Source organism: Girardinichthys multiradiatus, chromosome 19 (assembly GCF_021462225.1).
Source record: "Girardinichthys multiradiatus isolate DD_20200921_A chromosome 19, DD_fGirMul_XY1, whole genome shotgun sequence".
NCBI lineage: Eukaryota > Metazoa > Chordata > Actinopteri > Cyprinodontiformes > Goodeidae > Girardinichthys > Girardinichthys multiradiatus.
The window spans coordinates 35,079,662-35,354,739 of record NC_061811.1 but is presented as its reverse complement, the minus strand read 5'-3'; the positions used below and the strand labels follow the sequence as shown (position 1 = coordinate 35,354,739).

Here is a 275,078-nt window from a genome sequence, read left to right as displayed (position 1 = left end):
CAGACGTACCAACGCCACTCTAGATTCATCCATTGTTTTGAACACAATGGCATGGGGAGAGTTCCGACAGATTTTGTAAGTAGTGCTGAAAATTGAATTTGGGCTCTTCTAAATTTTTAAGAGCTTCTGTCACTGTTTTCCATGATGGGACAGCTAATAAATGTGGAAAAGTGAAACATTAGGTAAATCACATTTAAATAAGGATCACAGTTGTTGGTTTTGATGGGCTGACAGTTCAGTGGGTTCATTATTTTTTTAAATGTGCATCTTGTTTTATATATTATATTACTTATATATTTATTATATTATATTTCACATAATATAATAAGAATTATTATATGTTATTATATATTACCATATTATATTAATTATTTGTTCTTTACCAGTCTCACAAATCAAGTATTTCAAATCCCTGAAGAAAAAGAGACAACATTTTACCTGATGTCAATATTTATTTATCAGAAATAAAGCTAAAACCTAGATGCAGTGTATGAAAAACCTTGTAGTTCAGTAGCTTGTGGACCCACCTTTATCAGCACAAACCTGAAGCTATCATCTATGACCTCATCAGTTTCTCACATTTGTTTGCTCCACATTTCTCTTAAAGTCATACTAACATTTTATACCGGTTTAGGTGTAGAAATTGCAGTGCTGTGCAAAAGTATTCACTCCTCTTGAACACATCCACATTTTGTTACATCATAACCACAAACTTTGGGATTCTATGTGACAGACCTACACATAACATAAATTCAATTCAATTCAGTTTTATTTATATAGCGCCAATTCACAACACATGTCGTCTCAAGGCACTTCACAACAGTCAGGTACATACCTTCCAATTAATCCTTACCATTGAACAGTGCAGTCAGATTCAGTTATTTATTCAAATTGGATAAAAAGTTTTTCTATCTAAGGAAACCCAGCAGATTGCATTGAGTCAGAGATTTGTAGCGTTCCCTCCTCCTCTATGAGCATGTAGAGACAGTGGACAGTCACTGGCATTGACTTTGCAGCAATCCCTCATACTGAGCATGCATGTAGCGACAGCAAAGAGGAAAAACTCCCTTTTAGCAGGAAGAAACCTCCAGCAGAACCAGGCTCAGTGTGAGCGGCCATCTGCCACGACCGACTGGGGGTTAGAGAGAACAGAGCAGAGACACAAAGAGAACAAAGAAGCACTGATCCAGGAGTACTTTCTATGGGAAGGAAAAGTAAATGTTAATGGATGTAGCTCCTTTAGTAATTTCATCTAGGAAGAAAGAACAGATAAACTTTGAGCCAGTTTTCAAGGTTAGAGTCTGAAAGAGAGCACATATAATTAGTTACAGTAAAAGCTCAGTCAATTGCTATATCTAGGAGAGAGAAAGGGTTTAACACTGAAAGACAGGGCCATGTGGATCATCGGTAGAAGGTGAGCATTAAGTTGTGCCAGCAGAAGCTTGGATGATGCCCCTCTCCAGAAAGGTGCCACTGGTAGATACAGAGTAAGCCCAGGTGTACCTTCTAGGAAGAGGAAAGAGAAAGAACATAAAGGTAAAAACTGAAATAACAGCAAATAATGCAAAATTGGAGAGTAGTATGAGAATGTAGCGAAGAGGGTGAAAGTGGTCATTATGTCCTCCAGCAGCCTAAGCCTATAGCAGCATAACTACAGAGATAGTTTCAGTTTATGTCTTTATATAGCGCTTATTTACAACAATGTCGTCTCAAGGCACCCACAAAGGGTCCGGAACGGCGCAGGGCCGCCGGGGAGGCCAGACCAAACCACCGAGTGCCAAAGCCCGGCCACCCCAGAACGGGCCATGTGTAGGGGCACTAAGTAAAATAATAAACTGATAAAGTTTGTCCATCTAGAGCCCACTGATGGCCATTGTTATACTAAAAACCACAAGGATCGGGATGCCTCTCTCTGTCAGACTGATTATAACCATTGGAAAAGAGAAGGGGGTCATACAGGTAGCAGAAATGGAGGGTGTGTTTGCACCTCAACCATAACTGAGCCGGTTTAGGCTAAACCTGACTCCCCCTTACTCCATCCAACAGGGAGGGAGGAAGGCGGAGGTAAAAAATAAGGAAGATAGCCTAAGCCACTCTAACTATAAACTTTATCAAAAAGGAAAGTTATATGCCTAGCCTTAAAAGTAGACAGGGTCTCTGCCTCACGGACTAAAACTGGGAGCTGATTCCACATCAATGTTTCACAATAGGGATGCAGTGTTCGGGATAGTATGCAGTGTTACTTTTAGTGCACACATAGTGTTTGTAGGCTAGGACGTTTAATTGTGGTCTCATCTGAGCAGAACTCCTTCTTCTACATACATTATATTACTAAAGATATTTGCTATCCCATCCAAATCATTGAATTGAGGTTTCAGTCACTTTCATGGCCTCATGTGTTGAAATTCAAGCACCTAGTCAAGCAGACGGTTCCTACAGACATTTGTGGAAGAACGTCTCAATCTCAGTAACTCCATGAATTCAAGTATGATATCATAGTAGGATGTCCCCATGCAATAAGTGTTGTCATTACATTTTCTGGTTACTAAACATTGTACAACCAACTGTTAGTGGTATTTTGACAAAATGGAAGTGAATTAGAATGACTGGTAACTCAATCATAAAGAGGTAGGCCATGTAAACTTACAGTGGAGGGTCAGAGGACGCTGAGCCCCACAGTGCACAAAGGTCACACCCTTCTAGCAGAGCTGATTGTAACAGACCACCAATTTTCATGGGACCATTACATTAGTATAACAACAGTGCACAGACACCTTTATTGAATGGGTTTCTATGGCTGAGCAGGTGCATCCAAGACATAGATCTCCAAGTATTATGCAAAGCATCAGATGCAGTGGTGTAAACCTGACTGCAACCCAACCAAACACCAGAGCAGACACCATGGTTCAGACGTTCTCATCCAACATCAGTCCTTGACCTCAAAAATGGACTTATAGAAGATAAGCTAAAAATGTCCCTAAGCAAGCTTCTAAATCTTCTGAAAATGCTTGTCTGAAGAGTTGAAGCTGTTATAGCGGCAATGCACAGGCCAACATTATATTAAACCCTATGGATTATAAATGGTAGGTCATTCAATTTCATATGTGTGAGAAGACAATTGACCCAATACTTTGTCAATGTGGTGTAATACTGTACCCTCTACCCTCTCTAACCTCATGATGCTGTTTTTCAATAAATTTCTCTAACAAACTTCACAGAACAGCTGGAGTTTTGTTGAGATTACATTACAAACAGGTGGACGGCATCTACTAATTAGGTGTTTTCTGAAGGCAATTTGTGGCAATTTAATTTAGGGGTACCAGAGTACAAGGGGCCTGATACATGCCACAATTTTCAGATTTTTATTTCTAAAAAGTATGGAAACTATTTATCTTTTACCTACTGTATAAATACTTTTGTGGGGAACTATATATAGTTATTTGTTAGCAGCAGCAGCATATATGAGCACTACTGTTTAGTGTTGTTTGAATTTTTGTTTTGTTTAACTGAACATTTGTGTCCACTTGAAAGCAGGGTATCAACTGAAGATAAATAACAAGCACCGGCAGAATCATGAAGCAGGGCTGCGGTCCAAAGGATCTGTTTTTGGTAGAGGTAGAGGTAACTTTCGGTCCAGATTTGGTGTGGTGTGGTGGCTCACAGGCTGACTTCCTCATATTGTTCTAAACACCTTCTATTCAGCAGCAAGTTCTATTGCTAAATCTATTGGGGTAATTTGCCTGCTCCCTAGATATTATCTCAAAAACATGAAATAATAATGGCTGCATTCACTACCAGGTCCTCTTATGCTTGATCATCAGTGTAGCTGAGGCTGCAGCTGGCGGTGTGTCAATAATATAGGAACTGGCAATCAGATCAATATAGGAGAAATGCAAGGCAGCATTATTGTTGGACAAGCAGTTCAAGCTGCTTATGTTGCTTAATTTATACCATCCATTTTTCTGTGCCGTGTTTATAGATCTACTTTTCCAGATGTGTGCAAAATCAAGTGAGAAAAACATGACTGTTTTCACATTTCCAATTCAATCTGGCAGCATTTAGCTCTCAGCAGTAATATAACGATGCAAATCTACTGGTGTCAGGACAGAGGTACTGTATCAAACTATGCCCAGTGGAAATGCAATTATTTTCCAGTTAATCACCATTCAATTTGATTAGAAGAGAAGTATGTTTCCATTATCCTTTTAGCTACTGATAAGTTAAACTAATTTCATCATTTCTGACCCAGCTTCCCTTTTTGCCAATGGCAGTTATTCATGATTCTGCAATCTAGACAGGGCAGGCCAGTGTTCTGTGGACTTTTTCCTGCAGCTGTGTTCAAATAACATGTTTTGGGTAGACATCATATCACCACATGGCAAATTATTTCCTAGTAAATGTAGTAGAGTCATAGAAAACCAGCAGAACCAACGTTCATTATGTGCATGCTCCCCAGTCTGTGTAATTGAATAAATTACTAATTGATAATTAATTAAAAGAGGCTTGTCAATAATAGCTGTGTGGATTTCATTTAATGAGGTCATTCATTCTGTAAAGAATCAGGGCCCATATTCACAAAGAATCCTAAGACTAAAAGTAACTCCTTGTGACATCATTCTAGGAAAAAATCTTAGAATTTCTTGAATTCTAAGATTTTTCTTAGAATTTTCCCTCAGTGAGATAAAAGTTATTCACGAAGCATCTTAGGCCTTAGTTCGCTGTTGTTCATTGTTCAAAGAATATCTCTCCTTTCTCTCAGTCTTTCCGCTATCTTGCCTGATTAAGATACTCTTAGGCTCACTAAAAGTCCTTCTCCCTACTCTTAACATTTCCTCACCTCTAGGTGCACCTCTAGTAAGGTAATATTAGGAAGGATAAACAAATGGAAACAATTATAAATAAACAAACAATAAAGGATTATTTAAATATCTACAGACTGTAAAATGCTAAATTTGGAAAAAATTGGAAACACCCAAACATATACACACACACACACATATATATATATATATATATGTATATATATATATATATATATATATATATGTATATATATATATATATATATATACATAACTACAAACTCTACACAACAGTACAATAGTCTAAACACTATATAAATAGAATGAAGATGTAGATGAGGTGAATACGTATTTGCTGTATTGTACATGATGATGCCAGTGGTTTTTATTAATAATTATAATTACTAAATGGTCATCTACAACGCTCCTCATCTGTGGAGAAGTTCTCTGGTGTGCTGCTATCTCCTCTGTAGCTTCTGAACCCAGCAGGAACCAGAGCTGCTCACATTCCAGGCTGGTGCTGAAAGCACAGAGAAATAAGCGTTGATCTGCTCAGGAATGCCTGTTTATTTGCTCCATGATCCCAGGACCAAATCTACCTTTCAACACTCCTCTCTTCTCCTCCACCAGCAGGCTCTGCTCCTCTGTTCAGTTCGGTTTTCTCCACCTTTTTTTCTCTGTTTTGTTTTGATCATTTTACCAAACTAAACCTCATTAGAAAGAAGGGGACCACAGTAAAATGCTGAATTTTAATATGCATATAAAAGTAATTATTATGAAATAGATGCAGTATGAAAATGACCAGCATGGCGAGGAAACATAATATAAGCTACATTTGAATATTTTGATGCTGTGTGACAATTAATAAAATTTTTAATTCAGTTATCATAATTTACACATTTCTATCATCGGTTAATTTCTTTCCATTGATTACTTGGAGGGTATTTGTTTTTTGGGTTTTTTTTGTTTTGTTTTTTGTAACAATCAATCACAGCTCTTAGAAGACAACATGACACATAGTAACGGGGTCAACCCCACCTCCTCACTAAGATACGAATGTCTGTCATGTCCTCGCTCAGAGTTGCTCTTGGCACAGAACTGAATCACTCTTAAGCTAGGAGTCCTTGGCAGGACTTTTTAGGATAAGTTAGGAGCTCTCTAAAAATATTTGTGAATACAGGCCCTGGTTCTCAATCAGGTGGCCCTTATTTAAGGATGACGCTGACACATCTACATGTATTCTCTCTGACAACCTGACAAAAGAAGAAGAGCCTACTTTGATTATGTTGTTGATTGGAGAGGGTAAAATGTATGAAGAAGTGCAGAAAATGATCAGCTGCTTTGCTAAAATGATCTCCAGTGCTTTAAAAAGGAAACCAAAACCAGAGAGACCAGGAAACAAAAGACTTCCATTCGAATGTATAAAAAAGTAGCTAGAATACCAAAGACCCAGCCAATGATCAGCTCTAGGGTGATCAGAGAAGGTCTGTACTCAGTTAACACTGAGTACTGTGAAGCTAATCTATTGGCAAAAAGCCCCTGCTAAGTCATACTTTAAAAGAAAGACATGCTGAAGACAAAACAGTTTGCCAAGAACACATCAACTGGCCTGAAGAGAAATGGAGAAACATTTATGGACTGATGAAAGTAAGATTGTTCTTTTTGGGTCCAAGTTCCACAGGCAGTTTGTCAGATGATCCCCAAACACTGAATTGAAGCCACAGTACTCTCTGAAGACAGTGAAGCATGGTGGTTCAGGCATCATGAAAAGGAAATGTTTCTCTTACTGTAGTGTCAGGTCTACTTAGCGCATACAAGGGATCATGGATCAGTTTGCATATATCATAATACTGGAAGAGGTCATGTTGCCTTATGCCAAACAGGAAATGGGTGTTTTAACAAGACGACCCCAAACACACCAGTAAGTGAGCAGCATCTTGGTTCCAAACCAACAAAATCAAAGATCTAGAGTGGCCAGCCCAATCCCTGGACATTAATTTGACTGAAACCCCATAGAGTGACGTCAAAAATGCTGTTTCTGAGGCAAAAGCAAGAAATGTAGAGGATTTGTGGAATGTTGTCAAATCTTCCTGGGCTGGAATATACCTGTTCACAGGTGCCAAACGTTGGTTGACTCAATGTAACACAGATGTGAAGCAGTTCTCAGAAACAGTGGTTGGATAACTACAAATTAATTAATGATTCACAGGGATGATGAATTCCAAAATGTTTTACTTTATACATTAAATATTTGATTTTGTAAAGAAAGGTGCACAAATGAACACTGGGCTGTGTTCATTTTTCTTCATTTTCTGTAATGTGATTAAAATATTGATACAATTTTTCTTCATGGTTTGATTTAGAATATAATTCTCAGCATTCCCAGTGCATGGAAATGAAAACTATTCTAAGGATCTTGAGCTTTACCTGCGTTTTTGACCATTGCTGCTGCATTTAGCCTTGGCTCAGGTTAAACACACAATTACCAAAATGATATACTGTACAGGTCCTTCTCAAAATATTAGCATATTGTGATAAAGTTCATTATTTTGCATAATGTCATGATGAAAATTTAACATTCATATATTTTAGATTCATTGCACACTAACTGAAATATTTCAGGTCTTTCATTGTCTTAATACGGATGATTTTGGCATACAGCTCATGAAAACCCAAAATTCCTATCTCACAAAATTAGCATATCATTAAAAGGGTCTCTAAACGAGCTATGAACCTAATCATCTGAATCAACAAGTTAACTCTAAACACCTGCAAAAGATTCCTGAGACCTTTAAAACTCCCAGCCTGGTTCATCACTCAAAACCCCAATCATGGGTAAGACTGCCGACCTGACTGCTGTCCAGAAGGCCACTATTGACACCCTCAAGCAAGAGGGTAAGACACAGAAAGACATTTCTGAACGAATAGGCTGTTCCCAGAGTGCTGTATCAAGGCACCTCAGTGGGAAGTCTGTGGGAAGGAAAAAGTGTGGCAGAAAACGCTGCACAACGAGAAGAGGTGACCGGACCCTGAGGAAGATTGTGGAGAAGGGCCCGATTCCAGACCTTGGGGGACCTGCGGAAGCAGTGGACTGAGTCTGGAGTAGAAACATCCAGAGCCACCGTGCACAGGCGTGTGCAGGAAATGGGCTACAGGTGCCGCATTCCCCAGGTCAAGCCACTTTTGAACCAGAAACAGCGGCAGAATCGCCTGACCTGGGCTACAGAGAAGCAGCACTGGACTGTTGCTCAGTGGTCCAAAGTACTTTTTTTGGATGAAAGCTAATTCTGCATGTCATTCGGAAATCAAGGTGCCAGAGTCTGGAGGAAGACTGGGGAGAAGGAAATGCCAAAATGCCAGAAGTCCAGTGTCAAGTACCCACAGTCAGTGATGGTCTGGGGTGCCGTGTCAGCTGCTGGTGTTGGTCCACTGTGTTTTATCAAGGGCAGGGTCAATGCAGCTAGCTATCAGGAGATTTTGGAGCACTTCATGCTTCCATCTGCTGAAAAGCTTTATGGAGATGAAGATTTCATTTTTCAGCACGACCTGGCACCTGCTCACAGTGCCAAAACCACTGGTAAATGGTTTACTGACCATGGTATCACTGTGCTCAATAGGCCTGCCAACTCTCCTGACCTGAACCCCATAGAGAATCTGTGGGATATTGTGAAGAGAACGTTGAGAGACTCAAGACCCAACACTCTGGATGAGCTAAAGGCCGCTATCGAAGCATCCTGGGCCTCCATAAGACCTCAGCAGTGCCACAGGCTGATTGCCTCCATGCCACTTATCCAGCAAGAGAACACAAAGGGATGATGTGTCACCACATTTTATTGATGCCAATAAACTGTAACGAAGCACAATGTTTAAATTGGTTCAGCTTTCATTCCGTTTACAGGTGGTTAAAAAATATTGGTCTAGTGATGGTAATATGTTTGTAAATAAGGTCACATATTTTACTTTGAGCACACTGCTTGACTAATACTAATACTGATTACAGTCACACTGTCTATTTCTACATTTTCCACCACTTCTCTATCAATTGTATCTGTCTTGCTAATGTTGTTTCCATATATACTAAGTTATTGTGTTGCATTTTAGTGACTGAAATGATTTTATATGGTGCCTTTCGAAGACCACCTCAGATTAGTGAAAACCTGTCACTTTAAAGGAAAAAAAATTTTTTTTTATATTTTAACAAATAAAAGTCAGAAATTTGTAGTGTGCATTTGTACACCACCTCCCAGATTCAGTATTTTGTAGACCTACCTTTTGCTACATCTGTTACACCAGTTACACCTGAAAGTCTTCCACCTTTCATATTTAGAGGCTGAACATTTTACAAATTATGTGTCTTTAAACATCCATGCCACAAACTCTCAGTAGTTTTGAACATTTCATTGTAGCTCTGCCTGTATGTTTAGAGTTGTGCTGCTGGAGGGTGAACCTCTGCCCCAGTCTCAAGTCTTTTCCTTCCTCCACACAGGTTTTTATCCATGCCCTGTAGCCAAGATTCATCTATCTTACCCACAGCATGATGCTGCCACCACCATGTTGGTGGTCTTCATGATGCTGTTAGTTCACATATGTTCTCCAACAAACTAAGGCCTTTACAAAACATTTGCATTCACAGAGATTATAATGCAAACAGGTAGGTTCTGCTTAGTTCTGTGACGTCTGAAGGGAACTGGTTCCACAGGGTTTTATTTAGGGGCATCGGACTAAAGGGGCTGAATATAAATGTGTGTAATCTTTTGAGAGTTTTATTTGTAAAAAGTGATGATCATCATGTGTCATTTTCCTTTCACTCCCAATGAAAACTGATGATATATCAGCTTTTTAAATGAATGTTCTATTACATTGTGGAATATTTGATCTGTGAAATGAACTTGTATAGAGCTTTAAATCATACTGACTAGGCACTTTTATGTTGGAGCCACCAATTCGCAGATATGTATGTAACAAGGGGCAAATCATTATTGGGAGATTATTACTCTTCCCATTGAGACACAGTCACCCATGAACCACTACCAGAATGAAGTAGGCATGGGAGATTTGGCGTTGATGAAAGGGTTGCAATTTAAGCTGAAACTCTGTAACTCATAACCTGCTTGGGATCTCCAAAAGGTCTTCACTTTCAGTTCAACATAGTCAGCTAAGTAATCCTGTTCCAAAAGACAGCCCTTGGAAGCTGGTCAAAAATGAAACATGGAATTAATCAGAAATTGCTGCTTTTGTTCAGTTGTAGTACTTTAGACCTCCTGTTTTTCTTCAGAAGTGTTGAAAAAGTTGTTAAAGTTGTATAAAGATGTCAGTGAGGTAAATGTGTAAAAATAAAACAGAATGTGAGTTCAGTAATGCAACCTGATGAGTGTTCAGTTCAAGATGATCCAGTGTGAAACACAAATCCAATGACTCCACAGATAGCATCACATGGGATTGTGGCTGTTTCCATCCACACAGCAAGCATCCTGACACGGTTCATAGATTTTATACAGCAGATTCTAGTCCACAGCTTTATTCTTATACCTGCTATGTTGTGTAGGACTAAAACTGTAAATGATTCATTTGTTGGCATCACATTGATTGTGAACCTGATTAGAGCTATGCCATGTCTAATGTTCTGCAGATCGGTCACATACAAGTTCACTTCAGGATGGAAGCAAGACAGCCTCCAGATTTCGGTTCCACACTGCATCAGCCTCTGCTCTCCTTTGACTTTTGTGATGATTATATAAAACTAATGCAACTGAACAGCTGAAGCTCACCATTTGATTTAGAAGTCTCCAAATTTTACAACTAAGTACATAAAACATTTCTGTGCACTTTCTAAAGATCTTTAAAAAACAAATGTTTGCCTCTTTTTTTTCATTGTATCTCAAATTTCTCCAAAGTCATTTAAAAAAATCAAAAAGGTGTTTCTCATGTAGCTATTTGCCAAAAACAACTTAAAGGGATCCTTTTGAATCTTTGAAGTATGGTTCAATAAAAGGTTATTACCACTTAATATGCTCCCTGTGTTTTCCATCAATTCTGTTCTTTACATTACTGCATCTGACCTTTTGCAATGTACTTCTTGATGTAAGGCTAGGATGCAGATGCTCGGGAATGGAAACCCTTACCTTGAACCTCTCTACGCACTGAGGAAGGTTGGAGGTGTGCTGCTACTGACTCGGCAGAAAATTTGAATTTTGGAAGAAAATTTGTTACAATATCACTAAAACTGGCTGTGGAATATTTAATACCAAGGAACTTTCACAGTACCGTGCTGGTGAAACAACAGAGATGGAGGACTATGTCCAAACTACAACCAGATTCAATTTCTTCTCAAAGCAACAGCTAGCTAGTTTAAAGTTGAACACAGTTATCTGTTCTAAAATAACAATCATCCCAAAATGGAGTTTTGACAAAAATTCAAACTGAAAGACTCACCTCCACCCCCCGACTGTCCTATGACTCCACCGTGCGTCTCTCCTCCATCCAATCAGCGTCAGATCCGCATGTGTCTTCAATCAATCATCCTCTGAGGCTTCGCTTTTAAGGACTTCCAGTCATGGATTCCCCACTCTTCACCTGAGCTTCGACCCTCCTTCGCCCCACCTCCACCATCTCCCTTCCATACTCCTCCCGGCTCCCTCATCTTCTTAGGCCTTCACTCCACCACCAGTATTGGATCCCAAGGGGGGAAGACTCATATAATTCTAAGCCTAAGACAGTCATTCAAGTTCATGTCATTCTCAGCCAAAGATATAAACTTTTATCAATAAACTTCTCTAATCACCATCTTTGTGTTTTTATTGTGAGTCTTTTCAGGTTGAAATCACATTAAAACTGGAATAAAAAAGGCTATGAATTAACTTCTGGAATGGCCCTGCTGTCAACCTTTGTGAAACTTGTGGACTAAATTAAAAAGCAAAATCAACCAAACTAAACTGAATATGAGATCTTTTTTGTAAGATGGGTTGATTGTCCAGGCAGACTTATACCAGAAAGTTGATGACTGATATCAGTGGAGTTTGTAGGAATAATTATTAGATAATAGGCACAATAAATTTAAACGTGAATCTAATTATTGTTTTTAAAAAATATTGTCAACTGTGAATGTAAGTTAACATCTGACCAGTACTGTCTACCCATAAACTTTCTGAAAACCTGGAGAAATATTGCTCAAGATGACTGGGAAATATTACAGTTTTGATATTTTGCTTCCCAGACAGTAAAAGAGACTCAGCAGAAGAGTGGCCTAATGTTTTTGCACACTACTGTACATGCTTTTCCAATGGTTGCCTGAAGATGACCTGATTGGTGACTTCCCCTTATTTCCCGTTTCAATTAGATATACATCCCAGCTGACTGTGTTCTGTCTCGGACTAACAGGCAGTCATTGGAAGTTGTCAAGAAAAACAAAATACCAGCAGCTAATTTGTTTCCCCATGGAAAATGAATGGGACCCTCTTTGATTGGAAGATTCTGGTTTAAATCCATTTCCCTGCGAACTCAAGAGTTCAGGTCAGGATTCACAAAATGTCCTTAAACCATCACGTTTTGCAGTAGACCTTGTAAATGCCTTACAGACAGGAATTTGTTCCTGGGGGTCATGTAACTTTCAGAAACACTGCCACATCTTTTTGCATTTGGAAAGAAGTCAAAGCACTATTATTCGCAGGATTCCTTTCATTTCTATGTTTTATACAAATAAACCTATTTAATTAGTATTAGTAGTAGCATACTACTACTTGTTTTTTTTTTCCAACAAATCTCTGAGGCTGTGACAGAACAGATGAGGTTATACTAAGATTATATTATGCACAGGTGGACTATTTGGGTGGCTTCTGAAGCTAACTGGTTGCACTGGATTCTATTTAAGGGGTATCCAGTTAAAGTAAACAGAAATACAGTGGTTGGAAAATGAAACTGAAACACCTGTCATTTTAGTGTGGGAGGTTTCATGGCTAAATTGGACCAGCCTGGTAGCCAGTCTTCATTGATTGCACATTGCACCAGTAAGAGCAGAGTGTGAAGGTTCAATTAGCAGGGTAAGAGCACAGTTTTGCTCAAAATATTGAAATGCACACAACATTATGGGTGACATACCAGAGTTCAAAAGAGGACAAATTGTTGGTGCACATCTTGCTGGCGCATCTGTGACCAAGACAGCAAGTCTTTGTGATGTATCAAGAGCCACGGTATCCAGGGTAATGTCAGCATACCACCAAGAAGGACGAACCACATCCAACAGGATTAACTGTGGACGCAAGAGGAAGCTGTCTGAAAGGGATGTTCGGGTGCTAACCCGGATTGTATCCAAAAAACATAAAACCACGGCTGCCCAAATCACGGCAGAATTAAATGTGCACCTCAACTCTCCTGTTTCCACCAGAACCGTCCGTCGGGAGCTCCACAGGGTCAATATACACGGCCGGGCTGCTATAGCCAAACCTTTGGTCACTCATGCCAATGCCAAATATCGGTTTCAACGGTGCAAGGAGCGCAAATCTTGGGCTGTGGACAATGTGAAACATGTATTGTTCTCTGATGAGTCCACCTTTACTGTTTTCCCCACATCCGGGAGAGTTACGGTGTGGAGAAGCCCCAAAGAAGCGTACCACCCAGACTGTTGCATGCCCAGAGTGAAGCATGGGGGTGGATCAGTGATGGTTTGGGCTGCCATATCATGGCATTCCCTTGGTCCAATACTTGTGGTAGATGGGCGCGTCACTGCCAAGGACTACCGAACCATTCTTGAGGACCATGTGCATCCAATGGTTCAAACATTGTATCCTGAAGGCGGTGCCGTGTATCAGGATGACAATGCACCAATACACACAGCAAGACTGGTGAAAGATTGGTTTGATGAACATGAAAGTGAAGTTGAACATCTCCCATGGCCTGCACAGTCACCAGATCTAAATATTATTGAGCCACTTTGGGGTGTTTTGGAGGAGCGAGTCAGGAAATGTTTTCCTCCACCAGTATCTACTGCATCTATTTCATAATAATTAATTTCATATTAATATTAAAATTCAGCATTTTACTGTGGTCCCCTTCTTTATAATGAGGTGTAGTTTGGTAAAATGATCAAAACAAAACAGAAAAAAAAAAGGTGGAGAAAACCGAACTGAACAGAGGAGCAGAGCCTGCTGCTGGAGGAGAAGAGAGGAGTGTTGAAAGGTAGATTTGGTCCCGGGATCACGGCGCAAATATATCCAGAGCAGATCAATGCGTTTATTTCCTCTACTTTGAGCACCAGCCTCAGATTAGTGGTTTGGTCTGTAACCTAACACTAATCACATAAACCTCAGCTAAGGCCTTGTCTAGAGTTTGTATTTATGTATATTTATTTTCCTAGTTTTTCCTTTTTTTTTCAAATGTATTTTTGAAAGCATTTTACAGTCTGTAAATATTTAAATAGTTTGTACTTTATTGTATTTTGTTCAATTATTATTCATGGTCATTATTATTGTTTCTGTTTATTTATTTATCCTTTCTAATGTTACCTTACTAGAGGTGCACCTTTAATCTGTCCTGCTACTGGAACTATTTAATCTTCCCGTAGGGGGATGATGAAGTTAATCTTATCTCTATATTAATAATTGTATGATTGTTATAGAAGTTTATTTGCTCATTTACTCGACTATTAAGGGGGTGGATCGTGCTCGATTGAGCTGGTAGCGTTTTATTAATTCACTGTTAATCTCTTCTTTCTCTTGGTCTTTCCGCCATCGTCTCTGCTTAAGACACTTTTACGCTCACTAAAAGTCCTCCTTACTACTCTTAACTTTTCTTCACCTCAGTAGCACTCATAAGGCCTAAGTTGCTTCGTGAATAACTTTTATCCTACTGAGGGAAAATTCTAATAAAAATTCTTTGATTTTCTGAGAATGATGTCACTAGGAGCTACTTTTAGGTTTAGGATTATTTGTGAATATGGGGCCTAATCTCTAAGACAAAATTGGGGGCACTTACTGCAGCTGGCTATCAGGGGTTAGAAGGTACTCTGACTGAATGAGGCCTGCTGATGAACTATGACATACTATGATAATTGACACTTCATGTGACCAAGACTGAAAATGTGCAGACATGAATAACACTCTAATTACATTGCTCATCCCCCTTTAATGAGGAACCAGATATGCACTTATGTTTGTGCCTCAAAGTAGATAAGAAATAGTGATTATACACTGAACTGTGTTTGAAGAGTGACATTTGGTTAAGCTTAGGGGTGTGAATACTTGTGTAAGGTAGTCTTCTTTGAAAAAGGCAATTTATTCCATCACTTAATAAAATCACATATGTTGAATGGGCAAAGGCGTGTAATAAGACAGGAATGTATGAAAGCGATATTTTAAATTATGCATATTGCTAGCCTCATATCAAAATTGCCTAAATCATATGACTTAGGCAATTATGCTATGAGACTAGCAATATGTATATTTAAATGTTTAAAAGTTTATTTAGGCAGTCAGCAACTAAATGGCAAATGTTTCTTGAAAGTCTCCCATTTTTGGACCTCTTTACCGCGTGTCCTTTTCTTTACCCTCTCTCTCCCTGTAGCTTCAGAGAAGACAGGAAGTTGGCAGAGGCAGTGAAATACACTGGGTAATGTCTTACTAGGAAGCCTTGAGTCCTGGTAGTCATGGGGATGTTACTTTGAGTTGTTCCAGTACTGTTGATAACAAAGTACAGCCCATTATTCTCTGACAGTGGCCTTCTTCGGCAGGATTATCTGACCCATCATTTGAGGAACACATCTTGAAGGTGTTGTCATGGCTTCCACATTCTTCTGTGGAATGTTCTGAACCAACATTTCCGGTTCACCAAATACTTATAGTGCCTTGCAATAATATAAATTCCACTTTGTTTCCACATTTTGTCACATGGCAACCATTAATTTCATTTAAGTGTATTTAAACGAGGTTTTATTTTCATAGAATTGTGCTGCTCAAGATGGTAGCATGTTGGAGTAGCTCTGTTACTTTGATTCTTAGTGTGATCTCTTCTGCCATCATCTGCTGGGGTAGCAGCTTCAGAACCAGGGACTTAAAAAAGCTCAACAACTAATAAAGAAAGCTGGCTCTGTTCTGGGGACTGCTCATGAACCTCTGGAGATCACTGTACAAAGAAGGATTCTTCATAGAAAGAAGAACACTATGGAGAACCCTGAGCATCTTCTTCATCAGACTGTTGTACAACAACAGAGTGTCTTCAATCAGAGGCTTCTTCAGATGTGCTGTAAGACATACCGCTACAGGAGATCCTTCCTGCCCACAGCCATCACCATCTACAATGGCTCTCTGACGAAACCTGAATAATATGAGCTACAACAACAATTTTTTATTTCCCTTTTTGATTAATAAAATAGTTTTGAATTTAATTGCATTGAACTGAATGTGAAGACCAAGGAACGTTTCAGGCAAGTCAAGAATAAAGTTGTGGGGTTAAGACAATGGAACGGCTCAGTTTAAAGCTTATTCATGTGTTAGAATGATCCAGTCAAAGTCCAGACCTAAATACAATTAAAAATCTGTAATGACTTGAAAATGAATATTCACATATGCTTTCTGTACAAAATAGCAAGGTTTGAGAAGGGGAAAAAATTAATAACGGATTTACAAACTGGTAAAGAAACTGGCAGAGACATACCCCAAAAGATGTGCAGCTGTAATTGAAGTAATAGCTGCGTCAATGCTTAATGTTCTCCTTGGCCGGCCTGTCAGTTTAGGTAAATGGTGATGTTTTGGTAGGTTGGAACTTGTTTGATGCATCAAACATTGCTCTGTGAGATGTTCAAAGCTTAAGGTATTGTTTTATAACCTAACCCTGCTGTAAACTTCCTAACCCTGACCTGTCTGCTGTGGTTTTTGGTCTACGTGATGCTGTTTGTTCACTGATGGTCTCTAACGAACCTCTGAGGCCTTCACAGAACAGTAGTATTTATTCAGAGAATATATTAAACACTGGCGAACTGAGTAGGTGACTTCTGAAGGCGGTCGGTTACACTGGATTTTAGGCTTTTAAAGGTTTTAGAGAAACTTAAGAGGCTCAGTGAAGGGCAGCCCTATGGCTGTTTTGGCCCCAAATCGGAGAACTACAATATCTTTATTTCTACACAACAAATTGCATACTTCACTGAAATGTTTCATCCTATAGACTGCATTAAAACACATCTAAGATTAATATCTGACTAAGTGCTGCTGGGTCTGTCTAAACATCAGTCCATCTGATCCATCCCATTGTTTTGCAGCAGCAGCAGAAGCTCTGCTTGTTTATTTTTCTGAGTGTGCTGAGTCAGCCTGATAGACTGAGACTTCCTGGACCTAAGCCTGACTTCACTGCACCACAGCAGGCTGATGTGTGCTGGTGTAAAAAAAAGAAGATAAACCCAGACTGAGCCAGGGCCACTGGATAGATAGATGGGTGGAAGGATAGGTGTGGGTTAACAAATCATGTGCCACAGCGGCAACGGTAGCAGCGGGTCCGTGCTGTGGTGCACGTGTTACTCCTCCTCGCCTGTGGCCACTCCTTAAATTCCTGCAGTAGAGAGAATTGGCAGCAGAGGCCTTTCACCCACAAAGCCTACTGGCTGTTATTTAGTGCAACCCAAACCATTGTCCTGATACAAAACTATGTAAAAATGCAGCCATGCTTCCATTTTTAAACCTATCTATATTCTGTTAATTATGTATTTGTGGCATTAACTGTGAGGATACCTGTGAGGGCTAGTTATGCTTCATTGGACTATGTTAGTCTATATCCCACACTTTTTTCAGCATGTATAGAAATCTTGAGTTCACCCAGGAAAAAAACAGCTTGTTATTACATCCATAAGTAAAGAGATATGAATAGTTTTATCCATTGGTATTAGTTTATAACGGGAAGCACAGTGACCCAGTGGTTTGGTCTGTAATCACATAAACCTCAGCTAAGGTCTTTCTGTGTGATGATTCTGTGAAGGTGAGGTTTCCTCCACAGAGCCAATGCAGGCTCCCCACATGTCTGTTGCTTATGTTGCTCCTTACTAGAGAAAACACAGACATCCTAAAGTGGATAAAGTAAAATGGACTTGTAGAGAGAATGGACTGTGACGCTGCAGATTTGCACACTCCAACAGTACACATGAAATATGAGCTACTCTGAAAATACTTTGTAACTGAGACTTTTTCCTGTCCATTTCCAGAAACCTTTGTTCCTCACTGTTACACACTCTTTTTACACAAGGATCAGCTTGCCCAAAAATGACAGATACACAAAGACGAAGGACTGCAGCATCCGCAAACACTTCAAAACACAATCTATTTTTTCAATGTGCACCGTCATCCTGACTCCAAATGAAAATCTGTCTCATACTGTCAAATGACCACTAGAGGGCGTACTTGGCTTCCATTTCATATCCAGCCAATCGTTAAAAAAACAAAAACAGAAATATTTGTATCCCCAACCCCCCAACTTTTCAGGCTATAAATGCATTTGCTAAATAGCATTTAACAGTAAATGATTTGCAGGAAATTGCAAAAATCCACACGTGACCTTAACTGACTCCCTAAAGTTCGACAGTGATCTCTGGCTCCAAGATGTCAATTAGATCCAATTAATACTGTTAAGTGAGAGATGCTTTACCTTGCAAAATTATTAATCTTTTTTACAGTTTATCACACTGTAACTACAAAGTTCAATGTATTTTAGTGATATTTTAGGTAACAAATTGTAGTGGAATTTTCTTATCAAAGTGGGGTAGAAATTAACTCACAACAAAAGAAAGTCTGGACTTTGTCTTTATAAGTTTTATTCAAAGACATTCAGCGTTTGAAGACCCTGTCACTGAGGTTAGTCAGTGAAACAGAGCCCCGATCAACATTTACACACAGTATTTAAAGAGTATGTGGGTGTTACCTCATCTTCAAAGAGTTTGTGCTTTATGGCCCTAGACCCTCCTCGGGTCAGAGGCAACAAAGTTATCTACGAGCAGACCCATCTGCTCTTCCTGAGACATCACCTCCAGGAATAAACTTCTGATAATGGCCTGATAATGGTTTTACAGACCAACTCCTCTAGGGTAACAAAACACAGAGGTCAGAGGGGAGAGAGGTAAGGGAAGTTCAGAGCATTGAAAATAATTTTCCACAAGATCAACAAAAACTGCCAAATAAGTATGTCTCAGAAGGAAAGGAATACATGGTTTTCAGACTTTTGTTTTGTAAATAATATTGTAAAAAATGACACACACATTTCTATTTAGCCAATTAATGCTAGACCTCAAATATTTCCTAAAACATTGAATGGACCAGAACATCTCTCAATTTTTTTACCACCTTTACTTTAGCAAGTTATTGTACATTATGTAGGTTATACATGCTTAACATTAACTGGTCTTTGGGGGATAGACAATGATGGGTAACATCTGCTTGTCAGACCAAAAAATAAATAAATCTGTTGCATCTGGGAAAAATATGATTTTAGTACAAACTCCTTGTTAATGGGTGGTTGGTTAAAATTATAAATAAAGTAATTTGTGTGAACAGCCAGCAGAAACGAAGGAAAACAATCATTATTGCATGCCGTAAGGTAAATTTATTTATTTATATAGCATCTTTCAGCAACGAGACACTCAAAGCGCTGTACATACAATTACAATACAATCACAAAGCAAATAAACACAGATACAGACACACAAAAACAAATCAAATGATAAAATCAAACAACAGAAGTAATTTTAAAAAATAACATAAAATAAAGAGAATAGGATGATGGACAAGAAAATGAAAGGAAAGTTAGACTGAAAACACAACTAATCATGCTTAAATGGCACAGTCAAAGGCCACTCTAAACAAATAAGTTTTTAATCTTGATTTAAAGCAACTTTGGGTTTCAGCGCTTTTACAGTTTTCTGGCAGTTTATTCCAGATTAGTGGAGCATAAGAACTAAAAGCTCCTTCTCCATGTTTGGTTCTGGTTCTGGGTATGCAGAGTAGATTTGAGCCAGAAGACCTGAGAGGTCTGGGTGGTTGATACACTGACAACAAGTCTGTAATGTATTTTGGTGCTAAGCCATTCAGTGATTTATAGACTAACAGATGTATTTTAAACTCTATTCTCTGAGCTACAGGGAACCAGTGTAGGGACTTTAGAACCGGGATGATGTGCTCCATTTCTTAGTTCTAGTGAGGACGCGGGCAGCAGCGTTCTGGACCAACTGCAGCTGTCTGATCGACTTTTTAGGCAGGCCTGTGAAGACACCGTTGCAGTTATCAATTCTACTAAAGATGAACGCATGAATTAGTTTTTCAAGGTCCTGCTGAGACATTAGTCCTTTAATCCTGGAGATGTCCTTTAGGTGATAGAAGGCCGACCTTGTTACTACCTTTATGTGCTTCTGAAGGTTCAGGGTTGAGTCCATCACTACACCCAGGTTTCGAGCCTGACTGGTGGTTTCTAGCTGTATTAACTGAAGCTGTGTGCTAACTTTTAAACACTCTTCCTTTGGTCCAAAGATTATTACTTCAGTTTTGTTTTGATTCAGCTGAAGAAAATTTTGGCCCATCCATGCATTGATTTCTTCTAAGCATTTACCCAGCGCTTGAATGGGTTTATAGTCACCTGGTGACATCGTAACGTATAGCTGTGTGTCGTCTGCATAGTTATGATAACTTATGTTATCGTTTATTAAAATCTGAGTTAGGGGGAGCATGTAGATATTGAATAGGAAGGGCCCTAAGATGGACCATTGGGGAACGCCACATGTGATTTTTGTGGTCTCTGATGTAAAGTTACCTACTGACACAAAAAAGTCCCTGTCCTTCAAGTAGGATTTAAACCAGTTGAGTGCTGTACCAGAAAGGCCGACCCAGTTTTCCAGGCGCTCTAATAAAATGGAGTGATCAACAGTGTCGAATGCTGCACTAAGGTCCAATAATACCAGCACTGTGGTTCTTCCACAGTCTGCATTTATACGGATGTCATTGAACACCTTGACAAGAGCAGTCTCTGTACTGTGGTGAGCACGGAAGCCTGACTGGAAGACATCGAAGCGGTTGGTCATTGTTAGAAAGTTGTTTAACTGCTGAAACACAGATTTTTCAATTATCTTACTGATGAAGGGGAGGTTTGATATAGGCCTGTAGTTCTGTAGTAGCAGCTTGTCCAAGTTGCTCTTTTTCAATAGAGGTTTGATAATTGCTGTTTTTAGGGCCTGGGTAAAAACACCTGACAAAAGGGACATGTTTATTATTTGTGTTAAATCAGATGTTATTACAGGCAAAGCTTTCTTAAGGAAAGCTGTGGGTAAAACATCGAGACGGCAGGAAGAAGAGCTTAGTTGCTGTACGATTTCTTCTAAGATTTTGCAGTTTATTTGGTGAAATTGGGAAATTTTGTCAAAATCAGTTCTAGTTGGAGACAACATTGGTACTGGAGTTGATGTGGATGTGCTGACTGTCCTTCTGATCTTTTGGGTTTTTTCAGTGAAGAATTTAGCAAATTCATTGCAGGCCCTGGTAGAGTGGAGTTCAGATGCTACAGTTACAGGAGGGTTTGTTAACCTGTCGACCGTGGCAAATAATGCACGAGCATTGTTAATGTTTTTGCTGATGATCTCAGAAAAGAAAGATTCCCTTGCATTTTTCAGTTGTAGGTTATATCTGTATAGTCTCTCTTTATAGATAATATAATGAACCTGGAGTCCAGTCTTTCTCCACCTGCGTTCAGCTTTTCGACACTCCTTTTTTTCACTTCTGACTGGTGGAGCACTTCTCCACGGAGACATTTTCTTCCCAGAAACGACTTTTACGTTAATTGGAGCAATTGAATCAATGATGTCCGAGATTTTAGAATGAAAGTTATCTACCAGCTCATCTACAGTGTTACAGGGCAAAGTCGAGGTAGAAGAGTAAATCTGGTTAAAGGTTTCAGCAGCACCGTCCTTAAAGATGCATTTTCTTATGTCTCTTTGGTAAACTGAGTCATTGCAGATGATGCTTTCAGAAATAACAGAAAAGTAGTCAGATAGGGCAACATCAGTTACAGACACCTTGGAAATGTTTAGACCCTTAGTGATGATCAAGTCCAAAATATGTCCCTGTTTGTGCGTTGGCTGTTTAACATGTTGAGTCAAACCAACATTTCTAAGAGTCACATAGATCTATTGGACTTCTGTCTTCAGGATTGTCCATGTGAATATTGAAGTCTCCCACAATAATTAAACAGTCATAATCAACACATATCACAGATAAAAGCTCATTAAAATCATTGATAAAGTTTGTTTTGGACTTAGGAGGCCTGTAAATATTCAAGAACATTGTTCGGACCAGGCTCTTTACCTGGAGAGCCAAATATTCAAAAGAGTCAAATTTGCCCAGAAATACTTTTTTACACTCTAATAAATCTTTAAACAAAGTGGCCACCCCTCCACCTTTTCTTTGCTGTCTGCTCTCACAAAGAAAATTGTAGTTCGTAGGCGTCAGCTCTATCAGAATGGGAGCTTCATTAAATTCATGTAAACATGTTTCTGTTAAAAACATAACATCAAGATCGTGGTCAGTAATGAAGTCAATGATTAAAAATAATTTTCCTGACAGAGATCTAATGTTCAATAAAGCCAGTTTATATGACTTAGTTGTTGATATTAACTCTGTGTGTGGTTGTACCTGACAGTTTATGGCTTTTTTTGATTGTTTATTACTGCCTCTTATCCTTTTGGCTTTGTTCTTTCTGTCATGTATAAGCACAGAGATTTTACAACTATCACCTATTAGGGACCCAAGTTTTTCCTGGATGTGCTCATTTCTGATAGAGTTACCACTGGGGCCCAGACTGTATCTCAGAGAAGTAATTTGAAGGTCCTGATCAGGAGGAGACAGAGGGGAGGTTGGGCTCTGCGGCATTTGGAAGATGTTGGTTTAGTAGCTGGGCCTCGGCCACGGGGGGTGTTGAATGGAAAAGATGTCAGAGCCCTTTGGGTCCCGATTTTAAGAGCTCCTTTCATGTTACCAGAATCCAGTAAGGCAAAAAGCGGGCTCAGTGGGGAGATGGGAGAGTTCTGTGCGGTCTGGGTCGGGGTCTGGGGTGAGGGGGGTTTACCGGGGGTGTCGGTCTGGGTCTGGGTTTGGGGGGATGGGGGTATAATGGGGGGGGTCCACTTCTCCTGTGGATTTCGACGGGGAGACTTTTGTGATGACCTCTCATTCTCAGCCAACTGGCTGATTGTTTCTGCTGGAGCTGCTGGAGGCAGCGTTATCATTGTTGTTGATACTCCATGTTCTCCACTGAAGGTCGAAGCTGCTGGTGGATTATTTACTGAATAGAAGAGATTAGATGTGAGACGTCTGGCTCCTGGCTTGTTCAAACAGAAACCATCTTGCTTGAAGAGTTGTCTTTTTTCCCAAAAAATATTAAAGTTGTCGATGAAGTTCACAGGTGTGGTGGCACATGTTTTTTTCAACCACTTATTAATCATCAGAATTCTGGAAAAAATCTAATCTCCACAGCAAATTGGTGCAAAGGGTCCACTGAGAAACACCTTGATATTGAGACCTCTAACAATATTCAGAAGACGAGTGAAATCCTCCTTCAGTCTTTCTGATTTTTTCTTAGCCACGTCATCCATGGCTCCACAGTGTATAATAAGGTTTTCTAGAGACGGGCGCTTTTCTGTGATTGCAAGAATATTCTCTGAGATATCGGAGACCACGTTACTGGTACCAATCATAACTTCTGTGTTTTTCTTGTTGCAGAAGTTTTTAATCCCATCCACAGCTGTGTTGCCCACTATTAGGGTTCTTGGTCTGGTGGGGTACTTTTTCTCTGGCAATTTAGGAGAAGACTGTTTAGAATGAAGGTTGTTCTCAAACCTTTTATTGTTCTCAGAAGATGGATCATTTTCCTGGTTTTCATTCTGTAGAGGAGCAAATCTGTTTTGGAGAGGAATTCCATTATTTACAGCTGTCTCACTCCTATCAGTTGTTGTGACAGCAGCTCGCTGTCGAAGTCTCCTTTTCCCAGGGGAAATGGGGGCATTTCTCTGTAATTCGGGCCATTCTAATTTATTTAATTGCTGAGATCTTCCAGTGAGTCGTTCACCTTGATTTTTTGGGCATGCGCCTAAAATATGCCAGGGGGGTCTGCCGGTAGGTTTATTTTCAGTGTTCTGATTGCCGGCTGAGTTGTTGAGCAGGGTGTCACTGTTTGGGATCACAGGCAGAGTTGAATCATCATTGTACCCCATATTCACCTCCACATTCACTTCTAGTCTATGGATTTTCATCTCCAAAACAGCCAATTTCTGTAAAAGTTTGTCGAAGTCCTCAGTGGTGAAGGGAGGCATTTTGTGCTGATAAGCTGGCATCAACTTGTCCTGCTTTCGAGTTCAATTATAAAAACATCAAAGTCCTTTAAAAAAATTAAAAATAATAATAATAATCCTTGGGAGTCGCTGGTAAGAAGTTGTTTTAATCCAATATTTCCATAATTTTGGCTAAGAGATAAAAAGTTAGGAGTAAAAGAATGCAAGCAAGCAGGGAACTTAGGAGAAATGTGTCTGGGCATGGGCAGAGAGGCAAAAGTAGAAATTAACTGTAGTGACAAACACTTGATTTGCACACCTGCTCTGAGGCTGCTTACAGGTGTTCCACAAGGATATATTTTTGGACCATTGTTGTTTATAATCAATACCACTCATCATATTATCTTTCTTCTGTATGTTGTATCTTCAACTTTTAAACATCTGGATGATACTGTAGTTTCTATACATGGTACCATTATGAAATGACTTATGTCAATAATAACACAGTATGATTAGAGTAGTGATACTTGAAACTTAATGTGACTGAAACAATCTGTATTATGTATTATTAATTACTCTGGATGGCATTAAATTGGTCTCTGGTCATATAAAGAATCTTGGTGTTATCTTTGGATAACACAAATGTCATTTAAATCCTATATTAAGCAGGTTTCTATCTGGTCCCAGAGGGATGCAGAATTAGCTGTTACTTCAAGGCTGGACTATCATAATTTTTTATCATCAGGAAGTACAAGAAAATGCAGTTAAAACCCTTTAGTTTATTCAAAATGCTGCAGTAAACGTTCTGATGAAAATTATAAGGAGGTATCATATTTCTCCTATTTTAACTTCCCTTCATTGGCTCCCTGTTAAATCCATAATAGAATTTAAAATTCTCCTCCTCACATATAAAGCCCTTAATGATTTAGCTCCATCATACATCAGAGATCTGATTGTTCCATATGTTCCTAACAGAGCACTTCGTTCTCAGACTGCAGGTTTACTGGTGGTTCCTAGAGTCTCTAGAAGTAGAATGGGAGGCAGATCTTTTAGTTATCAGGCTCCTCTCCTGTGGAACCAGCTCCCAGTTTCCTACTACACTGCAATTTTGCATTATCTGCTACTATTTTCTCAGGTTTTAACTTCATGTTCTCTCTTTTTTTTCTCTTCATAGAAGCTACACCTGGCCTGGTGTTCTGTTTAGCTGTGACACCTTCCAGAAAGGAGGCATCAACTGAGCTACTGCTGTCAACAACTTAATGTTCTCATTCTACAGATGATACACTTGACACTGACTTTCAGTGTTCAACCCTGTTTCTCAGCTTGACATAGCCATCGGCTGAGCTTTTACCGTGACTAAATGTATGCGTTCTCTTTCACCCTATAGACTTGAAAACTGGCAGAGTTTATCTGTTTAGCTGCATTTTTATCCTAGACGAGCCCACTAAATTAGCTACTACTGTCAATAGTGCTTTACTATTTACTTTATTTTTGTGAATTGGCACTATATAAATAAACTGAACTGAATTGAACTATTCTCAAATTGACAAGTATGTTGTGGAGCCAAGTGTTTTTGTTTCAGGAGAGAAAGTTGTAATTGTAATTGATTAGGACATCTAATTTAAATCTGAAGTGAGAAAAGTTTGCGACAGGGTCTCATTTAATCTCTCCAATTTCAGGTTCATCAAATATTAGATGTGAACAAAGGGAGCAAAGGTACATATGCTCTATATGAATTTCTCACAAACAAAATAATTTATTGTCAGAACACCTGGTCACAAGCCAGTGTTACTATTCTGAAACATTGCAATCTTTAAGTAAGTGAACGGGCAATTATATGAATGAAAGCCATTACATTTTCCTACCATATCTTTTCGAGTTTGTTATGCTTTTACTATTGTTTAATTGTTTTATTGAGATCTTTTACATTTAGATGTATGAACAATTGAAACTAGATATTTATATACACTGTATAAAAAGACAAATAACCAGTCTGACATTAAATCAATTTGGCGGTATCCTTAGGGTCATTGTCTATTTGGAAGACCCATTTGTGCTAAAGCCTTAACTTGATTCAAAGGTTCTATACAATGTTCTTTACACATGTAGCCATCTATGTTTTGCATTGATTAGTCCCTCTTGCACCAAAATATCTACACATGGTGGTGCCACCCCTGAATCTCACAATTGGGATGATGTTCTACGGCATACAAGCGCCTCCTAGTGGACCATGGAGGCATGGGACTCGTTTAGCTGTGGATAATGACACTGACCAGCTTCTGGCAGCATTTTCTTAATGTACTTTGCTTTTGTTGTGGAGTTGATACATTTTGCACCAAAGCACATTTAACTCCAAGGAACAAAACCAGTCTCCTTCCTGATCAGTATGAGGGCTGGACATTGCCATGGTGTTTATACACATCCATACTATATTTGCTTGAACAGACGAACGTGGCACCTTCATGCATGTTGTGCCAAGGATTGGGTGTTGCCTGGAAATGCATCCACCGCTGTGCCTCCACATAACTCAAGTATTGTAAATTAACATATCAAATACTTACAAAGCCATTACGTCATCATCTGGGATTGCCCAAATTGAAGGTATGTAAGCTTTTGAATATGAAGATATTCATTTTTTTAAAAAGCCTCAAAATCAATTATCTCTTTTATTATTTCAGCATTTAGCAAAGAGAAATGTGTTTCGTGTTTTCATTTTAAGCGGATTCTGTACCACCTCTTCAGGAAGAATGAAAGCTGTCAATTAACGAGAAATGCCCCTGTCAAATAAACCAATAAATTACATTCGTTCAAATTTTGTCAAAACACTTAAAACACAAAACAGTTTGGGGATTTGTATTGTATTATTGGAGAAAATCTATAAAACATTCCACAAAAATACATAAAGAATTATAACATTATCGAGCAAAACACTTCCTTCAGTTACATTTACACCATGATCAGCATCAAATACAGCTTGTTCTTTACAGATTATTGTGACATCATGTACTCAGATGCTATTATAAATAACAATGGAACAGGTTGAATTTTTGCATTCCTTCAGATTAGGTAAAAGGAAAGCAGAAAATAGTTTTATTTTTCCAAAGGCTACAATCGAGCTGATTCAAAACGTATGTCTGTCCAGAGCCATCGGGTCAAAAACAAGTTGTTGGACCTCCTCACACATCTCATGTGATTGGTTGTTGGTCTGAGTCTGGGCAAAACAAGCTCCCAAACCCCTCCTTATGAGACAGTGACATAAACCGCTTCCTCCCTCCCTCCCTCCCTCCTCCAACTCTTGTTTTTCTCTCCCAGCCCTCAGTACCACCTCCTCTCTCAGCCCGTCAGGATACATTAGGCTCATATGCCTGTAGTATTCAGCGAGCGCAGAAAATGGCCAAGGAGAGTGAGAAAAAAAAACTGTCCTTGCTGTTGAGTGCTTTACATAACAACTCACTGCACGTCTCAGGTTTCTCTACAGCAAAGCAGAAGCTCAAACAGCAAAAAAAAGCTTTGCACAAACAGCATGTTCAGTACAGTAGTAAGGCACGTTTTCCACACGAGATGGGGGTGGATAACTTTGGTCCGAGAGCAAAGAGCGGAGTCCAAAAGTGTCTGTGCCAGACGGCGTATGGCTCTGGCAGTAAAGCACAAGTAAAGCAGGAGTGCCCAGGTAAACTAGCAACAAACACGAGGTAGAAAAGGAGTAAACCGCAAACAGTGACGGTTAAGATCGAGATTCGCTCCCTGCATCCGCTGGACACAAGATTGCACTTTCAGGTAGAAAACTGTAAAAAAAAAAAAAAAAAAAAAAAAAAAAAACTTCCACCACTGGAATAAAAAAATGCACACCAGCAAGGCCTTAAGAGGACATAGGCTTATGTTGTCATTTACAATTTTAGGACATGGCAAAGTTTCCTATTGTCTGTGACAGCTGGGATTACATTTATTTCTTAAAAAAAAAAATACATGTTTTTTGCTGCTTTCATGTAATGCTGGATTTACCCAAAACACGAGCTGCCATAACAGTAAGCTGCTGATTCTTCAGTGGCTTCAAGAGCAGCCGTTCTATCAAGAGACCCAAACAAAGAAACAAAAAAAAGAATCAAATTCAACTCAGACTCACACAATAAACCCTCACATCTACTGCAGGGGAGACCGGTTTATCAACCATAAATAAAACATTAGATTAAAACATTCCATCAAACCCAACATTTTACCCTTTAAATACAATAGAAGAAAAGTTCTAATTATTTTGCTGCAAAAGGAAATACCTCTAGATCTGAGATCTTTCAACTACATGACAATAATAAAACACCCAACAACACAGCTGCAGCTTTGGGTAGTTGTTTTAAAAAGCACCTGGCTGGTGCTGAATGTGGAAGTCCAAAAGTGCCACGTTTGAATTACATTAATGAAATAAATAAATCACTAAATGTCACTAATTAATTCAAATCAGAAACAATACACAGTTCATTGAATACATAATTAGTTAAATATTATTTAAAAAATACAAAAATGACATAAAATCACTTCTTAGTTTTTGTAGTTATTTAACGCAGCAGCATTTTATGAATTTGTCCACATTAACCTTCATAGGTAGTGGGCAGGATTAAGTTTGCTCTAATTAAATCCTACTTAAAGCAACACGGTTTAAGGATGTTAACACATTTTAATTAATGGATTTTAAGTTATTTAGTTATATATTTACAATATTTTCAAAATATTTTAGATGATTATATATAAATAGATTTATTTCTGAAAGATTTGTATTTCCAATTTGGTCTTAAACATGACATTTATATAAACAATTGTGAAGTATCTATTTTTTGAATATATTGTGGCACTTTTGGCATTCCATAAAAAGAAGGCTTTCAGTCCCATTTCTGAGAGGAAAGTCAGGCATTTGCCCTCCTGGCTGGCTGAAGCATGGCCTCTTGAGTAACTGAAGGAACTTTAATTAATTATCAACCCAGATCTGACCTGACAGATTGAGTGACGCACCCTTCATGGCAGTTCGGGTTCCCTCTTCCATAGCTGCTGTTTGATGCAGAGAGCTTAGAGCTTCACTACAACAGGGACTGGAGAGAAAAGTGGCACAATACCAGATATTTGAAATTGTAGTTGTTTGACTGAATGAAGGAAGACAGACATGGCATGATGTTTGGTGCATCAACTGTCCACCTCACTGCTAAACAATCTGTTGTCAAGGTAAAGGTAAAAGCTCCTAATCCAGTTTAAAATCTATATGTGTAGAAATGGGTCATTCTGGCCTTCTAAAAACATTTTACTGCTTGCTACATAAAGTTACACTTTAAAGATAGTTTCATCTATAAATCTCTTGTGTGAAAAATCAAAAACCTCTCCGTAAACCTTTTGAAAAAGTCTTGTGTTTTGACTCCCTGGTAGGCATGAGCCAGATAACAAATTCGAAATGTAAATATTTTGCAAATCAAAGCCGTTCCAATTTTTCATCATCTCGTTCCTTTGATTTAAAGCCCTTTTAAAGCCAGAGAAGGTGCTGGAATGAGCAGAGTTTTCTCCAGCTGTTCGGGACAAAGCATAACAAAGACCCAACCCCTCTCCCACTTGTTTCTGTACACTACCAGTTTGTTGGCTAAAAGAAGGCTACTGCATCTAAGGAAATCTGGAAATAATTCCAGAACAATCAGTTGCTGGAATCAAAAAGAGGAGTGAGCAATGGAATTAGAGTATTATTCAGCATCATGCCTGCGTATGTTCAGTCATGGTCACATGAAGTGTGAAATATCCAGAAGTACGTCATAAATCACCAGCAGGCCTCCTTCAGTCAGGGTACCTTCTGACGCCCCTACTTTGTCTGAGAGATCAGGACTTTACTAGAATCTCCATGATGTGGTCCAGTTCATTCAGGTCCAGTAGACACGACTGGAGGGTTCCTGCTGAGGAACATGATTTCGCATCTTCATCAGGCCAAAATGACACACTGACCGGCCACAAAGAGCCAGCTCCCCAGGCAGGAGGCAGGTCTGAAGTTTCATACATGGATGTGTCAATGTCTTCAAAGATATCGTCTAGGGCAAGGTCACTTAGGTAGCCCATGGCATTTCCTGCATCACTAAATGTGTTACTGACTGTGTTTGGGAGGGACTTCTGCAGGTCCAGGGAGGTGTTTGCCTCCTGAAAGGGCATTTCTGGGGACAGTGGGGGAGACAGAGATGGACTTTCTCTGTCTCCCTCTGCACACCCTGGGCATGTAACCGACTCATCCTCTCTGAAATCATCCCTGAGAAGACACACATCAGGGTTTACACTGTGGAGCCGTACATCACTTCCATCACACCGCATCTCTTCCTGAATCTGCCTGAGAGTGTTGATGAGCAGCACGGACCGACGCAGGCTGAGCTCCATGCCAGCCTGGTAGTGCTGGAGCTTCTCCAAGCAGAGGCTGAGCACCAGCTGACGTTGCTGCAGGTGGCTCATGTTGGACTCGGACTGCTGTTCTCCTCTGTCCTCCTCCCCGTCCTGCTTTTTCTCCTCTATCACTGGAGCATTAGGGAGCTCCTCTGCCTCCAGCTCCTCCAGGCAGCTCCACTTCCGCTTCACACCTCGACCCAACATTGACCTACAGCAATAAATAGATATATCATCAGTTACAAAGCATTTGAACAATATGCTAACAAATTCTAATATTTGTAGCTATACAGATAATATTAATATCTTAACCTCCTCAAGGCCAAACAGCACTAGTATCGTTTTTCTGCAGACAGGCTGCTGGGGCTTCTGAGGTTTTCCTGTTTCAAACATCCTGTAAAAAATCTTTTTTAAGTAGTTGTTTTTCCAAAAATAAAACATACCTACAATCCAACAGGCTACTTCAGTACAGTAGTTACACTAGTTGTTCCAACAGCGGAAAAGAATTCTAAACAGCAAGAGCTAAAATCGTATCTATTATAGCAGCTTTTGCAGTTTGCAGGACATCATTAGTCATTATCAGGATAAATCACAAATTTTATCACATTTTTTCCCTGACAACAATGAATAACAAAATAATTGCCCATCCCTAGTAGAGATCCTTGATCAGTAAATACTGTTCACCTCTGTGTAGTTTGATCTTAGGGGCGCTAAACTCGCAATGCACATCACCCTGAAAACACCATCCCCATTGTGAAACATGGTGGAGGCAGCATCCTGCTGTGGGATGTTTTTCTTCAGCAGGGACAGGAAAGTTGGTCAGCTTTAATAGGAACATGGATGCAGCTAAACACCGGGCAGTTCTAGAAGAAAACCTGTCAGAAACGGCAAGACACTGACACTGAAGCAGAGCTTAACCTTCCAGCAGGGCAATGATATTAATGACATTAAGCCAAAGTTACAGCGGAATGGTTCAGATCAAAGCATCAGGTGTAAAAATGGCCCAGTCAAAGTCCAGACCTAAACCCAATTGAAAATCTGTGGTAAGATTGGAAAGTTGATGTTTACAGAATTTCTCCATCCAATCTGACTCATCTTCAGCTATTTTGCTAACAGGAAAGTGCTACATTTACTGTCTCTAGATATGCAACTGTAATGGCAGCAGAAGAAGGTTCTACAAAGTATAAATTTATGCAACATTCCAAATTTTTTTTATTTGTGAAAATTGTATCAAATGCATCTTTTTAATTTAATAATTGTGCACTTTGTGTTAGTCTGTCAAATACAATCCCAATAAAACCCATAGAAGATTGCGGTTGTCATGAATCAACGTGTGAAAACGTTTTAATATGAATAAATGGATCTGTAGCCTCCACCGCTGAGATTTCTGCTCTGCCTGAAGTCCAGCGAAGAGGACCCAAACTTTGACAGTTTACAAGACATTGCCGTGGAAAAAGCTCTACATCCAGCTTATAGGAGCACCAACCAAGCACAGTTACACTTATAAAACGGAACCTTCTCTGCAAATGTGCAAACATGCTGCTGCTGCGCATGAATACCAGTGTCCAGCCTGGACGTGTGCGTCTTTTCATGCAAGAGGCGTAACTGAGAACATTTGAAACACGGTGACTCAGTGCCATACACCCCTGCAGGCTGACAGACTTTACTCATCCTACGGTCCTCCACGGTTCCCCCCTCACTCAGTAGTTTTACCATTTAGATATTACCACATGGAGCCCCAGGAAGTTGATTGTTTGACCCCCAAATCCAGAGAATCTGATTGGCGGGACTGATTTAATTAAATGAATAAAAAACAAGGATAGAGACATGACAGGAAACCTGGTGCTTAAAACACTACTTCCACATATCACCTGTAAATAAGTCCATTCTGTTCTCCAGCCTATTTATCTTTGCCAAGAACGCAGTGAGAACACCGCTGACCCCTTCCCCACTTTAGAAAGGAAGCACTAGACCTCCTTTAAATTAAAGTTTTAAAAAAAAACGCTAATGAAAATTTTACATTATCTGAGAAAATGAGGCTTTGAATAGCTACCTTACGTGCCCTTGGAAAGTTTCATGTGCCGTATAAATCCGTCGTGTCCTCGGATCGTTTCGCTTCGCCACGGCGCTTCTGTACTATCGATACCCGGAGTGTGAGGAATGTGCAGTCCATCCCCAGCTGCGGGGGAGGAGGCGGAGCTGCAGGGAGTGGGCTGCGGAACACCGGGACTCACGGGTCTAGGAGATTGACTCGTTCATACGTCAATCAACACCTCCGCCTCCGCTACTCACGGGGCAGCGAATGTGCGACGGGCCTGCTGATGCCTTCAGGAGCAGCTCGGAAACAACAGGATTCACGTCCGACCACACGTGTGCGGTCTCATCAGACGTTGTTTTTGCTATCTTTAACGGCATTGACGTTTTTTAGTTTTATGGTCGATTTATAGAAAACAACTCATGTTTATTATTATTGTCATTATTAGGTTTGAGGACATGGTTCTCAACTGGAAAAAGATGGTCTGTAGGCTACCCTCCATGTTGGGGATCAGTCTTTGCCTTAAGCAGAGGAGATGGACAATGTGGGCGTCTTGTTCCCCATTTATGGTAGGATGGAGCGGAAGATGGAGGGATTGGGGCTTTGTCTGTAAAGCTCCGCTGCTCTGGTCTGTTATGGTGAAGAGTTTAGCCTTAAAGCAAAACTCTCAATTTATGAGCGCAGCCACCCTCCCACCCTCACCTATGGTTATGAAATTTGGATCATAACCCAAAGAATCTGGATGCAAGCGGGTCAAATAAGCTTCCTCTGTAGGGAGGCTGGGCTAACCCCTAGAGATCAACAAGCTCCTCACTGATCTCTAAGGGCGAACCCTTAGAGATCAGTGAGGAACTCATCCAGGGGAACCCCCCAGGTAGAGCTGCTGCTCCTTCGCATCGAAAGGAGCCAGTTGAGGTGGATGAGGGGTCCCACTGGGAGAAGACCCAGAGCAGACCCAGAACTGGCTGGATGGGCTGTATATCCCTTCAGGCCAGGTAGCGTCTTGATCCCCCAATATTATCCAAAAGGACAATAGGGAAAATGTTTATGGTGACATCACTTAAGGTATCAGGGATTTGATCATCTGAGTTATTTTGAGCAAGTCCATTTTTTATTTAAGTAGTTAATTAAATTATTGTGTAACCTACAGAAGAGTTAGTTCAGAATGTATGCGGTATTTCTGTACTTAGCAAATTATGCAACTAATTTATTACAAGCAACTACAGCTTAACTAATTTTATGAATATAAGTATTCTATTCATCATGGCTGGGGAATCATTTAAGCCACACTCTTGCTAAATGTAATTTTGAACTTCTGGCAACTCAAATGCAACTTGAATGCTTTAGAATCTGTGAAAAAATCTGTCAAAAGTCACTTTTTGGGCCACAATGTTAACTAATACCAGGTCATTTAACAAAGAACAAACATGCTGGCAAATGGTCATTACTGTAAGTACTTCAAATCCAGAAGAGTTAAAGTGTACTCGTACTCTTACTCGTCCTACTCGTACTTGTTAAAGTGTAAGAAAGAGTTAAAGTGTACTCGTATTCTTACTCGTCCTACTCGTACTTGTTAAAGTGTAAGAAAGAGTTAAAGTGTACTCGTATTCTTACTCGTCCTACTCGTACTTGTTAAAGTGTAAGAAAGAGTTAAAGTGTACTCGTATTCTTACTCGTCCTACTCGTACTTGTTAAAGTGTAAGAAAGAGTTAAAGTGTACTCGTATTCTTACTCGTCCTACTCGTACTTGTTAAAGTGTAAGAAAGAGTTAAAGTGTAGAAAGACAAAAGATACAGGAACATGACACCAATGTTAGTATTCATCCGTTTAATGCTTACAGGATAAAAAATAATAATAATAATAATAACACTGAAGACTTATTCAGGAACTAAATACTTCTCTTCCAACCAGAAAAGTGTTTGTAACCGTTTTACTTGGTGAACACTTTAATGGTTCATTTTGATTAAAAAACACAAATCAAACGTTTGCACCCAGAAGGCCTACAACGCTGCAGTGAGCACCTGAACGCAGCATATTAAAGGGACAGATGACTAGAAGAGGAAGGACGTGACCGGAATAACAGGAAAGACAATCACCAAATAAGGCAACTCTGGTTCATCACATTTACGTCTACTTTTCCCTCCTCCTTTGGTTCTGATACAACTATAACTGTTGCCTATTATATTTTTGTAATGAAATGCAGAAGATTGAAACCCAGAATTTCACGTCGGTTCCGATCTTTTTATATGTAATTGTATTCATTTAGTAGTTAGCGCAATAGAGGAACAAAGATCTTTGATTTATTTCTGTCAAGGTCATTAAAGATTGGTTGAATTTGTTCCCAAGAAAGTCTTCACTTTGGAATCGTTGCTTATTTAAGTCTTTATATTTTGCCCGAATGTGACTTGAGAGAACTTTAGCTTGTAGTAAAACCAAGAAGGAGGCAAACATTAAGCCTGGTGACAGTTTCACACCTTAAACGTCTTTAAAACAATTTCATTTATATTGTGTTCAACATAACAGCTGTCCAACATCACTGACCAGATCAGTCACTGCTTTTGGTAGAAACTATATTTCCGTATGGAAAATAATTAATCTACTGGTTTATTAGAGTAATAGAAAAACCAACAGATTCAATAGTCATGACATGGATCCTGCAGATTCTGTGTCATTAAATCATTATTTGAAAAAGGGGCATGTTCAGAACAGCAGTGTGAATTCAATCATGCGATGTCATTTTCAGTGAAAAAACTGGCAAAGAGTTGGCCTTTAATTAAAGGATGAAGGCTGCAAATGTAGATGCTGGTTAAAGCCCATTCTTCTGAAAATCTGAGTAAAATGGCTTATTCCAGATACCGTTCAGAAGAACAGCATACCTTTACATAAAAAGCCAATTGGAGCTAGGAAAACAAGTGAACTACAGAAAATGTTTTACTGGTCAGATTAAATTATCTCAGACAATATAAAATGGAAAGAAAAATGTGGGAGACAACTTGAAACACTCGAATGAACCAAAGAACTTCCATAATATCAACGACTCAGCAAGTTATCAGCTGCATGGTGATCAGAGTAAGTCTACAGTGAGTACTGTAACTATGTGAAAACCATGTTGTGAGCCAGATACCCCAACATATCCTATAGTCGAAAAATGTGCTTAAAGGTTATAATTTCTCACAGAGCACACAGACTGGTCCTGTAATGAAGAGATCCTACTTACTGCTAACACCAGAACTACATTCTCACGTTATTAAAAGCACTTTATTTAGCACTGCACTTTAAGAACATCAACAAGAACCATACACACACAAGAAGATTTTATTTAATAGATATTCACTGTATTTTAATAACTAGCTTATGTTCCAGGTGCTGCATTTCTGCTCCTCATTAGGAAGTTTGCAACTTACCTGTGAGGAGAAAATATTTCTTACTTAGTGCAAGATCTGCTGTTGGTAAATCTTGTTTCTGTGTAAAGTCTAAAAGGTATTAAGAAGTTATTTTTAAGATGTGATCACAACTGTCTTTTCTGTGTTTTCTCCTGGGTGTCGGGCAAATGCTTCCCTGGAGACATGGACCCCATTCCAAGGTTCCAGGAGAGGCCATGGATAAGGACTGTGTGGATGATTTTTCCACATGAGGTTTTAGGGGCTTTCATAACAGCATTGTTCATATTAACCAGCTTAATGTATGTTTGTGTTGATTTAAATGTATGCTGTATATAGGTGTTGAAATTATGTGATTTGGTAACCCCCCTATTGAGTGAATAATGGTTTAATACTTTTACAGCAAAAACTATTCAAGGCTGATGTTTGTGACTGCTGCTGCTGGGGGCTTAACATGTCACTGATGGTCCACGGAGTTGGGCTCTAATGTGGGAAAATAAACCACTAGTTGCTTTCACCACACTCCTCCTCTGTCATCATCTGCACTGTAATCTACAGGTCCTTCTCAAAATATTAGCATATTGTGATAAAGTTCATTATTTTCCATAATGTCATGATGAAAATGTAACATTCATATATTTTAGATTCATTGCACACTAACTGAAATATTTCAGGTCTTTTATTGTCTTAATACGGATTATTGTGGCATACAGCTCATGAAAACCCAAAATTCCTATCTCACAAAATTAGCATATCATTAAAAGGGTCTCTAAACGAGCTATGAACCTAATCATCTGAATCAACGAGTTAACTCTAAACACCTGCAAAAGATTCCTGAGGCCTTTAAAACTCCCAGCCTGGTTCATCACTCAAAACCCCAATCATGGGTAAGACTGCCGACCTGACTGCTGTCCAGAAGGCCACTATTGACACCCTCAAGCAAGAGGGTAAGACACAGAAAGACATTTCTGAACGAATAGGCTGTTCCCAGAGGGCTGTATCAAGGCACCTCAGTGGGAAGTCTGTGGGAAGGAAAAAGTGTGGCAGAAAACGCTGCACAACGAGAAGAGGTGACCGGACCCTGAGGAAGATTGTGGAGAAGGGCCGATTCCAGACCTTGGGGGACCTGCGGAAGCAGTGGACTGAGTCTGGAGTAGAAACATCCAGAGCCACCGTGCACAGGCGTGTGCAGGAAATGGGCTACAGGTGCCGCATTCCCCAGGTCAAGCCACTTTTGAACCAGAAACAGCGGCAGAAGCGCCTGACCTGGGCTACAGAGAAGCAGCACTGGACTGTTGCTCAGTGGTCCAAAGTACTTTTTTCGGATGAAAGCAAATTCTGTATGTCATTCGGAAATCAAGGTGCCAGAGTCTGGAGGAAGACTGGGGAGAAGGAAATGCCAAAATGCCAGAAGTCCAGTGTCAAGTACCTACAGTCAGTGATGGTCTGGGGTGCCGTGTCAGCTGCTGGTGTTGGTCCACTGTGTTTTATCAAGGGCAGGGTCAATGCAGCTAGCTATCAGGAGATTTTGGAGCACTTCATGCTTCCATCTACTGAAAAGCTTTATGGAGATGAAGATTTCATTTTTCAGCACGACCTGGCACCTGCTCACAGTGCCAAAACCACTGGTAAATGGTTTACTGACCATGGTATCACTGTGCTCAATTGGCCTGCCAACTCTCCTGACCTGAACCCCATAGAGAATCTGTGGGATATTGTGATTGTTGGGTCTTGAGAGACTCAAGACCCAACAATCTGGATGAGCTAAAGGCTGCTATCGAAGCATCCTGGGCCTCCATAAGACCTCAGCAGTGCCACAGGCTGATTGCCTCCATGCCACGCCGCATTGAAGCAGTCATTTCTCCCAAAGGATTCCCGACCAAGTATTGAGTGCATAACTGTACATGATTATTTGAAGGTTGACGTTTTTTGTATTAAAAACACTTTTCTTTTATTGGTCGGATGAAATATGCTAATTTTGTGAAATAGGAATTTTGGGTTTTCATGAGCTGTATGCCAAAATCATCCGTATTAAGACAATAAAAGACCTGAAATATTTCAGTTAGTGTGCAATGAATCTAAAATATATGAATGTTACATTTTCATCATGACATTATGGAAAATAATGAACTTTATCACAATATGCTAATATTTTGAGAAGGACCTGTAGATGCTAACAGCCACCATGTTATAGGCTAAAGAGAAATGGTGTAACATTTTCTGGACTGATTACGGTATGATTGTTCATTTTGGTTCTAGAGGCTGCGGACAGTTTGTTAGATGACCCCAAAACAAAATTCAAGCCGTAGTGTGCTGTGAACCATGGTGGCTCAGGTATAAACATAAAGTAATATTTCTCCTACTATGGGGTCAGAAATAATTATCACACACCAGAGATGGTTTGAACACAGAAATCAAGGAAAAGCGAAGGAACCATGGAACTGAATATAATGATTCTGTGCTGGACAACCTGTTCACAAGTGCTAGAAGTTGGCAGATTTCAAACAGCATGTGAAGCGGTTCTCTGGAAACGTGGTTGTAGAATTAAATTTTTAGGGGCTCACCATGAAGCTAAATTTTCATTCATTTGTTGTTGATCCAGTAAAGAAAGCAAGATTTTGTAAAGAATATGAGATCAAATTTGTCCTTTTTTTCTTAATGGTTTCATTTGAAATAGAACGTGCAGTGTTCCCAGTGTGTTTGTGAAAAAAAACTGCCAGAAGGATTTTATACTTATTTAAAAACACTGCTGTTATTTTGAACACAACTCTATGTAATTATATATCCTGCACAATATTAAGGACCAGAGAAAATTCTTCCAGATATTCCATCTAAACAGCATATTACAGCACATTCCTCAAACTGTGTGGATAACTTCTGCATGTTTGTCATGTTCTTCTGTTCTGATTTGGTTTTTCCTCAGGCTGCCCATTTTGCTGATTCATCACGAGGCCTTTTATCAGTATCTGCACCCAGGCAGCAAGCCAAGTATACAAAGTAAAATATAACACCGATAAATGGACTTTGTCAATGTCAAGAGATTTTGATAAAACTCTGTTCAACATCTTCAAGTTTAAGAAAGTTGTGGGCTCACGGCAGTGTACTAAAGCCACTAAACCTGGTCTGAGTGAGCAGGTTAGCTGTCTGTTCTGCTGAATGTCTGCATATCTCATGCTGAATCACGTTCTCCAACATCATCATGTGAGAGCACGTGAGGACAAAGGTCTCAATGAAGCCAAACAGGGGCTTTCTGGTCTAATTCAGCTTTCACTATTCTCTTATTTCAGGAGAATGTACCAACCTTGCAACCACTATAACAGTGCTCATTATCAAATCCTTTAAGTTTTGAGAGGTTGTATAATCAAAATAAAAGGTTCTTTGTCAAGAAATTGCGCACAAATTAGCCTTAACCATAATGCAGCACACAGCGCCTTGCAAAAGTATTCATACCCGACCTTCATTTAAGTTTGGAACAAAACCTTAAACTTTAATGTATTTTATTGGAATTTTATGTGGTGGACCAACATTAAGTTGTGCATTATTGTGAAGTGGATTATAAAGGAAAATTGTTCAAGATTTTCTTTCAAAAAAAAAAATTAAAGTATGGCATGCATACATATTCAGCCCTGTTTACTCAGCTGCCTCTAAATAAAATCCAGCAAAATCCATATAGTTGGGATAAAGTTCTGGAGATGTTCCAACACGGTTAGGTTATAAAACAAAACCCAAGCTTTGAATATTTCATAGAGTATTGACCAACACAAATAAAACAATACACAGTAACTGCAAACCTACCTCTTAAACAGCCAAGCCAGGCACAGATTGTATCAGAGAAGCAACCAAGAGGCCCATGGTTACTTTGGAGGAGATGCAGAGATCCACAGCTCAAGTGGGTGAGTCTGCCAACGAGATAGTTGTGAACTCCATAAACAAAGCTTTGCTCTGTTTGCAGTTTTTCAGACGCCATGTGGGGGGAACGGGAAGTTAAATAACCTGCTTATTATTTTTGACTCAAGGCTTTATACAGTTTCCACATCTTTGATGCTTCCTTCCTATAAAAAAGCCAATTTATATTAACATTCAAGGTCAATTACACTCAAATATACTAAGAACTTTCCTAAATACAGCTCCTTAATGAATTTGAACTACATAAGTTGGAGCTTTTGCTCTATGTTCCTGACTGTATTTTTCAATCATTTATAATCATGTCCAACCAATTAAAATGGAGGACAGTTAAATAAACAAGACTCCTCATCCTCCACCACTGTTGAAGCAATTATACCCCGCAAAAAATGTCAATTCAACCAAAGAAATCAAAATGAGCATGGTATATTCTGGAAAGTGTTTTCTAAGTGGTTAGAAGGCAGAATGACATGTTGGGGGATTAGATTCTATACAAGGCAAAAAAAAAAAAAAAACTCAGATCACAGGCTTTTTGCTCTCCATAACTTCCAAAACGATTCTTTAAACATTAAATCAAAACCCTGACTTTGGTATCTAACACACACCAGTGGCTGCTGTAATGCTGTAAGAAGGGACAGTCGGAAAGCAAACACACTCAAATAAGTGAAACCGTTCAATAGTTGCACCTTTTATTATAAAAAATATGTACAAAGATGCTACAATGTTTTTCGATATAAAAATGCATACATTTTACAAAGATAATTAAGTCTTTGAAGTTCTAGCTCCTATTCAGACTAGAGTGACATCCTTCAGGAGTGTTGTGGTAAGGTATTCAGCGTGTTGTAATACTGTATTTTAAGCAATACATTTCATTTGCCTGAGTTCATGTTTTATTCACCATAAGAAGCAATTTAGGAAAAAAAAACGTTTTTCATTTTCTACAGATTTGGAGAAAGACAAGTGTTTGCATAATGGAATTTAAGGACCTTTGGTTAGTATACAGTCCTTATGAAACACATATGACAGAGCTGCATAGTAACTTTATTATTAACCCGGTTATTGTTGTTTTTTTTAATAGTCCTAAAAATGAGGAATAAATAGGTACTGCATTTAAAACCAGGCAAAATTTTGATAAGTATAATTTCACCGGGCCTCATGGTTGAATTGATACGTCAATATGGCATGTCTGTACCTAGATAAAATAAATACAATAAATAAACAATAAATTAGATGGGTTAATACAGAGGATTCTTCATTTGTAGCAACAAACGAGAAAAAGAAATATGGCTTCTTGATGCAGTTTCACCCTGGCGGGGGGTCCCCAGATGCTTTAGGAAAAGAGAAGCTGCTTCTTACCATTATTGGATCTGTCTTGAAAGCAGAGCAGCCAAACTACTTCATTTGTCACTTGGATACTGTAAACTGAAAAATCCTGAACCACATTGGGTTAGTGGCTGGAAGTGAGTTCCTGCTCTGCAGTAAAGCTGCAGCAGAAGAGAAAGAACAGCACCTTGAAGGGTGACAATGCCAGGCCTTCTACCTCTTACAGTCCACTTATTCCACCAAACCATGGGAAGACAATGTCTCGAGTCTGGCTACATTTAAAACCTTAAAAACCGCTTGGGAGACAAAATAATTATATCAAATGATGCTCGCAAAATCCCCAAGCCGCATAATGCAAAAAAATATATTTCTATATACACATACGTACATTTACATATATTCCATTCATAACTGCTCAAATCTCTAGGAAAATATGCATCGATTCATAGATTTGGATTTACAATTTGTTCTGTTTCGGTGCATGTAGTGTGGTGAGCTGTTCCTTGGTCCATGTAACAATTAATAGAACTGGACGTGAAAGGCATAATAGGACCAGAAGGAGCTAGAATGACAGAATGTGTGACAGACAGAAACATGGAAACAACAGAAATTCAGAATGCATTGCGGTATAAGTAATTATCTTTGCCTTTTCACAGATATCAGCAAGTTTTGGACTTTCTCAACAAAGTAGGACACTAACTTTGCTCACTGGTCATATGGGTTAATAAAAGCCCAAAGTCATTCATTTCTTCGTCTGTATTTCTACCAATTACAGTCTAAAAGTCCACCTTCTTTATGATTAGTCTCCCACCTTGATCCCAAAACCTGTATGAATCTGTAACATCACCACAAACATGCACGTGCTCTGTGCATAGTCTGGAATGAGTCTGCGGGATGAGCACCATGTTTGGCATTTCATGATCCCACAATGATCTCCATGATGTGGTCCAGTTCGTTCAGGTCAGACCTGCAGCTGGAGCTGGAGGTCAGGGTTGTTGGCCCGTGAGAGGACAGGCTCTCCAGCAGATCATACGGCCCCATTTTCGGGGTGCTCTGCATGCCCGTCAGCACTGTGTCGAGATCATAGTAGGAGGGGTCTACGTCTGAAAACAGTTCCTCAAGTGCAGGGTCAGGGGGCGGTGCTGGGTGCTTGATCTCAAAAGTCCCAAAAACCTGCTCCCCTGTCCTGGAGTCTGCTCTTAGGTGGTCTTGCTCGCCCTCCTCTCCTTCGGACACACACTCCTCACTGTCCTCCTCTTCATCCTCTTCGCAGTCACCTTCTTCCTCTTCTTCCTCCCAGCAGGGCGCCACCCCAAAAGGGCCTGCCAGGTAAGAGGCCGAAGACAGCTGAGGCGAGACTGGTGACAAAGAAGACATAGTGACCTCTGTCTCCACATCTCCATCCATTACCACCTCCTCCGAGTGATAGCCCTCCTCAAGATCAGACACCGAAAAAGGTTTCGGGCTCTGCCCAGCCTGCGCTGCTGCATCAGTCTGTCTGCACAGCACTTCAGTGGCCACCAGGCGGTCGGCAGGGCACTGGGCGGCTGCCAGTGCCTGGGTCATTATCTGCCAGGTACCGTCCTGGGTCATCTCCTCCTGGATCTGCCGCACCGTGTTGGCTATGAGCACCGAACGGCACAGGTTGGGCTCCACCAGCATGTGGCAAAGCTGCAGCTTGATCAGCGACATGTCAAGCAGCGACTGCCGCTGCAGACTGTAAGACGACGATAGCGTTCGAGCTGCAGCAGATGAAGCCGAGGGGCCCTGAACACCACTGCAGACTGGATCCTCTCCAGAGTCTGAAAACTTGCGCTTGGTGCCCTTCGGGAACATGATGTCGCTCTGCTGTAACAAGTGAGGAAACAGAACGAGACTTAAAAACAGAAACTGAGTGCCAACAAATTCATCAAATTCACAATCACTAAATGTTTTAAGTAGCTAAAATAGTAAGAAGAATACTCTGCCTTGCAAAAATATTTATACCCCTTGAACTTTTTCACATTTTGTCATGTTACTATCACAGACCTCAAAGTATTTCATAGGGATTTATTGGATGAAGTGTCTAATTATCATCAACTACAAAGAAAATTAAGTTGTTTTTTTTTTAAACGTAGAAAAATCTAAATATTGTTGCATGAATTTGTATTTAGGCCACTGCATCAATTCTTCATGGAACATCTTTCCCTGTAATTGCAGCTGCAGGCCTCTTGTAGTGTTTCTCTAACAACTTTGAACATCTACAGACTGAAGTTTTTGTCCATCTTATTAATTGTTCAAGCTCAGTCAGACTGGATTTTGGGCATCGGAACAGAAATGTTCAAATCTGGCTACAGTTTCTTGATTGGATTTTGGCGAGTACTTTAACTGGTCCATTCTAACATTTGAAAATGCTTTGATCTAAGCCATTCTATCGTAGCTCTGGCTGTGAGTTTAGGGTCGTTCTCCTGCTGGTGGGTCAACCTCTGCCCAGTCTTAAGCTTTTCCCAACAGATTTTCTTCTAGGATCACCTTGTATTTAGCTCCACCCATTTTCCCCATCAACTCTGACCAACCTTCCAATCCCTGCTAAACTGCAACAAATAATTAGGTCTTCAGAGAGAGTCATTAGGGCCGACCTTCACTCTATGGAGGACTTGTATAGGTCTAAGGTGAGGAAAATGGCAGCTAACATCTCTGTGGATCCCACACACCCTGGTCACAAACTGTTTAGACTTTTACCTTCAGGTCGGCGCTACACAGCACTATTTGCAAAAACCAGTTCCCACAGAGACAGTTTCTTCCCCCAGGCTGTCTCTCTGACAAACATAATGAACAGATGTAACCAAACTTGATTTGATTACACTGCACCTCACCCTGAACACATCTTCCCTACTGTAAAACACGGTGGTGGGGGCGTCATTCAGTGGGGATGCTTTTCTTTAGCAAGGACAGGGAAACTGGTCGGAGATTATGGAAGATGTGATGGAGCTATATACAGGACAATCCTAGAAGAAAGCCTGTTAAAGACAGCATGAGTCACCTTCCAATGGGGTGAATATTTTTATCCCACTTCACAACTATACACTACTTTGCCCTGGTCTGTCACATTAAATCCCAATAAAATACATTAAAGTGTATGGTTGCAATAAGAAAAACAGGTAAAAAGTTCAAAGGGGTGTGATTACTTTTGTGAGGTATTGTAAGTGTCATGTAATTACTCAAGTCAGTGAGAAATGTAATGAGACTAAATTAGTGTAATATTTGTGTGGACAGGAAGAAATCAGCTTAAAGCAGTTGTGACATTACTAATAATCTGGAAAGTGTTAACACTGAACTACAGTGAACAGTAAATAGTTGTAGTTGTTTTTTTCTTAAAGTTTGCTATACCTTTCCTGTTGAGAGGCACAGGCAATAGTAATGCAGCTTGGTCCCGGCTGCAACGCTTCAAGTACTTTTGTACGAGCGACAAGCAGCTTTTGTTCAGCACCATTTCTGCCCATTTTAGGCCAGTCTGAAGCAAGACTCCTGCTGGGCGGAACAACCACACTTTTAACAGACCACCGAGCCACCGAAAATAGCATGGTTACTGACTAAATGCGGACGCTGCATCAAAATAAGCACAGACTACAGAGAGCTTTGTCAGTAAAACAAAAAACAGCACTCAGGTTACAAGAGCAGTGAAATTATATCAGTTCACATGGCCACCTGTAATCAGGAAAAATCAAAAAAATATATGCTAATCATTAAGGTGCTTTAAATGGGTAAAAGGACATGAAAAATAAGACATTTGTAATTGATTGTACAACACGCCACCATGAGTCACTGATATTTACAAGGGGAATCAGGTTTCCAGGCCTACACACGCAATACTTTCAAAACTAGTAGAACAAGATTTTCACTCTCTCTTCACTGAGGAGGGGGTGGAAAGAAGAAGAAAAAATGTCAACTTCCTTAATGAAAGACTACTTCAACACACATTTCTTTACAGGAATAAAACAGCACTGTCCAATTATGAAAAGCCATCTGAACCCCTAAATAATGATAGAATCAAACAGGAGGCTGAGCTCTGAGCAGCATTTTATTTTTCTAGAAAAAAAAAAAAAAAACACTGTGCAGTGTGTCTTCTCTGTAAAAACCTGTGGGTAGGGCATTCAGGTCAATGAAACCAGTTGTGCTTAAATGCCATTTATGATAATTCTTTAAATAATCATGAAAAAAACAAATTTCTTATGTATTGATATAGGTATGACAGGAAAGCACAGCACTTTCTGTGGAAACCAAGAGGAATCTAAAAGCTCTGCTCTCATCAGAAAGATCACAACTCTAGTCCACATCTAGTAGCATGTTCTTTCTTTTTTACAATTTAATTACTGGATGCTACTGCTCTTAAACAGAAGGCTAAAGGATACCTCTAATTAATTAACAACATACAAATTAAACATGTAAATAAATCCTAATTTGGAATCACAACCGGTAAACTTTCATTATTTCATTTTGGGGATTACAGTCGTTCCCTTTACACATAAAATGTATACACAGAATGAAAAAAACAACATTACTGTCTTACACTGGTCTGAGTGAGCTACATCAGTAACATTTCAAGTTATAATTAAAGATGCACTGAGAAATCAGCTGGTGACTAGAATTGGACATTTTTCAGCTTCTCTGGCCTTGATTGGTTATTTGCCAGTCAGAAACTGAAAAATCCAATCTTTTTTTTCAATCGGTGAACACACCATACCTAAGCACAACCAGTTTGTACTTAGGAAGGTACTTGTACAGATCTCTGACTGGTGCATCTCTAGTTACAATCCATTTACACCAGTGGCTCCAATGTACACAGAAAGACATGTGGCTAGAGGCCTTTTGAGTCCTTGCTTGCCTAAAATAAGATTTCTCGGCAATAGACAGATTAGGAAAAAAAAGTTACTTAAAAAGATTACCAGAGAGCTAAAACACAAATAGTGAGAAAACAATTTTGGATGTGTTGTCTTCTACTATACATGTATGCAGGCTTCTGTTAAATAAGACTATCAATTTAAAAGGAAATACAACAGCAATGTATGAGAAATGAAAACAGAAATCAAAAGACAGGCAGGAAGCCTAACGCCTTCAAAGACCACTGAAAGACCACTCCACAGAAAAAACAAACAGTTTCGCACATGACGCTTTTTGCTTATTTAATATGTACGCTGATTGAGCCGTTTTAACACGTTATAGCTTGACATTGGGGATCCAACATTTTCTAAAAACAGAGATGCAAAGTCTCTGCAAATTTTTACTATTTTCTTTTATTTATATAAATTAAGAATAAGAAGGCCAAAAGTAATCCATAAATGCATCCATAAACTCTGCTTTTACTACAAAAGTAATGCAAGAAAGTATTTCAAGAAAACACCTTGTATAATAAAAATCCAGATGGGCATATTTATTAAATGAATTAACCTACAACACATCCTAGTTTTAAGGCAGATAAAACAACTCCAACAGACACATTTGCATTCAAAGTCAAATTCCCCACCAATCCTGACCTCATATTCAACATGGCTGCTCTTTAAATGTACTTCTAATGGTGTATACTTCATTAAATCAGTCACACATGCAGTACTGGTAAATCTGTCAGTTATCAGTTTGTATTAACATTGTATTAACACCAAATGTTGGCTAGCCTGGTAACTGACAATTAGCAAATCACAATGGTTTTCTGTCCTGCATCTGGAACATGGTTAGGTTGCGGGTGACGTCATTCCCAGATATTAGTCAAATGCAATGCTGCATCAACAATGTATTAAATCAGAGTGAAAAAAATGTTAATGTGTTATTTTTATTTGTTCAAAAAGCTATTTAGTGTTCATATCATGTCAGATGTCACAAAGACCCCTGCCTGAAACAAACTATTGAAGAAGTTAGTTTTTTAGTTTAGTGACAAAAGCAAGCAAACTCTGACACAAATGCTAATTTGGCGTTAGCACAAGCTAACAGTTAGCTAGCCACAGTACCTGCAGAGTGGTTAAGAATAATTTGCATCATGTCTTTTACTGTTTTTTTTCCTACAACATAACCATAATACTGTCTCACAAATCAAGTGGTGGAGGCATCTTTAATGCAAATTTTCAACAAGACTGGTGATGTCTTTATTATTCAAGTTCTCCATACAACTTCTGAACTACTTCCTGACTTACTTCAAAATAAGAGCCTCACATATGGCAGGGGGGGAAGCTTAAAGCACTGTCTTTAAAATGTGAGATTATATTAATAGCTTGGACTAAAACAGCAATTAGATGATGCTTCGTTGCGATTGTCCTTACTTTGACAAGAACTATCGCAACTTTTTATCATCCTAAATGTCACACTACAAGAATAGATTACAGACCTATTCATTTTGTGCTATTTTGATACAAAGCCTTCAGAAAAATATAGTACACCTGCTAAATTTTGTAGTGGTTTAAAGTGCATATTTTGAAGAATATTCTACCTTTTTGAGTGTACCACAAATGACAAACTGATATGAGCTGGGTTATAGGTCAGACTTTATGCTGACAGACATGCCACTTGTCAAGTGTATTTTTAAAAGAGTGTTAACATTAATAAGAGTGATGGATGGCGCAATCTTTTATTTTACGCAACTATCCTAATTTTTTGAGACTGGAAATATGGCCAAAAAGCCAAATTTATGTTTTTTGTGAGGGGAAAGTGTTTCAGGCAGCTGAATGGCAGCGCAGATTAACATGGGGGCAGGGCAGCCTAGCGTTACTCAATAATCCAAATACACAGCGAGAACTGGTCTGGCCAGCCCTTTCTTTGGCATCTTATGTAAAAGACTTCAAACCATAGGAAGGTTACGAAACAACATTTTAGGGTTTTTAAAACTGTAAATTTTAAAAACCTCTGGTTATCCTGATACCGGTAACAAGCTATTCCCTAGAATAGGGGTGTCGAAAGTGCGGCCATGGGACCATTAGCAGCACCTTGACTGATTTTGTGTGCCCCCCCGACTGCAATTCAAGATCCATCAAGAATGATATAAATTTGGCCCATCACTACAGGTGTTGAATGCAGAAGGGGACTTTATTTTCAATTAGGGCAAAATTATCAGTGAAAATGTTAAATCTTTAAATGAAAAATATGAGGTACAACAAAGTAGTAGTTTTTAGTAACGCTTTTTAAATTCTCAATTTCATAGTAAATAGGACATCCATCCATCCAATGACTTTTACTCAAAAGATGACTGGTGCACCCACATCTGCTTTTAATTAATTTATTAAACTCCTTTTTTTTTTTTTTTTACAGGTAAGAATGGATTAATTGTACAGTATTTTTTTCCCAGTCGAACCAAAAAGTATTATGGGGAAAAACCACGAAGCAATTGCAAAAAAATTTATTTATTATGTTTTTATAAGTTTTACCTTTATTAAGCACTGCACTTCGTTTAAAAAAAGAAATTTGAAAACAAAATGTCTGCAACAATTGCCTAATTCTGGTGGCTGAGACCTAGATCATTTACATGTGGACCGTTTCACTTAAACTGATTTTAGTACCACATTCAGTGTTTTATATAGAATTAGGGTCACTTGGCGCAAAGTTTTTTGACTATCCCGAAAAGTGTGAAATGCTTGGCACTCTGGCTGTATCAGGAAGTGCATTTTAAAAGTACTTATATGAACAAGACATATAGCACTTGATCGGATAATAGCAGCTCAGTGATACTTGGATCTGTCAATAACAGCATTACACGGTTTAAAATGTTAACACTAAAGTGTTTGTCGTTTGCCGCTTTGGGGCCAAACAAAATACACCCTCGCTTTACGTCAATGGCTCCTCGCATGGCCCATCCCCCACCTCACTCTGAAAAACCAGCACTTTCATGTACCGCTCTATCGCTTCAATAAACAACCTTTTGAGTACGGTAGCCAAACTGTTTCCAATTTTCTTGCCAACTACACGTTGTTTTCTTTACGTATAGCCGAATAAAAGCAAATGGAGGATATTTTGGCCGTGACTGCCGCATGCTTTGTCTTTCCAGCATCAGAGCTACCGAGCGACAATGAGGCCATTTTGCGCTAGGAGCTAACACCCGGCTAGCTAGGCTACGGTTCTTCAACCGGGCTCACGGAGTGCCTCTATAGCTGTTCGTTGAAATTGTGAACAAGCTATCTACACAAATTTCGAGCTTACGCCTGGTTCCACTAAACAAATATCCCATCGAAAACATAACGCTAGGTAGCGGAAAGCTAATGAGCTAAAAGCGCCCACCCACCCATCCTCCTCGGTCCTTCCTCCTTTCTGGCCGAAAACAAGAGTTTTCGCCGCGACTGGACTGTAAAGTTCCTAAAAAATAACAGCCGTTCACCCCCGTGCCTGCTTAGAAACTCCGCTGCCGGTGGTTGGGTAGCCGTACTCACCTCGTGTTCGTGTTATTTTATTCCCGTCTCGGTCATAGGATCGACGGCAGAGAAAGCGGAGATCAGGTTCAGATGAGATCATTCATGCCACGGCTTCAAAAACTGAAGCACCTCCGTCCTGCTGCTGTTGCTGCTGCTGCGGAGCGGACGGCAGGAGGGAGAGAAAGGAGGGGGAGGGGAGCCGACAAAAGCCAGCCATATGCCTGGGATTCCTCTCTAATGATTTCTCCCTGCTTTTCTCCACGACTAACGCTTTTGGTAAACAGTCATTTAAAACCCTTCTTAGTATTCTTGACTATCTTTGCTCATTTTAATCAGTTTCTATCACGATTAAAACTACCTAACATTTAACAACAAGAACATTAGTGAAGAACCGCGCAGTTTATGAATTGGTGGTGGGAAGTATCAAAATACTGACAAAAATATTCATACCCCTGAGGTTTTCTACATTTTGTCACAACCACAAACTCCATTTTATGATATAAACTGGTCCGTAATTTATTAGTGAAAACCTGAAAAAGTGTAATGTGCCTTTATATTCAGACCCCTTTACTGTGATACCCCTAAATAAATCCAGTTAGTATGTTTTCAGATGTCAGGTTTAGGTTATAAAACAATATCCCAAGCTTTGGTGTCATGGAGCACTGTTCAGACCATCCATAACTGGAAAAAGTACTGCAAACTTAATAAGACTTGAATGCCCAACTAATTTGTTATGCTATGCAAGGAGAACATTTATCAGTTACCTAGGGCATTAAGAGGCTCTGAAAGAGATGCAAAGATCCACAGCTCAGGTGGTAGCATCTGTTAACAGATACAAAAAAAAGTTATGGACTCCACAAATCTGACTTGCGTGGAAGAGTGACAATAAGAGCGCCAAAAGTTAAAAGAAAGCCATTAGAAGTCTGATATAAAGTCTTCCACAAGCCAAGTAGGAGACACACCAAACACATTCAAGAAGATGCTCAGATGAGACTGAAATTGAATTTTTTGACCTGTATATAAAACTGTATGTTTGGCGAAACAATGCACATCGGCCTGAACACACCATTCCTGCAGTGAAACATAGTGGTGGCATTAGCATCATGCTATGGGGATACCTTTCTTCATTAGAGAAAGATAAGATGGTCAGAGCTGATGAGAAACTGGATACAGGGCAATCAAACTGTTCGAGGATGCCAAATACTTCAAACTGGAGTGGAGATTTACCTTTCAGCAGGTAAACCTGGGTTTAGGGTTGTTATTCCCCAGGCTTATGGACTGCTTTAGGTCAAATCATTTTCATGCTTCAATTTGTGTCATTTTAACTCTATGGTCATGGTTGAGGTCATGATCAGCATGCAGATGACGCATGCTGATCATGACCTGTATGTGAGCATTTCCACAGTGATGATCTGTTTAAAGAGTTTCTGTCAGGTTTCAAGGGTCATCATTGCACTGAAACAGCAATGGTGAAAGTCACTAATGATATTCTCATGGCCTACAGACTGTACTTGTTCTGGTAGATCTTAGTGCTGCATTTGATACAGTCGGTCACAATATTCTCTTAGAAAGGCTGTGCTGTAGGGATCAGGGGAACAGCACTAGGCTGGTTTAAATCTTATTTGTCTGACAGATTCCAGTTTGTTAATGTAAATGATGAATTATCTTCAAACTACAGGGTTAATTGTGGAGCACCACAGGGTTCGGTGCTTGGGCCAATTCTCTTTACTATATATATGCTTCCAATTGGTAAAATTATCAGGGAGCATGGGATACATTTTCACTGTTATTCTGATGATACTCACCTTTATTAATCCATAAATCCTGATGAGTCCAACCAGCTGTTCACATGGGGTACATCTAGTGCCACATTGCAGGTGGTGGTTCCGGCTGAACTGCTGCTGGTAACAACTTATTTTTTTCCTTTTACAGATTATACACTTGTCCCTGTCTTTCAGTGTTGAACCCTATCTCTCCTAGACATAGCTACTGGCTGTGCTTCTACTGTGACTAACTGCATGTGCTTTCTTTCATACTCTAGTCTTGAAAACTGGCTCAGAATTCATCTGCTTAACTGTCTTTCTCTCCTAGATGAAGCTTCTAAAGGAGCTACTACGATCAATGTTTTATTTTTATTTTTCTTTCACATATAAAGTTCTCGTAGATCAGTGCTTTTGTGTTCATTTGCGTGTGTGCTCTGTTCTCTCAAACCCCCAGTTGGTTTGAATGGATATCTAATGGCCGCTCACACTGAGCCTGGTTCTGCTGGAGGTTTCTTCGTGTTAAAAGGGAGTTTTCCTCTTCAGTGTCACTACATGCATGCACAGTATGAGGAATTGCTGCAAAGTCAATGCAAGCGACTGTCCACTGTTGCTACATGCTCATCCAGCAGGCGTGAATGCTGTATATCACTGACTTGATGCAATCTGCTGGATTTCCTTAGAAAACTTTTTAACCAATTTGAATAATAAATTTAATTTGAATGCATTGTTTGATAATTAGGATCAATTGGAATATATGAACCTGACTTGAAATCTGTATGATTTGATTGAATTGACTTTGTAAAGTGCCTTGAGATGACTGTGTTGTGAATTGGCACAATATACTGAATTGAAAATTAATTGGGGCTGCACAGTGGTAGCACTGGCGACCTCTCTAAGGTGTACCCTGCCTCTCCAGGGTGTACCCTTCCTCTCGCCCGTATACTGCTGGAGATAGGCACCAGTTCCCCGTGACCCAGTATGGAAGAGGCAGGTATAGAAAATAGATGGATGAAATTGAATTGAAAATACATCTGAACCATCTTAGCTGAAGTTTTGGAGCACATGGGTTTTGCATGGTCCTCTAGACCACAGAGGAAACAAATTATCTTTCTTGATATTTTTAATGATCTGGCAGCTGGATGATTTTATCCACAGGGGCCTTTTCCCCTGATGCTGCTGGCTCTTCTGGGGTAAGTCTGAGCTTACTTGGTTCCTTCCTTTGACATCTTTCATACACTAACCTCCTCTGCCAACTCCTAAACCTAATGTGTGAAATCCATAATATCGTTGCTAGGTTTAAATAATGAAATAAATTAATTAAATTATTAAAGAATGGGTTTAACTGCCAAACAATACAGCTACAAAAATTAAGTCAGTATGTGGACCCATGTGTTCCTGAGGCCACCTTAATGTATTATAAGCGGCCAGTCAAAGTTCATTTTCAAATCCAATTGAGAACATGTGGCAGGACTTTATAATCGCTGTTCAGATACTCTGTAGATCCAATCTGAGCTTGAGCCATTTTTCAAAAAACTTTTGTGTCTCTAAATGTACAAAATCTTTAAGGACATGCGAAGGCACTGTGTGGTCACTTCAGAGGAGTATACCTGTACAGTTTTAAGGTAAAAGTGTTCCAAGCTATACAAGGCTGCTTTCATAAAAATGAAAGTTATACCCTTAAGAGTAAATTGGTGATAACAATTTTGACTGAGGGCTGCAGACATTGTGGTCTCCTTTTTAGACCACTTAGGGTTAGTTGTGCCTCTGCATTACAATCACAGGCCTGATAACATGGATGACAATACCCCAGCTCATTGAGGTCACATCAGAAAAGACATACAGAAACCAAAGTTTAAGATGAAAGGGACACTTAAAATTATTTTTTCGTGAAATAAAAATGAACCAAAAAAGAGCACATTGTAAAAATACTTGAGAGATTTGGTATGTCTTTTTTTTTTCTAAAGAGATTTGGTATGTCTGAATGTGGCACTCCAATGAACTCCCCAAATACAGACAGCATATTAAGTGTCCCACCAGAGACAAAAACACACTGGGCCATTGTTACACAGCTTTAAAGGACTCATATCATGCTGTTACCAGGGCTGCTCTGGGTTTTCCGGATCATTATCTAATCCACCTCATCCCAACCTACAGACAGAAACTAAGCGCTTCCAAACCCAAGGTTCACACTGTTAAGAAGTGGACTGAGGAATCAAAGCAGATGCTACAGGCCTGCTTTGAATGCAGAGACTGGACTGTTTTTGAAACTTCAGCCACTGACCTAAACCAACTAACTGATGTGGTGACATCATACATCAGTTTCTGTGAGGACATGTGTGTGCAGACCAAGACCTTCTGCACCTTTGGGAACAATAAGCCATGGTTTACTCCACACCTCAGGAATCTGCACAAGGACAAGGAAGAAGCTCACAGCAGTGGAGATTGGGCTAACAAAGACTAACAAAGGAGATCAAAGCAGCCAAGAGAAGCTACAGTAAGAAGCTTAAGAACAGCCTTTCTACTGGTAACACTTCAGCTGTATGGACCGGTCTGAGAAACCTGACTGCCTACAGGAGCCACCCCACCCATCCTGAACAGAGTCGTCTCCTGGCCAACCGTCTGAATGGCTTCTACTGCAGACATGACAAGAAGCCATTCACACCTCAAATCATCCCCACCACATCCCATTCAGGAACAAGTTCTTCCCACAAAGCTACCAACCCCCTACCTTCAGATCCTCTGCCTGCACTAAAGATCTCCGAGGAAGATGTAAATAGGCTCTTTCAGCGCATGAAAACAAAGAAAGCTGGAGGACCTGATAACGCCTCCCCATCATGCCTGAAAGCCTGTGCAAATCAACTATCTCCGATCTTCACAAGGATCTTCATCAAGTCACTGGAGAAATGTGAGGTCCCCTCCTGCCTCAAACAATCCACCATCATCCCGGTGCCCAAGAAACCCACCATCCTAGGATTAAATGACTACAGGCCTGTAGCCCTGACGTCTGTGGTCGTGAAATCCTTTGAGCGGCTGGTGTTGAAGCACCTGAAAGATATCACAGGCCCCCTGTTGGACCCCCTGCAGTTTGCTTACCGAGCAAACAGGTCGGCAGATGACGCTGTCAACTTAGGTCTACACTTCATCCTGCAACACCTCGACCACCCAGGGACGTACGCCAAGATCCTGTTTGTAGACTTCAGCTCAGCCTTCAACACCATCATACCAGACATCCTCCACCAGAAGCTCACCCAGCTCAACGTCCCAGCCTCCACCTGTCAGTGGATTAACAGCTTCCTGACGGACCGACGGCAGCAGGTGACACTGGGGAGCATCTTCTCCCGAACCAGATCAATAAGTACTGGTGCCCCCCAGGGGTGTGTTCTATCCCCACTCCTCTTCTCCCTGTACACAAATGACTGCACCTCATCAGACTCGTCCGTGAAACTCCTTAAGTTTGCAGATGACACCACTGTCATCGGACTGATCCAGGACGGTGATGAGTATGCATACAGACAGCAGGTGGATCGGCTGGTACACTGGTGCAGTCAGAACTACCTTGAACTCAACCCACTCAAGACTGTGGAAATGGTGGTGGACTTTCGGAGAACATCACCCCCCTCACCATCCTCAACAACACTGTATCGGCCGTGGACCACTTCAGGTTCTTAGGAACCACCATCTCTGAGGACCTGAGATGGTCTTCACACATAGACACCGTTCGAAAGAAGGCTCAGCAGAGACTGTACTTCCTGAGGCAACTCAAGAAGTTCATCCAGGACTTATACAGGTCTAGGGTCAGGAAAAGAGCTGCTAAAATCTCTGCAGACCCCACACACCCTGCACATAAACTGTTCAGAGCTTTACCTTCAGGCCACCGTTACAGAGCACTGTTCATTAAACCAGCCGCCACAGAGACAGTTTCTTCCCCCAGGCTGTTTCTCTCCTGAACATTCAATAGAGTACAAAACAACAGCATACAGATGTTGCAAATGCACCTTTTTATTATATATGTGTATATTGTACATTGTAAATATGTATATTCTGTAATACAAAAGCAAAACCAAAGAGCAAAGTGTACCGGAGTCAAATTCCTTGTTTGTATGTACGAACTTGGCAATAAAGCTGATTCTGATTCTGATAGATGTGGCAAAGATGCAAACATGTTATTAACTATCACTTCGTTAGATCTGCACTTGATGATGGAAAGATAACCATTGTGTGTTGCTCAATATCAGATATGGTTACAGACATTTTCACCAAATCCGCCACAAAGTTAAAACTTGGAAAATGCATGTGCTACAAGTATAGAATGTTAAAAGAAATAATTTTAAAGTTAAGAGCAAAATGTGTTAAATATGAATTGTACAGTGAGAAAACAAATGGAGGTGTTAACTTATGTATGCAAATATATTTCTCTGTTAATGTGTGCTTTTCGCTGACGTCATTCTGCGATTACCAAATAAAGAGAGAGGTGGTTGTCCCCCGTGGTTCAACTGAATAATGCAGTAGTGTCTAATTTTCTCTGACTTTTCCTTGCCCTTATGATGACAATGACAACATAAGGAGAGGCTGATGGAGGGTACCTCAAAGTGTCTTCCCTGCACTACAATCCTATAGAAACCTTATAGAATCAACCGAGTTAACTCCCACCCCTGGACGTCAATCGCCTGAGTGGAGCTTGTCAAGAAGAGTGGAATAACAGTCCTCCGCAGACTGTAACTTGACTTGCTAACAGCAGGGGGTGTCATTGCTAAACTGTAACTGATGCTCAGGAACACATGACAATTTATTAGGACATTGGCATTTTTGTTGTTGTATATCCACCACTGTTGGTAACTTTTTTAAATAGTTTGAGATGAAGAAATTGCCATTGCATACATCTACTGAAATGTCTGTACCTTAATCACTGTGGCGACAGTGGTAGGGGTCTGTCCTGTAACCGATGGGTTGACAGTTCAAACCCCCGCTCTGCCCATCTCAGTCGTTGTGTCCTTGGGCAGGCAGGACACTTCACCCGCCATCTCTGCTGATGGTGGTCAGAGGGTTTGCACTGATTTATGGCACCCTCATTTCTATCAGTCTGCCCCAGGGCAGCTGTGGCTACATTGTAGTCTACCATTGTTACTGTGTGGTTGGGTGACTGATTGTAGTGTAAAGTGTTTTGGGGTCTTCGGACTAAATAAAGAGCTATTCAAGAGTAGGCCATTTACCATCATAAAATATAGATGTATCATGAATTTTCACATAAATGTCACCAAAAACACAAGTATCTTAAACCTTATGTGAGTATAACAGAAAGCATAATCTTTTTTATTAATTGTGAACACCACTCTGTACACACAAACAAGGGGCATACATTGGTATCGTGTGTTTTGACCTGGTATTGAACCATTGTGCTCAAATACCCCGACCCACGTCTATTGCGTGGATGTGACCCTGAACTTGAGATTGATCTCGGCTGAGTTAAAGTTTGCTATCCAGGAAGGTAGATACTGATATCCTTTGTTGACTTGATTTGGTTAGACCTATCTTCAAGGTTGGATGGGATAGTAACCACAGTTTGACAAGGAGGCCCCTAAACCGAGAAGCCCATTATCCACAAGCCAAAACAACAAAGCTAACATCCCTTTTAAATTGCCTAGGATAGATCATTTGTACATTGCTCATTTCAGACATGTTTTAGAGTTAACTAATGATACATTTATACCATTGGACAGATTGGACAAAAATAACAGATAGGGGGAAAATAATCCAGAATATGACAATTCTCAATAAATTCTAGAAATGTCCCTATTTTTTTGATTTACTCACTTTATCTGGCAGCTTTGTCTGGTATACCGACTTGAAATGGAAGAAAGTCCAAAGTTGTATTTTTTCTGCTTACAACCAGCCATTGAAAATTGATAATAATTTGTTAAGTTTATTTGCAAACAGTTACAACTGTGCATGAAATATGTTCCCAACACAGAAACAAGCAGCAAAAATGATGTAACTGTTAGCAATAAACTATGAACATTACGATCTATGAATCTATGAAGATTATTTTAACAGAAACTACATTGGCAAGTTGGCTTTTTTGTTATAAAAAATTATTTAAATTTTGCTGCCAAGACAAAATATAGAAGGATAACAAATAAGATACCAAAAGCAACCTTTACTTTCCTTGGAAACTTTTTTCTATCACTAGAGGGGATTCTACACTAGACAGTACCTGTGATGTAAATTGGCAAATGCATTATTTTACAGAGCTGCAACATAAAGCAGTTGTTAACACTGTTCCCTTGCAGCAAGAAGGTCCTGAGTTTGGATCGCAGCAAGGCTCTCGTTGTCCTGCTTCCTCCCACAGTCCAAAAATACGAGTGATAAGTTAATTGGTCTTTCTAAGTTGCCCTATTAGGTATAACTGGATGTGTGAGTGGTTGATCCTTCTAAGTGTCTCTGTGTTGCTACATAATAGATTTGTCCAGGATGTACCTACTTCTCGTTAGATGATCCTAACCTGGGGATTAAGTGGGATATTTAGCAGCGAGCAGACAGACATTAAACGTAGCGGTGCTCGTTTTAAATGCTGGCCGTTCATTAAAGCCTTGAGCTCTGAGGGGAGAGAAGCAAAGCAAGAGCATTGAGGCTCCAGCATAGCAGAACAGTTCAGAAACAATTTGGAATGAGGGGAAAATAGCTACATTTATAAACAGATTAAGTCGTGTTTTAGACTGCCTATTGGTAGCGGATCTGGTCTTTGTTTGCTTGGGAATTGTTGCAGCCGTAACTAGTTCTGGATGACGGCTTCATAGCAGACAGCCGTTCTTCCCTCTTCATGGTACTGCGTACCGGCGCAGAATCTTTTAGGGGTACACAGTACCAGACCGTACCGGCTCACTTTCACCCCTGTATATATATATATATACAGGAACCTCTGGAGATCATTGTGCAAAGAAGGATTCTTCATAAAATGAAGAACATTATGGAGAACCCCGAGCATCCTCTTCATGAGACTGTCCTACAACAACAGTGTCTTCAGTCAGAGGCTTCTTCAGATCTGCTATAAGACGGAGCGCTACAGGAGATCCTTCCTGCCCACAGCCATCAGCATCTACAACGACTCTTTGAAGAAACCTTCATAATGAGCTACAACAATATTTAATTTCCCTTTGGGATAAATAAAGTATTTTTGAATTGAATTGAATTGAATTGAATATGTTATACAGCTTAGACCAGACATTTACATAATTTGTATAAAAAGACACAACACCTTTTTGAATCACAATGACCTTGAACTCAACTTGTCTTGTGTTAAGTCAGTAAGGATTCTCAAAATGATTTCTGTTTGCTAGTTGCTACTGCTATATTGTGGGAGAGATTTTTTTTAAACTTTCTTCTAAATCAGCAATTTACTTTCATTTACGTAGCGCTCCTCCTGACAGAACTGGTGTAGCCGAGTGAGGTGTGTGAGCCACCTTACTTGCACACAGCTTTTTTGCACTGCTAACAAATATTTCAGGGGACTGAGATCAGGGCTTTACAGCAGTTACTCTAAAACACTGACTTTGTTATTCTTAAACCACAGTGTAACTTACTTAGCAGTATACGTAGGTGCATTGTTCATTTAGAAGACCCTTTGTGGCCATTGTTTATCTTCCTGAATGATGTCTTGGGATGTTGCTTTAAGAGTTTCCTATAATGTTCTTTCCTCACGAGGCCATTTTTTTTCTCAAGTGCAGAAAAGCAAAAAACACCAACTGAATAAGATGCTGCAGCCCTAGTACCCCATAGTTTAAATGGTGTTCTCAGGCTTGCAAGCTTCACTCTTTTTTCTCCAAATGTAATAAATGTTTCACTGTTTCTACTTGAGCACTTCAATGTTTTCATAAGGTCACAGGAAATATCTTCAAAATTAAGGCATTTGTCCCTTACTGAATTTCTAAACTGTAATATGGTTTTTCATTTTGCTTTTCTACTAATTGGTTCTTCCTCAATTACTAGCCTTTGAGCTCATGTCATTTAGTACTTGTTTCACTTGGGAAAACAACATTCGCTTACCAGCTTCATCCAACATCTTCACAAATTCTTTTGCTTTTGTTCCTGGGTTGTTACACAAATTTCACACAAAAAAACACCTTTATCTCTGGGACATAGAGCCGTCTCTTTCTTAATTGCTATGAGGAGTGGACATTCCGATAGCATCTGGAAATCGTACCTAAGGACAAAGATAACTTGTGGAGTCCTACAATTCTCTTCCTGATATTTTGACTGAATTTTTTTATTTTTTTATGATTGCACACAATGAGTTTGAGGTACAGTCTTAAAATATATTCACATATGTGCCTAATTTCCATCCATCCATACTCCCTTCTCTGTGCAGGGTCACAGTGGAACTTGTGTCATCATTCAGTTTAGGACCGGACATAAATGAAAGGCAGAGACATACACAAGTGAAAATTACTTCTTTAAAAAATAAAAAAACTTGGTGAACAAAATGGTGAACGTGAAGAATGGACATGAAACAGAGAAAATGAAACAAGCATGGAAACAGACATGCAAACAGGAGAATCCAGCAAAGAATAAGGACAACCAATGACTTTATATACAGACGAAGGGTGGAGAAACCAGATGAGCTAATCAGAGGAAATGAGTTGCAGCCGAGGCAGAGAGGAAGTACAGAGCAGCTGAAGGAAGGAGACTAATTGACCAGGAAGAAGCAGAAAAGAGATGCGGGGTACACTCTAAATAGGTTGGCAGTCCATCACAAGACTAATGTCAGACAATGTGAAAAAAGCTATGTGTCTTTTTATACAGAGTATCTGGTATAAGCTGTATATTGATGATTGATTGATTGATTACTTTATTCAACAGACTCATGGTCCACAAGAAAACAACAACAAGACATATAAAAAAGAAAAGAGAGAAAAAAAAATTATAAAAGACTTGCATACCAATGTTTCCACAGAGCTGACTGGTATCTTAGCACACTAAGAGAGATGAGCATTTATGCTCTGCAGTTGTAATTATGTCCTGCTTTCGGATATACAGTTCTGTGAAAAAAATGTCTTGTTTTCTTTTTTTTTTTTTGTCCACCTGGACATCAAACACATTTTAATATCAGAGAATTTAATATCAGACAAAGATAGCCTGAGGAAATAGAAAAAACTGTTTTCAAAATATGATTTCATATATCAGGAAAAAAGCTAACCAAAATAACCTGGCCCGTTGTGGAAAAGTAATTATCCCCTGAACCTTTCAACTGATTCTGCCACCCTTGGCAGCAACAATTGACATTAAAGACTGGCCATACATTCTTTTTTATCATTTATAGTAGAGAGCAGAATTGGAAAGTAGTCCAGCTCATAAAGCAGTAAAACAATTCCAGAGCATTGCACTACCATCATGTTTAACTGTTATGAACCGATATCATGTCTTTTCCTGTAATGCTGTTAGTTTTAAGCCAGAAGGTTGCACTTTTGTCTCATTAGTCCACAGAATATACAGCTACATCTAAACAAATTTGAATATTGTGAAAAAGTTCATTTTTTTTGTCACTCATTTCAGAAAGTGAAACTCATATATTATGTAGATTCCTCACTCAGAGTGAAAATTCAAACCCTTTATTTCTTCAACTTTTCATGAGTATGGCTTACAGATTATGAAAACCCATTCAGTGTCTCATAAAATTAGAAAATTGCACAATATCTTTAAATAAGGATATTTTAAACAGACCACTCAGACTTCTGAAAAGTATGAACATTTCTTTACACTCAATACTTGGGTGTGGCTTCTTTTGCATGAATTACAAAGTGGCATGGCATGGATGCTATCAGCCTGTGGCACTGCTGATGTGTAATGGAAGCCCAGGTTGCTTTGATAGTGGCCTTCAGGTCATCTGCATTGTTGGGTCTGGTGTCTCTTGTATTCCTCTTGACAATACTCCATAGATTCTCTAGGGGACCCAGATCAGACGAGTTTCCTGGCCAATAAAGCACAGTGACACCATGGTCATTGAACCAGCTTTTGGTACTTCTGGTAGTGTGAGCATATGCCAAGACATTAATTTTTACAGAAAGCGCATACTGCAAAAAGCTATGTCTATGGGTCACTGAAAGACAGGCTCAAGTCTATCATCAATAAAAGAAGAACATGAAGTAGTTGGCAGCAATAGGCCCGCCCCCCAGGAAAGTGACACAGTTAAACAAAATACCAGGCCAGATGTTGCTTCTATGAAGAGGAAAAACAGAGAGGGAACATAAAGTTAAAAGTTGAAATAACAGAAAAGGCAAAATTGGAGAGTAGTATGAGAGTGTGTAGAGTGAGGAAAAGTAGTCATGTCCTCCAGCAGCATATAGCCTTCCGCAAAATAACTGCAGAAATAGCTCAGGATAACCTAAGCCACTCTAAATTTAAGCCTTATCTAAAATGATCGTTTTAAGCTTAGTCTTAAAAGTAGACAGGGTCTCTGCCTTATGGACCAAAACTGGGAGGGTTCCATAGGAAAGAATCCTCATAACAGAAAGATCTACCTCATATTCTACTTTTCCCTCCAATGCTTCCTCATTTACTGAGGAGGATGTAATCATGTTTGTGCAATATTGGCTAATAAAGATCTACTATAATGAAATTTTCTTTTAGGGGCAGAGTACTAGGTTAAAATAAATTAAGGTTTTTGAAAATGGTCAGACAGGACAGCGTTATGAGGAAATACTTTTAATTGTCCACTCAGTGCCATATGTCAGCACAAGGTTGAGAGTATGAAGAAAGGAGTGAGTAAGTGTGCGGATGTTTTCATCAAAGCCAATGAAATCTAATGCCCCTTTTCCATGGGCTCAACTTTGGCCAGCTGCACTCCACTGAGCTTGTTTTGCGACCGTTGCCATTACTGTCTTTTCCGGTCTGGTACTAGCCTTCTTGGTCCCTGCTCATCAGCAGGTCAATGCAGGGTCAAAATGTGACATAAACAGGCTGCTGTTCATTGATTGGCTATGAGCATGGTAAGCCATATGTTTGAAGGATGAGAAAGTGTTCGCTGAGGCAGTGGAGAGAGTGACAAGCCACAGATTTAACAGCACACTGCAGTACTGGGAAAAAGCTAAAAAACTCAAGAGCCACTACAAAAATACTAAGGACCACAATGGCAGGAGCAGGTCAAAGCCATGGTGGTGGTTCGAAATCATGTCATGCCATTTATGGCCATCGTCCAACAAGTTGTGGATGGGATGGTCCCTGCAACCCTTTAAAGAGGACGATGTGCGATGGTATTTATTTTACAGTGCACAGCACTTGACTCTGACGGCAGCCGTCAATGGAAACAAAACAGGTTTCATGCCAAGTAGAGCATGGTAGAGTGGAGTGGAGCCATGGGGTGTTGGAATTGTGAATGGAAAAGAGGCATGAGATAGCATTAATGGTTACATTTTGGAAATCAGTTTTAGTGTCAACATGAATGTTAAAATTCCCCCATTTTAATGAACTTATCAATATTAACATTAAATCAGATTAAACATCTGACAACTTATCTAAAAATTGAGAGAAAGGACTTGGTGGACGATAAAAAACAACAAACAAGTGGTTTTAGTGCTTTGCAATTTGGATAAGGAAAACTAAAATTAGATTTTCTCCAAACACATTTAGCTATTAATTGACCTGGAACTAATCAATAAATCTGGCTAAATGTTGGTTGCTACTCCTCCTCCTCGCCCAGTATTTCGAAGAAGGTGGAAATTTGAACAACTGGATTGAGTTGACTCATTTATATCAACATAATCTTCTTACTGAGAACAGGTTTCTGTGAGACAAAATAAATCAATATGATTATTACAAATCACGTTTTTGAAGATAATTCTCTTCCATAAACCAGATTTGTTTTATTTTTCTGTTCGGTCGGAGTCCTATTTATTTTTGATGAAATTTTAATGATTTTCTCCATTTCGATCAGTCTCGCAAAAAATTATGTAAGGCGAAGTACGAGAGATTGTAGTCACTGTCTCTGGAGCAAAAAACACTAAACACAGAATGTTGGTTCATGCTCTCATTCTGGAAGTAAGATATCGAGATAGTAGGCTGACAATTACTTTTAGGTAAAAATACAGCTAAAACACGGACGTCTTAAAGCTCATAAATACGACTTCCGGGGGACGGGGGGAATTTTTACCTCTTTCTACAAAGTTCCGTTTCGAGCATTTTCTATGTTCGGAGAATAAACGCAGGAGCACCGCCAGAGGTTTCTAGAAACTGCAGCGTGCATCCACCGGCAGACTGACAGTGAGACCTCCTGCTCAAGGCTACAATCAACGCTCGAAATTATAACAAAATTATTATTTATTTGCACACATGGCGAAGTGGGGAGAAGGGGACCCTCGTTGGATCGTGGAAGAGAGAGCTGATGCGACAAATGTCAACAATTGGCACTGGTGAGACAACATGAAAAGGGACTAACTGCCAGCTAGCTTGATGCTGTTGCTAACATCACGCTTCGAGGTCGTTTTTCTATTAAATTGTTTTTTTTGTCACGTTGTTGTAAACGGGACCGAATATCAGCCCCGCTACTTAACAAAGGCAAAATGTTTAATTAACCATTAACGCTAATCCCAACGTTGATCAAGTTAGCGTCACATGTAGCTACCGAGGCTTTGCGTTAGCGGTTACCACTCATACTTTTAAGCTACTATATAGCTATACCGCTTCTCATAATAATTTGGGAGATAACTCTAGCTGGCAGCGAGAGCGTATGTTTTATACAGCTTGGGGGCAATATTAGTTTTTCCTCACCCTTTCTGATGCGGATAAAACCCGTTAAGAAACGAGATTAAGCCCACTGCTTACCTACACTAGTTATCTTCAATAGATCAGCTTCCTCAACCTATTAAATAATTAGATTCCCTCTGTTAGCGAAATCCTTTCAAGTTATTCATGTCTATATAGAAGCACATCGTTGTTTTTAAATTAGTTTTTTGCAATTGGAATTAATATATCAATGAGAACTCGGAAAAAAACATTAACATAACCTTTCAATGATGCCAGGGTCAATGTCTGTAGGTCAAAAAAGTGTCAAACTGATGGGTGCTAAAAAGCTCTGCATGCCCGGAGTCTTAAAAGGTGTTGGGCGAAAAAGTGATCAGAAGGTTTTGCTGTGTATCATATGGGGTAAGAACACTGTCAAAAACAACGTGTATGTAAAGACGGAAATGTGTGCATATTAGTCAATAGTTTTGCATAAGTAAAATCCAAAAGAGGTATTGTACATTTTCTCTATAAGAATACAAAATAAAATGTTACAGCTTCAAGAAATTACAAATACAAAGTTCAAGTTTACAGTTGTGGTTTATTCTTTATGAATACAATATGCTATAACAGTTTGTGAATACGATTTATTTTCTATGAGAATACAAATTTACATCAGCGACTTGGCGTCACGTGATCTCAGGCTCAGAATATAGTGGGTGGAGTTATACAATGATGTACAGTAGATGGCAGTATGCACCTCTGAATTTATTGTGAACCGCCAGCAGAAGAAGAAGCAGCAGCAGCACTAGCGCTAAAAGAAGGGACCAAGAGCATATATTAACGACATTAAGACATTTTGTACCGTAGTTTCTTGGTCCGTTCTTTTGGCGTTAGTGCTGCTGCTTCTTCTTCTGCTGGCGGTTCGCAACAAATTCAGAGGTGCATACTGCCATCTACTGTACATCATTGTATAACTCCATCCACTATATTCTGAGCCTGAGATCACGTGACGCCAAGTCGCTGATGTAAATTCGTATTCTCATAGAAAAGAAATCGTATTCACAAACTGTTATAGCATATTGTATTCATAAAGAATAAACCACAACTGTAAACTTGAACTTTGTGTTTGTAATTTCTTGAAGCTGTAACATTTTATTTTGTATTCTTATAGAGAACATATACAATACCTCTTTTGGATTTTACTTATGCACAACTATTGACTAATATGCACACATTTCCATCTTTACATACACGTTGTTTTTGACAGCATTCTTGCCCCATAGTATCAGGTCTACAGTATGTCATTCTGATCACTGTTGTCTCTTCTGCACTTTTCAGGACTGAGAGAGATGCAACAAACTGGTCTTCAGATAAACTGACATCTCTGTTGCTTGGGCTGAGCGTGGAGGATGAAGAGGGAACGTGTGAAGTGACAGAAGTCAGCAAGTTGGACGGAGAGGCCTCGATTAACAACCGCAAGGGAAAACTTATTTTCTTTTACGAATGGAACCTTAAAGCAACCTGGACTGGTGAGTGGAAAGCAAAGTTTGAGCTCATTTGACCTAGCTGCTAGTATGACCAGAATGAAATTTACAGCTGCTCTGTTCATCTATAGAAGGTGAAAAAAATCATCACTTGTCCTTTATTATTCTGTCAAAAATAAGACAAATCCTAATAGATAACCTCAGTTTTTTTCCCCAAAGTATTTTGAATCATCCGTAGGAATAAAAAAAAAAGCAATACTGATGTGGAAAAAGGTTAATTTGATCCTGCCTTCTGAGGTTGCTCTTTCTACACACTCATGTCTCCTCCCTCACATTATCGGCCCTTTTTCTAGACTCTTGAGGACCCCCTGTAAAACTGTATTTTCAAAGTGAATGTCTCTACAAAGTTATCAATGAACTCTGTGACATTCGAAGCAAATTCTGACAGTCTCAGTAAAACGAAGGATCACTAATGCCGGTTCTTAATGAGTATCCTTTTGCTTTCTCCTCCCTCGGAGGTCTGGCAGGTGGCAAATCCTGATTTTCTTCAGTATGTTTTGCTATTTCAGCATCATCTGCCCAAACGGGTTGCCCCCTGAGTACTTTCAATTTGGAAATTTTGGCAGGCATGGCATAACATTTAGGCTCCACTGCTGTAGAGCCCTGTAAAGTAGCCTATACAGGTCCTTCTCAAAATATTAGCATATTGTGATAAAGTTCATTATTTTCCATAATGTCATGATGAAAATGTAACATTCATATATTTTAGATTCATTGCACACTAACTGAAATATTTCAGGTCTTTTATTGTCTTAATACGGATGATTTTGGCATACAGCTCATGAAAACCCAAAATACCTATCTCACAAAATTATCATATCATTAAAAGGGTCTCTAAACGAGCTATGAACCTAATCATCTGAATCAACGAGTTAACTCTAAACACCTGCAAAAGATTCCTGAGGCCTTTAAAACTCCCAGCCTGGTTCATCACTCAAAACCCCAATCATGGGTAAGACTGCCGACCTGACTGCTGTCCAGAAGGCCACTATTGACACCCTCAAGCAAGAGGGTAAGACACAGAAAGACATTTCTGAACGAATAGGCTGTTCCCAGAGTGCTGTATCAAGGCACCTCAGTGGGAAGTCTGTGGGAAGGAAAAAGTGTGGCAGAAAACGCTGCACAACGAGAAGAGGTGACCGGACCCTGAGGAAGATTGTGGAGAAGGGCCGATTCCAGACCTCGGGGGACCTGCGGAAGCAGTGGACTGAGTCTGGAGTAGAAACATCCAGAGCCACCGTGCACAGGCGTGTGCAGGAAATGGGCTACAGGTGCCGCATTCCCCAGGTCAAGCCACTTTTGAACCAGAAACAGCAGCAGAAGCGCCTGACCTGGGCTACAGAGAAGCAGCACTGGACTGTTGCTCAGTGGTCCAAAGTACTTTTTTCGGATGAAAGCAAATTCTTCATGTCATTTGGAAATCAAGGTGCCAGAGTCTAGAGGAAGACTGGGGAGAAGGAAATGCCAAAATGCCAGAAGTCCAGTGTCAAGTACCCACAGTCAGTGATGGTCTGGGGTGCCGTGTCAGCTGCTGGTGTTGGTCCACTGTGTTTTATCAAGGGCAGGGTCAATGCAGCTAGCTATCAGGAGATTTTGGAGCACTTCATGCTTCCATCTGCTGAAAAGCTTTATGGAGATGAAGATTTCATTTTTCAGCACGACCTGGCACCTGCTCACAGTGCCAAAACCACTGGTAAATGGTTTACTGACCATGGTATCACTGTGCTCAATTGGCCTGCCAACTCTCCTGACCTGAACCCCATAGAGAATCTGTGGGATATTGTGAAGAGAACGTTGAGAGACTCAAGACCCAACACTCTGGATGAGCTAAAGGCTGCTATCGAAGCATCCTGGGCCTCCATAAGACCTCAGCAGTGCCACAGGCTGATTGCCTCCATGCCACTTATCCAGCAAGAGAACAAAGGGATGATGTGTCACCACATTTTATTGATGCCAATAAACTGTAACGAAGCACAATGTTTAAATTGGTTCAGCTTTCATTCCGTTTACAGGTGGTTAAAAAATATTGGTCTAGTGATGGTAATATGTTTGTAAATAAGGTCACATATTTTACTTTGAGCACACTGCTTGACTAATACTAATACTGATTACAGTCACACTGTCTATTTCTACATTTTCCACCACTTCTCTATCAATTGTATCTGTCTTGCTAATGTTGTTTCCATAAGACTTGACAATAAAAGACTTGAAATATTTCAGTTAGTGTGCAATGAATCTAAAATATATGAATGTTAAATTTTCATCATGACATTATGGAAAATAATGAACTTTATCACAATATGCAAATATTTTGAGAAGGACCTGTATACAAATCTAGTTATCCACTGTGCTGACCACTGTGGATGAAGGTTTGAGGTCCTGTTTGCTGCTGACTCAGGTCTAAGTACGCTTCTACAACGAAGTGCTCATTTTCTCCCGTTTTATAAGCAGAAACACGCTGTTGAGTTTCAAAGAACATATCGCCAACTAGTGGCGTGTCGGGGGAATTACACCATTTTCACATCACTGCTGTTGCTGTGTGAATTTAGATGTGTTAACAGAAACAGGAATGGATTGATATTGTGTAAACAGAGCCTTAGCTCTGTGTTGACTAACTACAGGAAGATTAGCCTAAATCTTTGTTGAAATGTTTTTTTGTTTTTTTAAACAGGGAAGTCAAAAACCGGAGTAAAATACAAAGGTTCAATCGATGTTCCAAACTTGTCTGATGAGAATGACATGGAGGATCTTGATGTGAGTTACACCTCCACATTTGTGTTCAATGATCCCAACTGTGTGGGTGAGAATTGCTGCACTGACGTATGTCCTGTTATCTGTTTCTTCAGATTTCCGTTGCGTTGAACAAAGATGAATCTGACACACCCCTGGTCAACCTGATGAAGACTAAAGGAGCTGAGAAAATCCGCGAGGCACTAGGGAGTTATGTTGAGTTTTTAAAATCAGGTTCGTAATGATCAGGAAAACCTCTGACACCGTTTGCGATACAAGTAAATTAAAACTATAAATTACTAAGCAGGTAAAAATGTTTGGACACTCCGATTTGTTTAGTAATTGTTAAACAATCTTGTTCTACAGACATGGTTGCATTGTCCTAGAAGTTCTTTGTTGTGAGGAAGATGGGATTCTTATTTATCGATTTGTTTTTAAAATTGCAGAATTCACACAAGGGATGATCCTGCCTACCGCTAATGGTGTAGCCAAGCCTCAGTCAGCTTCTCAGTCCAAAGCCAAGCTGGATAAAACTCAGGTTTGTGGTAAAGATGGATGAACTTTTAGATGAGCCTATTTGGATTGAAAAGTGTTTTTCATTTTGTTTTGGTGGAACAGGTTTCCTCAGGAAGCACCACAGCAGCTCCTGTCAACACGGGTGTAAAAATCCCCACCTGTAAATTCACCATCAAAGATACATTTCTCACCTCACCAACTGAACTCTACAGAGTCTTTCTCAACCAGGAGGTGAGTCTGTCATGCTGCTGTTTTATCCATTTATCAGATTAGCTTCTGCTTACATTTTCCTATCTACAAATGCTCACCTCACTCTCAACAACAAATGTTACTGGACAAGTTGAGAAGCAGTGGTGTAGAATCAGTTAATTCTGCATTATCGGACAGAGTTTTAGTTTCAGGCTGTCATGTCACAGCTTTGGTATCTTTTGGGTATGCAGATGGTTCAGGCGTTCACACGCAGTCCTGCCACAGTGGAGGGAGAGAGGGGTGGAAGGTTTCGCCTGCTAGAAGGAAATGTCTTTGGAGAATTCACAGAGCTGGTGAGGGTGACATTTCTATAAATATTAACCATGTGCTCAAAACATTAATCAGAACTCCGATTTTTATTTTTTCCGTTTGTTGCATAAAATATGTACAAAATGGATGAATGCTAACAATAAATCCTCTTGCCATCAGGTACCAGACGAGAAAATAGTTATGAAGTGGAGGTTTAACAACTGGCCCTGTGGTAAGTATTTGTTCTCAGGTAAAGGAATGCTTTCAGAGCAGAGAACAGTACCTTGGGGAAGTATTTACACCCCTGGAACTGTTCCACATTACAACCAAAACTTCATTGTATTTTATGGGGATTGTATGTAATATACCAACATCAAGCAGAATTTTATTTTTTTCCAAAAAGTCTTTTACAAATAAAAGAAATTCAGATCCCCTGGGTCAATACTATGTAAAACCACCTCTCGGTCCAATTATACACCATACAAGGCATATTTTTCAAAATAGCTCAAGCTCAGTCAGATTTGAAAGAGCGCATCACTAGTCAATTTTCAAGTCTTGAGTCACATTCTCAAATGGATTTAGATCTGAACTTTAACTGGGCCATTCTTGCACCTAAAATACTTTGATCAGAACGATGTCATTGGAGCTTTGACTGTATGTTTAGGATCGTTATCCTGCTGGAAGGTCCACCTCAACTGTCTCTAACAGGTTATATTTCATGGATTTGCCTGCGTTAGGCACCTTACACCTTTCCAATAGCTCCGAACAGCATCCCTACAGCATGATGCTGCCACCACCATGGTGGCTTTCCTGTGTATTTGATGTAAGTGGAGTGGATACACGGAGATATTAAAAGAATTAGGTAACTTGTGAAGACAATGGTGCATGTTCCCGTGGATTGTAGTCGGTGGCATTAGAGTAAAAGGGGCTAACTTTTTTTATGTTTATTTGTAAAACATTTCGAAAACTATGCATCTTTGTCCTTCCACTACTAATTTATGTGCTACTTTGTGTTAGTCTCTCATAAAATCCCAACACAATCCATTAAAGTTTGTGGTTGTAACGTGACATGTGGAAACACTAAAGTAGAATGAATGCTACTGCAGCTAGTTTGCATCTCCAGAAGTTATTGAAAAACTGCAGAACAGTGGCTGTTTATCTAGTTTCATGACACTTTTGTGGAAACATTTAGGAGTAACTGTACATCTCTTCGTACCGAGATTCTTTGGTTGAACGCTTTTGGTCCGGCATGCATATGCGCAGAATACAGTGTTGGGTTGAACACCTGTTGTAAACCTGTAGAACGATATGTGTGGAACTAAAGTGTCATCTTAAACGTTACACCATGTAAATACGATTTTTTTTAAAGGCACTAAAAGAGTATGAGGCCCCTCTGCTATCAGTAAACTCTATTTTGGGAACATTAAATGTTCTCACCCAGCTGAGAGAAAGAGAGCTGGACCAATCCAAAGTTTTATGGCAGCATTTTCTAACAGAAGGAAGCTACGTAGCTCGCTCCACTCAGCTCAATTACTCACCTGTCAGGCCGATTGGAGAAACCTTTATAGCTGCAAGTATGCAACCTTACACTAGTAAGGGAGTGTCCCGCCCTTAAACTGTTGTCTTTATTTCAAAACAACTCCAACCTGATAAAAGAAATTGTACCTATTAAATGTCAAACTGGTCTTTCTTTTCTTTTGGGTTTAAAAATGAAAATTGATTTCCCAGTAGTATGAAAATCATGACATTCTTGTCTTTCTAACAAAAGATAATTTAATTAAATCTTTGGACTTAATTTGAAATTGATAAGTTTTCTGCACCACAGAACATTACGCAACCATCACCCTGATGTTCTTGGACCGGAGCAGTGAGACGGAGCTGAAAGTGGAGTGTAGAGGCGTCCCCAACAGTGAAGAGGAACAGACAAAAGGCGGCTGGAAGAGATACTACTTTGAGGCTATTAAACAGACTTTTGGTTATGGAGCGCGACTTTTCTGAAGATGCTGTACTTTAATAACTTGTTCTCCTTTTTGAAAATCTGTTGGAAGTTTTTTTTTCTCTGGCACAGAACAGTTTTACACTCGTAGGACGAGTTAAACATGACTCTGTCACTGTATGTGTAAATCTCTTAATTCCTGGAAATATTTAATTCTTGAAATTTCTCCGTCAGTGTTTGGCTCGGTTCTTCAAAAGAGCGTAAATGGACTGCCTTTTAGGGCTGGATGAAAATGTACTGGATAAAGCAGAATAGTGAACCACTAAGAATTGGCACCGACTTCAATTACAAAGAAGCCAAAACACTTTAAAACCGAGTGCTTAATTTTGTACTTATTTTATCTATTTTGACTCATTGTAGTAAAGATGATTTCAACTAAGATGCATGTCTCATGTAAAAATGTTAGGGGGGAAGGATTTGGAGCTCAGATGCTCTGTATTATGGCCTCATTTACATTACAGTACCAGCATCAGACAGACTTGAAGCTGGAACATTAAAGCAAATATTTGTCAGTGTCAGTTTTTTTCTATGCTGGTAGGAACTGCAGTTGTTTTGCTATACATGGCAACAAAATGTAAATATGCAGTAAAATACTCTAAGAACAGAATTCCTCTATTTATTCTTCAATTCACCCCATCACCATGTTTAAAGAAATAGTTTCTTGGAATAAACAGGTTGCTGTAAACTTTGGCTTAATTTTATTTACCTTTCCCATTGATTTATTTACACACCATTTCATTTGAAAATATTCATGTGCTTTAAAAATAGAAACCACAAAGGTTGCTGTTAAATATACTAAGCACTCAGCTGGTTTTAAGGCTCGCTGCATGTTGCATAATCAGCCATTATTAACGAAGATGGCGAAACAAAAGGACAAATCTAGCTTTTGGGGCTTTGGATAAGCTACAGGGGTTAACACTAATATCAGATCTGAAGATTATGAACTAAAATTTAAAAAACAACTCAACAGAAACATAATTGTTTACAGTACAAACTTTCATAAAGTATTCAAATCATTTTAAGCCATCTACAAGAAAAATGGTAAAACCCCTGCAGCAAAAGTAAGTCTTCCAGGGACTTTTTTAAACCAAAGCTTCACATTTTAGTACAGATTCAACATGCAATATAAATTTAATTTCTTTTTTTTTTCTCTCCAAAAACAATCAGATTCATACAAGCCATTGTGTCCCAATAATGAACTGTGTTTTCTGCTGATCAGAATTGCAGCAAAGCCTAAAGACATGACAACAGAAATGATATGCTGCAGGAAGTCCTTGTTATAGGCAGATGTAGAGCTCCGACTCCTGGAAAAAAGACAGGAAGATAGTTATTAATCCCCAGGGCCACACAGACTAATCAGGAATCCTCTTCATGTTGTTAACCACCCGTCCACTACTACTACTACTATTACTTTACTTATAACACACTTTAAAACAACCACAGCTGCAACAAAGTGCTCAACAAGTAAAACCAAATTAAATTTAAAACAAGAACAGTAAGATCCATAAAACAATAAATATAAGTCCCAGGCTCTGCCAAAAGCCAAGGAATAAAGTGTGTTTTTAGATGAGTTTTAAGAAACTCACAAAGCCCCCACCTACCAATACCCTAGTATACCTACAGCAACTGCATCTACCCTCTGATTGTATAAACCTAGATTGCCAGTAAGAATTCAAATTCAAAAATACTTTCATTCCAAAGGGAAATTAAATGTTATGCTGATGGCTGTAGGCAGGAAGGATGTCCTGTAGCGGTCTGTCTTACAGCAGATCTGAAGTAGCCTCTTACTAATAGATTACATATAGTTATCATTCACTTGAATATCATAATGATCTTGGCCTTTTATTGGTGCATTTGAGTCGTTCCTTTTTTCGGGCTGGAGTTTTTATTGGACCCCTCCTTGAACCGCCACTTTAACGTGGTGGAGGGGTTTGAGTGCTCAAATGATCCTAGAGGCTATGTTGTCTGGGGCCTAAATGCCCCTGGTAGGGTCTCCCATGGCAAACAGGCTCTAGGTGATGGGTCAGACAAAGAGTGGTTCAAGAATCCCTCATGAGGACCAACATATCGAGGGACGTGACGTCGCCAGGTACGGCGGAGCCGGGGTCCCACCCTGGAGCCAGGCCTGGGGTCGGGACCCGTCGGAGAGCGCCTGGTGGCCGGGTTGCTCCTCGTGGGACTCGGCCGGGCCAAGCCCGAACGAGAGACGCGAGGCCATCCCCCAGTGGGCCCACCACCTGCAGGGGGAACCGTGAGGGACCGGTGCAAAGAGGATTGGGTGGCGGACGAAGGTGGAGACCTCAGCGGCCCGATCCCCGGATGCTTAGGCTGGCTCTAGGGACGTGGAATGTCACCTCGCTGGGGAGGAAGGAGCTTGAGCTTGTGCGGGAGGTCGAGAGATATCAACTAGAAATAGTCGGGCTCGCCTCCACGCACAGCGTGGGCTCTGGAACCCATCTCCTTGAGAAAGGGTTGGACTCTGTTCTACTCTGGAGTGGCCAACGGGGAGAAGCGGCGGGCTGGTGTGGGTTTGCTTGTTGCCCCCCAGCTCAGCCGTCTCGTGTTGGGGTTTACCCCAGTGGATGAGAGGGTCGTATCCCTGCGCCTTCGGGTTGGGGAGAGGTCTCTGACTATTATTTCAGCCTTACGGGCCGAGTGGTAGTGCAGAGTACCCGGCCTTCTTGGCGTCCCTGTCGGGGGTGCTGGATAGTGCCCCTCCCGGGGACTCCATTATTCTGCTGGGGGACTTCAACGCCCACGTGGGGAACGACAGTGACACCTGGAGAGGTGTGATCGGGAGGAATGGCCTCCCCGATCTGAATCCGAGTGGTGTTTTGTTATTGGACTTCTGTGCTGATCACAGATTGTCCATAACGAACACCATGTTCAAACAGAAGTGTGTCCATCAGTGGACTTGGCACCAGGACATCCTAGGCAGGAGGTCGATGATTGACTTTGTTGTTGTATCATCAGACCTTCGGCCGCATGTTTTGGACACTCGGGTGAAGAGAGGGGCTGAGCTGTCCACTGATCACCACCTGGTGGTGAGTTGGATCTGCTGGAGGAGGAGAAAGCCGGACAGACTTGGCAGGCCCAAGCGCATAGCGAGGGTCTGCTGGGAACGCCTGGCGGAGCCCTCGGCCAGGGATGTATTCAACTCCCACCTCCGGGAGAGCTTCGACCAGATCCCGGGGGATGTTGGAGACATAGAGTTCGAATGGACCATGTTCTCCGTATCTATTGTCGATGCTGCTGCCCGTAGCTGCGGCCGTAAGGTCTGCGGTGCCTGTCGCGGCGGCAATCCCAGAACCCGGTGGTAGACACCGGCAGTAAGGGATGCTGTCAAGCTGAAGAAGGAGTCCTATCGCCTGTGGTTGGCTTGTGGGACTCCTGAGGCGGCTGACGGGTACCGTGAGGCCAAGCGTGCTGCGGCCCGGGCTGTGGCAGAGGCAAAAACTCTTTCATCACCCAGGCTGAAGTCACCGAGGTGGTTAAAAAACTCTGCGGTGGCAGGGCTTCGGGGGTGGATGAGATCCGCCCTGAGTACCTCAAGTCTCTGGATGTTGTAGGGCTGTCATGGTTGACAGCCCTCTTCAACATTGCGTGGCGGTCGGGGACAGTGCCTCTGGACTGGCAGACTGGGGTGGTGGCACTAAGTCGGACCTGTTCCCGGTGCATGTTGGACTCCGGCAGGGCTGCCCTTTGTCACCGGTCCTGTTCATAACTTTTATGGACAGGATTTCTAGATGCAGCCAAGCACCGGAGGGGGTCTGGTTTGGGGACCAGTGGATTTTGTCTCTTCTTTTTGCGGATGACGTGGTCCTGCTGGCCCCCTCTAGCCAAGACCTACAGCATGCGCTGTGGCGGTTCGCAGCCGAGTGTGAAGCGGCTGGGATGAGGATCAGCTCCTCCAAGTCCAAGGCTATGGTTCTCGACCGGAAAAGGGTGGCTTGTCCTCTTCATGTTGGAGGGGAGTTCCTGCCTCAAGTGGAGGAGTTTAAGTATCTCGGGGTCTTGTTCACGAGTGAGGGAAGAATGGAGCGGGAGATCGACAGACGGATTGGTGCGGATGCCACAGTAATGGGGGTACTGTGCCGGTCCGTTGTGGTGAAGAGAGAGCTGAGCCGAAAAGCAAAGCTCTCAATTTACCGGTCGGTCTACGTTCCTACCCCCACCTATGGCCACGAACTTTGGGTCATGACCGAAAGAACGAGATCCCGGATACAAGCGGCTGAAATGAGCTTCCTCCGTAGGGTGGCTGGGCACTCCCTTAGAGATAGGGTGAGGAGCTCGGTCATCCGGGAGGGGCTCGGAGTAGAGCCACTGTTCCTCCACATCGAGAGGAGCCAGTTGAGGTGGCTCGGGCATCTATACCGGATGCCTCCCAGACAACTTCCTCGGGAGGTGTTCCAGGCACGTCCCACCGGGAGGAGGCCCAGCGGATGGCCCAGGACACGCTGGAGGGACTATGTCTCTCGGCTGGCCTGGGAACGCCTTGGGCTCCCCCTGGAGGAGCTGGAGGAGGTGTCTGGAGAGAGGGACGTCTGGGCATCTCTGCTGAGTCTGCTGCCCCCCGACCCGGTCCCGGATAAGCGGAAGACGACGAGTACGAGTTTTTATTGGATTTTGTCCAATCCACACAGATTCCAGAGAAAGCTCACATTTTTTTTGTAGCCATAAACAAGTTAGTGGAATATTTCTGGCTGAATATTTGGCCACTTTTATTAGAAATAGTAAAGTTTATTTAAGTAGTTTACTTTTTTCCTGGCAAGGACATACCAGTGCTTTGGTGAGGCCATTCAGGAAGCCTTCCAAAACCAGTTCCAGTCTGGGTTTGAGATCATGGTTCTGTTGAAACTCAACTCTGTGTCCCAGTCTATGTGAAGCGGAATCTACACTGATATGGATTGAGAGGGTGCCGACCAATATAGTCCCTGGTCCAAATTCAGCACGTACAAGCCAGGCTGCAATTTGTAGCACACCACATGAACAAGCCAAATGATCTTCTGGTGTAGAGTTTTATATTCAGATGAGACAAAAACTGAACACTGAAGAACACTATACCAACTGTCAAGCATGGTGGTGGTAGGATCATGCTGCAGCGCTTTATCTCTGCCAGAGCAGAGCATGAGATTCAACTTGCTATGGGACATTTCTCCAAACAGCGGTGGGGGTGTGTTTAAATCTGAGCCTGTACGTATAATTTAGACCTTGTTTGAAATAGAAAAAATCCACAATGAGTTTAAAATCGCACCCTTATTTCTTGTCTTTAAAATTCATTGAAGCTGTATGCTGCACTATCAGTCCACGTAAAAAGAACTGTTTAAATGGATCATTAAAAGTCCAAACAATATGGGGATCATGCCCACGATGAGTGTCTCTGAGCTTTTCACTGGTACTAAATGTCTCCCAAGCAAACACTCTTTCTAATAAGTTGTTGAGTCTGTGTGGTTTGTGTTTTCAGTAACTTGATACGTACACTTGAGCTTGAGCCATTTTCAAGTGGGCTGAGGTTCCTTCGGAGCGCAATCTCTCCTGCTCCAGATGGTGTTTGAGCAGAAATGTTGTTATTTTTGGTCCTTGAAAGACAAGTAACTATAATGTTAAATTCATGGTAAAAATAGACACTGGTTACTTTGATTAACCACAAAAAACTGTATTAAAGATTCACAACTGAAAAAAAATACATGGTAATCATGTTTACATCCATCCTTCCTAAATTATGGGTTTAGGTCAGGACACAGTAATAAGTGGGCTGTGTATTAAAATGATGAATAAACCACATCAGATGAACTACAATCCAAATTAACTAACTAAGCCGAATGGCAGAAAATGTGTTAATCAGTCCACCTAATATCTTTTAGTAGCAGTAAGCAATAACCTCATCGGTCCCTTGAATCACTGCAGAGAATTTATTTGCACTAACTTAAACTGTGTCCAACATCACATTTTCAGTCAAGCTGAACTCTAAACTTTGATTGGATGTGTAACACTGTAATTATTTTGTGTGTTTTTTCTTTAAGGGCTGGGTGGTGGGTTTCATTTGTTTATGGAGCTCAGAATTTCCCCGTTTCAAGCTGGTAAAAATGGAAACGTATGGGAAGAAACTTGTGCCATCAGAAACTGAATTTGAATTGCTCAGACTGAATCTGTACTTGTGTAATTTGAAATTAAATGCATTGGTTTCAAAATGAATTTCACTAAACTGAAACTGAGTTTTATGGTTTGAAACTGAATTCATTTGCTTTTAAAATGTATTTCGTTGTATTAAAAATTCAGTTTGACTACCTTCAGTTTAAGGTCTGAGATTCAATTTCAGTTACAAAACTCACTTTTTTGTGTCACACATCCGCGTTCTTGAAGCCAGAGATTAATTAAACACAGATTTACTGATTCACGGATGTCATTCACTATCGCTGTGTCCAAATTCTGGACTGCATTCTTTTGATGGACGCATTTGTAGGCCGGTAACGTCCTGGATGAGGCGACGAATGCTGTTCAATCTCCAAGCTTCCAAAAAATGCGTCCTTCCTTCCCCGGATTTGCTTCCATAATATGGAAGTAAATCGTTACCATATTTCAAATGAAAAATCATTTCCAGAAATGCTTTTTCATTTTAAGAATGTGGCTGCATTGTTTGACCCATAAATAAAATTAGTAATCAATAATCCTATTTGCATTTTAATTTTCTTCTTCAAGACTGCTCATTCTTTCCCTTAATTAAAATGAAAAAGAAAAAGACATTTGAGATTTATTTTTCAAAATGTACCCCAGCAAATAGATACCAAAATTCAATCTGAAATGTAAAATTTGAAAATGAAAAAGCATTTCCAGAAATACTTTTTCATTTTAAGAATGTGGCTGCATTATTTGACGCATAAATAAAATTAGTAATCAATAATCCTATTTGCATTTGCATTTTCTTCTTCACAACTGCACATTTTATGCCATAATCAAAAAGAAAACAAAGCAGACATTGCTTTTTTGTTTTCATGGTCTGCCCGCAAAGTACTGCCCAGAACTCGAAAACGAAAAAGCATTCCGAGCGGCGGGCACAGCAGAGTGACGTCAGCAGCCGCTCTTCCTCAGCTCCCTGCTGACCGAGCTACCCATCTTGTTCGGTAGGGGGCGCTGTGCACGTCTGCATTGCATTACATTGCAAACGTGCCAAGAAATTGATTGAATTGCAGCAGGGCCGAGCTCAATTTGTGGCAGTGGCAGGCAGAACTGGTAGTTCCGGTGGCAGGCAGTGGCATCCTCGTGACAGCATTATGGCCTGGGACATCCAGCGTGTTTTTAAGCATTTATTTATAATTTTCTGTGAGTGACAATTCAGAATAGCCGCTCGTGTATAATAAACCGGCTGTTTGTGCAATAAATCTTCGTCATCCTTTCAACACGTCACACTTCCATGTCAAGTAAATACAATCACCTTATGTTATGGGTCTAAAGCTGTTTATTAAATAATAATCAATAATGAAATAATTTTGTAACGGTAACAGGCTGTAAAAACAATAACAACACATTTGCCGATAGTCAGCATCAGCTTCCACAAAAACAGCGGCAACCGCATTGGCAAGCTTTTATGGCCGGTCTGGCACCTTCTGGCTTCCTCGCGGAATCCCCTGCCACCCTGCGGCAAGCTGTGGTGGTTCCAGTGGCAGCTTCGGTGGCAGGCTGTGGCGGAACTGCCACAGCCAATGCAGATGTGCACAGCGCCCCCTACCGAACAAGATGCTCGGTCAGCAGGGAGCTGAGGAAGAGCGGCTGCTGACGTCACTCTGCTGTGCCCGCCGCTCGGAATGCTTTTTCGTTTTCGAGTTCTGGGCAGTACTTTGCGGGCAGACCACGAAAACGAAAAAGCAATGTCTGCTTTGTTTTCTTTTTGATTATGGCATAAAATGTGCAGTCATGAAGAAGAAAATGCAAATGCAAATAGGATGATTGATTACTAATTTTATTTATGGATCAAATAATGCAGCCACATTCTTAAAATGAAAAAGCATTTCTGGAAATGATTTTTCATTTTCAAATTTTACATTTCAATTTGATCCCCCTCAGCCGCCCTGGTAAGGCCTACGCCAGGGTATTGGAGAGGAGAGTCCGGCCGATGGTCAAACCCCGGCTTCAGGAGGAGCAGTGTGGTTTTCGTCCCGGCCGTGGGACACTGGACCAGCTCTATACCCTCTACAGGGTGCTCGAGGGTTCATGGGAGTTTGCCCAACCGGTTCACATGTGTTTTGTGGACCTGGAGAAAGCATTCGACTGTGTCCCTCGTGATTCCCTGTGGGGGGTGCTCCAGGAGTATGGAATCGATGGCTCTTTACTAGGGGCCATCCGGTCTCTGTACGAGCAGAGCAGGAGTTTGGTTCGCATTGCCGGCACTAAGTCGGACCTGTTCCCGGTGCATGTTGGACTTCGGCAGGGCTGCCCTTTGTCCTGTTCATAACTTTTATGGACAGGATTTCTAGGCGCAGCCAAGGGCTGGAGGGGGTCTGGTTTGGGGACCAGTGGATTCCCTCTCTTCTTTTTGCAGATGACGTGGTCCTGCTAGCCCCATCTAGCCAAGACCTACAGCATGCGCTGTGGCGGTTCACAGCCGAGTGTGAAGCGGCTGGGATGAAGATCAGCTCCTCCAAGTCCGAGGCCATGGTACTCGACCGGAAAAGGGTGGCTTGTCCTCTTCAGGTTGGAGGGGAGTTCCTGCCTCAAGTGGAGGAGTTTAAGTATCTCGGGGTCTTGTTCACGAGTGAGGGAAGAATGGAGCGGGAGATCGACAGACGGATCTGTGCGGCTGCCACAGTAATGGGGGCGCTGTGCTGGTCCGTTGTGGTGAAGAGAGAGCTGAGCCGAAAAGCGAAGCTCTCGATTTACCGGTCGGTCTACGTTCCTACCCTCACCTATGGCCATGAACTTTGGGTCATGACCGAAAGAACGAGATCCCGGATACAAGCGGCTGAAATGAGCTTTCTCCGTAGGGTGGCCAGGCACTTCCTTAGATATAGGGTGAGGAGCTCGGCCATCCGGGAGGGGCTTGGAGTAGAGCCGCTGCTTCTCCACATCGAGAGGAGCCAGTTGAGGTGGCTCGGGCATCTATACCGGATGCCTCCTGGACGCCTTCCTTGGGAGGTGTTCCAGGCACGTCCCACCGGGAGGAGACCCAGGAGACGGCCCAGGACACGCTGGAGGGACTATGTCTCTCGGCTGGCCTGGGAACGCCTTGGGCTCCACCCGGAGGAGCTGGAGGAGGTGTCTGGGGAGAGGGACGTCTGGGCGTCTCTGCTGAGTCTGCTGCCCCCGCGACCCGGTCCCAGATAAAGCGGAAGACGACGAGTACGAGTACATTTCAATTTGAATTTTGGTATCTATAAGCTGGGGTACATCTTGAAAAATAAATCTCAAATGTCTTTTTCTTTTTCATTTTTATTAAGGGAAAGAATGAGCAGTCTTGAAGAAGAAAATTAAAATGCAAATAGGATTATTGATTACTAATTTCATTTATGAGTCAAACAATGCAGCCACATTCTTGAAATGAAAAAGCATTTCTGAAAATGCTTTTTCATTTGAAATATGGTAACGATTTGCTTCCATAAGCCGGCTGCTGGGGCAGCGGACGAAAATATCGGCGCATTTGTGCAATTAAGTGATAGCTTGATAAACTGATCAGATTTTTTAGGTTTACACAACTACATTCTCATCTAAAAACATTGTAAAATTTAATTTTGTTTCACAGAATGCGCAATATAAACAATTGTATTCACAACTTTTCTCTCTCCTCCGGCCTTTCCGACTTCCGTTTGAACAATCTACTTTGACCTGCAATGAATCATGGGATAGGGTGGGACACGGAGGATACACCGGACCCATCCTTTGCTAGCCTCGCCAGCTGTCAGCTGACCGGGTGGTTGAGGTGCGCTAAACCCCGAGAGAGCAGCTGACTCCCTGCACATTGTTTTCAAAATCCCGCTGGGTTTCCCCAATGGGTGGAAGTTAAACAGATGTAATTCAGTCGGATGAAATCTAATATTAATGTTTGGTTAATTTATTATAATAATGATAATAATGATTATGATTATGCTCTGCAAATAAACTGATTTAAACTTTGTTCCTAAAGTTAATGTTAGTGTTTAAGTTGTTGAAAGCTTTACAAATAAATTAAACAAATGGTATCTTCCATCAATGTATTCAATCTAGTGTTAGATTTTTATATCTATGAACACAAACAATATTTTCAACATTTTAAATGGCTGAATAATGAACAAGATCTTAAAACAACAATATTTTAAAACAAAACAGCATTATAAGCCATCAGCAATATGTAAAAGGGTAAATAATAACCGTGTAGTTATTTATAGTAGAGATAGCGTTATTAACCTTCAGACTCCATTTGTTCGGCTTCACAGCTCTGCGCTTGACAACACGGTTGCTAGGCAACAGAAGTTACGTTGAGGTAAGGGCATGAGAAACGCAGACCGACGTAACACCGGCGGCACACTATGCTAATCTGGCATGTTTAGCTAATAGCTACAGGAAGTATAAGTGTTACTGATTAACCATCATTTGTTTACATGACGTTTCTTATAGATGCTCATTTGACTTGGTGATTGACATCCACCAAGTTCATGTATGCTGCACTGCTCCAGCTCAAAATGCCGTAAAGGAAGTTTAACCAGATGTGAAACGTAAATTGATGAATCTGTGTTTGATTAATCTGTGGCTATCCTCAAGGACCCGGATGTGACACAAAAAACTGAATTTTGGAACTGAAATTGAATTACAGACCTGAAAGTGAAAGTAGTCAGAATGAAATTTTAATACAACAAAATACATTTTAAAAGCAAATGAATTCAGTTTCAAACCATAAAATTCAGCTTCAGTTTAGTGAACTTCATTTTCAAACCAATGTATTTAATTTCAAATTACACAAATACAAATTCAGTCAGAGCAATTCAAATTCAGTTTCTGATGGCACAAGTTTCTTCCCATAGGAATGTAACAATCCTCCTTATGTTAGAATTTCAACTCAGAAAAATTGAATTTCCTCACTAACACCATCCAGTACAGCTGTTACGTGTAAAACGTAGTGATAGCGCCAGATTTTAATGACTGATGGTTTGTATTTCATTATGTCTGGCTCACACAGCTGAGTCAAGCTTGCTTTTGGCTTTGATCACCAGTGGCAGTTAGCCTGGGCACTAAGCATAACAGTTAGCAAACCAATCCGACTTTCTGATTTGCTACTGGAACACATTTGAGTGTGATGCAATCTTCTTGGCAGATCCTAGCTCCAACGTCCAAGGCATACGGACTGCACCGTCAGCAAATCAAGCTTTTAGTTTTGGTACTAGTACACAACTGAGCAGGGTGTGACATGATTCTGAAACCTGAGTTAAAACGTCTGAGGTAAATCAGCACCACTAGTTCCAAAACTAATATGGACACAGTTTCTCTAATTGTCCTTGCTATGCAGTGTGTTTATATGATCTGTTGGCATTTATAAGCACAGTCATATTTGTAAATGGTCTTCTTGCTCAAAAATGTTGCTCTGAAACCAATTATCTATGCGCATACCAAGCGAGATTCAGCAAACCAGCTGGGTGCCGGGACATACCTACGGCATCCAAAACAAAGGTCTATCTTGGAAATTAGAATTTGAACAACTGACCTACCTGTATATAGGCCACATACTCATGCCTCTGTTGTCCTTCTGGGTTGCTGTAGATGTGGCTCCTTCTGCCAAGTCTTTGAGAAAATGAAATATTTTTTCTGACTCGATGCACTGCTTCCTTAGGTGAAGACAAAAGAAAAGAAACATAAAACTTTTTAACCTTTATTTAACCAGGTACTTTATTAAGGATGGTTTCTTATTTACAAGAATGACCTGACAGGAAGGGAAAAACACAATGGCAGATCAGGCTGCACATCCTTACAACAATACAACAAAACCTTATTTTTTATTTGTCCACTTTTGGCAAACTGTACATCCAAATTCAGATCCAAACCAAAATCCCCAAGACTCTTAAATGGGCTGTGCTTCACAGTCCTCTAAAGGCTATGGTTATCCCTTTTGTATGTCCACCGTTTTCTGCCATCCTTCTTCCTTCCACTCAACCTTTCATTAATATGTTCACAAACAGCACTCTGTGCACAATCATCTTCTTTAGTAATGGTCTTTTGTGGCTCAAACTTCATGTGGAGGGTGTCAGTGACTGTCTGCTGCACAACTGTCAAGTAAACAGTTTTCCTTATGATTGTAGAGGCAATAACATGGCTAGAACATAAACATTTTGTATTAAAATCATTTTTACTTTATTTGTCTGCAATACCCTAATTTTATGGAAAACAACATTTCTTTGGTTTTCATTTGCTGGAAGCTATAAACATCAAAATGAAAAGAAATATACTCTTAACATATATCACTCTGTGCGTAATCAGTCTATATCATATATGAGTTTTGTTTTTTGAATTGAATTACTGAAATAAACTAACTTTTCAATAATATTCTAATTCATTGAGATGCACTTGTACGTGTGTGCATAGACTCACATTTCTACACAAAAAACTACTATACACATTTAATTAATTGTTTCTGAATACTGTTTACCTTTTCTGATTGTATGTCCATATGAAGAAAGCAAGAAAACTAATGCATAGTGCTCTAACAGTCCTGTTTTATACGCTTCGGCTCCACACTGCAGATTTAGAATAAATGTCACAGATATGTGTAGTGGAACAGCAGAGATACTTACATGTGAGCCACAGACAAGATGTTGCTGAACTTCGCCTGAGTTATCAGACAGGTCTTGGTGAGCAAAGACTTCAGGAACATCTCCAAAGCCCGAGCTGTTCCAGACAGCTTAGGAATTCACAGCTCTACAGGAGAGGTCTTTTATTTTAACACAACCAAAGACATCTGAGATGTTATTCATTCATTTGAGCACAGGCGAAAGATATATAGAGGACAAATACATTAGAAAAAGAACAGATTAACAATCAATAACTAAGCAAAGAAAGACTGTCATTAAAACCAAGATTTCTTGTTGTCCGATGGCAAAAAGACTCTAGAGGGTTAATGTCATTAGAGACTGTGGACGTCAAAATCAGTCCATGACTATATGATTACATGTTCGGTATTGACTAAACTGAAACAGAACCTGGTGCTTAACTTGACAGATAAATCTGTAATTCGTCTGCAACGAATGGAAGGAGGTATTTTATTTACCGATTGCTGATAATTGGTAACAGTGGCAGCAAATACAACAAGAACAATATGGGGAAGAAAATGGAGCCACGAGGAACTCTACAACCAAGAGGGAACGCTGAAGAAGAATCCTGGCCTGAATGAACGGAGAAGCTCCTGTCTGACAATAGGACAAAACCATTAGAGTAGAGCCCCCCCAATTCCCCACACATAACTACAGACATAAAGGACTGTTATTGTCCACTGTAGGCACGGGTCAGTTACTGGTATCAAGGCGTACCAATGCTTTAAGAAGTTATGGTTGCAAAAAAAAGTCTCTGCAACTGTTCCTGCAGTTTAAAGTCCTATTAATTGGATACCACAGAACGCAGAAAACTGACTGTGGTTCCTCTGGCTGTATGAAGCATAGAGCAATGTAGGAATGACACTTGTTGCTGCGCACTGGCAGACACCTGGCTGAAAGGTTACTACTAGACATCAGACAGTTGTAGCTATCTACTCCAGAGTTTAACACAATCATTTGTTTTTAAAGGGTGTCCTAAAGTAAAAACCTGCTAATTTTCTTAGTTTGTTTTGGGGTCAATGACATCATAATAGGCACATAAACCGAGCTGATCAGCTGGCTTTAGTAACCACTGTGGCCAACAAGCAATGTTTGAGATTTCATCACAGATTTTGAGGCATTCAAAATAAATTAAATGTAAAGGATTGAACCTTAGTCTTTGATTGACCTTGAAGCCATGATTGATGTTGCTGTGGATGGAGAAACTGAAGTCACCGGTGACAACTGCAATGATGATCTGACGAACTTTTACTGGCACAAATCTGTGATATGCTGTTTGAATTTTAATTGGAGATTTTCTTACATGGATTTTTACCAAAACAGATTGTAAATTCTGTGTTCTGCTTGGATAGGTTTGAATTATTTACCAGTACAGTGGGAACTGAAATGCATTCTGTCCAGCAGGTGCATGGATTTTGTGGCATTCTTAACATTTTCCTGGAGTCTATGGGTAATATAGGGTGTGGAGGAAAGATTTGTTTTTTAAACATGGAATACACCACAATAAAAATAAAAATTGAAGTACTTAAAAAACGTCTAATCAATTGTTTTATGTCCTATGTGTTGTCACCAAAGACATGGTAGTTGAAGTTTGTTTACGGATAGATTCAATTTCGATTTGATTAAACAGCCAAATAATAAAAAAAGAACATTATAAGATGAACATGACGTGTATTTCATTATATCTAAAGTGAGTTTGATTGATTTTACATAGGAGTTTAGCCAATCATTTTAATACACGTTTTATCAACAGGCAGTTCAATGTGTTATGTTGGATCAGTTATTTAATTTAGCTTTTTTCTTTTAAACTGATTACTTGTTAGTTCTGTAAAGAAAATATAATCATGTTTAACACAACTCAGGCAGCTTTTTACCCATTTGGACTACAATTCCCAGTTCTTAGACCGGCCGCAAGCCGATGCCTAGTTAAAGGATGTCTGAAAGACAAGTAAAACTGAACTCCGACAGTTTTTTTCTTTGCTTTAACTTGAAGGATACAAATGATGACAGGAACTGCCATAGCTATCCTCCCAACTTCTGTGTCCTTCTGCATGATTTTTTTGATGCGACCCTATAAACAGTAACAAAGATTTAACAACCGGACTTCATACAAAAGGTTAATTGTACATCCACGGGGCAACGGTTAAAATTAAAGTGAAGGTGAAGTTACATAACCATTACAACAATTTCCATTTTATTTCCTGCATCTAAAATACACAGTAGTTAACCACTGATGATGAATAAAGATAAATAAATGGCGGTTGAAACAAATTCTAACCCTACAAGCTAAAACTACTGTTTACTGGGGACATTTTATTGTACTGGCGCATTGAAACTTTACCTGCTACCAAGATTTCCGAAAGTCCTTAAATACAGCCTGTGCTCCTTGCTCCACGCTGTGTGAGCTAGCTGTTAGCTCGTTTTGTTTGACTTTAAACAGCTTCCAATTAACACGCCGAGAGTTGTACTCACAGGAGGGAATCGTACGCTGTATTTTTTCTTCTGTCCGGGCATTTTCGTCGCTGTAATCCCCGCTGTTTGGTCACATTTTTCATGTTTTTACCGCAAAGCGCTGCAGCATCCATTTGTTTACTCTTAGTAGGTAAAAAACTGATGGAAAAAAATGATGTCAACATTTGACCCTCAGGAAACACCATGGCAACACCATGACATCTGTCCTGTGATAATGAAAAACACATGAGATGGAATCAAAACTAAGATACAACTAATTATTATTATTGTAGTAATGTAAAGAAAATCAAATGTTTAGATTACTTATTGAACTTCTATAATTGATATAAACAAACCAAAAAGTCAAATGTATTTTATTTAGATGGTATCAGAGTAAAGAGGACAGAAGTCAAGTCAAATTTATTTATATTGCGCTTTTCAGCAACAAGGCACTCAAAGCGCAGAATACAAATTCATGCCACACTTTTCATCATTTTTATATGTAAAACAATTAACCATGTATCAAACACTTGTGTGCTACTTTGTGCCGGTTTATCACATAAAATCTCAATAAAATCCAATGGCATTTGTGGTTTTAACATGAAAAATATAAAAACCTTTTAAGGGTTGTGAATACGCTGTAAAGGTCCACTTTACATTGCTGTAAAAAGTTTTTGATCTCTGACAGATTTTTTCTGTTTTTGCTTTTTTTCTCTGTCTTTAAATATATTTCAAATCATCAAGCAAATGTCAAAAACCTGAGCATATACAAAAGCAGTTTCATTTATTAAAGGGGAAAAAGAAATCGAAATCAACCTGGCCCTATGTGAAAAGGTAGTCATCTCCCTTCTTAAATTTAATTGAGTTCAGTTTTACTGGCCACACTAGGGCCACATTGCTTTAGAGTAAAAAAAAAACAAAAAAAACACATGATTGTACAAAAGATCTCAAAAAGCATCCTGTCCTGACCAAAACAAATGGAAAAAAAGGTGAGAAACAGTGAACCTCAGCGAGAGGCTTTATCTACAACTGGAATAAAACATGGAACAGTGGTGAACCTTCCCAGGAATGGCCAGCCTAGTAACATTACTCTAAAAGCTTATCAGTCTCATCCAGGAGGTCATAAAATGGCCCCCAACAAGCACTGCAGGCCTCCCTTTCCTCAGTTAAGGTCAGTGTTCATGATTCACAGTAAGAAAGAGACTGAGCAAAATGGCCTCCATGGGAGAGTTCAAAGGTCAAGACCACTGCTGACCAAAAGTACACAGCTTACATTTACAAAAAACATTCTGATGATCTCCAAGACTGGGAAAAATGTTCTGTGGACTGACGAGACAAAGGTGGATCTTTTTGGAAGGTTTACAGCCCATTTCATCTGCCAACACAACATCTCAACACAACATTTCAGACAAAAGAACATCATGCCCATATTCAAACACAGTGGTGGTAGTGTGATGGTCTGGAGCTACTTTGCTGCTTCAGGACCTGGACAAGTCGCCATAATTGGAGGCACACTAGCAAGTCCACCTCTTAATTGTTCAAAAAAACAAAGTGAAGAGCGGCCTAATCAAAGTCTGGACTCAAATCCAATTGAAATGCACTGGCATCACCTTAAACAGGCTGTTAATCCGCTAATGTGGCTTAATTAAAACAAGTCTGTAAAGAGGGCCATAATTCCTCCACAGAAATATGAAAGACTCATTGCCAGTTATCACAAAAGCTTGATGCCAGTTGTTGTGCATAATGGTGGTACAACCAGTTATTAGGTTTATGGGGGAGTCATTTTTTTCATATAAGGCCAGGTTGGTTAGGATAGCTGTTTATCTGTTTTTTAATTACCCTGATTATCTTTGGCTTTGTTTGATAATCTGAAAATATTTAAGTGTGACAAGAAAAAAAATGCAGAAGAAACGTTTAAAGGAGCAACTACTTTTCACAGAACTTTATAGTGGTGTAGCTTTGGTCATCTTAAACTTTAAAACTTTCATCTGTTTTGTCCTTCCAGTTGGATCTGAAGAAAATACAACTTCGCCCAGTTTTTTTAAGGTTTCTTAAAATGTGACATCTGAGTATATTATGATAGTGATGACTTTGCTTTTAGTTGTGTGTCCTCTGACAAGCAGAGTGAAGCATAAACAGCCTAACTCGCTTGAGGGTTTGATTCCCACTATAGCTCTCCAATTCTATAACTAAAAACACTGAAGAAAGCTGAAAGATGTGTCAACAAGGAGCTTCACATCTGAGCTTGTCTTTTCACAAGTCTACTGTGTGGAAGTCTGTCTCAAAGTATGTCTTGAAATTATCTGACAGTGTCAATATTCATGGCACCTGAACTCATTCACATTGTCACATTACAACAACTAGCTTCAATGTATTATATTGTGAATTTATTTGATTGATGAACACAAAAATGCAGTATTGTAATTAGAAAGAAAATGGCACATGGCTTTTAAAATGGTTTACAAATTAAAAATGTAAGAAGTGTGCATTGTTATCCAGCATATAATGAAACCATCACCATGTTTCAACTCAGCGATGATGTGTTCAGTGTGAAATGCAGTATTGGAGGGCAAGACTAATAGTTTTCCTGTCAACAGATTGTCCCTACTTAGCTGTGAATCACTGCATCTCCTTGGGAATAACCATGGTCCTCTTGGCTGATTTTCTGACTAATACACTCCTTCCCTGGACGGCCAGTTTATGGGATCGGCCATGTCTTTTTAGGGTTGCTGATTTTTGACCAACGTTTTTTCAGACCATGGATTAAACAGTGCTTTATAAAATGTTTGTAGCTTCTGATATTATTTTATAACCTAATTCTTCTTTAAATGTCTTCACAGCTTTCTCCCTGACCTCTCTGCTGTGTTCCTTGGTGCTGTTTTTTCACAGATTCAGTTAAATGTATTTCAATTTAGTTTATTTATGTAGCACCGACTCACTTTAAGAGCCAAACAGATCCAGTTTATATACAGAACTATATGGTCTGTATAACACAGGCAAAAAGACAGATTCAGTCAGTTACCTGTGTTCTAATTCAATGTTATTAATGCAGTCAATGCCAGTTTATTATGCCACTTGTAAAAAAAAAAAAGCTTATAAGTAAATATAGCTAATTAGCTAAAAATATCCTAAATAGCTTATTAAAGTTTATTAAAGCAGCTGGGTCATTTTACAGAAAAGGTTAAATCTTTGAGGCGCAATAATATATCTCTAAATAACTAAGTAACATCACTTTGATAGTTTGAATTAACTTATAATGCTTTACTTTAGTCTGTGTATTATTGTGATATGTACGACAACAAAATAATTAAATATTAATTTGACATTGGTCAGACCAGTGACCTAAGTAATATTAATATTTCTTTATGCACAGTCTCCTCATCAAAGTCTGAATATATACTTAAAGGTAGAGTAGCAGAACAATTATTGCACGAATAAAGTTCTGGTATTTGTCATTTTGAAATAATCTATTAATCTTGACACTCAAAACAAAAACAAGAAAGATGTGATACAAATTCAGAATTGTTTCTCATCTAACAATTAATTTACAATGTTTATGTGAAACATTTGCTATCAAACATTTCTAACAGTACAATTAAACTATTTCCATTCTTTTATGAGACTACTACTGCCTTCTTTTTAATAGAGCATTCCTTTGTCATTTCAAATTTTAACAAACAATTGAACTCATTTAAAACCATTAGAGAATTAATTCAGTATTCTATTATACTAAAACGTATTTTACCCATTACAGATTTCTTTGTTTTTGCCACAGCTACATGTTTCACACCATTAAACTACTTTTAATATCAATGATAAATACAACATACTACAAAAAAATAACAACAAAAATTGTTTCAAAACATTATTTCATTTATTAAGGGAAAAAACCTTCCCTCACAAACCTGGTCCTATGTGAAACTGGTTGTGACACCTTTGATAAAGTGCCAACAAGCATTTGTGATAACCTGCAATGTGTCTATTCGATTGCTCTGGAGGAATTTTAGCCCACTCTTTTTTGCAGATTTGTTTTAATTCAGCTACATCGGAGGCTTTTTGAACATGAAATGCCTTATTAAGATCACCCACAGTGTCTAAATCACTTGGCAACTCAAAAACTATCCTTTTTTGTGTTGTTGTTCAGATGTGGATTTGGTGGTGTGCTTTGGTTCATTGTACTGCAATTGCACTTGAGCTTAAGATCACAAACGGATGGCCTAACATTCTCCTTTAGGATTTTCTGCTGCAGAGCAGAATTCATGGTTCTATTGATAATGGCATCTCATGCAGGTTTGGTCTTTTTAAATGTTTTTGTTTACGAATGTGGTCTCTAATAAACCTTTAACCCCTTCACAGACCAGCTGGATAGATACTGAGATGAAATTACATACAGATGGAATCTATTTATCAATTAAATACCTTTTCAAGGCAATTGTCACAATGATTTTTATGTAAGGGTTTAAGAGTAAAAATCACTGAAAACATGCCCCTACTTTTCTGGTTTTTATTTGTAAAAAGTGCAGAAAACCATGGATTCTTTTTGTTTCACAAGTATGCACCACATACTGTTGGTCTATCACATAAAATTCCCACAAATTATACTGATGTTGAGGCAAAGCAAAGTGTTAAATAGTACAAAGGTAATGAATACTTTTACACTCTCTATATAGCCTGCCTATTGCTATTACAAGATGATCTTGCCTATTCGACTTACACTATAATATAAGTTAGTAACACTGATAGCTGACGATTTTAACATTAGTAGAAAAAAATAAAAACAGCTTCGGTAAGTTTATTCCATTATGTGTTAAAAAAACTCGTAAATATTTGCTTTGTAGTTCCCGGTTATGACCGCTGGGGGCAGCAGAGTCAGTGTTTACAGGATTAGGAGAGCTTGCTGCACGAGCTGGCTGCTTGTAGCGTGGAGGCGAAATTAGAGACATTCAGAGAGGAGGTCGCTGGAGTACGGTTTTTTTCTCTAAAGTTATTAAAAGACCCAGAGAATCAAAATAGGGCTTGTCGCGTTTATGGAAGCTGACTACACACTTGGAGAAAACTGTTAAATGATATGAAACTGCTGAACATCGTGGGAAAAAGCTTCTGACTCGGGCTCGCTGGCTTTTGCTAGCTAACAGTTAGCTCCAGGAGCTTCTTGGCTAGCGAGGTCCAGCCCAAAATTTGTTTATCTCGAGTGGATGTGGTCACCCCCGATCTGTTGACGACTTTTCTCTGTGCAAAGAAAACAAGAACCAATAATCCACACTGGCTTTAACACCGTGCGCTGTCAGGAAACCAGCAGGATGTCCACCGAGGTTGAGTGTAGCCAGGTTGACTCGGGTTTGACAGCGAGCAGCTCCAGCGGGGTGCAGGACAAAAAACAAAACAAGTCAGAAGGGGCTCACCTGCACAAAGAACAAGAAGATCTGGGACAGAGAAGCTCGGAAAAACAGCAAGTTGACGGCCACAAACCCGAGACGACCAAGAGCCAAGCGGACACGCATAAGAAAAGCAAAGAAAACGATAAAGAAAACGAACAGAGCGGTAACGCTGACTCGGCTGTTGAGGCGGTGAAGAAGAAAGTTGTTGAAGCTCCTCCACCGAAAGTCAATCCATGGACAAAAAGAACCACGGGCAGAGTACCGATCAACAACATCAACTCTAGCTCTCAAGAGACAGGTGAGCTGGCCCCATGTTTTCTTGCTTTATAGGTGAAAGTTACTGATATGGACCGCAGCAATGTTTCACGTTGCTGGGACATTTCAAAAGCTTTACTGCATGGAAACCCACCAGAACATGTATTGTACAGTTCTGTCACATCACTTGGACGGATATTTAGTAGAATAAAATGACAAAAATAGGATGTCAACCAAGACAAGAGGTGGTGTTAGCAGCATTTTTGCCCCATCCCCCCCGTCCTCGGATTGCTCATGAGCACCACGTGTTGATTGCTGACAACTGCTACTTCTTTAGCTGCTAACAGCTATCTGTTATGTTGCTCCTTTCTTCGTGGGTATATCGGTGGTAGTAGGACAAGGCTGTTAACATGTGAGATGAGAGCTTAAGAGCAGCTCGATCCCAATTAAAATCGACTTCAACTTCGAGCAGCTAGCTCGTCTTGGTGGTTAAAGCTTAGCCGAGCAGGCTAGCAGCTCCAGCTGCTGTAAAGGCACGTTTCACATGACCAATGGCCTGGCAGCCTGCCGTTCCTCCCACCAGTTTGCTGTCACTAGTGATAGCACACGTATGTGAACAAGGTGCTTGGGACAGGTGGATCTGCACACTAGGGCTGTACAATTAACATTACATTGATCACGTTTGTATGATTCAAAGATTTGTATTTAGAGAAGATCTACTATTTTTAAATAGGAAAAATAGAGAAAATCAGCGACATTTAAAACATTGGAGAACGAAGTAATTTAACAGATGGAAAGACAAATTATGACTTTAAATTAAACCATACATTGGTTATGTTTTCATAGATGTTCTCAGAGAGGATTTGGATTTTCTTCTTTAGGAAATGTATAAGAAAATCACCTGCACTTAAAACATGTGTTAACAAGGTGCTTAACAGCTGGGAATGCAAATAATCCACCACCTTCATAGTTTACATTTGATTTACATCTAACCTATTGGTGGGCCTAGAAGGTCGTTTTTCTTACTCCAGGAAATGTTGAAGAAAATTAATTGTACTTAAAATGTTTCTGAGCAAAGTGCTTAACAGGTGGGAATTACAGTCTGTATTGAATGATTTATTGATTTAAAATATTTTCAGAGAGAATCTAGAAAATACATTTTTCTGTAGGAAATCTCAAAGAAAGTCAGTTGCACCTAAAAGTAAGTAAGCAGGAGATAATCTAGACAGCTGTTTTTCTCTATTAGTTTCACTCTAACTAATTTGGGTTTAAAATGCACCAGCCAAATATTCATAGCGCTTCACGTTTTTAACATTTTGCTATGTAAAAGTCAGATTTTAATGAAAAGGATTTTTTTGCATTAAAACTCAACACAACACTACACAATGACAATGTGATTTTTTTTTTGCAAATACAGTACAGACCAAATGTTTGGACACACTACCTCATGCAAAGAGTTTTCTTTATTTTCATGACTATGAATATTGTAGCTTCACACTGAAGGCATCAAAACTATGAATTAACACATGTGGAATCATATACTGAACAAAAAGTGTGAAACAACTGAAAATATGTCTTATATCCTAGGTTCTTCAAAGTAGCCACCTTTTGCTTTGATTACTGCTCTGCACTCTTGGCATTCTGTTGATGAGCTTCAAGAGGTAGTCACCTGAAATGGTTTTCACTTCACAGGTGTTCCCTGTCAGGTTTAATAAGTGGGATTTCAAGCCTTATAAATGGGGTTGGGACCATTAGTTGTGTTGTGCAGGAGGTGTATACAGTACACAGCTGATAGTCCTACTGAATAGACTGTCAGAATTTGTATTATGGCAAGAAAAAAGCAGCTAAGTAAAGAAAAACAAGTGGCCATCATTACTTTAAGAAATGAAGGTCAGTCAGTCCGAACAATTGGGAAAACTTTGAAAGTGTCCCCAAGTGCAGTCGCAAAAACCATCACGCGCTACAAAGAAACTGGCTCACATGAGGACCGCCCCGGGAAAGGAAGACCAAGAGTCACCTCTGCTGCGGACGATAAGTTCATCCGAGTCACCAGCCTCAGAAATCGCAGGTTGACAGCAGCTCAGATTAGAGAACAGGTCAATGCCACACAGAGTTCTAGCAGCAGATAGATCTCTAGAACAACTGTTAAGAGGAGACTGTGTGAATCAGGCCTTCATGGTAAAATAGCTGCTAGGAAACCACTGCTGAGGACGGGCAACAAGCAGAAGAGACTTGTTTGGGCTAAAGAACACAAGGAATGGACATTAGACCAGTGGAAATCTGTGCTTTGGTCTGATGAGTTCAAGTTTGAGATCTTTGGTTCCAACCACCGTGTCTTTGTGTGGTGCAGAAGAGGTGAACGGATGGACTCTACATGCCTGGTTCCCACCGTGAAGCATGGAGGAGGAGGTGTGATGGTGTGGGGGTGCTTTGCCGGTGACACTGTTGTGGATTTATTCAAAATTGAAGGCATACTGAACCAGCATGGCTTCCACAGCATCTTGCAGCGGCATGCTATTCCATCCGGTTTGCGTTTAGTTGGACCATCATTTGCCACTGCCATGCTTCCCCATAGTGGTGGTTTTAGCCATTTAATGAGAGGTGCCTGGTTACCTCCCAACATGACGTCTGGTATTCATGCCAGAGAATTCCATCTACATCTCTTTAGATCAGAAAGCTTTTTTTCCCCATGGTCTGAGTGTCCTTCAGAGGCTTTTGGCAAACTGTAGCTGTGCAGCCATATACCTTTTACTAAGGATTGGCTTTTCATCTGGCCACTTTGCCAGACAGGCCCGATTGGTGGATTACTGCAGAGATATTTATTCCTTTGGAAGTTTCTCCTTTCTCAACTAAGCAACGGAGTTCTGACAGAAGGTCCATCGAGTTCATTCTGACCTTTAAAGCAGCAGAAACAGGATGTACCTGAGCTCATTTTTAAGCTTCATAGCAAACGCTATAAATACAAAGTACATGTGATTCCTTGGATTTGAATTTTTTAATATACTCTACCAGTCAAACGTTTTGGACACGCCTTCTCATTCAATGCTCTTCTACCGTTCTGGAAACTAAGAATTGTGCAAGTCCAGGTGACAAATTTGCTTACATATACCCCCTCAAAACAAACACACCTATTTCGACACATACGCTCACCCACACACCCCCACACACACAAACAGAACCATGCACTGACAGTTTGTTGTTTATTCAATACCAGGCTCAGGGTGAAAACAGCAATCTTCTTCTGCTGAACTCAAACCCCTCAGTTAAACGTGAGTTATGAATGTGTGTCAGAGCAGAGAGCAGCCGGGGGGAGCTAAATTTGAAGCAGCCATCTCTGGCACAGGCATCAGTTTACAGGGTTACTGTACAACTAGCTCTGTGGGGGGACACTGACAGACTCACTCAGGCATACACCCATTCGCATGAAAGCCTTTGGCCGGTGTGTCTTATCAAACCAACCATCCTCTGCAGAGCGATAGGAACTGTCTGGCAGCAGTCGGCCACTCCCAGGCTGCCGAGATGCAGCCGCATACCACTGTTGTGTGAACTCAAAACACCCACAACAAGTTCAGGCTTTCACTCCCTTTGGGGGATGTATATTTATTTCTTCTGTTCTGACAGAAATTTCTAATGCTCCCCAAACAGCACATCAGACTGTGCAAGAGTGGATGACTAGACTTTTTAACCAGTGTTGAGAAACCTTTTTCTACTTAGACATTTTGTAAAATTGTTGTCTGATTTGGACTTCTCCTGCTCGCCACATTTTATAATGTCTATTTCTATTATTGATCATCTGTCTACAGATCAACAAACTGCTTTGAAAGTCGTCCGAGCCAGCAAGCCCAGACCGAAAAAATCCAGCAAGGTAATGTTCCGGTTTCATCCTTTATTCTTTCAATTAAAGCTTCCACATTTTCTGCATTACATGTCCACACTGCAGCGTAGGATTGATCTGATTGTCTGTAGATAAAAATTTATTTAAAAATGTTGAATAATTAGTACATCACGTCTTTTGATTCTGCTTTTAAATGTCTCTTCTTCGTAATCATGAGTATTTGATCAACTCCTGTTAGAAAATGTCTGTAGTGATGGTGGTGGTGTGATTGATGCAATGCGCTATTTTAACTTGCAAATAAGCAAACAATTTAAATCTAATTCCTCCCATCTTCACTTCCATAATTCTAAGTTCAGGCATTGACACACACACTGGGAAATTGCCATCTGCTATCAAATGTTAGCTGATTTAAACTGCTATCCTCTGGTCTTGTTTGCTTTTCCTACTAGTTTTTCCACTACAGTCTTTCAATGATGATTGCCATAGGATATTAGCTTAGTATACATATTAAGAAGTTCTCAAATTGTGGGTGAATGGATTTTATCAGCCCTATAAAGTAATGATTGAGTGTCAGTGTGTTAGGCTTGTTTCATCTTTAACCTTTTATTTATTCAGTCTTTAGTCTAAAATATTTGTGTCTACAGTGGCTTGCTTAAGAAAAAAAACTGTTGCCCCAGAATGTAACTCATGGTCTAAGGAACCTGTGGGAAAGGCAGGCATTAGCTGTCAATTAATGAAATGTTGATATCTTGCTGTTATGAGTCTTCAACCCTCAGCTAGGACACTTACACGGAAGACTGTTAATAGGTCTTGGGTAGACTACTGGGCGTTTTGAATTTGAATGTTTCCGATTCCTCGTTTCGACATTTCCCAGCGATTCCGATTCTTTTAGGAGGCAGGGTAAAAAAATGTTTATGTGGTACCCTCTGTAATTTGTTGCACCGTCATCTTTCATTTGTCTATGAAAAACTACGTGGGCTAACGTTAGCTGGGTATTTGCATTTGAGTTGCCCACCGTTTTAGGTCGAGTATAACTTGTTAGCTGCCTTAATGTTGGTATATGACGTGTTTTATTGTTTTATCTACTAGATTCTGAATGCAGTGCAGTGCTAGTCTGAGTGTCGGTGCCGGAAGAAGGCCGGTGTAACACCAGCGCCGCGCGTCAAAGTCGAGGCACTCTGTTACCATTACACCATAAATCCAGAGGTGTTTAATCATGTCGGTCGTGCAGCTTCCTTTGTATGTTATATTCTTACTGCAAGTGTTGCACTGAACCGACTGGCCATTCCTTTCATTACACTGTACCCACTGTAAAGACTGCCTTGTAAAATGCCATGAGACTGAAGTGTTGTGACTAAATTATTTTTTCTTTTTTCACATAGCTAAGCAGTAAAGTGCATCTGTACTTTGTGTTCATTTAACCTTGATCTCATCAATTTGTCAAAATTAACAAGATCCAGAGTGGTTGGTTGTGCCTCAGACTGTGTCGTTTTTGTTTGCGTTTCCTCCACTGAAAGAGAACTGACCTCCTGTTCCTCTAAGGAAAAGGAGGTCTTGTCCTGACACACCATGTTACATGGTGAAATGATTGCTGGTTACTGAGTCAGTATAGGAATGCTAAAATTATGTTGTTTTTTTTCACAGTCCAGTGACTTCAGTGATATCACAAACTGGCCCACACCCGGAGAACTTGCTAAAGAGGTATGGCACATGGTGTGTGTGGTAAATGTTTAAGGGTCCTACACAATCTCAAAAAATCTGAAAGTAGGGAATTTAATTTTCTTTATTTTTTCAATTCTGGAAAAGTATTAAAAAAGAAAATCGAGTATATTCTAGACTTTATTTTTTGTCCAGTTTCTAAAAAATATGGAAGTGATTATTACATTCATTTATATTTAGATGATCTTCTTTATCTTTGATTTGCCACATCATTTTTTTACTCACTAGTCATTTTAATTCTTTTGTCACAGAGAAATAAATACACACCTATACAAAAAACAGATTTTTCTTTACCACTTGTTGACCTCTTGAACCTCTAGAGTCATGGATTGAAACTTCAGCTCTGGTTGCTAACCTGGATCCATTTTAGGTGGAAAACAATGCATCTTAGTTCCTATTTTTTTTAAAACGTTATTTACAAAATAAAGATTTCACAAATCCCAAACTGTGTTGTAACTGTGTAATAATTCTGCTCAGACCTTTTTAAGTGCTTTAGAATTGGACCTAGAGCTGATCTAAGATGGTCCAGATGCCTAAAACACCCTGTGAAATGGCCCTGTATTGGTAGCCAACTTTAGTGTTGTGCTGTTAAATAATTAGCGTAAAACTATAAATCTGAGTCTGAAAGTATGGAATGTTGAAATGGGAAAATTAACCTGCTGATGACGATATTAGCCAATTCAGCTTTCTCTTTAGGAGATGTGAGAAAAACATTCAGATTGAGTTTTTTATTTTTATTTTCCAGCCGTCCTTCTGGGGGGGCAGTCATTAATTATTTATGATAGCAAAGACTATCTGTGTAAAAGAATAATTGCTGTGAGACAGGGGTTTATTGATAATTTGAAACAAAATCATTAGCAATTAACACAATACTGCAGTCTTCATGTTGTATTCACTAGAGAATGTTGGGTCCTTACCATAAGTAAGATTTCCATAAAGCATAACATTTAAAAATCCAGCGTGTTCCATGATGAATGCTGAAACTTTAAAAGGATAAAACATAACTGTGCTTATAACCTTCCTGTTATCTGCTGAAAGTCCTGCTCTCGCTTGCTGTTCTGCAGGATGTTTGATTGAAATGTTATAGAAAATAGTTTCCTTTTTAAAGCTTCTTGCATCGTTGTGCTTCCTCTGACTTGATGTTAAAACACCTCACCGATACTGACATGGCTAACCCCACAGGGATTTTGTTTTTTCACTCAGTGGCGTTGGTAGTGCCACCAGTGAGCAATGACTTATGCTATGTTCACTGATTGGTAAAAAAAAAATCTGACTTTTGAGTTCTCGACAACACGGTCACTGTTCATACTGATGATTATGCTGATAATGGTCCAATTCTGGTCACCAGCCAATTTCACAGTGCAGCTCTAGCATTTCTTCCCCACTTCTCTTTGCTCGTTTTCTTGTCTAATTATTGTGAGTAAATGTCACAAATCTTTAAAAAAGAGAGGGAGGGCAGACATGGTGCAAAAGTGTAAATAAAAGCCTGTGCCTCTAATTCAGCAGCAGCAAAATGTCCTCGGCAACAATGGAAAGAAGCAAACCTCCCACAAAGAAAGGGACAAGAGAACAGAGCGACCGGACAGAAGGTCAGAGAGCAGCCATGATGGAGGTGAGAGCAAAGAGAACCAGGAGGCTCATCTGGACCCAATGGAAGAGCCCTCTAAGGAAGGAGAATCGAAACCAGGACAGGATTCAAAGAGCACCAGCCTGAAGAAGAGAGGAGGTGAGGGTAAGTTTTTTCTTCTTTATTTTTGTGGCTCATGTTTATGCTGTCAAATGACTGCACTGAATAAGGCCATTGATGGTTGTAGTGTGTACAAGTTTAACAAACATACGAATTTGTTCCCTCAACTGAGGAAAAGCTATTTCAGTGTTCATATTGTAGATCCTGTCATAAGCCTTCAATTACCCTTCCAGATTTAGAGATGCATGTTTTTTTTTATTCCTGACTATGGGGGTTTTCTTGTAAAAAAGCATGTTAGTAACTATAATAATCTCTGTTTTTAATTACTGATTGGTGCAGATTGGTGCATGCTCTGCTTTAATAATCATATCTTTTGAGTTTCTTTTAATTCCATCATCTTTAGACATCAAAGCAGAATAGTTTATAGGAACTTGTCTCTTGAGGCCAATACAGCATACTTTCTCAGCCTTAAAGAGTCTAAAACAAAAACATGCAATAATCTATGTTGGTTGTATGTGTTGGATGGAGTTTTTTTAAATAGCGAGTTTGTTTCCCGTGCATAAATTTGCACAGAGTTGAGAACTTACTTTAGGATATTTTATTTTGAAAGATTAGGAAAATTTACAAAACTGTTTACCATTCTAGGGTTGCAAGAATTTTTGTTTTCGATCACAGTTTATTTAATTCTATAATGAGAAGATTTACCGTATTTTCCGCACTATAAGGCGCACTTAAAAACCATTCATTTTCTCAAAAAATGACAGTGCGCCTTGTAATCCGGAGCGCCTTATATATGGATCAATTGGTTAATTGGTTGATCCATACTGGTTGTACACGGCGCTCTGTCAAAATGTTTCAGTACGACTGGTAAACTACAAAGCCGCACCGCTTGCAGCATTACGGCTACCGTAGTCAGGGGCGTCGCCGAAGTAATAGCGGTAAACACCTGTACTGTGCTTACTCCTAGTCCAACACCACTTGTGTGTGTATAACGACCCCAAAACGGCACCTTTCAAGAGACACGCTTACGATGCTGAGTTCAAACTCAAGGCTGTCAGCTACGCAGTGGAACATGGGAATAGAGCAGCAGCGAGAGAATTCAACAGTTAACGCTACTATATTGTGAATGTACTAACGTTTGATTTAGTGCATCAAACTGTTTCTTTTACGTGTTTACTGAATCAGGGAAAAGTTCCCTTTCACGTTTTAACTAACGTTTGATTTCAACTTCAACTTCATAGACTCCAATGCATTCCTAACGTGCGGTTGGCTCTATTCAATAGATTTCTATGTAGAGGAGACCTTACCATGAGAATGAATGGAGTTATCAGAACGCTGGTTTGTAGTGTATTAATAAAGTTTGACTGACTGACTTATCTGACTGTTTTGTTGACATTCTCTTTAGCACAGCTCCATCTAGTGGATGCATAACGCAACCCCAGTCAAACGTTTGACTGCAGTAGCTTCTATTCTATGCGCCTTATAATCCGGTGTGTCCTATATATGAAAACAGTTCTAAAATAGGCCATTCATTGAAGGTGCGCCTTATAATCCGGTGCGCCTTATAGTGCGGAAAATACGGTAGATTTAATTTGCATTGTATGGATTTTCAGTTTGAGTCTTTGTTTCCAAGTTCTGAAAAGAGGAAAACCTGCCATCATTAGTAGGCACCACCTTGAAAAAAAAGCTCATAATAAGCCATTTACAGCATGGAGGCCGACATCAAGGAGCAGTGCATTATGGGATAGTGTGTCAGTTTGTGTAGTAACAAACCAAAGCAACAGAATGCTACTTTTGCTAATACCATATCCACTGTTTGAATGAGTTAACGATGACATGAGGGGTTACATTAAACAGTATTACTGAACACAAAGAAGTGTTACAGTTTTTTAGTTTTTTTTTTTTTCCGAGTATATCATTTGGAAGTAACAATATGACTTTGATTAGTTACTAACACTTTTTGCTGTTAGATGAAGCAGACCAACCGAGATTTATTAATAAAAATTTGGTCTTCTTATTGAGGATGTGATGCCAGGGTTTCTTTTAGAGGTTGTACTGTATTTGTGCCTACTCTGAAAAGATGGCCCTGCATTGTAGACACAGGTTTCCATTTTTATGCAGACAGTACAGTGCGTTGTAAGAGTATGTATACAACATGAACTTTGACATTCATATCACATGCTAAAATATCTTTAAGCCTTTAATGATTGTTAGAGTTCCCAGTGTTGGAAAACTTTCAGCGTAGTTACTGCCAGGTTTCTGGGTTTTTAGAACTATCAGAATTTGGTATCTTAATTAGTCTGTCTTGGAATAAGTGTTACATTTTGGAGGGGGCAAAGATTTGTCCCAAGCCCCTTTCAGATCACACAACTAAATCCTCCATTATAAATCACTTTGTCCTTTCACATTGTAGAAGTCGATCCGTCCAGATCATGGGCCTTGTGTGTTTTCACAACATACTGTTGATTGTGGAACCACAGGGGCGTGGCCTAAAAGCTCGCCGCATTCACCTCAGGAATGCTTAGGCCTGTGGAGGGATTTCCTGAATGGAAGACCATGTGGTGCCTCTGCTCTCCCTGCACGCTATGGACTGTCTTCGCTTGATATCATACAATTACGTCCCACTTGTTCCCCACACTGTATTACCCATTAAAATTCATAGTCAATACAGGTTTGTTTCTACCTGCTGAGGCAGATCGATGGCGTAATGATGGTTAGGTGATTTCTCCTCCCCATTTAGTGTTAGGGTCTTTAAATTAATTGCAAGATATAAAGAACACGAGTAGATCATGGAACGAAAGGTTGATCTGAAAGGGGCTTCGGTCATTTAGACTAACGCTTAAGAGTGATCAAATATGTCAGGAAGTGCTGCTATTGCAGGGCTCAAAAAACTGTGATGTACATTATCATTCTCATTTCAGAAAGATATCAACGTTTTTATCATGGGCTATTTTTTAAATAGGTTTTATAAGAGGGGTTGTTTGAACAAGTTGGTGGGTTTTTATGAACTCATTGACCTTTGAATCCCTTAATTTGACCACTGTTTATATAATAAAATGTTTCTCAACAAAAAGACGTGTGTAGGAAAACCTAAGAGATGGACATGTGCTAATCTGACTTAGAAACTCAGTCAGCTGAAACTCGGTTGATAATTTGTGTTTTTTTCCAACCTAGATACATTTTTTGTAGCCCATTAGGCCAACAATGTTCAAGCTCTGTTTTCGGTATGCAATCATGGCTAGGTAACAAACGTAAGTGGGTTTCTCTGCCACTGGAGGAAGTTTCCCGGGATGATGCAGACATGACATCTGGTGGGTACCCAGCTCAGTTGGACACAGATCCCATCCGCGACTCGTCAGATCCCACATCGCCCAGTCAAATGGTTCATGGTAACAGAGCCCAGTATGACAGCCGGAGTAAGTGGCGAGGAGCTCACCCTTTTTCCCCCTGCCTCTGTTTACTTCTTTACTATGCATCTTTTTGCTCTTTACCCGCTAACATAGCTTGACGTTTACTCACCACATCTTCCCAACTGCTGCTTGTTTTTGCATTGATCTTTTTTCCATAATGCATGGCTGAATGAAGCATGATGTCTGTTATTTCCTCTCTGCATGCATTCAGTAAAAGTTATTCAGTAAAATAAACATTTTGAGGCGTCACCTTTGAGTGTTGAAAGGTTTTTAGGATGTTTTCTTAAAGTCTTAGACTAAATAAACAATTGGTTGTGAACAAAATTTGAAGAGTTTAAACATTAGAAATAATATCTTTTTAAATAGCTTCTCATTTGTATTACAGTGCCCTGCAAAAGTATTCACACCCCCTTTTTCACACTTTATCATGATTAAATTACAGATGTCAGTGTATTTAATTGGGGTTTTTTGTGATAGAAGGTACAAGCATAATTAAATCTTCAACAGCTATTATGTACCATTAGTCATGCAATTCACAAACAACAAGAAGACGGCAATATTTGACAAAAGGCCATTAGAAGTCCTGTTTGCAGTTTGCTAGAAGCGTGTAAAAAAACGGAGCTAAAATATTTTAAAATATTTTTTACTTTTTGGTCTACGTCCAAAATTCTGTGTGGAGGAAAAAAACAATACACTACACACTGAAAAAATATCTTCACAGTCGCCACGTCGTAATCTAGACCTAAATCCAACTGAGAATCTTGGCAGAATTTGACCTTGAACTGTCTTTCAAAGAAGAATGGGCAAACATTTTGGTACGTAGATGTTCAAAGCTTTCGGAGGCATACCCCCAAAGCCCAGCAGCTTCAGGTGCGAATACAAATGCACACCACACTTTTCAGATTTTGATTTGTAAAGCGTTTTGGAAACAATTGATCATTTTGCCTTGTGTATGAATGGAACTACACAGATAAACTTGTCTTGCCTATTGACCCTATTGAACACAAATACAGACCATGCTTCTCAGATTTTGATTTGTGAACATTTTTTGAAATCATTTTAACATCACCAGTATGCTCTATTTTGCATTTGTCTGTCTCATGAAATCCCAATAAAATACATTGATGTGTGTGGTATTAATGTGAAAAAATGTCAAATATTTCAATCAGTATGAAGACCCACTGTTTCTGTCTTTTTATTAGGAATGCACAATATATCACAATATTACTATATACAATATGGCTAATTAAACAGCTTCAGCAGCTACCCATAGCTACTGCTATGAGGATTTATGGCAATTACTATCGCAACACTTTAAAATAGTACCAATATTTCAAGATGTCCTAGTAATGTGCAGTGCTACTTTTTATCTGGACATAGAAGGAAAAAATCCATTAAAATCTGTGACGTTTCTTCAGTAAGCCAAGGAACGGCAATGAAACAGAAGAACGTGCCTCTTTATCAACAGGTTGGAGAGCCGAGCCACGGGACCACGGAGACGATGCTGGTAGCATTCGGAGTGACGCTGGCACTGGTCGTGGAGGAATACGAGGCAGGGGGAAAGGCCGTGGACGTGGGCGAGGTCGTGGACGAGGTAGACATTTTTGCAGAATTACTGTTCGTACTTAAGAATATTGGCTCAATTGACGTAATTGTTTTTAGTCTAAAATGTAGCAAACAGCTTTTAAGTTTCTCTTTGCAAACATCTCATTTTCCTCTGCAATATAGTGCCGAGTAGTTTATTTGTATTTTTCTTGCTTCCTCAGGTCGGTATGAATACTCGCTGAATTACAGAGACACTCGCACGTCAGATGGCTCGGTTCAGGTCCCTACAGAGTTTGGTACTAACATGGTTTACTACTACGACGATGGCAGCAAGGTCCAAATGTACACAGTGGATGAAAAGCTTCTTAAGGAATACATCAAGCGGCAAATGTAAGCATTTAGCAGCTTTAGATTTTCTGTTAAAAGAGATAAACTTAAGAGGAGTCAAGAAGCAATAAAATACTGTTTGAGAATTTGTACAAAGGAAAACGCAGGTAGTCTTTTGCAAATTATAGGTAGGTATGTAAGTAGGGAGGTAGGAACTTAAAAAAAATTAAAAGCTTTGTTTGAAATGTCTTGAACTTCACATCACAGCCACATTATGTGATAGAACAGAAAGTTGTGCATTATTGCAAAGTGGAGGGAAAAGGGCACCCAATGTCATACAAGGCGGTGGTGGCATTTTTGAATTGAATTGAATTATACTGTGGATATGGGAAGATGGATGAAGTGCAGTTCAGGGCAATCCTGGAAGAAGACGAAAGACTTGAAACTAGTGTGAGGGTTCCCCTTTCAGTAGGACAACATACTACTAGAGCTACAATTGAACTGTTTAGCTCCGTAGTTCTCAATCTTGAGCCTCAGGGCCTACTTTCCTTCATGTTTTAGATGCTCTGCTCCACCACACCTGATTCAAATGATTACATTACCTCCTCAGCATGCTATCAAGTGCTTTAGAAACCTGTTTATCATTCATTCATTTAGGTGAGGTGTGTTAGGCAGCAGGGGAACACCTGCAATCTGCAGGACACTGCGTCCTGTCTCATCAAATGTCCAGACCTAAAACCTAGGCAGAGTTTTCCAGATCTTTTAAAATTCCTCTGGATTTATTATCATTATGTCTGAGGCCACACTGTATACAAATAAAAGACAATTATTAGTACATTGTATTAAGAATCATTTAATTTGCTTTTCAGTTAGGCCTGAAGGGGGCAGTGTGCTCTTGGTGTCTACTTGACAACTCTGGCCTCATTAAATATCTGACTCTGGCCAGTGGAAGTTTAGGGAGAGGTGAGCTCCTAAAAATAGACTGAGTGCTTCTAAAGGGACAGGCAAGGAATTACATGCAGGCCTGAGTGAGGAATTGTAAGGATAAGGAACAGGGAGAGAGTGCTGAGGGGTGAGAGAAAGCAAGAGAAGGGATGAGTGACAATAGTTCCTGTCCACTCCTTTCCTCATCTTTCTCCATGCAATTCAGGCCACTCACTATGCCAGTGTTACTCTTCATGAAACAGCGCTCTGCTTGCTTACATACTGCCTGAGGCTGAGCTGAGCTCCACACAAATATTTGTGTGTCAGAGGGTGTGCCATGCTGACATGAAGTGGTGTGACAAGCATTGGACGGGCAGCTCTTAGGGAGTGAAAGCAGTCTACATTTGGTGCTGTGGTCCAAATAATCATTCGCTGATGATACAACATTTCTGCTCAGCTTTTCAATATTGCTAATTGCATGTGATCAAAAATCTTGAACCAGTACCATGATCAGCCCATATTCCAAAAATTAAACACTTAAATTAAACCGTTTTTCCAAAAGTAAATTAGAAATTTACAAGCCATCGTTTTTTTTTCTTCTGAAACACTGTTATCATATTCAAACTTAAAATAACATTTAAGTCATATTTAGTGGTGTCAATGTAAAAACAATAGCTAACTGTAAGATATATAGTTTCTAGTAAAAGAGTGACAGATAAATATGAATTTGCATTCTTCCAGTGCAACCAGTCTGCCTGTGTAATTTATTTGTCAGTATAAATGCTGTGTTATGTGGAGGCCTCTGAGGTTTGCTAGAGAACATTGGTGAACAAAAAGTTTTATAAAGACAAGGAACATGGCATCAGTGAAAAGCTGGGAAGTAGTTTAAAGAGCTGTGTGCTTATAGAGGACGTTCCCAAACCTTCAGCTTTCATCAACTGAAAATAGACTACGGCAATACACCCTAGTCAGAGAAGCAGCCATGAAGCTCATGGTAACTCTGGAGGAGTTGCTGAGCTCTAGTGCTCAGGTGGGAAATTTTAAGATTAGAGTGGAGGTTCCCCTTCCAGCAGGAGAACTGTAAACATACAACTAGAGCTACAATGCAAGGGTTTAGATCAAATCTTGTTCGTGTATTGAAATGGCCCAGTCAGGACCAGATGTAAATCTGTTTGAGAAGTTGTAACAAGACTGGACAATTGGTGTATACAGACCCACTATCCACGGTGACTACGTTAGAAGAACAATAGGCAAACAGTTCTGTCAATAGATGTGCAAAGCTGGTAGAGACATACTACAGAAGACTTGCTGCTGGAATTTCAACGAAAGGGCATTTTATTAACTTTTAATCATAAAACCTGCAAACAGTTTTACTTGTATAGAGTTTTGAAAACCATGTATAATTTTCCTTTCACTTCACCATTAATGCTCAGTGTGTTGGTTTCTCAGACGAAGCATCAATAAAATCCATTTAAGTTTGTTGGTGTATTGTAAGAAAGTGTGAAAAAGTTAAAGGGGTATTAATAATTTTGCAACATGCTGTAGCATCAACTTTCTTAGTTGTTTAAATCTCAAAAATCATTACTCTTGAAGAGAAGGTTATCTTGTACACAGAAATGGAAGCTATAAGTATTGAAGCACCAGGTTCTAAGATCAACTGACTGGGGAATGAAACCTTCAAGCATCAGGACACATTTCTAGACAGCCCTACCTATTCTATTATCTGGAACAGAGAGTTCAACCTGAAGTAGAAATAACTGAGAAAACGTCTAATTAAACAAAAATGTATGATGGCTAAATCTATCATCCTCCTCCAGTGAATACTACTTCAGCATCCACAACCTAGAGCGGGATTTCTTCCTGAGGAGAAAAATGGATGCACAGGGCTTCCTTCCTATTTCTCTCATCGCAAGCTTCCACAGAGTGCAGGCTCTTACCACTGATGTCAACCTCATTATGGAGGTAATGTCCCACCCCTGATAAACTGGAGTAGTTTATATATTGTTATACGCATCGTCATCTTTGTGGGATCTGAAATCTGCATATGCTTTTGCCCTTGCAGGCTCTAAAAAGGAGCACAGAAGTGGAGCTGTTAGACGACAAGATACGCTGTAAAATAGAGCCTGATCGCTGGCCCATCCCTGCCCCCCCCATAGTGGGTTCCCCTCACACCGACTTCTCCCAGCTCATCAACTGCCCCGAATTTGTTCCTCGGCAGAACCTTAACCCAATCAATGCTGGTCAGTTTTCATTTGCCTTTACATTTAAGTGAAGGAGTAACAGTTGGTTACATTTGAGATGCACCAATCAGAAAGTTTGTGGCCGATTCCTAAAGATTCCAGAGTTTGCAAAGCTCTGAACGTCTTTTACTGATTTCTAGCCAGTTCTTAGAGAATTGTTAAAGACAACAAAATACGTTTCTGATTTACTTGATAAACTAAAAAAACTGAACTATCTTAAGAAAAGAACGCTTATGGTAAAATGAAACCGCTAACATCAATACCGAAGAGCATCACCTGGTAGCTTTTATTTATGCTACAATCAGCGATCAGATAGACACCAGATTTTTAGTTTTTGATTCTGGAGACAAGTCAGTTTTTTTGGTGCATCTCTAGTCAATTTCTATAAACAAACCCAGAAAGTCTAAAAATAATGAATGTAACTTATTAACAGTTGTGTTTATCTATAACTTTACATAAAGAACTCCAAAGCAGCAAAACATACTCTTCGGTTAAATCTGTCTACAATCTGCTGCTGCTCTAAATATTCACTTGAGCAGAAAATGTGGATTAATCGAAGCTGGGAGTAGTCTCCACCAGATGACCTTTTTTATTCCTGTCCTCATGTCAGAGCTTTCCTCATAAATACATTTTATATTTCTTCCTTTATTTATAATTCTGCATTTAAACTACAAAACAGACACTATTAAAACATGGACAAATGATTGGTTTTAATCTTATGAAAGAAGCTCTTCACAAATATAAAGTACATGTAGGTGGGTTCTTGGGCTGTGGTAGGTTGTTTAGGTTTCCCACTAAACAAAACCCAGAATTGTGATGCGTTAACTGGTCCCAATGTCATTAGAAATTGTAAGGCAACATATATGTACTATTACAAGACTGCTCTGTGTTGGCATCTCTCTGGATTTCAAATGTTGTTGGTAAGTTATGTATTTATTTTTTTTATATTTATAGTTTAGCGTTAACACCCTGCAGTTCTAGACTAAAAACACTTCTACAGAGTGTTTATTGATACTGAGAGTTTTGGCACAAGAAGGAGGACAGGAGGAAAAGAGGTGAAAAGACACAACAAGGTCAGAGTTATTAGATTAAAGTGTTTTAAATTTTAGAAAAGGAACTCAGCTGTAACTAACATCTTCATGATCTCCACTAGTGTTTTCAGTGCTTAAAGGGATCATAAAGCTGCGCTGACAGCTCAGTGTCTAATGTTCTGGGACTTTCAGCTACGTCGCCTGTGAAGGAGCCTCTGGTTGAATCAGCGCAGCTACAGGAATCGGCTGAACCCAGTTCCTCCAACCAGGACTCTCCCCCAGCCTCAAACAACTCCAAAGACGCCAACACGCCTGACCCCGAGGCCTGGATCCAGGTGGAGAAACGGCACCGTCAGAACAGTGGGAAATCAAAGGTAGGAGCAGAACATGACAAAGTCACAAAAATAAACCCTTCAAAACAGCCTGGAGGTTGATATCCAACAGTGATGCAAAGGAAAATAGAGATTGGTTCAGTAGGGATTTTATTATTTTAGTTTTTTTACCCTAAATGACTGTAACAAAGGAGAAAAGTATGTCCTTTTGATAGGGGTTGTGGTTTTAAATCAATCAAAAAATTTAAAAGATCATCCCTAATTATTTAGCAAAGCATATGTCCTAAACCTTTATCCGATGTTTTCAAACTAAAACAATGCCTCAAACTAAATGCTATTGTTTAATTCATTTTTGACACAAAACTGTGGGAATCTTTGGTGTTGTACAGAAAAATTCCATTTAAAACAGATTTTTCTGTACTTGACACATCACCGATCTTAGCTGATTATAGGGAAAACTGACCAATTCCTGGCTTCTCTTAAAAAAACACATTTTCTACTGTAACATTTTCAAAATAAAAAAAAATAAAAATCATCTGGACTGTGATGTGGAATACGTGAATGCAGACAAATAAGGATGTGCCCAACAAAAAGCCATATTTTCATTGGCATTTTGACTCTGAAGAGATTACAAATGTAAATGCAAGGGGCAAAGCAGGCCACCGTCTTCAGCATGATTAGTATCAGATAAACCAGAAAAAAGAAAGACTTACCATGAAGAGTCATCAGCCAAACGATGAAAAGTAATTTCTGACTGAAGGTGGACTTGTCGTGAAGGGCATTGATGTGCTAATGAGCTGACAATGTTTTTACCGTACTGTTAAAGGTCTTATCTCACTACTGTGCACCTCTCCTCAATGCTTCAGGTGTATTTGACCTAGCAAAAACATTTTAGCACTAGTTTAAATACTTAGTGCCCTTGGTTTTTAAAAAAAAGTAACAAATGTGACATGGGAACAGAAGTAGTTGATCGTCGAGGGAGGAAAATGTAGCGGGAGGGATACAGCCCAGCTAAACATGGCAGTATAGTGACGTTTTGCTAAAAAGAAGGCAATAAAGAGAACAACAGGAAGATTTATTTCTGAGACAGATCTGGAGTGATTAAGAGAATGTCAGTATTACTGTATGAACACATCTGCAGCGCTGTATGTATGAACCAGAGAGACGGGAAGACTGATCTGACTGACCATCCAGATTACTTTGTGAGATCAGCGTTATTGCAGGTCTATAGCACAAAAATGTTGTGGCTTTATGTGTTGGGTTAAATTAAACAGCATTGGGTCTCCCAGAGGAGACGGGGTATTTACATCCCGTTACTAAACTCTGTCCTTTTATGACTAATTTTAAAAGCAATGGGCTTAGGATAATTATGGTCCTTTGTTAAGACTGAATAATTGTAAACAAGTTTACTGGATAACATTTTCTTTAATGTCCTCTCCAAAATCTGCTGCACTACATTTTGGCATATTTCCAGCCCAGTAAACTAGCGAGCTAACAAATGACATGTTTTTTGAGTATGTTAATGAAAAACTTAGAGCCCTCCAAACATCTCACTGTGCAAGTTACAAAGGTTTTATCCTTCTGCAGTGTCATTTACCTTATATATGGTGGCGATGAGTGTCTTTGACTTCCGGCTCAAAATAAAATTTCAAAAATGGGGTTTTGACATGCTTATCTTTGTCCAAACAACCCTCCTGCAACTCCAGTCCTGGAGCGCCGCTCTCCTGCAACTTTTAGATACATCTCTGCACCAACACACCCGAGGAAAATAAATGCTTAATTACTAGACATTTGCAGAACTGAATAAGTTGCTGAGGAGGTCATTCGCCCTGATTTAGTTGTGCTGGAGCAGGAATGCATCTAAACATTTCAGGAGAGCAGCATTCAAGCACTGGAGTTGCAGATGCCTGGTCCAAACTAGTCAGAATTATAAGTGATAAATGACCTTTTAACTTTTATTAGGTGATAAAGAGAAGTAAGGTTGAGATCGGGGGAAGAAGGCTGCTGTTCAAGACTAATACACATCTCTTGCATCTTTTATCCATCCCTCTTCCCTTCTCCACCTCTCATCACATTTTTCCATGTTTTTCTGTCTCACTCTCCTGTGATCACCTCTCATCTCCTTCTGTCCCTTTCATTCTTTTTTTTTTCTTTTTTTTGGCCGGCAGCACGACAGTGATGATGTGTGTGCTGCTGGCCCCTCTCCTCCCTCAGAGCTTGAACCTGACCTCATCTCGTCTGCAGTTGAGTACTTCCTTTAGTCATCCATCTCCTTTAATCATCCATCTCAGTTCTTCTGCTCCTCCTTTCTTTAAACTCTGATGTATTGCATGTCTTGTTTTCATTCATCCAAACATTCATTCACTCCATAGCGGAGTTTGCCTGGATTTATTTGGCCAAATGCTGGTAAGAGTTAAGTACTTTACAGAAGTATTCATACCCCTTGACCTTTTCCACGTTTTCTTTTTACAACTGCAGACTGTACGTTATGTCATTGAAGTTTTATGTGACAAACCAACACAGGGGAGTGTGTAGTTGTAAAGTGGAAGCAAAGTGACACGTGGTTTTTGATTCACCTGTATGTAATTCAATCTCAGTATTATCCCTGGTGTTCTGTTTCTGGCCTTTAAGGTTTGTTAGAAAACGTTAGTTAACAAACAGCTTCATGAAGACCAAGAAACACAGCAGACTTGTCAGGAAACAGCCATTGTGGAAGAACATGCTCTGGTCAGATAAGATCAAAATTCAGCTGACATTACACTGAACACATCATCCTTACAGTGGCACATGGTGCTGACAACAGTGATGGATAGAACGTAGTAGTTGTGATTGTAATAGTTTCGTTTTGAACTCTTTTAACATTTTTCCTTATTAAAACACAACAAACATAAGTAGCTGCGCACAGACGTTTTTCATCCAACCTGATGGAGATTGAGAGGTTTTCCAAAGAGGAATGGGCAAAGCTGCCCAAAGAAGGCTGACCCAAGCTTTTAGTTCAAGCATAATTTGAATTTGTTCGATTCATATTCCTTGTTTCGATTCTGGTTCCTAGCAATTCTTGATTCCAATTCTTTTAAGAGGCAGGGTCAGAAAGGTTTACATGGTTTCAATGAACTAGCTAACCAGAGATCTTTCTGGATGAAATAGTCTGAACTTCTGTATGAATTTTATTCTATAAACTTTTATGAACTTTATTATGAATTTATCACAGGGTTAATTTCAACCATTATATAAATATCAAACCTATAAACTTGAATATAAATGTTATGGAATTGCGGAGTCTGGTCAACTCTCAGGCTAAGGTTAGCAATTTTCTCGGGTTGTTTCTCAATGAAAAAATGTGAGCTAACGTTAGCTGGATTTTTGTATTTGAGATGACCCACCGTTTTAGAGTCGAGTATAACTTGTTAGCTGCCACTGTGTTGGTATGAGACGTGTTTTATTATTTACTTACCTGATTCTGACTGCAGTGCGGTGCTAGGCTGAGTGTCGGAGCCAGAGGAAAGACGATGTAAGACTGACGCCACGCATCAAAGACAGGGCGTTCTGTTACTTCTACACCATGAATCCGGAGGGGTTTAATCTTGTTGGTCATGCATCCTCCTTATCATGATATAATCTTAATGCAAGTGTTGCACTGAGCCAACTTGTCATTTCTTTTATTAAAGTTAAGCCACACTTTCAATAGCTGCCTCACATTGTCCAGGGTTTTGTACACACTTCCTGCAGATTCTTCTGCGTTGGTGTTCAGCTGCTTCTTCCGGTTGACGTTTAAAAGTATTGAGCCAATGTTATGAATACTTTAGCTAGTATGATTTCATAGTTTTTATTTTTTATGTATTTGCAAAAGTAAAAAAAAAACATTTTTGACTTCATTATTGGATGTTGTGTGTTGTGTTTTAAGGGAAAAAATTCATTGAATCGATTTTAGAATACGGCTATAACTAAATGTAGAAAAAGTGAAGTGCGAAGGATACCTCTGGATGCCCGTACATTGTTATTAGCTTGTATTGCTAACAATAGTTAGCCGAGTCACTGAGCATGCCAGTTTTAAATCCCACCGGTTTTCAAACTTGGATTTAGAACATGGTTAAGTTGGATGTGGTATCATTCCCTGCACTTCTGACTGCAGACCTAAGTGAAACTATAACACCCTTAATTTCCTATTGATAGCTTTTATTTTTCTTTCATTTTTTTCATTACTGCACTTTTCTTTTGACAAGTGAGCAACGATCAATGTGCTTGAACAACTCATCTGTTTGAACGTTGGTCCTAGTTATTCCTCATAATGTATTGGTTATATATCGGCTACAATCCAAAGAGGTGACAACAAGTGCTTGCCACACTTTTCAGATTTTAGTTTTGAAAAGTTAGAAAGAAATTCCAATAAAATACAGTTTAGGTAAATAGGTAAAAAACACAACAAAATGTTTAAAAGTTCAGTGAGTATGAATACGTTTGCAAGACACTGTACTTCCCATCATTAAGTTCAGATTTGGTCTTCTCACCTTCAATCTTGTCTCTGTTGTTAAAGACCTAACTCTCCTCACATTCTCCAGGGAGAATCCAAGGCACCTCCTCTGAGCAATCAGCTACCTCCCCAGACTGAGCCAGACCAGGAGGAGCTGGACTTCATGTTTGATGAGGAAATGGAGCAGATGGCGCCCAGGAAGAACAAATTCACTATCTGGTCAGATGAAGACGACTCAGACTACGAGCTCGATGACCAAGATGTCAACAAGATCCTCATCGTCACCCAGACTCCTCCCTACCTTCGCAAGCATCCTAGTGGCGATCGAACTGGCAACCACGAGTCCCGAGCCAAGATCACAACTGATCTGGCCAAAGCCATCAACGATGGGCTGTACTACTATGAACAAGACCTGTGGGCGGGGGAGGAGCAGATCGAGTGTAGCAAGGTGAGATCACAGACATCAGCCATTAGCTCATTTTTCTTAACCTAATTAAAACAGAAGAAGCATCTGAATCAAAGTTTTGCTCTTGGCAAAACTTTGATTCAGATCCAGCAGTGGTTCCGTGTGCTGCTGAATGTCATTATTTTACTGGAAACTTACACCGGAATGGACCACGAGTTTAAGAAGCCCAGGGAAGACATTTGTTGATAAAGATGTAAAGAATAAATGATGCTGTTCTTGGATAGAGGAGATAGTTAGCAATGGAAACTCTTTTGGGAGCTGGTGCAAAAGTGCTGGAAACCTGGTGCATGTTTGTTTATTTTGTGTGCAAGGATGCTGCTGTGTAGAACTAGCGGGAGAAAGGTTCTGTCACGGCCAGAATCAGAACCTAGTGATGAAGCAGCTGTCTGAGCCTTTCAACACTCCTCATGTTTGCTGGGGACAACACTCAATGCAGACATCCCAACCTCACTGTCTAATAGCATGACAGCTCCTTCATTGCTGAGCTAGATCTGTCATGTACAGTCGCTGCTCCACTCCTCAGTTTCTGCAACAAGGAGGAGAAAATCAGCCCCACACTTGTTTGTTTTGAGGTAGCATGGTAACTTGTAATCCTCACCAGAGTTTTAAAAAAGCTAAAGAGTGGCATGTTTTCACTCAGCATCTATAAGGCCACAGACAGAAATATGGCTAGAATTTTAAATGTGCAGGTCCGATTTTATGACGAGGAAGCAGGCAGGGTGAAAACATAACACCTTGCCAACAACAAGTAAACATTGTGAATGGCTCAGTGTTGATGCTGGAACTAAAATATGTCCTGCAGTCATGTGGGCAGGAGTGGAGAAAAGTCATTAGTATTTGTTGTGTAAAAGCTGACACTGTTTGGGATGCAGACGCTTAATGACAACAGTCACGACCAATAAGAGTGTCTTGTTTCTGACAGGTTCATGACACCCTTATATAATAAACTGTTACTGTCCTTTTTGTCGCTCCTATCAATAGAAAGTGAATTACTTCTGGTGATTTTACAGCTTCAGTAGCTGTTGTTGTAAACACACAGTAGGAGCAATAGACAGGCAGTGAAGTGACTAGTTAAAAGCAGGGATAGATTACTGAACGGGCCTACCAGGGTTAGGAGCATAAGAGCTACTCAAAGAATCTTCTGTATAGGCTCACATTGGGTTTGTTCATCTCCTGTCTAAATTTTGTACATTTATATCCACAAAATTCACCAGAATCTATCGTTTAAGGGACTATTTTTATTTTTTCAGGGGCTAATTTTAAAACTTTTCTCCCAGAGAAGAGGAGCACACCCCCTTATACAACAGGGCCCAAGAGCCCACAAGACCATAAACCGCCCATGGTTTAAAAGGGTTATTTATATATAATATTACGTTATGTGTTAAAAATGTATCGTATACATAGCAAATGTCCACCTCCCAGGCATAAAACAAAGTTCAGGATCAGGATTGTTTCCACTATCAACCCAGTAAATGTAACTGAAGCATTTTTCCATATGTTACTTTTTAAAGTTGAACAGGATTTGTTGGAACTTCTAGTAGTTTATTTTTTTGCATTTTTGGCTGTTTGGCCTCTTATATGTGCCTAAACTTATAAAGTTGTGCAAGTGAGTCATTGTTTTACTGTGGTGCGGGTTAAAATCTCTGTGTGCTGGTGCAGAGCATTTTTCTCTTTTTTTCACATGCCTCACCATACTAAGCAGGGCCTGCTTGTATTGTCCAATCACTAATCAGACTATTAATTTTTGAATTGCCAAGGCCAACAGAGTTGATAATCCTAAAAGTCAAACAAAAATGTAATGCAACTTATAAAATAATTCATAATGTAGTACATTTGTATTTGGATTCCATGATACATTTAATTACATTTTTTAACTTATATGGCTAGCTATAGTTAAAGTTATTCACCTTTGTTATACAAGCATGTCTTCTCTACTTGGTGTGTCCCCTATTCTACCACATCAGCATCTTAAACAGCCCACCTATGTAGCCATTTTTTTAAGTTAAACTTGAAATATAATATTTACAGTTAACAATGGAATAGCTTTGTAGCTGTATATCAATGAGTTACTTTGATTTCTAGAATAAAATTCTTTATTTGACCATCCAGGTGTAGCTGTAGGCAGATCTCAGGACCTCTGTCACCCTGAGCACCGTCACATACTGTAAAGTGTTTCTGAGGCAATGCGGTTGCACTTCATGCTCTGTTAAGGGACTAAAATAAACTTCGCTGCCGTACAAGCCTTTCACGTATCCAATAGCCGCTTCCAGAGCTGAGTGACCCAGTTTTGGGAAAAAAGCATAATTAAGACCATTTCTGTCTTGTTGTCCCTTTGGCCCCCAGTGGCCACCCTGGAAAAGCACAATATCGGTTTGTTCAAAATATAGAGACAACAGTTTGTTCTATGAGTAAATAAAATTTCATATCTAACTTTATATGTTTTTAGATTTTAGAACAAAGAAAAAAATTTACTTTTTTTGAAAAAAATAAATAAATGCAATGAATTGAGTTCTATATTCATGCAAAAATAAAAAAGCAGTTTTTAAACTGATTAAAAATGCTAACTGCACCACTACTTTTGTTCTGTTGTCAAAATATGATACAGAAACTGCATAAAAAGACAAAAAAACTGTCAAAGGTAATTTTCACTATCTTTATGTTTAAAAACATTGCCCAGTTTATTAAGAGCCACTATGGAGGCCCTTAAGAGCTACATGCGGCTAAATATGACTCTTACTCGTGTGCTAAAGTATTCACCCAGGAAGTTTAAACACCCAGGAAGTTTAAACACTCAGGAAGTTTAAACACCCAGGAAGTTTAAACACCCAGGAAGTTTAAATACTCAGGAAGTTTAAACACTCAGGAAGTTTAAACACTCAGGAAGTTTAAACACCCAGGAAGTTTAAACACCCAGGAAGTTTAAACACCCAGGAAGTTTAAACACTCAGGAAGTTTAAACACTCAGGAAGTTTAAACACTCAGGAAGTTTAAACACCCAGGAAGTTTAAACACCCAGGAAGTTTAAACACCCAGGAAGTTTAAACACCCAGGAAGTTTAAACACCCAGGAAGTTTAAACACTCAGGAAGTTTAAACACCCAGGAAGTTTAAACACCCAGGAAGTTTAAACACCCAGGAAGTTTAAACACCCAGGAAGTTTAAACACTCAGGAAGTTTAAACACTCAGGAAGTTTAAACACTCAGGAAGTTTAAACACTCAGGAAGTTTAAACACCCAGGAAGTTTAAACACCCAGGAAGTTTAAACACCCAGGAAGTTTAAACACTCAGGAAGTTTAAACACCCAGGAAGTTTAAACACCCAGGAAGTTTAAACACCCAGGAAGTTTAAACACCCAGGAAGTTTAAACACCCAGGAAGTTTAAACACCCAGGAAGTTTAAACACTCAGCATGTCATCTCATTGTGGGCTCAAAGGTTGTTAATAAAGCGGCCTCATGTGGGAAATCCTACACCTGAACACACACACCAAGGCCACGGGCATTTTTTTCGTCCCACTATCATCCATCTGATGCTGACGTGTAAAGTTCAGAGTCCGCTCCACATCTGTTGTGACACACGGGCCTGTATGGTTGCAGCCACTGGTATTATCAGGTGTCTGGACCCGCATGTTTTGCTGTTATCAACTCAAACAGTCTACAAGATCAGTGAGAGGTGAATTACTGTTCTGTTCTAACTAAAGGGGACACTACAATGTTTGTGTAGTTCATTAATACTAGTGATACTTCCTGCTGTAAGCAGTTAATAATTATCCATACTGGGAGCTTCGATGGTGTCACACTGTGTGTGTGTGTGTTTTTTAACAAGCAGTCACTGTAAATTATTATTGACTCAAAGAAGAATGTGTGTATAGAGCTGATGTCTTAAATTGTTTCAAGCATCTTATAGCAGGGATTAGCCCAGTTTGCATAGTTAACATTATTACCTTAAATGATCAGCCTCTGTGTGTTTTTTAGAGAACTTAGTTGTTGTTTCTTAATCACTCTACTTCCTTACCTTTATGATCTAAAATGTTTATGCTGTGTTGAACAAGCGTCACTAAATTTATTAGACATAGAGAACCTGAATGCATGGTACCAAAATAATTGCCTAACATTCATTGCAGTCCAGGCAGTCCTATGCGATGTGCGTATTGCATACATTAAAATTGTGATAACCACAGGTCTGTGATACATTTCGCAGCCTCAGTGAGGAATCAGCCATTGTGCACTTAAAGATGTGAGTTCAACTTGTTTTCTCCTGTCCAGCAGGATGTGGAGAACTTCAAGAAGCTGAACGTCATCAGTAAAGATGAATTTGACACTCTCGCTCCGAAAGTGCCTGTTGACCCGAACCAGGAGGTCCCACCTCCTCCCATGCCAGGTGAGTTTGTGAAGCTGCACTGTAGATGTTTCCTATAAGCAGCCTGTGTGCTGCGTTCTGCATTATACCACTAGGATTTGGACATAAACATAGCTGACTTAAATGCACTGGGTATTACCAACAGTTACAACGATGCAGTTTTTAGTGAACACAACTGAGAGTTATTATAATATAATAGTTTATAATATGATTTATGTGAAGGTCTAATAGTGGGAATAATCCAAACAAAAGTGTCATAACTGCATAATACCATGTTACAAACTATGTCTCTTAAATAATTTTCTTTACCTGTATATCAGTTTTAATATTAACTCACCGTGGCATACACACAGTGTGTAATTCTAAGACGCCATTGTCAGATTAAAGAAACAATATATTCCTGTGTGCATGTTCCCACAGTGAACAGTGGAGCAGAACTGGCTCACTCTCTCCCCACAACGGTCCCAGAGTCCCCCAGCACTTCTCAACCTCGGACCCCCAGAACACCTCGCACGCCTGGACGCCAGGACCCCAACAAGACTCCACGCTTCTACCCAGTTATGAAGGAGAGTGGCACCGTTGATGGGCAGGTGAGCATCATTCACATCTGATTACTGAGCTTAACGAGGTTTCCTTAATATTGTGAAGAACTGTTTTTGTTGTAGCTTCAATGAGAAATAAAGAGTGGTGCTGACGATTTGTTTTCAGACTGTAGGTTGTTATGGTAAAATGGTACCAGGGTTATGTTAAAACACTACCACAAAGTGTTGCATAATTGTGAAGTGGAAAGGATACCTGTCGTACCTAAATTTAGCTTTATTCATCTGCCCATTAACTCTGACCAAATTCACTGCCCATGTTGAAGACAAGTATGATCCATCCAGTATGATGCTGGTTTTACTATGTTCAGTGATCATACTCTTACCTGTTTTAAATGATTAATTGAACACTTCTTATTGTGGTATTGTTTTATAGCCTAACGCTTCTATACATTTCTCTCACCTTTTATCCCTGATCTGTCTTCTGTGTTCATTGGTCTTCATGACGCTGTTTATTTACATCTTTTCTATGAATAAAAAACTCTGAGGCCGAACAGAACCGTATTTCCACTGAGCATAAATCAGACATAGGTAGACTCTATTTTGTAATTAGATGACCTTTAAAGGCAGTTTGTTGCATTGCGATAAAAAGACATGCTACACTTTTCTACGGAGTTTGTGACGGTCATCAGATCCAAAGGAAAGGGCTTAATTTTGTTTGCTTTGATTATAATTATATGCTCTCATTTCTTTCTAAACTAAAAAAAACTCTGTTATATTTAAACGTCCTGTTTTTGTTCCAGATGCCAAGGAAGAAGAAGACCCGCCACAGTTCAAACCCCCCCCAGGAGGCCCACATCGGTTGGGTGATGGACTCTCGTGAGCACCGACCACGCTCTGCATCCATCAGGTCAGACTGCTCTCCTTCACTAGCTGGAATAATAATGATAATGCTGCCTTTCAGGTGATTTTTCAGTTGCAAGTGATAGAAGAGGCAAAAAGGATCATTTCTCCCTTTCACATGGCAAACCATCGCATGAATTCACCCTTTGTTGTTGTTTTTTACTTTATATAATATTGTTAAGCGTACGTGATTTTTGTACCCTCTGATGTTATCAGTTACACTTCCTCAGATAAGTGAAAATGTAACTGCAGTGGAACAACTGGATGATGTTGTGATGTTTCATCAGTTTTTGTTGTATTTTCTGTCCATTCTACTGTAAATATTTTAAACTTTAAAAATACAGTAGAAAACAAAATTATAGAAATGGTGATAATACAGTTATTATATATATTTTTATCACTGAGAAGGAGAGACTAATTGAGTTGAGATTTGTTGCATTAGGTTCTGTTATTGCTGCATTTGTTGCAGGACAGGTGAGTGGGTTGGCTGAATTTTTTGTCATTGATCCACAGCAGCTCCAACGCTTCTCCATCAGAAGGAGCTCCGCTGTCAGGAAGCTACGGCTGCACTCCCCAGTCTCTACCCAAGTTCTGGCATCCATCCCATGAGATGCTGAGAGACAACGGCTTTACTCAGCAGGGATATCATAAGTACCGCCGAAGGTGCCTTAATGGTAAAGAGACAGGTGTCTTGTTTAAGGCAGTAGCTCAGCTCCCCTATACTTTCCTTTAACATTGGATGTTAACTGCCTTATTGTTTTTCTGCAGAGAGGAAACGGTTGGGGATCGGCCAGTCTCAGGAGATGAACACTCTGTTCAGGTTTTGGTCCTTCTTTCTCAGGGACAACTTCAACAGAAAGATGTATGAGGAGTTCAAACTGTTTGCACTTGAAGATGCCAAAGAAAATTACAGGTTAGATTGACATTACACAATGAAGTCTTTAAGTCCATGCAAATAACAAACATTACCTGAAACTGAAAGAATATCATTAGAGAGCAGATTGTCTGTGTTGACTTTTTGTGCAACAAACAAATGTTTCTGATGGTTCCTTGCTAGAAGTCAGATGTTAAACAGAAGGTTCAGCAAAAATCAGATTTCTCTCTCACTCAGTGAATGCAGCATAACTGAGTGGTATCATTTTTTGGTGTGGGTGTTGTTCCTGAATGAAGACTAAATGTTAGTTGCTCAGTATTAGTGGTGTATTTAAAAATAGGGTCAAAGGAAGCACAGAGAGGAAGGGAGACAAAGTGGAGTAGAGCAAAATTTGAGCTTTCAGCCGCTGACGAGGAAGATTTGGAGATCTGCAGCTTTTTGGAAATGTCTGAGTTTATTAAAAGGCTGTTTTAAAAACACTAACCTTGCTAATCGCCAATATAAGATGCTAAAACTGGTTGAAAATGTCAACTCTGTAGGTATTCTTTTTGCTTTAAAACATTAATAAAACCCTGTATAGTATTTATAACTGTTCTGTCACACAAGTTGTGATATTGGCTCTGCTCTTAATATAAATAGAAAAAAGTATTTTGAATACTGTTCTTTTATCATTTCAAACCATAATTCTTACAAACATTAGAATAGCCTAAAATCAATATCAGCAGATCAAGCTTGTCAAAACTTGAAATTGGCCACAGAAATCTGATTGATTCATCTCTGTTCCTTAAGCTTGGCGTGTGTCACATGGCCGACACTGTGTGCGACTTCCAGTGTTTGACAGCACAGGGTTAAGCGACTCTGGTGCTGAATCTGCCGTCGGCGCCTTCTCACACCTGCCAACCCTACATTCTTAGCTGAAAAAGTGACTGGCTCAGCTCTGCATGTTGGAGTGAGACTGAGTGCATTCTGAGAGAGTAGCAAACCTGTCGGCTGTTTGAGGCTGCTGGCATGTACTTCATTACCCAGAATTCAGTGGACTCATTCGCCTGTTTCTGCTTGCTGCATGTTTTAAAGCTCATATATGCTCCACTGTTATATTGGAGAGTAGTGATACATTCAGCTCATCAGATGAGAAAAATACACAGAATAATAATGAAGATAAGACAAGAGTTGAGCAATATATATATTTTTTTAGATATTTTTTCAGCACTAGAGGCCTTTATTTTTTGATAGTAGGTAGACAGGAAAGAGGTGAAAAGAGACGGGGAGACTTTCAGCAAAGGTTGCCGGGTCCGGGACTTGAAACCGGGACGGCGGTTTCGAGGACTATAGCCTCTATATGTGGTTGCGCGGTTAACCCCTACACCACCAGCGTCGCGCCCTTGAGCAATATTTTTGGTCTAACTCTGAATTGAACTTAATACTTAGTTATTTTTACATAATTTGCAAATATTGTTTTAAAGAATATGTGTTCAGTTAAGAATGACCAAATATAGATTTGATCAGTTTAAGTATTTTGGATTCTGAAATAAAGATTATCAATTGGAGTCTATATTCCTTAAACTGAGAGCAATGCTGCATTCCATTTGTACTCGAAAGTCAGAATTTCTGACCTCCGCGTAGGAAATTTCAACTGGAACGCCCGCAACAGTCTGGGCAACACATCTATACCCAACTTCTGCATTGCAGATTGTTGCTACTCCCATCAATGGTAGTAAAACGGTCTGTGTCTGTTTTTAGCAGATCTTTACCATTTATGTAACACGTACTACTTTTCAGTGTTTATAAGACAAGATGTTTTAACGCTGTTTATATGCACGAAACACCGCGTAGAACACGAACGATCACCAGCAGGAAACTGGAACACTACAACTCGGAGATTACATAAACTCTGACATCCCAGCTTGGGCATCTGAGGTTAATGGAATGCAGCAATAGCCCTTTAGTTTAGTGCTGACAGGAAGTAAAAGCTGACTTTAGCGTGATCAGCTGCTAACGGTTAGCCAGTTTTCGTATTCTCACAATGCTTATAAAGCGTATGATTTGTTCTCGTCCTGCAGGTATGGATTGGAATGCCTCTTCAGATACTACAGCTATGGCTTGGAGAAGAGATTTAGGTTAGATCTCTTCAAAGACTTTCAAGAGGAGACCCTGAAAGACTTTGAGAAAGGTAATGAGTGTTTGTTAAACAATGTCTGCTGATGTCCAGTCCGATTTGTTACACAGAACCAGTTGAGAAGTTGTTCCTGGTATCTGTTTAGAATATAACGTCTCCGCCATCTAAGCGTGACTGTTTAAAAGAAGAGAAAATTGGGTTTTAAATTTTATTTCTCGACCTGCTTCATAACCATATGACTCAGTCAAACTGAGCAGGAAAGGCTTTAACTGCATTTCCTGTTCTCGGTAGTTTATTGTTCACATTAAAGATTTCGCTTTGAAGTTTCTGCCTCAGTTTTCTACAATAAATAATGATCATTAAATATTTTGAATTCCTTACTGAAGAACAATACAGGTCCTTCTCAAAATATTAGCATATTGTGATAAAGTTAATTATTTTCCATAATGTCATGATGAAAATTTAACATTCATATATTTTAGATTCATTGCACACTAACTGAAATATTTCAGGTCTTTTATTGTCTTAATACGGATGATTTTGGCATACAGTTCATGAAAACCCAAAATTCCTATCTCACAAAATTAGCATATCCTTAAAAGGGTCTCTAAACGAGCTATGAACCTAATCATCTGAATCAACGAGTTAATTCTAAACACCTGCAAAAGATTCCTGAGGCCTTTAAAACTCCCAGCCTGGTTCATCACTCAAAACCCCAATCATGGGTAAGACTGCCGACCTGACTGCTGTCCAGAAGGCCACTATTGACACCCTCAAGCAAGAGGGTAAGACACAGAAAGACATTTCTGAACGAATAGGCTGTTCCCAGAGTGCTGTATCAAGGCACCTCAGTGGGAAGTCTGTGGGAAGGAAAAAGTGTGGCAGAAAACGCTGCACAATGAGAAGAGGTGACCGGACCCTGAGGAAGATTGTGGAGAAGGGCCGATTCCAGACCTTGGGGGACCTGCGGAAGCAGTGGACTGAGTCTGGAGTAGAAACATCCAGAGCCACCGTGCACAGGCGTGTGCAGGAAATGGGCTACAGGTGCTGCATTCTCCAGTCCTGGGCTACAGAGAAGCAGCACTGGACTGTTGCTCAGTGGTCCAAAGTACTTTTTTCGGATGAAAGCAAATTCTGCATGTCATTCGGAAATCAAGGTGCCAGAGTCTGGAGGAAGACTGGGGAGAAGGAAATGCCAAAATGCCAGAAGTCCAGTGTCAAGTACCCACAGTCAGTGATGGTCTGGGGTGCCGTGTCAGCTGCTGGTGTTGGTCCACTGTGTTTTATCAAGGGCAGGGTCAATGCAGCTAGCTATCAGGAGATTTTGGAGCACTTCATGCTTCCATCTGCTGAAAAGCTTATGGAGATGAAGATTTCATTTTTCAGCACGACCTGGCACCTGCTCACAGTGCCAAAACCACTGGTAAATGGTTTACTGACCATGGTATCACTGTGCTCAATTGGCCTGCCAACTCTCCTGACCTGAACCCCATAGAGAATCTGTGGGATATTGTGAAGAGAACGTTGAGAGACTCAAGACCCAACACTCTGGATGAGCTAAAGGCCGCTATCGAAGCATCCTGGGCCTCCATAAGACCTCAGCAGTGCCACAGGCTGATTGCCTCCATGCCACGCCGCATTGAAGCAGTCATTTCTGCAAAAGGATTCCCGACCAAGTATTGAGTGCATAACTGTACATGATTATTTGAAGGTTGACGTTTTTTGTATTAAAAACACTTTTCTTTTATTGGTCGGATGAAATATGCTAATTTTGTGAGATAGGAATTTTGGGTTTTCATGAGCTGTATGCCAAAATCATCCGTATTAAGACAATAAAAGACCTGAAATATTTCAATTAGTGTGCAATGAATCTAAAATATATGAATGTTAAATTTTCATCATGACATTATGGAAAATAATGAACTTTATCACAATATGCTAATTTTTTTAGAAGGACCTGTATATTTGGGGTTTATATATTTAGATAATGAATAGGATGTCTTCTATATAATGTGTATGAAAATATTAGCTAGATGCTTCTTGAATATCTACAGATTTTAATGTGGGGAAAAACTAGAGACACACAGGATGCCGATGTCATAGCAGCAAGATAAACCGGTAGTTGGGTGTTTCCTAATGCTACCTGCCTTCAGCTATCCAGCAGTGCTGCGTGACGAGCTGTTACAAATGTGTCACAGCGTTCTCTCTACTTGTATGTACATTTATAAAGGCCTCAGTTTCTCAGTCTCTGATCAGTGATCACAAAACAGCTCATGATGTTTTATGTATTCATCCTATCCTTGTAAGTGCAATCTATGGTACAGCAGTTCTTTGGAACGCTGTTTTGCTGTGAAGCCAGAAAGGAAAAGAGTAGAGCTAGTTGAACCAAGAACAGGTCAGATGGTTAATAGTTTTGCATGAAATAAAAACATATTTTATTATCATTATATTAGATGACATATCCCAGTTGGTATGTTGCTTTGTTTTATGTTTCTCATTTTGAAAAGTGGATGTTTAGTTGTGCTTTACTTAATCCTTTACCAGTCCTGTCCTGTGGGTTGTCCAATCAGCAACAATACAGTGACTTACAAAAATATTCATACCCAGCTAACTTGTCTGCATGGTGTTTCGTTACAACCACAGATTTTCATATATTATCTTGGGATTTAATGTGATAGACCAACACTGTTCTGAAGTGTGAGGAAAATGACCCATGGAACATACCAGACAGGTCAGGGATAAAAAGTTTTCAGGAATGAAGAACATCTGTTGAAAGGACAACTATTATTCCTGGACTCTACAAATGTGGCCTCAATGGAAGAGTGTCAAGAAGAAAGCAATTAATTAAAAGGGAGCCATGAGACATCCTGCTTGCAGTTTGTCATGTAGGGAACTCAACAAATATGTGGAAGAGGGTGCTCGGGTCAGACGATGCCAGAATAGATGTTTATAGGCCGTACATGTAAAATGGTGTATGTGGTGGAAAATAAACAGAGCAAATCACAACACTGCCATATTGAAGCATGTGTTATAATGGCCCAGTCAAAGTTCAAACCGAAATCTAATTGAGAATTTTAATTGCATTAAAAGCTGGTTCTAAGTATTGAATCAGCGGGGTTGAATACAAGGACACACTTTTCAGATTTATTTCCCTTCCACTTCATTACAGAATGTCTCTTTGTGTTTCTCTGTCGCATAAATCCAAGTAAAATTCACTGGTTTGTTTTTATATAAAAAGAAAAATGTGAAAAGTTCTGTGACTTTTAGTTGGTGTGAGAAATATTCTTGTTACAGCTATAGCACAAAAGCAGATGTGCCAATTAATCCATCAGAGAATGAACAAAAGAGATTGCCAGAATGAAGAGTAAAATTCAGAAACAAGTTTAGAATTTGCTGGCAGACTGCATCAGGAGAGGAACCTCCAGAATTGGACAAAGGGATCCAGAACCTGGAACTTTTATTTAACGAGGCCTTTTCTTTAAGAGCATTTCCACTGTGGAACGAGGCCATTATGTCAAAAGAAGCTGAGTGAGAACTCCCACAGCAGCAGTATCTACCAAGGTCTCAGCCAGAGATGCTAACACCACAGACGTAAAAGCATTGACTCTGTCACAGTAAACAGCTTTATAACTTTATACACATTCTCTATAAACTCCATAGGAAGTTGAACTGTAACAAATGTTTAATGGATTTCATTGAAACAGACCTCTGTGTTCTCCTGCTTTTGGAGCAACAAGGAGAGGAGACACTGCTCCATAGTTGGGATTAAAACCATGTTGATGTGTGCCAGACATGCAGCAGTGCCTCATCTCTGAAGAATCTGGTGGAGAGCCGCAGGGTTGTTTGGTTTTTTGCCACAGAGCGTAAAATAATAATACTAATTTACTCCTTTTTTCACAAGTGGTTGTAAGCAAACATTAAATTCTATTAGACGTAAAGTTAGCAGTGCTGTTTACTATTAACTGTCAGAGTTTGAATCCAATAATTTAACCCTTATTTCCATTCTTTTCTCTGTGCTGTTTTTTTTTCTGTAGGTCAGCTGTACGGACTGGAAAAGTTCTGGGCCTTCCTGAAGTATTCAAAGATAAAGAACCAGCCCATTGACCCAAAGCTGCAGGGGCACCTCTCCAAGTTCAAGAACCTGGAGGACTTTAGGGTGGTGGTGAGTGTTTGTGAAATCTTCTTTTTCATTTGAGTTGAATGTTCTGCCAGCGAGAAACAATCAGAGATGCAGTAAACAAATGTTTCATTGTCGCAAAATAAACTAAAAATGTATCAAACCAAATTTGATGTGATCCTTATCTGCAGCCACCAATAGGAGAGGAGGGAGGCAGGAGGAGACGCCACTCGTCCTCGGCTGGGGACGAAGGGAGGCGTCGGCGTCATCCTTCCAACACTACCTCAAAGCAGGGCTCTAAATCCTTCAACGCGCCCTCTCATCCTACAGCCACCTCCTCCACACAGAGTTCAGCCAAAGACAGCACCCAGAAAACAGCAGCGGCACCAACCAACCACGGCAAAAAGTCTGACAGCAGATTGTTGAAGAAAGATGGCGTTTCACCTAACAAATGAAGCTCCCTCCTCCCGGTGAGAGCTTCAACATATAAGGCTTGTGGAGAGAAGTGGCAGCTGCTCTCAGATTACGTTGTGCTCTTTTCAGAAGCAAACCGTTTGGATATAAAGAGGCTGAGCGTGGTTGACTTCATTTGATTGTTTTTACCAGTGAATTTCAGTTTCAAGGAAACAAACCTAGGCAGTAAGCTTGAATTTATTTGCCCGACAGCTCATAACGTTTACAAAACCAACAAAAAAAAAAAAATGCATTCCCCGCATTTTGCCTTTTATCTCTCAGATGCCAAACTCTTTGAGTACATTGATCGCTGTAAACCGCTCCGATCTTTAAAGAGCCGTTGAACTGTGATTGTAGTTTGCCAAGGTGAGAGATACTGCAGATAGTATTGTGCCTTTATCTTATCCATCATGATGTCAGGAGTGTGTTCAGTTTTTTATTTTTTTTTTGAAGGTCTTCCTTCTTGTTTGGGGTTGGAAGGAGTCTAAAAGTGATGCTACTTGCAGGTTCCACACCCCCAACATCTACCGTTTTCATGGCGACAATCAGGTTGACGAGTGCAGCCATATAATTGGTGAAGGACTGACTCTGAGGTTGCCTCTCTTTAACAGATGTTTCTCAGCCTGACTGCAACATGTCACAGCTAAACTGTGTTTTTTTAATTCAAAAGCTGCAGAAATCATCCCTTTATTTTTCTGGGAAGCTTTAAGTCCCATTTTACACCCAGACATAGCTTAATTTATTGTTTTATTTTTATTTTTCCATTGACTTGATTTGATATAATAGTCTTAGGTGATCATTACAGTTTTTACTTGCTTGTGCATTGAATATAATACAAAAAAGAAATGTTTTTGCTGGAATTATGGGTGTAAGCTAGTGTCATAAAACTACAGTATATTTTAGCCTAAAGTTTACTTCATATTATGTTTGAGGCTTGGTGCTCCAGAGCACTTTAAATGTTAACTTTCCTTTACTTCATTGGACAAAAGTTTGAATTGAATTAAAACAAAAAAAAATGTAAATACTATAAAAATCATTTACTATTCCATTATTCATTTGATTTGAAGAAGTGATTTGTTATCAGTAGTGTGTTTGAGTGTTTCAGGATAAAGTGTTGCATGTTCTTGAATTGTAAAATGCCAAAAAAAAATCTAAAATAAATGATTGTATGAACTTGTTTTGGGGTGCTCTGTCTTACGTTGTTCTTCTCTCGGGGTTGCCACGGGCGAGTCGTCAAGCGTGATCAGCAGGTTTTCGTTCCCAGCAACGCCTCAGTGAAGTCAGTTGAGTCTGATCATCCCTGCTCGCTGCAGGTCTTTAAATCTCATTTGTTTTACCAACTTTAAATGTCCTAAGGTGTAATGTTACATCATGCGAGTGGATGATAGATGAACAAAAAAGACAACACTGAAACTCTAGAGAGAATATATATCTCTTGTTTATTTTTGATACATTAAATATGGCAAAGATTTTATATAAACACCCACTAAATATAGCAGTAAAATGTTTTTTTCTGTAGGAAAGGGGAATGTGTTGCAGGTCATTTTTAGCAAGCTGATTGGCAGTGCGCAGCAATGGGAAGGGGTTGCTCTGCAATAATCTAAGCTTCTTACAGTCAGATAAAAGTCTTGTGACTTGAACTTTCTGGTGAAACACAGGAACAGTATGGTGATTTTCTTCATTTTAAAACTAACCTTTTAAAACTGTGATGTAGCTTGAAAACAGTAAACAGCCCATTCCTACTTCACACTAAAATGAGAAGTATGTTATATCGGGTGTGTTCTCTTCTACATCTACTATAGTGTGTGTCTATATATACACAATATTGGAACGAATATTGGGTCCCACCACCAAATCAGTGACTTCCTGTGTTCCAATCACTTCCATGGCTGCAGGTATATAGAGTTTGGTGTGGAGAAACCTGACTGACCTCAACCTTCTTGAACACCGTTGGGATGAACTAGAGTGGACGATGCAATTCTGGTTTGTATGGCAGTTCCTGACGTTGGAATTCATAACAGAATTGCAACCAATCTGAAAAACAATCATGCTTAAAGATTACAGCAACTAAACCAAATTTTACCTAACCTGATCAGTCAGTTATGCTGTCTCTGTCTTTCTTCATGTCTTTTCTTTCTTTTAACTGTCCTGTCTTGGCATTTCCAGCATACCATAAATGGCTGCCTACATGTGCCAGAGCAGCTTTGCTTTACATAAAGGGTATGTGGACATGGTATCCTAACCGCTTGGTTGAATTTATTAAACCGGGGCTGCATCTGGCATCAAAGTAGACGGGTTAATAATGTATGAACCTGTGTTTGTGTGACTTCTTTGTATTTCTGTGTGTCCTTTTTGTCACCTGGAGGTATGAAGATGTTACAATGGTGAGAAGAGTAGAACTAGCATCGTCTCCCAGAGGCTGCAGCAGTCCCAGGCAGACAGACACCAGTCACACAGTGGCAGAACCACCAAGCACCAAGGAGGGGGTTTTAGTGTATTTTGTCATGCTACATCTTGACAGTATTCATTAACTTTACCTTGCAAAATTTATCAACATCATTCTCACTGCAAGGGTATCTTTTTTTCTACAACTCTACTCAGGTGACACCACAGAGTTTCTTTTAGACTTTGTTCCGGACTATGAAAACATTTTGTTCAGGTAAAGCCATTGTTTTAGTTTTTTTGGGTAAAGGCTCTGATTCAATTTAATGCTGAAAGTGAGAAGAAAATGGTTTTCAGAATTCACATCTGAAAGTTTTGGTTTAAAACTGACTGGTATTTAGAACTGTTCACAATTCATCATTAACACGTCATATGTCATTTAAAACCCCGGTTCCATCTGAAGAAAAGCATCCCCACATCATGATGCTGCCACCACCAAGTGTTGCAGATGTTCTTCTGAAGGCCTCCTTGTCATTCCTCCAAATATTCTCTATGGTAATATTGCTTCTAATTAGATGAAAACATGCTGGTAAACGTATGTTTTAAATATAAATTTAGGCTGCACTGAAGTCAGAAAAGAGCATTAAACTTAAAAAAAAAAGTCTCACTCCAAGCTGCACTGAAAATTAGGCAAACCCGTCACTTTATGATTCGCTGTCCTACATTTTGTATTCTTGATTACCTGGGTGTGTTGTCGATTGTAAACATGTTATATGCTTTAGATGTTAATTATAACAGCGATATTATTTTATGTCTTAGTTGGCATAGTTTTGTTTCATTTGATTAGTTTGCTTGTCTTTGCCGATATTCTGTACCAATTTGAGCTCATTTTTTTGAATCTCTGTTACCACTTTGTCTCGTTTAAGGTCCACTTATTCTTTTAGGTTTGTGTCGCAATTCGCATTGTTTATGTCTCTCCGCTATGGTTCTAGGAGAAGGCTCCCGCCGTTTCTGTTAGAAGAGTACCGTGCGTTTATCTGTCCCTGCTGGTTTCTTGTCCCGAGTCAACCATTTTTGACATGAACGCTTACTCAACTGGTAGCTCTGGCATTCCCGACGGGACCTAAATGCCTCATCTTGCCAGGGGCGGGTAGGCGCTAACAGTGCAGCATGGCGGACGATGGAGACAGTTCGAGCGGTCCAGTTGACACAAACGGCGGGCAGGGGGCGGCGGAGGAGTCAGACGGGCTCGGCTTGGTCGGGATGTTGCTGAATATCACCGTTTTGGTTCTGGTGGTGGCGGTTTGTCTGGCGGCGTACCGGCGGTGGGGCAGGAGGCTCGTCTCCGGCGCGGCCCATGGCGACGCGGCCTCGGCGCTTCCCAAGATGAGGAGACGGGACTTCACTCTGGAGCAGCTGCGGGAGTACGACGGTCTCCAGAACCCTCGGATCCTCATGGCTGTCAACATGAAAGTTTTCGACGTGACCAGCGGCAAAAATTTTTACGGAAAAGGTGAACGAGGCAGCGGACGTAGGCTCTAAGACAGCGGAGTTGCTTGACACGTTGCCGCCTGTTGTGATTCTGGACCAAAAATTGGGCGCAAACAGCTCTAGCTTAGCTCCTTGGCTTTGTGTATTTTTGAATGGGATGATAGCCGCTAGCTTGCTAGCGTAGATTTTGAGTTCGTGACTGGTAATAATAATTACTCCTCTCACGTTTACATGTACTGTCGGTGAAGCTGTGACATTTTTAGGGTGGGAGTTGTGTGTGTTAGGACCAGAGTGTAAGAGGTAATAATTTATCATGCTAATGCTAGCCCGCTAGCCTGTTGACATGCTCATAGACACAGAGCAGCCTGGCTGTCTAGTCTGAATCCACCGCTTGTTTACATGAAAAACTTTAGGTTGTGAACAATAATGTTGCTTTATAATACGAATTAGAGATAGATATGTGGAAAAAAAGTCTGGATTAAGCTCCACTGTACAAAGTGAAGTGAAAATGTGTATCGGGTGTTTGTTGGTTCCTGCAAAAAGGCCAGTTTGTTGTTCTATACTACAGTTCTTTACTCAGAACAATCCCTTACCAGGATAACCCTGAAGTTGGCACCTAATTTGCAGCTTTTGACTCGGTACTAAATGGATATTTCACAGCATGTAACGGATCCCACTTATCTTTACGCTGCTCGAGTTTGACATCTTGATGTTCTTTGAATATGTTATAATAGACAGGTTGTGACAGAAAATAGAAAAGGGCGATAAAGAGGCTTCTCCTCTTTAGAAGAATGACAAGTTATATAAAACAGTTTTTAATTTGTAAAATCTTTTTTCTGTTTGTGAAAACTTAAAATGTGCAAAAATAAGGCTTGAAACCAAATTATATGATATTCAGTTTCAAAACTCTAATGTATGGACAGGTCAAAGCTGGACAGAATTATTTGACTGTACTGACAGATTCTATGCAGTAGGCAGCAATTTCTGAAAGCTGTCATCAATTAGTGAAAACTCATACAAGGTCAGCAAAGACTTTAATGTTGCAGAAGGTGGGCTTAGTTTGAGGAGTCTCAGCCTGAGTTTAGCGTAATCTACTTCAAGTTTGAGCATTTCAATTATTTTTGATTTAAGTTCATTGCCAGCAGTTTTGTGTTTGCTGATCTGCAGAGACCAGCAGGCCTGAATCTGTCAAAGTAAACCACAGAAAAACCTGACGGGACGAGAGTTTTCATGTGAGAGTCAGATGATGCTTTTCTTGGAAGATGGTAAAAGACTCTGTAACAGAATCCAAGAAAACAAAACTTGTTTGGTTGTTCTTATTGTTTTAAGTCACTAAGTTACTAAACCATTTTTTGTTTTGGAAGACCAGGATTTCCCAGTTTATTTGCCTATTGTCAAATGTTGTTTTTTTTTTTTGTGAAAGGCTATATAACTTTATGACCACTCCCCTTTCAGAGCTGTGTTTACAGATTTGTTCTTAGCGGTCGATGGTTTTAGGGGGTGGGGTGAGCCGCTCCCTCCTCCACCCATCCCTTTGTGGTGTATGACTCCTTAGAGACCTGCCATGCAGCTTTAAACAGTGCACAGTTTAAAGTTGAGCACAAATTCTACTCAGCTCTTAGATACTGTGAATGTTATTGCAGTACTCTGCACAGTAGCACGCGTCACACTTACAGGTTAAACCCTTAAAGGTATGCATCGGATTTTATGGTTTTTGAAGTGAGGTTCTGTTAAGAGGCTACTGGCCCAGGATGTTAAAAGACCTCGATGCATATTTTGGTTTTACTAAATGTTCATATATTCTGATATTGTGTTAAATAATCTGGAATAAACACCAGCTTAATTTACCAGTAGCTTTCAAGTAAACATTCTTATTGTCCAGAATATTATAATTTTTTCCTAATCTGATCTTTATAGAATACTGGGAGTAAAAAATGCTAATATTAGCCAGTGAATTAGCCTGGCCACCACACCTTTCCAAACAGCTTTAAGCAAGAAACAAGTGAAGCGGTGATGGAAAGTGCAGTTTGCAGACACCGCTGAGGGAAAGGGGAAACGCTGGATGTTTCCCTACATGTTTGGTCTCTATAGACTTTAAATTCGGGTGGAATTGGATCTATGCTTCTTCAACTGGGTTTAAAATGACAAACTAACAACTAAAACTGCTATTTTTGGGGGGATTCTTGACAATTATATAAATAAACCAAAGTTCCCAAACTGTACTTTAAAGGGAACATACCCTGCTTTTAAATCCCTCCTTTTCACAGTTAAATCATCAGTTGTGGTTTCTATAAAGTGGAACTGAAATGCTTTGGTCTTAGTCCCTCGTTGTTGTAGCTCCACAGGTTCCTCTTTCCCCCCTGTTCTGAGTAGCATCTGTGAGCAACTCGTTTTGGTGCGTTCTCGTTAAATGCTACTGACGTACTTCACACCCCGCCCCCCTCCAGGTCAAAGAGCATACTACTCTAACCCTTTCGGCCAATTTTGTAGTTTGATAGCAAAGATACAATTATTTAGCGGCACAGAAACGGGACAAAAAAGACAAAAACAATGCTAAACTGTTGATGTAATAATACTATTCAAAACACGCAGTACGGTTCTGTCCTCAACGAGCTAAAAGCAGCAGAAGCAGAATGCACGATGCTACTGCTCTAAACAATGGCCAGGACGTCATATCAACACATGATAAATTCATGTCTAAATTAAAGTTTTTCATTTTTGTATTATTTGTAGCTTACCGCTTTGCTGCGTTCATCGTTTCCATATAGAGAAGGAACTGACCCCTTCATCAGATGAAGTCTTTCAGCAAATCCTTCTTGATACTGGCAGAGGTTGCTGAAGGTACTTGTTCTTTAAGTGGGGAAATAGCATTTTCCCCACTGATGTGGGTAGATTTCCCATGAAAAATAAAATTTAACCAGACATTTCGAAGAGGCTCTGATGCTGGGGGATGGTGTAACAAATTGTGCAGGTTAATACACCCAACAACCGAACCGAATTTCTCTTCTTGCAGCATAAGCATACTTGAGCTTGGACTACAAAATAACAGCAAGAAATAAAAATGGCGAATATGCAAAATTAATCAGCCTGAAGTTCATGATCTTGTTTAGCTGTTCTGACGTAACAGTTCAAAAACGTAACATGATGGAGAAAACTGAACGGATTGAAAAATATGACCCAAACAGTACCAGTATAAAGATATTTACAAGGCACTTGGAGAAACTAAATTCAACTTATCAGCACACCTACAGACTCCCAAGTACAGAACAGAACGTATGTAAGGGCTAAAAAAGTGAATTTTTCATGATATGTCGCCTTTAAAAAAAAAAAAAGTAATCTGTAGAGGACTACCTTCCTTTTCATTCCTTAGCAGTGAAATGGCCCTATACCAGCGTTGAGTTGCATTATTGTGGCATTCAAATATAAGACCTAACTACTTTCAAGCTGGTTTAAAGTTCATATCTTGTATGTAAGGCCAGGAATGAAAAAAGTCTAGAAATCTGAGACTGGAAAAGTAGGGAATTTTGTAATGTGTCCAGACGTCCCTCTCCCCAGACAGCTCCTCCGGGTGGAGCCCAAGGCGTTCCCAGGCCAGCCGAGAGACATAGTCCCTTCAGCGTGTCCTGGGCCGTCCCCTGGGCCTCTTCCCGGTGGGACGTGTATGGAACACCTCCCAAGGAAGGCGTCCAGGAGGCATCCGGTATAGATGCCCGAGCCAACTCAACTGGCTCCTCTCGATGTGGAGGAGCAGCGGCTCTACTCCGAGCCCCTCCCGGATGACCGAGCTCCTCACCCTATCTCTAAGGGAGTGCCCGGCCACCCTACGGAGGAAGCTCATTTCAGCCGCTTGTATCCGGGATCTCGTTCTTTCGGTCATGATCCAAAGTTCACGGCCATAGGTGAGGGTAGGAACGTAGACCGACCAGTAAATTGAGAGCTTTGCTTTTCGGCTCAGCTCTCTCTTCACCACAATGGACCGGCACAGCGCCCCCATTACTGCGGCAGCTGTACCGATCCATTTGTCAATCTCCCGCTCCATTCTTCCCTCACTCGTGAACAAGACCCCGAGATACTTAAACTCCTCCACTTGAGGCAGGAACTCCCCTCCAACCTGAAGAGGACTAGCCACCCTTTTCCGGTCGAGTACCATGGCCTCGGACTTGGAGGAGCTGATCTTCATCCCAGCCGCTTCACACTCGGCTGCAAACCGCCACAGCGCATGCTGTAGGTCTTGGCTAGATGGGGCCAGCAGGACCATGTCATCTGCAAAAAAAGAGCCAAAATTCACTGGTCCCCAAACCAGACCTCGTCTGGCCCTTGGCTGCGCCTAGAAATCCTGTCCATAAAATTTATGAAAAGGATTTGGTGACAAAGCGCAGCCCTGCCGGAGTCCAACATGCACCGGAAACAGGTCCGACTTGGTCCCGGCAATGTGGACCAAACTCCTGCTCCGCTTTACAGAGACCTGATGGCCCCTAATAAAGGGCCCCCGACTCCATAGTCCTGGAGCACCCCCCAGAAATGCCTTCTTCAGGTCCACAAAACATATGTGGACCAGTTGGGCAAACTCCCATGACCTCTCAAGCACAATGTGGAGGGTGTAGGGTTAGGAACTGTGCTTTTAAAACTTGGTCCCTTGATATATATCTATATATAGATATGTATAAGCAAAGTTCTGAGTACGGTGCAGGCTTTTTAACCTGATTGTGCTGGTGATTTGTGTGTTTTCCGTGAATAGTAACATAATAAAATATTTTCATGAATCAGTTGTTTTTAGACTGCCAAATAATTGCAGCACAGCACTGCCTTGAAAAGCATTAGACACATGTAGTCCTCTGATACCCATATTTACCGACAACATTGGGTATCAAATTATGTGACTCATTTTGTAAGATATAAAGATACATTTAGTAAAGTCTGCTGTGTCGGTGTAGGTAGTGTTTTTTAATATGAAGCAGCAGCAGTCCTGAGATGTAGAGGTGTTGCCTTGCTGAAACCGTACCTACAGACTTTTTACCTTCTTTTTTTTTTTCTTAGCTTGAAACCATGTCACATCTTCTACAAATTGTCAGTTTAAATATTTTATTGAAGTATAGACAGATAGTGTTCCTCATGGTGGCCTCTGCGTTTGTGTTTCCTCAGACGGCCCTTACGGTATCTTCGCTGGCCGGGATGCTTCAAGGGGCCTGGCCACCTTCTGCCTGGAGAAGAACGCCCTGAGGGATGAGTATGATGACTTGTCAGACCTCAGCGCAGTGCAGATGGAGAGTGTGAGGGAGTGGGAGATGCAGTTCCGGGGTAGGTTCTTCTAGATGTCAGTTTGGTTCCAAGTCCACACCTACATCCTTGAAAGTGCATATTCCAAGTCTTCTGACTTTCACCACATTACAGAAAAAAATAAAAAATAAAGCTATTAGGAATCAAAACCTTTATTTCACAATGTCTTAATCTACAGATTACAGCTCACTGAAATGTTCATTTGACAGTGCAGGCCATTAAAAACCATAATTCTCACGTTTCCTCAAAAGTGAGTGTGAGATATTGGTATCTAATTTTGGATTGAAACCTTTATAAGTAATGTGGGGTTAGTGCGTACTTAACAGGTCTGTGGTTACAATTTAAACAGAAACGAGAAACTAGAAGTTGATTATCATCTCAGAATAATGTTGAGCAGAAGAAAGTCAGGGCAACTTTCAGTTTTTAACTTTTTAAAGCACATTCGCATTGCCAGCCCATTTCTAATCTTTGAGATTTGAATGATTAAAAAAAATGTATTTAGGCAGAAGTAGAAACTGTAGAGGCTACACACACAAGTATGTCTTCCTGCATGGTTCCATCCAGTTACTCGGGATAAACTTCTGAACTCACAATTAATGTTAAACCAAAAGAATGAGAGAAACAATGTTTTTCCCTCAGAATAATCAGGACAAACACTGAATGAATTTCACAACTGGAAACTTCCTTCTGTCTATCCATTCCATTTAAAAGCCTGACCTCAGGAGACACTCAGCAGTAAATTCATATGAACTTTTTTATATCTACTTAAAAAATTGTTAAATAATAAATTAACTAATTTTAGACACAAAAAGAATAGACTTTGATCATAAAAATAGTTGAGGACCTCTGTAAACAAAGCAGATTGTTCTAATACAAGCTTTTTTTCTCTGAGGAGCAAAACTATCTGGAGCTGAATAGTTTCTAAATAGTTTTAATATCTTGACAAATTGTCTTTTTTAATCAAGCAATGCCCTCTAAAGTTTGAAGATGGAGTAAAAAAAACATTTCTATTGGTATCCTAGAGCTGCTTTATTTAATTTATGCCTAAATGTTACAGCGAAACATTAGAAAATATTTAGCCAAGCATCTTTGAAAGTCTGTATATTCATGTACAAAGATATATTTGGCATCAAGTACTGAGTTCAGTGTGTCCGACTGGCAGAGTAATTATCTCTGTGGTGCTTTCAGAAAAATACGACTACGTTGGGCGGTTGCTGAAGCCTGGAGACGAGCCTTCGGAGTACACGGACGAGGAGGACATCAAGGACCACTTGAAGCACGACTGAGCAGTTCCCATCCCTCTTACCAAAGCCAGAAGCCCCCCAAACAGCTGTTACTGACCGCCCTGGACCACCTGACTTTCTACCCATCCTCCTGCCCGTCCATTTACCAGTCTCTCCTCTCTAGTCCCTATCCATGTACCAAAACTTTGAATCCGTCTGGTGCTGCAGCTGGTTCGTGATGGGAAGGGCTCAAGTCTCGACGACCAGACCTCCTCCCCATCTCTCCCTCGTCATTCTATGAAGATGAGTACCAACAGAAAGCAATCAGGAACCTTGGAGGAGCTTTTGCTTATTTTATTTGACAGCTAACACGTCTGGGGGCTGTTAGATGTAGTTTGAAACCAAACCCTGAAGCATCTTGCTGGCTTGTTCGGGTGGGGAAGTGATAAGTGTTGGGTGGATGTCAGTCAGGAACCCTCTGGTCTGGGATAATCAGTCGAGCAGGGTTGGGAAAAACACTTCTCTCTCTTTTAATCTTTGGTTTAGCCACATAGCAACACAAACTGCTTCAGCTTTAGAAAGTTTATCATTCAATCAATCACAGTTTTTGTTCTGTTCAGATTATTTTCCTCCCTTGATGAGAGGGCAGTTCTGTGGCCTAACCAAGGGCAGTTTGGCAGGCTTTGAGTTTATCTGTTGTGTTTGTAGTGTAAGCACTACTAGTTTTCTTTGTTTGTCACCATGTGATTGTATTTGTTAAGTAGCATAGAGGGGACAGAGTTCCAGCCACATTTTGTTTTTTCTTTTCACATTTCTTTGCGGGGTTGGGGTCAAAGGTATTACATGAAGCTTGTTTTAAATCTCATCAGATGGACTAAATCACAGAACGACGGGCAAAAGGGAAGATGATAAGGCAGCCCTAATCAATTGACAAATTGTTTACATGCCTCACAAGCCAGCTGCAACTCTGTAGATCCCCCTGAAAAAGGTCCAAGTATTAATCGTGCCTTATTTAGTTTGTTGCGTCAGCGCTGAGGGGTCAAACACAAGGTCGGTGGAAGGATGGAGGTGTCAGTTTTCTCCTAGACTCAGCCCCCCCCCCCCAGACTTTAAAGAAGGCATTTGTTGTGTCAGTCATCCATGCAGAGACTGGAATATTTCCCCATTTCACAAACTTTGTACATAGACCCAAGAAATTACTGTGTTACTGCCATATTTATGTAGTGGATGAAGTCCATATACATATAAATGCTATGTCGTACTGGCCAAAACCCCCCATTGTTTGTGTTCTGTTTTTTTTTTTTTTTTTTTTTTAATGTGGGTGAATTTTCAAAATAAATCAAAAGTGATTATAAGGTGTTGCAAAATGCTGCAGGATCGGACCGGGAGCTGTTCTTTGCTGAATTCTGTTCATAGACATTGCTTATCCTGTAAATATATCTATCGTTTATTAAAGCATGTGCAACAACAAAGTCAGCTATGCCGAGGTTTCACCACATCATGTATTTAAATGTCAGACGTGAGTGCGAGTGTGTGTTTGTGTCGGTGTGACAGACGCAGGAAGGGATTTGTTCATGCATAATAAATCAATTTGGTTAATAATTGAAAATCTCTGGTCTTTCTTTGCTTTTAAAGACGGTGACTTGGTGATGAAGGTGTTTCACCCGTCGTACCATCTGGACAGTATACTTAAAAAGCTGACCAAGTGACAAAGGAACACAAATAATTACACCCTTGCAGAGAATAAAATCTGTGTTTTAGGAGAAAGTCAAATTAAGGATGAATACTTACCTAAGTGTTTTGTATGCAGATGAATATGATTTTGTGCAAACATTTAGTGTTCAGTTGGGCAGCCTGGAATTAAACTGAAAGCCTGACAAAAACAAACTGGTGAGTTGATGTTTTGGAGTAGGAGTAGTTATTTGCTTTATTCATTGATATTTTATTTTTGTCCAGTGTGAGATGTAAAAAAACCTCAGTTGTAAATGTAACTTCTCAAAAAACATGGAGTTAGTGTGTTTCTTTGTTTTGGAGACTTCCTAAAACTAAAGACTTTAAAAACAAATGTAAAATAAAATGCACAAGGTGATAATAGAGATGGTTTAAATTACCTTGGTTAAAGTGATCATTTTTTCTCTAATCGTTTAGGTTGAGACAATCCAACGGCTCAAGTATGACTTCATGTTTAAGATCATTGCTTTTTCTGAAAAGGGATTCTGCGACGTATCAATTCTTTTGCAGCCTTTAACAGGTTTTCTACCAAGATTGCTCCATATTTGGCTTCATCCATCTTGTCTTTACATTTAACCAGCTTCAATGCCCCTGTTGAAGAAGAGCATCCCCAATGTGCACCACATTCCTGCTACCATTGTGTGTTACCATTGTGATGGTGTGTTCAGGGCAATGTGCAGTGTTAGTTTTCTGCCACACAGCATTTTACGTACGGGTCAATAAATGTAATGTTGGTCTTATCTGACCAGAGCAGCTACATCTACATGTTTGCTGGGCCCTCTTTATGACTTGTGGAAAACTGTAAGTAGAACCTTTTGAGGCATACTTGCAACAATCACTTTGTTCTTTCCAATCTTCCATAAAGGCTAGATTGTGAAAGGTCCAACTAGTAGTTGTGCTGTCAACACATTCCTCTACCTGAAATGTTGATCTCTGGAGCTCCTCCAGAGATACTATGGGCTTCTTTTGGCTGCTTCTGTAGCCCAATGTGTCAGTATAGGTGAACAGCCATGTGTTGGTAGGTTTGTGGTTGTCCATACTGTTTTTTTTCTGTTTTGGGTGATAGATTAAACAGTGCCCTGTGACATGTTTCAAAACTTGGAATAATGTTTTATAACCTAACCCTGCTTTCAACTTAAACACAAATTCATCTCTGACCTGTTTTTGGTGTTCATGATGCTGTTTGCTTACTAAAACTGCTTCAAACACTAATTCATAATAAAACACCAGGTCCTTGGAGGTTATAGAATATTTCTTGATTTAAAAAGGACAGTTTGGAATGGTTCTATGTGTTCTCTTATGCGGGAGAGCTGAAAAATGTTTTAAATGTCACCCATTTAGAAAACAATACACCAGATGTTTTGCTTTCATAATTCACACAAATCATTGCTGTTGCTCAATGCTCAGGCAACTATCCTTTTTTGGTTGAACTGTGGATAAAAATCATATGTATGAATGTAGCTTGAATAAATGCAGAGCATAGCACAGCCTTATGGGGTTGCAAAAGTGCCATAATAAAATGAAAACATTTTAATGAATATTTTAATGTCAAAATGTAATTAAAATTTAAAACATGCATAAATATTATAATAAACACATCACTAAATATGTCAATAAATATAAATATTAGGAAAGTTGATAAGCATTATTTTATTAAGTATTTAAATTATTTAATATTGGACATTGCAGCTCGTCTAACACTGCTCTAGTTGCTGTGCAGGTTAGCCAATCAGATATTTGGATCTGTTTGATGAGCTACCGTAACAATGCAAAATATTTTACGGTGCACTGCAGCAAATGAACCTTGAAAGAAATGAATAGATTCTGAAATTATATATTTTAACATAAGATAACTTCAGATTTTATTCTATGAAAAGCATGTTTTTGTATTTAATTCTGTTTTTAACCTTATAGTGCCAATTGCACAATTTATGACACATTTAGCTCATCTTACCCTCATGCCAAATGTAATAGCCTACAGTTTGAAAAATGGTGAAAATATTGCTGAATTGTACAATGTGGTTTTTTTTAGAATGTTATATTGTTTTTAAAAGGTGTTTTTTTTTTTTTTTTGGTTATATTTACATTATCATAAATGCCTAACAGATGAAAACCAGGCAATGTTTCCAAAAAAAGTTTTTGTTTTATCAAAAGCATCAGCAATTATTTTAAAAACAAAATCAAAATTTTCTGTGTCAGGCTTTAATAGGCAATATATTACTGACAAATTCTATAAATTGTGAATACATTAATTTTTAAATAAATTTACAGTTTAAACTTGACATGTATTTTTATGTAATTATTTTGTGATTTATACATTTATGCACCCATTTTGGCACCTTCAGTAACCCATACTCTGACTCGTCCTTCAGTTCTGAGCGCTACCCTGTATCTCCAACCACAGTTCCACAGCGCCCTCCCTGGTGCTGCGGTTCAACCCGGCATTACACTGACTGTGGGGGGACTGACTTGTAACTGTCGCACATCGACCAACGCTGCTACATGAAGCCAAAGCGGCTTGCTGCAGGACTTTCAGCAGGATCCGGAGCAGGGATGCCTCTCCTCTGTCTCTGACCGTGTTTTTAGCACCTGTCTCATCCCGGCTCCGGCTCCAGCACCTACAGTTTGCCTGCTTTGGCAGCCAGACGTCGTGGTTTGATGTTATTCTACGTCGAATAAAAACGGTTACCCTTTTACCCAAAATAACGACCTTTTGGGAGATTTTCTAGGTGAGTTAAAAATAATAATGACTTGTGTGTAACGTTTTGTGTTTTTGTTGCTGCAGATTTCCTCCGGGTAGACAAATAGTCTTTGTGTGTCTCTCCTCCATCAGGAGAGCAGCGATGGCAGAACATCTCTCTCAGAGTGAGCTGGACTACCCATTCAAACTTCTGGAGTATTTCAACGGCTTCAGAGTATCAAAGGTAACATTACAGCGTTTAAATCTCCATTGAATTAGAAGGTGAATATATCACTGTTTAATGTGCTCCAATCAGAGCGTGGACATTTTCAGTTGCTGTATTTACAGTGCATGGTTTCTTATATTTGCATTCCACTTGTTAAATATAGTTATTATTACATTTTTATAAAGTTGCAGTTACTACAGAGAGATCAATTATCTGATGCATCTCTTCAACCTTTAATTGTCCAGTTAAAAGCATATATTTACATTCACTGTATAAAATACACAAAAACTTTTTTCTCGCTGACATTAAACTGAGATTTAACTTTTTTTTAAATTTGTTTTTACTTTTTGCAAATTCAGAAGTTTGCATACACTAAGTATACTATGGCCTTAAACTATCTAGGATGGCTCTGATGAGTATGTCATGGCTTTGAAAGCTTCTGATTTTAACGTTGCACTTTAAGCACGCTGCTTCCTTGTGTGACATCATGGAAAAAATTAAAGAAATCAAGTAAAATATCAGGAAGAGAATTGTCCACCTGAATAAGTCTGGTTCATAGTTGAGTACCATTTTTCAGATGCCTAAAGGTGCCACATTTATCTGTCTGAGGAAGTATAAATATCTTGCGAATATCTAGCAGTGAAACTAGTTCTGCACAATTGGGCCTAAAGGCCTCTCAGTGAGGAAGAAGCCATAATTCTAAAAGTGACATAAAACAGTTTCCAAATTCACTTCGGGACAAATATGCTACATTTGGAGACATGTCCTGTGGTGGGATGAAACTAAAGCTCAGGTGTTTGGCCAAAATGATCATTTGGAAACGTTTGGAGAAAAAAAGGGGAAAGCCTGCAAACCCCATAACTAATTTGAAGCACTGGGTCAGGAGCATCATGTTGTTTTGGTTTTTCTGCAGGAAAAAGTGATGTACTTCCTTAAATATCTCATTACTGTCGAAAGAAAAATAAAGGCCGCTAGAGCCTTAAAAATGATAAAATATACAAAAACAAAAAAAATAGATAGCATCATGAGGAAAGGAAATTAAGTGAAGATATTGAAGCAACATCTTAAGAGATCAGCCAGCGTGTTAAAGGTTGGGCGCAAATGGGTCTTCCGACTGGAAATGACCCTAAGCATGCTGCCGAATTAGTTACAAATAGGCTTAAGGACAACAAAGTCAATATGTTGTATTGTCCATCAAAAAGCTCTGATTGCAATCTCATAGAAAATATATGGTGTGACGAAGGCAGCCTACAAACCTGACTCATTTACACCAGTTCTGTCTGGAGGAATGGGCCACAATTCCAGCAAACTATTGTGGAAGGATACCAAAAACGTTTGATCCAAGTTTAAAAACTATTTTACCAAATAATAAGTAAATATATGTTAAGAACTGAACCTGAAAAAGTTAGAAATACAATTCCTCATTATTTTGACATTTATCAAATAAAAATAAATTTGATAACTGTAACTGACTGAGAGGGCAGGTTTAGTTTGATTTTGTGTGAGCCAGTGTGAACAGGTTATGGGACTTTATATACAGTGTGTGTAAATATTTGCTTTCAACTGTATTCGTGAGCGTAATGCACGATGCACAAAAAAATGGCCTTAGCTTTATGTCTGTGTCCTCAGGTGATATTTTCAGCCTGTGAGCTTGGAGTGTTTGACCTCCTGCTTAAATCCCAGGAGGCCATGAGTGCCCAACATGTGGCACAAGAACTGGGCACCAGTGTGGACGGGATGGAGAGGTTGCTGGATGCCCTAGTGGGAATCGAAATCCTCGAGGTGGAGAGGGCAGAAGGAACAGGTGAGGAAGGGGACACCGTTCATAGTCTCCAATAACTGATACATTTATTAGAGTTTCATTCTTATTAGAGTTGTTTTAGATGATTTCTTCCTGTATTTTATTACATGAAACTCGAGCTATTACAGTGCCTCGCAAAAATATTTATACCACTTTACCAATGAACCACAAGGCAGTAGAAAACCAATACTGCACATTAGCTTTAACATACAGTACAGACCAAACGTTTGGACACACCTTCTCATTCAAAGAGTTTTCTTTATTTTCATGACTATGAATATTGTAGCTTCACACTGAAGGCATCAAAACTATGAATTAACACATGTTGAATTATATACTGAACAAAAAGTGTGAAACAACTGAAAATATGTCTTATATCCTAGGTTCTTCAAAGTAGCCACCTTTTGCTTTGATTACTGCTCCACACACTCTTGGTATTCTGTTGATGAGCTTCAAGAGGTAGTCACCTGAAATGGTTTTCACTTCACAGGTGTGCCCTGTCAGGTTTAATAAGTGGGATTTCAAGCCTTATAAATGGGGTTGGGACCATCAGTTGTGTTGTGCAGGAGGTGGATACAGTACACAGCTGATAGTCCTACTGAATAGACTGTTAGAATTTGTATTATGGCAAGAAAAAAGCAGCTAAGTAAAGAAAAACGAGTGGCCATCATAACTTTAAGAAATGAAGGTCAGTCAGTCCGAACAATTGGGAAAACTTTGAAAGTGTCCCCAAGTGCAGTCGCAAAAACCATCAAGCACTACAAAGAAACTGGCTCACACGAGGACCACCCCAGGAAAGGAAGACCAAGAGTCACCTCTGCTGCGGACGATAAGTTCATCCGAGTTACCAGCCTCAGAAATCGCAGGTTAACAGCAGCTCAGATTAGAGAACAGGTCAATGCCACACAGAGTTCTAGCAGCAGAAACATCTCTAGAACAACTGTTAAGAGGAGACTGTGTGAATCAGGCCTTCATGGTAAAATAGCTGCTAGGAAACCACTGCTGAGGACAGGCAACAAGCAGAAGAGACTTGTTTGGGCTAAAGAACACAAGGAATGGACATTAGACCAGTGGAAATCTGTGCTTTGGTCTGATGAGTCCAAGTTTGAGATCTTTGGTTCCAACCACCGTGTCTTTGTGTGGCGCAGAAGAGGTGAACGGATGGACTCTACATGCCTGGTTCCCACCGTGAAGCATGGAGGAGGAGGTGTGATGGTGTGGGGGTGCTTTGCCAGTGACACTGTTGGGGATTTATTCAAAATTGAAGGCATACTGAACCAGCATGGCTACCACAGCATCTTGCAGCGGCATGCTATTCCATCCGGTTTGCGTTTAGTTGGACCATCATTTATTTTTCAACAGGACAATGACCCCAAACACACCTCCAGGCTGTGTAAGGGCTATTTGACCAAGAAGGAGAGTGATGGGGTGCTGCGCCAGATGACCTGACCTCCACAGTCACCGGACCTGAACCCAATCGAGATGGTTTGGGGTGAGCTGGACCGCAGAGTGAAGGCAAAATGGCCAACAAGTGCTAAGCATCTCTGGGAACTCCTTCAAGACTGTTGGAGAACCATTTCAGGTGACTACCTCTTGAAGCTCATCAACAGAATGCCAAGAGTGTGTGGAGCAGTAATCAAAGCAAAAGGTGGCTACTTTGAAGAACCTAGAATATAAGAGATATTTTTAGTTGTTTCACACTTTTTTGTTCAGTATATAATTCCACGTGTGTTAATTCATAGTTTTTTATGCCTTCAGTGTGAAGCTACAATATTCATAGTCATGAAAATAAAGAAAACTCTCTGAATGAGAAGGTGTGTCCAAACTTTTGGTCTGTACTGTATATTCATGAGTGTGAAAGCTGGTGGTAGCAGCATCATGCTGTGGGGATGGTTTTCATCAACAGGGGAAACAGGTCAGAGGTGATTGGCAGTTGGATAGAGGTAAACACAGGGTAAGAATAACACTGGAGACTGGGGCTGAGGTTTGCTCTCCAGCAGGACAACAGCCTTTATCATTCAGCCAGAAAAACAATGGAATTGTGTTTATGGTCTATCACATAAATCCAAATAAAACCACAAGTTTGCGGTTAAATGAAAACATGTGGTACAGTTTAAGGGATGTGAAGACATTTGCAGGGCACTGTAGAGCAGCTTTTCTTGCCTGACATGACTTTAAGTTTAGTTTTTAAAGAAAGAGTTAAAAAGTTTAAGAAATCTTTAAACACAGGCCTGCAAAATCTGAGGATTTTCTCAATAGCCTGTGTGTCTTGTCTTTTTGTTGAAATCAGAAAGATGAAGGAAAAACATGTAGGCATACAAGCATGAAGATTTTACTACTCACTTGATTTTTTCTATGAAGGTTGTTAATCTATTTTGAAAGTGATCATAATTCTGTTGCCTCAGTTAGGCTGCATAAGACTTGAGAGGTAAAAGCATGCATTTGTTAAATGGATGTGTGATGTGAACGTGTTTACTTTTAGTTTCAAATTCCCACTGTGTTTGGTTCTGTTTAGCAGCAGATCTGGACCATTCTGTGACTGATTGCTGTTGACTTTGTCTATTTAAGCAGCTTTGTACAGCAGCTCAGATGTAGCTAACCTTTACCTGGCCAAAGGCAGCGCTAAATCTCTCCATGACATGATCATCTACCAGTCCCAAACCATCTACCCTCTGTGGAACAACATGGTAGATGCCATCAGGTCAGTGGGCCACTACCAGTTTAGATAAGCTTTTTTATTAGCAGGAAATCAAAAACCATACAGCTCCCTGCAAAAATATTCATACCTCTTGAACTTGTTACAACCACAGACTTTATTCTGTTTTATTTGGATTTTATTTGAAATGCCGACACAATGGCAAATACAGTGCCTTGCAAAAGTATTCGGCCCCCTTGAACTTTTCAACCTCTTGCCACACTTCAGGCTTCAAACATAAAGATATAAAATTCTAATTTTTTGTGAAGAATCAACAACAAGTGGGACACAATCGTGAAGTGGAATGAAATTTATTGGATGTGTCAAACTTTTTTAACAGTAAAACACTTAAAAGTGGGGCGTGCAATATTATTCGGCCCCCTTGCGTTAATACTTTGTAGCACCACCCTTTGCTGCAATTACAGCTGCAAGTCGCTTGGGGTTTGTCTCTATCAGTTTTCACATCGAGAGACTGAAGTTCTTGCCCATTCTTCCTTGCAAAACAGCTGGAGCTCAGTGAGGTTGGATGGAGAGCGTTCATGAACAGCTGGAACACCTGGATACATTTATTTGTGAACCATTCCATTGTAGATTTGGCTTTATGTTTTGGATCATTGTCTTGTTGGAAGATAAATCTCCGTCCCAGTCTCAGGTCTCTTGCAGACTCCAACAGGTTTTCTTCCAGAATGGTCCTGTATTTGGCCCCATCCATCTTCCCATCAATTTTGTCCATCTTCTCTGTCCCTGCTGACCAAAAGCAGGCCCAAACCATGATGCTGCCACCACCATGTTTGACAGTGGGGATGGTGTGTTCAGGGTGATGAGCTGTGTTGCTTTTACACCAAACATATCGTTTTGCATTGTGACCAAACAGTTGGATTATGGTTTCATCTGACCAGAGCACCTTCTTCCACATGTTTGGTGTGTCTCCCAGGTGGCTTGTGGCAAACTTTAAACAAGACTTTTTATGGATATCTTTGAGAAATGGCTTTCTTCTTGCCACTCTTCCATAAAGGCCAGATTTGTGCAGTGTACGACTGATTGTTGTCCTATGGACAGACTCTCCCACCTCAGCTGTAGATCTCTGCAGTTCATCCAGAGTGATCATGGGCCTCTTGGCTGCATCTCTGATCGATCTTCTCCTTGTTTGAGATGAAAGTTTAGAGGGACGGCCGGGTCTTGGTAGATTTGCAGTGGTCTGATACTCCTTCCATTTCAATATGATTGCTTGCACAGTGCTCCTTGGGATGTTTAAAGTTTGGGAAATCTTTTTGTATCCAAATCCGGCTTTAAACTTCTTCACAACAGTATCTCGGACCTGCCTGGTGTGTTCCTTGGTCTTCATGATGCTCTCTGCACTTTGAACAGAACCCTGAGACTATCACAGAGCAGGTGCATTTATACGGAGACTTGATTACACACAGGTGGATTCTATTCATCATCATCAGTCATTTGGGACAACATTGGATCATTCAGAGATCCTCACTGAACTTCTGGAGTGAGTTTGCTGTGCTGAAAGTAAAGGGGTCGAATAATATTGCACGCCCCACTTTTCAGTTTTTTATTTGTTAAAAAAGTTTGACACATCCAATAAATTTCATTCCATTTCACGATTGTGTCCCACTTGTTGTTGATTCTTCACAAGAAATTAGAATTTTATATCTTTATGTTTGAAGCCTGAAATGTGGCAAGAGGTTGAAAAGTTCAATGTGGCCGAGTACTTTCACAAGGCACTGTACGTATGTGAAGTGGAAGGAAAATAAAACATGGTTTTAAGAAAGCTTTTACAAATAAAAATCTGAAATGTGTAGTGTAGATTAACATGTAGCCCCCTTTACTCATGTAAATAAAATCTAGTGCAACTAATGGCCGTCAGACTTCATGGGTAAGGTGGGAAAACAACATCCAAAGCTTTAAAAAACTCAGTTAATTTAATGTATTATCCCGTACTGCAAAGAGTACTGGACAACCTGTACCTACCAAGGCATGTCCATTCGCCTAAACTGGCAGCCCAGACAAGGAGAGCATTATTCAGATAGGCAGCCAAGAGGACAATGGAAACTCTGGAGGAGCTGCAGAGATACACAGATCAAGTGAGAGAATCTGATGACAGGACGACTATTTGACGCGCACTCAATAAATAGCTTTTATTGACTGGCAAGAAGCAAGCCATTGTATAAAAAAAGCCACCATGAGTCTACTTTTAAAGTATTTGACAACCCGTGACCGCAAATATTTGGAACAAGATGTTTTGCCGAGATGAGACCAAAATGGTACTTTCTGGCTACATGCAAAGCAATATGTGTGTAGAAAATGAAGCACATCAACCTGAGCACCATCCCCATGTTAGAATATGTTGGTGGCAGCATCATGCTGTAGGGACGCTTTTCTTCAGCAGGGTCAGGGACACCGGTCAGAGTTGATGGTAAGATGGACACAGCTAAATATAGGGTAATGCTGGAAGAAAACCTTTTTCAAAGCTGGAAAAGGCTTGACACCAGGGCACAGTTTTACCTTCCAGCAGGGCAAAACCTTAAACATACAGCTGGAGCCTTGATGGAATGGTGTTGATCTAAGTATAATTACGTGTTAGAATGGCTCAGTCAAAGTCTAGACCTTAGTAAAATTATAGTCTGAGGCAAGATTCAGTAAGCAATGTTTTTTCTCATCTTCCCCACCAGGTTGGGCATACATGTACTTTACAATTCTATATTTTGTTATTTAGTTTGATTTGTGAAAGGGAAATCAGAGAAGGCCCACATTGTTGGATCGTGACCCCCAGCAGGTTCCTGACCTCATCTTTGGGAAACACTGGGTTAAATCAGTCTGTGGTTATAACATGATCAAATATGAAAAGGTTCATGGGGTGTTAATACTTTTGAAAGCTGCTCAGCAGTACGCATGTTTGCAGAAGTAAAACAAAGTAAAAGAAAGAGACTGTCTCTTTTCCATACAGGTCCTTCTCAAAAAATTAGCATATTGTGATAAAGTTAATTATTTTCCATAATGTCATGATGAAAATTTAACATTCATATATTTTAGATTCATTGCACACTAACTGAAATATTTCAGGTCTTTTATTGTCTTAATACGGATGATTTTGGCATACAGCTCATGAAAACCCCAAATTCCTATCTCACAAAATTAGCATATCATTAAAAGGGTCTCTAAACGAGCTATGAACCTAATCATCTGAATCAACGAGTTAACTCTAAACACCTGCAAAAGATTCCTGAGGCCTTTAAAACTCCCAGCCTGGTTCATCACTCAAAACCCCAATCATGGGTAAGACTGCCGACCTGACTGCTGTCCAGAAGGCCACTATTGACACCCTCAAGCAAGAGGGTAAGACACAGAAAGAAATTTCTGAACGAATAGGCTGTTCCCAAAGTGCTGTATCAAGGCACCTCAGTGGGAAGTCTGTGGGAAGGAAAAAGTGTGGCAGAAAACGCTGCACAACGAGAAGAGGTGACCGGACCCTGAGGAAGATTGTGGAGAAGGGCCGATTCCAGACCTTGGGGGACCTGCGGAACCAGTGAACTGAGTCTGGAGTAGAAACATCCAGAGCCACCGTGCTCAGGCGTGTGCAGGAAATGGGCTACAGGTGCCGCATTCCCCAGACCTGGGCTACAGAGAAGCAGCACTGGACTGTTGCTCAGTGGTCCAAAGTACTTTTTTCGGATGAAAGCAAATTCTGCATGTCATTCTAAAATCAAGGTGCCAGAGTCTGGAGGAAGACTGGGGAGAAGGAAATGCCAAAATGCCAGAAGTCCAGTGTCAAGTACCCACAGTCAGTGATGGTCTGGGGTGCCGTGTCAGCTGCTGGTGTTGGTCCACTGTGTTTTATCAAGGGCAGGGTCAATGCAGCTAGCTATCAGGAGATTTTGGAGCACTTCATGCTTCCATCTGCTGAAAAGCTTTATGGAGATGAAGATTTCATTTTTCAGCACGACCTGGCACCTGCTCACAGTGCCAAAACCACTGGTAAATGGTTTACTGACCATGGTATCACTGTGCTCAATTGTCCTGCCAACTCTCCTGACCTGAACCCCATAGAGAATCTGTGGGATATTGTGAAGAGAACGTTGAGAGACTCAAGACCCAACACTCTGGATGAGCTAAAGGCCGCTATCGAAGCATCCTGGGCCTCCATAAGACCTCAGCAGTGCCACAGGCTGATTGCCTCCATGCCACGCCGCATTGAAGCAGTCATTTCTGCAAAAGGATTCCCGACCAAGTATTGAGTGCATAATTGTACATGATTATTTGAAGGTTGACGTTTTTTGTATTAAAAACACTTTTCTTTTATTGGTCGGATGAAATATGCTAATTTTGTGAGATAGGAATTTTGGGTTTTCATGAGCTGTATGCCAAAATCATCCGTATTAAGACAATAAAAGACCTGAAATATTTCAGTTAGTGTGCAATGAATCTAAAATATATGAATGTTAAATTTTCATCATTACATTATGGAAAATAATGAACTTTATCACAATATGCTAATTTTTTGAGAAGGACCTGTATATACAAATGCAAGTTTCATGTCATGCAGGGAGGGGAGGAACCAGTATGAAAAGACCTTTGGCCTTCCATCTGATGATGTTTTCCAAGCAATTTACAGGTTGGTGTTTATTTGATTGCTCAAAAAGCTTTACTGTTCATTTTTAGCTTATATTTATTGGTAATGATGGAATTATACCTCACAGTTCTGAGGAGGAGATGCTAAAATTCATGGGGCTGATGAACTCTTCATGGGTTCTTGATGGACACGACGTTGTGACAGCATTCGACCTCTCTTGCTTCCAGAAGATAATTGATCTTGGAGGTGAGGACCTTTACTCATCCATTTTTCCTCCCTGCTAATGGTCTCTGCTGTTTCCACATGTTGATGGCTATAAACTCTGTCCTGTGATTTTAAAACTCCCAGGTTGCACTGGTGCTCTGGCCACTGAAATGGCAAGGGCATATCCCGCATCTTCCATCACCGTGTTTGACCTACCAGAGGTTGTAGAAGCGGCTCAGAAACATTACTCACAAGAGGGCAATGGTGTTGCATTTCAATCAGGTGAGCTTTAGTCATCTTCTCTTTCCATTTCAGATTGACTGATCAAGATATGTAAACCAGACAGTAGTATGAAAACTCAAAATTAAATAGCTAATTATTTGAATGCTTTCTTGAACTTTTATTTAACCGAGAATGTCAAGAATTTAGGACATTTTTTATTTTTTGTCTCATCACCTACGGTCTCAAAGGTCTGTCACACCATCCCCATATCCCCATAGTTACACATAATGGTGGCATTATCATGCTTTTCTTCAGCAGGGACGATAAAACTGATGAAAACTGATAAGAACGGTGTTCTGTCTAAAAAACATTTTCTTAAACAGCTTTTTTCCACCAAAAAAGGACTGTACCAAATTCAACTAACTGATTTTTCAGTCCAGTTTTAACTAATTCCTAAAGCAGGTTTGAACAAAAATATCACTATGTATTTACTGCAAAGATTTCTATTCTAAGATTAGTCATACAAATACAAAACTTGATGGATGGATGGATGGATGGATGGATGGATGGAAAGTTTAGACACGTAGATAGTGAATAAAGTCCATAAAAACATATATTTTTATACTTTTCCTCCAATCTTCTGATTACAGTATCTGATCCATTTTAACTCAGCATAGATTCAGAACTGAGTTTGTATCTCCAAAGCTCTTGCTTTCATGTGCTTCCTCCTCTGCATGCAGGAGATTTCTTCAGAGGTGATATTCCTAGTGCAGACCTGTATGTCTTGGCCAGAATCGTCCATGACTGGACTGAAGAGAAGTGCCTGGCACTGCTGAAGAAGATCTATGAGGCTTGTAAGCCTGGTGAGTTCAATGTAACACGAGTTAAACATAACAGTTCTAGTCAGCTCAGTATGTTTTGTCGTCGTCTCGCCAGGTGGAGGCGTCCTGCTGATAGAGGCGCTGCTGTTTGAAAATAGACGAGGGCCTCTCATGGTTCAGATCTTCTCCCTCAACATGCTGGTGCAGGCGGAAGGCAGGGAGCGCTCCCCATCTGAGTATACAAACATGCTCAACAAGTCGGGTTTCCACAATGTTCAGGTCTGCAGGACCGGGAAGTCCTATGACGCCATCTTGGCTATCAGATGAGCTCAGAAACTCAGAGGGAAAGAAATATGGCAGTGATTTAAAACACTCAAATGTTTTGTTGGGGTTAGGAGACAAACATGAAACTTGAACCTTTGTCAAGTTCAACTCAGTGTACTTCTCAGATGATCTTCTGAAGTCACGTATCTACTGGATAATAGGTCATGTCAATATTTGATGTTCTGTTAGTATTCCTACCCCTGAAAATATTTCCATGTATTTTATTTGAATTTTATGTGATAGACCAAGGGTTCCATAAATTTTCACCCTGCCCCCTAAAATATTAGTAACAGAAACTGGTGACACCCTAAAAATGCATATGATTATTTTACTCTATATTTATTTTTTAAATAAATAAATATAAAGTTTCTTAATTCAATGGTATATTTAATTATTTAATAATGTATTAAATAAATAAATGGTACAATTAAATTATTTAAATGGACATTTATTGGTACATTTCTTTATTTCATGATATATTTATTTAGTTAATTTTGGCCCTCCGTACATCTCAGGGGTCACATCGCAATAATTCTGAAAATCATCTCGCTACTGCCCACTTGGTGTCGCACAACCCCCACTTTGGGAACCCCTGTAATAGACCAACACAAAGTAGAGCTCTGCCTTGAAGTGGAAAGACCAGGATACCCATTGTTTACCAAATGTTTTCCAAATAAGTATCTGAAAAGATTGCCATGCATATGTATTCACACCCCTTCACTCTGATAGCTCTAAATAAGGTCCAGTTGCCAAAGCTAGCTGCCTTTAGAAGTGTTCTAATTAGTTAACGTGTTTAATTTTAACTTGGCATATATACAGCTTTTCTGTGAAAGCCTTGAGGATTTAGGTTTGTTGTGCTGCTGGAAGAAGAACCTTTGCCTCAGTCATGAATCTTTTGCAGCCTCTAACAGATTTTCTTCCACCATTGTCCTATATTTCTCTCTATCCATCTTCCCATCAACTCTGAGCAGCTTCCCTGTACTTGCTGAACAAAGGCCTCCCCACAGCACCAACATGTGTCAGCCTGAGTAGGTTTGTTCAGGGTTATGCACCTGCCACATAAAGCATTTCTTCTATAGGCCACAAAGTTGAGCCATAGTTTCTTTTGACATTTAACGGCACATTTTGCGGTGCCCCCTGCATGTGACAAACTTTCAACAATGGCTTTCTTCCTGCCATTCACTGTTCCATAAAGGACAGAATTGTGGAGTGCATTACAAGTGCTTGTCCTGTTAAGAGATCTACCTACAGAGCTTTGGATCTCTGTAGTTCCTCCAAAGTTACCGGAGGTCTCTTGGCTTCTTCTCTAACTAATGCTCTCCTTGCCCATCCTCTGAGTTTATGTTTTGATAAGTTTGGAGTTGTGCCGTACGCTTCCAATATTCAGATGATGTTTTATGAGATCCTCGAAGCTGGCAACATGGATTTATGACCAAACCCTGGTCTGTCCACTATGCTTCTTTTTCTGCAAGCTATTTGTTCACTAATGTGGAGTCTGAGAAACATCCATAAATGTAAAAAGGGTGAATAAAATGCATCGCACACTTTTAAGATTTTTACTTATAACGCTTTTAAAAAAAAACATGTTAATTGTTCTTCCACATCACAGTTTTTCAGTACTATGTGTGGGTCTGTCGGATAAAATCACAATAATTAAACTTTATGGTTCTAACACAACAAAATGTGGAAAACAGGGAAAACAATGAAGTCATATTCAGTAAATCAATAGAGCTAGGCTTTATGGAAGAGTGGCCAGAAAAAAAAAAAACATTACTTAGTGTTACAAATAAGAAGGCACGTTTTGAGTTTTCCAAAAGGTTTCTGGGCAGCTCTCCAAATGTATGGAGGAAGGTACTCTGGTCAGATGAGACTAAAATTAAATATTTCAGTCACCAAGAAAAACGACATGTCAGGTGCAAACCCAACACACCCTATCACCCCAAGTAAACCACCCCCACAGTGAAACATGGTGGTGGCAACATCATGCTGTGGGGACAGTTTTCAGCAGCAGGGACTAGGAAAGCGGTCCGAGTCCAGGGAAAGGTGGATGGTGCTAAATACAAAGATATTCTTGAGTAAAACCTGTCAGTCTGCCTGTGATTTGAGACTGAGACGGAGATTCATCTTCCAGCAGGACAATGACCTGAAGCATACTGCTAAAGCATTATTCGAGTGGTTAAAAGGGAAATGTTTAAATGTGTTGGAACGGTCTAGTCAAAGTCCAGATCTCAAACCAATTGAGAATCTGTTCACATGCAAAAACCATCCCAACACGAAGAAGCTGGCCCAGTTTTGCCTTGAACAATTGGCAGAAATCCCAGGTGAAAGATGTGGCAAGCTCACAGAGACTTATCCAAAGAGACTTGTTGCTGCAAAAGGTGGCTCCATAAAGTACCAACTTTAGAGGGGGTGAACAGTTATGCACGCTGAAGTTTGCTTTTATTTTGTTCTATTTGTTGTTTGCTCCAGGTTGTGAGGCAACAAAACATGAAAAAATGCCAGGGGATGAATACTTTTGTTTTTCTGTTTATTTTATTCTGATGCTTTTCGGCTTACAGCAAATGAAAACATAACATTTAAGATTAAAATATGACTAGAATATAATCAGATTGATAAAAATACATTTTTTATACAGAAATTTGGGCTAATGAAAACTATGTTTAATACCTGCTTAAATGTTATTTTGAAAATGTACTTTTAATTTGACAGAAAAGCCTCATTGGTATCCATATTCTAATTTATCGAATATGACTGCTCTTTGCAAGGCCATTGAGGAACATTAAAAGTCAAAATAACTCAACAGGAGTGCTATATTTTGCTCTTTACAATATATATGTGATTATCTATTAAAACAGAAAGGCTGTAGTAAACTATATTAGGTATATTACGTAAAAGTCATGCCTAAACATTATTCTAACTCTAGAAATCTTTGAATCTGGAGCTGTATGAAATGTTTCTATAATCTCATAGATCTTCTGTTTTGCTTTTTTTTTTTACACTTAAATGTTTCAGATCATCAAACAAACCTTAATATCAAGGAAGATAACCTAGATAAAGTTATTTTCAAATGATTATTTCATTTATTAAGCAAAAAAGCTATTCAGAACAACCTGGCCCCATGTGAAAAAAATTGCACCTTTATTTAATCTTAAATCTACTGTGATTGAAAACGTTTCTAGTTCAATTTCACTAGCCACACCCAGGCCTCGTCACCACTAGATCTGAAACTGTCTGACAACATTAATTACATTAATTAGGCTTAAAGATTTTAAAAAGCAACACATGAAGCATTGATCTAACAACATTCAAGAACAGATGAGAAACACTCATTGACTGGAAATGGTTACAAAGTCATTTCTAAGGCTTCAAAACTCCAGGGAACCACAATAGGAGCTGCTATTCACAAATGGAAACAACCTAAAACATCTTTTAAAGCACTGCAGATCTTACCTTTCCGAGGTAATGGCAGTGTTCGTGATTCAGCAATATGAGAGAGACTAGGCAAATATGGCCTACATGAAAGGCCAAAACCACTGCACATTTAAAAAAAAAAAACATTTTGGTGATCTTCAAGACTTTTTTGGAAAATGCTTTGTGGACTTACAAGACAAAAGTGGAATTTAAACATGTGTCCCATTACAAGTGCTAAAACTAGTATTTCAGAAAAACGATATCATACCAACAGTCAAACACGGTGGTAGCGTGATGGTCTGTGGCTTCCGGATCTCCGGCCATCAGTTCATGATCTTAAGCTTAGGCACACTTGGGTTTAAGCAGCAAGACAATGATTCAAAACACACCACTAGCAATTCCACCTCTGAATGGCTCAAAAAAGTGGTTTTGGAGTGGCCTAGTTAAAGTCCATACTAAAATTCAATTGAGATGCTGGTGGTTGAACATGTTTCTTCAAAGACGATTGGCCCAAAATTCCTTCACAATGATGTAAAAACTCATTGCCAGTTATCCCAAATATTTGGGAGTGGTGGCATAGTGGTTAGAACAGGAGGTTTGTGTTCCAGAGGGGACACAAGGTTTGTATCCCACAGATTACCACTCTGGGTCCCTGAACAAGACCCTTAGCCCCAGAATGCTACCCGGGCACCGCACAATGGCAGCCCACTGCTCCCTATAAGGGATGGGTTAAATGCAGAGGACAAATTTTGTTGTAATGTACATGTGCAATGACCAATAAAGATGATTATTATTATTCGTGGCAGTCTGAAAAAACAGGTATTATTTTTGGGGGGCAATTACTTTTCTAACTAAACATATGAAACCATTTTAAAACTGCCTTTTATCTACTCAGATTATCCTTATCTGGTATAAAATCTTCTTAATTATCTGAGACATGTTATTGTGAGAAACAAAATACCTGTATGTCCAGTCGATGGGTTGTATCTGTTGCAAATGTAGAAATGCAGAGAGTTGTGTGGTTGTGATTTTATTTCATAAAATGTGTAGAATCCAGGATTTCCTGTTCACTGTGATGCTGCCTAGTTCCTTTCCTAAACTGTGCATTTATCAAGCTAAGATTTTCCTTATTCAGTCAGTTGTTCTAAAAACGATTTTGATTGTTTTATGTTTCTTAAAGGAGAATCACTGTGTTATTGTTTAAGATGCTCTTGATGGTACGTTTCCGGCTCTATTTAGCTGATTCATCCTTTTCTCTGGTGTTACTTTGTAAAACTGGACGCACCGGCTGTAAATCTTTATACAACTGTTCACACCCATTTACTGTTAAAGAATCTGTTTAGGGTATCTCAACCACAAAATAGTTGCAGATGAGTGTTCAAATTAAATACACGGCTCATGAGTGTTTAGAGAGTGGTGAGATTTTATGTATGTGTATCAGTGGTTTGAGTTTGTATTTGAAAAATCAACATATGGGTCAGTAATACTGTATTTTCTACAGCAGCACAATTTACTCCAAGCCTGTTTGATTTCCTACAGACGCTCCTCTAGAAATGAAAGAAAGCTGTGATTTACGAATTTCCCTTTATAATTTTGGTTCAATAAAAATAAGTGTTAACAGTTGTGTGGTGATGGATTTTAGGTATTCTGTCTTAGTTTGTATAACGGTACTCAAAAGCATTGTGGAAACTAAATGATTAGCTCTATTTTTTATTGATATTTCATATTATTTCTACCGCACTATAAGCATTTGGAAACTCGGGATGCATTGCTGCATCATATATCGGTCATGATGTCATTCCCCAACTATCATATCATGTTTTTACCATGCATTACCTCTGTTTAATTATCTGATTTTGCGTTTGCTAACATTTTATAACAGCCAAATTCTAAAAACAGCTGCTCTCATTCAAAATACTACTTAACATTTTTATTGAAAGATAACAAAAAAAAGTAGAATTTTGACTCTAAGCGGCCCATTTACACAACATTTGTAACTGCGGCCACTATTTACGTCCTTATTTCAACTCCCTCTCTGCAGACAAGATCTTAAATGTTTAGTTTTGACCTTTTTACATTTGTTGATAAGTAAAAAACACAGTAGAACTTCCACAGACTTTGAGAAGCACTCGGGTCATTGCACTTAATAACTGATCATTCAACAGCATTATTCAATAAAATAAAATAATTCAGATGACCTTTGTAGAATTTTGGTTATATACTGGTTAAAACACTACCATGTTCCTCTTTAATTCAATTCAGATTATGTGCACATGAGCTAACAAAATCTTAAATCGTGAGAATTACAGCCATCTGTGCTGTTATTTGGCTATACTTACTTGTATGGTGGTCTGAGAGAAATACATAGCAAAATGCAGCTGCAGTTTCCTCAGCTGGTCTCTGCCGTATCTCCATAAAATCGATCTCTATATAAAATCTCTTTTTGATGGGTAGAGCTTGAGCCTTCAGTTTAAACTTGTTCATTTAAAGCAAAGCCTAATGCATTATATTTAAGTTTACAATGAGTTGTGAAGCAAACACTTTCAATATGGAGTTCTTAAAAAGACTAAACAACGAAAATTAAAAAAAATCCATGTGGGTGAGCAACAGCTAACCTTTGTTTCTGCTGCTGTGCTCACACAAAGAGACATTACCACTATCAAGCTCGTCTTAAAAAACATTTGTCTCTGTTCTGCGTGAAAGATCCAAAGTCTGCCCCTGAAAAAACAGTGTATGGTAAATCTTTTATTCATCCCCGAGCAATGCACTGTTAAATGACATCGTGGTGAGCTGAGTTCAGTTCGTTTGTAATGTAAAAAACGGGCATTGTTCAGTTCAAAGTTCTCAAAAAAGTAAACTCGACTCATGAACTGGTTCTTTGAACATGTTCATCCAAAACCCTGCCTTCCTACATACAAAACGCTTTGTGTGGTGGAAAACTAGCACAGCACACCACCTTGAAAAAAAAAAACATCCCCACTGTGAGACATGGAGGTGGCAGTATCATGCTGTGTGGATGTTTTTCCACAGCAGGTTTGGTGAAGGTGGTAAGAGCTGGTTGGAAGATGGATAGAGCTACATACAACACAATCTAAGAAATAAACCTGAAGTCAGAGCTACTATGAAGTGGTTCAGATCATTTGTTAGAATACTAGATGGTTCATTCTAGATGGTAGAGACATAATGTCTTACCTCTGTGTTGTTCCAAAAATGATTAAAGGAGAGATGCATACATTCCAGAACAGTGGCAACGTCATGCCCAATCACTTCCCTGTCAAACCAAATACTAAAATTATAAACCGTACTACTGGTAACTCCATACCCAACTAGCACTAGACTGCAACACAAAGATGGGTTCAAAAAGCATGGCTGGTCCACATCACAATTATGGACCACTTTATGTTGGGCTCTCACATAAACCCCCCAAAAATATGTCGAAGTTTGAGATTTTAACATGAAAAAAGCAAACATCTCTCTGGCTCCAGTCTCTTCCCTTTACCTCTCACCAGCTTCCCCTGTGCCTGCTTAAGAAACGCATTTCAACAGCATGATGCTGCCACCACAGGGTTCTGCCACATGTGCTGGTGATGTGCAACTTTAGTATTCTGCCACACAAAGCTTTTGCATGTCATCCAGAACACATGCTTCCAAATGTTTGCTGTTTCCTAAATGTCTCGTGGCAAACTGCTAACAGCAGCATGATTCTTCTCAGCGTTCGAGATTTTAAAAAAGAGTTATAAATCTAAGAAACTTTGTCTCATCTATGAGCTCAGTCCAGAAAGAGGAAAAATCGAGGGATTATGAGTTTACACTTGCATTTGTGGATGAAGCAAAGAACTGCAGTGACAGTTATGACAATTGTTATGAATTTTAAGGAATCACTGTTCAGTGTGGAATTATACGGTTCAGGTTTCATCAGTCTAACCATATTGAATTTAAAATTAATCCACCATAGATTCCTTAAAATAGTGAAATTGCCCTTAAGTTTAACGGAATCAGAAGCTCCTAACAAAATACCTATTCATAAGCTATCAAAGCTACAACATGGGGGGTGCCCACTTACCACTGGCTGGGTAGGCAATTAAACGCTAGTTGTTCTGGGTGCAACAAGTGCTTCTGCTGCACCCAGTGGCATGCTGCCCTGGGTAGTGAGCCATATGGCTCATATCAGAAAGAATAACTGAATAGGCATTCATTGTCTATTATAATGTTAGTCTCTCCCCTCTAGACATCTTTGACCAGCTGTTGTCTGTCCCACCACCATGTCTGCTCATCATCATCTAGTGAAGTGACAAGGCTCATGTTAAAAGGGGGCTGGAGAACCCTTTAAAAATTATATGGAATTTTTAAAATAATAATATGATAAACTGTAAATCTATTAAATTAAACTGGTTTCGAGTTAGAATGGATAAGACTGAATGAACTGAATACAAACTGAAAGTGAATTTTTTGGTGTAGTTCTTTGACATTTCTTTTTAGTAAATTTAAAAAATCTAAATACATTTGTTTAAATTACTGACCCAGGGTGAACAAATCTATCTGGTGTTGAAAAATTACATGTTTGTGCCACCATCGTTTTTATTCACTTTTCAGCTTTTTGTCAAAATGTGTCTTTCAGTTTAAAATATTACTTAATTCAACATTGTATGATATACTCTTTTAAATAAATGTAAGGTTTGAATAGTTTATATTTTACACCGGTTAAACCTTCTTTGAAACATAACTAATATTCTATTAACTAACTAAGCTGCCGCTTAGGGCACCTGATCAATAGGATACCACCAGGAGCCCTTAAATAGTCAACCTCTATTTATTGAGGTATTGATCATTTTGAGTCATTGCCTTTTGGTACCTTCACCATGCTTCAATTCATGACTGCAAATGAGATATTTCATACCCACTTTGATAGCAAGCCATTTAAAGTTAATTTTCTACTCATGTAGTTCTACAAATGTGGCTGTGTGACTTATAAAAAATATTACAAACAAGAGTTCAGTTAGTTATTTTGGTTTGATCAGGGGTCACAACACATCATATTTCACAAGACTCAATGGCCCAAATGTGCACCAGTACCAAAATAAATGGAAATTGTGGAAAATATTATACAATTTGTTGAAATTATACATGGAATTATAGTATTTCCATGACTAATTATCAAAATATTGTATCAAAATATTTAACTACAAAAAAAGGATATTTTATGGTGGCAATTCATGCCGTGGTAGCTGGTGGGCGACGTTTATGAGCGGGGACCCCTTAGGACCCCACCCCATTCAACCTTACTATTCATCTAATGTGCACATGTAAATTAAGACAAAGCAAAACGAAACAAAAACAACTACCTTCGAGGCATTAGAAAATGTTATATATCTTGAAATGAATACAGAAATTTAAACCGCCGGACTATGTTCATTAAAGGTTTTTATTGTTTTATTTGTGGTCTGTCCCTTTAACTGGGCTGCTTGCCATAAAAGGATAGATCAGCGGTCTACCAGAAAGGAGTGTCATACACACCGACGAAATATTAATTCTGAAATTAAGTTTCGGTACACTTACATTGAGCACTTAATATAGCAGTAGGTAAAATTGAGGGGTTTGTGGTCTTGAAATCCTCAAATCTGATGGATAACTACTGCGAGTGGTTCTGCTGCCATCCTGCGGTGAACATGCGCTCCTGCAGCCCGTGCTTGGTAACCTCCTCCCCGGGCGCCGTCGCTCTGTGTTTGTGTATGTGGAATGCGGGTCAAGCGGAACTCACGGCTAAAGCTGCGCTTCACATCAAACTCAAAAACCGGCTTGCATCGCTCGGACGTGCTCTGTATGTACCGAGTTATTTTTTAAAACTATATTAATCCGCATGCATTTGTTAGCCATGTTTTTATCGGGCATTTAGGTGAGTTTATATTTCTGTTATGATCGCACGAGCAGTCCGCTAGGAAAACGCGACGTCGTCATTTAAAATGGCGCCAAAGATTAACCTCAGCCAGTTCATCTTTGATAAACACACCTTACTATAACCCGCTGTTTAACCACACAAATAAACAAGGCATAGTCTTTTTTTAACTAATTCATGAGCAGATGCTAACTTTGGAGAAATATGTTTGTGTCCAAGTTTGACCCCTAACCTATGACGGATATGAGACTGTTTCTGTTTTTTTATGAGGGGCGCCGTGGAAGCTATGCTAGCAAGAGTGGCTAATGCTAACTGCACTGGAACTGACGTTTGTTAGCTTGCTGCTAACACGCTAGCTGCTGTAGCTAATACCTAGCATCGGCTAAGTTTGGGTTTTACCCTTAAAAGCGTTCCTAGTTTACAGCGGTTTCTAGTACGTCACATTTCGAAAATGATATAATTAAACTATTTGCATACGGATTGGATTTGCAAACGAAACAAAGCACAGTAAGCCTAATGAGATTTCCACTTGATGCTGTGGGTGTGGGTGGGCCCAGAGGTTGCATAACGTTATGGGAAATGGCAACCATGCCTCAATTCGACAGTATTTATTGTCTGCTTAAAGCTTGTGGTTCGCGTAAAAGTGAGGTTCACAATATTATTAATTATTACAAATGCTCTCTTTGCATGTTAGATTAGGTTGGACGAAGTAGAACGCAGATGTTTAGTATTTGTAGCTGCTAGTTACTTTGACACCCTCACGGCACTGAAGCTAGCTTCGGATTCGCACCTTCACGTTCTGCGCTTGAATAAAAGATTATTCCGCTGCATTTAACGAGCCTGGATTACATTTGATTCATAGTAATCACACATATTCTGTTTTCACAAATAAAATAAAAAATAAAAAAACTGATCACAGCCAGTAAGAATCTGTCATTAATTTAGAACACTTCTCCTCCAGTTTCGCCTTTCAAGGTTGTATAATTGTAACCTAATTTAAGGTGGTTCAAATTTAAAGAGGCCTTAAAATCATCATTTGAATTCTTACCAATTGAAATAACGACTGAAAAATTGTATTTTTATCTATTCTGCATTTATTAATCTATTAAACCCTTTTAATGTCTCTAGCGAACAAGCAATGACATTGGCCTTTTTTAAATTTGGCATATTAAATACAGATTTCAAAGATCCCAAGCTGTATTTTATAGTATTTTATTTAGAATAATTCTGTTTGGGTTTTCACAAATTAAATTAAGATTTCACAGATTGTGTCTTGTAGAGTATATAATGAGGAAACACTGATCTAGTTACTGTTAGATCATTCCAAGTATTTGAGATTTCAAAATGCACCGAATCAAATGTAATTTATGAGTTTTTAAACGCAGCTTGCTTGATAAGAGACCAGAGACCCGAGTCTGCGATTCAGAGGCTAACTTCAGCGTCGGTTTATGCTGTCTGCGTGCAGAACGAGGGGGGCGGCACGCAGGACGAGGGGGGCGGCACGCAACCCGGGGCTAGCTTCAGTGTTCTAGCATAACATGCTAAATTAGGGTTAGCATCTTTCCTCCCAGGGCAACCCCCGGTATTTTTCCACCTTTTCGGAGGATATGAGCTCATGCTGATTCTGCTCAGTTTGTAACGCTTAGATCGTATTCCAGTGCGGCGCTGTGATGTTTATGTCGCGCGGGGAAACGCGTGGAAAGTTACCTTGGTGTGTAAACATTCGTGACGCCGTGTAATCTCCAAGGAAACATGTTAAGTGGTGGCTTTCTATTAGTCTCGTCCCAATGTTATATGTCTGCCTTCAGTAAGTAAAAGTGAACCAATGCGCCACGGTGCGTTTGTATTTGGAGAGCAGGACACTAGAGTTGCTAAAAACTCGTTTATACGAGCTTCTGGAAGCATCCTGTTGTTGACATTTTGATGTCTTGCAATGTTGCTTAATCTCAGTTATTATCCATTGAAATCTAAACGTGGAGGTTAGTTTATGTAACCAATCAATGGGTACAAATATTAATGTGTTATTGCTTCCGTATGCATCGTTAGTATTTGTTCCTTCACGTTTAATTGAGATATTTTGTGTTTTTCTGAATAATCAACAGCATCAACTGAATTAAGGTGTTCTTGTTAGATATTGAAAGTTTCATTTATAACACTTTCATATGATCTGTTTCTTTTGTAGCTCTCATCGCTCCGTTGTGCAGCCTAACATCCTGAGTTTTTCTGTGCAGTGTCCTGATGCCAGAGCTCCACAGACAGAAGATGATGAAGAGAAGCAGACACCCCAGCAGCAGTGATGACTCGGATAATGGAAGTAAGCAAAACGTTGCCTCAGCTGATTCACCTGAACATAACTAGTACAATTCTGCCGTCTTCTCTTTTGTCAGTCGGAAGTTGGATTCTCAGCTGGTGCGTGCTTTGTTTTGTGTGGAAATGGTTTACTCTTAACCAGCTTAAACTTGCAGAAATTGAGCAAGCATCCGTTACACTGTTGATCTTGGATCCATTTTACCGGCTTATATATTCCTGTCAGTGTAAGTCTGTCCTTCGTCTTCAGGACGTAAACAAAAAGAGAGGAAGAAGGGCAAGAAACGGACAAGGGTAAAAGCAAAGCAAAGGGACAGCATCAGTGTGAGAGACAGGACAGAGAGTAGAAACAAGAGGCATGTTTGGACCTTTGAAGACATCCTGGCAGGTCAGGCAGTCAAGCTCCAATCTGACCTCAGTGGATCATTGCTGAAAAAAACACTTTGTGTGTTTTTTAATCTGCGGTGTTAGTTGTGTTAGGGAATTACATTTGCTTTACTATAAATGTTTTGCCTTTTTGTCATGATGTCATCACATAAAAAAATACGGTACTTCACTTTATCTTAACTTTGCTTTTTGTGTAACAGTTAAACATGTAAAAATGAAATATTAAAAAACATTAATGAAACAGTTTGTAACTGATCTGAGTGTTTTCGTTGCTCGTATCTGTTTTAAGTTCATAATTAAGAAGTGAAATTAGACACCAGTTTTAAAATCAAATTGAACATGGATGTATCAGTTGAATTGTTTCGTTTATTCAAATAGACACTTTGCTAAGCCATATCTTTGATCTGTCCTGGTGAAAATCCAGAACCTTTTCAAACTGGAAAAAACAGAACCAATAAATCCTTGCAATATTTCAGGTAATTCAACCTGCTGGTCTCAGCATTCATCACAGCACCGGAGGGGAAGCGGGCAGAAACCCTCTGAGGTAAGTCTTTTGTTGACTATATGACAGGACACGTTGTTCCCTGTAAATGAATGGGACTTTTTCATATTGCAATTATAAATTCCAATGCATTTTCTACGGGACTGACCAACAGAAAGTAATGCATAAGTGCCTGAAGCCCAACTCTGGAGGACCTGCAGCACAATCTTTCCAAAGAAAACCAGTGCTGTAGTCCTGTTTGTTGGTAACACAGCAAGCATGGGGAAGAAGGTTGCTTCTGTCAGAGGAGAACAAAACTGAAATTGTCGCCCTACATGCAAAACACCTCCACTGCTTATCACATTGAACACACCATCCCCACAGTGACAAATGGTTGTGGAAGCATCATGCGGGATGGGAAGCTGGTCAGATAAATCCAGAGCATTCCTGATAAAATAAAAAAAAACAACTGTGAGAGACTTCGGAAGACTTCAGATGGTGGCAGAGGTTCACCATAGATGTGCAACTACAATGGAACAGTTTAGATTAGGGATGCCTTAACCCGGTCATCAAGAGCTACTATCCTTCAACTTTTAGATGCATCCCTGCTCCAACACACCTGAGTTAAATGGTTCAATTCCCTCACAGCATGTCAGCTCTGCAAAGGCCTGACAAGGAGCCATTCATATGATTTAGGTGTAGAAGAAATGGATCTAAATGTTGCAGGATAGTAGCTCTTGTTGACTGGACTTGGGCGGTTTAGAACAAAACATGTTCATTTGTTAGAATGACAGATGAACACGTGACTTAAATCCTAATGAGAATTTGTGTTAAGGCTTGAAAATTGCTGTTCAGATTCTTTGAATCTAGCGTGGCTAAACTGAAGTATTTAGCAAAAACAAATACAGTGGGGAGAACAAGTATTTGATACAATGCTGATTTTGCAGTTTTTCCTGCTTGCAAAGCATGTAGAAGTCTTTAATTTATATCATAAGTTCTTTTCAACTGTGAGTGATGGAATCTAAAACAAAAATCCAGAAAATCACATTGTGTGATTATTAAGTAATTAATTAGTATTTTATTGCATGACAGAAGTATTTGATGCATCAGAAAAACCAAACTTAATATTTGGTACAGAAACCTTTGTTTGCAATTCCAGATATCAGCCGATTCCTGTAGTCGTTGATGAGGTTTGCAGACACTGCAGCAGGGATTTTGGACCACTCCTCCATACAGATCTTTTCTAGATCCTTCAGGTTACGGGGCTGTCGCTGAGCAATACGGACTTTCAGCTCGATCCAAAGATTTTCGATTGGGTTCAGGTCTGGAGACTGGCTAGGCCACTCCAGGACCTTGAGATGCTTCTTATGGAGCCACTCCTTAGTTGACCTGGCTGTGTACTTTGGGTCGTTGTCATGCTGGAAGACCCAGCCATGACCCATCTTTAATACCCTTACTGAGGGAAGGAGATTGTTGGCTAAGATCTCCTGATTCATGGCCCCATCCATCCTCCCCTCAATACGGTGCAGTCGTCCTGTCCCTTTTGTGGAAAAGCATCCCCAAGAATAATGTTTCCACCTCCATGCTTCATGATAGGGATGGTGTTCTTGGGGTTGTACTCATTCTTCCTCTTCCTCCAAACATGGCGAGTGGAGTTTAGACCGAAAAGCTCTATTTTTGTCTCATCAGACCACATGACCTTCTCCCATTCCTCCTCTGGATCATCCAGATGGTCAATGGCAAAACAGACGGGTCTGGACATGCGCTGGTATGAGCAGGAGGACCTTGCGTATGCTACAGGATTTTAATCCATGGCGGCGTAGTGTGTTACTGATGGTCTTCTTTGAGACTGTGGTCCCAGCTCTCTTCAGGTCGTTGACTAGGTTCTGTCGTGTAGTTCTGGGTTGATCCCTCACCTTCATGATCATTGATGCTCCACGAGGTGAGATCTTTCATGGATCCCCAGACCGAGGGAGATTGACCATCATCTTGAACTTCTTCCATTTTCCTAGAATTGCTCCAACAGCTGTTGTCTTCTCACCAAGCTGCTTGGCTATTTTCCTGTAGACCATCCCAGCCTTATGCAGGTCTACTATTTTATCCCTGATGTCCTCACACAGCTCTCTGGTCTTGGCCATTGTGGAGAGGTTGGAGTTTGTTTGATTGAGTATGTGGACAGGTGTCTTTTATACAGATAACGAGTTCAAACAGGTGTAGTTAATACAGGTAATGAGTTCAAATAGGTGCAGTTAATACAGGTAACGAGTTCAAACAGGTGCAGTTAATACAGGTAACGAGTTCAAACAGGTGCAGTTAATACAGGTAACGAGTTCAAACAGGTGCAGTTAATACAGGTAACGAGTTCAAACAGGTGCAGTTAATACAGGTAACGAGTTCAAACAGGTGCAGTTAATACAGGTAACGAGTTCAAACAGGTGCAGTTAATACAGTTAACGAGTTCAAACAGGTGCAGTTAATACAGGTAACGAGTTCAAACAGGTGCAGTTAATACAGGTAACGAGTTCAAACAGGTGCAGTTAATACAGGTAACGAGTTCAAACAGGTGCAGTTAATACAGGTAACGAGTTCAAACAGGTGCAGTTAATACAGGTAACGAGTTCAAACAGGTGCAGTTAATACAGGTAACGAGTTCAAACAGGTGCAGTTAATACAGGTAACGAGTTCAAACAGGTGCAGTTAATGCAGGTAATGAGTTCAAACAGGTGCAGTTAATACAGGTAACGAGTTCAAACAGGTGCAGTTAATACAGGTAACGAGTTCAAACAGGTGTCTTTTATACAGATAACGAGTTCAAACAGGTGCAGTTAATACAGGTAACGAGTTCAAACAGGTGCAGTTAATACAGGTAACGAGTTCAAACAGGTGCAGTTAATACAGGTAACGAGTTCAAACAGGTGCAGTTAATACAGGTAACGAGTTCAAACAGGTGCAGTTAATACAGGTAACGAGTTCAAACAGGTGCAGTTAATACAGGTAACGAGTTCAAACAGGTGCAGTTAATACAGGTAACGAGTTCAAACAGGTGCAGTTAATGCAGGTAACGAGTTCAAACAGGTGCAGTTAATACAGGTAACGAGTTCAAACAGGTGCAGTTAATACAGGTAACGAGTTCAAACAGGTGCAGTTAATACAGGTAACGAGTTCAAACAGGTGCAGTTAATGCAGGTAATGAGTTCAAACAGGTGCAGTTAATGCAGGTAATGAGTTCAAACAGGTGCAGTTAATACAGGTAATGAGTTCAAACAGGTGCAGTTAATGCAGGTAATGAGTTCAAACAGGTGCAGTTAATACAGGTAATGAGTTCAAACAGGTGCAGTTAATGCAGGTAATGAGTTCAAACAGGTGCAGTTAATACAGGTAACGAGTTCAAACAGGTGCAGTTAATACAGGTAACGAGTTCAAACAGGTGCAGTTAATACAGGTAACGAGTTCAAACAGGTGCAGTTAATACAGGTAATGAGTTCAAACAGGTGCAGTTAATGCAGGTAACGAGTTCAAACAGGTGCAGTTAATACAGGTAACGAGTTCAAACAGGTGCAGTTAATGCAGGTAATGAGTTCAAACAGGTGCAGTTAATACAGGTAACGAGTTCAAACAGGTGCAGTTAATACAGGTAATGAGTTCAAACAGGTGCAGTTAATACAGGTAACGAGTTCAAACAGGTGCAGTTAATGCAGGTAATGAGTTCAAACAGGTGCAGTTAATACAGGTAACGAGTTCAAACAGGTGCAGTTAATACAGGTAACGAGTTCAAACAGGTGCAGTTAATACAGGTAACGAGTTCAAACAGGTGCAGTTAATACAGGTAACGAGTTCAAACAAGTGCAGTTAATACAGGTAACGAGTTCAAACAGGTGCAGTTAATACAGGTAACGAGTTCAAACAGGTGCAGTTAATACAGGTAACGAGTTCAAACAGGTGCAGTTAATACAGGTAACGAGTTCAAACAGGTGCAGTTAATACAGGTAACGAGTTCAAACAGGTGCAGTTAATACAGGTAACGAGTTCAAACAGGTGCAGTTAATACAGGTAACGAGTTCAAACAGGTGCAGTTAATACAGGTAACGAGTTCAAACAGGTGCAGTTAATACAGGTAACGAGTTCAAACAGGTGCAGTTAATACAGGTAATGAGTTCAAACAGGTGCAGTTAATACAGGTAACGAGTTCAAACAGGTGCAGTTAATACAGGTAATGAGTTCAAACAGGTGCAGTTAATACAGGTAATGAGTTCAAACAGGTGCAGTTAATGCAGGTAATGAGTTCAAACAGGTGCAGTTAATACAGGTAATGAGTTCAAACAGGTGCAGTTAATACAGGTAACGAGTTCAAACAGGTGCAGTTAATACAGGTAATGAGTTCAAACAGGTGCAGTTAATACAGGTAACGAGTTCAAACAGGTGCAGTTAATACAGGTAATGAGTTCAAACAGGTGCAGTTAATACAGGTAATGAGTGGAGAACAGGAGGGCTTCTTAAAGAAGAACTAACAGGACTGTTAGAGCTGGGATTCTTACTGGTTGTTAGGTGATCAAATACTTATGTGATGCAATAAAATGCTAATTACTTACTTAAAAATCACACAATGTGATTTTCTGGATTTTTATTTTTAGATTCCATCACTCAGTTGAAGAGAACCTATGATAAAATTAAAGACTTCTACATGCCTTCCAAGTGGGAAAACCTGCAAAATCGTCAGTGTATCAAATATTTGTTCTCTCCACAGTGCATCTTCCTCACGTGCTGCTGTTTTTGTTGGCCATGCACCAGGACTCGCTATCTAAGACCCACAGTAGATGTTTGGTCCCCCAAATGGAACCATTTCTCCTGTTATCTCCTGAACAGTCTCTAGACTTGGTCCCTGCAAGCCACTGCGCATTCCCTCTGACTAGAAAGCCAATGAAATTAAAGCAGGACAGTAGCTCTTTGCCAACGCAGCATTCTGGTTGGCTAATCCATAAAACACGGTATTTCTTTCTAGGTTCTAAAAAATAACCATATAAAATAAGAGTGGGTAAAAATATTTATGAAATGGCTTGGCAAAAATTCATTAATAACACTTAAGAGTTAGTTTCTAGCAGTTTTAAGGCTTCAAGTTTATTCAGAGTGGCAGTGAATACCAAAGGGAAACATAACTTATCAACTCATTAACTCACGCTTAAGACGACTATAGAGACACTGATGGGTAGATACATGTTTTAGTCTATAGGAGACCGGAGTACTTGGACGAAAACTTTTCATGCATATCAGGATTGGATCTCAGGAGCTTGTTGCTGTTTTTAGGTTTTTAGGACAGACTTGATCACAGCTATGAAACTGCACGACTCGTATCAACTGAATCCTGAGGATTACTACGTCCTGGCTGATCCATGGAGGCAGGAGTGGGAGAAAGGTGTCCAGGTCCCTGTAAGCCCCCAGTCCATTCCTCAGCCCATGACCAGGTAGGAAACCCATAGTGGGGATTCTCTGTTCACGTCCCGACTCCTCCATCCCTCATCAACTGTGTTGTTTTCAGACAAACCCTTTAAATTCTGGGGTTTTACATGTTTTCTTTACATTTAGGATTTTTTTTTGGGGGGGGGGGGGGGGGGGGGGGGGTGTACAAATTTTTCCATTTGGGAAATGACAGTGTCATCAGAAGGACTGTAGGTGCAAGATGGTACATAAACTGCTGTTTGTTGCACAGGGTATTAGCAGAAAAAGGAAAGGAGGTCATGTTCATCAGACCTAAGAAGCTGATCCGGACATCAGGCTCAGAGGCGCTGGGCTATGTGGACATCCGAACACTGGCAGAGGGGATGTGCCGCTATGACCTGAACGAAGAAGACGTGGCTTGGCTGCAGATCATAAACGAGGAATTTGCACAGATGGGTGAGCAACAGATCACACGTTATAACTGTGTAGTAGGGTTATCGATATAGTCGATATTTCAATATCGATGCTTGAAAAATGAATTATTAAAAGATCCAAAGATCCATGTGTAAAAGCTGACCCATTAACTCTGCAATAACGGAGACACTCAGGCCCTCCCTGCAGCCGCTCACCTGACCACACCCCCTGTATCTACAACAGTGAAGCAGTTGACACCCCGGCCGACATAAGCTAACGCTATCTGTTTAAATATTAGCTTCACAGAAAGCTCAGTGCCGGTGTTCTGTCAGACTAGGTTCCTCCGTTGAGATGCTTTTCCCAGGGTTTTTTCTCCATCTACTGTATCAGACGTTATCATTTCAGGCAAAGTTTTCTGATGAATTACTGACAAAAAACAACACTGAAGTATACACACTCAACACCTCTACAGGGTGTTGTGAACGGACAGAACCAAGGTTATCGTAGAACAGGTGATGACAACAAGGAATGTATAAAGAACACAGATCATTTCTTAAATCCGTCCCTCCGTGGTTTTCACAGGCTCCATTTTTAAATCTGATCATAGCTAAATTCCTGGCATTAATTGATAACAGGAAGGTTTTGAGTATGGTTAAGTATGTATTTTTAAAATCCTGGAGGTTAGATGTTAGACTTGATTATAGAATGAAGTTGAAATAAAGTCTCGGAGTGTTTAATAAGAATCCCCTCTTCTGTTTTTGGTAGAATTTGCATCTAAGAGAAACTATAACTTCCAATAAACAAATTATGGTCAGGTTGAGTTGTTTGAGGACTGCTGCTCTGGTAACTTTGTTATCCAAAGCATTATCCAGAATCCAGAATAGTTTTTTCTGATATCCACTGGCTTTATTGAGCAAGTTGATAATCTAAACCATTTCCATAGTTTGGGCTGCTCTGTAGACCATTCTGCAACCTCCCGAAAACCAAAATATAACCAGGAGAACCCGATTAACAGCCGCATGTCGTTCTTTGCAGCTCTGCCGCTGCTAGATGAGAACACAATGGAACGAGTTATGGAGGAGTTTGAACACTGCTGTCACGAAAACATGACGCACGCTATGGAGACGGAGGAGGGGCTGGGCATCGAGTACGACGAGGACGTGGTGTGTGACGTTTGTCAGTCGCCAGATGGAGAGGACAACAATGAGATGGTGTTCTGCGATAAGTGTAACATCTGTGTTCATCAGGTCAGAGGTTAACGCATGAACTCAGAAAACAGAAAAAAAACATTTAAATTGGTTTATTGAGATACTTATTGATAGAACCTTGCAAAAGTATTCATACCCCTGAGTTTTTTTTTACATATTGTCCCTTGAACACCTCGAACCTCCGCTTATTTAATGAGGTTGTATGCGACAGACCAGCACAAAGTTGGGCTTTGTTGGTAGAAGATGGAAATAAAAAATAGTTCTTAAATCTTTTTGCAAAAAAAACCTTGAAAACTGCAGTGTGTATTTGTATTCAGCCCCTTTCACTCTGATACTCCTAAATAAAATCCAGTGCAACCAATAAGTTTCACAGATCTAGCCTTTATAGAAGAGAGGGAAGAAAATCAAGAAGTTTTAGAAGAGAAATGAGGTGTAAAACTGCTGGAAACACACCACAACAGACCTGTAGCTGTTGTTGTTATTAAGGTGGTTGGACAAATGCACGCCCCGCTTTTTAGATTTTTGTTGTTGTAAAAATGTTTATAAAGCCGTGCATAATTTCTCACTTCAAAATTATGCACTTTGTGTTGGTCTGTCACAAAAGATTACCAAGTAGATATGTTAAACTTTGAAGTTATAACCTGCGATGATTAAAGCAAATGAATAATTTTCCAACACAAACATTTTGTTGTTAACAGGCTCTTTGATGTTTTCTTTGTTGAGAAATTTGGACCTCTTTGTTGTTTTGTCTCAAAAGCAAATTCTGACATGTGACCTTTGTACAGAAGGTTTATGCAGTGATAAAACTGTTCATGTTATTTTATCACATTGGGGAACTTTATTTCAGTTTTTTGTGAACATGACAATGAAATAAATAGATCTCACCCTTATTTTGATTTATTTGTGAGTTTTGTTTCTTCTCAGGCGTGTTACGGCATCCAGAAAGTCCCTAAAGGCAGCTGGCTGTGTAGGATCTGTGCACTTGGCATCCTCCCAAAGTGCCAGTTATGTCCTAAGAAGGGCGGAGCCATGAAGCCAACCAGAAGTGGAACCAAGTGGGTTCATGTCAGCTGTGCCTTGTGGATCCCAGAGGTGAAGATCTGTCAATTCTTTCTATTTGATTCTATTGTTTTTCTGTTTTTTATTGATATGGACTACACAACTAATCCCAGTATTTACTAAAGACTTGCCCTGGTAGTACTCACGTGTGCTGTGTGTGATTCTGTTCACCAGGTGAGCATTGGGAATCCAGAGAAGATGGAGCCGATCACCAATGTGTCCCACATTCCCAGCAATAGATGGGCTCTGATCTGCTGTCTGTGTAAGGAGAAGACAGGAGCCTGCATACAGGTACGGCCGCTGCTACTTTATTTAATACAATGCAAACAAGCCAGTGTGTTGAAGTCATTTACTGTGTTTGAGGAATCAAAGTGACTCGTAATGATTGTTATGCTGTCAGCATCACACGGCATCTGTTCCTGCTTTTCACGGTGGACCAATCGAAACCATTTTACAGCCCAGCAGACTGCATCGGATATAAGGACACACCTCATTGTTTAACTGAGAAATCGTTAATTCAGGCTGATCGCCTCTATGCCATGCTGCATTGATGCAACACATCATGCAAAAGGAGCCCCAACCAAGTACTTAGTGCAGAGAAATTGATCTTTTATTGGTCTGACATAATATCCTAATTTTGGGGTTTATTACTTATAAGCCATAATCATCAAAACGACAGGAAATAAAGGCTTGAAATATTTCAGACTAATCAATGTAATGTTACATATAAATATCTGTATATAAGTAAATGGCTTTCATACAGTCAATTACTTGTTTAATGAGTGTAATATCTATGACATTACAGTCTATCTGAATATGTTCTGCTGTAATTCGATCTCCAGTGCTCTGCAAAAAACTGCAGGACTGCCTTCCATGTGACCTGTGCTCTCCATGCCAACCTGGAAATGAACACCATCCTTACTGAGGACGACGAGGTCAAGTTCAAATCGTACTGCCCCAAACACTCTGGGATCCAAGGTACCGAACCTAACCACCACGACTCGGGGGACGAGGAGGAGAAGGTGGAGGCGAGAGATCGGAAAGAGAGGGTGGACAGCGATCAGGAGGAGCTGAACAGCCGCCAGCAGGAGAAGAGGGTCAACCTTCGCAAGCTGAAGCTGCAGGAGATGGAAGAAGAGTTCTACCAGTTTGTGGATGTAGAGGAGGTGGCCAAAAACCTGAAGCTTCCAGCGGAGGTAGTCGACTTCGTCTACCAGTACTGGAAGCTGAAACGCAAAGCCAACTTTAACCAGCAGCTCCTCACTCCGAAGAAAGACGAAGAGGAGAGCCTGGCTCGCCATGAGCAGGAGGTGCTGCTGCGCCGCCTGCAGCTCTTCACCCACCTTAGACAGGACCTGGAGAGGGTAGGTCTCCACCTCCCGCTGATGAAGACTCACAAAGCAGCGAGCAGCAGCAGGGACAGAGTTAGTCACAAAAATGAAGCATAAATAAACATTTGAACCCCGTGTTTTCCTTGTTAATTATAAGACAGAAAAACAAGAGGAGTTGACTTTTAGAGAAAAGTCCAATAAAAACATCTCTACGGTGTTATAGATTTAAACAATAGAACTTTGCTCTGCTCTATGCTCGGTGTGTTTATTACGACCAGGCACAATATTACGACCAGGCACAGAAAACCAGCCATGTTTTTTCTACAGGGTGAGACAAGAAGCATTCAGATCAGCTACAGCCTTTAAAACATTCCCCTTTGGCTTTGCTGCCAATAATTTATACTGGGACCAGAGGCAACGTCACACCATGTGTGTCTGAGAGCGAGGGAGATGTTGCTGTGAAATAATTACTGATTTGGAGTTGACCTTTTAGATGGTCTCTAACATCACTGATTAGTGTGGGTATTATTCCTGTCCTTAAGCTGCCGTTTCCAGTATGTTCCCAGTAAATATAGAAATCTGAAATCTCCAGATCCAGCATGTTCCATAAGAGAGGAAGAACGCTCTGAAGCAAGACATCTCTCAAAGGATCATAAAACAACTTAAAAAGAGGATCAAATTTCAAAAACAAGATATATATTTCCTTTAAATAAAGCAAGTTCTCCATAATCAGTATATTAATATTGTTCACATAACAGAGCTTCACTAGGTTTTTGTATGTCAGAAGATGCCTGCTGGTGAAATAATCGTTTAAAGTTACATCTGCTGATATGAACAAATTTGGGCTGAACTGTTCTGAATGATGGGATCTTAGTTTTACACACAGATTTTGGTCATTTTAATATTAATGACTGTGTGGAGTCTTATGTGTTGTTGAAACTTAATAAAGAAGCTTTATAATGACCTGATATATGAAACCATAAAATTAAAAAAGGGTGTACTTTCTTTTTCCTTTAATTGTATTAGTCTGACCGTACTCACTGCTCCTTAGGTCCGTAACCTGACCTACATGGTGACCCGGAGAGAGAAGCTGAAGCGCTCGTTGTGTAAAGTCCAGGAACAGATTTTCCAGCACCAGGTCCGACTGCTTGACCACGAGCTGCTCAACGGTGAGTCAACAGATCGATAAACATCTGTTTGTCAGCTCGGTTGTCCTCTCAGAATTCCTAAGCTGGGCGGAAATGTGTGGAATTTGATTTCAGTATTTTCCACGTCTGGATAAGTATGGAAAAATATTTGATATTCCAGACTTTATTCCCTTTCCTCTTGTCTAATGGCTCATTTCTAGGATCCTGTAGCACTTAATGAAAAGCTGGAAGGACCTGATTGTTTTTCTGATGTCCTGCCTTTGCTCTGAATCTGCATCATTATGTATTTCAGGTGATCCCTCTGCAAAGGACCTAGAGAACCTGTTGACCCTGGGTTCTTTATCCTCTCATGGTACCCAGTCTGGCTCCTCCTGCAGTAACTCCAGTCTAAAGAGCAAACGAAGCTTGCTGAAGCGGGAAAGGAGGAAAAGCTCGTCAGACTCACCAAATGTTCTCAAGAAGGACAATCAGTGCAACCTGCCGGAGAGTAAGGATCACAAAACCTCCCGAATCAAAGAGGCTGTGGCCACAGAGGCTGCAGGAGAAGCCAAAGTCCAGAAGTCTGAGGTCAGCGAGGAGAAGCCTGTCATAAAGCACCCGAAGCCCGAGGTTATCCAGGAACGGGCCTCCATCAAGTTGCACAAGCCTGAGAGCAGGAAGGGCCCCAGAAGAGAGGCTCCAGGACCGGAACATGAAGTGCTGACAAGCCACAAACAAGACCCAGAGCAAGAGGAGCGAGGGAGGAAGAGGAGGAGTGATGTGTCGGAGAGCTTCACCTGCCAGCTGAAGAACAAGTTCAGCTCCAAACATCTGGATAAAACCGTGTCTATCAGGCTGGTTGACATCAGGAACTCTGACTCCGACGAGTATTTATTTGATGATGGGATGGCCAGGAGGAGCCGCACTTCACAGGAGGTGACTCCCAACACTAAGTTTAAGGCGGGCATGGTTTCAGACTCCTCCAAAACCAACAGCTGGCTCAGAAAATCCTTGGACAGCAGTTCCCACGCCCCTAACGGATCTGTGTCCGGACATCTGAAAGGCTGGGGGAGGTTCCGAATCCCAAAGAGGACCACGTTAAAGGAGCAGGAGCGGGAGGATCTGGAGCAAAGCAACTCCCTGCTCAAACCGCTCCCCAACACGCCAGGCCCAGCGTACCCCAGAACGCGGCTCCGCACGGTACCGGAGGCCGAGGGCTACAGCCCTGACTCGAAAGCAGCTGAAGGTGAGCTGGAGCCCTGCCTCAAGCGGTGCCACTCCCACGAGCTGAGGGGCGACTCCTCTCTGGGGCGCCGCTACGGCTCTGACATTATCCGCCGAGGCGTGCTGGCCTCCTGATGGGGAAAATAAGCTGCACTGTGGTAATCAGAAAAGAATGACGGTCACTCTTTGTACCTTTATTTTCTCTAGAAATCATAAAATGGCTAGATGGAAAAAAACAGAGCTGATATTTATTTTTTATTTGTACCATAATGTAAAACCGGGAAATATTTGAATTTATTTTGAGCTAGTTAGTTTATCTTGGGTTTTTGTAGGTAGAAACGTGTCAAGTTGCCACTTAAATCGCTTGCTCTGATATTTACAAGCAAAAGCATCAACTAGGAAGATGTTGTGATCGTTGCTTGGGACCATAAGCTTGCAATGTAATTTGTGTTTAATATAGTATTAAAGTCGACTACGAGTCAGTTGCACTTAGCCGGTCAAGCTCAAACATATAATCCTGATCCTGTCAGCCTGTAGGACACTGTAGGTCCTCTGTTTCTTTAACCAAGTATCATCAGATCTTCACAGCAAAAAACCAGGAAGTCCAGCCGCCTCTTTTATTGTTATTTAGTCTCACCAGGCTGCAGGCGTCACACTATGAACTGGGAACCTCCAAAGAGGAAATCAAAGAATGATGTTTTTCATGTCATCAGCCCTCAAGTGTAATTGAACTGTGATCGTATCCATCATGTGCCTAACTTTTATTTGAAGCGTTTGCACTACGAGAGGATGGCACAGGTGGGAGGCACGAGAAGAGATATTTTTACACTGAAAAATAACGACAGAAGCATTTTTTACCCTCGGCCGCTGCTGTACTACTGTTATGCAAAAGGAGTTTTTGTGAGGGAGGAGGCTTGTCTTGAACAGAAATAAAAATACTTTGAAGACAAATCTGTGTATGATGACTGATGAATGTTCAAAGATATTATCCTCTGGGTTATTTCTTTCACCAACAAACGTCCACTCATTTAAAAGAAAAAAAGAATCATTGCTGGGCAATAAATGAATTTTTCCAATATTTCCGTTTGCAAAACGCCACAATAATGAGCTTTTAATGATGTGTTAACATTTTTAAATGTAAACACATGGGTCAGACATTTTCAGCATCCTTAAGCTTCTCACAGTAGTTTGATGGAAGTTCGGCCCATTCCCCTGACTGAACACGTCTCCCAACATCAGCCTGTTTCCCAGAGTGAATTAGTAACGGTAGTCTGAATGTTCGGGAGTTCTTCCTCCCTGAGTTGGCTTCAGAGCTCATTTCGCTGTAGATAAAAGACTCAACAGCTTCAGTCTGCATGTTCAAAAGGTCACTCGCTCTTATTCATACGTACATTTTGCAGCAAAACACATTCATCTCTGGTGCACAGAACCCCTGTCCTTCCTGAATGGTTATACTTGTGTATCGTTGAGTAGATGAACATGGCACCTTTAGGCATCTGGGAATTGTACTAGAAGATGAACCAGACTTATCTTCCTGATTTTTATTTCATTTCACACAAGGAAAGTGTGTTTGAGGTGTTGCCTTCAATTCCATCCACAGCTGTGCCAGTTAACTTCAGTGTTGTGAATTAACCTGTCAGAACCTGTCAAAGCTGACATTTGGACTTTCCCAAATTGTTTAAAGACATAAAATATGTGTACAGGGCAGATGGCAGACAGCAGGCGTGGCGTCGTGTGGGTGAAAAGTTTGCTCATGTCAGCGTTGTGGATTGAGTGGCACATAATGGCGGAAGGGTTATGGTAAGGGCAGGCGTACATTAGACAAACACAGGTGCGTTTTATTGATGGCATTTTGAATATACAGAGATACCACGATGAGATCCTGATCTGATCCACGTTGTGCCATTCATCCACAACAATCGCCTCGTTGCAGTACGGTAATACACGGACCCATGTTGCAAGGATCTGTACATAATTCCTGGAAGCTAAAACAATCCCAGTTCTTGCATGGACTCACTGGACGTGTCACCCACTATGTTTGGGATCAGCGTAAACATCAGTGTTCCAGTTCCTGCCAACATCCAGCAACTTCACACAGCCGTTGAAGAGGAGTGGACCAAGATTCCCCAGACCACAATCAACAAGCTGATCAACTATGTGAAGAAGACGTGTTGCTTTGAGTGGTGAAGAGGATGCTCAGGGTTCTCCATTTTATGACTCATTCTACATTGTATGGTCATCTCCCCCAGAACTAGAACCCCTTGTAGACGGTTTCACAGTTAAAAATACACCAGGCAGAAGATGAATGGTTCCGTCACTTTATTCACTAACATTAGATCCTGCGCAAATGTTTCAGCACTGCATTAAAAAAAAAGATCAAGATATTGCATGATATTTACAATAGATGAATCACTATTACCACTTATACATTATGTACATATTAGTCTCTGGTTTGCTATGACAGTAGTTATAGTATGACGTCTACACACACGTACACAACACTTCAGCTCTACAGGGAATACAGTGCTTACAGAGAACAGCTGGCGGGACTACATTCTCTCCACAAGGTTAGGATGAGGACGTTTAAATGGGACTGTGCTGCACCAGTGGACAAGTCCCCATTTGCCTGATCAGGTAAAAAATAAATACAAAAAAAAAAAGGTGCAGCTATTTCAAAAAGGCATCCTTTTAAATCTGGGAAGCACTGCAGGAAGGGAGGAAATGCTCCAAAAAAAAAAAAATATATATATATACTTCCTCAGCTACATTTTAAAGTATTGGAGATGTTAAAAATGAAATAATCTGCACTTTATGATCTGAAACAGTGGTTTGAAGGCTTCCAATCAGCTCCTCAGCAGCCCCGTCTCAGCAAGGTGCCTGAATCCGCTCCACTTTGTTTCCTTTCTGATAGATGAAGGGAACCCAAAAAGCTGGTGACCCTAAAGCAGCTGCTGGGAAAGATTCTGCTCCACAGTAACTTGTTCAGCTGCTCTTATTTTCTGAAACATCCTGTCCTCTGTTTCCGGACCTGAAAAGCTCGCCCAGGTCCGAGACCAGCCGGCACCGCTGGAGGTTCATATTAACAAGCGGAGGTAGGTGATGAAGGAGTCAGACATAAAGGCTTGGAGCACCATGTGATCTAATCTTTTGCTGCATTTGATTAATAAAACCAAATGTTAAAAGTTCTGAAAGTATTGAGCCTCAGTCCAATCTGGGCAGAGCCATTTCAAAATGAAACCTCAGGCGGAAATATGTTGGAGGTAATATATAAAAAAAAACATCAGATAAACTTTTAACATCTGAAAACGTACGTTTGGTTAAGTTTACTCGCTGCTTCAGATCCAAACATTATTCATCTTTAGGTGTGAAATCATGTAGAAAAGGTCAGAGGGAGTTAGATTAACTCGCTCCCAAAGCAAAGTGAGTGAAATACTGAGTTAACCACTGTCCCTAACAAGTCCATGAGTTAATCATATAATTGTTTAATAAATGGCATTAGACTGAGGGCCAGTGTTTTACTATTAAACAGTAATCAGAGTCAACGTTTGAGACCAAAACCTCATGAGGAATAAAAAAAGGGTCCTAAATCTTACATCAGCAGAAATCCCAGCAGAAGATGGCAAAGCAACAACACCCTCAATTTCAACATATGGTTTAAAATAAAAAATAATAAAAGAAATCTCTGTACCTCTTATTAAACACTAAAACAGGACGATTTAAAGCACCTTGGATCGTAGAAGTGACTCCAAACATTCCTTCATTTACCTCCCAGTAGTGTTTTTGTTTCAGATCAGTTTAACAGGAAAACTCCCATCATGTTCCGTAATCCCTGCTAGTCTGGATTTTTTTTTTTCCAGTGCTGTTATTAAAACAAAACAATCCAATAAACAAAAAAACTGAGCTAAAACAAAACAGGTTGTAAAATAAACATGTCTACATTTACACGTGATCTATGGCTACACAAAGAACTCCAGAGCCCCACCCATAGTGTCCTGGTGTTGCAGGTTACATCTGGCACATATATAGTATATCTAGAAATAAAAACTATCCATTGGCAACATGTCTGATGTCTTCCACTATTACAGTAATGATCATTTTGGTATTTGTGATATAGACAAACAAAGATATACAACTAATAGAACTCTGCTGTTCAGGGTAATGAAAGGTGGACTACTGAGACTCTAGTTGACATGGCAACAGCAGATCAGCTCTTCTTCTGAAGTTAAATCCTTGACTTTGTTATTCTAATTAATAATAAATGATGGTAGCAAGTCAGGTGTTTTCTGAGCTGTTCTCGCTTCGCTGATTTGTGCTTTACCACAGATGGTCACCTCAGTGCAGACTAGTACAAGAAAACCTGAAAATGTAAAAAGGTTAAAAATAGAAGCTAAAGATCAATGCTGAGCGTTTGAGAGGTCAGCACCTTTCCCTGATGAATACATACAGTGCCTCGGTTTCTGTGGCGTCATACTGTTACTGTGGAGGAAGGCGGCCGTCTCATTTGGCCTTCTGGCTCTCTGTACAGTCACGTCAGGCTTCTGTTGCTTTCCTCTTAGAGCCTTTGGTTTTGCTCTCTGCTCCTTCGGGCTTCCTGCAGCCTTTAGGACGGCCCGCGACTGTGGTGGGAGCAGCCACGTTTGTCTCAGAGTTAACTATCCGGGCTTGGTTGGCAGTTCCCTCAGTTTCATCATGCTCAGCACAGCACAGCTCCCCCGTTGGAGGCCAGAGACGCAGCGCCCCCTCCTGGTGAGCCCTGCAGAAGGAGTTGGGGCAGAGCTGGCAGAAGGCCTCAGAGTTTTTCCCACAGACGTCACAGTGATGCCAGGGGCAGTCCCAGCGGCCTGTGGGCAGAGAGCATCAAAGAATACAAACGTTAAAAGTTTTGGACATCTTTAGACAACTTTCAGTCTTCAAAAAAAAATTTGAAAAGACAATTCACACTAGCAGAGTGGTTTCAGCAGATGTTTGTTTCACGGCTGACTTGGGATTACACACTTAAAAACTGCACCTGCTGAGGGTTCAGCCTCCAGGATTTATCAAACCAACTAAAGCCAACCGAGCACATCAAACTCTTATGGTAATTCTCACAAGGCTGAGGTTTGAGAGAACAAAGATACCAGTAGGTGGCACTAACAGGAGATATTCTCAGAAGGGCCAGAGACATTTCTATGCCCCTAGACCATAAAATGGAAGATGCAATTAAAAAAAGACTTTAGGTTTTACTGCAGAATGACTCAAACAACAAAAAAAGAAAGAACAGTGTAATGTGTCCCCAGTTTAAGAGTAGCAAACCTTTTCTGGATGGGGCCAGCTGTCAGTGTTTTGGAACCATTGTATTATCAAAGTCAACCAGCATGTTTCGCGTCTCTAAAGTGGAATTAAAGAGCCGTTGGTGCATAACTGCACATTATCTCCTCACAGAACATCTGGTAACGTGTTATGAGCTACAAGCAGAAGGAAACATTTCAAAGCCAGGAACCATAATGCTGCAATGGTGTCACATTATGACTCCCACCCTCAGTTTATTACCCACTAATTGTTGAAATAAATGGAGGGGTGCCCTTATTGTACACAGATCTGTCCCATAATAATCTCGTAGCAGGTGCCTTTTTTTCGTCAGAAAAATAAGTTTTAAATCTGCCAAAACTAAACATAGCAATTTGTAAAATGGACAACTTTAAAGATCTTTGAGAAGATGTCTGCACCACCCTGGCTCATCATTAGTGATTCTACAAACGGAAAAGCTGAAAATCTGCGATGTTTTAGACTTGGCTCACCAAACGGTCTTTTGGTGAGGTTTAGGCAGGACAGGTGATAAGCTTTCGTGCAGTTCTTCTTGTCGCAGAGCACCAGCTGCCCTCCATCACCACAGCGAAAACACTCGTCTTCAGACTTCTTCTTTCCCTCACTTTTCCTCCTCCTGTACTTCCTCCTTAAGCGCTTTCCTTTTGTCTCCGTGTGGCCGTTGGAGTTCTGGGAAGAAGAAACCAAACATCGTTTAATGTGACAGAAACTGGGCGGTCTGATCCTAACCAGGTCATTTATGTGCATTTGGAAAACTTCAACCCAAACGTGTTATACAATGCTTTGCACAAGTATTTACACCCACTGAACTTTTTTCACAGGTCACATTAGAACCACAAATGTTTTACGTGTTTTTCTTTTGTAATAGAGCAAAACAAAGTAGTGTTGTTTGACTAATAATACAATGGTCCCAAACCACTGTAGCCTCTGACAGCTAGCCCTATCCAGAAAAGGATAAATTAACACTATTTATGTGAGTTTCGTGTCTAAGTTGAAGTGGAAAGAAAGTACATGTTAAAAAGCTTATGGTCAGACTGGATGGAGAGCATACGCTAACATATGCTAACAACTGCGATGAATCTGAAATGTATTTTACTTGGAATCTGAAACTGATAGGACTTGATGAAATGAGGTGTTGTGAATTGAACAGGTGTTTTCAAGTTACCCATACACTTTCAATTTAGGCAATTTTAACACATTAAATATGCTTTCATCTTAATATTTCATCATAGCAACTTTACTGCTCACCTTAGGACGATCACCAAGAAAACCACTGCAGTTGGGAGCGCCGCAGCGACAGATGGTCTTCTCATTCCCAAGGCAGTCCAGGTTGTAGTTAAAGGTTAATTCTGTTCCTGGGTTACGAAAACATGAAAGATAATTAATGTGAGGGGAAAGAGACTTTTCACACGTCCTGGTGATTAATTCTACGTTTTCTTGGAACTTATCTCACCTGCTGGTACGTCACAGATTGCAAACAAGCCAACACGAGTGTCTCCATTTACTGTCCACTTCTGAGTCTCACAGTTAGGCTGACAGCTGTGGTTCATGAACCGAGAGTAGTTTCCTTTTGGACCTGCGTCAATGATTCGATCCTTCAAGCCCAAACAAAGGCAAATCAGATGTTGAGTCTTCTGATGCTCTTAAAGCTCATTAGTTTAGATTAATCCACAGGATTTGGGTCATTAATAGAAAGCTCATGTGGAACATTTGTAGTATTGACTACTGTAATGTTACAGCTGTCTGTCATGCAACACTCCCAAAGCAATACTGCTCTGTTTCTGTAGCTCACAGCAGAACAGGCGCTGCCTTATAGAAACAACACCTTACTTCACTGCAGAGCAGAACCCTTCTCCACTGGGTTTAATGGTCTTTCAGAACACCGTTCACATTAATAAACCCAAGCACAGACTGGACGGCAAACATGTTCCACTCACCTTATCAATGGTGAGCATGTAGAAGTCGGTAATGTTGTTTTCATGGGCATACTTGATTCTTGCCCTGCACTCCTCCTCATCAATCAGCTCTCCAATGTACTCGTTGACAAACTCACCCTGTTTAAAAAACACACAGGTTAGATTATTTGGAAGAGCAACGTTTATTTAAACTGACATATTAAGGTGATAATGTTTCAGAAATGTAGAATGGTTACTAATGAGTGATCTAACTATTACATTCAGAGCATAAGAGAGATCACATTTCAGCAGGACGACAACCCCAAACATAATGCCAGATCTACAATGATGAAGCTCTGCTGAAAAGCTTAATAATGTGCACAGATGCTCTCTGCCTTAACAAATATTCCAGGCTGTACAGCCACACGCTTTCGATCTAACCCTGCTTCAACTCATCTGAATTAAATAGCTGAATAAAAGGTACATGGTCCACAGACACCTGGTAATAAACCATTTATTGGATGGGTTGACACCAGGGCCTTGTGAGGCGGAGGAGAGATGGGCGCCTGTCCTCTTGCCCAATGACTGATGGAAGATCATAAATGTAATGTGGAATAGCTTGAGGGGTGTGAATACTTCTTCATGCTTCTTTACTTATTTGTATAATTAGGACCTATAATAGACTACGGTCAAAGGGAAACTGCATTAAAGGGAGCTCAAAAGACACTAACTAATTTGTTTATTTGGTAAAAAGGATTCCAATCAAAATCAATAAATAAAAAAGCAAGTTAATAAACTGGTGTTCACATATAACCTCCTCACCTTCTTGATGTCTCTCAGGGCGATCAGACCCCAGCCCTTGCCAGGGGTCTTGATAATCTTGGTGTCTGGGTAAAGGCGTTTGGTGAAGTCTTGGTTACAACAGCGCTCCCCACTGGGACACACCTGGGGGTGACACTCGTACTGCAGCATGCGGTTCAGGCATTCGGACTCGAAGCCACACGGACGATCGTCTGTCAGCTTGCAGTTGCACTTGGGGATCTCAGAAATGTCTGCGGTGCAGACCTGGACCTTACCAAAAGGTTTGTTGACCTGCAACAATCACAATAAAGCTAAAAAATGTACAAACTGAAAGCAATAACCCAGGTACGTCCTGCAGAGAAGAGGTGGTATTAAACGTGTCATTTTTAAATGTGCCACGTTCTGTCAGTATTTGTGTGTAAATATGTTCAGTCACAGTCTTCAATGAAACATTTCCCACCTTGATGAACTTGTATGGGGGTGGTTTCCGGCTGTTTTCCTGAGCTTCCTTGGCTTCTCGTTTCATCTTTATCTCCTTAAATCGACCCTCAGCCTCCAACAGAGCTAAAGACCAAACAACAGAGACAGTTCGGTTACCTAGTCTACAGAAAATAACACTGAAAGAGGCACTTCTGTTCACGTTGCACAAGTTTTTAGACTTAAAGCAATAAAAACCAACTCATCTGTAGATATTTACCATTCTTAAAGACTCTGCCAATTCCATTCTTCTGGTATTTGCTCCCTCGGTCACCTTCCATGTAGGGAAATACTCTGCCCTGGTGAGTCCAGAAGTAATCCTTGGAACCAAAGAAGAACACTGGGAACTCTCCAATCTCATGTCTGAGGTGCTGGATGTTTGTGGGGACGTTCTTGGGGTGGTGGATCTCCGCTGGCCACCATCTAAACAGAAAAGAGAAACACGATAAGATTGGAAGTTATTGACTTTAATCAGTATATATCAGAACAGGAAATATTCATCAGTTTCTCCTACCTGTATGTCCCCAGTTTGACCCATATGATGTCTCTGTACTTTGGTTTCTTTCCAGCGCGGCAGTCGTTACAGAACCAGCTTCCATCAGGCATGTTAATGTTCAGGCAGTCAGGGTGAAAAGCTGCAGGACAAGACTCGCAGCACAGCAGCTGTCCTCCTGCAAAACAAAGAAACCTGAATGAACCGTGAACCCTTATGAGTAGCCGACATATATGCCATGTAGTCTTCAATTAAACCATCGAAAATATGTCGTAGTCGATTAATTTAAGCTGAGAGAAAAGAAGGGAAGTAATGTCTGTAGAGCCAAAAGAACCAGGCACATGAAGTTGTTTAAGCTCTCTAAAACATACATCACCTCGCAGAAATATTCATACATCTTTAAAATGACAAGAAACTGCTATGAATTTATCAGATTTTGTGAGAGATTTCATGCCTTAAGACTGAAATGTTTATTTCAGCTAAGGAAGAATGGCAATAATAACAAACGAAGCTAAACGGCCCAAGGAGGAGCTGCAGAGCTCCACAACTCAGGTGGGAAAATCTGTGGATAGGACATATATTCTAATACCTTGTCCACCACCTGTGGGTTTCATTTAAAAAATATGACATTTTTCAACTAAATAACAGAAATGACAGGTGTATGCACCAAAGAAATGTCTCCTGAGGTGTGAGTGTGAGACGACTTCATCTAAAATGAGGCTGTATTTTTCGCATGACCAGCTGGACCTGGAGCCTAGGTGAATCAGAATCTGCACGTTCTATCTCAGCTCTGTGGGATCTGCTTTTTTCAGCAACTCCTTAAAGTCACAAGAGCCAACGTCTTGGGTTTGCTGTGATACAACTTGGTTTAAGATGCAAATTAAGCCAGCTCCAATTTCTTTGATGTTGGATTGACTAATATTTTGCTTTGTTTAAAACATTTATTGGACATTAATGGAAAATTTGCCACTTAATTTGTTTCGATTACAATATAGCCATTAGCAGCTGCCCTCCCGGCTGTGAAAGTGTGATGTTTCAAACCTTTGGAGCAGACGAAACACCAGCTGACATTGACGTGACTGTGGTGGCTGTAGCCCTTCTTTGCGTTAAAGTGGTTGGTGCAGATAATGGCCGTGTTTGTGATGGTTTCACTTCCAGCAGCAACACAGAGGTCGCCCAAATGGTACGCAACAGGGCATCGAAGGCAACGCATCAACCGTCCTGCAGTACAAAGAGTGAGGGAGGCAACTAATTATAATAATGTAGTTATTTTATATCAAAGTCCGAAGAGCATTTGCTCCCGTGCTTAGGCAGACAACCTATATCAATCTAAACAGATTCATGAGACTCACCCTTGGTAGCCTTGTGTTTGGTGCGGCAGCCATAGTGGCAGCTAAGGCAAGTATGAAGTGGGCAGCGGAAGCCTTTGTTATCAAACACTGTGAGGGGGTTGAGGCGGACGCAACCTTCATGGTAAAACTTTCCACAGTGAGGGACGTGGCATCGACGGACCTCAGCCTCTGACTGCTTGCAGATAAAACATGAATGGAGACCTGAGGAGGAAAACGAGAAGCTTAATGGCAACAATTCCAATCATGTGGGAGAAAGCTTGTTGTTACAGCAACAGCCAGGCTGTCCTCGTTTACAATCATTCAACATATTCCAAGCCATAATGATTTACTTTTCCAGTCTAGTTCCCGTACTTAGTTCTTAGTAAGACCATTTTTAAAGAACAAATACAGAAGACAGAAGGAGTGTTGGTTCAAACATTTTGGATAGATTTAAAGAGAAACAGATAGAGGGACACCAGATGGATGAAGGTAAGGACAAATGGACTGATGGCAGGGAACACAGACAGATGGATGGATGGATAAACAGACTGATAAACAGATCGATTAAAGAAAGGAAATAAAATGATGCAAGTCTGATGAAAGGATGGATGGAAGGTAGGAAATACAGGTGAATGGATAGATGACAGACAGAAAAAAGGAAAAATGAATGGATGGACCTACATGGACCTAGAAGGAAAGAATAAGTAGGAACTCTGGTTCAGATGGTCCCCTTCCAGAGAAATGGCTCTATGTGTTGTTATCTCCATACCTGTGCTGCACTCCCGGCAGAGGAGCTTGTCGTCTGGTTTAAGGGTCAGACCCAGGCAGTGGAGGTGAAACATGCCGCAACACTGGCCTTCACATGGCACCAAGTCTTCACCAGCCACCTCACAGATCTGCAGAGAAAGCACAGAGCAAAGTATGCAATCTGTCCAGCGTTTCAATGTAGAGTAAAAACACTGTTAACAGAATAACGGACGAAGTCTGAAGACAAACACACCAAACAAAATATTAAATTATTAAAGCAATACCTGACAAACAAACTCTTTCTTCCGTTCACCCTTCTTTATGCCGTCCAAGCTGTCATTTGGAGAATCAGGACGTTCTTCACTTGCGGAACCCTGCAAAAACATGCAAAGTGCTTAAAATGACAGTGGCAACCAGCAACACCTTCTTCATGCTAAATGATGCTAAATCAGTTCAATGTTGGTCATTTCCTACGTATCCCACTCATGATCAAATATATTAATAACCAAAACCTTTGCTTTATTACATAATAGGGGACTGTTTACCAAGAATCTAGACTTCACAGCAGATAGGCAAACTTTAATTCATACATTTTAAAAAAGCTATTTGTTTCATATGTAAATAAAAGCAGCTAAAATAAAAGCAATTATTCTGTGGAAAGCATTTAAGCTAATTGAAGCCTTTACAAATTACTAATTAACACTATATACAGATACATCTCAAAAACGCTGAATATCGTGAAATGCAATATTTTCATCACTCACTACAGAAAGCGAAACGGTCATATTCAACTAGCACATTATAGAGTCATATAATGTAAGGTTCATTTATTTCAGTAACCCCATTCACCAAGTGAAACACATATAAACTAATTATACTCAGACTGATGATTCCAAGGCTTCATTTCTGTAAATTATGATGAGTTTCTGCTTACAGCCAATAAAAACTGATAGTGGAAACATTTTAATAGGCCATTCTGTTTAGGACCACTATAGCCAGGCCTGGAATGCTGGCCCTTCCTCTGATATGGAGGTTTTATTTTCTCAAGATACCCCTCTTCTCTCCAGGGCTTCACATCATCTTTAGATGTCTGATGCTCAAGGACTGTTTTATATCTCTGTCTCCTGTGTGTTCTGAATTACATTTTCAGTGTGAAAGAGCTATTAAAGGTTAGCAACTGTCTGTCTAGGGCAAGGCGGGCAGATCCAGACACTGGTTTGATTGAATTTTCTGTTCGTTCTCAATTTTTCAAGAATGAATTAAATTGATTGATTTTCACCGATCTCCTTTGTTAACTGAATTTATTAAGGTGCATTTTTATTTTTCAATTTAGAAAACGGGGTATTACATTAGACCAATTAAAATTGTTCTAATGGGAGTGGTGGCATAGTGGTTAGAACAGGAGGTTTGTGTTCCAGAGGGGACACAAGGTTTGTATCCCACAGATTACCACTCTGGGTCCCTGAACAAGACCCTTAGCCCCAGAATGCTCCCCGGGCGCCGCACAATGGCAGCCCACTGCTCCCTATAAGGGATGGGTTAAATGCAGAGGACAAATTTTGTTGTAATGTACATGTGCAATGACCAATAAAGATGATTATTATTATAAAATACATTTTCAATACAGAAATGTGGCCCTAATGAAAACTGTAATATCTGCTTAAATGTTTTCAAAATGTACTTTTAATCTTATAAATGAGCCTCATCAGCACATATTTTAATTTATTAAATATGACAGATTCATTACAGAGTGAAATATTTCAAGCCTTTATTTCTTCTAACTCACCAGAAATAATAAAGCCAAAGGTCAATGTCTCAGAAAATTAGAATACTAAATAAGATCTTTAAAAAAAATGATATTTTTAACAAAAATGTCAGACTTCTGAAAGTATGTTAATCTCTATGCTCTTGATACTTGGTTGGGGCTCCTTTTGCATGAATGAATTAATGCAGCGTGGCATAGTTGGCCGCGATGCGTTTACTCCAGCCTCAGAGATGAAACTTCAGCGAACTCTACAACTACCAGCCAATTCTGCACATTCCCAAAAACTAACAGAGGCGATTGCAGCCTTTATTTGCAAAGATTTGCGACCATATTCAGTTGCTGAAAACGACGGTTTCAGGCAGCTAATGAACGTAGCAGAACTGCATTATCCTATGGTGTCTTGCAAACGTCTCTCTGAAGAAGTCATCCCAAACATGTACCAGTCCGTAAAAGAAAATGTTTATATTGATAATGAAAATTAAAGTGCATTTGTATTTCATTTGGTGAATTTTTCATGTCATATTTTAATAATGCACCAGGTTAGTGTCCAAATAGCAGCTGTAGATATCTCTGGCGTCCTCAGTTTCCTACCCTGTATCTGTTTGGGAATCTGACCCACAGCAGGTCTGTGAAAGCAACTGTCTCACCATTCAGGGAGATGGTTTGGTCCTTACAACCGCCATTAACTACCATTACTTTATTGATTTGCTGTTGACATACACTCCTAATATCAATATGTTGCATAACTACAGAGTCATGTAATTCAGGAAACATCAAAAAAATGTTTTTTTTTAATACCAGCATTCCAATTTGAGATCAGATTGAAAAGAATTGATTCTACATCTTGAGAATCGGAATTGAATCGATACCCAGCCATACTGGAGACAGGCAAAAAAATATTTCACTGTTGTAAAAAAAGAAGCCAATTTCTACCTAAAAATAATCAAAACATTTAGGGAAAAGCAACAGGTTGTTCTGAATGTCTATATCTGATCGGTAGAAGTCGTTATAGCCTATGTACGTGTAGCTCAACGTATATTGACTGACCTCTGTGTCAGGACAGGGAGAGGAACGTCTTTTCTTTGCCTTGGAGGCTGTGGCCTGGTTCTCCCCATCCTGTTTTCTTTTCCTCCTGCGCTTTGGTTTCTCCACATTTTCCTCATCTGTTTCAGTTCAAGAATATTGTTACAATTATTTCAAAGCACAACCAAAATCTCAAATGGCCAAGACAGCAAAGTGATTCTTAAATTGAAGAAAAAATTATTTAGCTGGGGTGCTCAAACACAATCGCCCATAATTTAGTTATAGTTAACCTTTTGACTTCTTTGTTCGCTTTCTTGGTTCTTTTAGATCTTTAATGTTGGTTGTCTTCTTTCTTCTCCACTTTTTGTTTGTCTCCTCTGACACCGAGGCCTGGAAAAGGTAACTTTTCATGAGTGTGTTTGAGTTAAACAGCAGAGTCAAGAGTTTAGTCTGAACTACTTAATATATGCTCCGTTGAAAGATACATATTTGGGCTTTTTATCACATTTATTGACCTGTGTTTCTGCACTCTTGCCATTTCTACGTCTCTTTTTGGACTGTGGATCCTTGTCTGCTGCAGCATCTGTTAGCGGTCTTTTAGGCCTCTTCTTTTGGTCTCCTTTCCCTGAAAACAAAATTAATAAAATTGTAAATTTGCTGTTTGAGGTTTTTTTGTTCAATTTTAACCAAACAAGATTTCTTACCACTGATTTGCAATAGTATTCACACCCCTTAAACGTTTTCACGTTTCATCAGATTCTGCACTGGAGTTAGCTTCGAACCTTAAAGCTATTTTGACAGGAATACGCTTTGATCCAAATAATTCAGTAATAGCCCTGGCTTTATATGTAGGGTTGTGCTGTGGGAAGTTGAAGCTCTGCCCAAGTCTCAAGTCTTTCTTCCAGTTCTACCCTGTATTTAGCGTCATCTTCCTATCAACTCCACCACCATGTTTCTCAGAGGGGATGGTGTGTTTGGGGCAGGGCAGCACAATATTAATGCAAATACAGTATTATTGTTGAATATTGCAATGTTGACATCTGTTGTTATTAACCCACGCATTCCTCGGTTTTTGTTTTTCCATCATCGTGTTGCAACTAAATTCTATAACAAAGTGTGGGCATCAAGTACAGTGAGAGTCCATCCAACTGGCCAAATATATCATCAGCATGCAGAGTTTGAATGGGTTTAAATTATGTGGCCGTCCCTGCTTGCCTGGGCAGTCAGTTTAGGTGTCTGGTCTCCAGCTGGGCAGTACAATTTCCACTGGTGGATTATGGCTTAAAGAGTTCTTTGTGACATGTTACCAAACCTAGCTTTAAACTTCTCCACATCTTAATCCCTGACTTGTGTGGCGTCTTACTTGTCCTTCGTGATGCTGTTTGTTCACCAATGTTCTCTAACAACCCTCTGAAGGCACCACAGAACAGCTACATTTATTCTGAGGTTAAATTAACACAGGCCAGCTCTATTAAATTAGGTGAACCGTAGGGCAATTGGTTGCACTGAATTTACCCAACACGAATGCACGCCACCCTTTTCAGATTTTTATTTGTAAAAAAAATAAAAAGTAATAATTGTAAAACAACGTGGCCTTTTTCAACCACTTCTCAATTATACACATTTGTTGGTCTATCACATAAAAGGGTCCATGTAATGTTACCAAAAGTGAAGACATTTAAGGGGATCAAACGGTTTTGCAAAGCACTGCAGATAAATACTGTGCTGCAGGATGTTGTTTTATAAAAAAGGGCTTTTATTTTCCACTAACCTGGAACAGAAACCTGACGTGAGACATCTTCTGAATTATCTGTGGAAGTAACCAGCTTAGTTTTCCTTCTCCTCATGGGGTCAAGAATACCGTTCACTGAAGACACTTTCTTTCTCCTTCCTAACTTGGTAGGATGCTGAGCCGTTTTGGGCCTTATCCTTTTCTTCTGAGACTCAAATGGTTCGATTGGTGCATGTGGAGGAAAGGTTAAGGGATTCTACAAAGAAAAAAAAAATCATTATTTAATCATTTTTAAAGATCCCAACTGTTAAAATAAAAGCTATGAATCACATTAAAACCCAATTAAATTTCTAACTGAGCTTAGCATATTCCAAATTGTCTCCTTAAAAATATTGTACAAATGCTTCACCAGAGATGTAGATGGTATTTTTTTAAATTCACCTTGTGTGTTAAAAAGGAAACTTGCTATTATGCAAACTAAAGTGGGATCATAGAACTGAGGAGCACCTGAGGATTTGCAGTGAGAACTTACCAACAGGTAGGGGACATCTTGGCTGAGCCTGGATTCTGCATCTTGGTACGTCTCACAACTCAGATCTGGCTTCAACTTTTCCAAGACAAGAGGGTTCAGATGAGGTCCATCACCATCATAAATAAATCCAAAGTTCTTCATGCGCTCTTCTGGCAACATGCTGAGGGCTTCTTTGGCCTGAATGACACCCATGCTCCACTGAGCCTGGAGGTTGCGGGGCACAGAGGGAGCCGTCTGCAAACAAGACAAAGATGAACTCTGCAAGATGTGATGTTTCGGGACATCTTTGCTAAAGTTTTTACAACCCTTGAACTCCCTCATGTTTTGTCACATCAAAACCACAAAATATTCAAGTTTCTTGAAATAGACCAGGATAGTTGTACATAATAGTGAAGTGAAAGAATAAATGTTATTTTAAGTACTTTTCAATAAATTCTTAAACATTGGCAAGTATTTGTATTCAGCATTCTAATACATTATAGAACCAACTTTTATTGCAATTAAGGCTGCAGGCCTTTTAGGGTGTTTCTCTACCAGCTCTGCACATCTAGAGGCTAAAAAAGTTGAAAATTGTTGCCACAGATTTAGTGAGCCGTTCTAACTCAACACAATACTTTACTCTAAACCAATCCATTGGAGCTCTGGCTGCATGTTTTGGATCATAGTCCTGCTTAAAGGTGAACTTATCTTGGTCTCAATTCTTTTACAGCCTCTAAGAGCTTTCCTGTCCCTGCTTTAGAAAAGCACCCTCAGCAAAATGTCTCCACCATTATGTTTCACTGTGCGGATAGTGTTCAGGGTGCTGTGCTGATGTAATTGTCCTCTCCACACAGCGTTTTGCAGAAAGCTCAAAATGTTTAACCTTGGGTCTCATCAAAAAAGGGCACCTTCCTCTGCATGTTTGCTGTATCACCTACATGGCTTGTAGCAAAGTACAAACAAGGCTTTTTTGGCTTTCTTTCAACAAGAGCTTTCTTTGTCTCACTTCTCCACAAAGGCCAGATTTGTGGAGTATACAGCTTTGAACATACTCTCCCACCTGGGCTGTAGAACTCTGCAGCTCCTCCAGAGTTATCAAGGGCTTTTTAGCTCCACCTCTGATTGACGCTCCTTTTGCCCGCTCTGTCAGTTTAATTGTACAGCCATGTCTTGGCGGGTTTGCAGCTGTGGCACACTTACCATTTTCAGTTGATAGAGCAGTTTCTCCATGAGATGCGTTATGTTTTGAGATATTGTTTTATAACCCAATCCTTCACAACGTTATTCCTGACTTGTCTGCTGTGAGCCTGGTTGCCAATGTTTTCCAACATGCACCAAACAACTGGATTAATATTCAGATGAAACTGCACACTGATTAACTCTATTTACCAATTAGGTGACTTGAAGGCATTTGATTGGATTGGTGTGGCATAGCAAATGGGGTAAATACTTTTGCACAACATTCTTCAGTTTCTTTGTAAAAACACTTTAATACCATTTATTGTTTTCGACCTGCTTCACAGTTTCATGGTACCATGCGTTGGTATATCACATTAAAATCAAATAAAGTTTGTGGTTGTAACAAGATAAAATCTAAAACGTTTAAGGGATGCGTATACTTTTGCAAGGTATTGTATGGTTCCTCTGCTTTCTTTTAGCCAGAAAAAAAACATAGCTGTATATCCCTTTGGATAAAGGCTAAAAAACATTTGGGAGAAATTTTTTTCTTTTTCAAATCAACTGAACAAGTGAAGCTTCTTTTAGATGCTGTAAGACATATAAGGAAAACCATTTCAAGTAATTACAAAGCACTGCCCACTAATGAATAATATATACTGAAAGTTGAATTACCTTTCTATGGCTAGCACTGCTGGCTGATGGTTTGTTTCGCTGGCTGAGCTCCAAGTACTGGTCCTCCCCAGTGAAGGACACCATATTCTTCTCAAAGACAAAGCCTCTCTCTGGTGCATCACCAAAATACTGTATGTGGTAAAGAAGGCCTAACCTCCTGTTGTTGGCTAATAAAAAGAGACAAAATGGACATTGTAGGAAATGATACCAATGTTCTTGGAATGATCATTGCTTTCTGATATTAATAAACAACAAGTGTTTATTATTCTCACCTTTTTGTTTTGGTTTGAAGTGACTGTTGAGCTCTGCGTCTGTGGTTACCATGCATGGCCACCATGGGTACCCCGTCACCTTTGTCCAAACCAGATCCCCAACAGAGAAGCGCACAGGAGCACACTCTTCTTTTATCGGCTCCATTGTTTCTGGCATGGGCGTAGGCTGATGAAGACAAAAAAAAAAAAAACCACTGGAATGATCAGTAAATGAAAAGCATTCCTCAGAGCTGCAGAACAAAAATAATGTTGCCTGACTTTACTGAAGTCCAGTACCTTAACTATGACAACTATATTAGGTGCTGTCCCTTTGGTTCTACTCTGGCCAAGTGTGTCATATTATAGGTATGAAAGACTGCTGCCCTGCTCACCCATATTCATGGCATTCAGACATTTTTTCAGTCTTGAAAAGATTTATTGCTCTCTTCAGAATCAAAGTAACAAATGTGACAGGATCTGGAGTTTTGTAGTAACACGTTAACATATTTAATTTAGTGACAAACCTGCTGCATAATAATCTCATCTGTTTTGTATGGGTGAGATTATCTGCTGTTCTTCAGTGCAGCAGCTAGGCAGCAACTGGCAACAGCCATTAACTTTCCTATATGTCAATGTGAAACTGTCTCTATCAAATGGTTTTTAAATAAGCTGTCAATTAGTTTCTATATTTCCATGCTCTCTTGGTTTCTGTTTTTAGTTATAGATCTCCTCTTGGGTGGGGTTTTGTATTTGTGCATGTTTACACAGAAAAAAGTTCAACATTAATATTTTAAGCACAAATATTATTATGATTGCAATAAAACACAGAAGGTAAATTCTATATTTTTTTAAGTAGAATGTGTTGTCTCAGTATTTATAGCACACCAGCAGTAAAAAACACTTGATAAAAACATAATGATTGTACTTTATGTCTTAAAAAAGTATCATTACACCACTAAAATAAGAAAGAAGAAGTCAAACCTCATTTGCTACTTCAGTTTCCTCAGTATCTTCTGTGTGGTCAAGCAACTCCACTGTGATGGCAGAGGAACTACAGTTTATCATAGTTTTGGGTTTGTTAGGTCTCCTCCTCCTTTTCTTCACTTCTTGACTTTCTTCAGGTCCAGGTGAAGCACTTTCAGTGGCTGTGACCAAGCTGGTCCCATTTGCACAGGATGGCTCAAGCACAGGCTGCTCAAGCACTTGGGGTATAGTCACCTTCAACTCAGGCTCAGCGTGAGGTGTGCAGTTGTGCTGATGGGCATCATTAGTATCAGGGGCTTCATCACCTTTCAGCATGGGTGGCTCTGGAGTACAATGCTTGGGCAACGAGTCTTGGTCACCATTTAGCACCAGGGAAGTGAGGTCCTTCAGCCTCTCGTGGCTATGGTTGTTATGATTGTGGCCAGCCATCTTCTGGAGGACGCCATCCTGTAGTGTAGCAGCAAGCTGTGCAGCGGCTTTATCCATCAGCAGAGCTGGGTCACTGCCCATGTCCCCACAGCCTTTCCGAATGCTTAAGGACTCGGGCGGCTGCTTCATGCTGATAGGGTTGGCTGGTTCAGGCATTGCAGGCAGGGAGCTACCAATGCTGTCCATCCCATCTAACCTGTCCAGACTCACTGAACTGCAAGAGTAACACACAACTATAGGTAAGTACATTTCATCTCTATGCACTTTTCAACTTAAATAAAGAAGTAAAAAAAAATTGCACGGATCATACCCAAAGGTTTAATGGGCTATCCCCGTTTAATTTTCATATTGGGAAACAGTATAGCATTGCTTCCACTCTCTGTAACCTTTAGCATCTTGGGTATGATCTATGTCAGGTGCGAGCAGCTATTGCACTGTGCTCAAACAAAAAAAACAGGCTGAATACCATACTTGCATTTAAAGTGTGTACCCATGACCACTGGACATAACCTACACAATTGCATTCCAAACATTTCTTTTCAGTACCAATAATGCGCACAACGGTACGGAATGACGATATATTGGGCAGCCCTTACTAAGAAATTAATATACTTTTAAAAACCTCTACGTTCCATATCAGTCTCTCCTTTTACCATTTAGAGACAATGGCTCGAAGGATATTTTGTAGCTATCCAAATAGGAAACATGCAATCCTATTCAAAATTATACAAGCAGCATATTCAGATTTGCTTGTGGAATTAAGACTTCAAGCCTATTTAATTTTTGAATTTCCATGAACCACCATCCAGAACATCTAAAATGCTAGATTTGGCCTGGGTTGCCTTAAACTACCTATGTCTGATTTAATACACAGTTGGCTGACAAGTTAAGAGGAAAAACATCTAAAATTCAAAGCGCAAAAATTAGCAAGCATGGACAATATAAAAGGGAGGTCAGTGCCGTTGTGGTGCCTGGAGCGCTTAACTGTATGTGGGCCCCAAATTAAATTTTGTTTAGGGCCTCTCACAGCATGGGGCAACAGTTTACTGCACCAGTAACCGCATCTCTGAATCATGTCGTTTTGGACATTTTACAATAAAGTGAACTGGTTTTACACAAATGTAAAGCAACGGCATTTCATAAAGTTAAAACCTAAATTATTTATATGAAATTATGTGACAAACATACCTAACAAGAACTACTTAGACTTAAATTTGGTAATATCTATCGTAAACTAGGTCTAATAAAAACACTGACTGGCCGGAAATTCTCTCACCACGATATTACTGGTCTCTCTTGGAAGAAGACTGGCTAAGATGCTAGCTGCAGACTGGGGCCAAACCGAGGGAAGGCTCCCACGCATTCGGTAAAAGCCCAGTGAGTGGGTGGTGAAAACTGCCGCTAAGAACCGATGTAAAAGCCGCGGAAACTGAAGCAGATGACAAACAGGAGCGAAGCAACCGGAGTCTAAATATTTGCTCAAAGTCAATGTGTTTCAATTCAACTTAAAACGGAATGAATTATTGTGTTATAATGCTGGTAACCTCACTAGTAGCAAAATAGGATCATGGCTAACATACTATATTCAACGTCAAAACACCAGCTTTTACCGGCTAGCAAGAAACAGCAACTTCAGCCATCATGTCATGCAAGAAAGAGGCTCCGACTATAACCTGGAGAGGAAAGAACGATGCTGGATATCACATGGATTCAAGCGACGGAGAAATTCCCTGTTTAGCCGCATCTCGTCATCAATACAGTCAGCCATTACACCGGACTCCAGCAAATTTAAAAAGCCGCCTCCAAAACGCTAAATGCAATTTACGTATTAGCAAGGGAGCTCAAACAACTGGTTGGAAAAAAAATGGAAATTGGCATAGCGGGTAGGTTAATGTAGTTAGGTTGCTTTGCCACTGTTTCCAAGATATGCTTAAATTGTAGGCGCCATGACAGCTTGTTCCAAGAAAGCTACCCGTGCTAGCCAAAGCTAGCAAGCGTCCCATAGAAGCCAAGCCAAACTGCACACTTAACGTTAGCATTGTTAGCCGGCTTGCTAAAATGGAAGCCCGGCCTGAAACAAATGTCCCCTGAAAAAAACCCATCCTCGCAAACACCTTCGAATTGACAATGTCATAAAACACCCGTTCCCTGTGGTTACCTGTTGAATATCCTCCGGTGTGGTTAAAAGTAACAATTGCTTGTTATCATCCTGGAAAGCGAATCATTTCATTCAAGGCGAGTGAAAAAAGCTTGCGGGAAACTCAAACTCCGGGACCGACCAGCGCGAAAAATACTCACTTCCGATTGGTCGCGAGCAGAGCAGCGAATATCCAACCGATTCTTTCAAAAAAAATCCAACCGTAGGAACGAGCTGACCTCCGTGTACCCTCTCTACTTCCACACCCATCCACAGCTTTCATTTATCCACCAAACGTGTATAATTACACCGTATGTTAGCTGCAGGGATACCAATGAGCTATGAGCACTTCGCTGTATAAAACTAAACAACCAGCTTCTTACATAACAGTTTCCTGTTACAAATATTAACAAAATGTGAATGATAAAAAGTCAAAAGTACTCTAAAGTTTTATAATACAATAAAGATAAGGCTGCTCAATGAAATGCGTCTTTTCTATCTATCTATCTATCTATCTATCTATCTATCTATCTATCTATCTATCTATCTATCTATCTATCTATCTATCTATCTATCTATCTATCTATCATAATGATAATATCAAAATTCCATAAAACAAAAAATGTAACATTAACTTTATGAATTTTTAAAATCTTCTCTGAAGTGATTAATACAGATAACTTTGCTCATTTGTTGGATTCACTTGACCATCTTTTCTGTTGTAGCAAAAGATACTTTCAAGACAAAATGTTTTTTGCAGTCTACTGCCAACTTTATTGGTGACATAATTGCAGGATGGATTAAGGGAGATTTGGACCCCTTGCCTTAGAGCTACTTTTGATGCCCTACCTATACAAATGTATTTTATTTATACAAATTACTATAGGCAAGGCCTAAGGTTTTATGCCCACATAAATGAAACAATCTGAAAATATTTGTACTTGCGCATTTAAAAAAAGTTCTTTATTAACCATGGAATCATTTCTAGAAATGTCTCCATCCATATACAATTTCCTAAATCATAATAGTAACTATACCAGGTCTATATGTAGTGATATAACACTGGCACTGTAATATACAAATAAACAAATGGTCTGCAGGGTGACGCAGTTGGTAGCACTGTTGCCTTGCAGCAAGAAAGTTCTGGGTTCGACTCCTTGCCGGGGGTCTTTCTACATGTTTGTATGTTCTCCCTTCGCATGCGTGGGTTCTTTCTGGGTACTCCAGCTTCCTCCCACAGCCCAAAAAATTGACTGTTAGGTTAATTAGTTTCTCTAAATTGCCCTTAGGTGTGATGAGTGTGTGCATGGTTGTTTGTCCTGTGTGTGTCTGTGTTGCCCTGTGATGGACTGGCAATCTGTCCAGGGTGAACCTGCCTCCCACCCATAGATTGCTGGACATAAGCACCAGCTTATCTACAACACACTATGGAAGAAGCGGTAGAAAATAACTGACTGACAAATGATACATTGACCATGTACTTATAGCTTGCTCTTGTTACGTCTAACGTAGTTGTATGTTGGTTATCCACACAAACATCCAACAATACAGTAGAGACCAAAAGTTTGGACACACCTTCTCATTCAAAGAGTTGTCTTTATTTTCATGACTATGAATATTGCAGCTTCACACTGAAGGCATCAAAATTATGAATTAACACATGTGGAATTATATACTGAACAAAAAAGTGTGAAACAACCGAAAATATGTCTTATATTCTAGGTTCTTCAAAGTAGCCCCCTTCGCTTTGATTACTGCTCCACACACTCTTGGCATTCTGTTGATGAGCTTCAAGAGGTAGTCACCTGAAATAGTTTTCACTTCACAGGTGTGCCCTGTCAGGTTTAATAAGCCTTATAAATGGGGTTGGGACCATCAGTTGTGTTGTGCAGGAGGTGGATACAGTACACAGCTAATAGTTGTACTGAACAAACTGTCAGAATTTGTATTATGGCGAGAAAATAGCAGCTAAGTAAAGAAAAACAAGTAGCCATCATTACTTTAAGAAATGAAGGTCAGTCAGTCCAAACAATTGGGAAAACTTTGAAAGTGTCCCCAAGTGCAGTCGCAAAAACCATCAAGAACTACAAAGAAACTGGCTCACATGAGGACCGCCCCAGGAAAGGAAGACCAAGAGTCACCTCTGCTGCGGACGATAAGTTAATCCGAGTTACTAGCCTCAGAAATTGCAGGTTGACAGCAGCTCAGATTAGAGAACAGGTCAATGGCACACAGAGTTCTAGCAGCAGACACATCTCTAGAACAACTGTTAAGAGGAGACTGTGAATCAGGCCTTCATGGTAAAATAGCTGCTAGGAAACCTGCTGAGGACAGGCAACAAGCAGAAGAGACTTGTTTGGGCTAAAGAACACAAGGAATGGACATTAGACCAGTGGAAATCTATGCTTTGGTCTGATGAGTCCAAGTTTGAGATCTTTGGTTCCAACCACCGTGTCTTTGTGCGGCGCAGAAGAGGTGAACGGATGGACTCTACATGCCTGGTTCCCACCGTGAAGCATGGAAGAGGTGTGATGGTGTGGGGGTGCTTTGCTGGTAACACTGTTGGGGATTTATTCAAAATTGAAGGCATACTGAACCAGCATGGCTACCACAGCATCTTGCAGCGGCATGCTATTCCATCCGGTTTGCATTTAGTTGGACCATCATTTATTTTTCATCATTTATTTTTCATCATTTATTTTTCAACAGGACAATGACCCCAAACACACCTCCAGGCTGTGTAAGGGCTATTTGACCAAGAAGTAGAGTGATGGGGTGCTGCGCCAGATGACCTGACCTCCATAGTCACCGGACCTGAACCCAATCGAGATGGTTTGGGGTGAGCTGGACCGCAGAGTGAAGGCAAAAGGGCCAACAAGTGCTAAGCATCTCTGGGAACTCCTTGAAGACTGTTGGAAAACCATTTCAGGTGACTACCTCTTGAAGCTCATCAACAGAATGCCAAGAGTGTGCAGAGCAGTAGTCAAAGCAAAACGTGGCTACTTTGAAGAACCTAGAATATAAGACATATTTTCAGTTGTTTCACACTTTTTTGTTCAGTATATAATTCCACGTGTGTTAATTCATAGTTTGATGCCTTCAGTGTGAAGCTACAATATTCATAGTCATGAAAATAAAGAAAACTCTTTGAATGAGAAGGTGTGTCCAAACTTTTGGTCTCTACTGTATATACACGGAAACAGGCTCATACGTTTTCTTTGAAAACATCTTGTGGAATTCCACAAGCCTGGTTCATTGGGTACCAGATGCCTGAAGGTGCCTCCTTCATCTGTTCACAAATTTATATGCAAACACCTTTAGAATGTCCAGCCATCATACTGTGAGATGAACATGTTTTGGTGTGAAATACATGTATCAACCCCAGAACAAAACTAAAAGACCTTGTGAAAATGCTGACTAAAGCTGGTAAGAGATTCATATTCACAGCTGAATGAGTCCTGTACTGACATAGGCTGAAAGGCCTCAAAGAGGGAAAGAAGCAGCCAAAAACAACATAAAAACTACATAAAAAGCCAAATTACAGTTAGCAAATGACCTCAGGGACAAAGACTTTATTATTTGGAGACATGTCCTGTGGTCAGATGAAACTAAAGTTGAAGTGTTTGACCATAATGGCCATTGTTACATTTGAAGGACCAAGGACAAAAAACTCTCCAAGCCTGAGAACACCATCTCATGTGTTAAGCACTAGGGTGGCACCATCACGCCGTGAGGTATTTTGTTGCAGGAGGAACTGGTACACTTAACAAAATCTGTGGTATCACAAGGATAGTATATGATGAGGAAATATTAATTTGGAATTTAAAACTTGAATACATATGGGTTTTTAAAACAGACAGTAACCTTAAGCATATCACCCAAATTAGTTACAACGTGGCTTAACGACAACAATGTCAATTTTTTGGACTAGCCATCACAAATCCCTGATCTCAATCCCCAGTAAGCCCTTTAGAAGTCTAGCCCCGGTTACATGATTTAAATGTACAATAAGCAAGTCCCCCAAACTTCTGAAAGTGCAGTTATAACGCCGCCTTGTGGTTTGACACTGACCACTCTGGCATGTGTCCACTGTCAGTCTTCCACATTATTCAAAATTGTTCTTACTCTGTAAACTGCTGAGGCATGCAATAAAATATGTACTTGTACAACAGGAAATACAGAACTTGAGGCTGTTTTTTGGACTACTAAATCCCACAAACTAAAATAGGGATCACACTGTGTCTATGATGTAGCCACCGAAGGCTCTGGAGAAGTGCACATGACGTTTAACTTGTCCGAAACATGGCAATGCTAAATGATTTAAGTGAATGGAAGAAGAAGCACTGATAAGAAAAAGAAGCATTTTCCCCAAAGCAAAGTATCTTGTTATCGTGAGAAAAAAAAATAGGTGAAAAATATTTATAGTGGGGACAGACATTGTTGGCTATCATAGCACAGAATTTGCAGATTTGTTTTTTTAAATCATGTCACAGAATTTTGACTATAAATTTTTATGTAATGTACTAATAATCCAAATGTAATCACTTTTAATCAATGGTTTTCAAACCTTTCATAACAAGTAATACCAAGTGTCCATGTACCACCTGACTATCTTGACAGACATTTAAAACAGATTTTGTTTTCACTTTTTAAGTAACAATATATAAAGATAATATATTAAGGGCGCAGCGCTGATGGTGTAGGGGTGAAAGCGGCTGTCCTGGGTTCGAGTCCCAGACCTGGCGACATTTGCCAGGTCTGCCAAATGTCTACCCCCTCTGCCTACTGTCAAAAGGAAAAATACAAAAATAAAGGCCACTAGTGCTGAAAACACATCTTAATAATATATTAAAATAAATAATCCCTTAATAGAACTGATATCCATAACTGGTTAAAGCAAGGGTTCCTAAGTCCAGTCCTTGAGAGCTACTGTCCTGCAACATTTAGATGCATCTCTTCTCCAAATCACCTGATTCAAACAAAGGGTTTCCTACTAGGCCCCTGCAGAGCTGAATGACATGCTGATGAGGGAATTTAGCCAGTTGATTTAGTTGTGTTGGACCAGGGACGCATCTAAAAGTTGCAAGATAATAGGTTTCGAGGACTGGAGCTGGGCACCCCTTGGTCAAAGGATACCCTTAAATATGTGCTTAATTTTTGTCCAGAATATGACATTTGGAGCTTGAATTTGAAAAACGCCAGTTAATTTCAGTTTCAGTTCAACATATAGCACAATTTTATAGCAAATTGCATCAAATTACTGACTTTGCAGCAATCTTTTCACCTAAATGAGCATGTAGCAACAGTGGAGAGGAGAACTCCCCTTTAACAGGAAGAAACCTCTGGCAGAACCTGACTCAGTGAGACCAGGATGTTTTCTGTGATTGTTTTTTCTTTCACAAAAAGCACTTGTACACAAAAGCACTGGTCCAGCAGTGCTTTCTAAGTTGAATAAAAGTAAGGAGTTAATGGCAGCAGTAGCTCCTTTCATGGCTTCATCTAGGAGAGAAAAACAACTAAACATATAAAGGCTGAGTTAGTTGTAAAATAGGATAAAAACAGTATACAGACTTAGTTGCAACAAAAGCTCCCTTAATTGCTGTGTCGAGAAAAGAAACAGGGTTAAACACTGTAGGCAGAGCCAAGTGTATCATCCATAGAAAGACAACATAAAATTATTGCCGGCAACAGCCAAAGGACCTCAACAGTAAAATGCCAGTTCAGGCGTAACTTCTATGAAGAAAAAAATCAGAAAGAAAACATAAAGTTAATAGTACAAATAAAAGCATATATTGAAATAGGAGAGTAGTAGGAGAAAGTAGTAAAGGGAGGAAATGTGGTCAGTGTGTTCTCCAGCAGCCTAAGGTAACCTATGGCACTCTTGCAATAGGTTTTATCAATAAGGAAAGTTTAAAAAGACTTAGTAGACAGAGTGTCTGCTTATCTATAGATCAATCACATCTCTAGTAGTAAACAAATAAAATAAGTCAAGACTAAAGTAACAAATGGATAGACTAGTTTTTCTGCATTACTCTGGGACCAGATAATAAATCTAGCAATATCAGGAAGTACAGCTGAAGCTGAAATCCAGGGTGGGAAAGGTCTTTTTCCATCCCCAAACTCATTATTCAGTAGGGTTGCTTAGCATTTAAAACACAATGATATTTATAAATTTTTCTTCTATTAGTACAAAATTTAATAACTAAAACGCATGATGAGGCTTTGTTTTCTTATTACAACTCACCTTTGAAACACCCCTTCTGAAGACCTGAGGACCTCTTAAAGTGTTGATCGATTTCAAAGCACTTGTCTTTTACTTTACCTTCATTAATTAATCTCCAAGTCTTATTTGTATCCACATATAATCAGATTTCTTTATCTGCTTATCAAATTTTAGATACTTGTTTATTTTACTTGTTGAGTACTATTGCATTTTGGTCACATGCCTTTAATAAAATTTGTGTTTTTAACCTATGTATTTCAGCTGTTTTCCCTTAACAAAATAAAACTCTTTTCTCAGCCTGATATTAACATTTCTTTTGATGATCCGAATCGTTTCAGTAAGACACTAAACTCAAACAAAAGAACTCTAAGGGGGAAGATACTTTGTCACAGCCCTTTTACCACAGCCTGAGAACCATGGTGTATGACTTATTTTTCATCTAATGTCTTTTTACGATTTATAATTAAATAATATTTAATATTCAATGACCTTATATGTAAACAAGTTGACTTTTATCGGTTAGCGTAAAAGGTTTCGAATACCTGCATTGGTTCCTAAACTATGTATATATGTGTATATTGTACATTGTAAATAAGTATATTCTGTAATGCAAAAACAAAACCAAAGAGCAAAATGTACCGGAGTCAAATTCCTTGTTTGCATGTACAAACTTGGCAATAAAGCTGATTCTGATTCTGATACTATGGGCCCAAAGAGATAGAGAAAACAAAAACGCTTTTATTTTTAAACGTACCGGAACTTTGCGTTAGTGATGAACGTAGGGTCTGACGTCATCCATAAGCTTGGTCCGGCTTCTGTCTGTCATGCGCGTGAAAGGAAAGGAAGGACATGACCGGGGGGTTTATTTTCCACTGACCACATAAACGAGTTCCTTAAACTGTACCAATTGCCAAAGAGTTTGGATTTCTATGTACGGCTTTAGCGGGACGTTAAATCTGACATCTAGGAGAAGCTGTGGCTAGCGAGCCGAGCAGCTAGCTTTTTAACTTGCTGTTTAAAAGGAGCAACATTAGCCCACAGAGCATGGCGTTAATCCTGTTTACGAGGTCCCGGACACCTTTAATGAAAACGTCCCGGTCGTTAAAGAACGAATTCCGGAAAGGTAAGGTTTCTGTTTCGGCCTTTTACTAGCTAACATGGGCTTTATACCTACATTAACGCTAACGGTTAGCTTAGACATGTTAGCATCTAGAAGAGTCCTATCTTTTCAGGGGCAGCTGGTTCTGTTTCAATTTTACTAAAGGTGACAGCAACAGATACCCAGACACTGCACACTTTAAACAAGACTTCGTTTATTTGTCAAGGAGCAAGTTCGTTATGAATTTGCATCGTTCGGTTAACGTTGTGTCAACCGGGGTGCTATAGGGTAACACTTGAACAAGGATTCAGGTTATCTGAGGGCATTCCTCTTTAACTCTGACCTGAGATTGCCCCTATGCAGTCTGAGGTGATGCTGCTGTTGCGATGGCTAACAGGTGCTCCATAGCTTAAACCATACTCGGCAAGGATGATGAAAACATGGTACAAAACGCAACAAAATTATTCATTTAATATATCAAAACTGATAACTCGCGCTATTTACGGTACAGATGCACCACATAGTTTGATAAACTTTAAATTGTGGTTTCTGTTTGATTCAAAACTGTTATCTCTTTCACTTTTATGTGTTATAGCCCTGAGAAATATTGGAATTAACAGGCTAGGCTGATGAGTGTATAATCTGCTGATTTTATGTCCATGATAAAGTACAAATTATCTAAGGTTAGTTTATCTTAGTGTTGCTCAACATGCCATAGCTGTGAAATATTGTGTAAGAGGAATTATGATGTAGAGGCATATGTGTAGGAACTACGTAGTTTTCCAACTGATATAATAATAAGATGTAATTTTTGACTATGACTGGTTTTGATCTGGATTAGATGAGTATGGCTCAATCCCACATATCCGCTGGTATTTTTGATCAGTCTGTGAAGTAAGGTGACAAATGTCAAAGGTAGGTATCAAGGTGATGTGTCTGGTTGCACTTTGGTTGTGTAATGTCTAATTGGGTCACATTGAGGTCACTGAAGGACATTGATGGGATTAGTATAAATACCTGTTGTTAAGATAAAAATATCTTCAATGGATGTAATGTGTGCTTGAAAATGTGTGAAAAAGTTCATAATGTGGATCTATCTGTCTGCACTGCCTATCTCTGTCCTTTTGGCTGCAGGCCCAAATTATCAGACAGATTGCATAGCTTCCATGAGGAAAGGTCAATGCCTTTTATATCTCCAATTGAAACAGGGAGCTCCGTTTTTCTCTTTTGGTTTTAAAGTTTCTGTTGCCCAGAATTGTGTAGTGCCCTCTTTTTGTACCCTACTTTATAAACTTGCAGTGTTATTAAAAACAACAGTGCAGTAATTGCGGTATGACATTACAAAGGTGTGCCGGCTGTTTATTCAATCTGCTACAACAAAGAGTTAGACATATCCATTTGTCATTTCACATTTTTTGATATTAGGTACGTATTTACCTGTTCTGGAATGAAACAAAGCTGTCTGACACGGGATGACAGTTTGTAAATGTCTTGGAACAAATTGAGCTGCTGCTTTCTGCATATTCCAGGAAGACTGAACATATTACAGGAAAGCTAATGTTTTATCCTTTAGAGCGTTCAGGCTCAGTCTGTCATGGAACATACTGGGTTTGGCAATCTTGGCAGCCTTTTGCACAACTCAGGTAAGGTAAGGCTCTACATGCTCTAGGGAATACAAATAGAGACTAATGATTACAGTTGGTAAAGCAGATCTTACCAATGGTGTTAATGGCTAACAATAAAGATTCTGAAGACAGTTTAAAATTTCAACGTTGGGATCATTTTGTTTTGTTTTAAAATAGTAAAACCTTGTTTTACAGCAATTTCTCTCGTACACACAGTGGTGTTAAGTCACATCTCCTCCTAATACAAATAACTATTTACCACTATCAACATGAAGGCTAGAAAGTATTTGATTTGTTGCAGTAAGGTCTGGGGCACTTCACAAACTAGATTGGATCATTAGGCTTGAACATATGAAAATACTGAAGCAACATCTCAAGAAATCAGCCTGGGTGGTAAAACTGGGACACAAATAGCTCTTCCAAATGGACAATGATCCTAAGCATAGAGCCAAACTAGTTAGAAAGAGGCTTAGGGACAACAGAGTCAATGTTTAATAGGGTCCATCGCAAAGCTCTGGTCTCAGTCCTCCTAAATATTTTTGGGCAGAGCTGAAAAGGAGGCCTACAAACCTGACTTGGCTACACCAGTTATGTTAAGAGGAAAGGGCCAAAGGTCCAGCGAAATAATGTGTGAAAAATTTTGGAAGGATGTGCAAAGACCTTTGACGCAAGTCACACAGTTTAAAAGGTAATTTACTGAATACTAAGGAAATACGTAAACGTATAGATGTGAAGAAAGAAATCGTCTACAAAAAGATCTGTCATTATTCTGGCATTTAGAAAACGGAGATTGTTTGGGTTCTCCTAACTGATGTGAATGAGAAAAGGTTTAATCTGATTTAATATCAGACATTGAGGAAAAAAAGGTTGTCTTTGTATCTAGACTGTGGAAACATCTGGTTTGAACTGTCTATATAAAAGTTATGTAAATACAAGAAAGAAACAACTTTTTAGTAATGAATTAAATCAATCTGTAATGAAAACAGTTGTTTACTTTCAAACAGAGAAAGTTATGTATAAGGTTATATAAATTTAACATTACATCTTAATGTTAATGTCTTAAAAGATTTTCTACATCTTGTGGTGAACACTCATTGATACAAAAAATGGTCAACTGAGTCTTCTTCCCTCAGTAACAGTGTTCACACAGAAGAGTGTTGTTGGTGCAACCTAACACTTAGGCATGGTGTTTTCACTAATCAGAAAAATATTGGATTTTTTTTTATTTTTAAACTGCCTGGCCACCATTCAGGGCGTAGCCAGCTGAAAATGGTTTGATTCTGGTCATCAGCTGATTTCTCGGTGTAACTCTAACCATAAGGAAATTTTCTCTCAGCACACTTATGTTTTCTGGATTGAATAATAGCAAAGAACAATACAATTTTTGAATTCTCTTTTTGCATTTATTTTCAAATTGATTTTTGACTGGGATTAAGGGTGGGAGACTTCATAATTGTGCTCTGAGCTGGTACTCTGATATAAGCTTTTTCTATGACTGATGCCAGTGTTGTGTTCATGTTATGTGTTCCACCTGTCAGTTTATTTTTACTTGTTTGATTACCATGACACATCTGGGGTAGCAGTCTGATATAAGCTGAAACAGCAGCTTTTTCTCCTACACCTCTAGAGATGTGGTGATGGAGAAGTTTCAGCTGACTCCCATCCATTGTGTTTACAGATCTGCTCTGTTTCGCCAATGCTGCTTAAATAAAAGATTTGGCTATTTGGAGCTTAGGACTCAATATGTGAAAGCCACACACCAGTATCACTAGTTAATAATGGTTCGATTAGTGTTTGCGTTACATCTATATTGAACCTGTTAAAATGTAAAAGTCAATTTTCAGTCTTTTTTAAAAGCACATGAAAGTTTATTGGTAAACTGCTCACAGAAGGCAGAGACACATGTAAATGGATTCCAGTTTCATCTCCTTACAGCCAGACAGCTGCAGGGTGAGAGTTACACAGTAACCAAAGAGTCAGACAGGCCAGAGAGGAGCAGAACAACATAAACAAGAGGTGTAGAGTCATGTAATCTACTGTATTTCCAGGCTTTTCTTTTTATTATGGTAGGTGGCCCGCTCAGCCACAGAGGGGACGCTGTTCCAGTAAACTCGGTGTCCTCCTAACCGTCATCTACAACCAGACATTGCTGGATTCACTCCAGCCAGCCATGTGAGAGTCAGAGATAGGGTGTGGTCAAGCTCACGGCCCTCCTGTGATTGGCTGGAAGAGACTCGGCGCTCCACCTTTGCTCTCCATACATATCACTTGAGTTAGTTTGTGAGCCCCACTGTGGGCCTCTGGGTGTGAATATTCTGTTCAAAATAGAAAGGAAGTTAACAGAAGGATAATATTTTTCATTAATCTTGCAGAGTGCACAAATCATTTTAATTTTTAAACTATATTTAGTATTTAAATGTTCATCTGAGAGCCTGATTATTAAAAAAAATGCCTGGTCTTTAGCTTCACATGAGTTTGCGTATTACAGCAGCTGTGATGACTTGGTAAAGCCGTCAGCAAAGCAAAGCAGTTCAAGTTTTCAACAAGCATCTGTTAGGTGTTCATTGCTGGATGACTGCATAAGACACCGGGATGTGACGTAACAGCGTATCTTATTGCATAACTAGTGGCCATGAGCACCTCTTATCTTTTTCTCCCTAAATTCAGAAAGATCAATGTAGTGGCTTTAAAATTTATTCACATTCTCCCTGACCTGTCTGCTGTGTTCTTTGGTCCTCATGATGCTGTTTGTTCCCTAATGTTGTCTAACAAAACTGCAAGGTCTTTTCACATCCGTTGTATTTATAGTGAGATGTCACTCCTTTTACTAACTGGCTGAGTTAGTTCTGCTGGGGTTTAATTAGGGGGTATTAGATTAAATGGTGCCAAATACAAATGGATGCACCATTTTTCTAATATTTATTTGTAAGACAAACAGTGTATCCTTCCCTGTCCAATCTACTTTGTGATTGTCTATCACATACAACAACCCAGAACTACATTTTGTGGTTGACCAAAAGGAAAAATGTAAGGGGTGTGAATATGCAATATATATGCAATCAGACCTTGAAGAAATTGCTTGTGCTGCTTTTGATGGATTTGCTAATCAGCACCATGCAATGAATTCTTATTCAATACATGTGTGCATTGTGGTTTCACATAGTCTGTCTACCAGCCACATTCTCATAATGATCTTTTTCATTTGTTTCAGGTAAGCTACAGGATGTTGCCTGTTTCAACTGCACAACTCTCAGACTCACCAGTCAAAAGTAAGGCAATCAAATTTCTTCTTAACACTTTCTGTATATCGTGCAACTGTATAAAATTGACTTGCCTAAGATTTAAACGTATTATATTAACCAGTAGATAAAAGTAGCTTTGTATACCATGGCAAAGGTTTAATCGTAAGCGTGTTTGTTGCACCTTTTGCTATTCATAGGCTTGATGGGCTCCAATTTGGCAGCTTGGCCCGTGTCTTCTCAGTCAGTCCTTCCTTTCCCATGTCTGATGAATATCTGGGACCCAGTCAGAATTTAGACCCACGACAACCCCATTGTGCATTTGGTTCCTCACGACCTGCCTGGTGTACGATAGGACCGCCACAGTACTACCCGGGTGTCAGGTGGATACACACTTCAAGGAGAAGATGGGATGACTCAAAGGTGGAAAAATCCTTGCGCTCATTGAAAGACAAGAAAAAGAAGCTGGAGGAAGGAGGGCCTGTGTACAGTCCCACCCTGGACGCTGACCCAGTTAGAAGAACGCTCCGGCAGTGGGTTACTGATGAAATCAAGCACTACTACCATGGCTTCAGGTTGCTGTGGATTGACACCACCATCGCTGGGCGCATGCTGTGGAGGGTCCTGAATGGGAATCCTCTGTCTCGCCGTGAAAGGAGACAGGTGAATAGAAGTACTTGTACATCTAAACTGTTAACTGTACTCAGCAATTGGGCTTATTTTTGTGTGATTGTGATATGAGCCAGAACTGGAAGCGGCAGTGTTTGTTACTCATAGTAACAGCAGGTTTTTTAATGGTTAGATTTAGTATGTTTGCTCTGTATGGTGCCTTACAAAAGTATTGAAACCCTGTGATGTATTTCATAGTTTAAGTTACTTCCACAAATTTTACAGGACATTGTTAGAAATGTTTCTTTTGTATACCGTATTTTCCGCACTATAAGGCGCACCGGATTATAAGGCGCACCTTCAATGAATGGCCTATTTTAGAACTGTTTTCATATATAGGACACACCGGATTATAAGGCGCATAGAATAGAAGCTACTGCAGTCAAACGTTTGACTGGGGTTGCGTTATGCATCCACTAGATGGAGCTGTGCTAAAGAGAATGTCAACAAAACAGTCAGATAAGTCAGTCAGTCAAACTTTATTTATACACTACAAACCAGCGTTCTGATAACTCCATTCATTCTCATGGTAAGGTCTCCTCTACATAGAATTCTATTGAATAGAGCCAACCGCACGTTAGGAATGCATTGGAGTCTATGAAGTTGAAGTTGAAATCAAACGTTAGTTAAAACGTGAAAGGGAACTTTTCCCTGATTCAGTAAACACGTAAAAGAAACAGTTTGATGCACTAAATCAAACGTTAGTACATTCACAATATAGTAGCGTTAACTGTTGAATTTTCTCGCTGCTGCTCTATTCCCATGTTCCACTGCGTAGCTGACAGCCTTGAGTTTGAACTCAGCATCGTAAGCGTGTCTCTTGAAAGGTGCCATTTTGGGGTCGTTATACACACACAAGTGGTGTTGGACTAGGAGTAAGCACAGTACAGGTGTTTACCGCTATTACTTCGGCGACACCCCTGACTACGGTAGCCGTAATGCTGCAAGCGGTGCGGCTTTGTAGTTTACCAGTCGTACTGAAACATTTTGACAGAGCGCCGTGTACAACCAGTATGGATCAACCAATTAACCAATTGATCCATATATAAGGCGCTCCGGATTACAAGGCGCTAAGTCATTTTTTGAGAAAATGAATGGTTTTTAAGTGCGCCTTATAGTGCGGAAAATACGGTAATTGGAAAGTCCCAGGAAATTTTTACATAGTTTTTATTTTCAAATAAAAATAGGAAAATGGTATATTTTTATTCAGCCCCTGTGAGTCACAGCATTTTCAAACCAACTTTGGGTACAATTACATAGATTTTATGTCGGTGTCTGCCATCTTTTCCCATTCAAAACTGCAAATCAGGTTGAATGGTAAGCATTTGTGAAGAATTTGCAAGTCTTACTGCAGATAGTCGTTTCGATTTAGGTCTAGACTTTGACTGGGCCGTTCTAGCATATGAGTATCTGCTGATCCAAGCCTTCACATCGTAGCTCTGGCTGTATGTTTTGAGTTGTTGTCCTCCTGGGAGGACAGATCAACCCCGTATTTAGCTCCATCCATCATCCCATTTACTCTGATCAGCTTTCGTGTTCCTGCCGAGTGAAAACATCCCCATAGCATGATACCAGCACCACCATGTTTTACTGTAGGGTGGTGTGTTCATAGTGATGTGTAGTGTTATTTTTATGACAGGCCGCATTTAGCATGTTTGCTGAACAGTTCAGTTTTAATCTCATCTGACCAGTCTGTATTCTTCCTTTTTATTTGAACTGTGGCTTTTTTCTTGCCCCTTTTCCATAAAGACTCGGTTTGTGGATTGCTTGACTAATGTGCTGTCCTGAAATTCTGACATGTGCACTGTGGCTCACTGCAGCTCCTTCAGTGTTAACATGAGCTCTGGGGTTACATCTCTAATTAATGCTCTTCTTGCCTGTCGTGTCATCTTACACGGACACCCATGTCTTTGCAGGTCTGTACCAGGTTGGGCCGTACTCTTTCCATTTTTGAGTAGTGGATTAAACATGGCTTTGTGAGATGTTCAAGGCTTGGGGTTTTTGTTCAGAAGCTACCGCTGCTTTAAACTTCTCCTAAACTTCACCCCTGAACCATCTGCAACGTTACTTGGTTTAATGATGCTGTTTGTGAACAAATTTATTTTTGATGAGATTAAATTCCACATATGTGGACTGTTCACTAATTAAGTGACTTCAGACATCATTATTTTGCACTGGATTATTATTAGGGGTATCACAGTAAATGGGGCTAAAGTAAAAGATTTTAATTTTATTTTTTCCTCCCAACTTACAATTGTGCACTACATTGTATTAGGCTGCTACAATAAAATACACTGAAGTTTATAGTTGTTATGTGACTGAAAAAAGTTTTAGGGGTATACATACTTTTCTAAGTCACTGTATATATTGTGCAATTTGTTCAAAGGGCTTGAGTTCAGAGATAACTGGGTGACAGCTAAGACTTCTTGTTCTATATTGTTTAATCCATGGCTTTTCACGCCTAATGGGATCAATTACAGAAAATAACCACTAGCTGGGTGTTTACTCACCAGTGGCTCAGCAGCATTGGGTTAAAGCTCTTTAGGGACAAGGTTTACATGTTGTAGTCTTGACCTGAGAACTCAACCTTCAGCTTCAACCAGTTTATAACATCTATGACTTTCACAACAGCAGCCGAGAAAGTGACAGAAAACACCAGCTAAAACAAAGTTAGAGAAGGCAAAGCATTCCATGTATTTTGTAGTTTTTACACTTGTAGAAACATGTAATGTTCTCTTTGTCTTGGCATTCAATATTAAGCTGAGGTCTTGTTATCTGAAATAATCTGTTGAAGGTGTTGACACACAAATGTCAGGTTCAGGAAGGCAGAGTATATCAGCTGAGGTGGCAGCGTTCTTCAGTCTAGATGGAACAGATTTAGGTGACGTGGTTGGCTGGTTGCCACTGCTCCATCCACAGGTGTAGGCTGGACTTACTGCTGTGGTTGTTGAGTCATTTTCATGGGTTTACATAGCTGTCTTTTGTTTTTGACCTTTTATAGTAAATATTACTAAACTGCTATATAACTGGTCAGGTAAAGGACAAATGAAAAAGATTCTTTTTTTACTCTTATTTTTATATAAGAACTATTTATACCTTTTTTATTTATATAGGTAAATCTCACTGAGATGGGGTCTCGTTTTTAAGAGTTCTGTTTTTAATGAACATACAAGATGACAATATTGTCATAAAATAAAACAAGCCTATTGTCTGTCATTACAAAACAGGTTGTAGACATTACAATGTGTACAATAAATGAACTAAAAATATCTAATTAAAGCAGAAGAAACAAGCATGAAACAATAATAACAGAAAAAACCATCAAGTGATGCTTTCTCCATTGTACTTAAAACATGTTTAAAAACCTTGAATTGGATTAAGCTGCACTGCTTCAGGTCCTGTTGTAGATCCTCCCAGCTGAAAGGGGCGTTGTATGAAAATACCTTTTTCCCCAAGTTCAGTTTCAACATATAATTAGTTTCACAAATTTAACTTATTTGTCAAATTTGATGGCTTACACCTTAGCACAGGATTTATTATAGATTTATTATATCATTGCGTGTCACTTTTTGGCCAACAATGAGTGTATCTGTTTTATTACGGTTTAATTAAGCATAGTATTGATGAGACATGGCTGAATTTTAGTATTATATTAGTTTAGTTCCTGTTTTATTTATTTATCTTTCTTCAAATCACTTTGCATCATAAATATAATCGTAGATATCTAAAACCTTTCAAACCTCACACATAAGACCATAAACTGCTGATTGCTCCACTTCATTGTTCTCCTTAAGCCTAAATAGTGCTCTTGTTGCAGGTGGTTATAAATGGTTTATTGGAAGATCATAAAAATGTTATTAATCTACAAAAGGGATTAGATGTTCGCAACCGATGTTAAGAACTGCTCAGACACTGGAACATAAAACTTGTGTCACATTTCATAACAAAACATAAATAAGTTCAGTTCAGTCTGTTGCAAATTTATCCCAAATTTATCTTGATGTCTATAACACTGTATGCCATATGGATATTGTGAAGAACAGTCTGGACTGCAGTAAGTGTTGGCTAATTGTTTTTGTGCCATACATTGAATCTCTCTATGCCTGTAATATATTTCTGCATGCTAAAGAGGTGGTAAGTTTCTCAAGTCATAAAGAAGAGAACAGTTTTGTAAAGAGGCTATAAAGTGTCCTGGACTTATTCTAATGATAGATTAGAAAAGAGAAAGTGGCAAAAATTTGGATTAACTGCAACTCATATCGTTTCAGTATTTAACAATAATACCACACTTCCACGATTTCCTTATATTGTGCGGAATTAAAGATATGCTGATTGCAGTTTTGTGGCCTGTTTCAGATCCCCAGTTTTGTAAAGCTTTCACCTGCCCATCATATAAAAAACATTAAAAAGCCTTTTAAATGTTTCTGTTCCAGCCTTCCTCCCATGAGGCTGTTAAATATTAGAGAAATGGCAACGTTACAGCACTGTGTGTGAGAGCTAAATAACTTCTTCCACATTTTGTGGTTGAAAATGAATTACTTGCTTTTTTAAACACTTGACAGGTAATGCTATTAGCTATCTTTAGGTCTTCTTCACTCAGCAACACTGTCCACAGAGGAGGATGTTGCCAGCACCACCTAGTACCACTTTGTAAGATTCATACACTGATTGAATTTTTGATTTTCCCACTGGTTCATCACCAGCCAGGACTGGATCAAGCTGAAAATCATCAGGTTTCCATCACAACCTGATCTTTATGTGCATCTCTAATCAAAATGAATGCCAGTAGATATCGGGGCAAGATCGTAAGGTTGCAAAGCATAGGTTAGCAGCCTGGAAAACACTGTAAACTCTAAACGTCATGTAGCCACCAGCTACCATGCTCTGTGTTTGTAAAACAGACGAAATAAGGCTTCACGCAGTGTTAAAAGCTTTTGGTCAGTGTTTTGGGCACCACTGATTCCCCTCTCTTTAAGCAACACCACCCCCTCTGCCCCTTTTCAAATGCAAGAAACTCCCTCACTGCGCATGTTCCAAATCCATCTACACCCCATTCATCTAACCTGGAATGGCATTGCCTCCTTAATCTCCTCCTTTCACATTCACCTTCAATACTCAGCCCTCTGTTTGGGGCTCTTTCTATTTTAATGTGTCACCCCTTCTTCTGCTGTGATGCCAAAACTCTAGGAGATGATATGCATGTCAATGGGCCTGCAGACAAAGGCCTTTTCACTCAGGATGGCCTAAATCCTTCATCCCACTGCCCCACTGAAATGAAGGTGGAAAGAGCAGAGAAAGGAGGACTCATGTTTTGGCCTTTTCGCCTCTGGATTGTTTCTGTAGATTGTGTCTCAGAACAGTCAGAAAGCCACAGTTAGGCAGCTGCACAATGACACAGAGCAGGGCTGGCCTGGTACTTCTTTACCCAGTGGATTTTCCGCTCTGTGCCTAACTAATGTGCTTCCTGTTGTATAAAGTAGAGCTTTTTGGGCACTGTGAGGTAGAATGTCCACGTTGGCCCACGGCTCCATGCAAAGAAAGTGTGTGTGTGCACCGGGGGGTGTATGGGTACAGGATTAAAGTTGCTGACTCTTAAAACTGTATATGCAGATTCTAAGAATGATGCTAAACCACCATGTATTCCTGTTTCTGGGTTGACGTTTGGGGCAAGGTGCTGCCCTCTGCTGGATGCTTATATAAACTGCTGCTTGGTTGAACTAAAAGGCACTTGAAAGCTAATCTCCTGCATCCAGTGAAAGCTTGTTAAAACATCGCCTTCTGTTTACCGGCATCATTATCAGACTTTGTTCTCATTGCCATTCTATGAAAATTCTCCTCAGTTTCTCAGAACGTGTGCAGATGTCTTCAGACTGCTGCCTTTCCTGGTGTTCATCATCGTCCCATTCATGGAGTTCCTTCTTCCAGTGGCACTGAAACTGTTCCCCAACATGCTGCCTTCCACCTTTGAAACACAGTCAAAGAAGGTAATCCGAGCTGGACATTCTCATTTTTCTGAGGTCTCTAATACATTTTATGGTTAAGCATTGCCGTTTCTATTGAGAAAATTGTATCATTTTAGATTCAGATATTCTGCCAGTTGGGTTTTAAACACTTTATCCATATTTCTCAATAATAAGTTTAGCGGGTGATATTTTATGGCCTGTATTTGAGTATGACATCATGCATCCACATAGTTTCAGACATGTAGTGTCGTACTGTCTGCTTTGCTGAAAAAGGAAAATGTTATGAAATGTAAGTTTAATCTTTGACATGTTTTTAGGAGGAGAGATTAAAAAAGGAGCTCAGAGTCAAACTGGAGATGGCCAAGTTCTTACAGGACACCGTTGAAGAGATTGCACTGAGGAACAAGGCTGCCCAGGGCAATGTGACCGAGGAGTTCTCCACCTTCTTCCAAAAGGTCAGTGAGAAATGACGACAAGGATCCAGATTTGCTCTGGTCTGGTTGAAACTATGCTTCAGCTGTCTATACAAAAAATACGTTCTAGAAGTATTGACCCATTTTACACTTTGTCACATTAAGACCACAGACTTCTGTGTATTTTTTTAAGATTTGTTTTTTGAGGCACTAGCGGCCTTTATTTTTCCCAGAGTTTTTTTGATGGTAGTTATACAGAAAACGGGGACGGAGAAAGAAAGACATGCGGCAAATGTTGCTGGGGGCGTGACTTGAGCCCGGGACTCTCGTGTCAAGGACCAAAGCCTCTTCTACCTGGGTTGTACGCTTAAACCCCTACACCACCAGCACAGCTTGCCCGACTTCATAATTGTGAAGAGAAAGGATACCCCACTCCTCAATTTGATGCACCTAAATAAAATCCAGTGCAATGAAGAGTGTATACCTGAAGATGAAGAACATAGCAGACAGGTCAGGGATAGCACTGTGGGGATGTTTGTAGCAGGGTTAGGTTTTAAACCTTTGAACAGAGATCTGTTCTATTCATCATCTAAAAAATGAAAAGCCTATGGAATAACTGCAAACTCTGCTTATCAGAAAGGCAGCCTGGATGCTTTGTGGTGACTATGGAGGAGGTACAGAGATGAGCTCAACACAGCTCAGGTGGGGAATCTGTTTACAGAAGAACTATTAGCTGTGCATTACACATATCTGACCTTTTATGAAAGAGTATCAAGAGGAAAAGGATTTTTGAAGAAAGCAATAAGAAGTCACGTTCTCAGTTTCCTGAAAACCATGTACGGGACTCTGCAAACATGTAGAAGAAGCTGCTCTGTTTTGGAGGAGAAATTTCGTTGTTGTGTTGATATTGTTTTATTGCCATGCTGGATGCCTTTTTTCATCAGGACTACAGATAAGAACTACCCTGTTGACTAACTCTGGGATTTTCACATGTAATCAGAATCAGAATCAGCTTTATTGCCAAGTTCGTGCATACAAACAAGGAATTTGACTCCGGTACACTTTGCTCTTTTGTTCTGTTTTTGCATTACAGAATATACAAATTTACAATTTACAATGTACAATATACACATATCTAATAGAAAAAGGTGCATTTGCAACATCTGTATGCTGTTGTTTTGTACTCTATTGAATGTTCAACAGAGAAACAGCCTGGGGGAAGAAACTGTCTCTGTGGCGGCTGGTTTTAGTAAACAGTTCTCTGTAGCGGCGGCCTGAAGGTAAAGCTCTGAACAGTTTATGTGCAGGGTGTGTGGGGTCTGCAGAGATTTTAGCAGCTCTTTTCCTGACCCTTGACCTGTATAAGTCCTGGATGGAGGGAAGGTCAACTCTGATTATTCTCTCTGCAGTCCTGATTATTCGTTGCAGTCTGGACCTGTTCTGTTTTGTGGATGAGCCAAACCACACTGAGATGGATGAAGACAGGACAGACTGAATGATGGCAGTGTAGAAGATCACCAGCAGCTCCTGTGGAAGGTTGAACTTATTGAGTTGCCTCAGAAAGAACAGTCTCTGCTGGGCCTTCTTTTGAACAGTGTCTTTGTGTGAAGACCATCTCAGGTCCTCAGAGATGGTGGTTCCTAAGAACCTGAAGTGGTCCACGGCCGATACAGTGTTGTTGAGGATGGTGTGGGGGGTGTATAGGGGTGGTGTTCTCCGAAAGTCCACCACCATTTCTACAGTCTTGAGTGGGTTGAGTTCAAGGTAGTTCTGACTACACCAGTGTACCAGCCGATCCACCTGCTGTCTGTATGCAGACTCATCACCATCCTGGATCAGTCCAATGACAGTGGTGTCGTCTGCAAACTTAAGGAGTTTCACGGACGAGTCCGATGAGGTGCAGTCATTTGTGTACAGAGAGAAGAGGAGTGGGGATAGAACACACCCCTGGGAGGCACCACTACTTATTGATCTGGATCGGGAGAAGATGCTCCCCAGTCTCACCTGCTGCTGTCGGTCTGTCAGGAAGCTGTTGATCCACTGACAGGTGGAGGCTGGGATGTTGAGCTGGGTGAGCTTCTGGTGGAGGATGTCTGGTATGATGGTGTTGAAGGCCGAGCTGAAGTCTACAAACAGGATCCTGGCGTACGTCCCTGGGTGGTCGAGGTGTTGCAGGATGAAGTGTAGACCTAAGTTAACAGCATCATCTGCCAACCTGTTTGCTCGGTAAGCAAACTGCAGGGGGTCCAGCAGGGGGCCTGTGATGTCTTTCAGGTGCTTCAACACCAGCCGCTCAAAGGATTTCACGACCACAGACGTCAGGGCTACAGGCCTGTAGTCATTTAATCCTAGGATGGTGGGTTTCTTGGGAACCGGGATGATGGTGGATCGTTTGAGGCAGGAGGGGACCTCACATTTCTCCAGTGACTTGATGAAGATCTTTGTGAAGATCAGAGAGAGTTGATGTGTGCAGGCTTTCAGACATGATGGGGAGACGTTATCAGGTCCTCCAGCTTTCTTTGTTTTCATGCGCTGAAAGAGCCTGTTTACCTCTTCCTCTGAGATCTTTAGTGCAGGCAGAGGATCTGAAGGTAGAGGGTTGGTAGCTTTGTGGGAAGAACTTGTTCCTGAATGGGATGTGGAGGGGATGATTTGAGGTGTGAATGGCTTCTTGTCATGTCTGCAGTAGAAGCCAATCAGACGGTTGGCCAGGAGACGACTCTGTTCAGGATGGGTGGGGGGGCTCCTATTGGCAGTCAGGTTTCTCAGACCGGTCCATACAGCTGAAGCATCACCAGTAGAAAGGCTGTTCTTAAGCTTCTCGCTATAGCTTCTCTTGGCTGCTTTGATCTCTTTTGTTAGTCTGTTCCTGGCCTGCCTGTACCGCTCCCAATCTCCACTGCTGTGAGCTTCTTCCTTTTCCCTGCGCAGATTCCTGAGATGTGGAGTAAACCATGGCTTGTTGTTCCCAAAGGTGCAGAAGGTCTTGGTCTGCACACACATGTCCTCACAGAAACTGATGTATGATGTCACCACATCAGTTAGTTGGTTTAAGTCAGTGGCTGAAGTTTCAAAAACAGTCCAGTCTCTGCATTCAAAGCAGGCCTGTAGCATCTGCTTTGATTCCTCAGTCCACTTCTTAACAGTGTGAACCTTGGGTTTGGAAGCTCTTAGTCTCTGTCTGTAGGTTGGGATGAGGTGGATTAGATCATGATCCGAAAAACCCAGAGCAGCCCTGGTAACAGCATGATATGAGTCCTTTAAAGTTGTGTAACAATGGTCCAGTGTGTTTTTGTCTCTGGTGGGACACTTAATATGCTGTCTGTATTTGGGGAGTTCATGGGAGAGGTTTGCTCTGTTAAAATCTCCCAGTATTATGATGAACGAGTCCATGTATTTTTTCTCCAGGTCTGTAATCAGCTCAGCAGATTACAGACATGCGGTGGAAAATATGAGCCGATTATTATAAACGAGGAAAACTTTCTCGGTGAATAAAACGGTTTACAGATTATGGAAAATGACTCCAGATCCGGGCTACATGTTTTCTCCAGCACTTTTACGTCTCTGCACCAACACAACAGCAGTGCTCGGTCCGGGATGTTTTCACTCAGCCATGTCTCGGTGAAGCAGAGAACCGCTGATCCGCGGAGGTCCGTGTTTTTACCGGTGAGGAGAAGCAGCTCGTCCATCTTGTTGTTGAGAGAGCGGACATTTGCTAGGTGGATTGAAGGCAGTGGTGTGTGAAGTCCTCTTTTGCGGAGCTTTGCCAGCACGCCAGCACGCTTTCCCCTCCGCCGTTTTCGGCGCAGAATCCCATATAGAGCTGCAGCTCCACTCGCCAGGAGCTCAGTGAACCTCGGATCGATGAAAGATGGTGAAAAAAACCCAAGAGAGGACTCTCTGATGTTGAGAAGTTCCTCTCTACTGAATGAGAGAGCGAAGCTCCGAGGCTGCCATCGTCGGCGCCATCTTCAACCTTGTAACTTATTATTATTAGCTGTTTTCTTATTTGTTCACCTGGTTATTGCTGCGTCAGTGTATGCAATATGCATATTGAGCTGCTTGAACTTCAGCAAATGTTTGCTGATTATTTAATTACCATGCATTCAGGCTCTACAACAGCCTTGTTGTTGAACTAGTCAGGGAAGCTTGTCAGAGTTGTATAATGATACTAAACAAACAGCCAGTGCTACAATATAATGGCTCAAGATCAAAGCATATTCATGTTTTAAAATGGCCCAGTCAAAGTTCAGACCCAAATCCAATTGAGAATCTGTGGTAAGACTTGAAATTTACTGTTTCTAGAAATATTGACCCCAATTGACACATTTTACACTTTGTCACATTGAGACCCCAAAGCGCTTTAAACTACAATCAGTCATCCACCCGTTCACACACACAGTCACACACTGACAGTGGTGAGCTACAATGTAGCTACATCCTCCCTGGGGCAGACTGACAGAAGTGAGGCTGGCATACAATCAGTGCCACCAGGCCCTCTGACCACCATCAGCAGGTGAAGTGTCTTGCCCAAGGACACAACGCCTGAAACAGACAGAGCGGGGGTTCAAACAGGCAACCCGCCAGTTACAGGACGAACCTCTACCACTGCCGCGACCCAAAACACTTGTTTGGGAAATTAATTAAAGTAATATTTTTCTGATGGGAATCCGGTCTCGTTCAAAATAATTTAATTTGAATCTTTCTGTAGATCCGGGACTCTGGGGAACGTCCCAGCAATGAACAGATCTTAAAATTCTCCAAACTGTTTGAGGATGAGCTGACTCTGGACAACCTGACTCGACCTCAGCTGGTGGCACTCTGTCGTCTCCTGGAGCTGCAGTCCATTGGAACCAACAACTTCCTCCGCTTTCAGCTCATCATGAAGCTCAGGGCCATCCGTGCAGATGACAAGGTATGAAGGCTTTAGCTGCACTTAAGATGTCATTTCATCACTGGGTGAGTTGTATTCCGGGGCGATGCTTTTAAGACCTTTATACCCCTTTATTTTCCAGCTAATAGCAGAAGAGGGAGTGGAAAGTCTGAGCGTGAACGAGGTGCAGGCAGCCTGTCGTGTTCGAGGGATGAGATCTCTTGGAGTCACAGAGGAACGACTGAGAGAGCAACTCAGCCAGGTAAGAAAAACACATGGATGTTTTCTGGAGTTAACTCTTTAAAAATAATTGTATACGTCTACAGAAGATCATCAAAATGTTACTGTCTTAGCTCAAGCATGTTTTAAATACTAAAAGAGCAGGTTTATAAAGTCCTAGAGACATTTAAGTGGTTAAAGTTTTCTTCTAGTTAGATCACAGTGTTGGTCATCTTCCCATGCTTGATTTTGCAGTGGTTGGAGCTGCATCTGAACCAACAGATCCCCACGTCGCTGCTGCTTTTGTCTCGAGCCATGTACCTCCCTGACACTCTGTCTCCGGCTGACCAGCTCAAAACTACACTGCAAACCCTTCCTGAAATAATGGTATGTTAACTAAAATGAACAATGCAAACTGTAGGCTCTGAAAGGAAAAAAAAAATGTATCCTGTTTGCAGATGGTTTTGTTAGTCCTGCATACTGGCTTTACACATGTATTCACCCCTGAAGTCTACATTTGCTTTGACAACTTCAGGGTAACAGTTAACCAATCACCTTTAAATTTTTTTTTAGACCAAAGAGGCTCAGTTAAAGGTGGCTGAAATGGAGCTCTCTAAGGTGGACAATAAGACCAAAGTGGAGACGATGCTGCAGGAGGAGGCAGCGATCCGCCAGGACACCAAAGACCGGGAGATGGAGAGGCTGGCTGATGCTGCAGAGAAGGCCGCTAGGGTAAACTATATAAAAATGTCTTTTAATTTGAAAATGAATAAAAGTAAGTTTAAGTCAATTTGCCATGGGTATGAATAATTTCATACCCATGGCAAATTGACTTAAATTGACTTTTATTCAGACAGCAAGTTTGTTGTTTATTGGAAATGACACAGATGTCTCCTAGAAGATAATAAGATGATATATAACAAGGATCATTGTGGAAAAAAGGTATTTCTCAGCTGTTATTTACATTTGAACAAAAGCTGTCATGTCCAGAATTATTCATATCCTTCTCAATAATCAATACAAAAGCCTTTGTTGGCTAATGTTCTAATTGCTTGTTATATTTGCTGACCAGCTATTTGCATGTCCGCACTGGTATTTTTGCCCATTAATCTTTAGCGGTGAACTCCAACTATTTCAGGTTGGAGGGTCTCCTTACCATCACCCTGATCTTTAGCTCCCTCCACAGATTATCAGTTTGATTCAAGTCAGGACTCTGGCTGGTCTGCTGCAACACGTTCATGTTTTTGTCAATTTCCTCAGAACGTCTGCGTTTTGGGTTGTTGTTGTTGTGCTGAAACGTCCACTGGTGCCCAAGCTTCTCTGCAGGCTACCTGATGATGTTGTTGAGAATCTTCATGTATTGCTCTTTTCTCACTGTGCCCTTTAGTGTGATTAGGTTGCCTGGTCCATTGGCTGAAAAACACCCATAAAATATTAGTTTCCCAACACCATGTTGGACAGTGGCGATGGTGTTCTGAGGGTTGAAGGTTTCGCCTGTTCTACACCAAATCAAGGATACATCATTGTGGCCAAACAATTACATTTTTGTTTCATCTGACCATTTGCAAAGACCAGGTGAGCTTTTGTATGCCTTACTGAAGAAGTGGTGTCCTCCTTGGTCTGTGTCTGTGGAAGCCAGCAGTGTCCGTTAGACCGTCTGCCTTGGGATGTTGCCACCAACAGAACCTTGGATTCTTTTTCACCTCTTTCACTATCCTCCTCACCAGCATAGGTGCCACTATTTGGTTCCAAGCACATCCTCTGAGATTTTCCACAGTGTGGACCGTCTTGTATTTTTTAATACTTTGCGCTCTAGCCACTGGAAAGTTGTTCCCAGTCAGTCAAGGTAATTGGGATGCTTTAGAACAGCTTGGACTACTTGGAATGGTATTGCACTTTGGATTTTTCCACAGACTGTGACCGTTTGCAATGGGTGTGAATAATTTTGGACATGCCAGCTTTTGTTGAAATGTAAATAAAAGCTGAGTAATAGGTTTTTCCTCAATGATGCCTCTTATACATCATCTTATTATCTTCTGGGAGACACCTGTGTCATTTCCAATCAAGAAAAAACCTGTTGGTTAAATACAAGTAACTTTAAGTCAAAATTCGCCAGGGGTATGAATAATTACAGACTTCACTGTATATATTTTTACTTTATACCAATATCAATAAAAAAAGCAGAGCTCTAGTTTGTAAAGCATGTACGTTTCATTTTTCAGGATATTTGACTAGTCTTTTTAGCAGAATTGGTAGACTTTCTTTAAACTGGTTGGCAGAGATGCAGGTTTTAGGCATGATCCATACAGATTCAGTATAGTTAAAGTTAGGGCTTTCCAGAACCTTAGCCTGATTTATGTATTCCAGACCCAGTTTTGCTGTGTGTTTAGGATCATTGTCCCTCATTTAAACTCCCCCTCAGTCCAAAGTAATGGAACTTTTCACTTCAGGTTTGCTATGAGATTAGATCCATGTATGGGGTAGCTATTTTGCCGTGGGACAATTAGTCTTTTATTTACATAATTTATTCATGTAATGAATACAGTTGATTGATGAAAGACCCAGTAATGACGTTACTGGACTTATCTGTTTAGCTTTCACAGTTTTTTTTCTACTAGCCTTTTTTGCCTGTTTGAATGTTTAATCAGACTATCTGCTGCAGGAGGATGAGTTGGAGCTTGAAGCCAGTGGGGTGAAGCAGAGCGAGGCAGAGGCATCACTTCAGGCTAACAGATCAACTCATTCAGAGACACTGAAGGATACAGCTCCTGTTATTGAGGGAAACAAGGTAATCCCATTAAATATTCTGTTAAACTAGTAAACTTACTAAACATTTACTTGCAATGTCGTTTCACATTCATTACTTCTGTACATCTACTATGTAACTAATCTTTATCCTAGAAACGTCAGCCTTTAGTATCAGAGACGTAGACTTAATGGTGTTTTTTTAAATGTGGCCACCCCACCCTCTCTGATCAGATGGAGAGGTTTTGTAACTTGTTGTGATCTTTTTGTTTCATTTTGTTCAACCCAGTTTGAGCAGTGGCAGATGTTTCTGCGTTTCCAGGTTAGCTTTAATGTTGTTAATCTTCCAGCTTTTGTCTATAGATTGTCCTCAGGTGAGAAAGTATTGATTGGTTGTGGACAGTAGCCCAGCATCCTGACTGACCCTCCCCTGTTAGTGTTATTGGTTGATGTCTTATTTGGGTTTACAATAAATGTAATGTTCTTGTACTGTGCCTTTCAACCTTTCACATGTCGTCATGTTACAACTGTTTTCCCTCTGCTATTGACTGAAAGTCTTTGAAGGTAATTGTTCTCAACTGGTCAGGGTTCAGGACCCAACATCACGCTTCATAATAAGCCACAACCCAAGTGAAGGAGAGTTTTCAGTCAGGTTTTTAATATTTAATCACATATTCAAGCATTAATTATAAGACTGACATAACAATTAGAGCAGTCAGTAACAACCATTTTAACAGATTTTGTTGCTGTTTCCATGCAAAATGCAAGAACCTAATCACCACTTTTTATAAACTCTAATTGTGAAACTGAACCTTTGTCCAACAATACACAATAAGAAAACTAATCTGTTTCTTCAGTAGCAGATTTTAATCCACAAACTAAATAAAAATGATAAAGAGTGCAAGTGAAAAAGTGCAAGTCAAAAGTATTCAGGTTTACTAAATCAAGTTTTCTTCCGGTGTTCTATCAGTAGCTAAATAATTAAAAATATTATAAGCTTAAGCAGCACTAAGTTTTACTTTGGGTGCAACGTTGATTTTGCAGGAGTTAATGGGAGAACCATTTTTTGCTCCTGATTAAAGCCTCAAAGTCTGGATTTATAGTAGACAAAACCACTCTGCGGTCATTCTCAATGTCCAGTGTGTTTCCGGGGTTTATCTTCAGCTGAGCCAAAGCTGAAAAGCTACAGTAACAAAGATAGTCAGTGCTGAACAGTAAGAGGAGCTTCACTGCTCCATTGGCACGGGAAGGATATTCATCACATGACAGTGCAGAGAGACGTTTACCTCTGAATTTCAGCGTGCGTTCACATAATTGCCCTTCTAGCTGACTCTGGTTGTTGCTTGGCAACGTGAAAGGGACGTTATACTTTTGTTTCTCAGGGAAAATGGTGTCTCATATAGTGGTTCCCTATGCTCAATTAGCATATGTAAACAAACTTTCCATGTCTTCTTCTGTGGTTTCAAACACGGGGTACAGGACCTTATTGCTACCATCTGCCAGGACTAAAGAGTTTTTTTCTCAGGCAAAGCCCTGTGACTTGCTGAACACGGGTCCAAAGCCCACCAGTTTAGATACTGTTTTCTCTACCAGCTTTACTCATCTACAGACCAAATCTGATGCCCATTAGTTTTTTTCTGGAATAGTTCAAGCTCAGTCAGATTGGATGGAGAGATTCTCTGAACCTGAATTTTTAAACCTTGTCACAGACTCTGGATTGGATTTAGGTCTGTGTTGCGACTGGGTATTTAGGCATGTGAATATACTTTAATCCACATTATTACACTGTAGCTCTGGCTGTATGTTCAGGGTTATTGTCTCGGTTCCAATGTTTCACTGGTGCTGGTTCTTACTTAGCACCAGTTCTTTGTGTTTACTGCAAAGCAGACTCTTACCCCTGATCCTGACCCCAAAAAAACACATTGGCACCAGTTTGCTGCGGGAACTGAAGACGCAACTATTTTCATCAGGAGCTTGAAGCAGCGGATTCACATAATTTGGTCATTAGCAGGACTCTGTAGAACTTGAGTTCACGAGGAGGTAATTCAGTCCTTTGATCCAGGTGTGTTGGACTTGGGACACATCAAAATGTTGGACTGGTGATTGACACCCCTGCTGTAGAGAATGAAATATAATTCTTCCACTAATTTCCTCTAAGAAACATCTGAGGCCCTCACAGAACATCTGTATTTATACCTAGACACAGGTTGCCTCCATTTACTAATTAGGTGACTTCTGAAGCCCCTTGCTAGCTAACAATCAAACTTCATTAGCAAACAAAAAAATAAATAAAAAAACATTGCAAGCTCTACTTTGTGTTGATCTATGGCATTAAATACATTGAAGTGTTTGGTTTTAATGTGCCAACATGTGAAGTTCAACAGGTATGAATGCTTCTGCAAAGCAGTGTAACCGATTTAATCCACAACTCTCTTACTGTGACTGCTGAACTTGTTCAGATAAAGAAAACAATCATTCACAGTGAACTAGCTTACATGCTTCTATAAGAGGAAGATCTGAATGAAAACAGTCAAAGAAATCCTGGATCATTTGTCAGACCAGGCTTTTTTCCTTGATACTATAATAATTTCCTCATGTATGGAAAACATCAATTTTTCTGCATTCAGTTTTATGTGAATGCATCCTAAAAATAGACAGACAATTGCAACATTATTTGCTTTGGTTGTAAATCAATCTTAGCTTTGAAATATGACCCCATCAGCAACAATTGTTCTATTTACATGCATCTTCTATGTTTTATTGACGTCGTTCAAGCTTTTCTTTGATAATTTCTTTATGTTCAAGGATGAGGAGATAACCAAAGAAGAGATTGACCTTCTGAGTGATGCCTGCTCTAAACTCAAGGAGCAGAAGAAACTGCTTACTCTGGAGAAAGAGGAACTTGAGGAGTTGAAGGATGATGTCCAGGAGTACAACGAGGTGCTTTTAGATTCAGACTTGATTCACATTCACCTCATCTGTTTCATGATATTTTACAATATAAAAAAATGAGACGCTAATATTCTTGGCTATATGTAAATGAACGGGATTGCTTTATGCTTTGATAGCTGTGCCTCATTTGTGTGTCTGTGTGCTCTCCAGGATCTGGAGGAGATAAAAAAGGAGTTTTCTAAGACCGGTCAAGAGAAGGCCTTAGAAGAATCGAAGGCCAGCAAGCGCCTGTCAAAGAGAGTCACCCGCATGATCGGTCGCATCGATAAAATCATTGTGGAGCTGGAGAACGACAAAATCATCCTGGACGGACAGGTGGACAGTGGAGCCACTCCGCCTGTTGGGTAAGAGTTGCATTTGTTGCTTTAATAAACCACCCAGTGCGCAGAGCTCTGGCTTGGAAAGTTACTGCCCATCCATTTTATTCTACCCATTTAATTCTCAAAGTTAAAGTGACAAAGCACTGTTAAAAAAGTGTTTACTTTGTCTGACAGAAACTTCTATGTAAAACATTTTTGTTATAGTTTTATATGTTTTCCCATTCATTTTAGTTTTAATTGATTTTTGATCTTTGTAACAATCACTGTCATAATGATTAATAATCATTAATAAATCATCATCCTCCACATAAGGTGCATTTCGACTGCGGGGAACTTTCCAGGACCCTTGGTAGTTCTCAGGGGCCATTCATTTACCCCCGTTGTTTCCACTACAAGAACCAGACCCAGATCAGAGTACCAGGGTAGAAATCTACCCCAGGAAAGAGAAGAGCTAGAGACATGTTTGGACCAAAGAACTACACTCTCCACCTTAACTATGGGGTGGAGGCTGCTAAACATTTGCTACAAGCTGAATATTCCCAGCATTGTGTTTCCGCTGTGGTTCATATTTTCTGTTAACTTCATACAACAGGAGTAATTAGCATTTTGTTTACAAACACAAGATTCAAACCCAGTCACTCATGTATAAAAACAGCCTTTTTACAGTCAATGCACTCAAATATGTCATTAGAATTACCTAACCTTATTGGAAATATCGGAAAAATCAATTAAAGGGGACCTATTATGCAAAATTCACTTTTTCAGATAACAGAGATTTGTGGCTTCATTTTATTTTTGAGGGCGATGTTCCAGTTTCAGACCCGGAGTTCTAGACCCCTTATGTTTTTGCAACAATGCCACCTGCTGGATGACTGCAACTGCATTTGCATAGTCAAAATACCACTTTTTGTCAAAATTTACACCTCAGACTCATTTAGAAGTTGAAATAAAAATGTGACATTTTACTTAACACAAATAAATATAAAGAATTTCCTTTTGGGTATCAATAGGCTACTTTTGATTTCAATTTAGCCTGAGGTCTTTTTCAGCAACAGCTATTAAAGCTAATTAAAGCACTAATTTTAATAGTTTAGAGATTTAGTGCACCACGATACCAAACAGTTTGAAAGTTTATAACATTAAACTACTAAATAGTCATAATGGATTAAAGGATTGTTCAATATAAATGCTTTTGCTTACACCGAAAAATGTATTACGTAATAATGTATACATAAAAGCATTCACAAGTCCTTCAGCTGATAGCAGGAAAGTCTGGTGGCTTTGAGTTCTCCAGCCTTTATGTCTGCTCTTTCTGCAGTCAGTCATCATGGGAAATGTTAACTCTGTGCCCAACAAGAGTGATAAGGAGATATAGGTGAAGACAGTCTCCACAATCATAATTCAAATTCATACATGTATACACATCTATTACATGTAGTCACAGCCACTACCAAAGTACTATGTGAAGTTTTCTATGATGTGAATGCCAAGATACACACTAACAATCCTGATGAATTTTGTATTATAACAACATCATGACTTCACGCAAATTCAAACATGACTTCAGACATGTGTCCCTGATGGATTCAGAGGGATGTAGTGGAGAGATGGAGCAATCTCAGGTCATCTGCTTCATAGCACCTTGATGGATCAGAACATAGTGGTGGACGGCTCCTCCCTGTTCAATGCAGATACTTCATACCTGCAGCCAACAGGCTTCCTTCTTATCCTTATCATTTTTTATCCTTGTTAAAAGTAAAATGTAAATGAAAATATGCAAATTATATCATCCCACAGCAGGTACATCTGGAGAGAGAGACAGAAAACATATCTACCACAAAGCTGAAAACCAAAACACTTTTCCTTAACATCTAAATAGTTAGTCTATACTTAAACATTCTTGAGAACATCTAATTCTGTATTATACTGACATTAACAACGTTACCTACCTTTTAAACAGTGCCCCTTCTCTCATCATTTGCCCATCAATTTTGCAGCAAACTTCCTCCACTTCACTGAAAAGGTGAAATTAATACATACAGGGATAGCAGAAGCAGCCATTATACTCGGAAATTCTTAAATTTCTCCTCTTGCCTTTGTTCATAAACTGTCCCAGAAAGAAATTCTTGCTCTTCCTCCTGCCATTCAACATTTGTCAGAGCGAATAATCCGTATATGATGGCCTAGAGACGAACAAAAACACGAGCAAATAAAATGTATTTCTTTATACTGTTATAGCAACGCAAAACTAGAGCAGTTATTGTTAATCATAGTATAAAGCTATGAAAGTATGAGATCCATTATATGCAGCACAACAGAAAACAAGGTTAGGTTCACCTCGGGGAGGAGAACCACACAGATGAACTGCACTTCATCTTTATATTCTACTTGTGCTGGAGATCTTTGCAGCAATGCCCTCAGATAAGCAGAGGATGTCTTGTTCTTCATCAGTGTAGACAGGCACCGGAGTTGAGGGCTTTTCTGTTAACCACTTGGATGGTTTCCCATTGAGCACTCTCTAAGGCAAGAGTTGAGAAATTTATTATTTTGTGTGTTATGTTGTAAGAGCAAATAAAATACTGTTGACAGTTGTATCAAATCAATAAACATGTTAGATAAAAATAGATTAAATGTGCTGTATCCAATTTTCCAATCCAACTCAATTTAAGGACCAAATGCTGTTCAGCTCCCTGTGCGACGACCCGATCCACACCGGTGAATGGTATATTCGTCAACTTAAGTACACAGAATTAAGTATTACGTTTTTTTCAAAGTATTACAAGATGTCATTTATAAACACAAAAGCTGAATAAAAAAATACCAGCAACCCCTTTACCTACAAATACATAGGTGAATGTTTTTGAAACTTACCTTCATGAGAAACAGCCCTGGCTGAAATGCTGGATTACATGTTTCCTACACTTACTCAGTGTTTTTGAAAACTTTGTGTGTCTGATAACAGAAGAACCTAAAGGCTATGGCAAAGCATAGATACTGTGAAATTTACTGGAATGCTTCCTCCTTAAGCTGTCTTGAGTAAATGTTTTTTAAGAATTTAAACCAGTAATGTTTGAGTATTTTACAGCATTTATTTTTCAAGTTACAACATTAAACAACCACCACACCTCAAGAATGATTCCAGGTTTTATCTAATATGGCACTGTTAGGTATTAATTAGTCAACTCAGAGGAAGGACACAGAGTCTCTGTTATCTTTCTGCAGGAAGAGGTAGCTAACACTCTGCAGTGCAACTACGAAGTGTTAACACCCCTCTCTCTTTATTTATAGTTCAGACAGTTAGAGTGTGTGTATGTGTGTGTGTGTGTGTGTGTGTGTGGGTGTGAGAAGAGGCTGGTTTTAGAAGATAGCAGAACAGGGTACGATTCAGCCGCTCACATGTGCAGCTCAGAATGTACAAGGTCTTATGAGTGATAAACACAACATACAAGTTTTCACACCCAACAGGCATCTATCTGCCGCTGTGAGTGTCTGGGTGTTTAATGCTCCCCTAGAATACAGTGGAGTGGCTGTGATCATTCCTGCATGAATTACTAAGTTTGAAGTTTGTGTTTGTGAACAATAAGTATTTACTCTATAAAGGTCAAGGGCCATAATTCACATAAAAAACCTGTTTTCACAACCCATAGTTGAAAAGCACCTTTTGATGTAAGTACATTTCCTGTAAAATGGTGGTGGAGATGGCAAAATATAAATCAATTAATTAATACAGTTTGCTGACAAAACACCAAATCCAGTCCCTAATTGATTTTAAATTTTACAGATTATTCCTTACTAAATATAGCGATGCTGCAAGGTAAGCTGAACGGTGTTAAACCATTACTGCTTGTCAGACTCTGATGTTGCATCACGGTTTTTCACATGCTGAAACAGTTGTGCAGAGAATCGATCTTTGATCCTGTTCTTAACTTCAGAACCAGACCAGAAGATTGCTGTGTTTGGAATTGGCTTAACAGTACCGGTCTGTTGGTTAAATCATTCAAATCAAATCAAATCAAATACAAAAATGTCAAACTTACTGCTTGATTTGTAATGTTTAGACTCATTGTTTTTCAAAAGTGTTTGTCCAAAAGCATGAAGGCTTCTGCATATTGTAGCATCTTATGCAGTGTTTCATCCTATGCTTAAAGTTGCCCTATGCTAATATGCTACTGAAACCGTTAAAGCAGCACATAAGACCATGTTCTGCAGTTTATTTCAGCATGGATTCACTTACTTACCAAATCTGCTGGCTTTATCAACAAATCTATTAATGGATTGGATTGGTGTGGTCTGGGAGACCTGAATGAATGCAGCCTGTTGATTTCGGACCTCTCCACCACATTTTACACCCTGTCAATGGCGGTAACCGTTTCCTGTATGCAGTCTGTTCTACACCTTCAGGGAGAACCTGATTGGCATCGACGAGCTCATCAACGTCATGCGGCAGATCCAGAACATTCCAGAGGACAAGCTGCAGAGGATGGCAGAAGCCCTGGATGACAACAAAGATGGAAAGATCGACATTGACGACGTCATTAAAGTAACTTCAACACTACATCTTTCTTTAATGCGGCATACTGTGCCTTGCAAAAGTATTCACACCCCATCTAACCTTTTCTAATTCTGTCACGATACAACCACAAATTCCATTGTATAGTACTGGGATTTTATGTGACAGACCAACACAAACTAGTAACTAATGTGGAAGGAAAATGATAAATGGGTTTCAGTTTTTTAAACAGAAAACAATGTTTTGTATCCATTTGTGTTCACCCCCTTTACTCTAGACCCCTAAATAAAATCCAGTGCCTAAAAATAGAGTACAGTTCTGTGTAGTTTAGGCGAATTCCTATTTCACTTCTTGCTTATCCCCATAAACTATCTGTTTCTAAGGGGTAGGGTGTCACAGTTGCTTTTGAGGAGTAGGGCAAGCGCCAAGGGACATGGTCTTGTAACCCTTAAAAAGGGAGATTTTTTTGGGTAGCAGCTATGCTTATAAATAGTTGAAAATATAAACATATGGTACAATGACCTCTATAATATGTAATTTAAAGTTTTCTGATGCATATTATGTTTTATAGTAAATATCAAAAAATTGAAGAGATCAAATATTTCTTTGTTTAAAATATGTTTTCAATATTAACACATAGTTTATGATGTATTAATGTTTACTTTTTAAAAAAGCTTAAAAGAGAGAAAAATATCATGGCAATAGTTTAATAAAGAGTAATATTTCTCTAAAATGTAACGTCATTATATGTAACATTATAGCAGAGGTTTATGTCAGTGACAACTGTTTATGCTGCTTCAATTCAAATTCAATTCAATTCAAAAATACTTTATTAATCCCAAAGGAAAATTAAATGTTATAGCTCATATTATGAAGGTTTCCTCAAAGAGCCGTTGTAGATGCTGATGGCTGTGGGCAGGAAGGATCTCCTGTAGCGCTCCGTCTTACAGCAGATCTGAAGAAGCCTCTGACTGAAGACACTCTGTTGTTGTAGGACAGTCTCATGAAGATGTTCAGGGTTCTCGATAATATTCATCTTTTTATAAAAAAGAACATTCTTTGTACCCAGTGTCCCATTTCTTTGTGGATTATGGAAAAACATCCTGAATTAAGGGCCATGGTTGCTCTGGCGGAGAATCTGTTGATAGGACAACTATTAATAGTGTACTAAACAAGAAGAATAAACTCTCCTGTAAGAATACAATGTAGGCAATGGAAGAAAGTGCAGCGTTCACAGTAATCCGAACATGAGCGTTTTGGCTTACATGCAAAACAGTCCAAAAACGAATGCTGCACATCATCTGCACTGTGAAACTTGGTGGAGAGAACATCATCATGTGGGGGAAGCTTCATTTATTTCAGTAACTCGATTCGCCACAAAAAAAACACATTAAATAGATTAATTACAGACAGAATTAAGTTTTTAGCTTTTATATTTGTTAATTATGATGGTTTTCTGCTAAAAACACCACAGTTTAGATTAGAATATTATATCAGACCAATACAAAACATTTTTAATACAGAAATGTGGGCTTAATGAAAAATATGTTTAATACCTGCTTAAAGGTATTAAACATATACTGTAACTTTATCTCCTTCGTGGCCCTTTGTGATATCTCCAGTTTGTTTATTGCATGGTATGAAGATAAGTCTGATTTGCAGCATTGGAACTCTAAACCTTTTTCAGTTTACCTTTTTTAAATGAAAAACATATACTTCCGGCACCGTGTGTGTTTTAGTTCTTGAAGAGCCTCTGTTTGTCTAATTGATGTTCTTCTGGGCCATGTTTTGTTCAGGTGGTGGAACTGATTGACAAAGAGGACATCGACATCTCTACTTCGCAGGTGGCGGACATCATGGTCATGCTGCAGAAGGAAGAGAGGCTGATGGAGAAGGAGAAGGCCAAAGAGAAAGCTGAAAAGGAGCAGGCAGCCAAACTCAACAGCTAACTCGTCCTCCCTCAAAGGCACAGAGAGCAATTGTAAAAAGGCCATAGAGTAGTTTAATCTGGTACCGGTTTTCAGAATCATTCAGACAAGTCAAGGGAGAATTACAAGGTAACAGCTGCCTTGTGAAAATAACTGGTAAATGGAAAATATCAAAAAGAAGGCCCACATTTTAATGTACAGAATGAATTTGAAGCGGAATTATTATATAAAACTCTTTGGAGTGATCCTATGTGTTATGTGGATACTTGAGTTTGTGTATTTTTATCTAATTTATTGCTACAGGGAACACAGTGACATGGAACCATGGTTGCTTTACAAACTGAAAGCTTTAAGGAGAAATTTGATCAAAAATCTGTTTTTGAAATTGTTTTATGGGTTGTGGTATTTTAGGTTTCGGTTGAAACAGCTTGCCTTCTCATTTCTGTCATGTCACCTCGACAGCATTTCTGGGCTTTCACAGTAAATATTATAATCATTATTGTCATCCCTCTAAGTTTTTTCCTCTTTATGTTAACACACCATCCTCTAATATCATATGGGTCCTTCCTTTATTCTTAGTTGTATTTGTTCTGGTTTCATTGGTATCGCCCACTAAATCTGTAACCGCCTGCTACCAGAGAAAATATTAGACACAAATTATTATAAGTTTAAAACTAGTATCAAGATTACATTTTAAAAGTGCTTCAGATTAGTTTGTTCTGGAAATAAAGCTTATTTAGGTTCATTCTATTTAAAATGGAGCTATACTACACATAGTAGTGTTTGGGTTGTCTGGAAACATATCACTTACTAGATTTAATAAAACTTACAATGGCACACTTAAATATGCTGCAACATTTATACCTCTGAAGCAGCTCTAACTTGCTGCGGAATGAACATGGATTCTTCAGGAGTCTCTTCAGGGGTGTAATTGTGACATGGCCATGTTGGTCCTTTACATGCTTTGTTGGGTCTAGGCATGGGCCAGTTACCCTTAATCAAGGTATTCCAATGTCTCTGTGTCCTTTGGTGTAAAGCCCTGTTGATGAGATACTAGAGAGTGCCAGAGTGACTGGAGTTTTCTCCAGCTGTATGGAGCATAGAGGAATTCAGCAATGCCACTCACCCACCTATTGCTACGTACTGCCGACCAGATGGTTGAAAGAAGGCAACTAAACCTTTCCCTAACTTAAAAGAAAGGTAAATTGGACTGTTTGAAAATATTTACAGTTGCAAAAATCATGGACAGGTGTCAGTTAAAAGACACACTTCCAATTGTAGCTGCTATCTATAATTAGCACACTATAAACAGCTGACAGCAGGCTGGCTACCCGAGCAGATAGCCTGACTAATTGGCCAACTAATATCAGTTTATTAAAGATGTGTTACTCTATAAATGGCAAAAATAAGCTTGTCTCCTCAAAAATTCTTCTATATTTTTGCCTAACTTTATTTATCAACATGGCACTAAATGAATGTTAACTAACTGTAATAATCAATATATCATTTCAGCAGTTGGAACATTAAATGATCTTTGTTTTGATGAAACCAATTTCATCATGTTTAACATTTTTGTTTTAGATTTGGTTGTAAATTCTGTGAAAAGGAATGTTTTTACTCAGTGCTATCACACTGTGAAAATGTCATACTGGGCCATGCCTTGTTGTCTCCCTTTAGCTGTTTCAGGGCAACTTTTGTTGCTCGACATGTTCTGCTGCTAGAGGAGGCCGTCATGTCGAGAAGCAGGATTTTTCTTCAAAGCAATACCCATACGAGTGCCACCACTTAATGTTTGCAAGCAAAGCGCAGCTCTGCAGCAGCATGATCGGTAGTTGTGGCTGATTTTTGCATGCGCTCTTACCTCCTTGTAAAGTGCCCAAGTTACGCTGTAGTATTCAATACAACAAATTCTAGTTGCTGCTTAAACAAAGAAACCTAGACAAATTGATGTGTATAAAGTAACGATCGCATTTAGTGCAGAAACACTAAATGCACCACTAACCAAATATTTGTCCTACATGGTCTTGTAAAGCAGTGGAAAAGTGGAAGGTTGTTTAGGTAGAGGGTCAACTTGAAGCTTGAATGCTTTGTACTTTGGTCTGTATAAGTTCTGTTAGTATTCTGGTAGAACCGGCCTTTAAAGGATCAGTACAAAGTGGCCTTCTCTTGACACATGTGCTACTAGGGTTCATGTGCTGTTTGTACCGTATATTTATTTATTTTTGTTTCGGATTTTTAAGGAAATTACAGGAGTTTTTTGGTTATGATTATTCTGAAAATGAGAGTAGATCAGACTGTTTTAAGGTAAATTAATTTTTGCACTGCAGCTATGAATGTGTTTTGGTTGTAAGCAGTGATTTTTAAGGAAGAATTCTAATTTCATGTACAGTGCCTCGCAAAAGTATTTAAACCCCTTGAGTTGTTCCACATTTTGTCCAACCTTACATCAGGAGGCTGATTGTGTCTTTTCAAAATAGCTCAAGCTCATTCAGATTGGATGGAGAGTCTATGAACAGCAGTTTTCAAGTCTTGCTATAGAGTATTATTGGGATTTATGTCTGCACTTTGACTAGGCCATTCTAACAGGAATAAGATTTCAGAGAAACCATTTCATTTAAAGGCTGCACGGTGGCGCAGTTGGTAGCACTGTTGCCTTGCAGCAAGAAGGTCCTGGGTTCAATTCCCGACCAGGGGTCTTTCTGCATGGAGTTTGCATGTACTCCCCGTGCATGCGTGGGTTCTCACCGGGTACTCCGGCTTCCTCCCACAGTCCAAAGACATGCCTGTTAGGTTAATTGGTAACTCTAAATTGCCCTTAGGTGTATGAATGCGTGTGTGTGTGGTTGTTTGTGTGTTGCCCTGCGATGGACTGGCGACCTGTCCGGGGTGTACCCTGCCTCTCGCCCATAGACTGCTGGAGATAGGCACCAGCTCCCCTGCGACCCACTATGGAATAAGCGGTAGAAAATGACTGACTGACTGACATTTCATTTAAAGCCTTGCTTCATGTTTAGAGTCCATATCCTGCTGGAAGGTGAACCTCCTCCCCTATCTTAAGTCTTTTGTACACTGTAAAAGATGTTCTTCTAGGACTGCCCTGTGTTTATTTCCTTCCTTCTTTCTATTAGCTCTCACCAGTTTCCATGTTGCTGAAGAAAGCTATTCCCACAGCATAATTGTGCTGCCACTGTTTCACAGTGGGGATGATGTCTTCAAGGTGTTCCATTTTTGTCTCATTTTCAGATGACTGATAAAACGGTGCTCTGCGAGACGTTCAGATCTTGGGATATTTTTCTATCCCTCATCTGTCTGCTGTGTTCCTTGCTCTTCCTCTAGATATCTATTACATAAAATCCAATAGAAAACATGAATGTTTGAGACTGTAAGAGGTCAGAATGTGGAAAAGTTCAAGAATCCTTCAGCAAAGTACGGTAAATGAAATGTCTAATACAGCAGCAGGTGAAATACGTCCATCTTGTTTTACAAACTGTAACAAATGTTTAGCTATTTTGCTAGGGTAGTTTAGTTACTTGAATATAATATTTTTACAATATACTAAGTGTAGTTTTCACTCAGAATGTAGCAGCACTTATTTTAACTCAAGTAGTTTTTGACCAAGATTTTTCCATGTCTGCATATTATCATTCTTAAAGTTTCACTTCATCAGTTTAAATGAAAACAACTGATGCTCAGAAACGCTCCCAAACCTGATGGTTTTCTGAATGCCGCTGCTGTGTGACCTTTCTGCCACGGTAAAGATTTTAGCCTCTGCTGAGGTGAACTAATATTGGATCGTTTGTGCTCACTGCCAACTCTCTGGTGTTCCTCCTTGGGATTCCTCGGCAGTATCCAGTAAAAACGTCCAGTGTAACCAGACATGGCAAAGTAGTACTTAAGATGACACAGAGTGGGTTATGCTCCTTTTAATCCATTTCCGGAATCTGTTGTCATCTTTGTGATGTTTAAGAGCTCGTTCATCCTCCGTCAGGTGTCGTCCCTGTTTAGACAGTCCTGCCTCACAGAGTGAGGGCTAAGCTTTGCCTGGGACCAGTCACAAGAATAAACACTCGCCCCATATGTGGGCAAAGGCCAGTTCTGTTGGTGGATTGTTTAGGTTTCAGATGCTCGGCGGGGACATGGCTTGTTCTCTGCATCATCAATCAGCAGCCAATGTAAATGTGTCCTCTGTTTTATTAACGGCACTCGGCTGATGTAGGTATGATGAAGGTAAGAAAATTATGAAAATGTAAGAATTGTGTTCAGCTGCCATGTTTGAGCTGTTAGGAAGAAGTTTGATTCTGCAGCGTTTGCTGAAAGGCAGTTATTGAATAAAAAGTACTTACCAACAAGCTAAGGAAGTGTTAGGGTTTTAAATTTGCATTTAGACAACGGAAACAATATCAAATTCTCAAAACTAGGAAGCTAAAGCCTTAGAAATGTCATATTCCTGTTATATATGTTGTCAGCCAGTCACAAGTAAAACTGTGTGGCCAAATTCAGGTTTTGTAAATCTTTGACTTGCTAATACCAATGTTGCACAATTCTGATTCCTAAATTAGTTAAATTTGAGTCGTCTTCCTGCAGTCACAGCATCCACACAGAAGAGTGTCCCTCTCAGCACAGCCTGGTAGCGTTTTTAGGGTGTGTTTATTGATTAAAACTCAAAAAGATTGTGTTTTTGTTTTCTGCTTACCAGCTATTTCTTTGTGCATTTCTATTGTATATTGATCCACATTGTGATGGTAGGTACCTTTAGTAGCATTTTATGTACCAATATGTTTATTATGAGGAAGTGATTGTTGCTGCAAAGTCATGAGAACCTATTTAACCAAGTACATGAGCAGTCTTTCTGTACACAGTTTGGAAGACTCCCCAGACATTTTGTGGCTGACAAGCAAAACAAAACCTCAAAACTAAGCTGTTTACTGGTGTTTATTTTAAGTTTTTGCAGGAAAAAAAGTTGTTTCACTGTTCACCATTGGCACCTTTTGAAATACAGTTTTTATTTATGCTTGGGTCCACATAAGCTGCAGCTATTGAGACTGACTGTCCCCTGCAAATAACTACCACCGTGGAAATGTGCTGTTCAGCTCGGTTGCTTTGTATGAAATGATCCTCTCAGGATGTACATTTTCAATCTGGTGTAGACGAAGCATCAGTGTTGTGGAGATTGAATCTAATATGGAAACCGTCTTTTAAGATTCCGGCTAAGTTTGACAGACTGAGTTGTGGACGAAACAGTAGGTCATTTTAATGATATTTCAAATATTTTTCACCCTTTCAGTGCAGAACAAAAGGCATTAATCTAGGAAAACATTAACAGAGCAAAAACCTGAACAAGCAAAAGTTTATTGGACACAGAAAAAAACTGCATATGCAGATATTCCTACTGGCCCTCTTCCGTCCTTTAGATCGGCTGTTCTTAATTTTCTCATTAGATTAGGCTCTGTCTGAATTTGAGGAAACATTTTAAAAATTAGCCTGGGTATTTTTAAGAGTTGCAGGACCTCTGCGTCCTTAAATGAAAATAAAACTCAATGAATTAAATGAGACTGAAATCAGGAAGATGTTACTCGCCATGGAAACTGAGACTACAGTAGCAGTGTGATACCAGATTACCGTACATTCAGAGAGCTGCTGCTGATGCAGTTGATCCTATATGTTTAAATGTTTAATGAAATGTTCTTGATTTAATGTAGAGGCTTTATAAAATTAGGACTTGATATAACAGCCTACTTTTTAAATCTTTTGAATCTCATATATCTAACAAGCATCATTTATTTTGCTAAAGTGCATCTCAAAATATTCCTGGCGTTCACTTTTTCCACATTTTGTTATGTTACAGCCTTATGGATTACATTTATTTTTACCCTAATCTCCATACAAAACACCCAATGTGGTGAAAGAAGACTTTTAGTTTTTGCAAATATTTTAACAAATATATAAATATAATAACAAAGAAATCTAATGGAAAATGTGAAACGCAGTAATCATACATTGTCTTGAGTTTTTGTAAAGGGAGGATCATTAACAAAATGTACCATATGTGTTAAATAAATTGTAAAGAATATTGTAATTTTTTTCTTCAATTAGTTTTTCTTTATCATTATCTTTGTTGTCCATCTACTTTATTAATTTTTTTTACTAAACTCATCCACAGCACAACCTCATTTCTGAACCCATCCCCAAAGACATTTCTCATTTCCACCCTAAATCCCGTTCCTGAATCCTTACCAGCCTCCCAAACCTGATGCCACTTCCTCAGGTTCTGACCCTAGAATTTAACCAGAACAATTTTTTTTCAGTTACACTTTTAGTGCCTGTGCGTTAAATGGGTATTTTAACAGACTAAAGCGGGATCTTTAAAGCATGAAAAGATCAGGTTTTATACGTTTGTTTGGAAATTTAAGGAAAAAATGTTCTGAGAATGTTGCTGGATCTCAGAAAACATGTTTTAATATTACTATTTAAAAACAGTTTTTTTCATTCTAATCAAGCTGAAAACAACATTTTTCAAATGGGGTCCTTGTAAAAATGTAAAAAAAAGCCTTAGATTAATAATTTGTTATATTACAGTAGCATAATCTTACGCAGAAAGAAAAAAAAAAAGCAAAGCTAGCCGTCTGAGGAAAACAATCACCTAAATTAACTGGTATGTCACAGCTTTTAAATGATGAACTGAAATTCTCTACCCACACCTGAACCTTAAGACTTAAATAAGACCTACCTGACAAAGTGAAGTAGACCAAAAGATCCTCAAAAGTCAGACATCATCCCGTAATCCAAGGGAATTTAGGAGTGAATTAGAATCAAAGTCATTTAGATCTATCAAGTCTGGAAAAGGGTTATAAAGCCATGTGAGACTCCAGCAAACCACAGTGAGAGCCATTATCCACAAACGGTGAAAACATGGAACAGCAGGGAACTTTCCCTGGAGTTGCTTGTCGTCCAGAATTACCTCAAGAGTGCAGCGACAACTCATTCAAGAGGTTACAAATGACCCCAGAACAACATCCAATGAACTGCAGGCCAGTGTTCGTGACATGATAACGGCCTACGTGACAAAGTTCCAAGACAAAAAACCACTGCTCAGCAAAAGGAACGAACATTAAGGCTTGTCACAGTTTTTCCAGAAAACCTCTTGATGATCCCCAAGACCTTTGGAAAAATACTGTGGACTGACGAGACAAACGTTAAAGCTTTCGGAAAGTGTATGTCCCATTACATCTGGTGTAAAATTAACACCGCATTGCAGGGAAAAAAAGAAAACATCATGCCAACAGTAAAATGCGGTGGGGTGTGATGGTCTGGGGGTGTTTTGCTGCCTCAGGGACCTGGACAACATGCTGCGGTAAACGAAACCAGGAATTCTACTGTCGACCAAAACGTCCTGAAAGAGAATGTCCAGCCATCAGTAGCACAATGATCCAAAACACAATGGTGTAAGAAAAACAAAAAGAAGTCTTTGGAGTGGCTTAGTCAAAGCCCTGACCTGAATCTGAATGAGATACCGTGGCCTGACCTTGTAATGAATGAATCATGCTCACACCCACACCCTCCAGTGTGGTTGAATTATAACAAATCTGCAATGATGAGTGGGCCAAAATTCCTCCACAGTGCTGTCAAAGACTCACTGCCAGTTATCAAAAACATTTCATTGCAGCTGTTGCTGCTCAGGGTAGCCCAAATAGGTATTAGGTCTAGGGGCCAATCACTTTTTCACACAGGGCCATGTAGGTTTAGATTTTTTCCCCCCTTTTTTCCTCTGACTTCATTTTTAAACAGTCCACTAATATTGATACTAATTTTGAGTTCTCTTCACTCAATAACAGCGTCCAAACAGAAGACTATTGTCAGTGTGGCCCTTGAATGTGTGCACATTTAACACATACCAAGAACAGAATGGGAAAACCCTTTGCCATTATATAGTGGTCTGAGATATATTTAAAAAAAGCCTAATTTTGTAAATTGTCACACTACCTAAATTTATAGCTATGGTACTTTATGTGTTGTAATCAACTTAACAATATCAACTTAATTTAGGGTGTGTACATTTTCCAGATAAATATACATCTGTTAATTTTCCTAAAAGAATCCAAAAGTGCCTTGATGGAGCCCAAAAGTGTAAAGTTTAAAATGAAAGTGAAAAACTTTTCCAATAAAAGAAAAACGGAAACTGAAACCATGGTAAAATTGCAACATCTGCTGAAGTTGCTGAACGCCTAGGGAACCCACTATAGTCTGTTAAATGAATTCCTTCTTTGTTTCTGCTCTCCTGTTTCCATTTGCCATCCCATCCCCACAGAGAATCCAGTTATTTTTCACCTCTGCCAGCCCTGCAGGTAGGTGTCAAGAGTTTTGTTAGAGCTGCCTTTCAGAATGCTCAGAAATGAACTCACAGTGTTCGACGCCTGCTGCCTGGACTGCAGAAATATGGTCATTTCAGGAAGTAAGGCCTGTTATTTACAGCCACAATTCTGATGATGTGTTAATTGCGGATTAGGAGATGATGCAGTTAAAGGCTTTAAGTGGCCTCTGAAACACAAAATGACGTTGACAGCTTTTTTTGCTTGCAGCTTCCTGTGCGGTGTATTAAAAAATGGGCTGGTTTGGCTTATTTCTAAGATGTAGAAATGATTTTAATGTGCCAGAGATCAGCTGTCTCCAGTATAACTGAGAGCAGAGAATATTACTGACACAGTTCTCTCTAAATATACATGTTTCAAATGTAAAACGTTGAAATGAGACAGGTATTTATAAACACAGGGCAACGGGATAGTCCTATATAAGGCTTGAGAAGACTTCCTTTATTTTTGAACATTAATGTGATAATATATTGTCACAGATACTACAAAATTAGATGGAATGGTAGATCTATCAAACTCAATCCCAAATGGATCTATCATCTACTAAACCAGAGTTCTGCAGATCTTGTGGTGGCACAAATCAAATCTCATTTCAAATGTTTTCAAATGACAAACATGGTGGAACAGAAAGTACTAAGAAATGAGTCTCAATCAAATCTCTTCTGTTTAAATTAGAGATGCAGAATTTTGATCCCTGGTTTTTGTAAAACTGACTTGTCCATAATTTTAGCTGATTTTGATTTGTAAGAACATCAACCAATTTGCAATTTTTAGCAAGCCATGGGTGGGCATTAATTAAATGAATTTAGCGTCTTTGCTAAAGTCAGTTGGAATGTGTCTGAATGTAAAATGTTGAAACAATGATCATCTCAGAATGTGAAGTGTTTTGAAATTTTAACATGTCTAAACAGAAAGTGGGGGTTCTGCCATGTTGGACATCTGCTGCCCTGATTTGTAGACCGTTATTCTGTATGTTTTGACCATTGCAGCTCATGCATAAGTCCTTGCTGTTGAATTCTCCTGAATATGGTACAGAATATGGTTCTGATAAGACAAACCCTTCATGTCTTCATGTAAAAGAGAAGAAGAAAGGACTGTTCGAACTATAGATACAATACTCTGTTTAAATGTATTTTAACAAGTTATCATCACAGGCTTTATTCTGCTTTACTTTAAAGCAACAAATCTGTTCAGATACTTTCATTATTTTTATTTAATTCTTTTAACTGTTTTCAAGTGTTGTGTGTGAAAAATCAGTGCAAGACCATCTTGTTTTACCATATTTACCATATTATTATATCACCTTATTATATCATATTTATCATCTACTTCTGATAGTGGTTTAAGTCTGTCCATTTGTAGCTTCAGTTTTATTGCTTGCATCGAAATACCCAACTGAATCAAACTGGTGCTTAAACTAATTTTAGTTAGTTTTTGTATCCATGAGATTTGTGGACACGAATAAAATCAAGTATAGCAAAACAGCCAGCAACTATTCAGCACATTTAGAAATGCACCAATCAGAGTTTTGTGGCAGCTTTTTACTATCCATTTATGATCAATTTTTTCTGATTATGGCTGATTTATATTTTTCTTTTAAGAATTATTATATAAGAACAGCACTGAGTATTTTTTTTTACTTGACTTCCAGCATCAGAATCAGCTTTATTGCCAAGTTCGTACATACAAACAAGCATTCGTTATTTAAATTAGGAGCAAAAGCGTGTCGCATTGAATGTGTACGAGGGAAACCTTTGTAAATTAACATTTTACCAAAAAAAAAAAACAACAAAAACACAAAGGTGATAATGAAGTTGACATTTTGAAATGTGTTGAGATTACGTTTTTTTATAGGGTAGTTTGCATTACTAAAACCATTGTCTCTAGACAATGTAGATCCTTACTTTAACTGACAGATTTCTAGAAAAGCTGCTAATGTTTCCAAATCCATCATGTTCCATAACAGAGAGAGGTTTGGTGCTCAAAATGATAGAACGGCCACATTTTGCCGTTTCATCAAATCATTTCATTACTTATGGTTGTTTGGGCTTATGGTTGCAAACCTTCCTGAAAATCAGCATTCATGTCAGGATTTATAGTCAGCTGTGTTGCTCCATCAGTCACAACAGATGAATGCCCATTCACCTCATAGGCTTACTCCACCATGTTAAAGCACTAGAAGAAATAACTATGAAGTGTCATGCATGTTTATTGACTTTGCAGAAGTTTTTAGTCCCTAATATAAATGGAAATTCTTCACAAAGTGTACACTGTTGTCTGCAGCTATGTAAAACACATGGTGCTGTCTGCTCCGTTTGCCCATCGGTTTCATTGAGAACAGTTTTTGCGCCGAAACGCAGCAGAACTGGACACATCCAGGACATCTGGATTGATCTAAAGCTGTGATCACATTGCTTGAAACAACACACAATAAATCTTTCAGCACAGCTTCTGTCAGTGTGTCTTATCTGTTCATTAATATTTTAACCAGTTTTAGTAGAGCTTTACCCACAGACATGCCAATTAACTGCATTTACCAACTCTAAATTAAGGTTTTTAGTGCTCTTCTCTAAGGAAATTCCTTCAGGAAAAACACTGCTTATTCTCGGTCTCTTCCTTTGGGATTTCTTTATCCTTTAACAAGTTTGTGGACTAAACTCCTGATTAAAAAATAGATGTTATTTATGTTGTAGTGAATATAGAATACAGAGCAGTTTTATGCCACCTTGACTGTATGACTCTCCTGTCATTTGCATCCAGACCGCTAGGTGGCAGGCTGCGACAAGGTTTAAGTATTGTAGTGGAGCAGTTTTTATGCTTGTGAGATCAGAGCACTATACAGAGGAACAGGATGTAAAGTGTCTCTTTTTCTAGCTGCTGTGTTAAAATAAATTCCAGTTATCTCTCGCAGTCGACATTTATGCATATATAGGTTTGTTCATGTTTTAACATAGAGCACGACAGTTACATACATGACATCTATTTTTGTAATATTTTTATATGCATTATGTAATAGTCTTATTTTAGAGAAATAGAATTTGGGGTTTCCAATATCTACAAAATGAATCATAATGTACTCTTGTATTTTTGATATGTCAACTTTCATGTTTTCTCCATCTATGAATAATGGCTCTCATTGTGGTTTACTGGAGTTTTAAAGCCTTGAAATGGCTTTATAAACCTTTCCTGGCTGTTGGATGTCAAATATTCTTACCTGCTCTTTAGATTGGGTGCTGTACTGGATTTTGAGATCTTTTGGTCTACTTCATGTTGTCACACTGGTTGTATTTAGGTGATTTCTTAATTCTACAGGCAGTAATCAGAACTGGGTGTGGTTAGTAAAACTAAACCAAAAAAAGTGGTTAATCATGGTAATTCATGATTAAAAACGGAACAAGTGTGTTTTCACAAAGGGCCAGGTTGGTTTGAATAGATTTATTGTCTATTAAAAAATATTTACTGGGGGGTATCTATGTCTGACAACACAGCAAAAAAATCTTTAAGTGGGTAGTTACTACTTCCTTTCACAGTCAGATTTCTGTTTTATTAAGGTACTAAAATAAAATAACTTTTTGGTAATATTCTAACATTGCAATACACTTCTACCTCTGACTTTATCCCCTGAAGGTCTATAGTTTTAAGAGAACAGAACTGTTGCATCTGATGCCAAGGGAATTAGTGTTATGAAGAAAAGGGGGTCTGTAACATCTGCAAAATAACTGATGTAAAACTATAATATCATGGAAACAGTCTAAACAACAAATTAGGACAGCACCCTAGTGTCCACTTTAAAGGTACACAGTCTTTCTCTGCTCTCCTCTATGTGTAGGTCCCACTTTAAACTTTATTTGTGCATTAGTGGCTGAGCCGCACTGAGCTCTCCAGGCCTGTCTCCCTTCCAGACCAAACACACATCCATCTCTGTCTCCCCGGCTGCTGGTGACCCCTGCGTTCTGGCGTCGAGTTAACCTTCACTCTGGCGTCCATAAACAGCCTGGCTCCTCACCGAAGGCCACCCAGCCTCTGTGGTCACTCTCAGAGATCAGTATTAGTGGGAGCTGATGAACGCCCTTGAACCAACAAGCCTCACAGTCACCAAGAGTACACACAGAAATGTTTTAAACGTGTAATAAAACTGCCCAGAGCTCTCTCTGCAGTGCAGTTTCTTGTCTCTGTTTGAGCTTTATTATATTTTGATCTCTGTGGGAGATTTTGCTTGAGAGCCACTCAAAAGAGTTTTTGTAGTTGAAACTTGGACCAGAAGGACAGCTGTTCAAGAGCTCTTTTTTTGTCATAGCTCAATTCCTTTATGGTTTTAATTTTATGCATCAATTTTCGATTTGAATGTATTTCAGTGTTTATGCCATGGATAAAGAGGCTGGACAGTTTCTCAGTTACTCTCGACAGCTTTTATTTGCTCTATGGCTCTTTTTTGTGCTGTAACCAATGTTCGGTAAACTATGGAAGTATAGTGTCTTGCAAAAGGCAAACTCCTTAAATGTTACAACAGTAATAACAATATTTCACATTACAGCCACAAACATCCAAATAATTCCAAGCAACTTTCCTATCCCTGCTAAATAAAGGCATGACACTACCTACACCATGTTTCACAGCCGGATCCTTTTTTTATGTTCATGTGCAGTGTTAGTTTTCTGACAGACGTAGCATTTTGCAAAGTGAAGTGACCAGATCAACTTTCTCCACATGTTTGCTGTTTCCCCCACATGGGTTGTGAACAATTGGTAACATGTTCCTTATGGTTGCTTTTTTTGAAAACAATGGCTCTCGTCTTGCCATTCCTTGTTAAAGGTTGATAAATACTACGGGCGGGGCTGCATGGTGGCACAATTGGTAGTCTTGCAGCAAGAAGGTCCTGGGTTCAACTCCCGTCCGGGGGTCTTTCTGCATAGAGTTTGCATGTTCTCCCTGTGCATGCGTGGGTTCTCTCTGGGTACACTGGCTTCCTCCTACAGTCATTACTGTTAGGTTAATTGGTCTCTCAATCTCAACTGCGATGAACTGCCAACCTGTCTAGGGTGTACCCTGCCTCATGCCTGTAGCCCGCTGGACATAGGTACCAGCTCCCCTGTGGCCCAGTACGGAAGGATGGATGCTACCACCTGAGCTCTGGATCCCTGTATCTCCTACAGTTACCATGACATGGTTGCTTATTTGAGTAGTCATGTCCCTGTCCAGCTTCTCAGTTGAGATGAATGTCCATGTCTTGGTAGGTTTACAGTTTTGCTCTACTCTTTCTGTTTTTGGCTATAGGAGTAAACAGTGCTCTATGAGATGTTTAAAGCTTAGAACGTAGATAACCTGCTTTAAATGTCTCCACAACTTTATCCGTGAGCTGTCTGGTTGGTTCCTTGGTCATTCTTGTTCTCTGATGATCTCTGATAACCCTGTGAGGCCTTCACAGAAGGTTGCAATGGGGAGTAAAGGGCACCTGAATTCAATGCATGCCACACTTTTCAGAGTTTTTTATAAAGCATATTGAAAACCAAGCATGATTTTCTTTTACTAACAACAGTGTACTATTTTGTGTTGGTCTATCATATACATTTACAATAAAATACATGTAAGGATGTGGTTGTAAAGTGACAAATGTAAAAGATGCTAAAAAAAATTCTGCCAAGGCATTGTAATATGCAGCAACTAGAACTGCTTCAGGATGAGAGAGCTGTCAAATTTTCATGTCTTCAAAGGATGTAAGTTATTAAAAGGAGTACATCAAATGTAAAATAGGTTTTCCACAATTCCTTTGATGAGTTATTACCAACTCTGCAACTCTCCCCAGCTTTACAGAGCTTTTGAGTCGATTTTACATATTTTAGTTATATGGACTTCAACAACCTTGCTAGAGTTGTTCTTGTTACCGGCAGCAGCTGCAGAGAAAGTGATTTATAACCTTTAATAGACTCGCTCTGACAGCTTCCACGCTTGAAGTACTCCTCAATTCATAACCCAGCATGTGAATGATCATTATCCACAATAAACACGTCTTGTGGCTGACAGCAAAAAATATTTGAAAAGTTATTGGTTCTTATTTGGACAGGGTAATAAAGAATGGATGGAGGCCTCCTCAAAACAGTTTACTTCAGTTTATTCTGTGTAAGACACACAATTGTCTTCAATTAATGTCATGTTTTCAGACTTCCCACTATGTATGTGTACTTGCAGTATTTTTTGTGGTTGAATGTTGCCAGGAATTACAGCAATTCATTAGTTTACTATCTCCCGGTCGGTTATATATTTGAAGCACATGACACATGCACTCAAGTGCATTGGGTGATTTGACCGGAAGGCTGAAGTACAAACTTAAGCTGCCTAATTCCAAATGAAACATGTAATTCAAAGATGGCACAGAAAAAGACACTGATGTTGTAATACCAATTTCGCTTTACTGTAAAATACAGTTCAATAAACATAGCTTATTTTTGTATTAGGAAAATAGGTTGAATGTTTGTTTTATAATGATTCCCCCATATTTCCACACAATAATTAAGGTATGGAAGGATGACAGAATTATACAAAATTTGGAGTGCATTTGATTTACAGTGGTTTTGACTTTACATAAAATGGCAATAAGTTTAAAGTTTAGTTTTTAAATTTATATACGATCTCCAATTGAGCTTATCAACAATACTGATTCCTAAAAATTTAGTAGAAAACACCCTTTCAATTACCACCTCACAAATTTTGAGTTGCCATTGTTTTACTTTTCTGTTACCAAAGATAATGTATTGTGTTTTTACCAAGTTTAATGATACTTTATTGACGTCAAACCATTTCTTTAGCATTTCAAGTTCAGTTCCCACTGTGATCCAAAAGCAACTTGAGATCTTGTCCAGGACAATACAAACTGGTGTCATCAGCAAATAGAATACAATGTAAATTTTTTACAGCATCACATATATCATTTATATACATAATGAAACATTTTGGTTCCAGGACAAAACCCTGTGGAACTCCATGTGTTATTTTTATTTAACAGAATTTACTTTATTCAAATGTACAAGCTGGTCTCTGTCACTATGGTAACTTTTTAACCTAGCATGAGCTGCACCTCTGACTCCATATCTTTCCATTTTATTTAAAAGCAATGAATGATCTATGGTGTCAAAGGACTTATTTAGATGTATGAAAACTCTGTGTACTCTCTGCTGTCAATTGATGTTAATACCGCCTCCACCAGTTCCATAACAGCCATTGAAGTACACCTATTTGACCTAAAACCATATTGATGTTCGCTTAACAAGTTATGCTTATCTATAAAGCTATCAAGTCTTTTTACAAATAACTTTTCTAATGTTTTAGAAAATTGTGGAAGTATTGAAATTGGTCTGTAATTGGTAAACTGAAGTCTGTCGCCATGTTTGAAAATAGGAATTACTTTGGCTGTTTTCATTTTACTAGGAAAAACACCGGTTAGAAAGGACTGATTACAGATGTATGCAAATGGTGTGAATATATAATCTATAATATATTTTACTAGGTCCATATCTATATCATAGACATCTGTTGATCGCTTGCTCTTGAAAGAATGTACAATTTCAGAAATTTCATTTTTGTTCAGAAAATTTATGAAGATAGAATTCAGGTTATTTTTAATCATTCTTTCATCCAATACATTTGCATTATTTCATTGTGCAAATTTATTAGCTAGAGTTGGCCCAACACTGACAAAGAAGTTATTAAATGCATTCGTTATTGCCTTAATTTCAGTATTACTTAGGTTGTGATCAGTAAAATAATCTGGGTGTTTATTTTTTTCCCATTCCTAATAATGCCCATTAATATCTTCCAAGTACGTTGGTTGTTGCTCTTATTCTGCCCCAGCAGTTCAGGATAATAGGAATTTTTATTAAATCTTATTATTTGAGTGAACGTGTTTTGTACCTTGCTTCTGCTTGTTTGGTCTTATGTTTTAAATATATTCTATAAAGATGCTGTTCTTTTGCAGGCCTTAGCTATGCTCTTAGTAATCCATGGTTTATCCTGTCTAGTTACATTATTGATATAATATTCCTAAAGTGGACAGTGCTTGTCATAAAGTTGAGTTAAGCAGGATAATAAGGCACTATAGGCCCTATAAACCTCCTCCCACGTTTGGGCATACAAGTCAGGCTTAAACACAGCAGTAGTTTCAGGTGTTCGATGCCTAACAATTTTAAGATAATCTGTTTTGGGTGTTTTTCTGTTGTAGCTGATTAAAAATACAAAAATAGGAAGATTGTCACTGATGTCACTAATAAGTAATCCAGCGGTAATTTGATTCCTTAATTAATTTGTGAATAGATTATCTATTAAAGTTGACGTCTCCGCTGTAATTCGAGTTGGTTTAACAATAGACGGAAAACATTATTGCTATGCATATTAGTAATAAAGTCTGTTGTTTTGGTATTTTTCTAGGGGTTTAAAAGATAATTATTTAATTACAATTTGAACCTTGTTTAAATTATTAAACAGGCTTACAAGTCTTTGATTAAGATGTCTAAACATGACACATGTTCTATACAAACAGCTGACAACAATATTTTTAGATTTTCCAAATACAATTTCAATAGTTTAGCATTTCCAAAAAACGGCATCAATGGTGGTTGACTTACTATCAATCTTTTTACATCTCAAATTTTAATGCAACACCCCCACCTTTTTTGTTTACCCTATTTGTGGTGAACAGCTCATAACCAGTCAATTCTACTTCACAACATCTGTCTGCCTCCACCCAAGTCTCAGACACTGCAATGACACTACATTTTTAAACTGGCGAAGATATTATTTGATATTATTATCATTTCTGTGCAAACTCCTACTTTTAAAGTATATTATGCTATTATTCATACTAATACATTTGAATTGCTGATCAGTATAGTATTTACACTCACTAGTTATACTATTAAATAAATGTTTATCCGGATGTGCTTCAATCAAAATAATTAGTTTTGTTGTTAAAGGAGTCAAAAATATTTAAATGTGCACTACTATTGTTATGTACACTCACCGGCCACTTTATTACGTACACCTGTCCAACTGCTCTTTAACGCAAATTTCTAATCAGCCAATCACATGGCAGCAACTCAATGCATTTAGGCATGTAGACATGGTCAACACGATCTGCTGCAGTTCAAACCGAGCATCAGAATGGGGAAGAAAGGTGATTTAAGTGACTTTGAACGTGGCATGGTTGTTGGTACCAGACGGGCTGGTCTGAGTATTTCAGAAACTGCTGATCTACTGGAATTTTCACGCACCACCATCTCTAGGGTTTACAGAGAATGGTCCGAAAAACAGAAAATATCCAGTGAGCGGTAGTTCTGTGGGTGTAAATGCCTTGTTGATGCCAGAGGTCAGAGGAGAATGGCCAGACTGGCTCGAGCTGATAGAAAAGCAACAGTAGCTCAAATAACCATTCATTACAACCAAGGCATGCAGAAAAGCATCTCTGAATGCAAAACACGTCGGACCTTGAGGCGGATGGGCTACAGCAGCAGATGACCACATCGGGTGCCACTCCTGTTAGCTAAGAACAGGAGACTGAGGCTACAATTCGCACAGGCTCACCAAAATTGGACAATAGAAGATTGGAAAAACGTTGCCTGGTCTGTTGAGTCTCGATTTCTGCTGCGACATTCGGATGGTAGGGTCAGAATTTGTCATCAATAACATAAAAACATGGATCCATCCTGCCTTGTTTCAACGGTTCAGGCTGGTGGGGTTGATGTAATGGTGTAGGGGATATTTTCTTGGCCCACTTTGGGCCCCTTAGTACCAATTGAGCATTGTGTCAACGCCACAGCCTACCTGAGTATTGTTGCTGACCATGTCCATCCCTTTATGACCACATTGTACCCATCTTCTGATGGTTACTTCCAGCAGGAATATCGCGCCATGTCATAAAGCACGAATCATCTCAGACTGGTTTCTTGAACATGACAATAAGTTCACTGGACTCAAATGGCCTCCACAGTCACCAGATCTCAATCCAATAGAGCAACTTTGGGATGTGGTGGAACGGGAGATTCACATCATGGATGCAGCCGACAAATCTGCAGCATCTGTGTGATGCTATCATGTCAATATGGACCAAACTCTCTGAGGAATGTTTCCAGTACCTTGTTGAATCTATGCCACGAAGGATTAAGGCAGTTCTGAAGGCAAAAGGGGGTCCAACCCGGTACTAGCAAGGTGTACCTAATAAAGTGGCCGGTGAGTGTATATATTCTGATTCATTGTCAATGTCCACATCATTCACGCTGCCATGACAGGGCACCAAACACAACAAAGCACATCACAACACTGGACACACTCAACACGGTCACTCACACTCTGGGAGCACACAGTCACACACACGAACAACAGACAATGCACTATGAACCCAATCACACACACATACAGAAAGAGCGCACAGCCTAATGCGCACACAGGACTGCAGACTATAAAATGTCCCACTCAGTTCCAAGTCCAGAACATGATCCCCCTTTTTAGAAATTACTCCGAGTTTAATGACCATAGTGGAAAAGGTCTCTACCATATAGTCTACAGATTGTTTCGGTCCCCAGACTTAATTTCTCTTTCCGACGTAGGATAGACGGTTCACTCCATTCATTAGCAAGTTTTCCACAGTCATTCCACAGGAGGCATACGTTGTAAAAGTAAATCCAAAGTAACCAAGAATTATGTGTGACCAACAATGTCCTCTCATGTGAACGAAATAGTCTCTCCCCTCATTTGGGCTTAAATTATTATGAATTATATCAAGAATACTCAGAGGAATTAGCGACATTATTTAAATTGGTCAGGGTCTTTCACATTTCTAACCAGTATAACTTTGGCTTGTTCCGGCATATTTCCATTGGTCTGAATATATACCTTGCAGTCTTGTCCACATCTTCCCATTTCTTCTCAAGAAACCGGCCTCCCTAGCAATCTCAGCTGTTCTTTGTAAGATGCTCGTTCAGATATAGTGATGATCCTCTCAACTTCTTTCCTTGTCGCAGTAGTTCAGTTTCATATTTGTGGTTAACAAGGTTCCTGTGCTTTCTTCTCAATTTCTTGTTGCAGTTTTAAAATAATTTTTAGAAGCAAAACAGCAAAAACAACGTTGGGTCTCAGCATTTTTGATGTCACAGTTATGGCGCAGAGGTGCAAGTCGATGACATAACCCCTACTGTCCCAATGCTCCAATTTTGCATGCTTGTAACCTGCCCACTTAAACCCCTATGTGCACTTTTACAAAGTACACACTTCATGAGGGGCATAGGATGTAGTGTGGGTACTGCAGAGTGCAGCCATCTTGAATCATGACGTCCTTGACATCCAATTCTTTCATTTCTGATAATTCTGTCAAAGTGAATGGAGCTGGCTTTAACTGTTTAACTGTTTTGTGCTTTATGCATTTTGGATGGAAGAGCTTGGAAGTTTTAAAGTGTTTTTTTAGACCTGTATCTTTGATTCTTGTAAAGTTTTTCTAGCCCTCCTGTTAGCTACTGCTCTCTTCTGTAGCCTGAATGAACAGCAGACATCCCCATTATGATGTATAAAACACAGTTTCCTTTTGAATTGCTTCTAAGACCTCTTCTTCCTTTGACTTCATTTTAAACACCTCACTGTTTGTGAATTGCTAACTTTGAGTCATTTTCATACAGTAACAACTTTTAGACTGTGAAGTGCTTCTAAAGCTTACTATGGTGCATTCACTGAACGGAAACGATAGAATTTGTGATTTTTCAACTGGCCATTCAAGGATTTCAAAGTGTTCCCAAGCTGGATAAAGACATAGAACCACCTAAAACCCCTGGATCTGCCCGGTGGACTCTTCCCAGTGGGACATGAAAAGGTTTTGGAACATCAAACCAGATTCCCCTAAGGGAGTCAGCAGAACTGGCAGCTCTTGTACTAAAATTTCAGTCAGTAATAAGGCTGTCCAAAGCTCACTCGCTCTATCTACCGTCTGTCCGTCCGTCCGTCCGTCCTTCCGTCCAATAACATACTGTTCCATATCTTATATGAGAAAATGGACTGTTACATTGATTGAGACAGTAGGGACAACTGCAAGGCCTTGTGAAAGTATTCCTACCCCTCAAACACAAACCCAAAACTTCACTGCAATTTGTTGATTTTTTTTTATTAATTAGTGCCAAAACAAAGCAGGACATCATTGTAAATTGGAAGAAAAATTATAAATGGTTTTCCAAATTTATACAAATAAAAATATGAAAATTGTTGTCTTTGTATCCATTTGTATTCAGCCCTCCTTAATCCACCTACTTAATAAACAGAGTTCACCTTTGTGTAATTTAATCTCAGTATAAATACAGGTGTTTATAGTAGATAGGTCAAATACAAAGTTGTGGAGAAGTTTAAAGCAGGGTTAGGTTATAAAACAGAAGCCCCAGCTTTGAATAAGTTATGTAGCACAGTTTCATCATCTGAAAAATAAAGAGTGCCACATAACTTTAAATCTGCCAAAATATGGAAGTTCAACAAAACTGAGAGGCTTGGAAAGGAGAACATTGATCAGAGAAACTGCTGTGTTAACTCTGGATGGCTGTAGAGATCAACTGCTAATGTGGGAGAGTTTTTGGATAGGGCACATTTTAGACATGCACTCCTACAAATCTGCCCAGTAAGTGTCAAGAAGTAAGCCCTTTAGGATAGAAAACCATACAAAGTTGCATTTGCTCTTTGCCACAAGTGGAAAGAGGTCATCTGGTCAGTTGAGACTCATATTGAATTCTTTGTCCAACATGTAAAATTGGAAATGTAACAGAAAACAAACATCATTGTGGCAGCATCATGCTGTGGAGAGTCCTTCCTTGAGGAAGCACAAGGAAGCTGATGGGAAGTTGGACAGAGCTAAATACAGGGCTTTTCTGGAAGAATGTGGCAGAGCTTCACCTTCTAGCAGGTCACTGTCCTACTGGAGCCAGAGCTACACTGGCCTAAAAATGAAAGTATAATAATGTGTTCGAATGGCCGAGTCAGGCCAGACCTAAATCAAACTGAGAACCTTGGGCAAAACCTGAAAATAGCTGTTTGCAAATGCTCTGCAACTGTAACTGAAGAAAAAGCTGCTTTTCTAATGAATACTCTCCTTGCCTGGCAGTGTAGGTGGAAGGCCATGTCTTGGTAGGCTTGCAGTTGTCCTAATCTCCTTCCTTTGATCAGTGCTCTGTGAGATGTTCAAAGCTTGGCAGCTTATCCCTTATCCCTTTTTTAAACTTCTCCACAACTTTATACCTGAGCTGCCTGCTGAATTCCTTGGGGAGCTGCAAAGACGGATGACAACAAGCAAATACATACTATGCAAATGAGATCAGGTGAAAATATTAAGTCAGTTTACAAAAGGTCTTCAATTAGGAATCCCTGTAAAAACGTCATGGTTCTGAGCCTTTGGAAAAGTAGGAAATAATTGTCCAAATTTAGCCGTGCGGACACTGGCCAGCTTTTCTGACTTGCCTTGAATGATAGCCTTGGCATGCTGGTCCCAAACCTTGGTGAGGTAATACCCAGTGGGAGGCAGTAGCTGATGCAAATAAATCACTGACTGCAATATGTTTACCCTGAGTCCCTACCAACTATCCAACATGCAAATCCATTGAATTAAACTCCCTGAGCCTCAACAGCTAAAGTGAGTCAGAAAAGTGAGATTTTCATTGAAATGCAGATAACGTTCAGGGGTGACTGGAGGCCAAGTGTTTGGATGGCTGCTCAGGCTCCCAGTTTAGTGCAGTGAGATGCAGGAAAACTGCAGGTGGTAAGAGCTGATGCAGATTGTTATGTTGTCCTTTCTGGAAAGGAAGCAGGCAAGCATCAGCAATATCTATCTATCTATCTATCTATCTATCTATCTATCTATCTATCTATCTATCTATCTATCTATCTATCTATCTATCTATCTATCTATCTATCTATCTATCTATCTGCGTTGCATGCTGGGAGTGTGTTGGTGACGGTGAGGCTGCACGTGGTGAGTCTGAGAGAGTGAAAGAGTTGTCTCTAACAGTTTTTCTGACCTTTTATTTTTTTTATGCAATGTTTTTTTAATATCCTTTATTTTGTACTGATTCTAAGTCTCGGAGTTGTTGTTTTTTTTTTGTTTTTTAGCGGGGATGGCGTCTTTAGGGGCGCCGCCCCTCTCTTTAAGGAATGGGATTTGGATTCAACCTGACCCGTTAATCTCAGTTGAGACAGTTCTCCTGGCTGTAGGAGATATAGTCAGTCACATCAATTTAATTTATGCTTCGAGAATGTATAAGGGAGTAGTGTTTTTTTTTTTTTAAAGAAAAACGCTTTGTTACTCAGTTGATTGTTAGCGGGGTGAAAATAGGCGGAGAATACCTGCAGGTGTCCCCGCTTGCAGTGCCCTCCACTCGGGTGGTTGTTTCGGGTGTGCCGCCCTTCATTCCGAATAACTTGCTGGAGAAAGAACTCCAGCGTTTTGGAAAACTTGCCAGCGGTTTCAAAACTGTGGGTTTGGGATGTAAGGATGATAAACTAAAACATGTTCAATCTTTTAGGAGACAGGTGTTTATGTTTTTAAACTCTGCTTCACAAACGCTAGAAGTGTCTTTCAGAGTTAAATATGAGGAAGGATCTTATATGGTTTACGCGAGCACCGGAAACATGAAATGTTTTGAGTGTGGGGATATCGGGCATAAACAAACCGCTTGCCCGGACAAAAACCCGACAAGGCAGGTTGAGATAAATCCAAATGGAGAAGCGTCGCTGGCTGCTGGTGTTCCTCCGGCTGCGGAGGGGGCGGTGCCTCCCCCGTCAACTGTCTCTGAGGCTGGGGAGGGAAGCAGCGATCTGGATATACAGCCTGTTAAGAATGACCTTGAGAAACTTGGAATCGTTGTTCCAAAAGATTCCCTAATCTGTGGCAATTTTGATTTAGAAACAGATCCTACAGCTAACTCGAACCCTGGTGCTGCTGAGGCAGCGGTGCTGCCCGCAGGTGAGGGTGTAGCGGCCCAGCCTGCAGCTGAAGACGAACAGGTAGAAAATATGGAGTATGACAGTGATTCAGACAGTATTTCAATAGCAGATTCCCAAACATCCAGTGTTGATTTGTACACTTTGGATGAAATCAATGTTTTCCTTGAAGAAACTTTTGGAAAACATGTTAAAGTTCTTGATTATTTTCCTGATGCGGAAAAATTGATCAAGAACGTTCTCATGGTACAGAAAATAGTAGGTTTTAAAATGTTAGATGAAAAGAAACAGTTCTGTTTAAAAAAGCACATGACAAATGTCCGGAAACAGTTATTAGCAAACAAAGGAAAAGGTTCAAAACGGTTAAAAATATAGAAATAAGACTATGATTATAATACACTGGGTGGTCTTATTTTTGCTGTTTCTGTCTGTTTTCCCTCTCCGTTTCACCTGTATGAATAATATCAGGGTGGGATCATTAAACATCAATGGTGGGAGGGATCCACAGAAAAGGGTGGTTAGTTTAGAGCTGATTTTTCAAAAGAAGCTTGATGTTGTGTTTTTACAAGAGACACATACAGATCATAAAAATGAGGTAGGGTGGGGTATGAGTTGGAAAGGGAAATATTTTTTGTCTCATGGTCATCTGCTGGTGTAGCAATTTTATTTTCACCAAGACTGGATGCTAACATCATTTCCTGTATTGAGTTAATTCCAGGCAGGGTCCTGGGGATTAAAGTAGAGATAGAAAGTTTCTCTTTTTGCTTTATTAATGTTTATGCACCAAATCAGGGGGATAACAGGATGAAGACTTTTGAAAAAATATACAGTTTTTTGCAGCAGTCTAAGCAAAATAAGTGTATTGTGATGGGTGGGGATTGGAACTGCACTATTCATTTTACAATAGATAGAACAGGAGAATAACCTCATTTTCCATCATCTTCTAAATTAGCTCAGGTGATATCAGAGCTTAATTTGGTTGATGCTTGTAGGATTAAACATCCGCAAGCTAAACAATATACATGGGTAAAAATGAAAGAGGGGACAGTGAGTGGTGCCAGGTTGGAGAGATTTTATATTTCAGAAATTCATAGAAATAGACTATCCAACTGCCTAATTTATCCAGGTTGGTTTTTCTGACCATCATTTATTTTGTATGGATTTCCTTTTTTCAACCACTACTAGATGTAGATCTTATTGGCATTTCAATATTAAACTACTTCAAGACAGGTTTTTTTGCCAATGTTTTAGTTTTTTGGCAGCTATGGAAGGCAAGAAAATCAGGTTTTACATCCTTAACTGACTGGTGGGAGGTTGGAAAGGCTCAGATAAGAGCTTTTTGTCAACAATACACAAGCCATTCTATAATTAAAATTAAAAATGTGATTCAAAATTTAGAAATTGAAATAACACAGTTAGAAAATGATGTAGTTACAGAAATTACTAATAATGAACAGCTTAAACATAAGAAAGATCAGTTAAGTTGTTTCTTGCATGAAAGAGCTAAAGGGGCTTTAGTTCTGTCAAGGTTTGCTGCTGTTAAGGATATGGATGCCCCTACATCCTTCTTTTTTAATTTGGAGAGAAATGTCAGCCAGACAAAGCAGATGATGTGTCTTCGGCTTCCAGATAGAACTCTGACCACTGATCCCACCATCATGAAGGAGCATGCAGTGACTTTCTATAGTGACCTTTTTAGACAGCAGGCCTGTAACAGCAGCTGTGTGGAGGCTCTACTGGATGGTCTTCCTCAACTTTCTGCTGCAGATCAGGCAATTCTGGATGCAGAAGTTTCATTGGAAGAACTTACTGCTGCTGTTGGACAAATGACTCCTGGCAAGACTCCAGGTCTAGATGGTTTGCCTGCAAATTTTTATTAACATTTTTGGAGGCTGTTGAGAGAGGACTTGTGGGAGGTGCTCAATGAGTGCACCTTGACAGGTATATTGCCACCATCCTGCCAAAAAGCTGTTTTTTTCTTACTTCCAAAAAAAGGAGACTTGACTTTGTTGAAAAACTGGAGACCCGTTGCCCTTCTTTGTGTGGATTATAAGTTATTTTCTAAAGTGCTTTCAAATAGGTTGAAGAACATTCTTGAATTTATCATACACAGAGATCAGTCATATTGTGTACCTGACAGATCTATCATGGATAATCTTTTTCTTTTAAGAGACTTGTTTGACATTTGTAAACTTTATGAAATTTATGTTGGTATTATTTCTTTAGATCAGGAAAAGCCTTTGATAGGGTTGATTATTGTTTTCTCTTTTCAACATTAAGAGCTTTTGGATTTGGTGATGGATTTATTTCTTTGTTGGGTTTATTGTATAATGAAGTGTTTTGTGTTATTAAAGTTGGGGAAGGATTAAGCTGTCCAGTTAAAGTTCAGAGAGGTATTAGACAAGGATGTCCCATATCGGGACAGTTGTATTCTATTGCAGTTGAACCTCTTTTGCACAAACTGCGCTCTACTCTAACTGGTGTGAATCTCCCAGGTTTGTCAAATTATCCAGGTTTAGTGGTTTCCGCTTATGCTGACGATATAAACATTTTTATTAAAAATCAGAATGATGTTTTGGGTCTTCAACATTGTTTGGAACTTTATGAAAAAGCTTCTTCAGCTAAAGTGAACTGGAAAAAAAGCTCCGCCTTAAAAATTGGTCCATGGACTAATAATCTTCCTAAATTACCAGGTAATATTCATTGGGTTAACCAAGGTTTAAAATTCTTGGGTGTTTTTTTGGGGACGGATACCTTTTTAGGAAAAAATTGGGAGGGTTTAATGGAGAGAGTGTGTGCCAGACTATCCAAATGGAAATGGCTACTGCCTCAGCTGTCTTACAGGGGAAGGGTTTTGGTAGTTAATAACTTGGTTGCTTCGGCCCTCTGGCATAAACTGACAGTGTTAGCACCACCATTATCTCTCATACAAAGTTCAATAAGGTTTAGGGCTGGTAATGTGGTCAAATCATTGGGAAACCACAACTAAGTTGTTTCTGTGCCAAAACAGCAGACCTTGGCCAGAAGAAACCTTTCCAATAAAAGCTATTTGTTTTCCAGTAGCCGGTATCTATGCTTGTTATGAATCCAAAGCAGAAAGACGGTAACACATGTTTTAATAATTTTTTCGTTTATTATTTATAAGTAATATTGTTATCGCAACATTCACCAATATTATCAGATGTTTCCCTAATATCGTGAAGCCCTAAATATTCCAACCTTAAAGTGACAAATGCATGGACTTGTTTTTCTGCATCCCTAGAACAGGATATTTCTAGTTTAAGCAACATTGCACAAGTGACAGAAGCATATCAGAGAAAGTTGTTAAATATGAAAGGACATGTCCTGTTTAAAAATGACACCATGGGTCTTGGGGCTACGTTAAAGACATCCAGAATAAGTGGTTAACTAAGCAGTTACAGGTGAGGGTTAAAAGGTAGAAGGCACTGCCACAGACTGCCCATGTAGTTTAGGGTGTCTTTCAGGAAATGTTTTGAACATTTTTCCAGAAGTACATTTGTTAGGTCAAACACTGATGTTAGATTCCTTTTCCTACAACTTAGGAACCTCCCAGCCTCCTCTAATTACCAGATAGAGAGGCATGATTCATTATTCTAGAAAACACACCTCGACTGCTCTACAGTACAGTCATGGTGTTCTTCAAACCACTGCCTCTGACGCTTTGCATTGCACATTGTGATGCTAGGCTTGGATGCGGCCATGAAAACACATTACATGAAGCTCTTTATGCATGGTTTGTGTGCTAATCTAAAGGCTACATGAAGTTTGGAAGTGTGCAACTACTAAGTCTGTAAGTAAAGTGCTCACACAACTGAGAAACTTCAGTGACAGGAAAAGGACCAGAATAATCCCATGTGGGGGTTAAAATAAGACTTTATGGGGCTATAGGTCCTAATGCAGTCAGGAGGGACATGTTCAGAATTGTAGTCCTTCATTTTCTGACACAGATGGGAGCTGTCTGCTGGTAGGAAATTGATTTCTTCACCTATTAAGCATCAGTAGGCAAAATCAGAATCAGCTTTATTTGTGTGCACACAAACAAGGAATTTGAATTCGGTTCCACTTTGCTCTCAAAGAAGACATCTGAAATATAAATACATAAGAAGGTGTAAAAAATAAAAGCTTTTTTGTAAAAGTTCACCTGTAATTCAGTAGAGTCCAGAATATGCTGCGCCACTTATTCAGCTTTCTTCTATTTCTTTCATCTTTATGCAGAATGTCTCACAACATTGCCCAAGAGGCCAAGTCCAGGCAATTTGCAACAGTTTCCCAGTGTGATGAGATAGTTCACATTTTTTCTCTGATGCAAATCCAGTTTCATCTCCTCAGAGAGAGCTGGTTGGAACTTTAGAGTGTCATCTTGGAGACCGCTCCCCAAGCTATCAGGGCAGATGTGAAGGGGTTTCTCTTTTTTATATTAGCCACATGCAAAGTTCCTCTCTTGCACTGCTCCAACACACCTTCCGCCACTCTTCCATCTCCCTCTTCTCAAACCACACTACAGATGTGGTGAGCAAAGAAGGGTGGAATTTTAGCAGCTAAATAAGATTGCTTGAGAAGGGTAGAGCATCAAAATGCTCTGCCAAAATTATATTTCCATCTTTCATAGAAGAGCCTATGTTAAATAGAAAACAAATGTGTGATTGATGTGTTTGACTTTGGCGATGACGATAGACACAAGAGAAGGCAGGCATTCCCCATCGCTAAATGATCCCTTTGAAATTAGAGGCTGGCAAAAAGTAAGTGAGAGGGAGAAGTTAAACGGAGTAACATCGGGATGGTAAAGAATATGGGGTTGCCTTGATGCTGAAATAGTTGGATTTGCTCTAAAGCTTGTAATCTATAATGCATAAGACCCAAATAAAAGGTGTGAAACAGAGACAAGAAAGATTAAATTAGCGCACTCACCCATGATAGAGGAGCACTTAAAGTACTTTGAGAGTAAACATACACAATAATTCCCTGTGAGAGAATTTCAGCCAAGGGATTTATGGAGCAACAGTTATGCAGTTTGACTCTACCAATTAACTGCTAACATTCAGAAACAAGACAAGCACTCAACTGTACACAAAGGCATAAGGACGTCACTTTTAATGCATTTTAAAAGCAGACATAGGCAAAGAGGCTTTTGAGTTAAGCCTCTTTGCCTATGTACACATGGCTGTAAAAGTGGTTCTGTATAAACTCATGTCTTAGTGTTGTCCATCAAATCATTTAACTGCAGAGGATCACTAATAGGACAAATGTGAAACCCTTTTACACTCAGATCACACCACCTTCTTTTGAAGCATAAAATATGGAGATACACCAAGCAGAGATTTGTGGCCTCTCTCCAATCATTGCTTTTATAAAGCTTTGACCTGCCTGTACTGATTTTAGCAGATTTGACACCCCACCCCCTGCGACCTTCCAAGGATAAGCGGTTATAGACAATGCATGGATGGATCTCTGCTGCATAAGGAACGGAAATGGTCTGAAGTTACTTGGCAACAATAAAAGAATTACAATTACTAACCACATTTAAAATAGTTTTTAGCCTTCCTGTCATGTGCAATTATTAATTATTTCTATTAGGAGTGGAGGCGACATCACATTGTGAGTGTGAGGGAACAGTTCCTGTAATTATTTGGTGCTAATATGTTCAACTGGTTTCAGCACATTATCTTTGTGTTTAGAGCTGTTGTCATTGCTATCTGCAAACGGGTGTATTCTATGTGTATTCCCCAGCCCAGAAAAGTAGAGGCTTACTTTTACTCTTATTTCTCATAAGTACCAACATTTTCAAGTCCATAATTTTTCACTTTGCTGTAAATACCTTCAGGCTTCCTGACATCCTTGGAGTTAGCTCTAGGTCAGATCACCCATTCCCTAATTTGACAATGTGTCCAAAAAGATAGGGGAGAATTGACTTCTATTCCAGGAGTAAAATTTCCAAAACTAGCAAAATGAACAAGGAGCAAACAGACCAAAAGGGGCTAAGGTTTAGCCAGTCATTGACCAGTAGCCAATTTCAATCACCAGCTGACTTCTTGGTGCAAAATAAAACACCAGCTTTGTGCAATATTTTAAATATTTTAAATAATTTTTATTTTCATAAAGAAAGAATAAATCACACCATTGAGTTCTTTCCAGTAGCAGCAGATGTTCCTTCCTGGAAGAATTAACATCACTAGTTTTCTATCTGAGAGGGACAAAGTTGTGGAGATGTTTAAAGCAGGGTTAGGTTTTTAAAACGATATTAAAAACTTTAGACATTAACAGAGCTCTGTTCAACCTATCCTCCAAAAGTGGAAAGTGTATGGTAGGACTGCAAACATACCGAGACATGGTCTTTCAGCTAAACTGACAGGGAAGGCAAGGAGAGCCATTGAACAGAAAAGCAACCACGGTAACTCTGGAGGAGCTCCAGATCTCATATGGGAAAAGCTGTTGACAGGATAACTATTCGACTGTTGTCCACAAATCTAGCCTTTGATGAGAGTCACGAAGAAAGTAATTGTAAAGCAGCCATGTGGAATCCTGCTTAAAGTTTGCCACAAGCCATGCAGGGGACAGGGCAAACATGTAAGAGAAGATGCTCTGGTCAGATACAAAGATACTTGGATGGTAAACTAACACACCATCCACATGGTGGTGACAGCATGATGGTGTGGGAATGCCATTCTTCAGTAGGGACAGGGAAGCAGGTCTAGCTGGATGATGGAAAGATGGATGGAGCTCAAGCCAGGGTAATCCATGAAGAAAACCTTTTAGAGGTTGCGAAACACATGAGACTAGGGTCAGCAGGACAACAACCAAATCCTTTTACTCCCACTTCACAGTTACACACTTCTCTGTGCTGGTCTATCACAAAATCCCAGTAAAACTCTGTGACCAGTTTGCCTGCTGAGGAAAAGGATCCCCATAGCACTATTATGGCTCCATAATTTTTCATTGTGGAAACAACATCTTGCATGGTAGCCACAAAATTCCAATTTTTCATCAATTTCATTGCTACTCATTACTTTGATCTATCACATAAATCATAGTTGTACGGTAATACAATGTTAAAAGATCAAGGCGTGTTATTTTTGCAACTCATTCCATAATTCAGTTTTGTATTTGTTTTGAAATCCCATGTTTCAGTTAAAGTCAAAATTGTCACTGTCTGATCTACATATAAAAAAACCCAACAAGACAAACTTAATTAAAACAGTATTCTGGATATGATTATGGGTTTTGCCACCCGTGCATCTGGCTAGATGCAGTGTTGCTTGAATTTTAACAAGGTGTTCTCAAGGTTGGGGAAGTGCTTGATTTTTTTTATAAAGTCCTTGAAAGTGCTCACACTAACAGTTTAATGAAAAAAACTCAATTTGATATTTTTATTTCAAGGCAGAAAATAGAGGGCAATCACTTTGTCTTTATTGTGCCGGTGTGCAAGCACCAGACATCACCTGATGAAAAGACGAACCACTGGACCGGTGGCGTTCTCTGGCATAGCTATGAAGCAGACCTACTTTGAGCATGTAACTGTATCTTGCTAGTTGAGCAGTAGAAAACAGCATGCTAGGTGGTTGCTGTTTTAATGACCCCTGGCTCAAAACGGTAAATACAAAACATTGTTGAAACGCGGACCAAATCCTCAAGCAGCTTCCTGCTTGAAGGCCCTGAAGCTTTTCGCAATGGAAGAGGCTGCGCTCTCGAGTGGTAAGCCATGGTAGTGGGAGGGAATCTTTAAAAATTTAAATTGTTTGAAGGATGGGTTGAGCTAGGGCTTTTATGTAATGTACAGTACTTTAAAATGTGCAGCAACAAAATATTTGTATTTAAAATGCTTGTAAAGGTAGTAAGCTAATGGTTTAATTACGGAAAAAAACAGCTGTGGCTTGGCTATGTTCCATCATGCATGCTGTGCCTCTGATCTTTTCTGGGTTCCTTCTGCCTATATGTCCATTTCATATTATTTATCATTTAACTTGCCAAAATTTAATCAGTTCCACTGTATTTTAGATTGTTGATAGGATTCCCTTCACATATGGAGCTCAATGAGGAAAAGGCACACAGAGATACAGACTACTCCGAGGTTCGGTGCTGGAAAAGGTTGAAAGCTTACCTTGAAAATGCTTGAAAAGTATTTAAATTTTACGTTGGGAAAAGTGTACGAATGCTGTAGATGGCTTAAGATGAAACTGTTTTAGGGTACTAGTTTCACACCAGTGAGAGAGGAAGATGGGAAGGATGATATCCTTAATCATCTAGGTCATTGTAATCCTGAATGCTTGCATAGCAGGAAAAAGAAGTCTGTCTTTCATCTAATCATTCAGGAGATTAGAGAAGAGGATACCGAAGGGAACACCTCACCGTCCTCGGCAGATTAGAGGACAGGTGGAGCTACTTCCTCCTTCTGTCTCTCTGTGAAACTGTCTTTTTCTTTGTTGTGAGTTTGAAGGGCACACACACACACACATGCACCCACCTATCTGGTGGAAAGCTGCCAAGGCACTGCTGCTGCTCTTGATGAGAACTAGAAAGAATACTTTATAGTGACTGATGGGGTCTGCAGCCAGCTCTCATCCCCACCCACCAGCAGCAACAGCAGTCCTGCTTTTTGTTTACTTCCTTTAGCTTCAAGAAGAACAAAATAATCTAGTTTCTATTTAATCCTATGGAGGCTGGATAAAAAGGGAGAAATGAAAAGCATGCTGTACACCAAAGACAGCAGAAACAATAACCAGACTCTCATGGATAGATCTTTGTTTTGAAAGTGTCTACATGTTCTGAGTTTTTGCAACGTTTATTTTTCAGTCTGTGTGAAGCTTGTTATGTTGTTTTCTATATTTTTTCTAAAATTAGATCCATTAATAAAACAAGAACAGTAGTAAAATGAAAGTTGTTAAAAAAGTTTTTATGTAGCATAGAAAAACAAATGTACAAAGACTTTTACAGTAGGCTCAAAAAGATTTTTGTCAGCCACAGATTGTGCAAATTCTCCTACTTAGAAAGATGAAAAAGGTCTGTAATTTCCATCATAGGTACACTTCAACTATGCAAGACAAAATGAGAAAACAAATCCAGGAAATCACATTGTAGGATTTTTTTATTTATTTGTAAATTATGGTGGAAAATAAGTATTTGATCACCCACAAACAAGCGAGATGTCTAGCCCTCACAGACCTGTAACTTCTTCAAGAAGCTCTTCTGTCCTCCACTCATTACCTGTATTAATGGCACCTGTTTGAACTCGTTGTCCGTATAAAAGACACCTGTCCACAGCCTCAAATAGTCACACTCCAAACTCAGCCATGGCCAAGACCAAAGAGGACACCAGGAAGAAAATTGTAGACCTGCACCAGGCTGGGAAGAGTGAATCTACAATAGGCAAGCAGGTTGGTGTGAATAAATCAACTGTGGAAGCGATTGTAAGAAAATGGAAGACATACAAGACCAAAATGGCTGGGTCTTCCAGCATGACAATGATCCCAAACACACGGCTGGGGCAACGAAGTAGTGGCTTCGTAAAAAGCATTTTAAGTTAAATGAATTCCTGCATGGTGCTTCCTCTCAGTGCTGCTCCTGAGAGTCAGTGAAGGCTTGGCACCAAAGCCATCCACCACCAGGTCCAGCTACCTGCTACAGCCACCCACCACCAGGCCCACCTACAGCCACCCGGATCATATTAGCAATACCGTCTTGTACAGGGAGGCTCGTAATATGTTTTCCTATAATTTCATATCACCTTACTCCATCCCTTCTATCTGGCCCTGTTGCAATACAACTTCATCCTCCCATCGTCACAAAGCAATACCATCTGAAACTGCTTCTGCTCAATACTCGTTCCCGCAACAATATGGGCCTCATTCCTAATGAATTTATAACGGATACTAATCTTGATTTTTTTCTGTCTCACTGAAACATGGCACAAACCCCTGGATTATTTCTCACTAAATGAGACCACACCCCCTGGCTTCACAAACATTGACAAAGCATGCCCAGAGGGGTGTGGAGGTGGTGTTGCAGCTGTACATAGATAGGACATTAAAGCGACCTCCATCTTCTTTCCTGACATTCATTCATTTGGATATATTGCTTTTAAGCTGTTTGGTCACACTCCTCTACTCATTGCAATCATCTATCAACCCCCTGGATCTACTACACTGCCTCAATTTCACACAAATATTAACTTCCCAACTCACTCTTGTGGTCACACCCTGGATCTTGTCTGCTGCTCCGGCCTCTCAATACATCAGGTCTCGAGCCTCAGCCTCAACATCTCAGAACACCTGGCAATCACTATGGACATCCCCATTCCCACCCCAAAGGACAAATGCAAAATAACCTTTAGAAACCTCAAATCCATCTCTCCCTCTGCCCTCTCAGCCTCTCTTACCACCAAAATGTCCTCCTCCCCACCTCTGTCATCTGATAACCCCTCTGACCTTCTGACTTAATATAACCACACACTCTCCTCAAGTCTGGATCAGCTGGCTCCCATTAAAATCAAAACAGTCACTTTCAGGTGTTCTGCTCCCTGGTACACCACTGAACTCCACCATACAGGTCCTTCTCAAAAAATTAGCATATTGTGATAAAGTTCATTATTTTCTATAATGTAATGATGAAAATTTAACATTCATATATTTTAGATTCGTTGCACACTAACTGAAATATTTCAGGTCTTTTATTGTCTTAATACGGATGATTTTGGCATACAGCTCATGAAAACCCAAAATTCCTATCTCACAAAATTAGCATATTTCATCCGACCAATAAAAGAAAAGTGTTTTTAATACAAACAACGTCAACCTTCAAATAATCATGTACAGTTATGCACTCAATACTTGGTCGGGAATCCTTTTGCAGAAATGACTGCTTCAATGCGGCGTGGCATGGAGGCAATCAGCCTGTGGCACTGCTGAGGTCTTATGGAGGCCCAGGATGCTTCGATAGCGGCCTTTAGCTCATCCAGAGTGTTGGGTCTTGAGTCTCTCAACGTTCTCTTCACAATATCCCACAGATTTTCTATGGGGTTCAGGTCAGGAGAGTTGGCAGGCCAATTGAGCACAGTGAAACCATGGTCAGTAAACCATTTACCAGTGGTTTTGGCACTGTGAGCAGGTGCCAGGTCATGCTGAAAAATGAAATCTTCATCTCCATAAAGCTTTTCAGCAGATGGAAGCATGAAGTGCTCCAAAATCTCCTGATAGCTAGCTGCATTGACCCTGCCCTTGATAAAACACAGTGGACCAACACCAGCAGCTGACACGGCACCCCAGACCATCACTGACTGTGGGTACTTGACACTGGACTTCTGGCATTTTGGCATTTCCTTCTCCCCAGTCTTCCTTCAGACTCTGGCACCTTGATTTCCGAATGACATGCAGAATTTGCTTTCATCCGAAAAAAGTACTTTGGACCACTGAGCAACAGTCCAGTGCTGCTTCTCTGTAGCCCAGGTCTGGGGAATGCGGCACCTGTAGCCCATTTCCTGCACACGCCTGTGCATGGTGGCTCTGGATGTTTCTACTCCAGACTCAGTCCACTGCTTCCGCAGGTCCCCCAAGGTCTGGAATTGGCCCTTCTCCACAATCTTCCTCAGGGTCCGGTCACCTCTTCTCGTTGTGCAGCGTTTTCTGCCACACTTTTTCCTTCCCACAGACTTCCCACTGAGGTGCCTTGATACAGCACTCTGGGAACAGCCTATTCGTTCAGAAATTTATTTCTGTGTCTTACCCTCTTGCTTGAGGGTGTCAATAGTGGCCTTCTGGACAGCAGTCAGGTCGGCAGTCTTACCCATGATTGGGGTTTTGAGTGATGAACCAGGCTGGGAGTTTTAAAGGCCTCAGGAATCTTTTGCAGGTGTTTAGAGTTAACTCGTTGATTCAGATGATTAGGTTCATAGCTCGTTTAGAGACCCTTTTAATGATATGCTAATTTTGTGAGATAGGAATTTTGGGTTTTCATGAGCTGTATGCCAAAATCATCCGTATTAAGACAATGAAAGACCTGAAATATTTCAGTTAGTGTGCAATGAATCTAAAATATATGAATGTTAAATTTTCATCATGACATTATGGAAAATAATGAACTTTATCACAATATGCTAATTTTTTGAGAAGGACTTGTATAAAATCCCGAAAGAGACAGCTGGAAAGACTGCAAGAAAACTGGTTTAACTGTCCATCACCAAGCCTAAATTGACTACCTTCTCCAATACAAAGATGCTCTTAACATAGCTCGGTCCACCTACTACTCAAACCTCATTGACTCTGGCTTGTCTAACCCCAAGGTTCTTCTCTCCACAGTAAATAAACTCCTTTAAACCCAGGGATAACATCTTCAACTCCTTCACAGTAAATAAGTGCAATGCCTTTCTGTCATTTTTCCAAAACAAAATAGACACTATTTACAGTAATCTGACTACCACCACCATCGTCTTAACCTCCCGATGTGATTCCCCACTTTCCAGCACTCAGCCTTTATCTCAGTTCTCTCCAGTGACCCCAGTGGAGTTGTCCAAACTCTTTGCAGGCATGCAAAGCTCCACTTGTGCTCTGGACCCCATTCCATACAACAAACAGCATGGACTAAACCCTGACACAATCAGCAACTTTTGCCCCATTTCCAACCTCCACTTTCTGTCTAAAATACTGCAACGTGCTGTTGCCAATCAACTCAAAACCCACCTTACTTCCAATGACTTGTATGAACCATTTCAGTCTGGCTTCCGTTCAGGTCGCAGCACAGAAAATTCTCTCCTGGCTACAGTCATATCTCACAAACAGGCAACAATTAATCAGCATCAGTAGCTGCACCTCCTCCACTGCTCCTCTATCACAAGGCATCCCCCAGGGTTCAGTGCTTGGCCCCCTACTCTTCATCCTGTACATGCTACCCCTCGGTTCCAGCATCGCAGGCATGGTATTCACTTTCCCTGCTATGCTGATGATGTCCAACTTTACATCGCCACCAAATCCATCACAACTGGAACTCACTCAACCCTGACCAGCTGCCTCACTGAGATAAAATTATGGATGGACTGAAAATTCCTCAAACTCCACTGTGACAAGTCTGACATCATCATCATCAGTCCCAAATCACTCACCAAAGCCACCAACAACTTCAGTCTCACCGCTGACAACACCACTTTGTCTCCTTCCACACATGCGCAACCTTGGAGTCATCTTCAACAGCAACCTCTCTTTTGAACACCACGTCAATCACATCACAACAACTGCCTTTTTTCATCTAAAAAATATATCATTCCCCTTCTTGGCAGCTGAAATTCTCATCCATGCCTTCATTATCTTCAGGCTCAATTACTGTAACAGTATTCTGTATGGTTCATTATCCAAAGTCTTCAATAAACTCCAGCACATACAAAACTCTGCTGCTCGCCTGCTCACCCACACCCGCCCTGTGACCACATCACCCCAGTTCTTCAGAAGCTCCATTGGCTCCCTGTCCCTCAGCGCATTCATTTCAAAATCCTCCTCCTCACCCAGAAAACCCTCCATTACCGAGCCCCATGCTACCTCACCAACCTGCTCCACCTCCACTCCTTCTCGCATCTCTTCTGATGCCAGCCTCCTGTCTCCACCACTCAGAACCAAGCACCGAACCTGGAGTGACAGAGCCTTTTCCACAGCTGCTCCCACCCTCTGGAATTCTCTCCCCAAACAGATCCATGACTGTACAAACCTATCCACATTTAAATCTCAAAACTCACCTTTTCAGAACAGCTTTTAATGTATGATTAATGTCCTGTTTTATGCTTGTTTTTTTTTTATGTGCAGTGCTATGTATTTACTGTTTTTTCTTCCTTCATTTGTATGATGTACTTAACTGCTATTTTTGTAATTTTGCTTGATTCTTGTAAAGTGTCTGAGTTTTTAGAAAAGTGCTGTACAAATAAAATGTAGTATTATTATTATCATTATTATTATTATAAATACACAACTTAACTTAAACATTATTATTTTGTTTTTATTGAATGTTGGCTTTTTTTTATAGTGTCTAAACTGAAAATGTACTGTAAAACTGCATACAGTGCTATGAAAAAGTATTTGCTCCCTTTCAGAATCCTTCTGCTTTGGCTTTTTTTTTTTTGTCTCACTTATATGTTTCCCATTAACAGTCAAATTTTAATATTCAACAAAATAACCTGATGGCATGAACCTTTTACATGATGATTTAATTTATTAAGGAAGAAGAGCTATCTTAATAAAGCTTACCTACGCTACTGTCATCACTGCGATAACTAGCAATGAGAACTATGTTCCGATCTTCTTTGCAGAATTGTTTTAAGCATGAATGGCCTGTTTAAGGTCATATTACAGTGGCTCAATAGGATTTAAGTCCAGACTTAGACAAAGCTACTCCAGGACCTTTAATTTTTGAGCAATTCAGAAACTGTTTTGCTGGTCTGCTTGAGATAATTGTCCTGCTGTCTGATGATCTCAAGCGGGTATAGAAAATGGACAAATGGATGGACGGGTGGATGGACTTTTAAAAAATGGACAGGAAAGCCAACAGAAAGGCATGTTGCAACAATGGACTTTAGTGTATTTTGATGGTATTGTATGCGATAGACCAACACAGAGCAGTGACGTGCAGTGAGGGGATGCAGGTCAGGCACTGCCTCACCTGTCATCATGAAAAGTAAAATACTAGAAATGATTAGAGAAAATCAATTCGTCAACTTGACTTTTCTATAAATTTGTTTTATGTATGATTTCAAAATTTTTATGGTCAAAATACTTACAATATATACCGATTCAAATACATGGGAGATAAGCAGGGAGAGGCAGTGAACAGCTGTGCCTCACCACCGATGGCGCTGTGTAACACACTGACTGATGCAAGCAGTTGGCACATGCCCATAAAAAGAGACAGCCTCTTTTTATATTGTCAATATACATGCTGGATTACACATGTACTAAATATGCTGACGTTCCACAGTCTAATATATTTAATCAATGTGTGTGATATATTCAATCTCTCCAATTGGCCATAAATGCGCAGTGAAAATGGACAGGGTGAGGCAAAAAGTAGCATGCAGCACTAAAAGGTGGTAGTGCTGAGCCCCGTAGGCACAGGCAGCTAACAGGACGTCGCTACGCAGAGGGCAGGGGTGTTTTCACTGATAAGTCCTGTGACCTTAGGATTTTTCTAAACTGCATTTTCAGTTGAAACACGAGGTTTTAGAGAGAGGAAGACCATCTCCTGAGCTGAAAGAAAGCTTCAAACAAGTGGGAGAAAGGTAACCCTCTCTTTTCAACTGGAGTTGTACAGGTCCTTCTCAAAATATTAGCATATTGTGATTAAGTTCATTATTTTCTATAATGTCATGATGAAAATTTAACATTCATATATTTTAGATTCATTGCACACTAACTGAAATGTTTCAGGTCTTTTATTGTCTTAATACGGATGATTTTGGCATACAGCTCATGAAAACCCAAAATTCCTATCTCACAAAATTAGCATATCATTAAAAGGGTCTCTAAACGAGCTATGAACCTAATCATCTGAATCAACGAGTTAACTCTAAATACCTGCAAAAGATTCCTGAGGCCTTTAAAACTCCCAGCCTGGTTCATCACTCAAAACCCCAATCATGGGTAAGACTGCCGACCTGACTGCTGTCCAGAAGGCCACTATTGACACCCTCAAGCAAGAGGGTAAGGCACAGAAAGAAATTTCTGAACGAATAGGCTGTTCCCAGAGTGCTGTATCAAGGCACCTCAGTGGGAAGTCTGTGGGAAGGAAAAAGTGTGGCAGAAAACGCTGCACAACGAGAAGAGGTGACCCTGAGGAAGATTGTGGAGAAGGGCCGATTCCAGACCTTGGGGGACCTGCGGAAGCAGTGGACTGAGTCTGGAGTAGAAACATCCAGAGCC

General features: G+C 39.9%; 10 protein-coding genes across 37 annotated transcripts; 6 read left to right on the top strand and 4 right to left on the bottom strand.

Moving 5' to 3' along the window:
- Positions 1-26,913: 26,913 nt before the first annotated feature.
- On the bottom strand, positions 26,914-32,725 carry si:dkey-177p2.6 (uncharacterized protein LOC568712 homolog). Of its 2 annotated transcripts, XM_047392906.1 has the most exons (3): positions 32,519-32,725; positions 30,778-30,859; positions 26,914-30,676 (listed from the first exon to the last, which is right to left on the bottom strand). In XM_047392906.1, the coding sequence occupies exon 3, from the start codon at positions 30,670-30,672 to the stop codon at positions 29,920-29,922; it is 753 nt and encodes a 250-aa protein (XP_047248862.1). In that variant the 5' UTR covers positions 30,673-30,676; positions 30,778-30,859; positions 32,519-32,725; the 3' UTR covers positions 26,914-29,919. The 2 variants fall into 2 exon arrangements, with proteins under 2 accessions (XP_047248862.1, XP_047248861.1); XM_047392905.1 differs by lacking the exon at positions 30,778-30,859 and having other exon boundaries at positions 32,519-32,722.
- A 7,733-nt stretch (positions 32,726-40,458) lies between these two features.
- On the bottom strand, positions 40,459-49,685 carry cdca4 (cell division cycle associated 4). 4 transcript variants are annotated; one of them, XM_047345423.1, is made up of 3 exons: positions 49,491-49,685; positions 44,476-44,613; positions 40,459-42,951 (listed from the first exon to the last, which is right to left on the bottom strand). In XM_047345423.1, the coding sequence occupies exon 3, from the start codon at positions 42,940-42,942 to the stop codon at positions 42,022-42,024; it is 921 nt and encodes a 306-aa protein (XP_047201379.1). In that variant the 5' UTR covers positions 42,943-42,951; positions 44,476-44,613; positions 49,491-49,685; the 3' UTR covers positions 40,459-42,021. The 4 variants fall into 4 exon arrangements, with proteins under 4 accessions (XP_047201379.1, XP_047201377.1, XP_047201378.1 ...); XM_047345421.1 differs by having other exon boundaries at positions 40,459-42,954; positions 49,491-49,684; XM_047345422.1 differs by lacking the exon at positions 44,476-44,613.
- Positions 49,686-63,292: 13,607 nt separating this feature from the next.
- ahsa1b (AHA1, activator of heat shock protein ATPase homolog 1b) lies at positions 63,293-71,837 on the top strand. The gene is made up of 9 exons (XM_047346132.1): positions 63,293-63,633; positions 65,285-65,475; positions 68,162-68,244; positions 68,337-68,454; positions 68,667-68,758; positions 68,839-68,967; positions 69,177-69,278; positions 69,415-69,466; positions 71,060-71,837. Exons 1-9 carry the CDS (start codon positions 63,554-63,556, stop codon positions 71,230-71,232), a joined length of 1,020 nt encoding a protein of 339 aa, XP_047202088.1. The 5' UTR covers positions 63,293-63,553; the 3' UTR covers positions 71,233-71,837.
- A 74-nt stretch (positions 71,838-71,911) lies between these two features.
- On the bottom strand, positions 71,912-86,653 carry LOC124855972 (dr1-associated corepressor). Of its 2 annotated transcripts, none has more exons than XM_047346133.1 (6): positions 86,467-86,653; positions 85,993-86,065; positions 83,980-84,073; positions 82,900-83,016; positions 76,710-76,809; positions 71,912-72,534 (listed from the first exon to the last, which is right to left on the bottom strand). In XM_047346133.1, exons 1-6 carry the CDS (start codon positions 86,506-86,508, stop codon positions 72,508-72,510), a joined length of 453 nt encoding a protein of 150 aa, XP_047202089.1. In that variant the 5' UTR covers positions 86,509-86,653; the 3' UTR covers positions 71,912-72,507. The 2 variants fall into 2 exon arrangements, with proteins under 2 accessions (XP_047202089.1, XP_047202091.1); XM_047346135.1 differs by having other exon boundaries at positions 86,336-86,609.
- A 4,669-nt stretch (positions 86,654-91,322) lies between these two features.
- larp1b (La ribonucleoprotein 1B) lies at positions 91,323-128,601 on the top strand. Of its 7 annotated transcripts, none has more exons than XM_047345271.1 (19): positions 91,323-92,121; positions 95,882-95,943; positions 97,558-97,614; positions 99,139-99,364; positions 102,562-102,735; positions 104,198-104,323; positions 104,496-104,664; positions 107,343-107,487; positions 107,588-107,765; positions 108,989-109,170; positions 111,297-111,371; positions 113,688-114,047; positions 118,329-118,443; positions 118,843-119,012; positions 119,765-119,871; positions 120,378-120,538; positions 120,633-120,777; positions 122,799-122,908; positions 126,889-128,601. In XM_047345271.1, exons 1-19 carry the CDS (start codon positions 91,746-91,748, stop codon positions 127,047-127,049), a joined length of 3,099 nt encoding a protein of 1,032 aa, XP_047201227.1. In that variant the 5' UTR covers positions 91,323-91,745; the 3' UTR covers positions 127,050-128,601. The 7 variants fall into 7 exon arrangements, with proteins under 7 accessions (XP_047201227.1, XP_047201228.1, XP_047201225.1 ...); XM_047345272.1 differs by having other exon boundaries at positions 99,136-99,358; XM_047345269.1 differs by having other exon boundaries at positions 99,136-99,364.
- Positions 128,602-130,844: 2,243 nt separating this feature from the next.
- On the top strand, positions 130,845-139,399 carry pgrmc2 (progesterone receptor membrane component 2). Its single transcript, XM_047346202.1, has 3 exons — positions 130,845-131,319; positions 136,440-136,595; positions 137,763-139,399. Exons 1-3 carry the CDS (start codon positions 130,977-130,979, stop codon positions 137,858-137,860), a joined length of 597 nt encoding a protein of 198 aa, XP_047202158.1. The 5' UTR covers positions 130,845-130,976; the 3' UTR covers positions 137,861-139,399.
- Positions 139,400-141,943: 2,544 nt separating this feature from the next.
- Positions 141,944-158,111, top strand: asmt2 (acetylserotonin O-methyltransferase 2). Of its 2 annotated transcripts, none has more exons than XM_047346266.1 (9): positions 141,944-142,257; positions 142,362-142,452; positions 144,064-144,238; positions 146,807-146,936; positions 151,483-151,551; positions 151,637-151,755; positions 151,858-151,995; positions 152,676-152,798; positions 152,872-158,111. In XM_047346266.1, the coding sequence occupies exons 2-9, from the start codon at positions 142,372-142,374 to the stop codon at positions 153,081-153,083; spliced, it is 1,047 nt and encodes a 348-aa protein (XP_047202222.1). In that variant the 5' UTR covers positions 141,944-142,257; positions 142,362-142,371; the 3' UTR covers positions 153,084-158,111. The 2 variants fall into 2 exon arrangements, with proteins under 2 accessions (XP_047202222.1, XP_047202221.1); XM_047346265.1 differs by having other exon boundaries at positions 146,804-146,936.
- Positions 158,112-162,142: 4,031 nt separating this feature from the next.
- jade1 (jade family PHD finger 1) lies at positions 162,143-178,306 on the top strand. 12 transcript variants are annotated; one of them, XM_047345747.1, is made up of 12 exons: positions 162,143-162,309; positions 164,616-164,698; positions 164,942-165,079; positions 165,555-165,622; positions 170,861-171,018; positions 171,264-171,448; positions 172,442-172,653; positions 173,539-173,706; positions 173,848-173,964; positions 174,516-175,037; positions 176,056-176,173; positions 176,445-178,306. In XM_047345747.1, the coding sequence occupies exons 1-12, from the start codon at positions 162,158-162,160 to the stop codon at positions 177,488-177,490; spliced, it is 2,967 nt and encodes a 988-aa protein (XP_047201703.1). In that variant the 5' UTR covers positions 162,143-162,157; the 3' UTR covers positions 177,491-178,306. The 12 variants fall into 12 exon arrangements, with proteins under 12 accessions (XP_047201703.1, XP_047201704.1, XP_047201710.1 ...); XM_047345754.1 differs by having other exon boundaries at positions 162,184-162,309; positions 164,567-164,698; XM_047345749.1 differs by lacking the exon at positions 162,143-162,309 and adding an exon at positions 163,884-164,095.
- A 1,353-nt stretch (positions 178,307-179,659) lies between these two features.
- Positions 179,660-199,258, bottom strand: nsd2 (nuclear receptor binding SET domain protein 2). The gene is made up of 22 exons (XM_047346176.1): positions 199,108-199,258; positions 196,518-197,163; positions 195,558-195,723; positions 195,286-195,452; positions 193,456-193,689; positions 192,963-193,179; positions 191,707-191,816; positions 191,482-191,581; positions 191,216-191,331; positions 188,688-188,777; positions 188,426-188,552; positions 187,678-187,878; positions 187,367-187,546; positions 186,347-186,503; positions 186,053-186,255; positions 185,816-185,919; positions 185,377-185,646; positions 184,597-184,713; positions 184,113-184,254; positions 183,908-184,014; positions 183,133-183,328; positions 179,660-182,196 (listed from the first exon to the last, which is right to left on the bottom strand). The coding sequence occupies exons 2-22, from the start codon at positions 197,133-197,135 to the stop codon at positions 181,886-181,888; spliced, it is 3,933 nt and encodes a 1,310-aa protein (XP_047202132.1). The 5' UTR covers positions 197,136-197,163; positions 199,108-199,258; the 3' UTR covers positions 179,660-181,885.
- Positions 199,259-206,097: 6,839 nt separating this feature from the next.
- Positions 206,098-236,363, top strand: letm1 (leucine zipper-EF-hand containing transmembrane protein 1). 5 transcript variants are annotated; one of them, XM_047345425.1, is made up of 15 exons: positions 206,100-206,432; positions 211,245-211,302; positions 211,473-211,935; positions 217,782-217,925; positions 218,222-218,359; positions 223,029-223,232; positions 223,333-223,452; positions 223,665-223,796; positions 223,983-224,141; positions 226,072-226,197; positions 228,960-229,094; positions 229,257-229,450; positions 233,208-233,240; positions 233,828-233,966; positions 235,733-236,363. In XM_047345425.1, the coding sequence occupies exons 1-15, from the start codon at positions 206,354-206,356 to the stop codon at positions 235,883-235,885; spliced, it is 2,277 nt and encodes a 758-aa protein (XP_047201381.1). In that variant the 5' UTR covers positions 206,100-206,353; the 3' UTR covers positions 235,886-236,363. The 5 variants fall into 5 exon arrangements, with proteins under 5 accessions (XP_047201384.1, XP_047201381.1, XP_047201380.1 ...); XM_047345424.1 differs by having other exon boundaries at positions 233,810-233,966; XM_047345428.1 differs by lacking the exons at positions 233,828-233,966; positions 235,733-236,363 and adding an exon at positions 233,359-233,788 and having other exon boundaries at positions 206,098-206,432.
- Positions 236,364-275,078: the final 38,715 nt, after the last annotated feature.

Excerpts from the sequence above, each read along its gene's own strand:
- si:dkey-177p2.6 (XM_047392906.1), bottom strand. The coding sequence starts at position 30,672 with ATGTTGGGTCGAGGTGTGAAGCGGAAGTGGAGCTGCCTGGAGGAGCTG.
- cdca4 (XM_047345423.1), bottom strand. The coding sequence starts at position 42,942 with ATGTTCCCGAAGGGCACCAAGCGCAAGTTTTCAGACTCTGGAGAGGAT.
- ahsa1b (XM_047346132.1), top strand. The coding sequence starts at position 63,554 with ATGGCGAAGTGGGGAGAAGGGGACCCTCGTTGGATCGTGGAAGAGAGA. Across the intron at positions 69,279-69,414 it reads TTGGAGAATTCACAGAGCTG|GTACCAGACGAGAAAATAGT; the intron begins GTGAGGGTGACA and ends TCTTGCCATCAG. Across the intron at positions 69,467-71,059 it reads GTTTAACAACTGGCCCTGTG|AACATTACGCAACCATCACC; the intron begins GTAAGTATTTGT and ends TCTGCACCACAG.
- LOC124855972 (XM_047346133.1), bottom strand. The coding sequence starts at position 86,508 with ATGCCCGGACAGAAGAAAAAATACAGCGTACGATTCCCTCCT. Across the intron at positions 83,017-83,979 it reads ATCTTGTCTGTGGCTCACAT|GAAGCAGTGCATCGAGTCAG; the intron begins GTAAGTATCTCT and ends TCTTCACCTAAG. Across the intron at positions 72,535-76,709 it reads AAAATGGCTCAAGCTCAAGT|GAGTCGGAGCTCTACATCTG; the intron begins GTACGTATCAAG and ends TCTTTTTTCCAG.
- larp1b (XM_047345269.1), top strand. The coding sequence starts at position 91,746 with ATGTCCACCGAGGTTGAGTGTAGCCAGGTTGACTCGGGTTTGACAGCG. Across the intron at positions 97,615-99,135 it reads CCGGAGAACTTGCTAAAGAG|CAGCAGCAAAATGTCCTCGG; the intron begins GTATGGCACATG and ends CCTCTAATTCAG. Across the intron at positions 111,372-113,687 it reads CTGACCTCATCTCGTCTGCA|GGAGAATCCAAGGCACCTCC; the intron begins GTTGAGTACTTC and ends CACATTCTCCAG.
- pgrmc2 (XM_047346202.1), top strand. The coding sequence starts at position 130,977 with ATGGCGGACGATGGAGACAGTTCGAGCGGTCCAGTTGACACAAACGGC. Across the intron at positions 131,320-136,439 it reads CAAAAATTTTTACGGAAAAG|ACGGCCCTTACGGTATCTTC; the intron begins GTGAACGAGGCA and ends GTGTTTCCTCAG. Across the intron at positions 136,596-137,762 it reads GTGGGAGATGCAGTTCCGGG|AAAAATACGACTACGTTGGG; the intron begins GTAGGTTCTTCT and ends TGGTGCTTTCAG.
- asmt2 (XM_047346265.1), top strand. The coding sequence starts at position 142,372 with ATGGCAGAACATCTCTCTCAGAGTGAGCTGGACTACCCATTCAAACTT. Across the intron at positions 142,453-144,063 it reads ACGGCTTCAGAGTATCAAAG|GTGATATTTTCAGCCTGTGA; the intron begins GTAACATTACAG and ends CTGTGTCCTCAG. Across the intron at positions 151,552-151,636 it reads GTTTTCCAAGCAATTTACAG|TTCTGAGGAGGAGATGCTAA; the intron begins GTTGGTGTTTAT and ends TATACCTCACAG.
- jade1 (XM_047345747.1), top strand. The coding sequence starts at position 162,158 with ATGCGCTCCTGCAGCCCGTGCTTGGTAACCTCCTCCCCGGGCGCCGTC. Across the intron at positions 164,699-164,941 it reads TGATGACTCGGATAATGGAA|GACGTAAACAAAAAGAGAGG; the intron begins GTAAGCAAAACG and ends CTTCGTCTTCAG. Across the intron at positions 172,654-173,538 it reads GTAACATCTGTGTTCATCAG|GCGTGTTACGGCATCCAGAA; the intron begins GTCAGAGGTTAA and ends GTTTCTTCTCAG.
- nsd2 (XM_047346176.1), bottom strand. The coding sequence starts at position 197,135 with ATGGACAGCATTGGTAGCTCCCTGCCTGCAATGCCTGAACCAGCCAAC. Across the intron at positions 187,547-187,677 it reads CAAACACAAGGCTACCAAGG|GACGGTTGATGCGTTGCCTT; the intron begins GTGAGTCTCATG and ends TTTGTACTGCAG. Across the intron at positions 186,256-186,346 it reads GTCAAACTGGGGACATACAG|ATGGTGGCCAGCGGAGATCC; the intron begins GTAGGAGAAACT and ends TTTTCTGTTTAG.
- letm1 (XM_047345424.1), top strand. The coding sequence starts at position 206,354 with ATGGCGTTAATCCTGTTTACGAGGTCCCGGACACCTTTAATGAAAACG. Across the intron at positions 211,303-211,472 it reads CTCAGACTCACCAGTCAAAA|GCTTGATGGGCTCCAATTTG; the intron begins GTAAGGCAATCA and ends TGCTATTCATAG. Across the intron at positions 217,926-218,221 it reads TTGAAACACAGTCAAAGAAG|GAGGAGAGATTAAAAAAGGA; the intron begins GTAATCCGAGCT and ends ACATGTTTTTAG.